We start from the raw sequence: 288,358 nt of genomic DNA, 5'->3' as shown, positions 1-288,358 counted from the left end.
TGCAAAGTTACTTAGTGTGAGGGCACCCTGGCACTAGCCAAGGTGCCCCCACATTGTTCAGAGCCAATTCCCTGAACTTTGTGAGTGCGGGGACACCATTACACGCGTGCACTACATATAGGTCACTACCTATATGTAGCTTCACAATGGTAACTCCGAATATGGCCATGTAACATGTCTAAGATCATGGAATTGCCCCCTCTATGCCATCCTGGCATTGTTGGCACAATTCCATGATCCCAGTGGTCTGTAGCACAGACCCTGGTACTGCCAAACTGCCCTTCCTGGGGTTTCACTGCAGCTGCTGCTGCTGCCAACCCCTCAGACAGGCATCTGCCCTCCTGGGGTCCAGCCAGGCCTGGCCCAGGATGGCAGAACAAAGAACTTCCTCTGAGAGAGGGTGTGACACCCTCTCCCTTTGGAAAATGGTGTGAAGGCAGGGGAGGAGTAGCCTCCCCCAGCCTCTGGAAATGCTTTGTTGGGCACAGAGGTGCCCAATTCTGCATAAGCCAGTCTACACCGGTTCAGGGGACCCCTTAGCCCTGCTCTGGCGCGAAACTGGACAAAGGAAAGGGGAGTGACCACTCCCCTGACCTGCACCTCCCCTGGGAGGTGTCCAGAGCTCCTCCAGTGTGCTCCAGACCTCTGCCATCTTGGAAACAGAGGTGCTGCTGGCACACTGGACTGCTCTGAGTGGCCAGTGCCACCAGGTGACGTCAGAGACTCCTTCTGATAGGCTCCTTCAGGTGTTAGTAGCCTATCCTCTCTCCTAGGTAGCCAAACCCTCTTTTCTGTCTATTTAGGGTCTCTGTCTCTGGGGAAACTTTAGATAACGAATGCAAGAGCTCATCCGAGTTCCTCTGCATCTCTCTCTTCACCTTCTGCCAAGGAATCGACTGCTGACCGCGCTGGAAGCCTGCAAACCTGCAACATAGTAGCAAAGACGACTACTGCAACTCTGTAACGCTGATCCTGCCGCCTTCTCGACTGTTTTCCTGCTTGTGCATGCTGTGGGGGTAGTCTGTCTCCTCTCTGCACCAGAAGCTCCGAAGAAATCTCCCGTGGGTCGACGGAATCTTCCCCCTGCAACCGCAGGCACCAAAAAGCTGCATTACCGGTCCCTTGGGTCTCCTCTCAGCACGACGAGCGAGGTCCCTCGAATCCAGCGACTCTGTCCAAGTGACCCCCATAGTCCAGTGACTCTTCAGTCCAAGTTTGGTGGAGGTAAGTCCTTGCCTCACCTCGCTGGGCTGCATTGCTGGGAACCGCGACTTTGCAGCTACTCCGGCCCCTGTGCACTTCCGGCGGAAATCCTTTGTGCACAGCCAAGCCTGGGTCCACGGCACTCTAACCTGCATTGCACGACTTTCTAAGTTGATCTCCGGCGACCTGGGACTCCTTTGTGCAACTTCGGCGAGCACTGTTTCACGCATCCTCGTAGTGCCTGTTTCTGGCACTTCTCCGGGTGCTACCTGCTTCAGAGAGGGCTCTTTGTCTTGCTCGACGTCCCCTCTCTCTGCTGGTCCAATTTGCGACCTCCTGGTCCCTCCTGGGCCTCAGCAGCATCCAAAAACGCTAACCGCACGATTTGCAGCTAGCAAGGCTTGTTGGCGTTCTTTTGGCGAGAAAACACTTCTGCACAACTCTCCACGGCTAGAGGGATCCGTCCACCAAAGGGGAAGTCTCTAGCCCTTTTTGTTCCTGCAGAAACCTCAGCTTCTTCTGTCCAGTAGAAGCTTCTTTGCACCCGCAGCTGGCATTTCCTGGGCATCTGCCCATCTCCGACTTGCTTGTGACTTTTGGACTTGGTCCCCTTGTTCCACAGGTACCCTAGATTGGAAATCCACAGTTGTTGCATTGCTGGTTTGTGTCTTTCCTGCATTATTCCTCTAACACGACTTCTTTGTCCTTAGGGGAACTTTAGTGCACTTTGCACTCACTTTTCAGGGTCTTGGGGAGGGTTATTTTTCTAACTCTCACTATTTTCTAATAGTCCCAGCGACCCTCTACAAGGTCACATAGGTTTGGGGTCCATTCGTGGTTCGCATTCCACTTTTGGAGTATATGGTTTGTGTTGCCCCTATCCCTATGTTTCCCCATTGCATCCTATTGTAACTATACATTGTTTGCACTGTTTTCTAAGACTATACTGCATATTTTTGCTATTGTGTATATATATCTTGTGTATATTTCCTATCCTCTCACTGAGGGTACACTCTAAGATACTTTGGCATATTGTCATAAAAATAAAGTACCTTTATTTTTAGTATAACTGTGTATTGTGTTTTCTTATGATATTGTGCATATGACACTAAGTGGTACTGTAGTAGCTTCACACGTCTCCTAGTTCAGCCTAAGCTGCTCTGCTAAGCTACCATTATCTATCAGCCTAAGCTGCTAGACACCCTATACACTAATAAGGGATAACTGGGCCTGGTGCAAGGTGCAAGTACCCCTTGGTACTCACTACAAGCCAGTCCAGCCTCCTACAATGTCCCACTAGCACAAACCACATATCCCAACACCAAGCCCTGCATGCAACAACAAAGCATGGACACCCATCACCAATGCATGTCCACTGGACATACCCACACAGACCCCTAAACAATTAGCACACAAGGTCCTACACAGGAATGCAAGCTCTGGGGTACAGGGTCACCCACCCATTGCACACCACGGCACACACAGATACTAAAACTGTGCCTTTACACCCCTGCAGGACCCCTACCCAACGTCACCGGACAGGAGGTTCCAGACATGTCCACTACACCCACAGAAGAGGCCCACAGTGATGACAGCAGCTCTGTCCAACTGAATCTAGATGACCAGCCCGGCCCATCTGGGACCTCTGGACAGTCGGTTCCCCTGACACTGGCACAAGCCACAACAGAGCCTCCCCCCTCTGGAAACACCAGCACAGCACCCACCCAGCGGGCCCATACCTCTGTCCCCAGGACATGTCAAGCAGCAGTGTGTCCACCACTACAGGGAACCCAGGCTAACCCACCACCCCAAGAACAGCAGGGACCTGGGGGCAGTGGCAGTGGGCACACGGTTCAGGGGACAGAGGCACAGGAACACAGGGGAACTGGGAGGGCTGCCGTGCGACAGGGGGAGGACAGGCCCAGGGAACCCACTCTCCACAAGGCCCTCTCCAACATCATGGGAGCCTACCGCCATTCCCAGGAGATGATGGCAACGGTACTGGCCAAGTTTCAGGAAACCCAGTGGCTGCAGGAGGAACAGTATTTGGGGTTCAGGGAGGAACTCAAATCCATCAATACCACCCTGGGCACCATTGTAGGGGTGCTGAAGGAACTCGTGAACACTAGGAGGGACACTGTGGCACAACAAGGGGTCCCTGACACTAGCCTGCACGATGAACTGCCCACCACCTCCGCCGGCGCTAGTGGACAGGAGGCACCGCCACAGGACCACGACACCAGCACCCCACCCCCTGCAGATGGAGAACCACCCCGCAAGCGGTCCCTGAGATCCAGGACAAAGACAGAGAACAATGCCAAGACCCTGCCAAGAAATGAGACCACACTGAATGTCATCCTTCTGTCCCACTTTGTCACCCTGTCCATCCTTAAACTGCCCCAGCTCAACTTCCTATGCCCCTTTGAACAATGCACCTGTGAAACAAATAGACTGGACTCTGCCATGGATATTCCTCCACCATCACCCCTGACCATTTTACAACTCCCTCTACTATTTAGCACTTAAATAAACACCCTTAAATCACAAAGCTATCTGGAGTCAGTCTGTCCGTTCACAAATGTGTATTTGCAATAACTGTGGGAAATAGCAATGTCCATTCTATTGTCAACATACCTATGTCACACAGCTCTAGTCCATGAGGAAACATAGCAGAGCTCACACAGTGGGAACCACATCTGTGAAATCGAAAGGGAAAGTTACAAATCAGGGTCCATACACTGGGTGAAAGTGACAGACAGATGAGAGGTAGAACAAGTGTATCAGATGTAGCAGGCAGTGAAGTCTTCTTACCTGTGTCTCACTGGAAGTATTGATGAATCACGGTGTTTCTGTTGTCGATATCCTCTTCTTCTGCTTCCTCTTCTTCACTGTCCACAGGCTCCACAGCTGCCACAACACCTCCTTCAGGACCATCCTCCTGCAGAAAAGGCACCTGTCGTCGCAAAACCAAGTTGTGCAGCATACAGCAGGCCACGATGATCTGGCACACCTTCTTTAGTGAGTAGAATAGGGAACCACCCGTCATACGGAGGCGCCTGAACCTGGCCTTCAGGATGCCAAAGGTCCTCTCTATAACCCTCCTAGTTCGCCCATGTGCTTCATTGTAGCGTTCCTCTGCCCTTGTCCTGGGATTCCTCACTGGGGTCAGTAGCCATGACAGGTTGGGGTAGCCAGAGTCACCTGCAAATGTCGAGGGACAACTGGTAGACACACACTAACCCTTAGGGACAACCCCAGACCCAGACAACTATTCACACTGTATAGGGTCCATGTCCTCACCTCATGGCCACACACGGTTCCTCTGGAGTTGGCCCATCACATAAGGGATGCTGCTATTCCTCAAAATGTGAGCGTCATGTACTGAGCCAGGAAACTTGGCATTCACATGGGAGATGTACTAGTCTGCCAAACACACCATCTGCACATTCATTGAATGGTAACTCTTCCGGTTTCTGTACACCTGTTCACACCTGCGGGGGGACCAAGGCCACATGTGTCCCATCCAAGGCACCAATGATGTTGGGGATAAGTCCCAAAGCATAGAAGTCACCTTTCACTGTAGGCAAATCCTCCACCTGAGGGAACACGATGTAGCTGCGCATGTGTTTCAGTAGGGCAGACAAAACTCTGGGCAACACGTTGGAGAACATAGGGTGGGACATCCCTGATGCTATGGCCACTGTCGTCTGAAAAGACCCACTTGCCAGGAAATGGAGTACTGACAGCACCTGCACTAGAGGGGGTATCCCTGTAGGATGGCGGATAGCTGACATCAGGTCCGGCTCCAACTAGGCACACAGTTCATGGACTGTGGCACGGTCGAGTCTGTAGGTGACAATTACATGTCGCTCTTCCATTGTCGACAGGTCCACCAGCGGTCTGTACACCAGAGGATGCCGCCATCTCCTCACCTGCCCCAGCGGACGTGCTCTATGGAGGAGAACAGTGAGCAGAGGGTCAGCCAACACATCTTTATTGCACACAGTTTTTATTCTGCTATGTCCCTGTCTTAGTGTGTATGCAAGGCCTAGATATGTGTGACGCATTTAAAAATAATGCCATGCGGCCCCCTGAAATGGCGGCTGCCTGACCTGTAAGGTGGGACAATAGGATATGAGGTAACTGAGCTGGCGTTGTACACCGTTGCAGTAGGTGGTCGAAGACCGCGGCGCAATCCTGCATTGGTTAACATTGGCCCTATGGGTCCCAGGAGCCAATGACGATGTACGCCAGCGGTGACGGTACACACCGCCACGGACGTGACCGTCACTTTCTATCTGTTCACTCACTTGATACCTGATCTTCGAAAGGAGAGGACCTACACTGCAAGTGCTGCTGTGACCTCAGTCTGGAAGCGACAATGGCTCATGTGTCTGGCGATAGTGCCCCTGCCTTCACCACTGAGGAGTTGGAGAAACTAGTGGATGGGGTCCTCCCCCAGTACACGCTATTCTATGGTCCTCCAGACAAACAGGTAAGTACACTGTGAGCATGCTGTATGGGCAATGCCTGTGTGGAGTGGTGTGGATGTAAGATACGGGGGAGAATGAGGCGTGCATGAAACAACAGTGAGTGTATGTGCGTCATGGCAAGGGTAGGAACGCGGGCCAATGACTGTGACGGTCCGGACAATTATATCTTCTCCTTTTCCCCTGTACTGTTCCTGTAAGTCAGCGCCCACCAGAAGGATATTTGGCGTGCCATCGCCAACGAAGTCCGGACCCTGGCGGACCACCACAAACGGAGCACCCACTGCCGTAAAGGATGGGAGGACATTCACCGCTGGAGCAAGAAGACGGCGGAGGCCCAGCTGGGGATGGCCTCCCAACGTGGGAGGGGTGCCCGTCGCACCATGACCCCCCTGATGTTCCGGATCCTGGCGGTGGCGTACCCGGAGTTGGATGGGCGCTTGAGAGCATCACAGCAGCCACAAGGGGGGGAGTACACTCTCATTCAGCTAAATCAGCGCGCATTGGAGGTGTCTGGGTGGGGGAGGTGGGCCGTGGGTACCCATAAGCCAAGGCGAGTTTTGTAGGCAAGGTCCATTCGTAAGGCAGGCCATGTGGCACCCCACCCCACCAGTGTTAAGAGCCATCTACCCCTAGTCAGGCTCCTGTGACTTCCATGTGTGCAGCAATCGGGCATAGGCCTTGTACCCCATGGCCCTGTGATTAATTAGGGAACCCTAAGTGCATGGCGTAGTGCAGAAGGCTGCTGTGTCTGTAGTGTCCACCAACGGTAGCGGTATTGCATGCACTGAACATGTCTTTCTACTTTCTTCCCCCCCTTTTTGTGGTCTCCCTGTTCTTGTGTGCATTAGCATCATCACGTGGAGGAGCAGTGCCACCAGAGCAGGAGGAAGCTGCATCCCACATGGCCCTGGAGGGCGAGACTCCGGACTCCGAATTCACCAGTGGGACGGAGGGCGAGGGGAGCTCCATGGCGGGGACAGGAGCTGAGACCAGCGACACGGACTCCTCCTCTGATGGGAGCTTCCTTGCAGTGGCGGGCCCCTCTGCGCCCCCCCCCCCATCTACAGGTACAGCCGCCACCCTCCCTAACAGCACCGCCCTCCCAGCAGCCCCTCAGCGTGTGCCCTGTGGCTGCTCACCCAGGAGGGTGGGCATCTCCTTCGCCCCAGGCACCTCAGTCCCTGCCCCAGTCAGCCCTGCTGCCCTCAGTGAGGAGGCCATTGACCTCCTCAGATCCCTCACTGTTGGGCAGTCTACCATTCTGAATGCCATCCAGGGTGTAGAGAGGCAGTTGCAACAGACAAATGCATACCTGGAGGGCATTCATTCTGGTCAGGCAGCCCAACAGTGAGCTTTTCAGACTCTGGCCTCAGCACTGTTGGCAGCCATTGCCCCTGTGTCCAGCCTCCCACCTCCAACTTCCTCCACCCAGCCCCAATCCCCTGTACCTCAGTGTACCCCAAGCACATCATCAGACCAGCATGCACACACCTCAACACACAAGGGTAGCTCTGGCAAACATAAGCACCACACATCCCACAGGCACTCACACAAGCATCATACCCATGCAGACATACCAACATCCACTGCCTCCACTGTGTTCCCCTCCTCCTCGTCTTCCTCCTCCCTCCCTGTCACGTCTCCACTCACACCTGCATGCACTACATCGTCAGCCACTATGTCCATCACCAGCATGACCATCACCACACACCACTCACGTGCACTCACCACCCCCACTAATATTCACACATCCCCTGTGTCCTCTCCCAGTGTGTCTGTGAGCCCACTTCCCAAAGTACACAAACACAGTCACACACCCACCCAACAGCCATCCACCTCACGACAGCCTCCAGCCCATGCACCTTCACCCAAAGTCAGCAAACGTACACCCCCTACAACCACTACCTCTTCCTCCACTCCCAAACCCCCTCCATCTACCCATCCCAGTGTCTAAAAAACTTTTACGGTCAAACCTTGACCTCTTCCCTACACCTCCCCCACCCCTTCCATCCCCAAGGCACGCCTTTCCAGGTCCCAACCCAGCACCTCAGCCACCACATCACCGGGAACAGTGGTGCCAGCAGTAACCGGCTTCTGGAGTGTGCCAAGGACACAGCCGCCACCAGCACTACTTCCCAGGACACCGCTGCCACCAGCACCACTGCCAAGGACACCGCCGCCACCAGCACCGCTTCTCAGGACACCACCGCCACCAGCACCGCTTCCCAGGACACCACCGCCACCAGCACTGCTGCCAAAGACACCGCCGCCACCAGCACCGCTTCCTAGGACACTGCCGCCACCAGCACGCTCACTGAGCCCCCCACCAGCACCGCAGGCCAATGAGCGCCACAAGCACCGCCAGCGGCCACGCCACATCATGTGCCAGTGGCACCACCGCAGACATGGCTGCCATCCCCAGCAGTCAGTCGTATGAATCTGGTGGTCAGTTCCAGGGGCCTGGACAGCTTCCATGTAGGCCCACCATCAGTGGAGTATCCCATCCACTCCCTCAGTCCTTGGCAGGATGAAGCACTCTGGGCACAAAGCCCCCTCCAGAACCAGTGGAGAAAGGCATCCACTACCTCAGTCCTTGGCAGGATGAAGCACTCTGGCACAAAGCCCCCTCCAGAACCAGTGAAGTATTACATCCACTACATCAGTCCTTGGCAGGATGAAGCACTCATGGAGAAATGCATCCACTACCTCAGTCCTTGGCAGGATGATGCACTCTGGGCACAAAGCCCCCTCCAGAACCTGTGGAGATTGTTATCCACTTGTGACCCTGTGGCTTTGCACTCCCCAGGACGCAGCAGTGGGCGAACCACCCACTGTCAAGACTTGTGAGACTGTAGCTTTGCACTCCCCAGGATGCAGCAGTGGGCAAAGCACCCACTGTAGAGACTTGTGAGAATGTGGCTTTGCACTCCCCAGGATGCAGCAGTGGGCAAACCACCCACTGTAGAGACTTGTGAGACTGTGGCATTGCACTCCCCAGGATACATCAATGGGCATGAAGCCCCCTCATGGATCTGGCGTCGTGCACTCATCCGGCTGAGGTGCCTCCCTCTTCCCTTCCCCCTGAGGTGCCTGTTTTATTTCGATCTGATGCCCCTGCAGTGTTCTCTCTGTTTTGATCGGGCATCTTGTGTGGGCCTCGCCCATGCATTTTGGGCCCAGTGGTCCCCGGACTATGTATGTGCAGTACATGGACTTGAATTCTTGGTGTGTATATTTGTTAATAGTGTATATATATTTTTGAGTACTGAATTTTTATTGATTACAATCGTTCAACTAATTTCCTTTTGTCCTTGCATTCTTCCAGGGGGGTTTGGTAGGTGTAAATGTAATGTATCAACATGTACGTGTGTGTTTGTTGTAGTGGGTGAGGGTGGGGGTGGGGGTTTTGCGTGTTGCGTGTTTGTGTCACTCTCTTTTCCCTCCCCCCTCCCCTGTGTCATAGGTGCAGTACTCACCGTGGTCTTCGCCGCCGGCGTCCATGCTCCTGGTAGAGGAGCAGGAAGACAATGGCAAGTAGAATATGGAGTTCCGGCTCCATGGCGTCCTGGTTCCTCGTGGGGTGTCTAGAGGTGAGCGTTTCCCCTTCCAAGTCCTGTTTCCACCGTGTTTTTGTTTGCGGTGAATCCCCACCGGAAATGGTGGTGGATTGGCCTCTCATGATACTGTGGGCAGTACATTGTCTTCCGCCTGTCTGTTGGCGGTGACCGCCATGCTGTTTGTTTGTACCGCCCTGGCGGAGTGTTAAAGTGGCTGTCTATGTTGGCGGTTTCCGCCACGGTCGTGATTCCATTTTTTTAACCGCCGGCCTGTTGGCGGTTTTACCGCCGCTTTACCACCGACCGCCAGGGTTGTAATGAGGGCCATAATGTACAAGTTCTAATTGATTCAGGGGCAACAGGAAATTTTGTGGACCAACAAACTGCACTAGACTTGCATATACCCAGTGTCAAGAAAAAGGTTCCAGAAGTTGTGTTGATGGTAGTGAGCTGGCAGGAGGTCCCATTACTAAACAAACCTCACAAATACAAATGATTTGCAAAGATGATGAGAATAAGAACCACTGTGAGATAACTCGCTTTGATATAATCCAAGCACCTCAATATGGTTTTATTTTAGGAATGCCGTGGTTAATGTTACATAATCCATGTATAGACTGGCGCCACCAGGTTTTGCGTTTCTCTTCTTCTTCTTGTGCAAAGAAATGTTTTCAATCAAGACGAAACAAAGAAGGAAATCTTCAACACTCTATTGCTACTGCAGTTGAGAAGGAAATTGATCTGCCATCACAGTATTCAGAATATACTGATGTTTCGAGTGAAAAGAAAGCGAGCTCATTACCACCTCACAGGTCGTACGATTGTCAGATCGACCTTGTACCTGGCGCCAATATACCAAATTGTAGAATCTCTCCACTATCAGAGAAAGAAAATCAAGTCCTACGAGAATACCTTCATCAATGTTTAGCCAACAAGCTAATTCGGCCATCATGATCTCCAGCAGCTTCTCCACTGTTTTTCGTACCTAAAGCTAATGGCGACCAGGTAAAATCCGCCGTTATTTATACTAAACTTGACTTACAAGGTGCTTATCACCTAGTTCGAATTCGAGAGGGAGATGAGTGGAAAACGGCTTTTAAGACCTGTTATGGCCTCTTTGAGTATCTTGTGATGCTGTTCGGTCTATGTAATGCCCCAGCAGCCTTTCAATATTTCCTAAACGATGTTCAGAGAGAATATCTAGACATCTTTGTAATCGTTTATATTGATGATATATTGATTTATTCAAACTCTGAAGAGATACATGAAGAACACGTTAATAAAGTATTAAAAACGCTACAAAAATATAATTTGTTTTATAAGCTAAGTAAATGCGAATTCCATATCAAAGAAGTTAAATTTCTAGGAGTCATTTTAACACCTGACGGCATGCAAATGACTGAAAGAAAAATTCAAGCTGTATCCGAATGGCCCACACCAAAATCAGTACGTGATATTCAATGCTTTTGGGTTTTGCGATTTTTTATCGAAGCTTCATCTATCACTTCTCCCAAAAGGTGGCACCAATCAACAAATTGCTAAGGAAAAAGGCTGTCTTCAACTGGTCTCAAGAGACAGAGAAAACATTTCAAGTTTAAAAAAAGGCCTTTACTACCGCTCCCACTCTAGCTCACCCTAATGTGGAGGAACCATTCATCGTGGAAGCCGATGCATCTGATGTTGCTGTTGGGGCCATCCTGTCTCAACGTCATCGAGAAACTGGACAATTACACCCAATAGCATATGCATCTAGAAAATTGATTGAAGCGGAACAGAATTACACCATAGCAGAAAAAGAATCACTAGCAATTCGTAATGCTTTTAAAGAATGGAGACATTGTCCATTTGGAGCGAAACACACCATAACTGTATATTCTTATCATAGAAATTTACAATTTATGAGTTCTGCCAGACTACTAACTCCTAGACAACTAAGATGGATGCTATTCTTTGCAGAAATTGATTTCATAGGTACTTTTAGACCAGGAGTAGATCATCGTAAGGCTGATGCATTATCTAGACAAGAATCTTCAATCACACCTACTGAACAAAAACCCATGCCTATTATAACGCTTTCAAAAGTGTTGTGTTAAGTAGCTGCCGAGAAATTCTTTGATCTCATTTGTAATCATTTTCACATCACTAAGTGGCAAGAGTGGTTACAACAAGACACCAAGAGGTCTATTAAACAAGACTTACCTCTACAAGAATCTCGAGTATTCCTGCCTAATGAGGAGTTAAGAGAGACAGCTTTTCATTGGTTACACAGTCATCCTCTGGCAAGTCACCCAGGTCCTCAAAAAACAACAGAACTCATGAAAAGGTATTTTTGGTGGCCTACATTTGTTCACGGCCTTAAGCAAATGCTACAATCATGTGAAGTATGTGCAAGATGCACAAGCGAACATAGCAAGCCCAAAGGTCTACTGATACCTCTACCCGTTCCCAATCATCCATGGGAACATATCTCTATGGATTTTATTACTGGTCTTCCTCAAATAAAACAATTTACAACCATTCTAGTGGTAGTAGACAGTCTTACCAAGTATGCTCACTTCATTGCCTATAAAGGGCTCCCAACTTACGACACCTTAGCGACTATCATCTTAGAAAATATAGTTTTACTTCACGGACTTCCAAGAGTTATCCTCTCTGATAGAGGAACAAATTTTCTGCACGTTTTTGGCAACAATGGTGCAAGGCTTTACGAATTGATTCGACTTTATCTAATAGTTATCATCCACAAACGTATAGTCAAACAGAGAGACTAAACTGAACTCTGAAACAATATTTATGATGTTACGCAACCAAGTCTCCTAAAACCTGGCTGGATCTTTTGTGGCTTGCAGAACTGGCTTATAATAACTCTCACCACTCTTCAATAAACTCGACTCCTTTCTATGGTTCATATGGACGTCATCCGCACATTTTGCCAGTTACGTTACCTGCCTCTACTCAAACCACTTCAGCAGTCATGGACATGCTAACACACATGAAAAAGGTACATTCACAATTGCAAACAAATCTTCATCAAGCAAAGAAAAAATATAAAATGCAATATAACAAAAAACACCAGCCTGGTCCTCAGTATACAAACAAAGATAGAGTTTGGTTATCCACGAAAAACTGTGTATTCAAAAATAAAAAGAAGTTTCATCCAAAATTCATAGGGCCCTATGAAGATATACGACAAGTAAACCCAGTAACATATAAGCTAAAATTACCATCGTCTTTGAAAATTCATCCGGTGTTTCACACTTCGCTTCTTAAACCTGCTTCGCCCTCAAGCGTCACACAACCTGCTCCTCTGTTAGTCCAAGGTCATTATGAGTATGAGGTGAGATCTATTTTAGACTCTAAATATAGGGGGTCTTCCCTTTGGTACTTGGTGTCCTGGAAAGGATACGGACCAGAAAATGACCCTTTGGAACCTGCAAGACATGTTCATGCACCACATTTGGTGAGACGATTTCACCTCCTCCATCCGATAAACCGGGCCCTGGACCGCGCTTGGGAGAGGGGTGTAATGTCAGGAATAACGCCATGCGCAGTCCAGGTCCTGCCCGAAACTCCGATGCGCGGCTCTGCTGCACTTTATGTGCGTCACTTGTCATCCCCTTGTGTTCCAAAGGTGGCCATCAGCGTCGTCTGCCCTGTGGCAAAGCTCACAGAGCTGCAGGTTCAGGACATTGGTAGACAAGATGCACTTATCAGTGCTATACCATGGAGGGACTACAATTCCCATGTTTTTAGAGGCAGCAGCCATCTTGGGGTGTAGCAGGCCTATAAAGCCCAGCCACACCCAAGCACGTTGCTCACTATTTTGAACACTTTGATGCAGTCAGACCTCGTGGTTGTTCCTCTGAAGAAGAGCAGATTTCCTGCCTGGCAGATGGACGGCAAATCGGAGTATCGTTGTTTCCATGGTGAATTCAGATACGAGTAGGTCGTACTCGTAGCGGTAAGGTTTAGATGAGCCAAATCTTGAAGGGAGTTGTACTTCCAAAAGGTAACACGCCCCTTAGGGCAACAAGCAAAGCGTTTTCAGTTTCCAGAGTACAGCAGCCTTGGCGCAACGATCAAAGGCGTTTCAGAGTACAGGTGTAAAGTGCTCCAGGAACGGCAATTCAAGTGCTTCAGTCCACAGATGTAAAGCGCTCTTGGCACGGCAAATCAAGCGCTTCAGTCCACAGGTGTAAAGCGGTCTTGGCACGGCAATTCAAATGCTTCAGTCCACAGGTGTAAAGCGCTCTTGGCACGGCAATCAAAGTGATTCAGGCCACATGAGTAAAGCGCCCCCTTAGCATAACGAGCGTAGCGCTTCAGGCCGACAAGTAAAAGCGCTTCCTGGTATTATAAGTAAAGCCCTTCAAGTTCAATGAGTAAAACCTTTTTGGCCTTTATAGTTGTGAATGTGAAAGTATTTTTAGAGATAAGCAAATCATAGTTTTCATTGTTTTTTGAAAAGCATTATATGTGCAAAGCATATTTAATTCTTTGAGATTTTCGAGGTCCAATCAAAGGTTTTTGTTATGAATGCATAGATGTTACAGGATTGATATTCTGAGGACGATCATAGTCCAAAGCTCTTGCCATCTCTTGGTTCCGAGGTCGTAGTTTATTCTTGTTTCATGTTTCAAAGAAGGGGTTCTGCCCTCATTTCAAAAAGGGTCTCCATCTGATATATCGGAGACGCATTTAGTCAAGAGTCTATTGATGAGTTACATTTCTATGAATGAGAAAGTGCATATTTGTTTTAACCTTTCCTTTTCAGATCTCTCTCCCTGCTGTTCCCTACCCTAATTCCCTTCCCCCTGACTGGCTTTATCATAACTCTGTGCTATAATAGCTTTCTGAGTTGGTGACACCGGAAGGTGGGCCTTTTGTTCAGCAACGTTCAGATCCCGAGGAAAGGACACTGTGACAGTCAGCTTAGCTTGTCCGGCCATAGTAAGAGCAGGCGCTGACAATGTCTTTAGAGGCACGTCGCACGGCTCTAAATGCAGTGTGCCACACCATGATGGACACCTTTCACAGTGACTTACAAAGCAGTGCACTGCAGAGAAAAGCCTACCTACTGAGCTGCCCCCAGAATGATCAGTGAGATCTGGACGGGACCGGCAACTCACTCCAGCACGTCAGTTACTGTCTGAGCAGTAGAGCAGCTGTCAGCAGTGTGAGTCCACAGATGTCGACAAAAAGTCAAAGTGGCTAGTTACAAACTACAGGTGGGCTGTTGTCGTACCTGGACTCTCGCACTAGGCGAGACTGATGGATTAGGGATGACAGCACTTTTGTTTGTATGTGACTAAGCCAATCCTACAACAAGTCACAACTGTCGGCCGAGCCCTCCCGGCTCACAAGAGTACCTCACCAAAAACTCAAACAGTAAAAGGGAATTTCTGGCAGCCTTTACACATGGACTCTAGAATGTGACATCTCAGGGGAGTCGTGGTGGAACGGAGATTACCCTTTTCTCACATGAGCAACAAGTCTCAGACGCACACAGGCAATGAAGGACATGCAGGAAAGTTTTTAATATATTTATTTAAAAGAATGCAATCTGCAATAACATGTATGAGCCTAAATGAGTAGGATAATGCACAGTGCAAGAAGAAGAATGGTGAAATGAAAGTTGCTAATGCAAAGACTCCCACCATCTTGCAATAAACATAAGATGTAAAAAACCCTAAAACCCTAACATGGAGAACCTAATCTCTAATCTAAGGAGAGATAGATGTGATAAACCTAATCTGCCAGAATCATGTCCATGAGAAGCACCCCCAAACCCTTGTTACCTTGGAATGAGGCTTCTAGGTCAGACTCTGTGGGGACACGAGGGCTGGGTTTACATCAAGGCGACGTACAGCATAGATAGCATTGATGGTATCGGGTAGGAATCCCTCTAATAACCTTGTCTCCGTGAGATGTATGTATACAGATCTTGTAGGACCCCTGACACAGGAATGTTCCCAAACAATAGATAAGGAGGCATGCTTGGGGCAGCAATTATATAAACAATTCCTTTCAAAAGTATATTTGTTCCTGTCAAACGTAAGTGGGAAAGGGACATGATGTGAAGACCTGCATATATCACTGGTCTTTGACGCTAATAGTGACGCCTTGATACTGATAACGTGAAATCAAAACATTTTCCTAACTATAAACATAGCAGCCATTTTGAAAGAAATAATTAAATAAATAGGCTAAAACAGAGAGGACTTATTGGTTAAAAGTCACTAGGGGGCACAGTTCAGCAAGCCAGAAGGCTAAGCAAAACTCCTGATTCCCAATAAAATTAAATAGGATCCACTACACTGTGATGTGCAGGGCTGGCTTTAGGTCGATGCAACTGGTGCACAAGTACCTGGACTGAGGTGGGGGGCGGGCGGCCGGTGAGATGTTTAGGAATAATTATAATGGAAAACACCTACTGCAATGTTCCTTGTGTGTCCAGCAGATTTCTGGCAGCAATAAAAATGTCAGTATAACCAATATCCCTGCTGTAGAGAAATTGGAGTTTTGTCTAGTGGCAGTCTGAATTCACTATATTGCTGCGCAGAGGGTTAATGTACCTGTTTCAAAGAATGTGCACAGTTCACAAAACATGATTTTATGTGGGTAGCTTAGCTAGTAATTGCTTTTGTCACAGAAATCCTTTTTAGAGGCGAGCGCAAAGTGCTCCGTCCCCTGTAGTAATCTGTCTTTGGGCTTCCAACCACACCCATGTCACATCAGTCACTTTCATTGGTTTGTGGGCTTGTCTTTTAAAATCTGCTTGCTTTCATTTGTGAAAGGCATGCATACGTCATGCCTTTTCCGGTGATTAGCCCACCTACACAGCACCGGTAAACTACTTAAAACATAAGAGGCTCAATGTTTTCAGCATGGTTTCTGAACTACTTTAACTGTTTCTTTTCCATGCAGCTCAATCGCGCTGCGGTTTACATAGCGCGATTGTGCTCAGTTTTTCCGTTTTTAATTTCAGCATGATCACGCTACATTTTACATAGTGCGATCGCACTGCAGTTTATTTTCTTTTAATTTGTGTGGCAAATAAAGTCTGGTTAGGAGTTTACAACGCTAATAGCTCTAACTTGAGCAAATGCAAGACCTGTTGCATTGAAAATTATTGTGATACTTGTTGTTCATAAGTTACAATCCTAATATAGCAGTGAGTTATGAACTGGAATCATGAAAATGTCACACATGAGCAATCTAGCAGCTATGGTAATGTGGGAGATTTTGAAAACAAATTCGGAGGGATGTATTTTCCCCAATTCTATGTCAGGACCAGAGGCTCAGATTATGCTTCTCTTTCTTTACTTCTCAAATAATAGCAGCCAATCAAAAACACAAACTACATTTCCCATAAAGCAATGCAACAAATGTCCACCAATCAACAGTCTTCCACTCCTATTAGAGTCTATCAACACCTCGGGACTTCCTCTTTCTTTGCTGCTCCTACACTGAGATAAGTGCTCCGTTCTTTTGTACTATTCAGTGCGCGCGCGTGCTTTGATTTGCTGGCATACTTATCTCCTTTGTTTTAGGCGTGCCGTACAGAGAGGGGCTCCCATTCTGGGACTCTCCGCTCGCACTTAGGGTTGCGCCGCGGTTCTTCCTTCGGGGCTTGCCTTTTCCTGTCAGTGGTTGCGGGCCGAGCGGCCTCCCATTTCGGGAGTCCCCGCTCCCGCATTCAATTATTACTTTTCTCCTCACATGCTAATCAGCGCTTTGCGCTGGATCGTGCCTTTCCCTTGTGTGGCCCGACTTCGAGAGCTCGACGGTGCATGTAGCCCAATCCTACTAGTTCTGCTGGTTGGGCTACATGCATTCCGTCGTCAATTTCTCCTCCTCTGGCCGTTGACAGAACGTCAGGTTCGCGCGTTTAACATTCCTGGCGCGTCTGTCATCGGCTGCCCCACGCCTAGCTCTGGCTGCAATAATTGAGCTTGCCCTGCATTAACAGCGGCTTGCACGCTATTTGGAAGTTCTTTGTGGCTCTCATTTACGCCCCTGGCTACCTTTAGAAGGGGCTGCAATAATCATATTACGGCTGTGCCGAGGAGCCCAAATACTGGTTTTTTCTTGCACTTAGGGGTTAGGCTCCCCCCCTTATCTGACTGATTTCAGCGTTCCGGCTGAACTTGTGTGGTTGACCTGCCATTTTGGTGTAACCATGACCGAGTGGCTGCCCTTTGAGGAGGAGGAGATTGAGTTTGGTTTTGAGGACGCCCTCGGTCCCCAGTTGGGTGCAGGTTTGTCGGAGATGATTAATGCCTCTGTGCAACAATCTTTAAGCAGGGCGTTGGCGGTGTCTGTACCGCAGGGCATTAACCAGGCTGTTTTTGCAGCACTCAAGCCCCTCACTCAGCAATTCGATTCATTTGTCAAAAAGCAGGGGTTGGCCCCCTTGCCAGAGGAGAAAGTGAGGGAAGACCCTGAGGCAGCGACTACTCCCCAGGTCTCTTCTTGGCCACATGATGGTGCCTTGTCAGCGTTGGTCAAAGTTTCCGCGGACCATGTGTATTGTTCCTTGCCGTCTACCTCTAAGGGTCCTCTTCTTGAGGTGGCCGATTCATCCGATTCGGACTCATCCTCCTCTAAGTCCTCCCATTCCAGTGGTACTCTAGGCAAACGCAAGAGAGCTCGTAAATCCAGTTCTTCTCAAGGCAAGGAAAGGTCTCACTCGCCCTCTAACCCCTTCCAGTTTAACCCAGAGGATATTATTCATCCTCGCTCTGCAGATTGGGCCCCAGCGCAGGCCGTAGCAGATTATCTCCACGACAAATTGAGGAAGGGTTTTGACAAGGAGGTCCGTAACAGATTGCGGGCTGAGTGCCCCAGACCGGAGATTCCAGATAAGGTGGCAGAGACACCGGATATAGACCCCAGCATGCTGACCTTCCTCAAGAAGTTCGCCAAGGACCCTAAAAAAGGGATCGACAGGGCCTGGCGCTCATGCCAGGACAAACTTTTGGACCTCGCGTGTCCTTTGGCAAAAATTTTGGAAATGGCTCTTAGAGCTAAAGAGTCTGGCGAGCCTGTCGACTCCCATACACTAGCGGAATGGACTCAGAGGGCAATCTGTTTATTGGGGAATGCGAACTGCGCTATTTCTTCTGAGCGCCGGAAGTCCCTCCTCAGAGGATTGATCCAACATTAACGGAGCTGGCGGCGGCGGATGCAGGGCCCCTGGCTAATGGCAGTCTTTTTGGCGATAAGTTCGTCAAAGATGTTGCCAAATACGTAACTACTTTTACAACCCTGGATAAGGCGCAAGCGAACCTAAAAAAGGTTTTTCATTCTGGTGTTTTTGGCCGGGCCGGGCGAGGTAGGGGCCGCTCGTCAGGCCGTCCCTATTTTCAAGGCTCCCAACGTGGCTCCTTCCGGGGCCAGGAGTATTCCAGAGGAGGTGCTCTCTTCCCCTCACGCTCCCGATTCTCCCGACGACGCGGTCAACGAGGCAGTGCCAGATCCACCGCCCAATCAACCTTCTCTACAGGTGAGAGCGTTAGACGATTCTTTTATCCAGTTGGGGGGTCGTGTTCAATTTTTCCTTCACAATTGGTCTCGTGTTACTCAAGATGCATGGGTGTTGCAAACCGTTCAAGGTTTCCGTCTGGAGTTTTATCAGACTCCAATGCAGGAGAAGATCCCTCCCCTTCTCCATTTTTCCCGACAAGACGCCAACATCATGGATTCCGAGGTTCAAATGCTGCTCCGGAAAAAAGCCGTTGCTCTGTGCGATTCCCATCCGTCGGGATTCTGCAGCAATATCTTCCTAGTTCAGAAAAGGGGAGGAGGCCACCGTTTAGTCATAAATCTTCGAGACTTCAATGCCTTCGTAGTGTACAGGCATTTCAAGATGGAGGGTCTACATCTTTTACCAGACCTCCTTCAGCCGGGAGACTGGCTGATACGACTAGATCTCAAAGATGCCTATTTGACAATCCCCATCTGGCATCCCCACAGACGTTTCCTCCAGTTCAGGTGGAGGGGTACTTGGATGGAGTACTTGGTTCTGCCCTTCGGGCTCTCGTCGGCGCCTTGGTGTTTTACCAAATTGCTCAAGCCAGTAGTGGCATTTTTGAAGGAGAAAGGGATTCGTTTGATCGTCTATCTAGACGACATCCTGATCATGGCTCAATCCCAAGACCTGTTGAGGCAACACGGTCTCACAACTGTCACTCTTCTTCAAGATCTCGGATTTGTCATAAACGACAAGAAATCGGTCCTGGTCCCCTCCAAGACTGTAGAATTCTTAGGTTTTCAGATAGCTTCTGACAGATCGCTCCTGGTTCTTCCCAAGACCAAACTTCGAGCCATCAAGAAAGAGCTTCAGGTGGCCTTGTCCAAGACGTCATTGTCCCTGCGAAAGATCGCACGGATTGTGGGTCTCCTGACATCCTCGGTCCAGGCGATCTTTCCAGGTCCCCTCCATTACAGAGCGTTACAAAGACTCAAGATACGTCATCTCCAAAGGGGTTTGTCATATTCGGACTTAGTCCCTTTGACAGAGGAAGTCCGTGCGGAACTCAGCTGGTGGCTGTCCCAGGTCGACGCGTGGAACGGCAGAGCCATCTTCAGCTCCCAACCCGAGACATCGATAGAGTCAGATGCCAGCCTTTGGGGCTGGGGTGCGAGATGCGGGGACATCTCGACGGGGGGAGATGGTCTTCGCAGGAACTTCAGTTACTGGCGGGGTCATTTGCGATAAAGACCTTGTCGCCCAAGAGAGTGTCGTGTTCCATTCTTCTTCGGATGGACAATGTGGCGGCAGTCAGGTATATCAACAAGCTGGGGGGCACTCGTTCGCCTTTCCTTGCGGAGATAGCCAAAGATTTTTGGCATTACTGTCTGGAACATCGCCTACAAGTGAAAGCGGAATATCTGCCGGGTCAGATCAATGTGATAGCGGATTGGCACTCTCGCTATCTCACGGACTACAGCGACTGGAGGCTTCTGCCTCAGCTGTTTCGGTTGACCCAGCAACTGTGGGGTCAATGCAGAGTGGATCTCTTTGCCTCTCGCCCAAACAAACAACTTCCGCTGTTTTTCAGTTGGAGGCCGGATCCAATGGCGATGGCGACGGATGCTTTTCTTCAGGACTGGTCAGCTGCCCTCAATTACGCATTTCCTCCATTTGCCATGATTCCGAGGGTGGCGTCGCAAATCAAACGCCAGAAGGCGGAGGTGATTTTGATCACTCCACTCTGGAGAGCGCAACCATGGTTCCCGCTGCTGTTGGCACTGGTGTGCGACTATCCTCTTCTGTTGCCTTGGTCGCCGGACATGCTTCTGGGACCGCAGGACGAACGACACCCTCTCGTTCTGGACAGGAAGCTGCAGCTGATGGCCTGGAGGCTTTCAGGTAACAGTGGTTTTTGCCAGGCCTTTCGCAATCAGCTCGAAAATTCATCAGTGGGGCTTGGGCCCCTTCCACTAGAAAGAGATATCTCTCCGCTTGGAGAGCATGGAGTGGTTGGTGCCTGGAACGGTCTTTGGATCCCGTGGCAGCCGAGCTTGCCCACGTTGTGAATTTTTTATCGCAGAAAGCCGAAGATGGACTCTCTTACAGGTCAGTAAATAATTTTCATTCAGCTATTTCGGCTGGCCATGTTAAAGTGGATGGTGTTTCGGTAGGTATGCATCCTTTGGTTGTTAAGTTATTAAGAGGAGTCAGGGTTTCTAAGCCTCCTTCCTCTAAGTATACTTCCCTTTGGGATGTGAATTTGGTTCTTCATCTCTTTGAGAGTTGGCCAGAGAATTCTGACCTTTCTAGAAAACAGTTGTCGGCGAAACTAGCTATGCTGCTGTGCCTAGCAGCTTGTCGACGTTCTTCAGATGTGGTTGCCCTGGATCTTGCAGGTAGAGTGTTTACACCGGACGGTGTCTCTTTTTCCATTTCTACAAGAACAAAAACTATGTCGTCCTGTATAGACTACTGTGCTTTTCCTTTTTCTAGGAAATTATGTGTTGTTGCTTGCCTAAAGGAATATGAACAACAGACTAGATCTCTCAGACAGAATTTGACAAGTCAATTGTTGATTTCTCTGTGCAAACCTTTCAGACCTGTAGCTACAGCTACCATTGCTAGATGGTTGCGCTTTGTTATGGCTCAAGCAGGTATTGATACGCAGGTATTTGGTGCGCATTCTGTTCGGGGCGCCATGGCTTCCAAAGCTGTAGTTTTGGGTATGTCAGTGTTGGACATTATGAGATCGGCAGATTGGTCGTCAGACTCCACGTTCAAGCAATTTTATTATAAACCAGTGGGTGATTTTGCTTCCAGTGTGTTTCAAGCAGCTTTGAACTAGCATAATCTGAGCCTCCGGTCCTGACATAGAATGAAAAATTTGCTAGCTTTCGCGCCAAGAATTTTCAATTCTATTAAGGACACGGAGGCGAAGATTATCCCGCCCTAGGATTGTATGGTTTAAGCACTCGTTTCTAGTTAATGCAGTTTTCTGTCAAGATGTGTCGTCGTGTTCCCTCCCTAATTTATTCTACGATTAAGTAAATATGCTTATTGATGCTCAAGATATTTTTTGGGTGTTTTTATCCCTTTCTCGTTATTATTATGATCTTTCTTGTCTTATCTAGGATCGGACCAGAAAGGAGAATAGGACACAGTACTTCCGAAAGCTCGCTGGCCTGCTCTGCTGGTGAAATGTTCTCTTCAGCTTAAATGTTCTCAAGCGTTCTTCAAGTTCGACTTTGGAGTTTGTACTATCCAGTTCGTGTCGCAAAGAAAGAGGAAGTCCCGAGGTGTTGATAGACTCTAATAGGAGTGGAAGACTGTTGAGTAGTGGATATTTGTTGCATTGCTTTATGGGAAATGTAGTTTGTTTTTGATTGGCTGCTATTATTTGAGAAGTAAAGAAAGAGAAGCATAATTTTCGCCTCCGTGTCCTTAATAGAATTGAAAATTCTTGTCGCGAAAGCTAGCAAATTTTTCATTGACTTCTATTACATCAGAGGCAATTTTAAGCGGGAGGCAGCTGAAATAAAACCATTTTGGCTTTAAAAATCATAAGTCTCCGGAGTCGTGTCTGTTGACATATTGATCTCAGTCCTCATGTGCTGAAATTCTCTTTTCGTAAAAGCTACAGGCAAATGTCAGTGGAAAATTAATTAAAGTTAATAAGAGAAGGTCGTGTCTACCCTCAGCGATAGTAAGTAATATAGTTTACTGTAAAACCAACAGAAGCCATACATATGGTACAGTTCATCTTCCTGCTTTAACACCCGTCCCATAACACCAGTCCAACATTTAAAGAAAAACGAAACTCTTCCTTCTTTGGGAACTCAGAAATAAGTCATGTTGGATTTAGACTTCCTAGTTAATCCTTCAGCATGAATTGGGATGATCATGTTTTCGAATGCACTTTTAGATGTCTGCTGAACAAATTCAAATAGAAAATGGATATTGTTTTTTTAAAGGCAATTTTAGAAAATGTTTTAAGGGCAGTTCAATATACATACGTCGTTTAGTTACCCTTCAACATGGCCGCCGCGATGGCTTAATAGGTAACCAAAAAATGTTCCGCCCCTCGGAACATATTTCCGGTGTGACGCGCGCTTCCTTTGGGCAGCGTATACGCATGCGGATTGCCCAGAAACCTTTTCGCCAGTGACATCTCTCGCAGTTGAAGATGGCGGAAAAACCAGGTGAGCAGTTTTTAACCGGGCTTCACTTCGCGATAGATGTATTTGGATCTGGGATTAAGGACCTTCCCTGAACACCCCAGGTCTTCTAAAGCTCATGATTTGAAATCCGGGTTGTAACCACTCCCGGGAAGCCTGGAATACACGAAAATAGATTTGCCTTTGGGTCAAGGACTCGCCCTGGTCTCTGCATATGATGGACCGTGAGCTCATACCGAGGTCATTACCTTCCGTTTCCCCTTGACCTGGTTTATGATATTCCTAGCCCAGGTTGAGCACCTTTAGGTTCAATTTACTTTTTTCTTCTAGACGTGATATTCTAGAATAAAATGGTGTTACCGTATACCTTTTTTAAAACAGTTTTACGAATGTATCGCTTGCCCAGGCTGTGTTGAATGTTTCAGTCCTCAATAGATACAGGTCCCTTTCAGTAACTTTAATTTCGGGTGACAAAACTTCATCCAGCAGGCGCTCTTTGGCTTCAATACTTGTTAGATGATTGACTTGAGGCCAAAATACACACATTTTAAAGCATTTCCAATGTGAGATTTGTCTGCAGGTAATGCAGTGTATACAGCTATACGACGAGCGGGTGGTGTGTAGATTGCCGAGACGTTATTTTGAAAGAAAAACATCTTGGTTCCTTATGCATTACTAGAACTTGACCATTACCCTGCACTGATAGGGCAGTGTTTTGTTAGTGAGCCTCTATTCTGACTTGGAACATGTGGTCACATCACGGTACTGAGGTATTTACGGTACTTGCTGATGTGCACCACGCACTAATATCTCAGCTATGAGAGCCGAACACCCACTTTGCAATGAACTCTGCAACCATCAGGGCATTCGGGTAGGTATATGTGTTACTTATTAGTTTTGCAGGGTCTAATACCCATAATATGGCATGTTACCATAGTACACATGGAGCAAAAATGTGTACTTTGTAGGTTATGCCTCCCAATGCCAATAAGATAGACGAGAGCTACCACTAGGCCACATGTTTCCATCACAGTAAGGTAGCTGAAGATGTTAGTGTAACTACTACAAGGTCACCTTTTTCCGTCAGGCAACAAGTTTCAGTACTCATGTAAGACAGCATGGGCCAGTAGCCTCACAGGCTAATGCCCTCTGGTTTAGTCCACCCTGTATTCTAGACGTCAAATGCTCAAGTCTTATTCAATTAGGTTTGATGTTCGTCTTGCTTAGTGTTAAAACACATGCAACTCAACCAGTTTTAACATTTTTTGGCCAATTCAGCCTTTCATTTTCGAAACAGTAGTGTGTTTGCTGTAGTGGAGGTACTATACAATGCAAGTTGCAGGAGAAGTAGGACCAAACAAGAGTACATTTAACATACGTGGATGATAAGAAAAAACGTGATAGATTTGCAGATGGGATTTAGATATGCTATTAGAAGTCCTTGGTCTAGAATATATTGAAGTGAAGCACAATCAATGTATTTTCCTTTCAGTTGAGGTTGTCAAAAATTGAAACGAGCATTTGCAATGCAATGGGTCTCGCATTTGCTCCAGTAAGAGCTATTAGTTTTGTAAATTCCTAACTGGACTTTTCTTGCCACATAAATTGAAAATGAAAAGTAAAACAGTTTACATAAGCAAGTCAATTCAAACCGCCATGGCAGCCGTGAGCGCAAAGGAGAGACACAAAAGGAAAAAGAAGTTTGCTCGCAGTCAAACGTATCTGCAAAAGTGCAATTATCCACGGAACAGGTCGATGGCCGAGGCGGTAACAAAACTGCCCCAAGGGGGACAAACGTAAAGTATTTGTCAATGATAACCAAGGATTTTTGAAAGCCAAGCCCATGAACAAGTGATAGTGATGGGCGTGTGGTGGGCATGGTTAAAAGCCCACAGATAGATGACAACACGTCGGAGCAATTGCACGCTCGACCTAAAAAAGGGGAATCAAAGTTACGTGACTTGCTGGTATTTTCAGAGCCAACTAAGACCTCTGGCTATTTTTTTAAGGACACGGTTGGTGCCATCTGTTGATGCAGTGAAATCTTTTGGGTCAATAGTTGATGCAGCTTCAGAAAAAAAGTTGGAGTGATTTACACCATACATGGCATAAAAACGTTATTCAAGGAAATACCATTACTTGGTTCGGTGTAAATCTGTGCAGTAGTTTTCAAGATATTAGCGTTAGAAACTAAGGTGTCTTGTCAGTCAGCATACAGACAGCTGAACCAGTTAATTGTAGCTAACCCTTGAATCCAGGTTGACAGGCTTTCAGCAAACCCAAATTTTGAAAAATTAATAGGTTCGATTGGGCTAAGAAATTTTTCTCCCATCATCCATTTGCAGATCACCACCCTTAAGTTGGACCTCCGGCCTTGAAGCTTTGCAATTGGCTTGTTGTAACTTGTAGAAAAAAAGCCATATTTTTTATGGGTTCACTAGTCTCTTGGCTCAGTTTGTTCCTCTCAGCGCAGCCACAAAGTCCTGAACTGTTTGGCATCCCAAGGGTGTTCACAGAGCTAGTGACGAGTCCACAGACGCGGTTCATGATGCACAATAGTGGCACACCAGTTTGCTAGTCTGCCATATGTCAAACAGCCGCAAGCAGAGCCTGTTGGAATACTTTCATAGACTGATGTGGTGTACGATAATTATTTAATCAATTCAGTAAAAAACAGGTATAAGTGAAGGTATTATGCTTTGGTTATAACTTCTTAACATACGTTTTAAAAAAGACACAGAAATTTACTCTAAAAAGTGCTTTTATGTTTACAAATTATAGCCAGAAAACCATGGAATGCAGCAACTTCTGCTTAGGATTGCAATCGATAACTCGCACATGCAACCGGTAACTCGTACTCCAAATGCAAAGTTAGTGATCTCAATGTTTACACCAATAAGGAATACAGTTAAATGCATAGGGTAACAAACAAATATGCATTCATAGTCTTCTCTTTCATAGTATTAAGGGTAATATGATATGTAATACAGTTTGATATTTTTAACATCATTTGTAATATCAATGGTGAAGTAATGCGTGTTGCATTTAGTGTGAAACATGCCTTAACTTGAGTGGACAACATGGTGTTCACCTGATACCTCCTTTTTTTGTTTTTCTTTATTCCTCTTTCGTTTGCTAATTGGTGTTTTGAGCATGGGGGACTGCGCAAGGTATATCGCGTTTGTTGGTTACCATAACTTGTGAATTTCAGTGATTTTGTTTGAGACAAAAACATAAGTCAGTTTTTAACAGTTGTGGGTTTTTTACAACATTCTTTTTTTTACGATAAATTTACTTTTCAACCCCGGTAAACACATCTTTTGTTTGTGGGAAGAAGGGGTTGGTGCGGGGCTTGTTCTGCAGCCAGGTCAGTCAACCCTACCTGGTCTGGTTGGATATCCCACCCTTTCACAAAACAGCAGTTGAATCCAGTACCTAAAGTAGCTGCTCACAAAGTCGCAAGTTCCTTTTGACTTGTGAGTCCCAAGGGTGTGGAATTTATTGAAACATCTACTTGTCCATGGGACAGGGTGTGTAGGAAGTTGGCTCTGTATGTGCTATTTCAAAGTAAGGAATAGCATGCACAGAGTCCAAGGGTTCCCCTTAGAGGTAAAATAGTGGTAAAAATAGATAATACTAATGCTCTATTTTGTGGTAGTGTGGTCGAGCAGTAGGCTTATCCAAGGAGTAGTGTTAAGCATTTGTTGTACATACACATAGACAATAAATGAGGTACACACACTCAGAGACAAATCCAGCCAATAGGTTTTTATATAGAAAAATATCTTTTCTTAGTTTATTTTAAGAACCACAGGTTCAAATTTAACATGTAATATCTTGTTCGAAAGGTATTGCAGGTAAGTACTTTAGGAACTTCAAATCATCAAAATTGCATGTATACTTTTCAAGTTATTGTCAAATAGCTGTTTCAAAAGTGGACACTTAGTGCAATTTTCACAGTTCCTGGGGGAGGTAAGTTTTTGTTAGTTTTACCAGGTAAGTAGGACACTTACAGGGTTCAGTTCTTGGTCCAAGGTAGCCCACCGTTGGGGGTTCAGAGCAACCCCAAAGTCACCACACCAGCAGCTCAGGGCCGGTCAGGTGCAGAGTTCAAAGTGGTGCCCAAAACACATAGGCTAGAATGGAGAGAAGGGGGTGCCCCGGTTCCGATCTGCTTGCAGGTAAGTACCCGCGTCTTCGGAGGGCAGACCAGAGGGGTTTTGTAGGGCACCGGGGGGGACACAAGTTGACACAGAAATTTCACCCTCAGCAGCGCGGGGGCGGCCGGGTGCAGTGTAGAAACAAGCGTCGGGTTTGTAATGGAAGTCAATGGGAGATCTAGGGATCTCTTCAGCGCTGCAGGCAGGCAAGGGGGGGATTCCTCGGGGAAACCTCCACTTGGGCGAGGGAGAGGGACTCCTGGGGGTCACTCCTCCAGTGAAAGTCCGGTCCTTCAGGTCCTGGGGGCTGCGGGTGCAGGGTCTCTCCCAGGCGTCGGGACTTTAGGTTCAAAGAGTCGCGGTCAGGGGAAGCCTCGGGATTCCCTCTGCAGGCGGCGCTGTGGGGGACAGGTTTTGGTACTCACAGTATCAGAGTAGTCCTGGGGTCCCTCCTGAGGTGTTGGATCGCCACCAGCCGAGTCGGGGTCGCCGGGTGCAGTGTGGCAAGTCTCACGCTTCTTGCGGGGAGCTTGCAGGGTTCTTTAAAGCTGCTGGAAACAAAGTTGCAGCTTTTCTTTGGAGCAGGTCCGCTGTCCTCGGGAGTTTCTTGTCTTTTCGAAGCAGGGGCAGTCCTCAGAGGATGTCGAGGTCGCTGGTCCCTTTGGAAGGCGTCGCTGGAGCAGGATCTTTGGAAGGCAGGAGACAGGCCGGTGAGTTTCTGGAGCCAAGGCAGTTGTCGTCTTCTGGTCTTCCGCTGCAGGGGTTTTCAGCTAGGCAGTCCTTCTTCTTGTAGTTGCAGGAATCTAATTTTCTAGGGTTCAGGGTAGCCCTTAAATACTAAATTTAAGGGCGTGTTTAGGTCTGGGGGGTTAGTAGCCAATGGCTACTAGCCCTGAGGGTGGGTACACCCTCTTTGTGCCTCCTCCCAAGGGGAGGGGGTCACAATCCTAACCCTATTGGGGGAATCCTCCATCTGCAAGATGGAGGATTTCTAAAAGTTAGAGTCACCTCAGCTCAGGACACCTTAGGGGCTGTCCTGACTGGCCAGTGACTCCTCCTTGTTATTCTCACTATTTTCTCCGGCCTTGCCGCCAAAAGTGGGGCCTGGCCGGAGGGGGCGGGCAACTCCACTAGCTGGAGTGTCCTGCTGGGTTGGCACAAAGGAGGTGAGCCTTTGAGGCTCACCGCCAGGTGTGACAATTCCTGCCTGGGAGAGGTGTTAGCATCTCCACCCAGTGCAGGCTTTGTTACTGGCCTCAGAGTGACAAAGGCACTCTCCCCATGGGGCCAGCAACATGTCTCGGTTTGTGGCAGGCTGCTAAAACTAGTCAGCCTACACAGATAGTCGGTTAAGTTTCAGGGGGCACCTCTAAGGTGCCCTCTGTGGTGTATTTTACAATAAAATGTACACTGGCATCAGTGTGCATTTATTGTGCTGAGAAGTTTGATACCAAACTTCCCAGTTTTCAGTGTAGCCATTATGGTGCTGTGGAGTTCGTGTTTGACATACTCCCAGACCATATACTCTTATGGCTACCCTGCACTTACAATGTCTAAGGTTTTATTTAGACACTGTAGGGGTACCATGCTCATGCACTGGTACCCTCACCTATGGTATAGTGCACCCTGCCTTAGGGCTGTAAGGCCTGCTAGAGGGGTGTCTTACCTATACTGCATAGGCAGTGAGAGGCTGGCATGGCACCCTGAGGGGAGTGCCATGTCGACTTACTCGTTTTGTCCTCACTAGCACACACAAGCTGGCAAGCAGTGTGTCTGTGCAGAGTGAGAGGTCTCCAGGGTGGCATAAGACATGCTGCAGCCCTTAGAGACCTTCCTTGGCATCAGGGCCCTTGGTACTAGAAGTACCAGTTACAAGGGACTTATCTGGATGCCAGGGTCTGCCAATTGTGGATACAAAAGTACAGGTTAGGGAAAGAACACTGGTGCTGGGGCCTGGTTAGCAGGCCTCAGCACACTTTCAATTGTAAACATAGCATCAGCAAAGGCAAAAAGTCAGGGGGCAACCATGCCAAGGAGGCATTTCCTTACACAACCCCCCCCCCAAACGAAAGAGGATGAGACTAACCTTTCCCAAGAGAGTCTTCATTTTCTAAGTGGAAGAACCTGGAAAGGCCATCTGCATTGGCATGGGCAGTCCCAGGTCTGTGTTCCACTATAAAGTCCATTCCCTGTAGGGAGATGGACCACCTCAACAGTTTAGGATTTTCACCTTTCATTTGCATCAGCCATTTGAGAGGTCTGTGGTCAGTTTGAACTAGGAAGTGAGTCCCAAAGAGGTATGGTCTCAGCTTCTTCAGGGACCAAACCACAGCAAAGGCCTCCCTCTCAATGGCACTCCAACGCTGCTCCCTGGGGAGTAACCTCCTGCTAATGAAAGCAACAGGTTGGTCAAGGCCATCATCATTGGTTTGGGACAAAACTGCCCCTATCCCATGTTCAGAGGCATCAGTCTGCACAATGAACTGCTTAGAATAATCTGGAGCTTTGAGAACTGGTGCTGAGCACATTGCCTGTTTCAGGGTGTCAAAGGCCTGTTGGCATTCCACAGTCCAGTTCACTTTCTTGGGCATTTTCTTGGAGGTGAGTTCAGTGAGGGCTGTCACAATGGATCCATATCCCTTCACAAACCTCCTGTAATACCCAGTCAAGCCAAGGAATGCCCTGACTTGAGTCTGGGTTTTTGGAGCTACCCAGTCCAGAATAGTCTGGATCTTGGGTTGGAGTGGCTGAACTTGGCCTCCACCTACAAGGTGTCCCAAGTAAACCACAGTTCCCTGCCCTATCTGGCATTTGGATGCCTTGATAGAGAGGCCTGCAGATTGCAGAGCCTTCAAAACCTTCCTCAGGTGGACCAGGTGATCCTGCCAGGTGGAGCTAAAGACAGCAATATCATCAAGATAAGCTGTGCTAAAGGACTCCAAGCCAGCAAGGACTTGATTCACCAACCTTTGGAAGGTGGCAGGGGCATTCTTTAAACCAAAGGGCATAACAGTAAACTGATAATGCCCATCAGGTGTGGAGAATGCTGTCTTTTCTTTTGCTCCAGGTGCCATTTTTATTTGCCAGTACCCTGCTGTCAAGTCAAAGGTACTTAGAAATTTGGCAGCACCTAATTTATCAATGAGCTCATCAGCTCTTGGAATTGGATGAGCATCTGTCTTGGTGACAGAATTGAGCCCTCTGTAGTCCACACAAAACCTCATCTCTTTCTTTCCATCTGTGGTGTGAGGTTTGGGGACTAAGACCACTGGGCTAGCCCAGGGGCTGTCAGAGCGCTCAATGACTCCCAATTCCAGCATCTTGTGGACTTCCACCTTGATGCTTTCCTTAACATGGTCAGACTGTCTAAAGATTTTGTTCTTGACAGGCATGCTGTCTCCTGTGTCCACCTCATGGGTACACAGGTGTGTCTGACCAGGGGTTAAGGAGAAGAGTTCAGGAAACTGTTGTAGGACTCTCCTACAATCAGCTTGCTGTTGGCCAGAGAGGGTGTCTGAGTAGATCACTCCATCTACTGTGCCATCTTTTGGGTCTGATGACAGAAGATCAGGGAGAGGTTCACTCTCTGCCTCCTGATCCTCATCTGTTACCATCAACAGATTGACATCAGCCCTGTCGTGGAAGAGCTTAAGGCGGTTTACATGGATCACCCTCTTGGGGCTCCTGCTTGTGCCCAGGTCCACCAAGTAGGTGACCTGACTCTTCCTCTCTAGTACTGGGTAAGGGCCACTCCATTTGTCCTGGAGTGCCCTGGGAGCCACAGGCTCCAGAACCCAGACTTTCTGCCCTGGTTGGAACTCAACCAGTGCAGCCTTTTGGTCATACCAAAACTTCTGGAGCTGTTGGCTGGCCTCAAGGTTTTTGGTTGCCTTTTCCATGTACTCTGCCATTCTAGAGCGAAGGCCAAGTACATAGTCCACTATGTCCTGTTTAGGCTCATGGAGAGGTCTCTCCCAGCCTTCTTTAACAAGGGCAAGTGGTCCCCTTACAGGATGACCAAACAGAAGTTCAAAGGGTGAGAACCCTACTCCCTTCTGTGGTACCTCCCTGTAAGCGAAAAGCAGACATGGCAGGAGGACATCCCATCTCCTTTTGAGTTTTTCTGGGAGCCCCATGATCATGCCTTTTAATGTCTTGTTGAATCTCTCAACCAAGCCATTAGTTTGTGGATGGTATGGTGTAGTGAATTTATAAGTCACTCCACACTCATTCCACATGTGCTTTAGGTATGCTGACATGAAGTTGGTACCTCTGTCAGACACCACCTCCTTAGGGAAACCCACTCTGGTAAAGATACCAATGAGGGCCTTGGCTACTGCAGGGGCAGTAGTCGACCTAAGGGGAATAGCTTCAGGATACCTGGTAGCATGATCCACTACTACCAGGATATACATATTTCCTGAGGCTGTGGGAGGTTCCAGTGGACCAACTATGTCCACACCCACTCTTTCAAAGGGCACCCCCACCACTGGAAGTGGAATGAGGGGGGCCTTTGGATGCCCACCTGTCTTACCACTGGCTTGACAGGTGGGGCAGGAGAGGCAAAACTCCTTAACCATGTTGGACATATTGGGCCAGTAGAAGTGGTTGACTAACCTCTCCCACGTCTTGGTTTGTCCCAAATGTCCAGCAAGGGGAATGTCATGGGCCAATGTTAGGATGAACTCTCTGAACAGCTGAGGCACTACCACTCTCCTAGTGGCACCAGGTTTGGGGTCTCTGGCCTCAGTGTACAGGAGCCCATCTTCCCAATAGACCCTATGTGTTCCATTTTTCTTGCCTTTGGACTCTTCAGCAGCTTGCTGCCTAAGGCCTTCAAGAGAGGGACAGGTTTCTTGTCCCTTACACAGCTCTTCCCTTGAGGGTCCCCCTGGGCCTAAGAGCTCAACCTGGTAAGGTTCAAGCTCCAAAGGCTCAGTTCCCTCAGAGGGCAGAACATCTTCCTGAGAAGAGAGGTTCCCTTTCTTTTGCTGTGTTGCAGTTGGTTTCCCAACTGACTTTCCTTTCCTCTTGGTAGGCTGGGCCATTCTTCCAGACTCCAGCTCTACTTGTTCACCCTGTGCCTTGCATTGTGCTCTTGTTTTCACACACACCAGTTCAGGGATACCCAGCATTGCTGCATGGGTTTTTAGTTCTACCTCAGCCCATGCTGAGGACTCCAGGTCATTTCCAAGCAGACAGTCCACTGGGATATTTGAGGAGACCACCACCTGTTTCAGGCCATTGACCCCTCCCCATTCTAAAGTAACCATTGCCATGGGATGTACTTTTCTCTGATTGTCAGCGTTGGTGACTGTGTAAGTTTTTCCAGTCAGGTATTGGCCAGGGGAAACCAGTTTCTCTGTCACCATGGTGACACTGGCACCTGTATCCCTCAGGCCCTCTATTCTAGTCCCATTAATTAAGAGTTGCTGTCTGTATTTTTGCATGTTAGGCGGCCAGACAGCTAGTGTGGCTAAATCCACCCCACCCTCAGAAACTAGAGTAGCTTCAGTGTGGACCCTGATTTGCTCTGGGCACACTGTTGATCCCACTTGGAGACTAGCCATACCAGTGTTACCTGGATGGGAGTTTGGAGTGGAACCTTTCTTGGGACAGGCCTTGTCTCCAGTTTGGTGTCCATGCTGTTTACAGCTATGACACCAGGCCTTTTTGGGATCAAAGTTTTTACCCTTGTACCCATTGTTTTGTGAAGAGGCTCTGGGCCCACCCTCCTGTGCAGGTTTTTGGGGGCCTGTAGAAGACTCTTTACTATTTTTAGTTTTGGTTGTCTCATCACCCTTCTGCTGGGGAGTCTTTGTGACCCCTTTCTTTTGGTCACCCCCTGTTGAAGTCTTGGACACCCTTGTCTTGACCCAATGGTCCGCCTTCTTTCCCAATTCTTGGGGAGAAATTGGTCCTAGGTCTACCAGATGCTGATGCAGTTTATCATTGAAACAATTACTTAACAGGTGTTCTTTCACAAATAAATTGTACAGCCCATCATAATTACTTACACCACTGCCTTGAATCCAACCATCTAGTGTTTTCACTGAGTAGTCAACAAAGTCAACCCAGGTCTGGCTCGAGGATTTTTGAGCCCCCCTGAACCTAATCCTGTACTCCTCAGTGGAGAATCCAAAGCCCTCAATCAGGGTACCCTTCATGAGGTCATAAGATTCTGCATCTTGTCCAGAGAGTGTGAGGAGTCTATCCCTACACTTTCCTGTGAACATTTCCCAAAGGAGAGCACCCCAGTGAGATCTGTTCACTTTTCTGGTTACACAAGCCCTCTCAAAAGCTGTGAACCATTTGGTGATGTCATCACCATCTTCATATTTAGTTACAATCCCTTTGGGGATTTTCAACATGTCAGGAGAATCTCTGACCCTATTTATGTTGCTGCCACCATTGATGGGTCCTAGGCCCATCTCTTGTCTTTCCCTCTCTATGGCTAGGATCTGTCTTTCCAAAGCCAATCTTTTGGCCATCCTGGCTAACTGGATGTCCTCTTCACTGGGGCTATCCTCAGTGATTTCAGAGGTGTTGGTCTCTCCTGTGAGGGAACCAGCATCTCTGACTATTATTTTAGGAGTCAGGGTTTGAGGGACCCTGTTCTCCCTAGATAGGACTGGTAGGGGGGAATTGTCCTCCAAGTCACTATCCTCTTCCTCTGAGTTGCCACCCTCAGAGGGGTTGGCCTTTTCAAACTCTGCCAAAAGCTCCTGGAGCTGTATTTTGGTAGGTTTGGGGCCCATTGTTATTTTCTTTAGTTTACAGAGTGACCTTAGCTCTCTCATCTGTAGATGGAGGTAAGGTGTGGTGTCGAGTTCCACCACATTCACATCTGTGCTAGACATTTTGCTTCTAAAAGTTGGGATACTTTTTAAGAATCTACAACTAGTTCTAGGTTCTAATTCAAACTTTTACAAACTTTTAAACTCTAAAAGAAATGCTAAACAGGATCTAACACAAGGCCCTAGCAGGTCTTTTAAGAATTTAGAAAACTTTTCAAATTGCAAAAATCAATTTCTAATGACAATTTTGGAATTTGTCGTGTGATCAGGTATTGGCTGAGTAGTCCAGCAAATGCAAAGTCTTGTACCCCACCGCTGATCCACCAATGTAGGAAGTTGGCTCTGTATGTGCTATTTCAAAGTAAGGAATAGCATGCACAGAGTCCAAGGGTTCCCCTTAGAGGTAAAATAGTGGTAAAAATAGATAATACTAATGCTCTATTTTGTGGTAGTGTGGTCGAGCAGTAGGCTTATCCAAGGAGTAGTGTTAAGCATTTGTTGTACATACACATAGACAATAAATGAGGTACACACACTCAGAGACAAATCCAGCCAATAGGTTTTTATATAGAAAAATATCTTTTCTTAGTTTATTTTAAGAACCACAGGTTCAAATTTAACATGTAATATCTTGTTCGAAAGGTATTGCAGGTAAGTACTTTAGGAACTTCAAATCATCAAAATTGCATGTATACTTTTCAAGTTATTGTCAAATAGCTGTTTCAAAAGTGGACACTTAGTGCAATTTTCACAGTTCCTGGGGGAGGTAAGTTTTTGTTAGTTTTACCAGGTAAGTAGGACACTTACAGGGTTCAGTTCTTGGTCCAAGGTAGCCCACCGTTGGGGGTTCAGAGCAACCCCAAAGTCACCACACCAGCAGCTCAGGGCCGGTCAGGTGCAGAGTTCAAAGTGGTGCCCAAAACACATAGGCTAGAATGGAGAGAAGGGGGTGCCCCGGTTCCGATCTGCTTGCAGGTAAGTACCCGCGTCTTCGGAGGGCAGACCAGAGGGGTTTTGTAGGGCACCGGGGGGGACACAAGTTGACACAGAAATTTCACCCTCAGCAGCGCGGGGGCGGCCGGGTGCAGTGTAGAAACAAGCGTCGGGTTTGTAATGGAAGTCAATGGGAGATCTAGGGATCTCTTCAGCGCTGCAGGCAGGCAAGGGGGGGATTCCTCGGGGAAACCTCCACTTGGGCGAGGGAGAGGGACTCCTGGGGGTCACTCCTCCAGTGAAAGTCCGGTCCTTCAGGTCCTGGGGGCTGCGGGTGCAGGGTCTCTCCCAGGCGTCGGGACTTTAGGTTCAAAGAGTCGCGGTCAGGGGAAGCCTCGGGATTCCCTCTGCAGGCGGCGCTGTGGGGGACAGGTTTTGGTACTCACAGTATCAGAGTAGTCCTGGGGTCCCTCCTGAGGTGTTGGATCGCCACCAGCCGAGTCGGGGTCGCCGGGTGCAGTGTGGCAAGTCTCACGCTTCTTGCGGGGAGCTTGCAGGGTTCTTTAAAGCTGCTGGAAACAAAGTTGCAGCTTTTCTTTGGAGCAGGTCCGCTGTCCTCGGGAGTTTCTTGTCTTTTCGAAGCAGGGGCAGTCCTCAGAGGATGTCGAGGTCGCTGGTCCCTTTGGAAGGCGTCGCTGGAGCAGGATCTTTGGAAGGCAGGAGACAGGCCGGTGAGTTTCTGGAGCCAAGGCAGTTGTCGTCTTCTGGTCTTCCGCTGCAGGGGTTTTCAGCTAGGCAGTCCTTCTTCTTGTAGTTGCAGGAATCTAATTTTCTAGGGTTCAGGGTAGCCCTTAAATACTAAATTTAAGGGCGTGTTTAGGTCTGGGGGGTTAGTAGCCAATGGCTACTAGCCCTGAGGGTGGGTACACCCTCTTTGTGCCTCCTCCCAAGGGGAGGGGGTCACAATCCTAACCCTATTGGGGGAATCCTCCATCTGCAAGATGGAGGATTTCTAAAAGTTAGAGTCACCTCAGCTCAGGACACCTTAGGGGCTGTCCTGACTGGCCAGTGACTCCTCCTTGTTATTCTCACTATTTTCTCCGGCCTTGCCGCCAAAAGTGGGGCCTGGCCGGAGGGGGCGGGCAACTCCACTAGCTGGAGTGTCCTGCTGGGTTGGCACAAAGGAGGTGAGCCTTTGAGGCTCACCGCCAGGTGTGACAATTCCTGCCTGGGAGAGGTGTTAGCATCTCCACCCAGTGCAGGCTTTGTTACTGGCCTCAGAGTGACAAAGGCACTCTCCCCATGGGGCCAGCAACATGTCTCGGTTTGTGGCAGGCTGCTAAAACTAGTCAGCCTACACAGATAGTCGGTTAAGTTTCAGGGGGCACCTCTAAGGTGCCCTCTGTGGTGTATTTTACAATAAAATGTACACTGGCATCAGTGTGCATTTATTGTGCTGAGAAGTTTGATACCAAACTTCCCAGTTTTCAGTGTAGCCATTATGGTGCTGTGGAGTTCGTGTTTGACATACTCCCAGACCATATACTCTTATGGCTACCCTGCACTTACAATGTCTAAGGTTTTATTTAGACACTGTAGGGGTACCATGCTCATGCACTGGTACCCTCACCTATGGTATAGTGCACCCTGCCTTAGGGCTGTAAGGCCTGCTAGAGGGGTGTCTTACCTATACTGCATAGGCAGTGAGAGGCTGGCATGGCACCCTGAGGGGAGTGCCATGTCGACTTACTCGTTTTGTCCTCACTAGCACACACAAGCTGGCAAGCAGTGTGTCTGTGCAGAGTGAGAGGTCTCCAGGGTGGCATAAGACATGCTGCAGCCCTTAGAGACCTTCCTTGGCATCAGGGCCCTTGGTACTAGAAGTACCAGTTACAAGGGACTTATCTGGATGCCAGGGTCTGCCAATTGTGGATACAAAAGTACAGGTTAGGGAAAGAACACTGGTGCTGGGGCCTGGTTAGCAGGCCTCAGCACACTTTCAATTGTAAACATAGCATCAGCAAAGGCAAAAAGTCAGGGGGCAACCATGCCAAGGAGGCATTTCCTTACAGGGTGCATCTGAAATCTACTTGTCCCTTTGGTGCCATGTAGTGTGGCGACGGATTATGACAGCAATATCATTATGTAAGAGCTCTGATAATATCCTCTCTGATTATGCCAGGGCTACTAATATAGTAGGGCTTGAATACTTGGAATTTCAATCCCTATTATAGCAATTTCCTTATTTTGCCACCGTTCTACAGATCTATATACTGGGGCTGGAGGAAGCAGTAAGCAATACTTCCAGGGCTGGAATGCATTTGAGTCTGCAAACCTACTAACTGGATGTTTTAAGGATTTTCATCATCTCTTCTCTAATCTTTTCCCATAATGAGAACGTTGGAAATCTACTTCTGCCACTATCAGGAGTAAAAGTTCATCCAGAGTTGGAAATAAAAAGTGGTTGGAGAGAAAGTGAACTTGTAAACGCTCAATAGGTTTTGACATGAGCAAATCTACACATGCATATTTGCACATACTAAAATAAAGTTCACAAATAATTTCTAGGAGTATGATTTTCTGGTCTACTTCTGGAAGTTCTTGTGAATTCATGAAAGCCGCCAATTCAAAGACATATACCATGGGTGCACTTTTCTGACTTTCTTTAAGAATTGGGTCCCTAATTAGGTCCGGTATTAACCAAGACATTTTGTTTTTATTAAACTTCTATTCCTCTCTCCTATTTATCAGCTGGCTTTACTGCGAGTGATCGCATTCTGCTTTTCCACAAGGAGCATATTGTTACAAAAAGTAGTTTTGCGAGGAACTACTGTGGGAATCAGTGGTGTAACAAAACTGGAGGGGGCTCCCCTGCAAAGAACATGGAGGCCCCCTCCAGACTCATTCAGGGCAGGTGCTGGGCGGAGGGGGCCCAGTGGAGGGGTCCCCTCGCACTGCAGGGGCTGTTGGGCCTTTTTTACGCCACTGGTGGCAATATGTGCTTTTTGAGACCCAAAAATATTTTTTGCTTTTTTTCCAGTGATTGTTACAATGGTGAGGGTCTGGCAGCTCCAACAACAATAAAGTGGTACAAAAACCATGTCAAAACAAGACACTCATTGACAAAACCAAAAGACTCACAAAAAACGTCAGATCGATTGGATTTGCCAGTGCTTGTTTATTTTCATGCCTCCCATAATCTTGTTGAAACTGGCTACACTGATATTCCATTAGGACTATTTTTTGGAACTACTAGCATGCATCAATACACTTTCCGAAATGACGCTTCAGGGAAATAGCACCTAAAATTTCATAGTAGAGAAACGTTTTGTTTCCTACTTGCATTTGTTTTTGGAACATTTTATTTTGAAAGCAAATAATCATCACTCTTGTTTACAAGGTTCTGCAAACATTTGCATCTAATCAGAGAGCATTCTGGGAGCATTATAATTAGCCTCATTTTTTTTAATGTGTGTACACTTTTTTTTTTTCTTATTGAAACCACCTCAAGTTGTGCAGTGTGACCTTAAAACGTTTATTTATAGCGCTCACCCTAATAATGAAAGCTTTTCATTAATTAACCATAAACACAAGTTCAAACAGCATTAACATATGGACACTCAAATCACCTCAACTACAGACAGGTCCCTGCTCTGCAAACTGGCAGCCAAAGGGTTTGTGCTGCAGGGGGTTGGGCCTACTTGTCCCAAGGACAAAATAAACATGAATACTTGTTTCCCTTGACCCCATACAATAGGTCCCAGGCGTCGGACAATGGGATTTTTGCTTCCCTTGAGTCCGTTCTTTTTTTTGTGTGTATTTTCTTTTAAAGTACCTTAGTTTTTCATGACTGGGTTACCCCTCCCCATCGCTCCCCTTGGGTTGGCTTACTCTGGTGGCATCCAGGGCCGTGGAAAATTTAGACACTGGAAAAACTCTGAAGTCGTAACTTTCATGTGAATTTCAATCTGGCCAAACAAAATTCCGGGGCCTTCTTCAACCAATTACATTTCTCAGAAAATTCAATATTCATTGACCTGTGTCATGAGTTTTAAATCACAAGTTAAATGGGAGCGATAATGAAATTCTTAAGCCTGCTTTGGAACTTTAAAAATTTAAAATTACTGAACTGATTTAAATCAAACTAATGAAAGCAAGCTTTCAAGGGAACGTTCTACTGTAATGGCATGTTTTGTGTAAAGCCGTTTGAGCAGTGGGCGTATGGACATTTTTCAGTGGAAGCTAAAATGGGAAAACACATTTTCACATCTTTTTTTTTTTCATCACTTTACGGATCTTCACAAGACTTGGCAGGCTGAAGCTATCAAGCTATAGGATAGCCCAATTCCCTGCAAATCTGCCAACGGGGTGAAAAGGCATAGACAAATCACAAATGCTCTTTCATTGGAAAGTCACTAATGTTGTAGACCCTTCCATCCACTGGTTGCATGCGTTCTTGTCAGAGGACAGAAGGCCAAGCAGTACAAACGTAGCTGCTCCTTTTGTGATGGACCAATTTGCATCCGGTTGTCTGAATTCTCTTTTAAAAGGACAGTGGAAAACTACATATCCATTTAATAGTTCACTAACATTTAAGGTACTGATAACTTCCCTTAGAAAGTGTAAAATTATTGAACATACAGCCACTCATGCGATTAAGAGATGGCCATCAAAAATTAATGAAATTATAAACTGATTCACAAGAACGACTCATGGTTTAAAAGTTAATGTCCAGGGTGCCAAAAACTAAAATGCTGCAGTTGGGTTTTATAAAAAAAACTTGCCAAAGCCCTATGTTGGGACCTATCTTGCTACCTTGTTGGCAAATTCCTAAAGTTGGCCACTCCTACAAGCTGACAGATTAATTGTAGGAGTGGGTGGAACCTGCAGAATTTGATTCCCCGTTACCACCTACAGGCTGAAATAGGCACATCACACTGGAATTTAGCATGTGCAACGTGGAAAAATCGGCGTGAACAGCACAAGGGCATAGCACCGAGAATTGATTTTGCTGCAGCTCAACTAGATTTTGTACTCGAGCTGCATCCTTCTGACCGCGAATGGTCACAACCGCCCACATTGGAAAAATCTTGCCATTTGTCCTCCTAGCAGCCAAAAATCATGCTAGGAGACAGCATTTCTCGGCCCTACTTGTCAACTTACCATTTAGAAGCCACTAGTGAGAAAAAATTCCACCACTCGGCGATTGACATAATTTTTCCAGAACTCTGTTACAAGTGTAATGCAGAGTCCTAAAAATTCCACTGGCGGATCGGAGTATTTTGCCCACCCATAACTTATTGTTACACATTGCCTCCTCCAAGTAAGGTGGGTCTAGGTACTAAACTTTAAACTAGGAATTCCTGCCGTTCTGTGCAGGCAAAAAGATCCAATTTGACTTGTGAATCGATACAGTATTACTTGATGAAAATATGGGCAGATGCCCAGGTGGCTTCATGGTAGATGCCCAGAACCGGAATTTCCAAGTGAAAGCAGTAGTAGTGCTTTTTTACTTTGGTGGGATGAACCCGAAGGACATCTTGTGGATCCTTTTCAGCCGGGGCATAACTCGGCTGAACAGGATAAGATTTGTTGCTGGACTGCATTCCTTTTCCTTGCACCAGCAAACGCACCTTGTACTCCTTAATCCGATGGGTCCAGCCAGGGAATAATAATAATAATAATAATAATAATAATAATCCTCCTCCTCCTCCTCTCGCTCCTCTCTCGCTCCTCCTCCTCTCTCGCTCCTCTCTCGCTCCTCCTCCTCTCTCGCTCCTCTCTCGCTCCTCTCTCGCTCCTCCTCCTCTCTCTCTTCCTCCTCTCTCCTCCTCTCTCCTCCTCTCTCCTCCTCTCTCCTCCTCTCTCCTCCTCTCTCCTCCTCTCTCCTCCTCTCTCCTCCTCTCTCCTCCTCTCTCCTCCTCTCTCCTCCTCTCTCCTCCTCTCTCCTCCTCTCTCCTCCTCTCTCCTCCTCTCTCCTCCTCTCTCCTCCTCTCTCTCTTCCTCTCTCCTCCTCTCTCTCTTCCTCTCTCCTCCTCTCTCTCTTCCTCCTCCTCCTCTCTCTCTTCCTCCTCCTCCTCTCTCTCTTCCTCCTCCTCCTCTCTCTCTTCCTCCTCCTCCTCTCTCTCTTCCTCCTCCTTCCTCTCTCTCTTCCTTCCTCTCTCTCTTCCTTCCTCTCTCTCTTCCTTCCTCTCTCTTCTTCTCCTCCTCGGAAAAGGACGCTCCTGCCTTGGTTTCCATTCCTATTAGGAGCCAGAAAGTATGGGGAGTGACAAGATAGTTGTTTCTCTGCCTCTGCTCCAGTTCGCTCTCCCTTTGGCAAGCAGCATCATCCCTTCCTCTGACAGTAAAGTGTGATTTGCTGAGAGTAAACTGTGGAAATATGCGCAGGCGCATCCAGAAATGGAAGGGCATCCCCAGCTTGGATAATTTGATGGTCCCGTGGGTGTTGGAATAAGGCAGACAATGTTTGGATTCTTATTCTTACCAGTCTGAGTATGAGATTGGGGGGCTTGCTAGCGATGCTGGTGCAATTATTGGCCTCATCCTGTAGAATCTCCAGTACCTTTGACACCATTAAATGTCTGTGTGTGTTAATTACTGCAGAGTGAGAGGATTAACGCCTATAGTACACAAGAACCCTTGAGTTTCCTCTAAACCTCCTGTATTGTTTACTGGAACTGCTGTACAGTGGAAAGTAACCCCAGTGAGCAAGCAGCAGCTCCGCTTTGAATTTCTGACAGCCTTTATCGGCCTTTCTTACCAAAGAGCCTAGGTTCATCAAATGGCATGTTTATTAGGAAAACCCTGGATGTCCTGTGAGAATTCAATCAAAGCATATAGGGATGTCATCAAATAATGTCGCTGACGTTTTTATTGGGGGGTCGGGGGGGGAGGATATCATCCTATTGTCCTATCTAGACTATAGAACATTCTTTGCAGCACGCTAGATAACCTGTGAAATGCTCTTCCTTAGATGTTTAAAGTTATCTGGCAGGGCTGGCAGCAGCTTCCATGCCATGTCCTAAAAGGCTCTTGTGTAACAGGTCAGGACACAACCTGTTAAGGGAGCATATGACGAAAATGGCAGCAGAAACAACTTACTTGCCCAGGGCTTTGATACTGGTTGATTCTATGCCCAGTGGAGAAGTGGGAAAATCGTGAAAGACAAAAGGTACTCGAAGGTGTACTGTCTAGGTTGCAAAATGTCAGTGAGATTAACTTTGTTTTGCATTAGGTAGTGGCAGTTCGAGGACTTCCACAGCAGTACAAACTACTACTGAATGGAGGCACTTTCCTCTAGAAGAAGGCCCTAAGGGTGAGTGCTGGGGAGGTATCCAAGCCACTGGTGTTTTGCATATCCAATTTACAGTTTGACATCTGTTCCTGATGGCCTCCGGGTACAGCAAGGACACTTGTTGTATGACTTGCATCCCTGCCTGTTCCTGAGGAACAATAAGCAGATGTCCACCCTTGACTTCTTCTGGTACACTGCACGGCTTGGAATCCTGTTATCTTTGTGGCGAGCAAGGAGGCTGCTCCTTAAATTTAAGAATTTGAGAATTCAGTGATAACCGAAAACTGTAGGAGCAGAGCTTGAGATCCAAGCCTTTGAGTGCAGTGAAAGAGAACCGATATCAGTGCACAGGGGCAGAGACTTAATGTAGCTCCCATCTCATTGTGCCCTGAGGTGGGAAAGTCCCAACTGGGTTGGATGATACTATCTCTCACCATGCAGGAGGTATTGCACGTTTTTCCAGATCCATACTGGCACTTGATAAGATTGACAAGACAAAGACTCTTTGCTTACGGGGTATCGTTAAGAAAAACGTCATCTTGCTTCCTACCTGAAATATACTGAGCAAGTGAAGGCACTGAAAACTTAAAGCTGAAATCGAAAGCATGACTTTCCTGTGCTGGTGGTTAGCTTGTATAGCTTACTGCATTAATTGCAATGGAAGAATAACATTTCCCCTTACTGTTTTACTGCAGTTTATTATTTAATTTTAGTGTTCTTACATTCTTCTATGAGGTGTACTGCCTTTGTCGTATAATGATCAAATACCGGTAAAAGGGCCTGCCCAAACAAACACTGTATAGTTGCCTAATCATCGAGTTTTCAATAAAATGGATTTTCACCTATTGGAAATGAGTCTAACAGCAGTGACTTATAATGTACTCAACATTTATAACACATGTTTAAATGTAGTTTTTGTTAGGAAAGCGTGTTTGTTCTGGCCTAATCGTAGTTAAATTCTGATCTGTGATTTATCACCCAGAGTTTATTTTCCACTGTTGCTTTGAATTTAAAAAACAAAAAAAATCTTAATGTGTTTTTTTTTTTTTGGGTCAGTGCCCCTTCCAGAGAGAAGACTGATGGATGTTAAGTTGGGACAGCTGCCTTCCTGGGTGGCAACTCGGGATTTTACGCCAAATGGAATCCTGGCAGCTTTCCGTAGAGGCAAGTATTTTGAAGAATAGTAGCCTATGATTTATATTTTCATTATTTTGTAATTTAGTATTTCACTTTACCATCCTCTAAAACGTAGGTATATACTACAGGACATTCTACAAATGACATTGAATCGGATGTCATAGAAAATACACCAACCAGTAAACACTTGTAGATTTAACCCAAACTTCCCACCCTTTTTTTTTTTTTTTTTGCTGTTCAGGTACTGGCAAGCAGTAAGGGACCAGCACCCCTGTTATTAGTTCATTTAATTAATTTAAGCCTTTCTGCTTGTACCTTCCCTTCATAACTTACCTTATTTTGGGGTGTTCAATACTTTCTATAGGAAATCCGCATTTTTTGTATCGTGCCCCCACATGCCATCAGCTTTTTTTTAGACCATTTTGTGCCATCTACTACTGTGGCAGTGAAAAAATGGCTTAAGCCTATCTTGTGTAGCCTGGCCTCGGCAACTTGAACACTTCTGCACAAACCTGTCAAAGTAATACTGATTTCAAATATTAAGTAAGTCACCTCTAAGCACACCTTGCAGCTCAGATCAAATAATTGTAACATTAGAAATGGCATATTCCTCAGGTGACTAGGTCCAAAACGACATTGTTACTGGTCAGGCTGTAACTGGCACATAGGAAAAGTCAAATTCTAGATCAAACAGTTCAATCTATAGCTTTTGACCTGTACCACTACAGACTCCAAAACTTCTTTTTATATTTGATAATAAATGCAATATAATAGTAAAAGGCAGATATTTATTAAATATATTGAAAATCTAACTTTTAGAAAGTTACCCTTACCCTGACAAAAGCTGCAGATGGCTGATGGTAATTTTCTCTCCAGCAACTGCCCAGTTTGTAATTGGCCTTAATGAGGCACAAAAACTGCTCCCAGAGCAGAGACGTGGCCTGAGTGTGGTGAGGATTTTTCTTACGTTTTGCCTGTTAAAGTGGACCCAGGAATGTCACAAACCTTTTAAGAGTGCTTGCTTTGGCATAAGCAAATGTTAGGTGATACCTAGAAAGCCCTAGTCCTTGCCCCCATAGTCAGGCTGGTACCAAACCCAGTGGGAGGAAAGCTTCTCCAAAAATCAGTTATGAATCACCACAAAGGAGAGGACTGCTCATTACCCTGAACAAACAGGCTTTGCACATGGGGTGAAGGATTCCTCCATTTTGTATTTTGAGAAAGAGGAGCACTGAAGGATTGTTTGCAGTAGGGCAAACAATCTGATGAAAAAGTGGATGGGGTTGCCCCGGTAGCTTTATCTGTGCTATACCTACCAGGGCATTGAACTCAGGTTAATTAAGTGACTTTGATGGTTCACCCTAACTAGAAGTGTTATTGCTTGAAGTGGGCATTCACACACCCCAAATAAGACTCCACTTTCTTTCACCCTTATCATGCACATACATGGGTGGGCTAAATATACCAGCACTCTTGTAATTGTTTCTAAAACTGAAAAATAGAAAGAAATCAGAAACACCTTACTTACTGCAGCATGGATGATTTTGCATACGTATATCGAGTAGGATGTTTGTTCATTCAGTTGGACCATCTATACAGCATAAATCTAGGTTTTAGGAAAAGCCGAGCATTGTGATGACATGCAAGTCTGTGCAACAGGTATGGTTGCACAAGCATTTTGAAACTGTTGCAAAGCCTTGTCATGTAGACTGCATTGAAGTAGCGTGTGAAAGGTGTTGTTATAAGAGACTGCTCTATGGTTATGAAGAATGTTGTGAAGTTAGTCATATAATCGTTCCCGGAGGAATGTAAGGAGTGGGATCCTGTTTTAAGTGACACCAGCAGCTGTTTCGTAACAGCAGAATTTGAAGAGGGAAGAACCCTGTTTGAAAGAGCCTTCTTTGTGAGATTTTTAGATGTCTAGGTGGCCATCAGAGCTATGTATGATGTTGCATCCTGAGATTTTGAGTTTATTTGCAAAGTAGCATTTTTTTTCTTTTATTTGAGCAGCTAGTCTTACAAATATAATACAGTATTTTAAAAGGGTATGAGCTGAATGTAAGTGCACTATAGTTGCTTTAGACTTGTGGTCAAACTTTCTTTAGGTGGAGATCAAGGGAACTGCTGTGTGAAGGGCAGAAGTTAATGGAAACAATAGTATTTAATAGTCCCATTATAAATGCATAGCTTTCATTGATACAACAGAAAATGATTTTACAGCAGAAGTTTTTTGTGGAAGAACCAGCTTGATTTTGCTTAAGATTAATGGAACTAGACTATGTTTTTCTTCATACAATCCTGGAAGAAATGGTCTGAGCCAATATTTAAAATTTGAGAGGCATGCTTAGAAGTGCCTGCCACTATTAATTAGGATAAGGTCTGGTTTGGTCGGGTAAGTTCTAAGTAAATGGTGGTCATCATGTTAAGTGGTGCCCACGCATAAATTTGAGGGAAAGTTGTGTGTTCTTTTCCTATCAATGAAACGTGTCTCAATGATAAAGTAATACGCCCCCAGAAACCATGTGTGAATTACGTAGTGTTAGAGCAGGTGGAATTCTCTGGGATACTGCCTGTGATAGTGAGTGTTGGCGAGTGGGATGAGTTCACACAAATAGTTTTCTCTTTAGAGAAAAAAAAGACGAATTGAATCATTTTTGAGGAGTCTTCCATGACAACAAGCAAAGTTCAGTATTGTCAATGGAGTTAATACACTGGTGCAACCGTGTTTGCCACCAAGAAACAATGCACAAACATAGAATATATTTGGAAAAAAACACCAGTCCCAGGTATGGCTGATAATTGGATATGAGTTGCCACAAACAAGAACACACCTGCACTGGAACACCTTATACAGGATACTTCACATACCGTCAACAGACACCAAAAGTTGGCTATCTCCGTTCACCCATCACGTACCCCCATGGCATGCCACATACTAACAATAGCATATTTGGAGGAAAAAACTATCCAACAGAATGCATGTATGTCGTATAGTAAGCTATTATAATGTCCAACAAAACTTGCCACAAAGAAAATACACACATGTATAAATCCACTGTGGAATGAGCTTAACTTGTGACATAGGTGTATTAGCATAATACACAGCCTAATGACTGAGACAAAATCACTTATTCAGAAAATAGAATAATTAAAAAAACGTAAGTCATAACGACAATGAGCATCTGACTGGTCTGATAAAGTAACCTTGGAACGAATTGAAAATTCGCCTAACCATTGATACCTTTAAACATCTAGGAGAATTAGGAAGTATTATCATTGTTGGAGATCTTAGGTGCTTTGTGGATTTCCTGGAGTAGTTGCATGTTGCTTTGCAGGTGAAAGCTGGGTGCTAGTTTTGAAACAAGTCATATAGGTCCGCTTGCTCTTTAAGCATTTTGGCAATGGCTTAAAGATTTTCCACAGCAAGTTAATTGGGTTATGGGGAGGTACTTTTTTTGTGGAAGGATTCAGCCTATTTTGACATGAAGGAAGGACGCCTGCGCAGTATGAGGACTTGACAATGTCAAGGGGAGTGCTATAGTATTTAGGATAAAGATTTTAATGATTTAGATGGGGAGGATGGTGTCATCAGGATCCCCTGAACATGGAAAATGTGCCTTGGAAGAAACTGCAAATGAGGATAAAATGTGGACAAAACATTTCAAAATTATTAAAGCCAAATAGTCTAGAAAATTTGGACAGTACATTAACGGGTTGTAGGAGCTTGTAGTCAAGGTCCAGATGCATACAGACTTGTGATTGGGTTAAACACACACATTTTTTGTGCTGACAAGAAAGGCAGAGTATCATACATCATAACAACCCCTAACAATGCATGTGTTTCAGAACCCTGACATTTATAGTAGGAAGCAGATTTTATTCAGTAAATTCTCTAACTATTGCAATATGGAGACAATTTATAGTCTCAACCCATGACAAACCACGTAGGAAGCATCTTTACATTATGGCCCTCATTACAACTTTGACGGGCGGCGGAGGCCGCCCGCCAAAGTTGCGCCGCAGGAATACCGCACCGTGGTCTGAAGACCGCTGCCGGCATTCTGAGTTTCCCGCTGGGCGGGCGGGCGGCCGCCTTAAGGCCGCCCGCCAGCCCAGCGGGAAACAACCTTCCCACGAGGACGCCGGCTCGGAATCGAGCTGGCGGAGTGGGAAGGTGCTTGATCACTGGTGCTTGATTAGTGATGGGATGTGGGGGTTGTTGATCTGTTCAGAGGGTTGGTGTTTGGCAGTATCCTACCAGCGGTCACTGAGCAATGGTTCTCAAAGGTAAATACATTGACAGCCTTGGTCATTAATGCCACCTTCGATCTTTGTACAACTTCACTAGAGAATAGAGACCAAGAATCTGAAGCAGAGAAAGTGGAATAAGTACACAGCATGTTTTCAGCCATGGCATCAACGGACACACATGGCTATCTGCAAAATGCTTCCAGAACAAACCCCACTCCAGCTCACTGTATAGGAGCTACATGCTAGCTTAAGCACTCTCATACCCTGACAGAGTACCTGTCTTTCACTTCAAAGTGAGTACAACACCTTAAGAGCAGAGGTCATATGCTAACAACAGCGCTTGCACCTCTCACGGAGAACCAGACTGACATTACTTCTAGAACTTCCACACGTCACACACGAGCTGTGGCAGGCTACTGACTACAGTTGCGCAGAGTAGCAGTCTCACACCACCGTCCCTCGTGAGTAGCAGTTACACACTACCAGAAGTGCACTCACAAACTAGCAGAATTTCTCATTCGGTCTAGCTGTGAACTGAATGTGCCACTTCATTGATAGGCGATAATATGTTGGGTGGAATAATAGGTGCATGAACAATGTGTTATTAAGTGCATAGACTGATGGATAAGTGACATGTGTTGACGGCAGGCACTTTGTTATAAGCCAGACCTCCTTGGTTTTGCAATGCTTAAATGTCTTAAAAACATTTCACTTTCCCATGTAATGTTTTGACAAGTGCATGTTTGGTATTTTCCTTGCAGGACACCCAAGTTTGCAACAATATGCGGAGGGAATATAAGAGGGTATAAAAATACAAGGGAACACAAATCGTTAATGTTGTAGAGTGTAAAATGTGAATGACTTGTTTGTTCCCAAGGTGACCCTGCATATAAATGAGGGTACCAATGTAGTCTTGGAGAAAAGTGAATGGCTGGTTAGTGTTCTGTTCTACTTTATTACCTATAATATTATATCATGGATTGCAAATGTGTACAAAATTGGAATACAAGTGAAATGGGAGTCTTCTTTTCTTGACAGTACCAAAGTAGAGTAATAGATTATAAATGCTAGGTTTGGGCACACTAAAGAGGAATGACTTGTGAAGCCACTGTTATCTGTATTTCCTGTTCACGTTGAAGGAAAATTGTGCAAGTTCCTGAGAACGTAAATCAATAGTTTGACCTTCATCACATTTTAGTTCTTTTTAGAACTTCCCTGTTCTGTCTTGAAAGAAACCAAGAATAACGCACTTGCAGACTGCATCAAAGCCAGCACAAACCACAGCACAGAACTCTTCGCTATCATGAAGGAGTTCAGCAGTCCTGCAGCCACCGAGAATGACATTACTCACCTCTCAGGGACTGTGCGGCAACCTTGCAGATTTCTTCCACGACAAGATCTCCTCTCTCTATGAAAACTTTGAACGTCAATCCTCCGCGGCAGACAACATCAACCAGCTCACATGCACAAATACAAACCCGACCACCTTCTCACCCACTGGGAACTCCTCACCACGCAAGACACTATCTCCATCATGAGCTCATTACACTCTGGAGCACCCACAGACCTCTTGCCCCCACTACGTCTTCACCTCAGAAGCAATATGATTGCCGACAAGTTCAGGCAGGTCCTGAATACATCCATCACTGCAGCCTCCTTTCCAGAGGTCTGGAAGCACGCTGTAGTGAGGCTTCTTTTGGAGAGAGAAAAAAAATCCACCGACCTAGCCAAATTGAAGAATCGCAGGCTCATCTCTCTGCTAACCTATCCAGCAAAATTCATTAAAAAAAATATATCAGCCAGCAACTCGCCCAACACCTAGAAGACCACAACCTTCTGGACCCCTCCCAATCTGGATTTCAAGCTAAAGCAAAGAGGGAGCCCTCCTGGGCCATGGGGAAACAGCAGCCCTCATCCTCCTAGACCTGTCCCCTGTGTTTGACACCCTCTTTCACCATCCCCCGATCGACAGACTCCACCATATCTGAAATTCAAGTAAACACCCTCAATTGGATTGCTTCGTACCTCACTGGCAGTATCTAAACGATCAGCCTCCCACCATTCACCTCAGAGCCCAAGAAGATAATCTGTAGAGTCCCCCACGGATCGTCCCTCATCCTGACCCCTCTTCAGCCCCTACATGACCCCCTGGCCGTCACTGTCTGATCATGTGGACTCATCATCATCTCCTACGCTGACGACGCACTGCTCATCTTCTCACAATCTGAAGGTCCCTCCTCCACAAAACTTCCACAGATGCATGATGAACGTGGCGGACTGGGTGAGGACACTCAACATGGAAAAAACCAAAGTCCTCATCCTTGCCTCACCATGGACAGACACATGGTTGCTTGCAGAGCTCTGCACATCCCCCGCCACAACAGACCACGCCCGTAACCTCGACATCACCCTAGATGGGAAGCTCTCCATGAAGAAACAAATTGGCACAGTCTCATCCGTCTACTTCCACAACCTTTGCATTTCCCACAAGATCTTCAGAGTCTCCCAGCAGACACCAGAAGGATTGTCATGCAGGTCCTCATCACCAGCAGAAAGGACTACAGAAACATGCTCTAAGTAGGAATCACAGCACGCCGCCTGACAAGACTCCAGACAATACAGAAATTAGCAGCAAGACATGTACTCGACCCCTCCAGATGGACCCACATCACTCCCCACCTCAAAAAAAAAAAAAAAGACAGACTCCTGATTCAGAAGAGATGCCGGTCGAAATGCTGACCCACATCTACAAGGTCCTGCACAACAATGGACCAGCATACATCAACAAAGTCCTGACCGTCCACCAACTGACCAGATTTCCCCAATCAGCTTCCCTCTCCCTTGCGAACACCCCGTGATTCCTCCAGCCAGCAGCAGGGGACGCTTCTTCTTGTACCTGGCAGCCTCCATTTGAAACAACCTTCACTTGCACCTTAGGACCGCACCGTCACTCCAGAGATTCAGAAGAGAACTAAACACCTGGATGTTCGAATGATCATTCCTCCATGCAGCAGCATACAACTCCAGCGCCTCGAGACCCTCACAGATGATTTGCTGCACTTTATAAATGTTTGGTTAATTGATTGATTTGGCTAATAAGGTGATAAATAGATAGTGATCTCTGTAAACCTATCTGAATCATTGATTAGCTGCTTGTAAATACAAACAAAATTTAGTGAAATCAATTTTTACATGCTTTTCCGTTCTTACTGTGTAGGGTGCGTGTTTTTTTTTTTTTTTTCTCTTTTGTTTGAATGCATTAAGATAAAATTTAAAGCAAATAAGGAGATCACAAGTAGAAGCATCGATTAGCAGCAATAAAATGCAACACTGAATCTGTTTATCTGATTTATGAGCTGCCTATGGTAATTATAATAGGTAGAAACTTGTTTATTTGTTGAATTTAAAGAATGCTTACCGTACTCATTTCTCTCATACAGGTCACGACCGGTATTTCAATAAATACATCAACGTGAAGAAAGGGGGAATTGGTGGAGTTGCTATGTTGCTTGCTGGTTACGTTGTGATTAGCTACATATGGGAATATGACCATATTAGTAAGTACAGTAACTAAAAGGAAATGACTAATTTTGATGCAAATATTGCATTTTTTAAGCATTCCACCCACTGTAAACCTTGCTTCATGGTATACTGCACTTCTTTTTCCAAGAGTATATGGCCTTATTCACAAACCTTTTTGTACCCCCCCCCCCCGGTTCAGTGTGTGGGTGCAAAAGGTAATCTATGCTCAATGCCCTGATTAAAATCTGGATCTGCAAATATATATATAATGTTAAAGCCCTTTAATTATTTTGTTCAAATTTCCTTACCCTTGAGGCATATGTAAAGCCACTGCAGTTTTTCACAGGCAAGTGTATTGACAGGACGGAAAAGAAAGAGAACGTTTACTTCCTACTAGGCCTGGGGAAATAAGTGAATGGGATTTTCAATAGGGAAAATGTGTTCCACATGGAGGGAGAAAATGTGCAAATGGTCTAATTGCCAAATTTACTAAACTAGATTTTATTCGCAGTTGACGATCCTCATAAGTAAGACCACTTTAGAACAGTGGTTCCCAACCTTTTGACTTATGTGGACCCCCATTTTAACATTAATGGAACCCAGGGTTCCATCATTGAATCATCATTGGAATCCGGGGACCCCCGCCTGAGTCATTACTGGAAGCTGGGGACCTAATTTGTCAATATTTATTAATATTTTTTAATTTTCTAAGCAGTCATGGACCCCCTGAGAAGGCTTCGCGGACCCCCAGGGGTCCCAGGACCACAGGTTGGGAACTACTGCTTTAGAAGATGATCACTGAAATAACTCATAGATTTCCCTGGGGACTCCTGGCAGGATTGTAAACCCCCCAAAAGTGGCAGTTTTGTAAAATGTATAGACTTAAATTAAATTTTATTTTCTTCAAAGAGTTTATGAATCGAGACGAAAAAATGAACTTTTGAATGGAAATTGTGGCATAGAAGTGACAGATGTAATTTGGTGCTTTGATAGGGCTGATAATCTTCACATATTTCCTCCTAGTCCACTCCCAACCTCACAAATTATTCATATGTACTCTCTGTGAGTACCACTTTTAGCACCTCGTGTTAACATAATCTGTGAGGGGCTGACTAGAAGCCTACCTTGTAACAAATCTGGTCCCTTGACCTTCAGCATCTTTCAGAAAGCAAGTCTTCAAAGCAAAACAAGAAGCATCTCAAGGCTCCCCTGTGTCCTAATTAATTTCTTAGCAGCATGATGGCTTCTTGGTAAGTTGTAGTATTTGTAACAATACCTGGGTTTTCCACCTTTTTCACCATATTTGATTACACTTCCCTCTGCACTCAGTATTGTAGATTAATACATTGAATAATTTGATGTATTCTAGTGACTCGTGTGCTTTATAATTTATCTATAATCTTAAACTATGTATATTATTTTAATATATAGTTTTAGATAAGATTAAAAATGAAACTTATTTATTACAGACATTTCGGATTTTGAATGGTCTTAGTATAGTAATGCATGTTAGTGAAACTTTAATGGCAGTTCAGGGGTGTAATAGTTTTGAGATACATTTTATCAATCTGTGTTGCTTCTTCAAATGACTTTCTTATACTTGCTCACAGATGCCTATGTTGACTTTACAGTCACAGCCAATGAGCTTTTCTAGTCTATAATATGTATCCGTTTTGAAATGTTGAGTCATTTTAAATTGTAGTTTGACGACATAACATATTTGTCTAAAGTGAAAGTAAGCCAGTTTTAATTTGCCTAGTTGAGTCCAGATTTATATGGACTCAGAAACATTTATGAACTAAACCATCCCTATACTGCAGGTTTAACAAGTGTTAGTCTTGTAAAGATACATGATATTTTATTCTGACTTTAGTTTTTTACTTACAGAGCATGACCGCTGGAGGAAATACCACTGATGTACTTTGTTGGCGGAGTAGGAGTCACAGGAACATCCATATTTAATTTGAGTCCTCTCTCTACATTCTGAACTGTCTTAATATAAGACAGGTTGTGACCAATTAATAAATCTTCTGTGTTTGGAAATTAAAGGTTGTTGTGTGTTTTAAATTTTTTGATTGTTTTCCCTCGTCTAGGAGCCATTAAAAAGTACCCCTTATTTCTCAGAGGAAAAGGACAACCAAACGGCTAGAACATCCTCTACCACCATTAAGTCTTTGTATTCCTAGGCGGAAAAATAATTGTCTATAGAAGCAGATCATGACTTTTCCAAAGTATGTCCCTTAGGGATTTCTGTCACTACCCAACAGGAATCCCTTTTTGGCACTTCTTTACTCTGACATCGAACTTGTTTTATATTCCCAGGAAAAAGGAATTGATGCGTCCAACTTTGACATAAAATTGCGTGGTTTGATTCTGATAACACAATCAAATAGCTAAAATTGCATAAGACACTCCCTTCAATTTACAGGGTCTTGCATGTAAATGGCACATAACTCTAAAATGGATTATAATATAATCAGTTTAAAACTTCACACCAAACGTCACATCCCCTATATCTGCAGTTGTGCCCTTTTAACGTACCGTAGCCATAGCCCATACTCCAACCTATCCCATATCGAGTATCGTTTTAAGAGCCCCTCTGTTCCACACCCTAGTCTGCTTACAAACCTAAGCAGAGAGATCAGAGTAATGAGCTCCCAGCCAACAGCATTTGTTAACAGTTTAGATTTCAGTCATGTTGCTTGGGACAGGTTTGACATATCAAATGTCCGCTTTTTGTTGAAATATGATTAATAGATGGGGGAATTAGTTATTCTTAAAATACTTTGAGTAAACTCATCTAATTTCTGCTGCACACCACTGCCCCGCTCAACATCAGATCATAGCGATTGCATGTCTTTAATTCTCCTACTATTTTCTGTGCAATAAGTTCGGAGGACATTAGTTCAGATTTTTGCAGTGTATTTTAAAACTGCTACTTGGGGTGCCACATAGGAAACAAGTGAAAAGTGAATGCACTGACAGCAAAGCAACCGACGCCGACTCACCTCTCCTAAGCTCCACCTACCCCTGAACCCTAAAAACCTTCACCACCACTAAACTTCAGTCTCCTTGACTCCGAAAAAATCACTACCCTTAAACTCCAACTGTCCCTAAAACCTAAAAAATCTCACTTCCCTCAACACCCCCCCCATTCCTGAACCATAAAATAAACTCACTAGCCCTGGCCCCTAGAAGCACCACACCTTTGCTAAACGTGCCTGTCCCAGAACCACAAAAACTACCACCCTAAACTCTGCCCTTCCTGGACCTATTGAAAAAAACATTGCCACTCTTAAACTCCATTGTCCTGAAACCTAAAAACTCCTCCACGCCCATAAATTCCACTTATCCCAGACTCCACCCTTAATCCCACCATCACTAAACTCCCATCCCAGACCCCTTGCTTGAACCTTAAAAAAAACACCTCACCACCCCTGAACTCCACTAATCCATGGCTCCTAAAAAGCTATCACCACCCATGACCTCAAGCATTCCCTGAAGACTAAAAATATAAACCCCTCGCTACCTCTGAACTCCTCTGGTCCCTTACCCTTAAACATTTCTCCACCCCTACCTCTAAACCCCATACCCACCCCTTAACCCATCCCTGACCCCTCAAAACATCACCACTGCTAAAATTCTCCCGTCCCTGAACCCTAGAAAACCATCATTATTCCTTAACAGCCAACACATTACTCTTCCGTTACCACTATATATATATATATATATATATATATATATATATATATATATGCTGCAAAAATAGCTTGATCATTCTTCACTCCCCAGAGCACGGGGAGAAATTTTGTGAAGTCTGTCTCACCACCTGCTGCAAGACAATTGTAAGGTTCTGAAGGGAAAGTGGGTGGGCCTAGCGCAAAATGAAAAGGCAAATCTTGTCTGACACCCAACGTTTTTAGGGCCAAAGACCTGGCAGACGTTGAAGAATAAACTTTCATACCCTCTAGCATTCTAGCGACTCGAAGAGAAGGAAGACTGGAGGGCATCTGATGGTGAAGCCAAGTTCCTCGAGCATCAGAACAGAGAACTTAAGTCAAAACCATGTGCCTCGACATCAGAATAGAGCCCCTTTATCCTTTTCCATTGAAGTAGGGCACCACTCCAGTGAGAGCTGGGTTTCAAGCCCTAAGTTGAGCTGGAAATGTCACAATCCTTTTGCACCACCTACCAGGAAGCCGTGGGCTAATGGGATTATGAAGCTTGATGGATTGAGTTGTGTTTTTTTTTTTTTTTTTTTTTTTTTTTTTTTTTTGGGGGGGGAATACCACCAGCTCCCACCTTTTCCCCCACCCCCTCCACAGCTCCAACCGACCCAAAGCACCTTCGCCCTTGAGGTCGGTCACCCCAGAGGAGTCCATTTTTAAAACTGTCTGAGGTCTGCTATGAGAAGCGGAGAATGGTCTTCACCCAGACAACGGCAACATCTTGGCCAAATCTGTGGGTTCAGGAATATTCCGTATTCCAAAGAAACGCTTGCTGGCCTTTGAGGAACTACTAGGTAAGCCTTTCAAGACTCAAAAGGCGCAGAGGCTGCTTGTTACCAGCCCACCACATTGCACACCGTTGCCATCCACACTTTCTTCACCAACACCATTCCCCCAACACTGTTCCACCATGAGCCATTACAGAGAATCCGTATAAGGGAACCCCCTATAACTCGCAGAACCCCCATGATAAACCCTTAAGGCCAGAGAGTTGGAATGATCCCTGCGAGAACAAGGCAGTAGGTCTACCCAGATTTGCATCTAAAGCCTGCTAAACGATCCGTACCAGATGATATTGCTACATTCCGTGCAGTAATACAAAGAGTTGCACCACCAGGTAAAGCTACACGCAGTGGAGGGAGCGGATGACTTCCTGTGATCAACACACTGCCCAAAACTGGGAGTATTGTTTAATACCTTCCAGTGTTTAAAGACGGGCTCAAATAATTTCTGATAATTTCAAGGAGCCTGTGAAAGCTAGGGTGATTACTCTTTGTGTAGAATAAAGTGTACGCTTGCCCAAGACAACCCAGCTTCTATATGTGGACAGATTGTTTCTGATTCCGTGGTGGTGTCCACACTGCCCACAACGAAGGTTACTGGACTGGCCACTAGTGATTGCCCACTCCATGACAAGGATTCATGCTTGAGATTTAGCGGCTAGTGCTTGGTGCAGACACCCGGTGGCACATCACCATTTCAGTGAGCGCCTACTGCAGGTATGACTTGCACCGCTAGGAGGAGATAGAGCAGTTGATGAAACACCTACCAGAGGCAAAGTGTTGGTTGCTACGAGGAAATACATCAGTAATGCTAATTAGATGTGCCCTTGATGCAGCAGATACTGTTATAAAGTGTGTTGTCACCAGCATCCGCAGGCATTTCTGGTTTAGTGTTAAGGTTTAGGCCTGCGATTCAACAGCAGCTCCTAAACTTATTCTTTTTTAAAGCAAACATCTGTTCGGCCACCAGGAAGACCTGATGCTTAAAACAAACAAAAAAAAAAAAGACAATGACCTCGCCAAATCCATGGTCACCCTACATTGCTTTAAGAGAAACAGATGTGGCAAGGGCAGAGGTGGCTCCAAAATGGTCACCTCCACCGCAAAGCAGTAACTCCCCCCTCCTTCCACCAATAGCATTACATTTGTTAGGTAACATTGAGGCACTTGGCCCTGTGGCAAAACATCACCTCAGACTAATTGGTCCTCTCCATTGTGTGTGAAGTGTGTTGCATTGAATTCCACAAACCTCTCCCAACATCTCTCCCTGTTGTCACATACTAAGTTCAGACCACCTTCATTTTCTGGAGGATGAGGTATAAGCATTCCCAAGGAAGTGTGCCTTACACCAATGCAGGTCAGAGGTACTCCCTCTATTGTTTGATTCTCAAAACAGATAACTTCTATTGGGCAATCTGTGACTTCTGACTGAACAGGTTCTTCCTCTGAACACTTTCACATGTCACACCCCAGCAATGCCCAGGTGACTTCATTTCACGGTGGTTCTGAAAGACATGCTGAGTGGATCGTAATCGGAAAGTATGCATCACCAGTACCTTTAGTTTGTGGTAAGTGGACAACACTACCAATTCAAGGTTCTGCCCTTTGGAGTCACTGCAGCTCCAAAGGTCTCTACGGTAGCGTAGGCCAAAGGCCAAGCGGTAGTGGCAGCGCACCAGCACAAAGATGCCATACACATGTTTCCTTAGGATGATGAGAAGATTGGTGGATGAAGAGCAACAGAAAATGGAAATGCCTGGAACACATTCAAACAGCAGTGTCCCTATTTCACATCGTATGCTTTAACATCAATGTAAAAGGAAGTGGCATCAGCAACAAATTAAGCCCTTCAGCTCTGTTCTAAATGTGTAAAAGGAAAACCTACCCCCTCCGAACAGCGGGTGATAGCATTCCAACAGCTGCCGCATTTTTTTTCAGACATATTTCCATCACTGTTCGAACTATAAGGAGACTCTTTGGAATGATGACTTCCTACACAGTGAACAGCAACAACCTGTTGCTTTGCACCTCTTCTCTGACCCCTTTCACAGGTTAACATCATATTTGATGCGTTTCTGGGGGAGGAGAGGTCACCTCTGTGATATGACTGTCCAGGACACGTGAACCCTCTGCAGGAGGGCCACCACAGCTACCTGCAGATTTTAGCCATAAAAACGTTACTAGACAGACACCATGATATACCTGTTTTGCACTCACGCCCTCAACTCTCTTCACTAGCTCAGGAATTTTGGCATTGGGCGACCCTCTGCAACATGTAAGTGCTGGTGACCTTTTCAGCAGAACCAATTAACAAATCCACAAGTAGTAACTTCGCCCACAAGCTACTTTCAGAAGTGAGGGACTCCCATAATCAACCTGTTCACCACTCACAAAAATGCAACATGACAGAACTTCGCCTCCAGGTACCTGGGCCCACCGTAGACTGGCTGTGTACTAAGAATGAGCAAGTCGGGGATATCTGCCCATGCTTTTCCACCTTCCCCCCCCCCCCCCCCCCTCATCTAGTATGGGGTGTGGAAAACAAGACGGGTATCCATTATTCCTTTCATTGGGGCTCCAACTTGTGGAAGACCGTCCTGGCATTCCATGTTCTTGGAGATGTAAGTTGGCCTCCACAAGAACACCCTGTTGAGTCTGGATCTTCTCACTCAGCGTGAGCTCAATCACCTAAACCCAAAACAACTAAACCTGGCACCTGAGTTCTGTTACCTCAACCTTCCACAGAAATGCCTGGCTATCCTACAGGAAGTGTGAAATCCCACTACAGAGACCTGTTACAGACTTAAGTGGAAAGGTTCATGCATTACTATATCCCTAAACAGCCATTAAAAGTGTCTGTGCAGAAGGCTGTTTCTTACTTCTACACCTTTAACAAGTGGGTCTTTCTTATACTTCATATGATCAAACAACAGAAGCTGCATCTTACATTCATAACGGGCAACATTCCTTTCTTTTTTTTAAGTCCCAGTAATTAAGGCCTTCATCGATGGGCTAAACAGTCTTACCTCCGAAGACATCCCACTGCACTTGTGTGGAAACTGAATGTCGTACTTACGTGAATTGTGGGCTCCCCTTTGAGACACTACACTCGTATGATCTATTGTGTCTTGAAAGGTGGCAGTCCTAGTTGCAAACACCTCCCTCACTCAGACGCTTCAGTACAGGGACCATTCATAAAGTAACCACACACTAGTGCATCTTAGCTCTTCATACGGTTGTGAACACTGTGATAAATTTAGTTTAGGCTTCTATTTTTATGTGTCTGCTTGCAGATTCTTCTATCTCTTTATTGGAAAGAGCAAAGTTTTTTTAGACGTGTAGAAGTGTTTGTATCCTGTCTGCTTTCTAGCTAAGCTGGCATATTCTATTGTTTTTCCTATGGATGCTTACTGTACAAGCGGACATTGTAACCTACATGTGAATCAGGATGACGCATTCACTGCCATATTTGTTTAGTCTTATTGATTTGGTGTCTGCAAGTACTGTTCTGTTTTATAACTATAGGATAAAATGGTGATTAGTTACACTTAAAAACCAAGGTATCGGACCATAAATTGGTGGGCTTCACGCTAGGATTATCATGCCAGCAATCATGGCAGTTTTCGGCAACAACCAACTTCAGTGACCATACCCCAAACACAAGTACAAATCAGCTATTCTAGCCAATATCCCAGGACACCAAAATGCAGAAGCACCTGATGGTGCAGTATGCCTTCAAAAATGTAAACACATCAAATTCTCTCATCTGAATGCAGCATTGACCGACTACAGTGTGCACATGCTGAAAGCTAGGTTGTATCTAGATAGTAGCACTGATGACAATTAAGCTATACCAAAACCAACCAGTTTTGTGCAGCTATGTGAAAACATAGGTAGGAGAGGGAGGAATTCCTTTGGTTTGCCATAAAATTGTTTGCTTAACCAATGCATTATAATTAATAGCCCAATACGTTTGGTGATTTTCATTAATTTGATTTTCAGGAAACTAGCACACCCACCAAGCCTATTGTTTGGAGTGTACTATCTCAAAGTACATGAAAACAGCTGCAGGTCTCTTCATTTGCCCCAATAACTAAGTTGCTGCTTCATAACTGTATTCTGGTCCTTCTCAAACTGCATCAAAACCACTTTTGAATACAGAGCAATCCTTTATGGAACATCTGTTTTCCACATGGACACATCCAATTTTGGAGTTATGAGTATCAAGAGCCTTTGCTAAGAACTATTGCACCACAACAGCTGACCCTTTATCATCTGATTAAAAATCTTCCCACTCATTTTGGACTAGGGAGCACACCCTAATCTGTTGTAAATAAAATGCCAATTCATAGGAGAATCATAGAAAGAGGTTTTATTCAGCTTTTTTGTACCCAAGAGTGAACTGAAGCCTGCCATTGCTTTGTCAACAAAAGTAGGACAAAGTGGGGAAATTTGCAGAAAGTCTAACTTCACAAGCAGCTTTAGTTTTTGTCTCTTGTACCTCAGGGCCCACAGAAACTGTCTGTGAGTACCAACAAACAAGTAAGGATCAGGAGGAGAATATGGCTCAAGAAATTCATGAATCAATCTGTACGTGTAGCCCTGGATGGCTCAGGACAATGGTCTTAAATGGAGGATGTTCAGAAGAGGGCAATGGAGTAGACCTTTCTACAAAAAAGCTTTGCTTCTTGAAAAAAGTCCTTGAATGCAATGCAAAATTAGGTAAGTTAAGACAAATCCATTTGTTGTGTTACTATTAATAGATAATAGTGCCTTCTTTAGGATTTGGTGGAATGGGAGGCCTGCTCTACAGAAAGTAGTAGTGCTTCTGTCTCACCACACCTGCAGTTCTGCCTCATTTAAAGGTTTCCAATGATGGTGCCTCAGCTGGTTCTGATGTTGGAAGCCTCTTCCGGGAGGCACTGTTGCCACACAGCTACCGTGGCACAGCTAAGTTGTTGGCAGCTTCATCCTCACAGAGTTGGAGCTTCCATATTGATTTTCACTACATAGGACTTTTAGCAAGGCATGGTGGAACATGGTAGGAATTGAAGATAACTATCCTTTCTATGCAGGGAGAAAGTCTTGGGGGCATTACTATTTTGTTTGGCAGAGAGAAATTCATGCTTTGAGTTTTCCTTGTACAGAACACATTCTGAGCAGGATACTGTCACCTAGTGGATTTTTAGTAAGCATCTTTTGCTGAAAGTGGTGCAGCCATGCCAGCAACAAGACTCCCATGTAGTTGGCAGAGAACTCCAAATTTGGCAGTCAGGCCTTCACAAGGCTCAGAGAGCCAATGTAAGAATGTCCCTTTTAGTGCTTGTTCCATCTGAGCACAAGGCAACACTGGTGGCTTGTGTGTACCCATTATGGAGAAACAAATGTTGGGTAGCTGGTTGAGCTGTCACACATGCCACTGTAGGCCTTACTCATGGGAAATATTTTTCTGTAGTTTTTGGCCAGAAAGTTTAGTTGATACCTTTCAGTGAAGCTTTTTGTGACAAATGTCATCTTAACCTCCAGGAATGTTTGTCTCTAGAATCAGGCTCCTATCCTAGTTAGAAACGCAAAAGACAGGAAATCTACCTTCTTGGTTATTCCATTACTCACGATTATTGCTATCCCTTGTCCACAGCACCACCTTACATGTCTCCTATGAAGAACCCCCACCATACCAGGTTTACCTGGCAGTGGTAACATGGGACCTATGATAGTGATGCACCGGTAAGACCGTGGCCGGTGTGTGAGGAGTTGATGCTCGTTCTCAAGGTCCCTTGTAAAACTTTAACAGGACAGCATCTATTGGAAAAACATTTTCAAGTCCTACCAGTGAGAGTCACTGCTGCTGCGTTGTGGAGGCCTGCACGCAGAAGCCAAGAGTTTTTGGCATTAACATGAAGATAATTAGTCTGGTTTTCTTTTTTTTCTTTTTTCAGAGGGAGGAGTCCAACGGGCTGTTCCATAGTATATCGATTCTGAGACCACTGACCCGCGTTTCTGTTGTATCGTAGGTATTAGCTGTCAAACACTGATGAATGTATTGGTATCCCAGCAACTGTGTTGCTAGGTGCATTTAGAATTACACCTGGGTTGAAGGAATACAGACGGCCAGTTGCCGGTTAGATCTGCTAGGGTTGGTCGCATGTATTGGGGTATAAATAAACCTTAGAAAATTAACTGTGGAGTACAGGAGTCCTTTCAAAGTGGCGACGAGGATGGGATTACCTACCCAGGGACCAACCCTGTGAACTTTGAGGAGCAGATGTTCGTATCAGTTTGAAGGAAGGAAAAAAAAACAAAGCTGATAGAACCCAGCAGGCTCTACAGAGGTGGTTGTCGGAAGATAACCAACGTGTGAGAAGTACAGTTCGATGTGCAGCGAATGAGGATTGAACAGCATGTACAATGAGGCATATACATTTTAAGCGGTGCAGTATGTTTCGAGGTGGTGTGTTTTGCGCATGTGGTGTTGACTGCGCATAGCAATGTGTGGAAAACTTGTCAAGTGACAGCGCACGTATTAGCGTGAGAAAAAAATGTGTAAAGGGGTGCAGTATTTGATTGGAGCACAAGACGTATTTAAATAATAACAAGTGTGAGTAACGAGCGCCTACCTCGTGCTCAAGTGAACTGTTCTGTTTCCCTCTTGCCAGCTTCAGCGAGCAAAGGTACAGAGTGCAAGATACCCTCGCGCCCTTGTTGAATATACTGTAGAAGAAGTTGAATTTCCTATAGAAATCAGCCATTTGCACAATAGAGTAGGACGTTGGTTGAAAAAGGGGAATTTCCTAAAGAAAATAACACGTTTGACTAGCTCATCTCTAATGATAGCGATGGAGACTGATGTGGAGTTGTGAATGCAGTTCCTGGTTTAAATGACAGTTAGTCTGAGGATGTGGAGGGAAGGTGACTCACAGAAATAAGGAAAGAGGGATGTCTGCAAAGAGGATTTTGGTGATAGGCACACCAAATTAAATATCTACGGTAAAATACTGCAGTAACAAGTACACTTTGTGCTTGGTTGCAAACAGAGGAATTTGTCAAGTAGAGAACAAATAGACTACGGTGACTACATTTGTTATTTGAGTTTTATATATTTTATTTCTCACTTTATGTAAACTGTGCAATGTTTGAAGGTTGATTTTAATTGGCAGTATGCAATCCATTGCATCTCCTCCTGTATTTTTAGCTACCCTTGGAGAACCGATCATGCCATGGGAAGATTGGTGTGAGGCTTTTCAAACCTATTTGGAAGCCTTAGGAGGAGCTTTATTTGTTGCAAAAAGGAAGTTAGCTTTACTGAAACATAATTTTGGGGTGGAAGGTAGAAAAGTTTAGAAAAAGTTACCATGTGTGAGTGTGAACAACAAAGGTGATGTGGGGGGGGGGGGGGGTCAGATGATGACAATGAAGAGGATAATGTATATACTATAGCAATGAAGGCATTAGAAGATCACTATGGTAAGAAAGTAAGTGTGGTTGTGGAGTGCCACAAATTTGTTTCAAGAACGCAAGCACCTAATGAATCTATGGACCAAAATGTAAGTGCCTTATGTACATTACCTAGTACATGTAATTTTCAGGGAGTTACATGAGGAAATAATTAGAGACCAGTTAATAAATCACACAAAAAATATGAACATACAAGAAAAATTGTTAGGATAGAAAGATCTTTCCTTGGAAAAAAACTATAACAGTTGCCAAACGTATAGAAGATACTTCTCGTTATGTAAAAGAGTTGGAAAAAAAAAAGTGTAGACGATACTAGCGTACAAGTAATTAATAAAGTGTAGTTATAAAAAGGGTAGGAGTACGTTTATCAATAGAGATGAAGTAGTAAAAAAAGTTGTGTTATGATATGGGAGTGTTAAACATTTAGCGTCATCGGGAAATTGCCCTTCAATAAAAGCTAAATGTTTTAAATGTAATAGAATTGAACATTTTTCAAGGGTATGGAATCAAAAGAGAATGTCCTACAAGGATTGTGTGAATCTAGTGTAAAAAAGAACCAGTGATGAGGGAGAGAGTTCATTAGAAGATCATCATATTGAAGTATTAATGCTCAAAGAGTTGCAGAATGAAACAATAGAGGCAACATATGCAAATGATACACATATATATTAAAAGGTGATCAATATAGGCCTCCAAGGTACATGGTGTCCATGAATGGGATTTCAATTCAAATGTGGGCTGATTCATGTTCACCATATGCGATTATTGATCAGGAGACCTTGTGTAAGTTAGGAAGAAACGAACTGTCTACGAGCTAGGTGGAATTGGTTCGGATATGGTGGGAGTAAACTACACATAGTAGAATGTTTTCAGACAAACATATTGTTCAAACAAAAGGAAATTGCATGTTGGTTATATGTAGCTGAGAAAGGGCAATGTTTGTTGGGACGAAAGGAACAGACAGCACTCAATATAGTACTAAATCCTAATTCTGATGAACAAGTGTTAACAATAATGCATGAGAACATTATAAAATGGAAAGAATAGTTCCCAGATTTATTTGGAAACTAATTAGGATGTTTAAGGAAATTTCAACAAAAAAATCATCTTAAAAGAAGGAGCAATTGCAAATCTTACAAGGTGAGAAGTGTACCAGTAGTGCTAAGAGAACCGCTAAAAGCTCAATTGATGTTTAAGTTGTTAGAAAGGGGGATGATTGAGCGCATAGAGTCTTCGGAGTGGTTAAGTCCAGTGGTTTTAGCCCAGAAATCAAATGGCATGATTAGAATGTGTGTCGATTTAAGAGACCTCAACAATAATATATGGGTGGATCAACATCTTAGACCTAATAATAATGAGTTGTTAGCTGGAGTCAAAGGAGGAAGGGTGTATTCAACACTTGATTGATCAAGTGCTTACCATCAAATCTTGTTACATCCTGATTCAAAACATCTTACCTCGTTTATAACACTGGAAGGGGCATTCAGATTTGTGCGAATGCCCTTTGGTCTCAAGTCTTTTTCAGCAGTATTTCTGATGGCCATGCAATGTTTGGTGGGGGAACATAAAGAATGTAAGATTTTTTCAAGATGATATTTTGGTTTTGGGGGGAAGATGATAAGGAGCATGATGATTTGTTGAGAAAAGTTTGTGGAGTGTTCGAGAGTGCCGGCTCACAGTGGAAATCAATAAATACAAATGTTCACGCCAAAGTGTTAGATATTTAGGTCATATCATATCTTATGAAGGAATTAAACCCAAGATTAAGCTAATGGGGGCTATAGAAAAGGCACCAAGTCCTATTAACAAAGATCAGTTGAGCTACTTTTTGGCATTGTCAGGATATTATGCCAAATTTGTAAAAAACAAACAAAAAAAATGTTGCAGATAAAGCACAATCTTTGTGAGTAATGATGAAGAATGGCCAGAAATATGTATGGTCAGATGAGTGCCAAAAAGCACTGGAGGATACTAAAAAAAAGTATTATGAATGCTGTGGAATTGAAACCTTTTGTTGCGCAAGATCGCATTATAATGTCTACTGATGCTAGCATTCATGGATTTCGAGCAGTGTTGATGCAAGAGGGTAATGGAAAGGAAAGGGCTGTGGCATTTGCCTCAAGAACTTTAAAAGGGGCAAAAGTAAGTTATTCTATAATAGAAAAGAAGGCGCTTGCTTGCTGGTGGGGAGTGCAGCATTTTAAGAACTACGGATGGGGAAGAGAATATGAGTTACGAACTGACCACAGACCATTAGTGAACTTGTTCACAAGAACAGGTGTTAGTCGGGCATCTGCAAGAACTGTGAAGTGGATCTACCGGTTACAATAATATTTATTTACAGGGAAATAGGTGCAGGAATATCTCATGTCAATGCTGATTGTTTGTTGAGGTTGCCGTTACACAAGATTGATGAAGAAGAGGAGGCAGAATGGATGGTTGCGGACATTTTGGATATTAACCCCCCAGGGTGCCTGGGGCGAGCTCGTCCTGCACCCGGCCCACGGGGGGAGCGCTAGCGCCCCCCACATGGACCTCCCACCCACACCCCCAGTCGAGGATGGAAGGGAAATCCCTTCCCCTTCCACCCCCGACCCCCCCGGGCAATCTGATGACATCAGCGCGCTCACAGAGAGCCATCATCAGAAGCTGCCGAGGACGCACTGGAAGCCATTTGCTTCCAGCGTGAGTAGAGAGAGGACGTCCGTTTGGTAAGTCCTTCTCCTGGGGCGGTTTTGAGGGGGGAAAACAGACACGGGGGAAAGGAACGAGTTTTTCCTTTCCCCTTGTGCCTGTTTTCAGTGGATTCCTGCTTCACGGTCGCAGGTGGGGCCTGTGATCGTGGACCAGGAATCCCCACTAGGCACCAGGGATTTTGCTTTGGTTTTATTTTGGGGAGCGACCCCTTGGGCAAGGGTCGCTCCCCTGGGGGGCTATTACAAATCCTATTTTGGCTCCCCCTGTGGGCAAATCAGCCGTTGGGGGGGGGGAGGGGGGCTCGGAAACCACTAGACCACCAGGGATTATGTATTTCATAAGTTTTTGGGCAGCGACCCCTTAGGCAAGGGTCGCTGCCCCTGAGGCAATCATTATTTATATGTTTCGCCCCCCTCCCCCCCGGGGCCCCCAGGAGGTCGAAACCCACTAGGCGCCAGGGATTGTGTGGTATGTGTGTGTGTTTTGTGTGTTAGGGTGCACCCCTTGGGCAAGGGTCACCCCCCCAAAGGGGGGAAAATTTGTATTGGCCATTTCTGCCCCGCTTGGGGGCAGATGGGCCTATTTTTTTAGGCCCATCTGCCCCCAAGGGGGCCGAAACCACCAATACACCAGGGATTATTTTTTGTTCCCTTTTTTGTGTGCTGGGGGTGCCCCCTTTGGTAAGGGTCGCCCCCCCAAAGGGGGCACGTTACTGATGGCCATTTCTGCCCACCTTGGAGGCAGATCGGCCTATTTGTTTTAGGCCCATCTGCCCCCAAGGGGGGCAGAAGGCACCAAGATGTAAGAGATTTTTTGTTTTGGTTCCCTTTGTTTTATGTGTGCTGGGGGTGCCTGCTTTGACAAGGGTCACCCCCCGAAAGGGGCACAGAGCTCTTGGCCATTTTTGCCTCCCTTGGGGGCAGATTGGCCTATTTTTTTTAGGCCCATCTGCCCCCAAAGGGGGGCAGAATCCACTTAGACACCAGGGATCTTGTGTGTCTATGTGTGTTTCGTGTGGGTGGGGGGACGGCCCATTTGGCAAGCGTCGCTCCCCAAAGGGGGGCACATTACTGATGACCATTTTTGCTCCCCCTTGGGGGCAGATCGGGCAATTTTTTTTTTAGGCCTATCTGCCCCCAAGGGGGCAGAAGCCAACAAGACATGAGGGATTTTTTTTTTGCTCCCTTTAGTTTTTTTGTGCTGGGGGCGCCCCCTTTGGCAAGGGTCACACCTCTCCCCCCCCCCCCCTAACAGGGTACAGAACTGTTAGCCATTTCTGCCCCATTTGGGGACAGATCAGCCTATTTTTTTAGGCCCATCTGCCCCCAAGGGGGGGGTAGAAGCCACTTAAGTATCAGGGACAATTTCTAAGTGCTTGGTGGCGGGGTGTTTGTCAACTGGCAAAGTATTTGTATTTGTGATTATAACAGTTTATATCTTCTTTTTGTTCTAGTTCAAAGCTTTTGCTTCCTTTGCTGTGGATCCTTGTGGTTTTGGCAGTAGTTGTCCTGCAGTTTGCATAGTTGCATGTTTTAGGTAAGTGAAAGCAATTTACTCCAAAGGAGTATTGTTGACATGCATGAATGACATGTTTGTAGGTGGTGTACTAAATGCAGTATTGTGTGTGAAATTGTCCTTATATTTGAGCACAATGATATTTGTGTTGTCATATGTCTAATATGCTTTTTGCTTTTTTCTTTTAGTGGGATATCATTGGTGATTGCTGTGTCTGTGCAGAGTAGTTGCTGGTGAGTAGCTTTTTCAGGCAAGTGAGTGGTATAGTTTCTTTAGTACATAACTCTTTATGATAAAGCTACACTTTGTTTATTACTTATTTTAGTGCTGTTTATTGTTGGCAATCCATTTGTTGTTAGTGAGGATCATGGCTAGCCGCAGAGTGACCGCTCAGCAGGTTGTTGGCATGCTTTTTGAGTCGTCTTCAGACCATGATTGCAAGACTTACTCTGCATCTGAGGCAGAGGAGGAAGTGAGAGATTCTGGAAGTGAGTTTTCTGTCCGAGAGGATTCTTTTGATGAGGAAGCCACTCTCAGTGCAGATGAAGGGCCTGTTTTAGAGAAGGACATTCATGTTCCAAGAGTGCAACAGCCTGGGGCTAAAGGGTTTCCCATTAGAAGACCTGACACCTAGATTGCCCCCAAACCAGGAGCAGCCAGTTACCTGCATTTACTGGTCTCCCAGGGTGTAGAGTCAATACGGAAAACTTTTTGCCTGTCAATTTCTTTCACTTGTTTATGGACGATATATTTTTGGAAGAGATTGTGGAGCAGACTAATTTGTATGTGGAGCAATATTTGAGGGACAACGCTGCCAGACTTAGGCCTCAGTCTAGAGCTACTCAGTGGGTTCCCACATATCTGGAAGAGATGAAAAAGATTTTGGGTTTGACTTTTTTGATGGGGTTGATAAGGAAGCCGTCACTGGCTTCTTATTGGTCTACTAGTCCCTTGATGGCAACGGCTATATTCCCTGCAACTATGACACGTAATCGCTATTTGCTTTTTCTTCATATGCTGCATTTTGTAGACAATGCTTTAGCCTTGCCACGAGATCACCCTGATTGTGACCGTCTTTTTAAGATTAGGCCTGTCCATGATCATTTTGTAGATCGGTTTTCAGAGGTCTATGTTCCAGGTAAGTGTGGACTAGTCTTTGGTCCTTTTCAAGGGGTGTTTAGTTTTTAAGCAGTACATTCCTAGTAAGAGGGCACAGTATGGGATTTAAATTGTATATGCTGTCAGAAAGCAGTACAGGATACGTGTATAATTTCCGAGTCTACACTGGTAGGGATTCCAGTATTGACCCTCCTGGTTGTCCAGCCACTTTTGGAGTTAGTGAAAAAATTGTGTGGGAACTTGGTAGACAACTGTTTAACAAAGGTCACCATTTGTACATAGATAATTTCTACACTGGAGTACAGTTGTTCAAGGAGTTGTTTAGAGTGGGCACTGTTGCTTGTGGCACAATCTGTTCTAACCAGAAAGGCTATCCAAGTGAGTTTGTTTTTAAAAAACTTGAGGGGACAGTGCAGTGCCTTGCAGAATAATGAGCTGCTAGCTCTTAAATTTTCAGACAGGAGGGATGTGTACATGCTATCTACCATCCACGATGAGAGTACTTCCCCTGGGACTGTTTGGGGTCAGGTTGCCGAAGTGCGCAAACCTGCGTGCATTTTGGACTACAATAGGCACATGGGTGGTGTTGATAGAGTAGATCAGAGGTTGGAACCTTACATTGCTCTTCGTAAGTCTTACGTGTGGTATAAAAAGTTGGCCCTACATTTATTTCATTTGGCAACTTTTAATGCTTGTATTGTGTTCAAGGATTGTTCACCTGAGTCAAGGATGAAATTTGTTAAATTTCAGGAGTCAGTGATAGAGAGCCTTATTGTGGTGGAACAGGATAGAGTTCCTAGAGTAGCAGTGGTGGAGGATGTGGCTAGATTGAAAGATCGCGACTTTCCAGATCACATTCCTCCCACTCCCAAAAAAGACTTGCCCACTAAGAAATGTAGAGCATGTGCCCGAAGAGTTATCCGGAGAGAGAGCCGGATGTACTGCCACGATTGCCCTTCAAAGCCTGAGCTGTGTGTGCTGGCTGTTTCAGAAGTTACCACACGAAGAACATTTTTGGGGAAATACCGTGAGCGTAAACTGCCTATTTTATATTTTCATATGTTCAGTTTCATGGCTGGCATTACTGTCATGTATTTAGTTAGAGCTTTTGTGTTTGTAGTTTTGTACTTATTTTATAATTGGTTAGTGGTTTCTTTGTTGTTTATAAACAACAAAAAAAGTGATGGGGGTGTGCGTGGGGTGGGGCTTGGCTGCCGGTGTGTGTGGGGTGACGCTTGGCTGGCGGTGCGCATGGGGTGATGCTTGGCTGGCGGTGCGCATGGGGTGGCGCTTGGCAGGCGGTGCGCATGGGGTGGCGCTTGGCAGGCGGTGTGCTTGGGGTGGCGCTTGGCAGGCGGTGTGCTTGGGGTGGCGCTTGGCAGGCGGTGTGCATGGGATGACGCTTGGCTGGCGGCATGCTTGGGGTGGCTCTTGGCTGGCGGTGTGCTTGGGGTGGTGTGCTTGGCTGGCGGTGTGTGTGGGGTGACGCTTGGCTGGCGGTGTGTGTGGGGTGGCGCTTGGCTGGCAGCGCCAGCCAAACGTCAGTCCACACACTCCCATCAGCTAGTGTGACTGCTGTATCAGGCATGTGGGCGTATGTAAGTGATGGGCCCTTGAGTGGCGCTGCCTGTCGATGCAAGTGTTGTAATGTGCTGGGCCCGTGGCTGGCGACGTGAATGGTCTTGTGCATGTCATGTATGAAAGGTGTGTGAATGGACTGTAAAACGGTTGGTGCTTTGACACGGCTTTACAGCTCACGAGCTGTGAGTCATTGGTTCAGTTTTTTTGGCCTTTCAGTTATTAACAGTGCATTTCACTTTTGTGAAATCTCTTGTTAATAAAATTTGATCTACTGATCCATCACTCATCCTCGTGCCAAATCCAACCAGTATGCATAGTAAAAATTACAAAACCTGCTCTGCTGTAATCAGGCGTCGCAGCACACTTGTGACACGCTAGGTGTCTCAGGTGGGACCCCGATGATGAAGCATGCCACCAACTTGGTTGGTGGGTGATGGGATCTTTTTCACAGAACCTAAGTACGTTTCTTTTCACAATTTTTGTGTTTGGCACATCATAGACGTACGTGGGCACATAAAAATGATATATTGCAAAACTACCTGTGTTTGGGGAGGAGAGGGCACCTATGTGTTTGGCCCTGAGTTGGCCTTCATCTACGGAAACCTACCAAACCCACACATTTTTTAAAACTAGACACCCCAAGGAGTCCAGGAAGGTGTGGCTTGCGTGGATCCCCCGACATTTTCTTACCCAGACTCCTCTGCAAACCCTAAAATCTGCTTAAAAAAGCATATTTTCCTGACTTTTCGTAGTAGGATCACTGCTCCAGCACAAAATTCCTACTCCCCAGCGTTCCCCTCAGTCTCCCAAGTAAAATGACACCTCACTTGTATGGGTCCCCAAAGCATAGTCAGCCTAAAGATGTATAAAAGAAGATTATGTGCTTATCAACTCGCTGTGCTATCCCCTCAATCTTTACAAGTTTTTGGCCTTTTTCCATTGCAGGCACCTGGTCCACCCACACAAGTGAAGTATCATTTTTATCAGGAGACTTGGGGGAACGCTGGGTGGAAGGACATTTGTGGCTCCTCTCAGATTCCAGAACTTCCCGTCACCGAAATGTGAGGAGAAAGTTTTTTTTTTTTTTAGCCAAATTTAGAGGTTTGCAAAGGATTCTGGGTAACAGGACCTGGTGAGAGCCCCAAAGGTCACCCCATCTTGGATTCCCCTAGGTCTCTAGTTTTAAAAAACTCACAGGTTTGGTAGGTTTCCCTTGGTGCCGGCTGAGCTACAGGCCAAAATCCACAGGTAGGCACATGCAAAAAAAAAAAACACCTCTGGTTTTGGGGCATTTCCTGTCGCGGGCACTAGGCCTACCCACACAAGTGAGGTATCATTTTTATCGCGAGACTTGGGGGAACGCTGGGTGGAAGGAAATTTGGGGCGCCTCTCAGATTCCAGAACTTTCTGTCACCGAAATGTGAATAAAAAGTGTTTTTTTGGCCAAATTTTGAGGTTTGCAAAGGATTCTGGCTAAAAGAACCTGGTGAGAGCCCCACAAGTCACAACATTTTGGATTTCCCTAGGTCTCTAGTTTTCAAAAATGCACAGGTTTGGTAGGTTTCCCTAGGTGCCAGTTGAGCTAGAGGCCAAAATCCACAGGTAGGCACTTTGCAAAAAACACCTCTGTTTTCTGTGGAAAAATGTGATGTGTCCACATTGTGTTTTGGAGCACTTCCTGTTGCAGGCACTAGGCCTACCCACACAAGTCAGGTATCATTTTTATCGGGAGACTTGGGGGAATGCTGGGTGGAAGGAAATGTGTGGCTCCTCTCAGATTCCAGAACTTTCGGTCACCGAAATGTGAGGAAAAAGTGTTTTTTAAGCCAAATTTAGAGGTTTGCAAAGGATCCTGGGTAACAGAACCTGATGAAAACCCCACAAGTCACCCCATCTTGGATTCTCCTAGGTCTCTAGTTTTCAAAAAAGCACAGGTTTGGTAGGTTTCCCTAGGTGCCGGCTGAGCTAGAGGTTAAAATCCACAGGTAGGCACTTTGCAAAAAACAGCTCTGTTTTCTGTGGAAAAATGTGGTGTGTCCACATTGTGTTTTGGGGCATTTCCTGTCGCGGGCACTAGGCCTACCCACATAAGTGAGGTATCATTATCAAAGAGAAAGGGGTTGCAGTGAAGGAACCTGGTTACAGGAATGGGGATTAGGTGCAGACCAGGTTGAGTGGATCTAGAAAGGATTTGTCCAAATGGTCTGTGCCAAAATGGGTGATTAAGGTAAGGAAGTACAGTGTGGAATTGGACGATGGAAAAAGATGGAATTTGGAAAGTGTGGTTAAGTCTAATGAGATAGATTTGCATAAGTGGAAGGGCAATGACAGTGACAAAGGCAAGGAAGAGAAAGATCAAATGAGGATGGGAAAGGGAAATGGAAACATGATAAAGGAGAAAAGGCATTGAAATAAAGAAAAGTGGAAGAGTGATAAATCTGCCAAAATATTTAAAAGATTATTGTTCGATGTCGTAATGAATATGTTTTATTGTAAAAAACAAAACAAAAAAACAACAAAAAAAACAATGTAGCTATGTTTTGTATATAGTTTTGTTGATTTTAAAAGAAATGAGATATGTTGTATTGTAGGTATAAACTGTCAACCACTGATGAATGTATTGGTATCCCAGCAACTGTGTTGCTAGGTGCATTTAGAACTACAACTGAGTTGAAGGAATACAGGCGGCCTGTTGCCGGTTATATCTGCTAGGGTTGGTTGCATGTATTAGCGTACAAATAAACCTTAGAAAATGAACTGTGGAGTGCAGTAGTCCTTTCTGTTTCAAGAAGCATCTAAGTCAATGAGACTGGAAATAAAAAATCAATTCATAAGCCTACTGCTGTAGTTGAAACTAAGCACTGATGGATCCGGTTCGTATACACAAGTACGCTGCTACTTGAAAAGTTTGACTATTCATGAGATTCAGGACCCTAAAGGTAGACTGTCGGGGCTTACTGTGGGTGATAAACCATTTCCAGCACCAGCTGTAAAGCTGTTGGTGGATTTGACCTTGAAAACCATATAGAGCATCAACACGTCTCCCACTGAACAGTAACCAGAGCATCCTTGTCAGTAACCACTGGAGTATGATGACTTCATAAACAAAACACTATAACTGACTTTTTGGGACCTTAACCCTAGGATCTCTGTATGTGGGAGGTCCATTTCACTTTTGACTAGTGTGCATTTTGGAGCTAGAAACATTCCTGTGCTTGGTGACATTTTTGCAGACTCAGCTGTCAAGCTCTGCATCATTGATTTGTCCACCTTGCACAGAGGACCACTGAGAAACTTGGTTGAGTACATGTAGAGGACCTACTGTCTGGAACTTTTTTTTAATTGATCAGTGGGGCTGAAAACAAACCATAATGAAAGAACCGGCACCCAAAGATTTTGGAGGATAACTATTAACTCACAAACTAGGCACTTAAGACAACATTGTTCGTAGAAGTTGTAGTACAACTTACTACAAAATGCAATTCTTAAGACTATAAGTGGACATCCCCACCATTCTATGGATAAGATGTTCAAATATGTAAGTTTAATGGTTAGTAGTAACAGCGAGGACATCGGATTGTGGCTACTAAACGGGAGGGGTTTAAAGAGGAGTTTTGGAAGGGACAGACACCCACCCACATAAGAGTAAGTCGACAACTTTTCACAAATGGCACTTCTAATGTTCCGAAGCCAAAAATGATCCAAATCAGTATTAAATGTACTTCACCTCAGACATGGAGTAAGTCCGGCATCACACATGGCCAACCATTGGTACGTCAACATGTGGTCATAGAAAATAATGGAGGTAGGGACTTAACTTAGAACCCCATGAGAAATAATGTGAAAATATATTAATGTATTTTCACTTCTTTTTTTTTTAAATATACATTTTACTTAACATAAAAGAATATATACAAAAATAATTTTAGAAAATATTTTATTAACATTTTAATGTAAAAATATAACAATTAAAAAAAAAAAATGAAATTATTTTTTGTAAATTTTAATAATTATATATAGACATGATTTTGTGGGTTATCCTTTAAAAATATATATTTTAAATAAATGCACATTCAATTCAGGATTGGTAGTTATAGCATTTTTATTTTGTTCTACAGTTAAAATTAATTTAAAATAATTAATCAAACACTATATTATATAATTTTTTGTAAACTTTAATGACATTTCCAGTTATTCTGTAAACTATTACCATAAGGAGATCACCGCCCCCGTGGTAGACAGCTCTGCCTACATGTGAAAAGTTACTATTAGGAATATTGCAGTATTAACTTAATATTGAATTACTTATTTAATTAATATAAATATATTAAACTAAAATCCGTTTTTTTAAAGATTTAGTTAAAAAATCCCATCTGAAGCAAAATGTTTATATTTAGTTATATATTAAAATTCACAAAAAGGTTATGTATAGAGTTAATTTGAATTTTAAAAAGTTAAAAGGAATTAAGTTTTTAACAGCTTATAAAGTATTTGTTTTTAGTTATATTTTATAAAAACTTTAAACTACATGTATATAAGTTTTTGAAAAGACAATCCTATTTTAGGTCCCTGCTTCCTTTATTTTCTATAGGAGTGTGTTGCAATACCAGTGGTTGGCCACATGTGTTGCTAGATTTACTCCAGATCTCAGCTCTGTTTTGGCTACAATAACTTTACAGTAGTAAATTTGGCACCAGCTCATGTTTCAGGGAGTGGGGACACACAATTAGTAATTGGAAGGCCATTTGGGAGACTTTGCTTTAGGTGGGTCACTAGCTTCCCAGTACAGGCAGAGTGTGTGATTTCAGAAAATGTTATTGTATTGGCATTTCCAGATTGGGAGGCACACAGTGGAATCCTTTGCTGAACTTAAACAGGAATGTTAACTCCACCACTCGCAGTTTTACAGGTGCCTGCAGTTGTGCAACCGTTTGGGGTCCCTGGGTGGATGCAGCAAATCAGTAGTGGAATATAGCCCTCTGAAGGCCAGGTTAACCTTCAAAACTTTGGGGAGGCAGGCGTCTCCAGGTTGCATTAACCCCTTATACTAAATGCGCCTGACCCAATGGCCCCACTGATGGCCAGATGGCACGAAGACATAGGCGACCTTGAGGGAGGTGATCATTTGCCCAGACTATGGCTGATCCAGCTCAATTATTTACACAGGACGTACCTTACTCCGCATAAGTTATGGACAATGGGGCGCAGCTCTGCCTCCGTGTGCACCATGTATGGGCCAGAGCGGGGCACCTTGCTGCATATGGTCTGGTCATGTCCTGCGGTCCAAAGATTTTGGTGCAGAGTAGAGGGTGCCCTGCGAGAGGTGCTTTTAGATCTGCCTGAGCTGCAGCCAAAGGTTGCTCACCTTGACATACTGGAGGACAAGGGGGCTCCAGACAGAGCTGCATCTTTGAGGACCTCGCTTGTATAATAGTAAAGAGAGACACTGCGCATAGTTGGTGGTCTGGAGAGCCCCCCTCTCTCAGTGAGTAGAGGAGAGACATGGACTTCTGTGCTGTGATGAAGTGGCAAGTATATGTGGCATGATGACGCCCATGCAAATGTAAAAAAAATGTGTGGCCCCTAGCGGACCTGCTGCTAATACTTAACCTGTAGTGGGATTGGAGGGGGGGGGGGGTGCGGAATGCAACAATTGCTCCACTGCATATTGAGTACCAGTCTGGAGGGCGGGATGGGCCCGGGGATCACAAGCACAAGAGTAATGACTGTTGTCATGTACCTCATGCATTTGTACTCTGTTCACTATCGCCTTTAATCATAATATTTTAGTCTAACTGCATGTGGATGTCCGTTTCTCCTGCCACAAGGACCCACCAGCACACACTAACACCTGCACTGCTCTCACACATGAGACTACAAACTACCAAGCAGGACTCCAGTGCATCAAGTTAAACAGTGTTCATTGTGCAAACAGGTCATGGAAATGTGGGACACCATCCCCACCCGGATATCGCCTTTATCATCGAAACATGGCTAACAGCCTCCTCAAACATCACCACGGCCAGCCCTGACATGTACAAGATGATACAGAGACTGCACTAACAAACATGGCAGGGGCATCGCCACCATCTTCAAGGAAACCATCCAATGCACCATCACCAACAACCATCCAATGCCCCTCATGGAGCACCTCAACCTTGGACCCCCGACCAAAGCCAAACCACGATGCGAGGCACCCTCCTCACATACAGACCTCCAAGACCATACCCAGCCTTCTGTGACGCCATCGACTCTACCCACAACGTCCTACTCGGCATTCTCAATTTCCACCTTATCTACCCCAACTTCACTTCCCTCATAGAGAACTTCTGTAACATCAGCCTCACTCAACTGGCTACCGAACCCATGCACAAAACTGGACACACACTGGACACCATCTTCACTTCAAGCTCAGAAACTCCGAATACCACTGCCACCGACTCAAGAAACAATGGCACATGACCAGGGATCCCTCCGACAGAGCTGTCTACAAGGCAACCCTCAACAACTACCACCACCACATCAAGGCAGCAAAAAAGAGCAGCAATCACCCGCATTGACACTGCAGCCGACCACATGGAAGAAGTCTTCAAAATCATCAAGTAATTCTCCAACCCGAAAGCCACACAGACCTTTATCCACCTATCCCAAGAACTCTGCAACATCCTCTCAGACTACTTCCACAGCAAGATCACCACCATATACAACAATTTCGACCCTCAATCCTCCAGCCTAGGCAACATCTCTCAAGCAGTGAACACCAGCCAAACGATAATCTCCTGGTCCCCGATTACCACATAGACCACCGCATCCATCATGTCCTCCATTCATTCCAGGGCACCACAGATCCCCGTTTCCACAGATTTTCAACATCAGAGCCAACACTTTTACGCATGCATCCTCAACACCTACGTCTGCACGGCAACCTTCCTGGATGAATGGAAGCAGAGGGTCAAACCCCTCCTAAAGAAACCCTCCACCGATCCCAGTGACCTCAAAAACTACAGACGGATCTCCTTGCTCCCTTTGCTGGCCAAAGTGTTTGAGAAAGTCAGCAACCAACAGCTCAACGACTACTTGGAACGAAACCACCTTCTCAACACCTCACTATCAGGATTCCGGGCTAACCACATCACAGAGACTGCACTGGTCGCTGCCACAGACTACATTAGGACCCTCCCCGACCGAGGACAGTCAGCATCTCTGATCCTTCTGGACATCTCCGCAGTGTTCATTACAGTCTCCCAACACACTATCCTAAATAGACTCCACAACATGGGCATTTAACAAAAAAAAAAACCTTACGTAGGTCTCCGATTTCCTCTCAGGCCACAAGCAGAGCATCCGCCTTCCTCCCTTCACGTCTACACCCAAGAACATCACCTGTGGCGTACCCCAAGGATCCTCCCTCAGCCCAACCCTGTTCAACATCTACATGACCCTCCTCTCAGACATAATCATATCCTACGGACTCAATATAGTCTCCTACGCCGCCGACACTCAGCTAATCCCCTCACGAATCAAAGACCCCCACAATGCCAAAGCCAGCTTCTGCGACACCATGACCAACATGGATAAAAAACAGATGCCTCAAACCAAACACTGACAAAAAAGAAGTCCTGATTTTCGGGAAGAACACCTTTGTATGGGACCACAGCTGGTGGCCAGCAAAACTCAGACCAACGTCCTCTCCATCAGACCACGCACAAAACCTCGGCGTCATCCTAAGCTGCCAACTATCCAAGAATCAACAAGTAAACTCAGTCGCCTCCTCCTGCGTCTATATCCTCCACTGAATCTTCAAATGGATCCCTACCGACACCAGAAAGACAGTCATGCACGCCCTGGACACCAGCCACCTCAACTATGGTAATGTTCTCTACATCAGTGTCCTCCCAGCTACGTAAAAGACTCCAAACTCTACAGAACACTGCAGCCAGTCTTATCCTCAACCTCCCCAAGCGCTCAAGCATCATCTCACACCTCAGGAAACTCCACTTCCGCCCCATCAGGAAGAGATGTCAGTTCAAAATCCTCTCACACACATAGAAGGCTCTCCACAACCTAGGGCCATTCTACATCAACTGAGTTTCTACTTCCCAGCTAGACATCTACGCTTCCCTAAAACTCGCACCCCTCCCCACCCCCACATCCATCACCACCGCAGTGGAGGCCACTCCTTCTCCTACACAGCAGCCAAGTCCTGGAACAGCCTGCCCCTCCACCGCCGAACAGCACCTTCCCTCACAGACTTCAAAAGGAGACTTAAGACATGGCTTTTTGACAGAGACACAGCACTCTCAGCGCCCAGATACCCTTAAGGGTGATAGTGCTGTGCTTTACAAATGCTATGATTGATTGATTGATTGATTGATATCTTTTACCAATGACGTTCATCTTAAGGTTCGCACGGCATTCCCCTTAATCTGGTCTGATCATTACGCTGCCTTTTTCCTGTTGGATGGGCATCACTCCCAAGAGAACTAAAAATGGTATAGCAATAAAAAAAAAATTAAAAGGAGTTGAAATGATTTTTGGGAGAAAAAACAACCATATCCCAGGCCCTGAATGAATGTAGGTAGACAAACCACGACAATGCCAATCTAGCAGCAGTTCAGTTTTCATCCTGGCTCCCACAGCTTTTGACATTGTCATGCCCATTAAGAAAGGTCATACAAGAAGAAAGCGGCCAACTGCCCCAGGGTTCTCAGACAAGCTAAGACTGATAGGACAGGCTTGTTGGTGTCAAGAAAGGGCATGGCAAAAAAGATGATTTACAGGAGAATGATCTATACAGGATTGTCGTGAAAGAATATGAAACTATTAAAGAAGAGAAAGCTTGCTTTTGCACTAACAAACTTGAGTCAGCCAATTCCGCAGAAGAGCTCTTTAAACCGATTCATCTGCTCTCTATGCCCACCAGTATTGAAGGTACCCAAGAATTCTGCAATCATCTGGCGAGCTTTTTCCCGAACAAAAGTCTCTGATCTGGCGAGCTTTTTCCCGAACAAAAGTCTCTCTCAGTCAGTATCTAGTCTATCAGAGTCTAGAGAGTCCATGGACAATCAGATAATGTGACTCTAGTTTTAATAGCCTGACTCCCGAGCAAGTAGAGCGTCATCTCCTCAGTATGAAGGGAGGCTCTTCTTTTGAACAGTGTTCCCCTGAGATCCCTACAGTTGTCTCTCTTCTTGCAGCTACTATCAATAAAGCCATTAGCTTGGGAACCTATCCACAACTGGGAAAAAGAGCTGCTGCTACGCCTCTTCTTAAAAAAAACTAACTTGGACCCCACAGATTTGAACAACTACAGGTCAATTTCTCTGCTGACTGCTCCATCTAAAATCTTAGAAAAGCACCTGAACTCACAGCTGATGACATATACTTGGAGGAACACGAACTGTTAGATCCCTCTCAATCTGGTTTCAGAAGCAACCACATGACAGAAGCTGCTCTGGTTTCAACTGTTGATAACATCCGTTTGGTGGTTGACACATGGCAGACCGCAGCACTGATCCTTTTGGATCTGTCCACAGCCTTTGATACCATCTCTCTATCCCTGCTTGCTGACTGGCTGTGGAATCTGGGGCTTACTGGTTCAGCATTAGCACTTCTAACGTCCTTTCTTAAGGCAGGTTACAGACGGTAGTTATGAACCAGTTCAGCTCCAACTCCATCATTTTGCCATGTGGGGATGCCTCAGGGTTCTTCCCTAAGTCCGACACTTTTCAATCTCTATGTCTCCCCACTGGCCAAGCTGATTCGGTCCTTTGGCCCTATCATACCCGATGACACAAATAATCATGTCTATCACTAAGGATACAGAGGCCATTGCTGGCAATTTTAAAAAATGTATGCGGGCAGTAACCACCTGAATAGGTAGTAATTACCTTAGACTCAATGGAGACAAGACTGAGGTCCTGATCTTTGGTAACCATCCATCCATTTGGAATAACTCCTGGCGGACAGATATATTAGGGGCATTGCCGATTCTAAAAGATTCTGCACAAATCTGGGAGTACTAGTAGGTACCAAGTGATCGTTTGACCTTCAGGTTAATCATACTGTAGCTACCTGGTTTTCGAACATTAGGATCTTGAAGAAGGTGTTCCCTTTTACCCCTTTGCAAGCACACAAGCAGGTAGTTCTTGTCTGATTAGACTATTGCAATGCAGTTTGGGCATCAATAAATTGGAAATTGCCAAGGAACAGCTTGTACAGAATGCAGCAGAAAGACTGATACTTCAAATTCCTAAACATCAATCAATCTCAGTGGGGATCAGTGATTGGCATTGGCTACAGCTGACCTAATGCATCACCTTTAATGCATTGTGCATTGTTAATAGGGTGGTGCAAAATAACGGGCCTAGAGTACTGACAACTCTGTTCCAGAGATATATTTCCCTCTAGACAGCTTCAGTATGCCAGCTACAAATTTGTAGTTGTCCCTAAATTCCAGAAGACCAAATTGGGAGGTAAAGCCTTCTCTGTGGCCACTGCAAAATTATGGCATTCTCTTCCACCATCTATCAGTGATTTACAGGAACAAAATATCTTGTGAAATGCCTTGAAGACCTGGATTTTTACTCTTTAATTAGTTGCTAGCATTCCTCCCTATCTGACACTAGAAGCTCTCCCTTTTTAGCACCTTGACATAGATTTTGCACTCTACAACACACAAAAGGTGATGGAAGAAATGTTTTTTTCGTAAGTCTAACCACTGCAATTGCTCAGGTTACATTCTAACCCATCGTTACTTTGCCCATCATGCCACCGCAAACTGGACCCAATCATATGGAAATCAGAGTTGGTCCTGCTCCAATAGGTACCGTCCAGCCCAAACTAGTACTCTCTAAACCAGAACACAAGCAACCCAAGACTGGCTTCAGTGTCACGGTGAGCAAATAGCCCTTAGCCACTTAGGGTGTTACATCAAACACACACAAGGAGATGGAATGAATGCTTGTAAAAGTCTAACCAGTGGTAACCTCTTGTGGTAGCATTCCAACCAATTGTTATTTTGCCCACTATGGCACTTCAGATTATACCCAGCCATATACAGTACAAATCAGTATTGGGCATCACCAGAAAATTTGTAAAAGAACTCCCACTAAACATCCTGGGCAGAAATCTATTCTATTAACCTAAACCTAATAAAGTTTAGCTGAGCTAATTATGAAATATATGGGTGATATTGAATAAGATCAAAATATTTGAAATTGCTGCTTATAAAGTTACCATCTGAACAGGGCTTATTCTTCTGAAGTAAAGATTTTAACGGATTCCAAAAACGTTGTAGCCAAATGCCATTTAATTTAGATAAATTATTATTTTAAAATGGTAATTTACCCAAAATAGATTATATTAACAGTAGCAAGTTAAACTGAAGCAAATGTGAGATAACTCTACTACATTAATAGATACAAATACTGTAAAACAGCAAAACAAGGATTGGATCCACTGTTCGTGTGGCAAATGGACTGCTTCAGATTATGCAACAAAAAATCCTAAAATGTAATAGGACACTAAAAAGAACACAAGAGACATTAAAGCTAAGAAAAATACCTGACTGCGGTCAATGTTGTTTATTCGCAGTGTGCCCCCATTTTATGGATCCATATTTAGACGGTCAAACAGAAATGTTTACAAAAGGAAATTAATAACCATATCTAACATCTTCAAGAGTGTCATCGTTTGTATCTTATGGGCTTATCTACTGGACATATTTCCACCATTTGTAGTCCAAACAACAGGACTCTATGGAAGGCATGAGTAGCCAATTGCAGCATGTAACTATTTACAGTGGATTTATACTTTGCTAAACATTAAGATAACTAGGATGCGCATAACTTGATTCAGGCAATAAATACAATTTAACCTACTTAATTATTTATATGCCAAATTTCTTGTTGGGTGGGAAAAAGATCCGCTCAAAATGTCTGGAGTCAAACAGACATTAGATATAATATGCTATTACCCATCACCCCTACCTATCAGTAAATATAAGATATTGCCACCATATTGCAAAATAACCATGACTCTTATGATTTTGAATGACATTCACCAGACTTGCTCAAACTGAGCAAGCACTCCAGTGAGTTCCCCAGGTGCAAGATATATTGCAAGTTAAAACATCATTATTGCAGATTTCATATTTTGGATGGTTATGCAATAACTTTACATTTCTTATTAGCTTGAAGTCAAAGCTCATACCCTCCGGAACCATTGACGGTTCATAAAACAAACATAAATTCCCCGAAGTTGTCATTCACCACAATTGCTTCTTTCTCTAGCCTTAACTACTCTGATCATAATGGTAAGTCTAGGAAGTAGAATTTTCATACGTTTGGGTATTGGCCAGAAGTTTGGTTTCCAACCTTAAGAAAGTAGCTGCATGAAATGAATTCCAATTAGTGCATTCCTTACCTTCTTTTGAAATTAGGACAATGTAATTTATATGGTTTGGGCAGTTATTGCCTCCTCCCAAAAATGAATGCTCATCATAAAGTTTTTAAAGTAATGATTCAATCTCTTTGTGTAACTGAAAGGAAGTGGTAAATCCATCTGCACTAGGTATGTTAACAGATGTTAAATAATCACATGATTTATGTTTTGCACAGTACTATTATGTAGTTCATCACTTGCACAAGGGATTAGCAAGACATATGAAGAAAGATGTTAGATCTGTTGTGCACTTTTTGCAGAGCCGCCTCACTCCGCTGCAACACTAAATGAATCTGTACCCTATACTCCAGCCTGTCCCTCTTTCCAGCTGCAACTTCAAGGCAGCTGCATTCCACATTTTCCAGTTACTACTTTTAAATCTATAAATATCTGTAGGTATAGTTTAATCTGAAAAATACACTTTCTATTTCCATATAACTCTGGTACCATTTAAGAAAACTCCAAGAAACACTCCAAAAACAGTAAATCTAGCTAAGTTGTGGCATGTCAAGTTTTGTGCAGATCTGTCTAAGTGATAAAATGGGCGGTGGTGGGTCGGCACAACTTTACTCTCTACCAAAAACATAAATTGGTAATGGAATTACACCAAACCAGGCATGAAACTAGACATTACTGAGTACAAGTGCTTAGTTTGGAGTGAGTTGTTTTAGATATTTAGATAGGAGTTTGGAAAAGGCATTGGAAAATTCAAACAGTTAAATGATAGCACTACTTTGATAATTAAAACATTGTCTTAGCACTTTTTGGTAAACTTGCATGAGACCTGGCAGATGCTTACGTTTAGCTTCCTCTTGGTATTTTAAAATTTGTGCTGATCCGTTGGGTATTTTGACACAGTGAAGGCAGTGGAGATCAAAATATGTTCATTTGCTAATGAATGTGGCAGTGGTTTGGGAATCCACATCAAATTGAGCTGACTATTAGCATGTTTAGCATTCTGCTGGAATGGGGAAATAAAAGGCGGAGGGGCACAAATGTTTTAATGTCCTAATAACTTTGAAGTTGTTTAATGAATCTACTTGAAATTTGGCTTCATAGAAAGTTAAATACATGGCAGGATTCTTAGGTTTCACACACAGGCCCTGAAAAATCAAAAAATGTTACTAGAATTGCAGGTCGAGTAACCTGAATAATCTACTCAACGTAACTATAATCTACTTGAACTGTAAACTGGACTCAAATGGTGTGATCCTTGGCAAATATTTTATTTTACAGGCGCCTTTTTCTTCATTCTCACGAGTGCACCTTCAAATATATGAGTTCAGAATTACTGCTGTGCAAAAAGAAAAAAAAAAAAATTTATTTTGTTTGATTAAATAGACTTAGGGGGTCATTCTGACTTTGGCGGGCGGCGGAGGCCGCCCGCCAAAGTCCCGCCATCAGAATACCGCTGCGCGGTCAAAAGACCGCCGCGGTAATTCTGAGTTTCCCGCTGGGCGGGCGACCACCAGAAGATAGCCCGCCCGCCCAGCGGGAAACCCCCTTCCACGAGGATGCCGGCTCCGAATGGAGCCGGCGGAGTGGAAAGGGTGAGACGGGTGCAGTTGCACCCGTCGCGATTTTCAGTGTCTGCTATGCAGACACTGAAAATCTTGGTGGGGCCCCCAGAGGCCCCACGACACCCGTTACCGCCAGCCAGGTTCTGGCGGTCAAAACCGCCAGAACCAGGCTGGCGGTAAGGGGGTCGGAATCCCCATGGCGGCGCTGCCTGCAGCGCCGCCATGGAGGATTCCTCAGGCCAGGGGAAAACCGGCAGGAAACCGCCGGTTTCCCTTTTCTGACCGCGGCTTTTCCGCCGCGGTCAGAATTGGCCTGGATGCACCGCCAGCCTGTTGGCGGTGCATCCGCGGTCCCCGGCCCTGGCGGTCCATGACCGCCAGGGTCGGAATGACCCCCTTAATGTATGCTCCATGTATAATAATAATCTAGCCCACACACAGGGTACACATGATCAATGACTTGCCTCTTAGTGTGCTAATTGCATTGCCATCAGAGCACAAATGTTTCTCAGTTTGTTTAAACACTCATTTTTAATAAATCTGTTACTAAAGCATGATATGGTAGCGCACTGTCATTTACAGACAATATGTTTCAGAGAAATGTCCAAAAATTTTACCACTAACTTGCAGGTTTACTGATAAAACTATATAGTGTATTAATCTGTGAAAATTGGGTTTCAGAAAACATATTTGACTTTAGTCCGAGCCAGTTGCGCAGGGAGGGAAGAGAAAGGGGATTTGGTGTCTATCGTCAGGGCAAGGAGTAACATTATAAAGTGCGGCGATCTCCACATCAATTTCAGGGTAAAGGACGCCCTGCTTCTAGGGCACCCAAAACAACACACACTGTTAAAGCCAAGCACCCAGCCCCCTCCGACAATCATTTAAATATGGACTCACCTTCAAATACTGCCCCTCCGCTGTCCACTGACTCATCTCTCATCACTATTACCCCCTCGCAACTCACCACCTTCTATGGTTAACATGGCGGATCAGTGTCTTGGCTCTTACCCGAGGTCAGAGACCCAGACCTGGACTCGAATCTGCAATTGGTTAACAAAGTTTGCTCACTTCTGAACCAATCAACCTCCAGCTGTAACTCGGAGGCTAATCACAGTCAAGCCCTGAATATGGGCTCATCACCCAAGCTGCTATATCCCCTGTTTGGTGGTGGAGTGGGGAAGGGTCAAAAGATGTTACTCCCCCACTGACTAGTGGCTCCATCTCTGCCCCCCCCATGCAAACAGCTCTCTACTCGACACACTTCGTGAGCCAATTCCTATTTCCGGGATTAGCACTGCAATCGGGCCCCCTCCGAATTCCATTGTCAATGGACCCCTCCCGAGTTGGCCCAAGATCAGTTAACCCTACAAGCGGGGTTTCCATCTCATGAACTTAAAGACAAAGCAAGCACTGGCATCCCCTCATAAAATCTGCTCCTTCAGATTTTAAGTGAGTTAAAAACTTTGAAAATCTCGCAAGATGAAGCAAACTAGAGAAAGGAATCACACTAAAATTTTATCTGCAGTAATATACAGCAACTTAACTCACGTATCAAAGAGACAGAACAGCAAGTATCAGATCTGGAGGATGTACACGTTACTTTGGAGCCGTCAGTGGCAAAATGTCAAGCAGATCTGTTAGACTTATAGATTTGGCTAGATGATGCTGAGAATCGCTCAAGCAGGTCTAATCTGAGATTTACGGGAATCCCTGAAGAGCGTGAAAATGGGCGGACTGTTACAGACTTAATCACCGATCTTATCTTACATCATGTTCTCTTAGAACCAATGGATAAACATCTAGACCTTACCATTATGCGGCCCCATCGGGTCCGTGCAGTACAGCTACCCAATGCAAAATACCCTCAAACTATTCTTGTAAACTTTGGTGATTTTTGTGTCAAGGAACGCATCCTTCGACAAGCAATCAAGAGTAAAATACACCAGATCCCTGGCGATTACGCCTTTAAAATTTTCTCAGATAGGTCGGTGGCGGCTGCGCATCGGAGGAGAGAACTGAAGGGTATGATCCCGGCACTTCAAAAAAACAGATCTCCAGCAGGACTTGTGCAGCAATCTAAACGTAACGTTATTTTTCAGGGACATTCTAATTTAGTTCATACAGTTGATGCTGCTAAGATTCTTTTGCATTCAATTCAAAACCCCGATCAAGCAGGACAAGGGAGAGGGAGGCAAAAAAATATAAATAAGAGAATGAAAGGGGTGGGTATATTATACATGAAGAGGGGTGAATTTGTTTGAGAATGGTGGATTCCGCAGAGTGAAAATATAACGCATTATCTTCGCACTCACATTCCTTTCCCTTTGAAGTCTATAGTATTTGGGGGGGCCATGCTAAGGCACTCAATTAGGGAATGATGGGGTCAGGGGGTGGGCGGTGGTCCCAGTTCACCCAGACAGGAGGGCCCCAGGTGTTAGCCACCTAAAGGGTGGGGTGAGGGTATGGGGGTTGGGCGGGGGTGATGGCAAGAGGTACATGATCCTTTTTTACCATACTGAAATATAGTTATGCACAATGTAAAGTGATTAAGTCTACAGTGTAGATGACACCATCTGATGCAGACCAAGGTCCAAACTTTCTGGTGGGTTTAGAATACTCTAATATTTAGGCAATCCTTTAAAAGAAACCAATGGCAAGGTTAAACTCCTCACTAAGAATAGTCTCCTGGAATGCCAATGGGCTAAATAATAGGAGGAAAAGGGCTGCAATTGAAGACAGGGCAAATGCTTTAAATCCTTCTGTTATTCTATTACAAGAAACTCATATCCCGGCTAAAAAAAGTAGCGGGCTTCAACATGTTCAAAGGATCTGTTGATCTCAAAGTGATTGCCGCAGCTCCAGCCGCTCACAGAGGCGCGGCGGTCTTTCTAGCTAGAGATCTTGGTGCTCGGGCACTCGATTCTTTTAGTGACCCTGAAGGGCGATAGTGCTAGGTGCACTGCCTAATCGCCAAAGAAAGATTTATTTGAGTCAGTTTTTATGAGCCTTTGATGGATGATCCGGCCCCTTATATGGAACTGTTTCAATCCCTTTTGCAACTTTCAGGCAAAATTATTATTGGTGGAGATTTTAACTTTCTTCAGGATCCATTCATGAACAGCACTGTTAAAAGGTAAAAAAACAACACAAACCTAGAGATCTTTAAAGACTATGTCAAAGTGTTGATGCTCTGTAATCTTTGGAGAATAAAAGAGTGTACGTGCATTTCAAGCCAGTTTAAAAGTGCCTTACGCATAGTTTTTTTTTATATCCAAAACATTGCGTCTAAAGAGCCAATTGGCAAGGCATTCTGGTATATCCGACCACACCACCCTGGTGCTAGAAGTGTCCCTTTTCCCAGGATACTCTACACCTCAACCTAGAAGGTGGGTGTTCAACCAGCAACTACTCCAAGACGAGGGGTGGGTACAGGCCTCTAAAGTCAAAATAAGTGAATTCTTCAAATATAATCAGGGATCTTCAACTCCAGCTATGGTTTGGGATGCGTTTAAGGGCTTTTTTAGGGGCTTGGTAATCGCTAAGGGGACGGCAAATAAAACTTATCAGAGACAACAAGTTAGGGTTCTGGAAGAAGCAGTACAGAGGAGTTCAGCTATTTATCTTCATGCCCCACAGAAAACAATAAAAAATCCTTTGAATTAGCTAAACGGGCACTGTCAACAGTTTTCTTAAGACAGTTGACATAGGATATCAGACTTATAGACAGAAGGCATACGAAGAGAGTAATTTGGCCTGGCAAGCTCGAGACCAAATTGCTAGCAATATGATAAATGCATTGAGGTGCCCGGCCTCCGGGGTAAGGCATACTGACCCCAGAGCTGTGGATAAAATCATGCTAGAACACTATAGGCGGATCTATAGCCAAACCCAGGATATTGACCTTAAGACCATTAGGGATTTCTTGGGGAAATTGGATATTCCTACTCTTTCAAAAGAAGATAGCGATGCTCTAACGCAGCCATTTCCGAAGTCAGAACTGTTGGAGGTTGTTAAGAACCTCCCCATGGGTGAAGGCATATGGACCTGATGGCTTCCCGGCTGAATTTTATAAAAGTTTTATAAGTGTATTTTTAGACTATTTTTGGTCTTTAATTAAGGGCTTATTCAAGGGCGGACAGATCCCCAATTCTTGGTATTCAGGGAATGTGGTTAGCTTTCCCAGAAAGAATAAGGACAGGAAAGACCAATGCATATATTCCAATCTCTTTGCTAAATACGGACTATAAAATTATCACGAAACTTTTGGCCTACAGACTTAACGGGGTTGTCACTAAACTGGTGATCTCCGATCAGAATGGGTTTATTGCTGACCGACAACTGGCAACTAATACGCAATATCTAGCCGAGGCTCTTGATTATTTTGAATCTAATATAATTTCTGCCATCATTCTTTTATTAGATGCGGAAAAAGCTTTTGACTTGGTTATATGGGACACATATTTTGAAATATTGTCGAGATACAAGGTTCCCTCCCAGGCCTCTGCATTAATTCAAAAGGCTGTATCTAAACTCTGAAGCCAATACCATAATCAATTCTGCCTGTATTTGTCACCTTCAAGTTCGACGAGGGACCCGTCAGGGGTGCCCCCGTTCCCTATTCTCTACGTGCTCTTCATTGAACCTTTAGCGATTAAAATTAAACAGAATTATCAGATTCACTCCCCACTGAAGTCAATGGGGAAGGTTAAGCTTTACACTAATGATATTATTATGTTTTTAGATGAAGAGCGGTCCTTCCAGGAAGAGGCTCTTAAGGTATTTGCCGAATTTGAGCAAATTGGTGGCTACAAGATTAACATGAGTAAGAACGATATCATTCTTTGTGGCACTTCTTCTATTAGACTGCTCCCTGAATTAATGCACTGTGTGAATGAGAGGCCAAAGAGATACCTCGGGATTAATTTTTCAAACGAAATCGGAGCTCTCTATGATCTCAGCTACGCTCCTTTGCTCCTGAAAACCTAGGCCTTACTTGCACGCTGGGGGTCTCTCCCCCTTTCTATACTTGGCCGAATTGCGTTGATCAAAATGTCCGTACTACCATTATTCAACTTTCTGTTCTCGGCCATCCCTTGTGTATTACCTTATTTATTTTTCAAGAAATTAGAGTCTATGTTCGGCTCATTCATTTGGCAAAGCCAGAAGGCGCCGGCACCATTAAGTACATTATATGCTGACAGAGAAAAGGGGGGCTTAGCACTGCCAAATTTGAAAGATTATTATTTTGCCTTTTTTGCACTAAATCTGACTAATTTCAAAACTAATCAACCTGTGGGCTGCTTATTTATTAAAGATTTTCGTGAATTAATCTGTAGGGCGCAGGATATTCCAAATCCGGCACTGTTGGTGAAATCTCCAAAAAATGTTAGATACAAGAGTCTTAAATGGCTCTTTAAAATAAAATCAGATTTTTTTTTTTTTGTTGTTGAAGATATTCAATCCCATATTTGCACTTTCTTACTCCTCTCACATACTTCACGTTGCGCTCTGGGTATCAGTTCGATTTAGAGACAGCGAGGAGATGGGATTATGCAGGATTTAGTAAAATTGGGGATTTTCGCATCAACGACAATTGGGAAACTCTCAAACATTCGGACGGCTGTCCAAAATGATTTCCTCTTGGTGGGATCCTATAGTATTATGCTCCATAGTTTGAGGGACCTGGATATCGATTTAATCATTAATACACAGGCTTTAGTTGCCGAACTAGTAGACCCTCCTGGGCTGAGGCAAGCGGGTGCATGGAGAAGGTTACTCTTAGAGCAGGATAAGACTGATCTCTGGGTAAAGGCGGCAAGAAATTGGGTTCGTCAAGAGGGCCTCGACCTGTCAAAGGAATGCTGGGAGAAGATCAATCATTTAAATTTTGCGGTACTCAGAGGTGCGAATTGGCATTGCATGATATTTTTTTGTAAATGGTTATTATATCGCACCCCGCAAGCCTTATCCCGGCTGGTACCCGGCTGCCCAGATCTCGGTTTTCGTTGTAAGGCTGGTTGGATACACGTGATTGCTACGTGTCTACTTATTCAGGAATTCTGGGAAGGAGTATTTAAGATATTAACAACTATTGCTCAGACTCGTAGAATTCCTAGTATCTGGCTGGTGGGCTTTGGCTACGACCCCGGGGCAAGGCTTGCACCTAGGTGGGAAAAACTAGTTTTTATTGTCACTGTGATTGCTAGATCTCTCCTGTTAAGAAACTGGCGCTCCGATCTATCTCCCTCCCCTCAAGAATGGCTGAGTAAAATGGTACAGGTCAGAAATCAGGAAATGAGATATGCCAGGAGAGTGGGCGGGGTAAAACGTTTTCACGGATTTGGGGCGTATTCTTTCTAGACAACTGTGCGCAATCATTTTCAGGCTGAATTATAAAATTAAACTGGGGTGCCACCTAGCCGGATCGTATTTATTTGGAGTTATCCTATTGGAAATTATTGGGATGTATGCTTAAAATAAAGTATGGAATTGCAATGTTTTTTGTTATTTGGCTGGATCTTGATAAAAATCAATAAAAAGAAATTTAAAAAAGCATTTATCCTTAGCACATCACTAAGTAACATGTTCATATTTGTTTTAATCCTATAAAATATTTTTCTCATCACACAGAAGTAAAAAAAAATTGGCTTTCACAACTACTGAGATACATTTTGAAATGTTTTTACAATTGACTTAGTTGTTTAAATGTTGTGTGTTATGAAAACCCTGACACCCTACAGCCTTTCAATTCACACTCTGTACAGCAGGTCAGGTAGTTCATATTAAAAGAATCCCAGAACTCTGCAGTCAGAAGGAAAAACAATTGACTTTTGACCCCTTGGAATTCTACTGGTGGCTTGGACAAGGGTAAGAGCCTGGGATTTATACAGGATACAAATCTGAACTTTATAATGCAGCTTAATTCAGTAATCTCTGTGTTTCATTCAATTAAAGCTTTTACGTAAAATCTTTCCATACACCTTAAGAGACTTGCTGCAGCCAAATGGCACCTGGATTATGCTGAAAGTCTTTATCTGTTATTGATGACCTTAATTTCCTTCAGTGGCTCCAAAGTTAAGACCCTTTCTTATGCACAACTTATATGTTTTTAGGAAAGGGTGCAAAACATTTCTGTTTGTTACGTTATCCGGTTAAGTGTTGGTGGAACTTAATGCTATTTTTTCAGGACCAAGACGCATGAGGGTGAAAGTTTGCACTTTATAAATAGCCATATGTTGTTCATTTGTGGGAGAGGTCAAAAAGGTTTCATTTGCAGATAACTTTAGTAATTTTTTATGAGTCTAAGCAATTTCGCTGAAGTTAAGATCAGTACTGGGATCTTAGGTTTCAATGATATTCCACTGGAAGGGTGGGGGAAAAGTTATTTAGGAGTAGCAGTGGTTGGTGCTCCTTCGTAGATCTGCATGAAATGTGGCAGATGCTAGTCTTTTACTTAGTTTATGCTCAACTCTGAAATTCTGAGGTTCATGCAGATCCATTAAGAGATGCAGGGATAATGGTGTGAAGCAAAGAGTGTTCAATTACTAGTCACTTTAGCACCCTTCACAAATCTGCCCAAAAATATGCATAGTTTGAACGTTTAGGGGCGCATTACGAGTTTGGTGGTTCCAACGTGGGACCGCAAAACTCGTGGGATTGACCCCTACCCTGGAGGGGGGGGGGGGGGGGGGGGGGTTCCACAACCAGCACCCTCGAAATGCACACTGTTTGCATAGCAGACAGGTCGCTTTCCAATGGTGCTGGGCAGGGAGGCCCCTACACTACCTTCCCACCAGCCATGAAAAGGCTGATGGGAGGAGGAGGGGGGGGGGGGGAGTTATTGTAATCAGCATGGCAATGCCAAGTTCAGCGCCCCCATGGCCGATTGCAAGTCTGATGACGGTCCCACTACAAAAGTCCTAATGTGGCCGTCAGACCATCAAAGCTGTGGCAGTCCGATGGTCACCGCCAGACTCGTAATGAGGCCCTTAGTTTTCTGTTGGTAGGTCAATTTAAGCCTAGTGTAACCGAAGATTTGTTGCAGATTTGACTAAATGGGATGGAGGTAGGAGGCAAACCACCACTGAACAAGACAAACGCCCCCTGCATCAGCACATAGCTGCAAGGTGATTTTGTGCAGAGCCAGCCCTGCTGTCAAATCCAGCTTCACACAGCTCATGGCCATGCAGGAGGAAGACATAAGCTCAACATGATACAGAGACGTTATGACTCACTGCCACATATATCCACACAACCATTAATACCACATTTTTCCGTTTCCGTCTTAAAAAACACAGCTATTATGAATTGATGGTAAGCTATTATGAATTGATGGTAAGCTCTGGGCAAAATATCTTAATGTACGTTTTAAAAGCCCCTAGAATTCATGTTAAAACAAATACACATTTAAAGTACAACAGCTTGAAATTCTCCACTTACGATTAGCTCTACAAACCATAACTCACACACCAAATGCAATGCTGAGGACCTCACTATATCTATAAAAAATATGAGTATTTAGCACCATGTCTTTAAATTTCATCACAAGCAGAAAGATTATGCTGTATCAATAAATGCATCATTCATAATGTTAAAGGCAAGGTAGTATGTCATGTCACTAGTGAAAACATGTTAATTTATCTGGTAAATCAATGGTGAGGTTCAGAGCATTGCTTTTGGTGAGCGAGTTATGGTTTGTGTGACAGGTGTGCTAATTATGGTTTTCAGAACTATCTATAGGTAACTTTATATAGTCTGCTTACCACTACTTCCCTAGCCTGAGTGAGATATATTGAAGTCCTCTACAAATTTATCAATGAACATAAAATAATACACTTAAAATGCCTACTATGACTCAATACCAACACTGCTCTGCCTTTGATAATCAAATTTGCTGCATGAAACAAACTTGTAAGAAAATACACTGCTGGCTCTTCTTTCCCTTGTTGTCTTTGATCCCTCTCTCCTTCTAACAAACACAGCTTTCTTCTACATCACAACAATACCACACATTTATTTCATTCATTGTCCCCATGCCTTTTACCTTCATATTCTCATTCTTTGCCTCCAAGCCTCTTTTATATGAGTTTAGACTAATGGTAAAGCTTTTTCAAATACTTGCATAAAACAACTTGCAGCAAATGTTTTGTCTTAAAAAAACATTTATTCAACTTTCTATAAAGAGCTGTACAATGGAAACGCATACAGTCCTCTTGTAGTTGACCACGAAACATCAATCGTCGCTTCAGTGAAACTGCATTTAACAATTTTAAATAAGAATTATTTTCTGCAAAGCAGCTTTTTCAAACGAAATATTTTGGTTAAAACAAATAATTGTAAAACATGTAACAACGATTGGTAGGGGCTGCATTTCTTTGCTAGGAGGAGCAAAAACTACACAGCACTTTGACTGCAATGGTCTTCTAAACAGGCAGAAATTGTACTTCCAAACACATCATCAAATAGAGGTGCTACAATTAGACAGTGCTGTATGTTCCCTTACCATAAGGCTCAGGATGAGCCTAAAAGCGCCCATTTCGTTTTTAGTACTAAAAGAAAGGAATGTGAGCCTGAGGGTTTTTTTCCTTTTTTTGTTTAGATCACTTATTTCAATTTCTGCTTCACAGTACAAAAACACAGTAACAACTCAATGAAGAAAAAAAAAATCATTCTCACAGTGGAATTAGGGACTCCTCCCAAACTTCTTGTCTGTGCTACGAACCAATCCTAGTCTTAGGTGTGTCACAAAACAAAGTAGTTAGATTTTTTAACCACTTACAGATTGGCTGCTGGGATCAAACGTTTCCATTTTCAGCTTGTGACTTTTTCCCGTTTTCAAGCACTGGCACCCTTCATCACACCTTTGGAATGCCATACCTTCCTATCTGCGTGAAGAACTATTTCACCAAGGTTGATGCTGAAGGGGGCAAGCAGCTGCAGTGCACTTTTGGTTTCACCATAACATGTAGAAAGCTTTGCTGCATCATGGTGTACACTTCCAAAGTAATCCTGCCCCTGAACTTGCTCTAGTGTTATTATGGGTGCTATAAACAGGCGCAGCATACTTTCCTTTTTCAAAAACGGACATCAATTACACAAAGCTGGTAAAGAATATGCCCAACATCATAGCTGTGTTTCTAGGGCGGTTACACTCGATCAGTGGTAAATTGTAGAAATTTGTATTGCTACACATTTACACGGACAAACAGCAGGTAAGAGTTAAATGCTTTTTGTTAATGCATTTCCTATGTTTTTTTTGTTAACATCCCACCAGCTTTCGCTTTATTTGTTGCTTTCTTTAGGACAGAACAGGGTCATACAAACGAACCAACGATGCTGATGAAACAGGTACCAAAATAAGTTAAGTGCAAAGACGGTCTTGTTTTTACAGATATGAATAACTTGTGACTAAAAATACATCAGCAGTAGAAACCATTTTTGGAACACATTTGTACTGGGACACAGGCAGGACCCTGTTATAAACAACACCAAGTTGCCATCTCACCAAATCAGCCAACATGGCAACCTTTTTTGTTATGTGGTGACAACTTTCCAAAGCAAAGATACATTCTGTGGACATGCTATACAGGTTGTTGTGAAGATCGTATCTTCCAGAAACTTGCCCATGCTCCCACTGAGCAGTATTTGTGCTTGAGGCTCCCGCCTTTCTTAGTGGAGAGCAGAAAGGGGACTTGGACAGAAATGTATCCATAAGATGAGAACAAAGGCATTTCTGGGGTAAAATGAAGATCATATCATCAGCTGCCAAATCAAACATCACTTCCGATTGGGCAGTTGGACAATCAAGGCAAGAAGGATGCAAAGTAAAAATCCTAAAATGTAAAGGAAGAAACTTTAAAAAAAAAAGTATTTAAAAACTAAAATTATGCTCCTCTGCTTTCAGTTCTAGGGCACAGTTCCATCAATGTCCGCAGAAAACTGAAGCGGAAGGAGCAATCATTGCAAGGACAATGTCGGGCCAACATGATCCTGTTCCACTGCTCCTGTAGCACTCTAAACAAAGGACTTGGTGGTCACTGCCCACTGAGGAAAGCCAAGTGTCCTTTCGTACATCTGTTTGCATAATGTCCTCGCTCACCACACTGCAAACAAGGGAGACAAAGTAAAATAAGTCTAAGCGGCAAAATGTGAAGCAATAATAATATACAAGACTTGCTCGGACAGATATAAATGAAATTGTTCATTTTTTACTATTGAAGATATGACAATGACCTCCATGCTCCGTAAACTACAGTAAATCCTTGCCCACCTTTCACCAAAATATATATGCCCATTTTTTGTTGTTCCGGAACAAGTCAATTGATGGAGGCTCTCTGTGGTTTAACCTGAACTTTCAAAAAGTAGGCTGTGTGTGTTTTTATTTATTTTTTGGGAAACAGTGGGCGGGTGAGGAGAAAAGGTTGCGGTAATCTAATGCTGGTTTAGGTTTGTTTTTAATCTTCTACATGACGTTCTAAAACCGATGCAGAGTGCTTTGAGGAAACAAACATACAATAATATAAAAGAACCGTTAACTCCAATAATTAGACACAGATCCAGCAAATAAGTAATTAACTTGCAACTGGCTGCCTGAGGGAGCTCAGTGTGTTCTCAAGAGGTTCATTAGAAGTGCTGTGCAAAATTCGCATTCTTATGCAAAATTCCACAAAAATTACATGAAATGTAAAACCTACTTTACCACCTAAATACATTCTTTTCTTCATTTTGTCTCAGAGGACACAATTCCCGATAGCATACTGGTTGTTCCCATGCAAAACTTTTGCCACAGTAAAGTTAATTGGGAAAATTCACGGTGAAGTTCATACAATTATACAGGATTACGCCCCACAACGAGAAGTTCACTAGCGTATATCCATCATGGTCGGTTTAGGGGCAATCTCCAGTTACAATGACTTACACGATGATACAGAAAACAGAGATCATTGGGCCCACCTATAATTCCAGTTTTTTTCCTGCTATAGAGGACATGGGCACCAGTGTAAAGATTTGGAATGTTTGAATCTAATTCCCTTCTCTAGCTCACTGTACTGGGATTTGTGGAGTTTGTGTTTATGCTTTTCGAGAGACAAAGTTACAAAAAAATATGGACAGCCATGCACACCCACTGAACTCACGCCCATTATGTATAAATGAGAAAAATATGCCACCTGTAAATAAGAGTGGACCCATTTTTCACCCTTACTGCAAATCACTCTCACAAATTTTCCTGCGCTCACAACTGAAAAATTTGAAAATGCATCATATGGTAAATTCGCTAACCTGATTTTCACTACACATACCTGTCACAATAATCTCAAGTTTTGATTTGTGTACTTTCAGGTATCCTAATGTTGTTCTCACAGGGTACAACCATGAACACTGCCAACAAGGGTTTTGTAGAGTCATAGTGCAAGCTTCTAGCGTCTGAATTAACAAGTATTTTGGGAATGATGAAAGAACTAGACGTATGGCAAGAATTCCTGTTCAATGTCTATTAACCAACATGATTTCTGAAAAAGTGTGATGTAGACTGTAACGCTCTTGGAAAAGTTCATCCTACACATTCTGAAGACCACTGCTCTTCAAAATGAAACTCAGCTAAAATGTCCTCTAGCCAATTGGGACATAGCATGAATCCCATCCATCATTCACTACCCAAAAACAGGCAAGTGCTGTTGTTTTTAAACGTAGTTTTAGTGTTGTTTCAAAGACTTGTAGGTTTTATTTACCTTGGATTCGTGAACTGATGACAGGAATAAAAGAGACAATAATTCTTGTAGAATGTCCGGTACCTAACATGATTATTTTAAAGAATTGCAAACTAGAAGGCAACACTCATAAAAAGGTGTGACATACTGACGTGAGCATACAGCTTCTGAACACAAAATAACATCAAATTGAAATTCTGGTAAAATGTCTTATTAGCAAATATTATCACTAGTAAGAATAACTTCAATTTCAATTTTCATTTGCTTGCAGCCTGAAACAGTTATGCAGTAGAATGCAGCACGAGAGAGACTTTATTTAGAATCCTTCACAATTTCAATGCCTATAAAGTCATCAAGCAAGATTGGTTATGCGTGCACGTTATGTAACTGTACTGTCTTCGAGGGGCGAGATACTCAGGACGATTCCAATACTATTGGTCTAGTGTCACACTATTGTGGATGCAATGACCACTTTTGTGAGCATATATGTACTGCAGATATGTTTATGGTCATTCTTAATCTTACAACTTCCAATGAGCTGCAGTTAGCATCTCTCCATGAGGGCAATGTAACACTAAAGTACTCAGTGGAGTGGAATGCTCGGCGGTGTGGAATATAGCCAACATACGTAAAAATTATGGAATAAGAGCGCTTAGTCTATTATGTAGAATCATATATTTTTTTCATTATTATTATTATGTCACAAACTTCAGTCCATCTACAACCTAAGGAGGAAGATTCAGCTACTTGACACGTGTTAAGGTGGTACTTTATTACAATAACAACTGGTTATTAATTTTCTGATAAAGAATGCAGTGTGTATAAATGCTCGTTGTCTGCAGACCATAACACTACCACCATACAGTTATTTGGAAGTTGTCATCCTAAAGATATTCTTGACATACAAGATCCCTTTCCAAACAATGTGTTGTACTATGTGACCATAAACATACATATGTATACATATTTATTATGACCCTTTAGAAATCCAACCAATCTGAAATATCTTCTTTATTAGAGTGTACAGGACTACCAATCAAGCATGGTTCATGTACAATCTATAATAAAATCTGTAGAGATTCTCTTTATATTTGATGCAAGTTGATTCTGGAAGTCAGGCAACATATCGAGAAGGTTTTGTGGATTATACCCTCATTAATATCTTAACACAATTTCAGCACGTATGCAATATCAAACCGAGTCAGGGGAATGTGGCCCTCTTAAGAGAAAAAGGTCAGACAGCCTGGTGGGAGCTCTTCAGGGTCACAGGTGTAATCTGAGAGTACATCTGTGCATGACTTGCATTCTTGGAAGCCAAAAGATTAACTCCAAGACACTGGGTATTCACCCTACTTGGCTAGGATGTGTCTTTACTCATGGAGAAGTGTATCCTTCGCAGTAAGGATCACAGTTGGGCACCCAAGAGTCTATCAGCTCCTAATCTTTTTAAAAAGTAGTAATGTACCTCATAATATGTTTGTTTTTCTTTTGTATTAAATATTTTCCTCTTTATCTTCAACTTTAGTTACTTGGCCATCATACCCAGATAAATTGTAAGGAGCCAATTCTTGTGTCCCAGCTGGCCTTACTTAAGTTTGGGTGGGTGCTGTTACAGTACTAATATACGTTAAAAAATGCATTAAGCTAACCTGGTTATATTGTAATATGACGTAGGTACTAGCATTAACAATAAATACACAGGTAAACGATAAAGTGCCAAACGTTCTCCTTTGCACTTTCTGAGATCGCTATATTGAGCCTCAATAGTTTTCACAGTGTGTCAGTAGGGTGAGTGCAGGTCCTCTCTCTATAGAGGTAGCTGCTCCGATTGCTGAGTCCGTTTAAGTTTCTTGGCTCCCCCTTTCACATCAGTCCATATTGTGAAGCTGATTCCTGAACAAGCTTTGAAAAGGGGATTCCATTCCTCACACTGTTGCAAATCCAGTCATATGTTCATAGCAGGGCATCAGATTTGGGTCACTCCCTTTGCCCATGCCAACATAATTAATGCTGCTTCTTTGATGTTTGGTGTATGGGTTGAATTATTCAATTTTTTGATACTACTATGTGATTTGTTTTTTGGTGCAGAGATGTGAGATTATATTGTTTCACGTCCCTTTGCCTCGGCATCCTGAAAAAGCAAAACACAATTGCTCTGGATCCCAAAATTTGCATGCATGCTTGAGTTTTTTATTGACGCCTTCTTTGGCTTTAAACATAATACATTCTTCTTGGATCTTACCAAGCCCCATCTAGTAAGGTGTCTCTGGCTTGCCAGGACGCTTAGGAGCAGCTCTTTCACATAAGATCCAAGCTCTTCATTCTTGGTCACATACCTTGCATATAAAGGATATATGTTTTCTTGATTGGTTCTCACTGATGACTTAACAAATTAGTTCTCAAAAACCTCTTGTGAAAGTGCTGTATTTCATTGCTATCTCTTGGATCATATCCCATTTGTGGTTTTGTGGACTTATTTAAATGAGGCCACATGCAGGTCACGGATTCATCGTTCCCACCTATGTAATTCTATTAGAGATTTCAGATATTGATTTGAAAAAAATCAGATCCCATGGTGGTGGTGGTGGTGGTGGGGGGGGGGGTTGTAATCTTGCAATTACTATCATACAGACGATTTAATAGATCAGAGTTTGTTGCTGAAATCTGAGCAGCCTGGGTCCAAAGGGCATGTTGTGTGCTCTCTGCATGTGAAAGGGAGACAAAGGTTTTATTTAATGTTGAATGAGTCTTGTTTCTGCTACCTTTGAGGTTTCATGACTGGTCTGTGGAAGTAGATGGCTCCACCCGGACTCAAACTGCTGAGATCTGGATGTTCTTGGAATGCAAATGCGCAGACCAATAAAGGAATACTGGAGATCTTGCTCAACTGAAAGTTCAGAAGCTTGCAGGAGTAATTGTGCTGGCTCCATGCATACCTATCCCAATTCTGTATCAGGATTTCAAGCAGTAAATACCATATAGAGATTGTGGACTGGGTACTGGAGTAGGCTCAACCTAAGCAGGAGTGAGTCGGAAAGACAGCAGCGCTGCCCAGATAAAGGCATACTATGCCAAATGGGATTTGCAAGATCATTCGGAAACTAGTCTGTTAAAATGGACCATACTGTATCTAATGGCTACCTGTTGTAGCCACTGGTGTTAAGAAAAGCCCTCCCTTAATCTGGACAGGATTTATATCTTGTCACTAGAGGCATGATTTTGAAAACTACTGTGTTTAAGAACCCTTGTTTCTGTGTGGATATATAGGAAGATCTCCTGCCCAGAGTTTCTGATGTATGACATCACACTTGCACCTGCCTGCTTGAAAAGCAACACTTAAAAGCTATGTAATCTTATTTAAGAAGTTGGGAGTAAAAATATTGACCACTCTCCTCTCAATGAGCTCTTCTCCTTGGTAAAAGCCTATATGATTTCTGCCCGATTTTGATTCAATCACTGCTGCTTTTAAAAATATATATTTTGCAGCTCATTTAAAACACAGAGTAGTAATGTTTTTCTTGGACAGGACACCATTACAGAATCACATTCTTTATATTAGTTTCCAAATTGACCACCAGGCTATTATTGTATTCCATAAAAGCCTTAGAAATAAAAGGAAAAGACCGAAATTTAATGTGTTGTGACACATACTTAAAGGCAGAAGTCTTTGAATTTGAATACTCAGCAAGCCAGCAGAGAAAGTCCCTAATCAGTTAGGAGGGGGAAAAAAGAGGACACAAAATATGTATAGCCTGGAATTTGAACTGTACTATTCAGCTCTTCCCTTGAATTGGAAAAAGCAGTCTAAAAGGGAGCGGAAAATGTAGGTGACAGCAGGAATTTTGACATCAAAAGGACAAAAGTCATAAAACTACTGTTCCCAATAAAGCCAAGAAAAAAAACATCAAAAACATATTCTGCGCCTTTTCACCCGATATCTGAAGATGCTCTAAAACCATACATCTATGAAATAACCATTCTTCTCACCGTTAACAGGAAATGGATACTTTTTTTTTGGGCTGACCAAAAAGTGATTTTATAATATGTGGTTTAACTTAGTTTTGTTGCGTTAAGATAAAAACAAACGTCAGTGCACTTACCTTATAACAGACGACCTGTTCCAGAGGCCGGGGACCCTTGCTTCCCATGGGAGTTGCTTGGTACGGCCCCATTCCACTTGACAGGGGTGTCCTTTGCATATTTACAGGAGACATCTGATTTGTGAGCTGGATCAGAGAGAATGACCGGTTTAAGACTTGGCTGTTGTTCTAATAGAGAGAGGAAACATTGCACTCTTATTTTCTTTGGAACTATGATACACGCATCCTTGATGACACGGAGGTTCTTAGACGGTAGGGGTAAGAGTGAATTTGTTAATAACCATTTGCCCTTTTGTTTACATATGTTGTACATATTACAGCGAGCTAATGAATAAATGCACACATCAGAAGCAGGTGTCAGAAACAATTAGGTCTAAGTAGTCTGATGTAATTTCTGAGTAATATAGTTAACTTTTTACAATGAAGGCTGGTGGGATGGTGCTCTCTGGTACACAAACCTTTGGGTCAGGATTATCCTAGCAATCCTTGTAGACATGTTTAATCCTAAAAGATTAATTTCACGTTATGCTGAGTCTTGTGACACTGCTTCACAACTACCCAAGGAAGGATCTATGCCAGCCACAATTGATACCACCGAATAGATCCACACTAAACAAGAAAAAAAAAAGGATTTTCCATAGAACACACAAGACTCTACCTATTAAGTGTTTCTAACCCAATATATATGCACACAACAGAAAGATAGAACATTAAAAGCAAACAAAATACATACATAAATAAACAAATAGGTTTCGCCTCACCCAACTCCTTCTGAAAAAACAGAATGGGTTGTCATTGGAGGCTAGCTAACCATGTACACTAGCGGGTCTATTGTATGCGTTAAAAATGCACTGGTTCCTTCTTCTAACCCCGCTTAAACATGAATATGGTGAAAGGTACTTATATAAATTTCTTGGCACTATTGTACCATGGCTGCCCACAATGTTCGAGAATTATCACTAATAAGCTAGCGTTAAAGTCAAACATGGCCACAGGTTATAAATTATTGTTAAAAGTACTGGCAAATCACCAGGTGCCAAGGACATGAATGCTCACAATATCTCAAGAATTATCAGCATTTTCCAACGGATGGCAACAATAAAGCAATTACCACCACTATTTTGAATGGCCAGCCCTTATGATATGTGTCAACACTTTCCCATTAATACTCACATGTCAAGACTGAGCAAAATTCTGTCAAGACTAGCACAATTGCAAAGACAGACACTATTGTGCCACTGGTACCAACAACATGCAATTTATTACCACCATTGTGACAGATTAAGATTGACCAAACTTGGTCAACGTCACAGGGATGCCCAAAAGTTGCCATGAGTTACGACCATTAGGCAAAAGCCATAATGTGGGGCAATGTGTCAACTTATTGATGCCCACAAGGTGCCATGAATTACCACTATTGCATAGCGCCTGCATGTTACCAAGGTGCAATGACTGGCATGTTACCAGAGGTGAGTAAGGGGCATCATTTTGAGGGATAATAACAAGCTGCAAGATTTAAAAATATGTACAACCAGCACATGTAGGAAATAAACACCACTCAACAGATTCCAACAAGCTGCCAAGAACCACCACCATTATGCCAGGGCCAACATTTTACCACAGATGGGCAAGGAACATTATCCTGTGGTGCCCACAGACTGACAAGAATTATCACCATTAGGCGAGGGCCAGCACAAGTGGGCAAGGTTCATCCTATGGATGTCAACAAGATGCCTAGAATTCCCAGGGTCAGCATGGTAGCAGAGTGCTAGGGCCAGCAAGTTACCAGGGAAGGGCAATTATCATTCAATGGAACAGATTTCCAATACACCTCTGCTGGACTGTGAATGAGGGAGTTAGCATCTTTCCCCTCTGTGGGCCTGCAAGGCTGTCGGTTCCTGCACTCTTAGTACATTCACCCTATCCAAGCTGGCAAACTCTTGAGCAGACTGGATTGGGTTTGTCATATAGGAGTCACAAACTGAAAAATGTACTACTATGCAAGAAGAGATGGTACATATTGGCAATGGGCATCCTTCAATGATTACCCACAAGATGCCAAGAACTACAACCATTGCGAGAATCAGCACTTTGCCAAAGGTGGACAATGGAATCATCCAACGGATTCCAACAAGATGGCAAGAACTCCTATTATTAATATTATACAAGGGCCCTCACTATGCTCCCAGAAAATAAATGCTGATAGGAGCAATGCAATTAGCCTGCAGAAAGGCAGCAGCACATTGGATGTTGGGGATAAGTGGACCTCCTTGGAGAGTGGCAAGCATATTTCCTTGGGTGGCGGGTGGACGTGTTGTTGGGAAGGCTTGCGCTCGGTCGGGAAGAGGTGAGGGGTGGAATGAAGTGCCTTGAACAGCTTGGGGAGAGGGCCAGTGGGAAAGTCAGAGAATGGGAGGGGAAAAGAGGCAAGCAGGACTGATGGAAACTGCACAGGCCAACAGCGAAGGGTCTGGTGGTCTGGACCAATGTCTACTCCAGGGTAATGGGGCAGGTGGGTTTCTGTACACTTTGAGTTCTGTGAGGTGCCGAGTTCCTCGGGCTGTGAGGCACCGAGTTCCCATACATCTCTGCTGGACTGTGAATGAGAGAGTTAGCATTGTTCCCCTCTGTGGGCCTGCAAGGCAGTCGGTTCATGCACTCTTAGTACATTCACCCGCTCCAAGCTGGCACACTCTTGAGCAGACTAGATTGGGTTTGTCACATACTCCAAGTCACCACTTGCCACAACCGAGCATGGGGTGGATCCAGTTTGAAAGCTCTGAAACGGAAGTCCTACTTCCATCTTCCATACTACTGAAGCCTGGCTTAAGTTTCCACCAACTGTGTTGCCCGTAGGGGATTTGCAGACAAGAGACAGCCATCCTTCATGGCTTAAGGTAGCCACTGCCAGCACACCACAGCACTAGGCCCTAGTGCTCACCAAGGCAGAGTGTGCAACAGATGCCACCATGCTTCAGTACTAATAATTCCATCAAACAGGAGAAGCTTTCCTGCTCTTCCACGGCGCAGCATATACAGAGCCCCAAATGGAGCAGGCTACTAGAGGTGGGTTTTCTAGGCTTTCAAACTCAACAATGCCACTTGGCCTTGTAGTCATGTGACCTGTATGGGATGTGCCCCTTTTGCAGATGTAGATCGACACTGCCTTCCAGCATAAGTCCTAAGGTTCATTTTGAACTTAATTAAATCATGGGTTGTGCTGTGCCTCTACTTCATGTAAGCCAATCCAAACCTAAAAAGAGCCACAGCACCAATGAACAATGGGGTGATTTCCCATGGTACAAGCCAGAGGAAGTGAGGGCAAACTGTGGATCCACTGGTGGTTGGAGTTTCTGTAGGCACATTGCCAGCAGACAGGACTACTTGCAATGCATGTGTAAGGATACTTTTGCCCAGCAACATGCAATTTAACTTGTCACAAGACATCCCACTAAAGGCTTCACCTTCACACACCAACCACTATGTGGTGCCTTTGATGCAAATCGTAAAAAAAAGGGAAATTCAGCAATCACTATTTTTTTCCAGGTGAAAATGCATCAATAGTGAGGCTGACACTTGTCCCTTTAAAGGCATGCAACATACTGTATTTCTCAAATAGATGATATAACTAGTAGTCCGGTTAACCACAGCTAATGAACTTTAGGGCTCCTCCTGCTAAACTTTCATTCCTGAGCACATTCACAGTCTTGTAACCGCACAGTAAGCTTCAGAAAGGCATGTGCAAGACATTTACACTTCAGCAGCATTTAATAGGATGAGAAACAATACCTTTTGCATGGCTGGCGTTGCTGGAGGTAGTGGCGGCTGCTCAGAGCCCATAGGTAGATCAAAACGAGGACTAAAATTTGAAAAAGACAATGCATTAAGAAAACAATGAAATGGGAACACATACAGTCTAACTAATTAACCAACTCTAATTCGTGATCCAATTGAAAGATGTTGATCAGAGGTTGCAAAATTGTGATTTATATGTGTATTTAACTACTGACATACTGTCTACTTAACTGCCAAATAACATAGGTTCTCCAATATACAGGAAAAAACACGTGTGTGGGGTGTTTGAAACCTTTTCTTGCACTGCTTCAGTCAGTGGAATGGGTGTGTGTTGTCTTTCCAAATGGCATACATTGCTAAAAGAAAAAATTCTGAACACATTGACAGAGTAATAACTTGCCGCTTTGCCAAAAAAATAAATCACAACGTCCCACTTTCAATCCAAATTAAAGATTCCTACAGGTAGTGTGGGATTTATATTTAGACTGCAGCCTCAAAATAACTCATATCATCTTTGTTTCCATGGTTTTTATTATCTCCATATTTTTTTCTCCAATATTTTATTCTCTCAACCGAGCATGGCCTTGTACTCTCTCACTCTCACATCGCTCAGTCTTTCTCTCTCTCTCTCTCTCTCATTCATTAATTCCCTCCATTTTCTCTCACTGCCGGTCACTCTCTCCTTTTTCCTCTCACTGTCCCCTCACTCTCTCTCAGGGCTCCCCATTCCCCCAATCACTTTCTGTTTCCAATCTTTGAAAAAAAGTAGCAGAATTAGAACGACAGACTGATTGACTAAAGAATACACTTGTTCTGCATTGGATAACTCAAAGATCTGAAGATATAAATTAAGGAAATCTGAAAGAACACAATGAATATTCTTTTATCCCCCTGTCATGCATTGGGATTTTTAATAACTGGGAAGCTATGAAAACGCAAAAACTAGAAAATAAAATGAAAACTTGCAGTGGCCCCATTCACAACTAAGTACTGGCTTGCTGGAGAACAAAGCATCTAGTTTTAAGAGAAGCAAAGCTATTCTAGTATCAACAAATGCCCACTTGGCAAAGATGAGATACTTGGTCCAATACCGATCACAACATAATTGACCGCCACAACAGCCTCCACTTTGCAAGTGGGAATCCAAATGTGGACCCAAAGGACGGAAACTTAATCCATCCCATATCTCTCTCAAACATTAGTTTATGTCCCCAGAAAAAAAATAACAATGTTTCCACAACACAGAAAGAGGATGTTCCCTCATTTCCATAATGGAGGGCAAGAGAGGAGACACCGGGTTCTTTCAAAGAAAGAGGACGACGGTCATTTTCAAAGTGAGACGCTGAGAGGTTTACACAAAGCTAATAGACACAGTGCTGACAATGTTGGTGCATTTTCATGGGAATATTACAAGAATTGGGGAGAGGGAATTATCCAGTCACTGGCTAAGGCAAGGATACAAATGGCACCTCATCACCAGCTCCTCCTCCTCAGAACACTTTTGGACTTCAAAAACACTTTTGGACCTGAGAAACACTTTTGGACAAAATATTATTCTGCACGACTGCTAAGGAAATAAGAGTTAATGACACCCGATAGTCACTGACAGTAGAATTCTTCTCTAGGATTCATCTTATTGGCATCCTGTGCAATGCTACGAGGGAGGGCACAACAGACATAAGGACTGGTCCTCTGACAAAGATTCAGTGGCTGGTTGTGAGGGTGAGAGCAAAGACAGAAAACAGGAAGAACTCACTGCATGAATTTACAGCTGGACCCGTCTGGACAAAATCCCACCAAGTAATTAACACAGATGACTCTTCGAGTGTGACGGTGTCTACAGAGGGGACCTGTGGAAGACAAAGACAATAAGCTGACCTACCTGACAATGTTACAATAAAAACAAAAAAAAACATAATTTAATTAAAAAGAACTTCAGCACCTGGTTCAAAAATGCAGTTTGTTAGATATCAAACACATAGAAATAAAATAATTTACAAAATGAAAAAAAGTAAAAGGTACACTAAACACAGAAAACTACAGGTATAATAATAACTTATAGCTCCTAGTCCATGAACCTACCTCAAGATAAATGTAAACATTACTACACAGTCAACACAGTTTGAAGAGGTGTGTTTGAATCGAACAGTTTTTAAACAAAATTAAAAAAGAAACCAACACAAATCACTATTGTTAAAAACAAACCACTAAATCACCTTTGTAGCACACAAATGTATGATTTCAAACTACAGCTACAACATGTAATACACTGGTTTGATAAGAATGACAGTTGGGAAAAGGCCCTAGTGGTAGAGACACACCCCGTCGGTACAGTGACGAAGGCCTTTAAGATGGGGAAAGTTACACTGCAAATATTACCCTACTTGGTCAGGCAAGCGAGTAAGTTCTGGGAAAGAGTGATCAGAGTGGTTCTAAAGTAGCCAACATAGGATCCCAACATTCTGTTGTGGATTCTAAAGCCATATATAAAGATATTAACAAGGTTACATGTCTGAGGAGGTAATGAGTGGGAGACTCTCCCACTGTGAGGTAGCTATATATTATTAAGCAATTCCTCACATATGAACAGAAAAGGGACCAATAGTATTGGTGACCAGAGAGTTCTAGGGGGCTTTCCTGGTCAACAATGGTGATGACAATGATTCTTACTTTGGCAGGCTGTAGATGCTAGTTAATAGTGTATGCCACACTGGTGGCAGACAGGGGCAGATACATGCCCAGTGCACGAGAGATGGTGTAAAGAAATGGCTCCCTGTTGCAGTTACCCCCCACTTTTTGCCTGATACTGATGCTGACTTGACTGAGAAGTGTGCTGGGACCCTGCTAATCAGGCCCCAGCACCAGTGTTCTTTCACCTAAAATGTACTTTTGATTCCACAATTGGCACACCCTGGCATCCAGGTAAGTCCCTTGTAACTGGTACCCCTGGTACCAAGGGCCCTGATGCCAGGGAAGGTCTCTAAGGGCTGCAGCATATCTTATGCCACCCTGGGGACCCCTCACTCAGCACAGACACACTGCTTGCCAGCTTGTGTGTGCTGATAAGAACAAAACGAGTAAGTCGACATGGCACTCCCCTCAGGGTGCCATGCCAACCTCACACTGCCTATGCAGTATAGATAAGTCACCCCTCTAGTAGGCAGGGTGCACTATACCATAGGTGAGGGCACCAGTGCATGAGCACTATGCCCCTACAGTGTAAGCAAAACCTTAGACATTGTAAGTGCAGGGTAGCCATAAGAGTATATGGTCTGGGAGTCTGTCAAAAACGAACTCCACAGCTCCATAATGGCTACACTGAATACTGGGAAGTTTAGTATCAAGCTTCTCAGAATAATAAACCCACACTGATGCCAGTGTTGGATTTATTAAAAAATGCACACAGAGAGCATCTTAGAGATGCCCCCTGTATTTTACCCAGTTGTTCAGTGCAGGACTGACTGGTCTCTGCCAGCCTGCTGCTGAGAGACGAGTTTCTGACCCCATGCGGTGAGAGCCTTTGTGCTCTCTGAGGACAGAAACAAAGCCTGCTCTGGGTGGAGGTGCTTCACACCTCCCCCCTGCAGGAACTGTAACACCTAGCAGTGAGCTTCAAAGGATCAAGCTTCGTGTTACAATGCCCCAGGGCACTCCAGCTAGTGGAGATGCCCGCCCCCTGGACACAGCCCCCACTTTTGGCGGCAAGTCCAGGAGAGATAATGAGAAAAACAAGGAGGAGTCACTGGCCAGTCAGGACAGCCCCTAAGGTGTCCTGAGCTGAGGTGACTCTGACTTTTAGAAATCCTCCATCTTGTAGAAGGAGGATTCCCCCAATAGGGATAGGAATGTGACCCCCTCCCCTTGGGAGGAGGCACAAAGAGGGTGTACCCACCCTCAGGGCTAGTAGCCATTGGCTACTAACCCCCCAGACCTAAACACGCCCTTAAATTTAGTATTTAAGGACTCCCCTGAACCTAAGAATTTAGATTCCTGAAACTACAAGAAGAAGAAGACTGCCGAGCTGAAAAACCCCTGCAGAGGAAGAACAGAAGACACCAACTGCTTTGGCCCCAGTCCTACCGGCCTGTCTCCTGCCTTCCAAAGAAACCTGCTCCAGCGACGCTTTCCAAGAGACCAGCGACCTCTGAATCCTCTGAGGACTGCCCTGCTTCAAGAAAGACAAGAAACTTCTGAGGACAGCGGCACTGCTCCAAAAGAACTGCAACTTTGTTTCAAGGAGCAGATTTAAAGACCCCTGCAACTCCCCGCAAGAAGCGTGAGACTTGCAACACTGCATCCGGCGACCCCGACTCGACTGGTGGAGAACCAACACCTCAGGGAGGACCCTCCGGCGACTCCGAGACCGTGAGTAACCAAAGTTGTCCCCCCTGAGCCCCCACAGCGATGCCTGCAGAGGGAATCCCGAGGCTCCCCCTGACCGCGACTGCCTGAACTCCATTTCCCGACGGCTGGAAAAGACCCTGCACCCGCAGCCCCCAGCACCTAAAGGAACGGAACTCCTGTGCAGGAGTGACCCCCAGGAGGCCCTCTCCCTTGCCCAGGTGGTGGCTACCCCGAGGAGCCCCCCCCCTTGCCTGCCTGCGACGCTGAAGAGATCCCTTGATCTCTCATTGAAAACCATTGTAAACCCGACGCGTGTTCGCACACTGCACCCGGCCGCCCCCGCGCTGCTGAGAGTGTACTTTTTTTGTGCTGACTTGTGTCCCCCCGGTGCCCTACAAAACCCCCCCTGGTCTGCCCTCCGAAGACGCGGGTACTTACCTGCTGACAGACCGGAACCGGGGCACCCCCTTCTCTCCATTGAAGCCTATGTGTTTTGGGCACCTCTTTGACCTCTGCACCTGACCGGCCCCGAGCTGCTGGTGTGGTAACTTTGGGGTTGCTATGAACCCCCAACGGTGGGCTACCTTGGACCAAAAACTGAAACCTGTAAGTGACTTACTTACCTGTGAAACCTAACAATACTTTACCTCCCCCAGGAACTGTGAAAATTGCACTAAGTGTCCACTTTTAAAACAGCTTATTGTGTTTTATGTAAAAAGTATACATGCTAAAGTAATGATTTAAAGTTCCTGAAGTACTTACCTGCAATACCTTTCAAATGAGATATTACATGTAGAATTTGAACCTGTGGTTCTTAAAATAAACTAAGAAAAGATATTTTTCTATAACAAAACCTATTGGCCTGGATTTGTCTCTGAGTGTGTGTTCCTCATTTATTGCCTGTGTGTATGTACAACAAATGCTTAACACTACTCCTTGGATAAGCCTACTGCTCGACCACACTACCATAAAATAGAGCATTAGTATTATCTCTTTTCGCCACTATCTTACCTCTAAGGGGAACCCTTGGACTCTGTGCATACTATTCCTTACTTTGAAATAGTGCATACAGAGCCAACTTCCTACAGATGGTCACAGGAGTGTCCTATACTCTTATAGATATAGATTGGGGAAAAGCCTGCTCACAATTTAAACACGTTTCTTTGAATGCACACTTTAAACTTTCCAGTTTCATTACTTTTATATGACATTTATGGTGCAAGCTTTTTACAAATGTTCTGGGTGTGCTCTCCGATAGAGAAATTCTGGAACAGAGTCATAGAGGACTTGCAGGCACTATGGGTAGGCTGCCCACAGGGTCTGTGAAGCGGTGTTTACTAGGAATATTTTCTATTCCATGCACGTATAAAAATAAGCTAAGAATGGCAACTTTGGGCAATGTGGAAGCCAGATCGCAATCCACTGGGTGTCACCGTGAGCCCCTAAATATGCGGCCTGGAAGAAAGATTCACTTGAATAGGCAGTTGCTTATGTTAGCCTCGACGAGAGAGAAAAAAAACTGAAGATCTGGGTAAAGGGGTGGAGATGCTAATGAGACTGAAAGATTCCATAATTAATAGATCACTCTTATTGTAATGTAAATAGAGGATCTAATGCTGATAGAATGCACCAGAAAGTGGTAATGGGTAAACATTGGCTGCATGCAGTATATTGAAAGAGAAATGCATATGCTTGTTGTAATACGTGGTACATGTACAGTATTGATATATGTTGCAATAAAGTTTACTTATTTTTAAAAAAGGGTGGGAAAGTATACCTGATTTTTGCATAATGGAGCTTGCAGTGCTTCTACTACAGTTCTGGTCCAAATTTAAAATAATTTGCAATTTTACTCTAGATGTTATAGCACAGATATTAACTATATGCCTTTTTGATTGTGTTACTTTTTGTTAAAGCACTAGTTCCAATGCCTGTGTACGTTCTAATAAAAGGTATATTTATCATCAACTTCAGAATAAAATATTTCTATGTTGGCCCTGGTTAAATACTCAAAGGTATAAACTACAACAATTTCAAATCCCCTCTCAATGACGGTTATAACATAATTTAAAGGAGCAGGCATAACTGGAACAACAGTCCATTTTCACTGCGTTACAGTTCCACAAAATGATAAAGTATAATGATGCACGAAAAAGTGCCTCAAATTTATTAACTTGGATACTGGGGATTGATTTGTCTATTGCCATTTATCATATAATGTTCAACAACTTATTCCAGGATTCATTCATTCATTCATTCATATTCATATTCATTCATATTCATTCTCTCTCTCTCTCTCTGTGCGCTTCTGATCTCACCCCGCCAGCTCACCATACTTCTTCATGTGCTCTTTGACTGCTTTAATATGTGGTGCATGAAGACATATCTCCCATTATACTACTGTTTAATGTGATATTATAAAATAATTTAAGTGTAATTGTACAGCACCCAAACACGAGAAAATAAATGTTTGAAATAAATGACTCACCATGTTTACAGAAGCCTCTATCATACCAGGGGCAATCTTTGATCTTGGACTCAGGGTCAATGTGTAGGAATGGACACTCTTTGTTACTGCACTCCGCTAGAACACAAATAAACTGGTTACAAAATGATACAGTCACAATGAACAGCACCTGGCTTAACATGGAATTGATGCCACATGATTAAGCGGTATACAGCCGTAAAAAAAAAAAAGAGAAATATACAAAGAATTTCCAGGAATTCAAGATGAGCGCCAATTGGAAAGTATTTCAGCATTCAACTAACCTGCTGTGCAACAACTTTGTTCCCAATTTGAAATATGTCACTGGTAAACAGCTTGCACAGTACTCTAAATCAGTGGTTCCCAACCTTTTGACTCATGAGGACCCCCAGTGAATCCCTACTGGAAGCCAGGGACCCCCAAGCAATGTGTAGGGTATTCGCCAAGACACAATTGTCTGTTGTGTGCCTTAGTCCTGGTCGTTATTGGTAATATTATTCACCTAAGGTCAGTATGCAGGAATCAGCACTAGTGGAAAGATACTCAACTTCTCAAAATAAAATTTAGAAAGGGTAAGTGCTTGTCAGCAGGTGAGCAGTTACTGAAAGTTCCCATTGTATATCCGTTTTAAACTCATTAACGTAAGCAGCCTTATTTTCACTCTCCATTCCTGCTATTTTTTTTATTTTTCTGTGGTCTTATAGAAATGGAAGGCCCAGTCAGTAGCTGCTAAGATGCCCCGTGTAGCATGTGCCATCTTTTTAACTCGCATCACATTGTACTCTCGTACTTTTAGTCATGCACTGATAGGTGCCATACAGCACCAAGCCTTGTTTGCTGCCTTCTGCCAATCTTGGTTGTTTGACAGAGGCCACAAACTTTGGCATGTTTTATAGCCTTCCATTCAGGTCTAGCGGCGCTTCACATCTACCAGCTATGTTTTTTAAAGCTTGCACTACTCTGCATTGTGGTACCCCCAGAGTCTTACTATTCCTGCAAACATGGAAGGGCCCTTATCTTGTTTACCATCTCAGCTAACGGTGGCCTTCTAGCCATCAGCACTTTGGACTCTGACATGCAACCCAACATTTATTGAGACTTTTTCAATTGATAAGGTGGCCCATCTCTGCTGTGGGTATTTATGTTCCATGCAGTTGCACGTTGCCACCTAGGCTTGAACTAAGAATTGACATTCTTTCTAGAGATGACAAGTTGTCTCGGAGTCTCTTGTGATTTATCCGCAGTCACACACGTATTTATTCACTTTGCATTCTGGTACTTGTGGTTTTGAGTTGTTCTATTGTAAATGCAAAGTAACGAGTGCTAGAAAATAGTGGACTTAAAAGGCAACTCACACCTGAGATGCATCAAAGTAAGATCTCTAAAGGAGGCATCTTGTCTTGATTTTCTAAAGAGGGTATGATCTATACCAAAATGTACACACATGTTCTCAGCAGCTCAGTTGGGCTCCTGGCATGCAGTGTTAATAACAGAAAATGTATGAGACACCTTTTATCACAGGACCTCACTTCCAAGTCTCTGTGAGCAGGAGGACCCGTATCTGCAGGTACAGAAATAGTGCAGACGTATATAACATAACCTGGGGGGCAGCTTTGTACCATCTGGACCCTCACTCAGAGAACGACAAGCCTTAATGTGGCTTCTGATTGGCGATCTCACCTGCAAGGAGGGAAAGGTGGATTTTAGATTGGCTGATCTTGTAAATACTTTCTTTGGAATTATAAAGGAGGCTTTATGCTCTCCGTCAGGAGAAAATAAAGCCGGAAATACAAACATATACAGCAGTTAAGCCTTGGGGAAATGTCATCATATATGTATCTGCCAACTTTATGTGGTGTAGTGAGACATTTGAAAGCACTCACGTGTTTCTCTCGAGAGAGAGATGCCCAACATTTCAGCAGGAAAAGTGCCTGCCCAGTCCTGGAGGTGCACGAACGCTGTTCAGCCTCAAAACAACAAGGGGCACAGCTCTTCTGCACAGCGACATCAAAATGGTCGGGGCTGGGCCCAAACACAAGGGGACACTAGCGCTGCCGTGCGAGCATGATGGAGACAGAAAATAAAATACGGCCAATCACTGTTCAGCTTTTGCACCTAAGGATGAATGGTGATTGGCCTGATTTTATTTTAGTATTGCCGCCCCTACGCTGTCCTTCACAGCTCTTGCGTGCTGTGAAGGCACGTGGGCATTTTCGATGAGAGAAGGCACTAGAGACCTACGGACCCCCTGGGATGTGTCATGGACCCCTGGCACCTGCACACCACAGGTTGGGAACCGCTGCTCTAGATCCTTAAAAATCCACTGAATTGAATTTGTAACTGGTGTATACTTAATCTATACCCCTTTATTCCTTTCATCTCTCTACCCAACAGGAAATATTCTCCCCTTCCACTAACCCATCTATATGTCAATGACTTACATGACTGACCGACTGGATGATTAAACATACATTTAGATGATGTTATATGCTGGACAGGAACAGCGATCTGACTTCATGGTCTGAATCAAAGATTAGTAGCATAACTAGTTAAATATCTTTAGTGTCACTATTTAATCAGTGCAAGTACAGGTACAACATTTAAATGGCTTCTTGTTTGCAAAATACTGCTCAAGTACTTCAGAGCCTGCACCATTGAGGAAAAGTCAAATCTTGAAGAATTGCTTGGAGGAGAAATAGTATGACGGTGTTAAGTTAACACTTTCCATAAAGTAATAACGAGCAGCAAATGCACTACTGTTCATTTGACATATATTTTCACGGGAAAAAACTGTTAAAAAGTGAATTATGGTTCTAACTCTAACTCCAAAATGTGCTTACATTCACCATTTATGGTTCAGAGCCAGGGATATGGCAAACCTCTGAGTAACACTGATCTCGTGCTTTTTCAGCACCATGAATAAACAAACTGCAATGCAGTTTTTTTTTTAACAGACTGCCATTGTTTCACATTACGGAATTCCTTCATTTTGCCTTTTTCCCAGCTGCATGAATTGCCATGTCAGGCGCATTACTCAGTGGGTCATCAGCCATCACCAGTCTTGTCTGTCAGAAAACTCAAAAGTCTGTTGTGACAGCAACCTTTCCATCAGGCTAGATGCTTAACTCCTGCAAATACCATTGAAAATGAATATCGACATCTGCAAGTTACAAACGGCTAAAAGCGAAGCCAATTTTCATTCCAAAACCAGAAACGTCCACCAGGTGTTAGCTGCGTGCAGAGGTCCATATGAAACCAAGATTGGCAAACACCACGTAGAGTGAGAAACACTATCATTCTTCAAGCTTCAAAATTCTACTAACAGTGATGTAGTGATTGAAGTATTGTGTTCTTGGCTCCAGTGATATGGAACTCCTTCCGCGATCAACACAGAATTGTATGATTTAGCTGAAAACCTGTACATTTAACTGCGACTTTTGTGGCCACCATCAGTTTCTAAAAACAGTTCCATGACACTCGTTCTGAGCAGTCAGTTGTACTGCTGAAATGTAATACACATAATAAATGAATCCATGGAAGTACACTACAACCAAAAAGTGGGGCTTAGCAGACATGTGGCTACAGGTCATCATCATCCATACTTACCAAATTTAGAGTAAAAGTAGCATTCTGGCATCTTGGTCATATCATATTCATGGAGGAATTCACACTGGTCACCTTTCTTACACAGTCCTCGCAGCCAGTGCTTGCAAACAACAGTCTTTTCTCCACTGATGTGCCGAAAAGGGCACATTCCCCCTATAGAATGAGACAGAATACAAGTGAGTAAGCCAGTCTTAGGGAAAACAAACAGCATTTCTTTTGTTAGGCATTTGAGAAAAAAGTAACTATTGTAAAATTAGCCATACTCCACGTTTTGCAACAAAATCCACTTTTCATTCGGCATTAGGCGCTACTCTTTTTCTGGGGAAAATTTGATAACACACCTACCATAAAGAAATCAAGAATAAAAGCAAAACCGGAATTCCTTGCAAAACTCATATGGACTCACAAGTTAGAATGGTTGAAACATAAATACATCTATGGTAAATAACATTGTATTTAAGTTACTTTTTAGAGCATAATTTTCCTCCTTAGGGCAGCAGTGGATAGCTCTAAAATAATTAGCTGCTGGGAAAACGTAAAGTAGGCTGTGAGTAATAAATAGATTACTGTTTCAACTGTAATTAAATCCATAGCATTCTTTGACCCACGTCCGGTAACTAATACTTGTAACTGGTCCACGCCTAAACTAGGGCACAATTTAATAGGAGGTGGTAAGTTAGAAGTGTAAAAAAATACCATGGGTTTCATACAGGAATCATGGTATATATGTCATTAGTACTCTCAGCCTGTCCATCCAACCAGCTCTTCACTTCACACTCCTTGGAGAAAATATTTTTGAGGTCATTAAAAGTCAAAGCATTGCATTTACAAAATCATAGGCTATGTGACTTCAAAAGCACAAGCCGCAATGTTCAAAGCCATTTTGCAAGTCGTAAAAGCATTTCCACTTTGCAAACCGGGTCCAATAACCAAATGGGAGGGAGTGAGAACGGAGTGTTCACCTCTTATTGCGAGACATATTTGTTTGGACAGCGATTGTATTGCAAACCACAGAAAGGTGGTAACCCATTCACAAAGTTTGTACTTGTGAATGCTGGCAGGTAACACGAGTTGAGAGGTGACTACATGCGCTTCAATCCTCACCCTGCCTGTTCTTTATGAACATTTTTAAAGTAACCTTGCATCCCTTAAGTAACACGGACTGCTTGAAATGTGTTCACTTATAAGGCAAAGCAAGTGTAGGGATTGAGGACTGCTGTACCACCAACCCTGTGTTCAAAGGCCCATATCGGAAGTAAAAAAAATAATCCTCTCGAAATATGAATGTGGCAGGAGACTGCAATATCCTGTGAAATGTCCATTTTGCGAGGCAACCGATTTGTCCATCGATGCATCAAAAAAAGAAGTCCAGACTGAAAAAAAGTTGGTCTTTAAAAAGCAAAGTCTAGCTTGTGACTCGAACTTATACAATAGGTCACAGCGTTCTTTATTGCAAGATAATTTAGTGTAGTTTTGTGCTGTTGGTTAGGGCTGAATTCGATGAAAGTTGACAGGTTGGAATGTTAAAAGCAGGAGAACTAATATGCAGATGTAACAGTAATGACAAAGAATAAAATCCTGCTACTTACTGTTCTTCCCTAAACATATAGGTTATTAGAACACCTGAATGTTGAGAGCTCCACTGAAGACAAAGGGGCAGCTCCCAGCTTATAATGGATGGTATAAGCCCGGAGCCCAACATTCCAATGTTTGGCTTCCCGTTTCTCCCTTTTTCATCCATTAGGATTTATAGAGCGCAGCTAATCACCCACAAGGCAATTGATGCGCTGGGAACACAGCTGCTAAGGAGTTCAGTTGAACAGCCAGGTCTTGAGACCTTGCCTGAATTCCAGAAGAGAGGATGCGGTCCATAGGTGAAGCGAGAGGTGGTTCAAGGATTTCCCCATGAGGCAGGTGAAGGAGCGTCTTCCACTGTTGCTCTGTCGGATATATGGGGGGAGGGGAGGGAGTGAAAGGGAGAGGGCAGCGGAGTGCAGGTGTCTGGAAGATTATTGGAAGTTCAGGCAGTGATTGATGTATACTTGTCCTTAATTGTGATGGCCTTGTGGGTGTGAATCAGCATCTTAATTTGCCATTGTTCTGAATGGGGAGCTAGATAAACTTCTTAAGGTGGTTTGTGGTGTGGGTCTCTTCGGGGAGGTCGAGGAGGAGTCTGGCCTCTGAAATCTGTATGGTCTGTAGTCCCTTCAGGAGTTAGGTGGCGATTCCTACGTAGAGTGTGTTGCCATAGTGCAGCCGGCTGGTGACTAGGGCTTGAGTGACGGTTCTTCTGTTATTGACGGGCTGCCATTTGAAGATCTTATGGAGCATGTGAAGAGTGAGAAGGCAGGAGGAGAACACTGCACTGATCTGGTTCTTCATGGTGAGCTTGCTATCCAAAATGATGCTAAGGATTTTTGCAAAATCATTAAAATGTTATTGATGTCCTGATGAGACCCTAATATTCCTTACAGGGATTGAAACGTCGTCGAAAACCAACAAGACAGACCTTGTGTTTCTTTCATTCCATAGATAAACTGCCCTATGGATAAAATTGTTTTTAAAAAAACAAAAACATAAAAACCCTATATGGAGGCTGTCTGGATGATTAAATATTGATACAGCAATGTTAAATAACACTGAATTTCCCAATATACAGTATTTTTGGTGTTTGTTCACTTGGGGAGCACTTTTATGCACTCTGTGTTAGTGTGATTCGAAAAACAATCTGTTTGATTTCCATGGTGATCTATAATAAATGTTTTTTTGTGCATTTTTTGTACAGGTAGCATAATATATCATTATGATAACCTTGACAGAACAATAACTGTCCATATGAAAGAGTTTGTTTGGTGATTATATCAGTTTCAGGAATTCCTTCCCCAGTTTAGAACAATTTTTAATGAGGTTCACATGAATGGGTGCTCTTTTTACATATAACCCAGATTCACGTGGACATCTGGGTCTCTCTTTTAACTAATTAAACTAAAACCAGAAATTACACTGTCAACTTTTGAGGCCTGTAAAAATTCCTAGCCCAACAAGTACTCACCTGTTTCTGATGATCTTGGTATCTAAATTCATATAAAAGTATGTGTTATTTTAATAAATTGGTGTCAGATTTCTTTATTGAGTGTATCACTTACTGCCTCTGTGTGCAATATATGCTTAGCACTACTCTCCGATATGCCCAACTGCTCACCCACACTACCACAAAAGAGCATTTGGGGGGTCATTTGTGCACCTGCAGTTCCTTTGGGGTTCCCCTGGACACTTTACATTATGTACCTCTTTTTGGTCCACAGTATAAATAGCCAGCTTCCTACAAACAGAAATTAACAAAGGCAGCACAAAAATAAAGATTAAACAAAGATGAGTTAAACAAGGTTGAGCCCAATAACATGATGATAAAGTTAACAATTTAGTAACCAGGGAGGCAGCAAGGGCGGGGTGGGGGGAGAGCTGTCATGAAGGACCTGCTCCTTAATTTAGAACATTCTAAACTTAGGGGGTTATTACAAATTTGGAGGAGGTGTTAATCCGTCCCAAAAGTGACGGATATACCACCAGCCGTATTACGAGTCCATTATATCCAATGGAACTTGTAATACGGCTGGTGGTATATCCGTCACTTTACCGTCACTTTTGGGACGGATTAACACCTCCTCCAAAGTTGTAATAACCCCCTTAGTGTCTATTCTCCCTAATGCAATTACTGCACTGCAGCAGAGGTCGAAATTAAAGTTCCAAGAGAGAATCCAGAACACACTAATAGCAACAGTAGCAAAAAGGATTCTGATTAACAATATTTGCTGTTCAATATTAACAATACAATAAAAGTACTGGTTTTTAGGTCTTGCCTAAAAAAGCACATGCACTGCTGAGCGACATAGTAATTTAGACTGGACTTGAAGTCTACCCATTGCCTATCACTGGTTGGCTTCACTGTCATACATTTGCTTGCTTCCTTTTTTTATTAGCTGCATGGGCTTTCCTTCCTGTTGCGTTTGCCCCACGCACTGGGCATGAATACATTTATATGCCCTTCCATTGCTCCCTTTTTCAAGTGCTACTTTTTACTTTTTAGTCAAGCACTCTACTAGGTGTTTTCCTGCTGTCTCCCTTGTGCACTAGTCCACCCCTCTGCTGTGCTTCATGTTCCTCTCGCTCATCTGTGTGCCCCCCCTCCTTTTTGCCTGCTCCACATTGTTCTTTTGTTAGTTTCATCCCTATGGCCCCTGTGATGCTTCTCTCACGCATGACGTGTGTTGCTTCTGCCACCATGTTGCTTCCACCTCCCATCCAAACCCCTCCATATAGCTTTCACCCCCATGTTGCATCCTTCACCAGTTTTAAAACCCCAGTCCCACCTGAGCCCCTGCACTGCGACTACCCTTTTTCCCCCAGTGTTCCTTCTACTCCCACCGAGCCCCTTTGTTGTCTCCCTATTTGCCCTCACACTTTTCTTCTTGATACCAACTCTAAAAAGAAAAAAAACAATCTGGTGCTGCATGGTTAAACCACTGGCGATACCAATAGGTCCAAAGGCAAAAGCCTGAATTGAATGGACAGTGCAGACATCAGTACAATGTCCATTTTCAGCTGCCCTGGAACCTTTAGAAACAAATTTCCACAAGCTGTCTTTACCAGGATGTAGACAGGCAGGATGAACCACAAAATGGACATCTGCAGATACAATTTCTAATACTACTAGAAGAGGAAAATCTCCCCTTTCTCTGAAGATGACAAATTTGAATATGAAGGCCCTAGAGATAAGTCTGAAGCAAGTCTGCAGCTGGCATCATGTACAACAGGGCACTAGAGGCGTTGTGAATTCTGGAAGCGATGAGATACCATTTTATGGTCTAGAGCCCTGAGCAGAGGCCCAGTTTCTAGCAGACATGTTCAAACCAGATGCTACAGTTCCCCCATGTCTTTGAGCAGAGTGACACCATAAAAGTGACAATGTCAGTGCAAAGCATATAATGAATAACTATTGCCAGAGCAGTCCAAAATAGCCTTTTAAGGCAGGGTCATTCCAACTCTTAAAACTGACACAAAGAGGTTAACATGATGAGAAAATGTAACAGAGAAATTGAATCAACAGGTCCTGGAATGTCTCCCTAAAAAAGCTTGACTTGGCTGGATTGGTCTCTAAAGTTCCTGAGAAAACAGAGGGCAGGAAGGAGGGTTTAGTAACAAACTTTATGCCCATTATGCAAGGCTATCAGAGAACACTGCCTGCTCGGTAATGCCAACTCTCTGCAGGGTTGTCTGCAAACCTATAGGGCCTGGATTCTTCTCATTCAGGCATCCTCTTTTTGTTCATCCTTTTGGTAAGTGCACAAGTATGTCATACTGTTACTGCTTCCGACAAAGCACAAAATACCATGAAGATAGATTTTCATCTAGAACTTTTTGTAATATTGGCTGTAGAAGCGAGTGTATAGATGGCTGTTTGTAGGAACAAACCCCCCAAAAATTGCATAAAGCCATAAAAAATGGCTACTTGAGGAACAATAAAGGTTCAAATCCTTATACCAAGCAATGAGCTGCTAGGGAACGCTTCCAAAAACATAATTATGGGCCTACTGTAAAGGTTATTAAGGTGAGACATGCCCCTTCTTTACTTGCCGTTCTCGGTGGGAAGGTAAAAAATAAAAAATTAAATCCTTCGGAACTGGGAGTGCAATACCCAAGATGCACCAATTCTTCAGACTAGCCTACGTTTTCAACAAACTGCACATGACTACAGCCTCTGAGATCTTGACGTAGATGCTTGAATTGTGGAACTAGTTTCATCCTCCATACAGGCCATTACTGCACTCCCTCATTACAGGACCCACCAGAAAATGAAGATTTTTCACCTCCAGACAGCCGTGACATACTAAAAAATGTCTGCAGAAGCATCTCTGAGATAAGAGAGGTGGCTACATCATATGGCTATTTTTGGGCTTCTTTCCAGGCATAATAACTGAATCAGATACTAGGAGGTATGGCTATATGCCACATGCGACAAACTCTCCTAAGGAAGAAAGTGGTCTGACAAATATTTCAAAGTCCCACATAAATCTCACAAAGATACTGAGGGGCTGGTTTATGCTGAAGTGCTTAACCTTCAAAATGATTGATTTCTCAGTTATCCAAAACGTTCAGGTTGATCTAGGGGGACAGCAGCATTGGCCAGTTTGTTATAGAGGATTTATTTTTTTGGAGCAGAGCAGAGCAAACCAGGAGGCGCTGCCGCTTGAAGGAACCTTAGCCATCACCTTTTCTGATAACTTGAATTATGACAGCAGAGGTAAGATGCAGAAGGTAGATATGATCAGGATACTGCAAATGCAGATATTTAGAAATCTTAAGTATGGGTTCCAGTTCTTCTGAAACTTTTCGATTTCTCCAATCAGTCTATCCCAGTTTTCTGTGATTCTGACCGGGGCATCTTAATCTGTTGGTGCAATTAGGTCCCTTACAACTGAGTGCTTGGAAGGTAGCAAGTCCCACGCCTTTTAAAATAAACTTCCTTCTGCAGTCCAGGCAGCAGGTGAATGTTGGAGGAGTTGGGGTGGCGAATGGCATTGTAATCCTATGGAAACTGAGGTGAATACATTGTTTTTCTTTTTTTCTGTAAGTAAGCGGAGGAGGGTTTGGCATATAGAAAAATCAAGTGTTAGAATTGGGCTATTTCTGCAACTGACCTGCAAATGCAAACCTATCCAGACAGATTTTCAGTAACTTCCAACTGCATATAGCAATAGTCTGAAAACATAAAAAGAGGGAACAAGGGAATTCAGACCATCTGGGGCGCAGCAACTTCTGAGCCCTTTTGCTTCGGTCTTATCTCTAATGTAGGGGAGGAAGGCAAGAAGGAATCTAGTCAAGCTTGGATTTAACAATTAAATAATTAAAACGTTCTGATGCAAAAGTTACAACATGTACTCGTAATAAAAACTGTCAATATACAGAAATAAGATGAATCAACTTTTTCCCCCCCGCAAAGATGAAGAAGTGTAGACTAACGAAAAAAGTGTAGATTCTTGAAAATCATTTACAGACAACGAGATTTTACCACACAAAAACATAAATGCCGTATAGTAGGTCTTAAACTTCAGTCTGGTTTAACATGCTTTTTGTTGCACAAGCACTTTCTGATCTGCAACTTAAAATGGGGAGTTTTAAAAGAGCACATTGAATGGGAGGCTGGAATTATGTGTAGGGAGACCTGAAATCAAGATCATATTGCCTCCCTGACATATCAGTAAAGATGATAAACCTCAATTTCTGGAAGAATCACGGCTTGATCTAGGTTGCATTTAATTTTTGGAGGGTCGCCTGACAATATAGGGCATGGACAAAACAACTACTTTCTTGCTGCTCACAAGTCTAACTTTAAAACACAAATGAAAAAGAAACCCAAACAAGCTTATTTGTAATGTAGTTTGACATCAAAGCACTGGGTAAAACATAAGTTAACAGCATTTGGTTAGAGTAAAAGGATGAAGGAGAACAAATTAACTTTTTCTAAAGCAGGATGTTTTGTAGTTGCTTACCTTTTGTACATGCTGCTTTTAAGAAGAATTCACAGACTGCAGCTCCCGATTCTGCAGAAAAAGTAAATCCATGTTAGCTACATTTTTTATTATCAAAAATCAGACTGTTATTCCTTTCCCCACTGTGTATGCCCCATCTGCTCCTAAGGATAACAAAATGTAATCCTTTCACCAGAAGTTTTTCCTAATTATACTTCAAAGTAACATTTTTCAAGTCCTAAAGGTCGAGCCCCGAAACTGATACAGCAAAACTGCAACGGCTATTCCACCCTCTTAAGACCTGGTAGACCATCTGCCCATGTCTGTTCAAGACAAGGCAATTCAATCATTTTTTTCATCTCAATTCTCCTTAACCCATGTTGTGTTATGGCTAATCAAAATCACAGCAAAGTAGATTTGAACGTCTTTGTTTGCGTATCTCTAAGATTCTTGAATGAATCGGTCATCTTGCCTTGACAGGAAGCTCGAATTGGGTTTAAGATATAAGATCTGCTTTAACAAGCTCAGTATGGAAAAGCTTCAGAACATTTCAAATATAATATCCAGGAATAATGCCGACTAGGACATTTAGGTCAGCAAACTAAAAATTACCTGGGGTGCCTTCTTTTAATATTTTTATCAAAGGTGGGGCAGGCATTTGAGGTACACACAAAACTTTTCTGGAGTTTACTTTGGGATCTCTCTAAATAAATGACAAATTACTAAGTTTAATGGAATCTGAAAAATGTGTTTAATACGAATTCTATTAATTCTTCTTCAGTTTGTTTCCCAGAACCTAGGTACAGTTCTGTAGGTCTATGCCATACTTATTGGAAATAGTAAGGAGTCCGTTTCAACATTAGTTACAGTTGGTCTTTATTTGCTTGACCTGACATCATCATCTCAGTTGTATTTTGCAATATTCCATACCATCAAACTAAAAGATTAATCTTTCAACCACCGATAATTTAGCAGTACGGCCAATCCATCCCACCATTTACAGCAGTTTGTAGATTTCTGCAAGAGTTGTTTAAAATGTCAGACATATATATATGTATACACACACACACACTCACACCACACACACATTTACACCTCAAAGCACATCCTCACTCTCACCAGAAAACACAGTCAAAGTGTTATTACGGTTATGAATTTAACTACTGACATCTGTAGGTTTATGTCAGGACCGCAATCCATAACTTTCACAACAGAAAGGCAAACCATAACTCGCACAACAAACCTAATGCTCATGAACTCACCGTTGTAAATGCTTTTACAAATGAGATTACATATTGCATTACTCTTACCACTTTGACGGAGAACTAGGATTGTAGAATCATTAGTTAGTCCAATTATATTGTTGTTTGATTACATTTCGCTTTTAGTGTAGTCATAAGCACTACATTTCGTCTGCGAGATGTGGTTTGCATGCCAGTCATCCAAGTTAGGTATTGTGTTCCTAACCATAACGTGGAAATTCCAGTCGATTTTTTCCATTTACTTCGGAAACATAATTGTACTTGTGTTTTTTAGGTGATTTTGAGATGTTATAAAAACATACACTGATGTGTAACAACCAATGCTAACCATAACTTCACCATAATCTGCCCCCCCAACTCCCTCCCCTCCCCCAGTCTGTGACTGACTGATCATATACAACAACCAAACCTCTGGCCATCCATTGCGCCCAACTCTGCACTGGTGGCCAACACCTGCTGGCATTGCATTTGCCCATCTGCAGTGGGGCTGGTTGCTGGCCCTAGCCTCTGGAGAAGCCCTTCACCCAACAATCTGTAAGCAGCCAACACCTTCAGCACACTGCCACAGGCTGTGTGAAGTGGGGGTTTGCTGCAGGTTCTGGCCTCCAGCTAGCCCCGAGCCCACCCCACTGCAGGTAGCCAATTACAACTGTGCACAGCCGTCAGCCTTGTCCCGCCAGGTTGGCTACAAGGTACTGCCTCTGGCCAGCCAACCACCCCCAACTTTCTGTTAGAAGCCAACATCCAACGAGCACAGTTTAGCCCTGCACACTTGGGTTTGCCCGAGGGCCTGTCTCTGGCTAGACCAGCGACCAAGGCTCTGCAGAGATCCAACTTTTTTTTTTTTTTAAATCTGTTTATTAAACACAACACACGAGCGGCAGTACATATAGCTTGAGTTAGTAAGAGAATAAACATTTTTCCCTTTTCATGTGTCCTTGCACGTACCTGCAATTCCCATACAGTACGGTTACATTTTTAATGTACTGGCATGTAACTTAACTTGATACATTTTAAAACAATAACAATAGGCATATCTATGGTTTTATTTAAGTATATCTAATGGTATTCTAAGTGATTACGATAATATTCAACTGTATAGGCGTGAAATATGTTAGTGCTTGTTTACATGCTATATAGTTTGCAATGGGGCAAAGGCTGGGGTAGCAGGGCTTCGGGATCTTTTGTCAGTTTGTATATTCGTGTCTGGATGAAGTTGCGCTTGTTATCCAACTATATATTTCCGGGTTGATATGGCGAGGCTGGCTGGGACGCTACTACGGATATGATTTGTTACTTATCGTGGTTGCTAAGTGTTTACGTGTAGGTCGTTCTGTACGTGTCGCGTGTTTCAAGGGGGGTAATCATCATCTCTAGCCTCTATTTGTATTACAAAGTGATCCCACTGTGTGGCTCCCTCCTGTATCTGGCCTCTGAGTTGCAGCTGTCTTAGAGTGTGTGCCTCCGCTAGTGTGGAGCTGTGTAAGGCTGAAAGCCAGGTACGGAAGGAGGGGGCGTTAGGGGCCTTCCAGTGTGTAGCGATCGAACGCTTGTATATTATAAACGCAAGATCTATAAACTTGTGAGTGTGTTTTTCATTCTTGTCCCGGCGACGTATGCCCAATAAGCAGGATTCTGGTGTGGGAATAAGCGTGTTTCCTATTATGTCTGCAACCGTCTCGGTGATGCGGCACCAGCCAGTATGTATTGTGTGGCATTCCCAAACCATATGGTAGAAATTAGCAGCAGGGGTAGCGCATCTAGGGCATTCTGGCTTAGAGTTTGGGTATATTTTGTTGATGCGGGACGGAGATAGATATGCTTGATGGATATAATTGAATTGAGTATATCTTAGTCTAACATTACGGGATACAGATTTAATCGTGGTGAGGGCAGCTTTCCAGGATTTCTGATCAACTGGTGTGGGGAGGACCTCATCCCAGCGGCTCTTAACTTGGGTCAAAGCAGTGCAGGTATCTGTTAGGAGTATTTTATATAATTTAGTAATGCAGCCCTTAATGTTTCCTATAGTGAGTAATGAGGTGAGTAGGGGGGATTCAACAGGCTCGTTTGGGTTGCTCCCCCAAAGGTTTTGTAGAAGTTTGTTAATAGCATTAAACGTTAAGAAGGCCCCAGGTTGCATGATACCAGCAGTCACGAGCCCTGCAAAAGTGCTTGCTTTAGAGTTCAAGTACAAGTCTCCCATGTTCAGTGCCTTGGTTATCCGTATATCATGGTGATGGGAAAGAGCTCGGACACCTGGTACCTGAGCCAAAGGTATTGCAGGTGAATAAGGGGGAGTTAAGGTTTTGCCCTGGACATATCTCCGCCAGCAGTATCTAGCCGTTACTACTAGGGGATTTCTGTTAGATGGGTAAGGAGGTTTGGACATAAGTGATGACAGTATCGTTTGTGGTGCCACACAAGACATTATCGCTGTACACTCTGGGGTGGGTGGGTCGCTAAGCCATGTGGCTACCCATTGGAGTTGGGCTGCTGCGTAGTATAATTCAAAGTTCGGCATGCCAAGTCCGCCTTCCTCCTGTGGATATTGTGTAATGGCTAGAGCTACTCTTCGTCTGTCTCTGCCCCACAGCAAATCAGTCAGCAGAGAGTGTAGTTTATGAAAGAATGAACGTGGCAGGGATAATGGGAGCGCTGTAAAATAGTATAAAAATCTGGGTAATATTAACATTTTTGCTATGGCCGTGCGGCCCATGGGTGATAGTGGGAGGGAACTCCAAAATGCCATGGATCCCCGAGTTGAGCGTAGCAGCCTATCGAGATTGCCCTCGCGTAGGTCTGTCATAGAGTGGTAAACCTGAATCCCCAGATATTTAAAAGTCTGATATGCCCATGTCAGTTGATGTAGTGGTAATACCGATTGCTGTTCCGTAGGTATACGAGTGAGCGGGAAAATACATGATTTCGCCCAATTAACACATAAACCAGATGATAAAGCGAAGTTATCCAGGATTTGTATAACTTCTGCGAGGGAGGAGGTATAGTTACGCAAATATATTAGGGCATCATCTGCGTATAGGGAAATAATATGGTATGTGTTGGATTCTAGGATGCCCCATCTGCTTGCCCAGCTACGAAGTTTAATTGCCAATGGCTCCATAGCTATAGCAAATAATAAAGGGGATAAAGGGCAACCTTGTCTGGTGCCTCTGCCGATGGGGAACGCGTCTGATATCATTTGGCCCGTTTTGACGCGAGCTATTGGTTTAGTATATAGAGTGGCAATCCAGTTAATGAAACCGCTTTGAAAGCCGAACGCCTTCAGAGTGCGGAAGAGATATTCCCATCCGAGCGTATCAAATGCCTTCTCTATGTCCAATGCCACAGCCACTGCCTCAGTTTCTGTGGTACTGTGTAATATACGTATTAGGCGTCTTATATTTAAAAAAGTGTTCCTCCCTGGTACAAATCCAGATTGATCATGATGAATTAAGTCTGATAAATAAGGGAGTAGCCTATTTGCTAGAATTTTCCCCAGGAGTTTACAGTCAGTGTTTAATAGGGAGAGTGGTCTATAGGATTTGACATCAAGTGGATCGCGTCCTGGTTTTGGTAGCACCACTATCAATGCTTCGCGCATGGAGTCTGGCAGCTGCTTTCTATTACGTGCCTCGTTAAATACCTCGGTCAGGGGCTGCAGGAGATGAGCAGATAGTGAACTGTAATATTCCGTTGGTAGTCCGTCTGAGCCAGGAGTTTTGCCGCGCGCCATTTGAGAAAGAGCTAAGCGTAGTTCTTCGATAGTGATGGGACCGTCCAGTATGGCTGCGCTGTCAATGATATTCGTATTTTGGGGAATCAATGAGAGGAGTTCAGAAAGAAGTTGTTCATTTGGAGGGTGAGTGGGCTGATATAGGGAACGATAATATATATGAAAGGACTCATTGATTCCGGCTTGTGTGTTAATCACTTCCCCTGAGTGTGTTCTTATCGCGCCTATGGGTGAGGACTGTTATGGTTGACGGACCAACCATGCCAATAGCTTGCCCGATCTATCGCCTTCTGCGTGTTGACGGGTTTTAAAATGTCTATAGTCATGTCTGCTGAGCCTGTCATCCGCTTCTTTGTAGTCAGATTTCAGCGAATTTAGTGTTTCAAGCGAGGACCCGCTAGTGGTGGTCTCGGTCTCTGCCCTGCACATTTTTAATTCTATCTCTAGTAATTCCTTATTAAGCATTCTTTTGACCCCCAGCGAGGCTGCAAGGCAGTGGCCGCGTATAACCACTTTATGAGCGTCCCATTCCGTGGCGCGCGCTGTTGTTGTGTTTTTATTTAAAGCAAAGTAATCCGATAAGCACTTAGCTAGTTCAGCATGATAAGGGGGATCTATGAGGGCATCTGGTTGTAGACGCCATGTGGGAATGCACGTGTGTGTGCGGCCCGTTCTCAGGGTAGCTTGAAGCGGATTATGATCAGATATGGTGCGAGCCAGATAGCCTGATGTGGTTATTTTTGGGATTATATCTTTTGACGCAAACATCATGTCTATTCTAGTGTGCAATTTATGCACAGGGGAGTAGAAAGAATATTCACGGTGTGTGGGGTGGGCAGTTCTCCAAATGTCTCTTAGCCTATTGTTGGAGGCCCACTCTGCAAGTTCGAGTGAAGCACGTTTAGCTAGGGTATTATCTAACGGAGGGATAGAGCGATCTCTGTGAATGTCTAATACGCAATTAAAGTCACCGCCCCAAATAGTATCCATCTCCGGATCATTAAGTTTACTACTGTTAAGTGTCTGTAGGAATTCCCATTGATTTGAATTGGGGGTATATATTGATGCTAATGCCATGGGTTCCCCGTCTAGGGCACCTTCCAAAAGGACATATCGGCCATCTGGGTCACATTGTATGCGGGACGTAACATAAGGGACCCCGGGGGCTATCCAGATCGCCGCTCCCCTAGCATATGTTGAAAAAATGGTACCATATAATTGCCCCTTCCATTTTACTTTTGTGTACTCCAAAGAGGACTTAGCCAGGTGTGTCTCCTGTAACATGGCAAAATGTATTTGATGTCTCCTGAGGTATGCGTGGATCTGTTGTCGTTTACGCGGGGATGCCATGCCCCTTATATTCCATGTGAGTATTTTATATTGCGGGTTATACTGTTGTCTTTGGGTTGCCATGGAACTTTTGTACTTGTATGTCTAGATTTTGTGGGTTTGGTGGGCCCACTCCTTTTACAACTATAGTGTATTTCACGCCCATTATGCTTGGCCAATTTATACTGCAGCTGCCTAGTATGTACTTATCATGCACCCCGGGGATGCATTGGCGAAAAGGGATGTGGTTTGCAATAATAGAGAGCGTTCCACGCGAGACTGTTCAGGAGTAGGTTTAGTGTCTGGTTGCCTGCTGGGTTTGCGTTTGCCACTAGGAGGGTGATTTTTATCTTTGGAATTTCTTGTATTGGGAGGGTCAGCGAGTCCCTTGGCATGTAGCCAAGTCCATGCATCTTCTGGTGAGGTGAAAAAGAAAGTGCTGGTGTCGTCCTGTATTCGAAGTTTGGCCGGGAACAACAGAGCGTATTTGATATTGTGGTCTCTTAGTCGCTCTTTGACCCGAAAAAATGAGTTACGCTTTTTCTGTACCTCTGCTGTAAAGTCTGGTTAGGCCGATATGATTGCCCCTTCGAAGCGCATTGGGCCTGCTTTTCGGAACAGCTGCAGTACGAGGTCCCTGTCACGGTAGTTGAGGAGTCTTGTTATTAGTGGGCAAGGCTGAGTGCCAGGTGGTGGGGGTTTTCTGGGAACCCTGTGGGCGCGTTCTATTGAAAAGAATTTCGGGACATTGTCCTTCAGTGCTGTTTCTATTAGCCATTGCTCAATGAACAGTTCTGCGCATGGGTCCTCAACGCGCTCAGGAAAGCCCACGAAGCGGATATTATTACGTCTTGACCTTCCTTCTGCTTCTTCAGCTTTGCGCCTCAGTATCCCTAGTTCAGCTGTTACAGCCCCCATTTGCGACTGGAGTTTGGTTATCGCTGGTGAGAGGTGTGACGTGTCTGCTTCCAAGCCTGCGACCTTTTCAGCTAGCGTATGTTGGTCTGCACGCAATATGTTAACGTCTTCGATTACCGAACCTATTTTTGCTTCCAGAGTAATTTTGGTGTCCAGTATGGCTTGTAAAATCTTTTCAAATTGCATTGTGTGCATTTGGAGTGTTATTTCCATCTTTTGTAGTGCTTGTTGTGTGGTCGAGGCCTCCGCAGGTGGGGGTGGGGCATCAGAATCCATATTCCCAGCAGGTACGCGTGGGGTCTTTGGTTTGCCCATTGATTATTTACGTGACGGTATTGCTGTTAACTATTGTTTTTGAAGTGGCTTCGATTGATTAGGACTGCTGAGGCTTGTTCCTGAAAAATAGAAATCTTGCTGCGTATCAGGCAAAGAAGTTATACCGCTTACGGGTTCTAGGGCACCGTGACCGTCAGGATTTCGTGTTGTTTGCAAAGAAGCAGGGCCCCTAACTTGGGGTCAGCAGCACTGTTTGGAGTAGTGAAGATAAGATAGCAATACTTTGTTTGTGTGGTGTATCCTCTTTGTAGTGGAGAGCCTCAGGGCTTTTATGTCTGGTGAGAGCCCTGCTGGAAACGCTGCGGCTCGATTAGCGCCGCCGGTGCAGTGCCGCAGGAGGATATACTGTAGTGCCCTGTTATACGTATTATTTTCTGAAGGGGTCCGTTTTATTGCTGTGTTGCTGCTTGGAAGCAGGGATTGGTAGGGCTCAATTTACTTGAACTTTGGTGGTCCCAACTCTTCTTGTTTCTTCTTTTTTTTTTTTTTTTTTTTTTTTAAATTGTTATTTATTTGCTTTCCCAATTGTCTCTCCTCCTTAGTACTTGGTTATTTGTTAGCCCAGGCTTAATGCGCAAGGAAACGCCTGTTCAATGCCATCCGATTTTTTTTGGGGGTGTAGAGCCAAGATTCAAGGGCAGCCGGTGGGATCCCCTCCCCTCTCGCGGGGAACGCAGCTCCAGCCCGCAGGGCACCCCCGAGTCTCAATGGTGGCCGCACGTCCCAGCGGTACCTGTCATGTGGAGCCAGCCGGCTTCACACGGGAGTGTGGCCGTATCGGGCCGAGCGCATCGGGTCGAACGCGGCCCCCAGGCGCGTGGTCCCGGAGCAGGGGATCAAGCGCCTCCTCACCTTCGTCGGCGCCCGCCTTCCTGCCCCGGGAGACGGGTCAAGTCCCAGCGCGTCGGGAACCCGTCCGTGTCCCGCGACGCAGCTGCCTCGGCACTAAAGGTGCCGCGTCGCATCGGCCCCGGCAGGAAAGGTCCAGGCTCCACGGGCCTCGGCGGCCGCACCCAGGACCGCAGCCGACCCCGCGGCACCCGGAACGCCGCGGTCGGATCCAGTCAGAGCAGCGCCGGCATCTCAGGTAGAGCATACGGCGTCTCGCACGAACAGTAGTGCGGGCGCCTGTTAGAGGATATTTGACACGGGCCGGGATCAGAGCTACGAACTATGCGACCAGCCCGGTCGCCATTTTGGCCACGCCCCCGCAGAGATCCAACTTATGCTATCCACGCCACAGCCTTTGGTCATGGCCTGCAGAGGGGTGCCTCTCGGGGCTGAATTGCAGCCAGGTCAAAGCTCACAACCCACCATGTGCGCCCAACATATGACCATTCGGCACACTAAGCAGTGGCGCTCCAAATTCTTTATTCCTTTTCATTTTCTTACGTGACTTGTGAATCCTACACTAGATTCCTGAATCCTAGAGAACTGGCAGGGCCCATTAAGGGTCCTTGATCCAAGAATCCAGCGTAGAAAGTATATTTCCTAGTGTCAAAGTTTCAGACATCAAGAACAGGTTAGCGACAAAAGCCAATGTCCAAGCTCCCAATTAACTGGAACATTAGCCATATTCCCAGTTTACGTGGACTACATGAATGGTTTGAAAGGAAAAATAAGGAAAAATATACTCTGAAATAATTCAGTTAACCACGTAGGTGCTCCTTGTGCCCTCAACACTATGTTCTCTATGCTAAGAGTAAGACCACTAGGGCACTACGCTTCAAGAAATACCTGCAGAAACCACCAAGGTTTCCCCCAACATCACTCCAAACCAAGCCACCTTCATCCTCAAGTCAGTACAGAAAATGTAACTGCTCAAGCATCACTGGCAGAGCTATGAGGTTAGTGCAACTTTGATGTAATGAAGAGCTTAGAAGGCTGTGACCTGAACCATCTGGCTCCAGCAAAGAATAAGAATGATTGCCTTTGGGCCCACAGCTTCTGAAGCACCCAATCTCACAAGTGGAAAAAGGAGGCCTTGCCTTTTTGCACTAATCCCCCAACCTTCCAAGCAAGTTATTGCTCAGAAACCTGAAGACCTGATCCCAGAGCAGGAAACCATGTTAGATCACCAGAGATGTAAATCAATTATATCAGAACCATGTAACATTATGCTTCAGATGAGGATAAAGGTGCATCAGACTCTATGCTTTAAAAACACTGGCCATTGGGAAGATTTCTATACCTGAATCCCTGCGTGTAATGGTGTCTAAGGTCCTAACAGCTGAGCATGTCTGCCTGTTGCTGCTATTCATCTTCCAATGCAAACCTGGAATGAAACTGGCATAGTTCTACACTTTGCACCCTCTACATAATCCAATGACTGGCCAGGCCAGTATAACTGCAGTTTCAATAAAGTAGCCACACTGGAAGCCAAGGGTCTTGGAAAGGCAAATGTCTTGAAACGGACCTGAAACTATGTTCCCAGAAAGCCATATTCTCTAGAGAAAAATGGGCAGCATTGCAGTCGGTCTGATTGTTTATTAATCAGTCTTCCCGTCTGACGAGTCATTCATCTCATGGCTCTCGCAGCACTGTAGCAAGTGCCAAAACACAGTAAGAAATTCACAGACATAGTGCCATTACTGACAAAACATGTGGCGCAGAGGTAGAGCACCTACAATGGTAGCATGGATTAGGGACACAGGGCAGGATGTATGATGTTTAGTATTTGCGATTACCAAATTGCACATTTTTTAGATTTAATATTTGGTGATCTCAGACATCATTGTACGAAAGTGTGAGTGGGTTGCAAATAGGTCTACCTCATGAATATGAGGCAGGCTGCAATTTGCGACCCATCAGAAGTAGCAGCCATCACAAGCATGGTGGCATGCTGGGGTCAGCAGACCACCATGTCTGTGACTGCTTTTTAATAAACGAATCGTTTAAAAAAAAAAAAAAAAAAAGGAAAACGAAACCCGTTTTCCTTGAAGGAAAACAGGATGCGTTTAAGAAGGGAAAAAAATGAAAAAAACGTTGAAGTTTTATTTTTTCAACAGTATTTTTTTTACATTCTTCTTAAGGACCCCTTCCCAGTACAAATGGTTATTACCTCCTTAAAGGAGTTAGTAAAATATGAATGTTTGGGGCAGTAATCTGGTCCCAAAATATTTGTACATCCCATTCAGATTCGATATTTGGAAGGGACGCCCTAAACGCCCATCCCAGATAACCAACCGCAAACACAAATTGTGATTCGATAACATGTTACTGAATCCCAATCTGTGTTTTGTACATATGTAAAAGCATTTTTGTGGAAGAAAACGGCCCAATTGGGCCATTTCCAACCGCAAAAATGTTTTTGTACATATGGCCCTTAGCTTAATGCAACATGCACTATGAACTGTAAAATACACTGCTGCTTCTGTAATCTCAACCGAGGGACATATATGGCCCACTGCAAAGTTACCTTGCGAGGCGAACTCCTGCTTCAGAGGACAAAGAATGATATACTGGAGTGGGAAAAATATATTTCCACAAACAATGTTCTTGTTTGTGCATATACTTTAACCTTGTCCCTTTAGGAGTATAAAGGGTGCCTCTCCATTTTGTTTGGAGTAAAAATATATTTCAACGTGTCAGTGGGTTAAAGTGTGGGATCTACATACTGGCTAGCAGGATGAGTGAAGGGATAACAAAATAAAAAAAATCAAATCAAAAAGTGTAGTAATGTGTCTTTATATTTACATGAAACGGATCACTGCAGATATGTACGGAGTTTGTCTATACCGTTACTGAAGCTAACATTAAATAAAGTAAGTATGAAATAAAAATATGAATTGTGTTGAGATTATAGCAGTTGCACTGCATCTTGATTCAACCCCTAGCTATATTGGGTCAACTAGGTCAAAATGTATGACTTTCATACATCTATGAAAAGTCAGAATTAAAAAAGGTACGGTGCTATGAGTAATAGGTACAACAACGTGTCCCATCTACAGCTAACCTGTATAGATTTTTCTTTTTTTCATATGGTTATTACTAATGACCTAACAAAGCCCAATAGACTTCTAACAAACCCCAACAACTTAAGTTACCAATGGCCCTGCCGATCTATCAATTCTCTTAAATGACTCAATACCCGAGTTTTATCTTGTAAGGATACAGCCAAGATCATCTGAAGTTTTCCTGCTTGCACTGTGTTCAGTTTCAACACATGTTCAAAATCCTTTGTGTTTGGGCCAGGATAAGGGAAGAGGCCATACTCAGAGAAGAGACACCTATCTATTCTAAGTGTTATAGTTTTCCTGGCATTAGGGTTTGGGTCTCTTAGCGCATAAAGTGCATTTCAGACCCACAATAGAAGCATAGCTTTTGTGAGTGAGAACACGCGTGTTCTCTTTGCAAAGTTGAGTAAGAATTACCCAAATTGAAATGATTCAGGAGATGTTGGGGTGGGTGTGGTGGGGGAGCCTAGTTTTGTCCAACTGTTGTCTGGACATACTCGATCCCACACTTTATATCTACATTACTCTGCCTTTTATCTCTTTCTCTCGACCATTTTATGGGACATTTGTAGCACTACATCAATTAAGATTTCATAAGTAGGTGGTCTGGTTGATATTTGGTTGAGCATATCTTAATTTATCATTGGAACCTTTACAAACTCTACCTGTCCTTTTTCCTATTGACCATCCAGCCTCTAACAGTAATCGTTGGAAATGGACTGGAAATATCAAGAGGTCTTTTTTTCCTTTAACACAAATGTAATAGCTCCAAATCTATAGATTGGGATACTGACAATCTACCAAATATATGATGGAACATTGTGTTAAAGGGAGCCAACATCAACCAATAAAGCCTTTTTTAAACAAGTAGGTGCGTGGAACTGGCTGCCACATCACTTGTTTAGATAGCATAGAGGGCACCTTTGCTTTCAGGTACAGGATAAGTGGTTGAACAGCATAGGAAATGAAAGCTATACTTACTAATGAAGAGACCGATTTTTAGATGGTAGCCTGAAATCTTATTTGTGCATTCAGAATCAGAAAATAAGAAAATACCTCTAATGAAACGGTGGGAAAGGCTTTATAGGAGACCTGAAACATATGACATATATGGAGATGCCTGATGCTCTGTGGAAGTCATGGAGAAGGGGTTCTCAAAAAATGGCTGTCCTGTTAAAAGCGTTCAAGTTGATCTCCAGGTGATTGTTTTGTTCTATTTGCAGCACTGCGCAGCGGAGTCTTGATTCCCCGCTCATGCATTTCACGTACATAGAGCTATGTGCTGCCTTGAAGGAACACTATGCAATGTTTCCACAGACTCAACCTACTTTCAGAACTTTACAAATAAAGCTTGCCAGTTTATCCTGCAGAGGCTTAATCACAAGACTCTACAATACGGTGCAGACCGAGGAGAACAGAGATGATACAGCCGTATTAGATAGATGGAATGGGATGCTTAAGACCCAACTTACGAGAGGGGAGTGGGAATTCTGCTGTGCATTAACAGGCAGGCTGACTGCGAATGGGAATTTACATATCATACACTTCAAATTCTTACCGCGGGTATACTATACTCCAACACAGTTGGCCTGCCAAAGCCTTCAGCAAGAGGATACTTGCGACAGATGTGGTAGACAGGAGGCGGATTTCTTACAACTAGCGTGGGGGTGTGGCAAGATCTATAAATATTGGGAATTGGTTACGAAGATGCTCACTGAGGTTGTATCTGAGGTGGTGAGCTGTGACCTCTGCAACTGGCAAATCGTAAACTGGTAGCTATAGCTCTTTCATTGGTAAAAAGAAGAGTTGCCATTCATTGGGAGAAGAAAAAATATCCGACGGTAAAACAATGGTGTGAGATATTGCTTACTGTAGAGATATATGCAGAGCAGCTCCCTCAAGCATCCAGTCCTAAAGATTATTGGGCACCATTGACAGCATATCTTCTGATGCTAGAAACCGAGGGCTCATGAGTAGATTGCTGTGATATATAGGGGAACATGCTGCATACCGGGATTGTACAATGTCAAACATATTATATATATATATATATATATATATATATATATATAGGAATGATACTGAAACACTGGTAGTACTGTGGGCAACACTGAATGTTGTTTTTTGTGGTTGTAACACGAAAAATGATTAATTAAAAAACAAAACATATATCTATCTATAGTGGGTCGCTAGCCCATCCAGGTGATGTGAAATCTAAGCTCTCTCAGCTTCTGCGGCAACCATTAAATTTCCGCTTTGAGGTCTGCTAACCCTTTTTGTAATGCACCACTGCATGCACAATATTAAAGAAAAGAGTGTGCACTAGAACTAAATAAATACTAGAATATAATGAAATCCTGTAAGAGTGAATCCATGCGGTCACAACTTTTCTAGTTCTCTGTACTTCTGCAGATGTATCTGGGATTTAATGACACTCCACCCCATTCACGTCACTCTCTAAAGGTTGTAATGTGTAAGTAAACCTATAGAACCCAGTGTGAAAAGAAATAGAGGAGAAACAAAGGGTGAGTTCCATCCTCAGAGTAGGAGTAACTCATTCATCAACCACAAAAGGAAATATTATGGCCGAGTTTACAAGAATTTATTGGTAGAAATACAGGGAGTGCAGAATTATTAGGCAAATGAGTATTTTGACCACATCATCCTCTTTATGCATGTTGTCTTACTCCAAGCTGTATAGGCTCGAAAGCCCACTACCAATTAAGCATATTAGGTGATGTGCATCTCTGTAATGAGAAGGGGTGTGGTCTAATGACATCAACACCCTATATCAGGTGTGCATAATTATTAGGCAACTTCCTTTCCTTTGGCAAAATGGGTCAAAAGAAGGACTTGACAGGCTCCGAAAAGTCAAAAATAGTGAGATATCTTGCAGAGGGATGCAGCACTCTTAAAATTGCAAAGCTTCTGAAGCGTGATCATCGAACAATCAAGCGTTTCATTCAAAATAGTCAACAGGGTCGCAAGAAGCGTGTGGAAAAACCAAGGCGCAAAATAACTGCCCATGAACTGAGAAAAGTCAAGCGTGCAGCTGCCACGATGCCACTTGCCACCAGTTTGGCCATATTTCAGAGCTGCAACATCACTGGAGTGCCCAAAAGCACAAGGTGTGCAATACTTAGAGACATGGCCAAGGTAAGAAAGGCTGAAAGACGACCACCACTGAACAAGACACACAAGCTGAAACGTCAAGACTGGGCCAATAAATATCTCAAGACTGATTTTTCTAAGGTTTTATGGACTGATGAAATGAGAGTGAGTCTTGATGGGCCAGATGGATGGGCCCGTGGCTGGATTGGTAAAGGGCAGAGAGCTCCAGTCCGACTCAGACGCCAGCAAGGTGGAGGTGGAGTACTGGTTTGGGCTGGTATCATCAAAGATGAGCTTGTGGGGCCTTTTCGGGTTGAGGATGGAGTCAAGCTCAACTCCCAGTCCTACTGCCAGTTCCTGGAAGACACCTTCTTCAAGCAGTGGTACAGGAAGAAGTCTGCATCCTTCAAGAAAAACATGATTTTCATGCAGGACAATGCTCCATCACACGCGTCCAAGTACTCCACAGCGTGGCTGGCAAGAAAGGGTATAAAAGAAGGAAATCTAATGACATGGCCTCCTTGTTCACCTGATCTGAACCCCATTGAGAACCTGTGGTCCATCATTAAATGTGAGATTTACAAGGAGGGAAAACAGTATACCTCTCTGAACAGTGTCTGGGAGGCTGTGGTTGCTGCTGCACGCAATGTTGATGGTGAACAGATCAAAACACTGACAGAATCCATGGATGGCAGGCTTTTGAGTGTCCTTGCAAAGAAAGGTGGCTATATTGGTCACTGATTTGTTTTTGAATGTCAGAAATGTATATTTGTGAATGTTGAGATGTTATATTGGTTTCACTGGTAATAATAAATAATTGAAATGGGTATATATATTTTTTTGTTAAGTTGCCTAATAATTATGCACAGTAATAGTCACCTGCACACACAGATATCCCCCTAACATAGCTAAAACTAAAAACAAACTAAAAACTACTTCCAAAAATATTCAGCTTTGATATTAATGAGTTTTTTGGGTTCATTGAGAACATGGTTGTTGTTCAATAATAAAATTAATCCTCAAAAATACAACTTGCCTAATAATTCTGCACTCCCTGTATTGTGAGATCTTAAGCATTGTATTTGGTGTGCGAGTTATGTATTGCAGAGCTAACCACAACTGGTAGGCAATGCAATGTAGTTTGAGAAATGGAGACAGGATCAATTAAAAGACATGACTGCACCAGCCCAGCTCCTACACAATCTTAAATACTGTAATCTCTTGCACTGGCTGCTGTTAAGTTGTTCTTACTTATCTGGCACTAAACCCCATGTGTATGCTTGAAATATCAATCGTATCAAGTGTAGTTACACTATACAATGTTAGAATGTAAGTATGGTGACAATTTATGGAAACCAAGATAATATGAAACCCAAGACAAAGCACACAAGCACCCAATCATTTCTAAACTTAGATTGGATACCCTTAAATGTAAAACCCTTTACTACACCCAGCCCTGGTTCTTAGTGTTTGGCGTTCTGTTACCCCCTCATGTCTTTGCATTTTGTCCACCTCAAATCTGCAGTGACAAACCTGGATCTATTCCCCGTAACTGAAGGACACAGAGCAAAAAAAGCCTTGACAAGGTGAACCCAAGCCCCAGATTCTGCCGTTTATTGCACCCCAGCATTTGTTATCCATTCTCGAGATGGAGGTGCATTAACTCCCAAAAACGCAAGCACTGCACTGTAAATTGTTCTATCTGTTCTCATAAATTGGTCAGGTTTCGTATAAGCAGGTCCTGAGAGCTCTCTTTTGAACTAAGTGTCCACACAAAGGGTGGAATATGTATGTCCATGAACACCCTGCGTCCCTCAACACCCATTGGTCATTGTAAAAGTGGAATAGGATCCCCTTACCACGCAATGCTCATGCAAGGTTTGGAATCTTATCCCTTAATAATCCTATTCACCACCCCTTCTCACGTTCTGGACAGCTCCATTAACATCAGACTATTCCCTCCATTTCAGACAATCAAGACCATAGCCCATGGTCATTATCCTGGAACCATCAAACAAGAGAAGAATTGTGCATTCTAAAGATTTGAGAAGTTCATCAGCTGAGTCCTAAGTTCTCTTCACCAACGCCAGAAAGGAGCTGGTTGTCCGATGCTGGAGCATCAACGGATCACGCAGCAGGAATCTCGATGACTACCTCAGAACACGTGTTGCCATGCCCACTTTTCAGAACAGTCACATGAAAACAATATAAATGTCAGCCGCTTACACAGACAAAGCGTAACCTGAACACTTAGCACTGCACCAGCACTTATGAACCACCTTAGACCCCCTGCCTCAACGTCGTCTCTCTCCAAAAGCACTGTAGTACACCATAAATTGTTGTGAACCCTATGCCCAGCAGAAACCTCTGTTGTCGCTATCCCAAAGGTTTGTGGAACCTCCCTCTTATTATAACCCCCTTGCCTGCTATAATCATCACAAGGCTGTGCTCCCTTACCCTGTCCAAAATCTAAGGCGCCTCTGCTCTTGTCTTAGTCTCAATCTCCCACTCACAGTCCACTCCACTCCACTCCACTCAAATAACTCTGGAATCCTTCCGACCCCTCCCCGATAATCAACAAGTCACTGTATCCCCCATAGTCCACTGGAGTTTAGAAGCCCTGTCAATCCTCCACGCACCCAAGAAACTGTACGTCCACTAAATCCAATGGGCTACTATGGCATACTAACCAAACTTCATCCATCTTAGAGATTCGACTGTTTAAAAGGTGTGCCCCTCCCTCAGGATGAGAAACATCCCACTCCCCTCAACTCACTGTCCATTCCAGGGAAGGGTAATGGCTGGGCTCCCATCTGCTGCTCCACCGCTATCTCCAGGTCAAAGCGGATATGATCCACGCAAGCGATAATGTCCTGCATCTTGCCGGGCAGAGGATGCACAGTGCCGTCCGCAACCAAAAGCGAGCACTCACAGGACCGGCAGCAGCCTCAGGTGCCCGAGCCTGGCACAACCACAGCCGGAAGGACAGGCAGAAACGCAGAGGCTCCTGGGAACCTAATACTGAACTCCGACCCCAGACTCGCGCAGAACAAGTTACTGGAAATTATTGCAACAGAAGACGGACAAACACGAGTTGCCATAAAAACAGAAAAGGTGCTTCAGCTGGACCTGGGGTGGTCCTTCTTCTATCTTTACTCACAAGTCACGCTTTTTATACAGGATGAAATGCCAAGGCCGTTTTCAGAAACTATAGCAGAAGCAATGTGCTTGGTGGAAGCATGCACGCATTGGATTTAGTATCTTGGAGACAGTTGCACAGCGTATAATACCGGAAGAGATTTTGCCGGTGTAATGTGCCTCCCATGTTTAAGCTTGGGTCTGTGTTGCTGAAGGTAAGAAGGTAGTTAGTGATTTTTTTTTATGCGTGTGTATAGGCTTCGACATTTTCAGCCTCCAAGGAGGCATGATTTACTGGTATTGAAGGGTAAGCCCATTTAACCATAGGGCGAGGATGAGTGCAAGGAGGTTGGTGCCCCCCAAACGAAAGTGAGTTGAGGGGTATCCTTGTAACAAAGGTATGTCGTGGAAATGCCCTTGAACCGTTGCCTTCTGAGGGTAAGCTCAGTACAGCGTCTCCCTGTTTTCAGCTACATACAATACAAAATTGCAAAAGTATTAAGCCGTATCTGAGATTAGTATCCGTACTTAAACATTGTACTTCCAGAGCAAAATGTATTCTTGATCTCAAGCACACACACGCCTGCTTGCACTCGGCAACCGAAAGTTCGCAAGGACAGTGGGAAAGAGAAACAGCATTATAGTAACGGCGCTGTTCTGCTATCGCGCTTTGATGTAACGTAGCGCAGTAACTTTTGTTGCTGTGCTCCGTTACATAACTTTTTTTGCAAGTTTGCCCCTAAGAGTTAATTTACAGTGAATGAGAGCACTTCCTAAGCGCAGGCAGGTACTTTAAATAGATAGTACCTGCACTTCTGTATTTCAGTGTAAAGCACTGCCTTGATCACTATGTTTGGTCATAAGGGTAAGCTCGGATTGATCACACGTTTTAAGGTTTTACTTTGTGCAATTCATACACGTTGACATGCATCTCTTCCTCTCTGTTTTACATAAAAGATTAATGATTTATCTTAAATTCTTAGTACATGAATTTAGAGTGTGTATGGCTGACAGAACCCACATGAAAGCTCGACTCATTTTAGGCTTGAGGGTTCAAGAGGACCTACGCTGAGTCAGAACCAATTATCTGGTTCGAACCTTCAGTGGTTTGTCCACCTCTACTAAAGATGACTGGCAGCTTTTTATGAACAGGGGAAGCTCTAAGAATGCATACTCCTGGACCTTACTTCCCTCCCAGAAACAAATGAAAATAGTCCAACAGAGAAAATAAAACAAACAGGCCATCATTGTAAGTCTATCATGGTTGTAGAGGCAATTTGCAGAGCATAGGTGGATGCTGGGTGTATACTGCTGGCTGTAGTAGGACACCAGCAGTAGAGTTCACTGATCAGTCTAACTGTCTGACACATGTGATCATTTGTGGTCAGTATCCAACTATTCTCAAATATGCACCAGAAACGTAGCAAGGCTCTACACATTTGACATTAATTGTGTTGCTTGACATCCGAATCCTGCCTTTGAGGGGCTTGTTAACTTGTTGACATTTTTTCTGGAGACTTCCTTACAGGCACTCTTAAATCTGTTATCCTTTATTTGAACAGCACAAGCCCGTCTGTTGAATGAGAAGGTGCAGTGAATGAACTGCTACAAGACTGTCTATGAGCCCTGTAAGGGTTATGCGTGGATCCCTGCTGGACTGTTTCTAGACTTCCATGAGCCACTGCGAAGTCATTCATGAAACACTTTAGCTAAGGAAGATTTAGGCGTTGGCGAGATGAAGACTGCATCAGGATATCTGTGGGGTGTTGGTGAATGGTTGGGCTTTGCGCCTGAGTGCCAAGGCTGTCCCTAAACTTAGTGACTTCTTACTGAGGGTCTGTCGAATTTGAGTTTGCGTGTGAGTTGTTCAACACAGCCTATTGGGATGGCATGGCACTTTAATCTTGGATTGCCATCAATCTGGTCACTCTTTAGACGGATATTTTAAACTCTTCCTAGTTGGATTCAGCAGGACAGTTCATATAGGTTTTTGAAGTCATAGGTGAGGTGAGCTACAACAGTGTCATCACTAACATTTGCAAGCTCTGCAATTAAGCTTTCTTAATTGTCTTAGCTGACAATGGCTTGTTGTAAAGGTCAGGGCGGTTCTTGTATGGGATATTGGGTCTTTTATCATGTCTGACGACTACACTGCTGCACATGGATGGCTGTTGGCAACCTGGTGGATACTAGCAAGACAGACTCTCTCTCTCCTTTTGTCTCTAACTTACTAGAGTGGTGATGATAATTAATCAATATATATGAAACCTATGCAAGGTTACGATGTCTCTTCTTGGTGTGAATTACCATAGTTTCTAAGCCTGCAAAGGTGTCTGGAAAGTTGCTATAAGAAGACAGGGCTAGAGAAGTGGAACTGCATGCACGTAGATATTCTTTGTGTTCCAGGTAGGATTTGCCAAGTCATAATCACAGCCAGCAGTGAAAGTCCTGTATAACGACGAGATCCTCACGTCTGAACAAACATGATCTAGGGGTTCTTCTTTCCTTACATTACGGAGGTCCTTAGGATCACGAGTGTAAACTGGCAGATTTCTCTGGTGTCTGTGCTTACGTAGGTAGGGGCCTTCTTCAAGAATGGGCCATCAGCGTCTCTGTGAGATAATGTCTTGGCAATAAGGGGGCATCCTTAGGAGAGGTATTGCCCCTCCTTACCTCTGAGTGTGTTGTTTTGACAAACGCTGACCCTCATTATGGACTTTCAGATCCACAAGGTCTTTGAGTGAAGGTTGCGGCACCAGAAGTTACATTCTGGAGTGGCAGACGTGTTGCAACAACATTGAGGCCTGCTGGGACATGTGCTATTTGGCTTACAATTACCACGTTTCAGGTGGGAGCTCTTCTTTATTACTGCTACATTATATGTCCGGGCTTTAGGCTGAAGAGGAATCTTTGTTCTATAGTAGAAAAATTAAATCATGGTGTGCATGGTTGGTGAGGTCAATTCCGGCATCAGGGGGCCTCCTCTTCTTAGCCCCTCCCTCCCTTGACTATCTTGATTGTCAATAAGCTTGCAATACTTAGCTGAAAATATTTTGGGTAGACACTAGGCTTCCAGTATAAATCTCTTCTTGTAATTTTTCTTTGATTTTATTCATTTTTTGGTTGTCATTTGTCACTTAGGGCTAGGAGGAGGACGTCAGGCAGTATAGTGTAAGCATGTCTGGGTTGTTTGGAGGCTGGGGAGTTAGTGGATGTTGTTATAGGACTCTCGTCATTGGAACAAGACTGCTGGATTTGGGGCAGCTGCCGGCCCAACCCTTTCGGCTAGCTAGCAGCACCTCATCCAAACATAGAAAGCAAAGGTGATTTGTGGCAGCCTGATGCATGAAACTTAGTGACCTCTCAAGGAAGTTGTGGTCGACAAATCTCACCCCTTTTTCTTGTTAGCAAAGGTCTCATACACACACGTAGGACAAAGAAAAGATGCAGGGTCGTTTTCAATAAATTTATTGAAAAGACTGCAATCTACGATAAAACATATGAGCTGAAATTATTAGGGCAATGAGGCATAACAAGATTAGGATTGTTACTATCAGTGAAAAGAAAATAAACAACCCAGAATATTGGAATATTATGTACATAAGAGTCCTACCTACCCTCTAATTTCTAGTGAGAGCATTGCGGTGATAGCCCAATCTGCCCAAACTCCGTCCATGAGAGGAGCACCCAAACCCATTACATGAGAACAGGGGTCTGCCCGCCATCTCTTTGGCCGGTGGTAGAGACAAGGTTGAGGTCGGCAGTGAAATGACAAACATCGAAGATGGGTATCCTGGCCTGAATGACCCCTCCCTTTCCCGGGCTTGTATGATGTTTTTATAAGAAAACATGTTTACTTTCTGTAAAATAGGCCTTATGTGAGCACATGAATAAGTGTTGGACTGTTTGCGCACTCTTGTAGCTGCAATACCTGATAGTTGATCACATACTCTTGTCATTCTTGGGCAAAAGTACATGATGAAATGTCGTGCACAAAAATGATAACCATTCGCAGAATTACAACTGATTAGAAAAATAAAACACTCATGCTGAAAAGTAAGCTGAACTAAAACGAGTAAATGAAATCCAAGCATATATATAGGTAAAAGGGCACAGGTTGCAGGCCTAAGCTAGGCTAAAATATGTGTGCCTGAGCAAGATGCTAAAATGAACCCTCAACGATGTGTTGGATTGAGGTTGGTGCAGGGACACCAGTATATCACAGCCCCAGTTTTCCACTCCTTTCCTTTCATGTATCGGAACTGGTGGCGCCAAGCAGAGTTTGTGGTGACTCCCAGTGGAGCTGCTTTCCAGCTGCTATTCTCCTACTTGCCTGTGATGTGGCCAGTACTAGGGACATCAGGCAAGAACAAGGATCCATTTTCCTCTGGGAAATGGTTAGTTGTCTGACAGAAGAGACAACATCTGTTGGGAGCATCAGTGTAGGAGCCACTGCAGGAGTGATGGTTTCTAGGCAGTTACCACACTGCAGGACCAGAACACAGAGGAGTGATACAAGTGGTGCTGGCAGCTTCTGATGCATGCTGCAGTAGGCAGTCTCTTCATCCCTGGGTAATCGTTATGCACGCCCGTCTGGCAACCACCTTTGGTAGTTTAAATAAAATAGGCTTCTAGTTTCAGAATGTCCATAATTGTCTATTTAATTGCTGACATTGGTTTAAAAAAATATGAATTCATAATTCCTTGTTTTCTATCAATTCAACTGTGAGGTCCTGATAACTGAACAGCGTTTCCAATTTCTTTGATTTCTATCAATCTGAACATAACGTGACGAGAATGAAAATAGCCAACACACTTCCTCAGAGCTATGGGACAAAATTATTTACCAAATAAATTCCATTCAATATAATGCATATATAGAAAAACGTGATTTCATTAACTGCATTCAGACGCTTGAAATAAAAAAAAACTTTCAGTTTTCTGTTAACATCACCACTACACATATTATTTGACCTTAACTTAACAGGAACATCATTGTATGTGGGCCATTAAAAATAGCACTTCACTGATCAATTAATGCTGCGTTTCTTTGTATAAACAAGATCTTGGGATTTCATGTGTGTCAACTTTAGAATAGTTTATATTATTTCAAGATGTTTCCAATGTTGAACGAAAGTCCTCATTCTGCAAGAATCTGAATCTCAGAGAAAACATCCCATGTGGACAGTTTCTCCGAATAAGACAGAACTGCACTAATGAAGAAGACTACATCAAGCATGCAGGTTACCTCTACACACAACCTTTTGGAAATAAGCCATCTCAGAAAACTGTTAACAAAAAGCAGGAAATCGGCCTGGTATACCAAATGAGAAACTCCTTTAGAACCAAAGTTTCTTAAAACATCCGATCTGATAATGTGTTTTGCTACTTTTGCAAACACACTTCATAAATTAAAAGGCACACATTGGAGCAGAATTTGAGAAACCATCTAGTAAAGACGGTTATTAAGCCTAACACTGAACAATAGAACCAACCTGAGCACCCTGTACGATTTGCCACACCTTGCAGGTCACTATAAGCACAGTTGCGGAGGATATGTGATAAAACAGCAGAAGTTTCTGTATACACACATAGGCCCTCATTCCGACCCTGGCGGTCCAAGACCGCCAGGGCCGCGGCCAACGGAAGCACCGCCAACAGGCTGGCGGTGCTTCATTGCCCATTCTGACCGCGGCGGTAAAGCCGCGGTCAGAAAAGGGGATCCGGCGGTTTCCCGCCGGATTTCCCCTGGCTGGGCTGAACCTCCATGGCGGCGCTGGGGATTCCGACCCCCTTCCCACCAGCCTGTTTCTGGCGGTTTTTACCGCCAGGAACAGGATGGTGGGAACGGGTGTCGTGGGGCCCCGGGGGCCCCTGCACTGCCCATGCCACTGGCATAAGCAGTGCAGGGGCCCCCTAACAGGGTCCCAGCATGATTTTCACTGTCTGCATAGCAGACAGTGAAAATCGTGACGGGTGCAACTGCACCCGTCGCACCCCTGCAACACCGCCGGCTCCATCCGGAGCCGGCTTCTGTGTTGCAGGGCCTTTCCCGCTGGGCCGGTGGGCGCTCCCTTGGCGGGCGCCCGCCGGCCCAGCGGGAAAGTCAGAATGGCCTCCGCGGTCTTCTGACCGCGGAGCGGCCATTTGGCGGTTCCCGCCAGGCGGGCGGCGTCCGCCGCCCGCCCGGGTCAGAATGACCCCCATAGTGTTGTCCAAGTTCAACATTGGGACCTAATAGCATATTGTTTGCACTATTAAAATGCCCTTGCAGTCTAACCTACATTGGAAAGACTGTTAAAAAACTATGGTTAGGAATTCCCTAGAACAAATCAAGAGTTCTATGCACAAACCGAACAACTCTCGTGGTAGATCGCTTCATTTTGAAAAATCATAGCGGCGAAGATTTTAAATGACACATAGACACATTGAGGAAGACCGCATTCTCTTCATTTATCACATCCAGAGAGAAAATTATTAACTTTGTATACCAATTTGTTTCTCATTCCCCTTCAATGCCCCCTACTTAGGTTACCCTTTAATGACTCCTTGCCTAACCTATAAAGTTCTGGACAACACTTCCACAGTGACTCTTAGGGCCCTTCCTTTCCCCATTGAGTCCCTGTCGATCACCATAGGACACAAGAATACAATTGTATGTTAATCAAATATTTTGTTTGTCACAGGCGTGTATCAGGTGTGTTCATTTCTATCATGGCGAAGGAATATTTTTTTTACCAAACACCAGGTCCTTTTCTTTGATATGTCTCACTATCAGCTTCATCTACTCTGGCTGGATCACATTTGTGCTGCAGGACTGCTGTTCAACTTCCCACATCGTGTTCACACCTCAGACCATTTGTGCTTTCTTAACTGGTTGCTGATGAAGAAGCGGGGTACATTTAAAAGTATTTACTACTGCTTTAAAGCTCTACACAATCTTGGCAGTACATTTATTTTTCAGTTGTTCACATGCTATTCTCCTTCACAAATTATGCAGTCATTCCCGGCTCATCTTCTTAAGAGTCCTATGATCAAAGAATCTCGTCATGTGGGCAAATACTTTGCTTTCAAGGTAGCAAATAAGCATAACTCTCTCCCTTTTTATCGATGTAGCCAGACTACACTATCAGTCATCAGGAAGCAACTGAACGTGGCCATGTACTCGGAAGCCTCACTCTGCAGTTTTGGGACATACAGTATTGTATTAGCACCAGGACACCCACTGGTAATTTACGTGCTTTATAAATGCCAAAAATAAATACAGCTGTCCACAAGTATGTTCTAAAAGTGAACTATACTTCTTTTCGCTGGCTATGTATTTGTGTTTGAAATGGAAAATCTTTACGTTTTTAACAAATCTATGTGACTTTTCCCATGTAGGCCACAACGTATCAATGTACCTGGAGAATTAGCATGTGCTGCTCAACCAATAGGGGTTATTTGTTACGTTTACAACTGTTTAGGTCTAAAAGATATAATTCGTGTCCTCATGCTGGCGTGTAGTTCCTTGTGTGATGTAGTTCCTCTAGTGTATGGTGTCTAATATGCTTTATAGTGGCTAATGAAGTACATTTGTGCATTCCCATTGCTTGTAGCACAAGGTTGTACTGTTGGCGGGGCAAGAGATTTACACATGATAGGCTCCATTTCAGCTTATAGCACCTCACTAGTGGCTCCTTGTAGGTTTATAGTGCCTAGTTTGTGTGTTCTTGTAGTTGCATAACATCCAATGTCTGATATTTGTATCTAATAGTTTATATTCACCAGCATTATAGTCCACAGAGCATCAGTTTACAGTGTCTGCGTGGTATGGGCTTCTCGCATGTCTAGCTCTGTTTAGGTTTGTGGCACATGATTTGTATCTTCATGTATATACATAGCTTCTTGTGTGTGATGGTGTGCCATATACTTATCGTTTGTATATCATTTTCTTTGTAGTTCCAGCCATTTGCATCTAAGGGTAATGGGTTTCATCCAGCTGACTTTTCTTGTCGGTTTTACTTGTCATTTTCACGCCCCCTAATAAGTACAAACAGAGCATTGCCATTGTGCGCAGGCAGAGGCTTGATGCATGTGTAGTGCCTACAACATCTGTTGTTCTAGACAGATATGCTGGGGTTTGTGAATATTTGAAGCGCTATACTGCCTGTTAACATTGGATTTTGCTTTACAACTCAAAAGCAGCTGAACAAAAATGCTTTAAACCAAGAAAAGATATCGACTTGAGTCATCCACTATGTGAACTATGTTTCCGGCAAAAAGTGGTGTGCTTTGAATGGGCGATTTTCTTTTCCTTGTGAAGTAAAGATTCCAATAAAGTTGAAGCTTCCGGTGGAGATTTCTATCTTATTTGGAAAGGTCACAGGATTTGAGATACCCCACTCATAACTTTTCCGTTTTGACCTATTTGAATCAAATCTGACACTTTGAGAGGATAAATTATTATTATTTTTTTTAATTGCAGTTTCCACCAAATTTGGTGCTAACTGGGGCAAAGCTATTTAGGGTGCACATTGGGTTTGTCTATGGAGGGAGTATCGATCTTAACAACAAAGGCACCATGTGCCTCAGTGAGAAGAGGGCCATTTGATGATTAATTATAAGACCCTTACCCTTTGACAGTAATGCCAGGGTGTGCAGGCAGTACAGTGTTTTGATTCTTTTTGGCTGTATCATTTTGCAGGCTGGCTATAGATTGTGCATAAGTGGCGACAGAAGTTCTGGCTCTTTCTCTTAAAATAGTATCTTGTTTACCACTTGTTGGCCTTATTGTTTCTTAATTACATCTGATATTCTAAAAATGAGGAGGCTTTAAAAAAAAAATGATAGTTTTTAACACTGAAAAATAACTTGTTACACCAGGTGCACCATTTGTGACTAGTGTTGCATATGTCCTTTCTTTTCATTCTTTGGATCAGTGGACCTCTTGCTATTCACAGTCAAATACAAAGGTAACTAGATTGCTGCCATCTGAGACTTTATCAGAGCAGCTCTAACTAATCCGATTCTTTTTTTCGAGAATGTTAAGAAAATGTAGCCAATTCAAGGTTTTTTTTTCATTTTTGAAACATTTCCAGTTGCTCTTGCATACAGTAATGTCAAACTGTATAACTCACGCATGCATGGACTTCCACAGTTTTACCCTACATCTCTTACAAACTCACAACAAGGTTTCCAAGTTTGTGAAGATCAAGGTTGAAAAAAAGCAGTCTTGGTAAATGGAACCACGGTAGCAAACAATTTCATTTGCTGATTGGTTAAAGTGGGTTGTCTGTTAGCTTACATCTTTTGAGGAGTCTAACAATACTAATATGTTATTTTTATGTTCTCATATCATTCAGGTATCAGTGGCGTGCTGTCATAAAGAATATGTTAACAACTCTGGATCATCATGAAGCTCTTACAGTTTGTAAACCACCGACTATCTCTGAAATGCTATCGCTGTCTGGTGTATCCCAGAAGGTGGGTATCTTTGCCTCTAAGGACCTCCCCAGTGTATATACAAGGAAAGGCACAGTCCTGGAATCAGTCTTGGAAGAGGGATATATTATTTGGGGAGCTGAGGCCTTTCAGACCATCTCAAGTGACCTGCACAAATGAGGGCTGGTGCCACGCCAGACTGGCATCAGGAAGAAGTTCAGCTAGAGCCACTGATCCTCTTCAAGCAGCAGTTAAAGATCACGACTCAGATGAGGACTTTGGTACATTGTCTGATCGATATTCTTCCAGGATAGTGTACAAAAAAAATAAAGCAGAATTTGAAAATCTACGATATGAAGACGATGAGGATGAAGAAGTGGCTGAGGGTAAACCCAGACAAGGTCGAAGGAATACCCCTTACTGGTACCACCTACAGTGCAAGAAACTAATAAAAAACAAAAAGGTATGCACCCATCACTCATTTTCTTGTCCTTGAAGTGAGTGGTTATTTATAAGCAACATGCTGTATACGAGTATCTTCATCATATGTGCATGTAACACACATTGTTTAGCAACTTTTTTTAACAAGGCTTCGGTATCTGTTAAAGCAGAAGGACTCTAAACGCATTTAAACATCTGGGAAGACCTGCCCTCCTAAGGGCAGGTTTGTCCCTCTGAATGCCAGTGTACATAACCCTTGGGAAAGGGAGGACTGACCAAATCGCATAAGAAGTAGTGAAAAATACTTCTTCTAATCAGTTGCAGCACAGAACGACATACATCAAACAAGGCAAGCTGATGAGGATAATATGCACACCTTGCATACATAATGTCTGGCAGCAGGCCTTGGGCATACACTTACAAATTCCACTGTTACCTTGATTACCATTCTAGCTGCTACTCACATATGCACATGGCTAGCTAATTAACGCAATTGAGGCATTACTAGGGTAGCTTGACGTAAAGATTAATATGGATAGCTGAAACTTTTTGCAGGCTCAAATGCTCTGATTTTTTTTTAGTTTGTAACACCATAAATGTTTTTTTCTGATGTACAAAACCCATTTTGAGAGTCAGTTAGGAATTACCAACTCCTAAAATATGATGCATATCGTTACCGAATCGCAATTTGGAAGAGGGGTGTTGTGGACGTGCGTCCTGAATTGTGATTTGGTAACACTTGCATCAGTGTTTTGCAACCATAATTCCCGTTGTAAACCATTGAAAAGCTACTGATTCAGAACTTGAGGTGGTAACTTATTTGCAGTAGGGTTGGAGTCTCCTTCAGACGTCTTCCCTTTTTGTGAATTAAGGTGCAAGTTTCAGGGACCACAACCATCTGTCGCTGAAACTCGTGCAAAAGAAAAAATATATTTTTGTAGTTCAAATCTCTTTATTAGTTTTATAATAAAGAAGCCTAGTGTACCCTGAGTACCTTCGATCACCTACTATGCGCAGATATGAATACACAGAACAGCACCCTCACCCCCCCCAGCCCCTTGGACTGCAGTGTTAAGGAATAAGGTAATCGATGTGGTCTCACTTGTCTTGCCTAGTTAATACGCTCTTGGTGGGGGTCAACAGTAGTATCCGTCGGGCGAAGGTGATGCAGATAGCTGGGATACGTGAGTTCACAGTATTCTGAGGATAATAAGGCGATAAAGGGGCACCAGAGTTCAGGATAGGAAGTTCCCTGTGCTGAAAGGGTGAGATTCAACCACCAGCTTATTTGCTCTAAGGAAATCGATTTGTTTAAAAAAAAAAAAAGTTTTCATTTTTCAACAGCAGTCAATGGCTGCTGACCCTTTGCAGGCCACCATCCCTGTGATTATGGCCTGTCAGAGTGATTGCAATTTGCGACAAGCCTTATGAATATTCATTAGGTAGGTTGGACTTTGGCCCCTCCAAATTGTAATTTTGAGAACTGACCTATCAGCACCCAGGTCGGTCCTCAAAATTAGATACTGGTGTCAAAAACAGGTTGCAAATTGTGGCTATATTTTGCAACCAGTATCTTGAAACATCTGGCCACTGATTCTCTGCATAAGAGATACGAAAACGGAAAAATTTCAATGCAGTAGAGAGATGAAACAGGAAAAGAAACGGTACAGGGAAAGATCTGTTTGCTTTTCACTTTTGCCTCACACATATTTGTATGACCCATCTGCCTTTAGAAAAGCAGGAGATTCTGTTTTTGGCGCTTTATAAACTTGATAGTATTAGACAAGTGTTTCACATAAATTTACTAGAAATGCATTTTAAAGGAAACATATATTTATTATAGCAGAATTGGCTTCTTCGAATGACATTTGTTTTTGTTTATTGATTCTTCTCTTTAAAATAACCCAAATTTATTCTTGCCATCCAATTGAAAGCAGAACTTTATGCTGCTCACTGCGTGGCTCTTTATCTGAGGATGAACCTGTTGTCTCATGCACATTTTTTTTTCAGGAGGGCACACTGGTCCTCTAAAATAGAAGCACACATGACATAGAGGAGGGCCCAGCTGTTAACTTGGGTGCCCCCTTTTTTCCCTAAAAACTGAATTAGGTAACAAAGTAAGAATGTAATTCTATTAGCGATTCTGTTAAAGAAAGTACACTTTGAACAATGTCCAAGTGTCTACTCCAAAACGTGTTGTGCATGAAACATATTTCTGACTGTCCTGTCACTTTTACTGAGGTGCACCTGTGCTTATGCTTAACAGCTGCTACTTTGTTTTGGGTAATATCACTGAAGAAGGGCTTCTGTTGAGATTGTGAAGAAGACCACAATAGTTCTACAGCTTGGTTTGCAATTTTCTCATGAATACAAAGACAATAGTATTGAACTCTGAATCTAAGCTCAATTGAGGGAAATGAAAACCAGTTCAAAACATGATAGCATTGCTTTATTGGTATAAATAAACAAGTCACTGGGGTTTGCATCGCCTGTTTGATAAAAGTGGGTTAAAAGTGTAGCGTGGCATAGGTAAAAACCATGTTGGTTAATTTATATCTCTTGTTTTATGTTAAGCTTGCTGAAGCCCTTGAGATGTTCGAGACTCAGATGCTGAAGGAAGAACGGTTGCAGCCAGAAGAGGGTAATTACACAGTGCTGATCGGTGGATGTGGCCGAGCTGGCTATGTGAAAAAGGCCTTCAAACTCTACAACGATGTAGGTATAAGTTCCATGGAGTGTCGCTTTGCGCTTAATGTGGTAAAGGAAACTATGCTGAGAAATAGCTTTTGGCGATTGCAAACACAGTTAGTGGAGCACTCTTGGCCTAAGTTTTGGTTAAGGTAAGGGAGCTCTGCTTAGAGCTGCTCATTTTGTTTTTCTTTTTTTTTTCTAATCTAGCTAAGGTTGTTCCTGATTCAAACTTCTTTTTGGCAGGGTAAAAAGTGTTGGCCGTATATTTGCCCTGGATAATTTCTCACCTTACTAAAAAAAATATAACCATAGTGGGCATTATTTGATTGCGCTTCTGTGTGAACGTTGTCAGAATGTGACTACTTCAACCACAATAAAGTATATTGCTTAATTGTAACTGCAAATTAAATTCGTAACAAAATATTGTCATAAAGCGTAATTACAATCATGTACAAAAGTGAATAATACTTTGTTCACTTTGTAGAGTATACAACGTTTTCTTTCTAAATGATGTGAAACATTGTCTTAGCACTGCAATTTTCATATTTGTCTTTTGCAGTCTATAAGTTCTGATTTGAGTTTAACATTTTAGGAAATTGCAATCTTTGAAGTCAGACAGTCCTGGAGTATTTATCAACTGTTAGCATTTATGAATGATTCATGGATCAAGTTATAATAGTTATGTTTCTAACTCAATGTAGGACATTTCTGCCTCTGAGCATGTTCTCTCTATTGCAAACCCTACCTCACAATGGACTCGCGTTTGAAACTGAGTAATTGAAATTTAAGGCTGTTTGTATGTTCTACATAGCTTTTCATACTTGTTTGCAGGGATTACTAAGAGGGGAGTATTTCATGTATTTCATAAAATATATGCAGTTAAGCAGCTTGCATATAAACACCTCTTCCCCAAATGATAATTTTATTTCACATACTGTATCTGCAGGAAAATATGAGTAGTGTGTGCATGATAAGATAGTGACTCAGATAATGCGTTTTATTAAGTCCAACCATTAATATATATGGGCAGTGAATTAATTCAAACCTTATTTTATTTCTAAATATTAGTAGTATGTTTTGGTTCTGGGTGGATTGCTTTGGTCCTCTGACACAACCAGCAGAACCATTTTTTCACAACATAGGTGAATATGCATGACCATCTCAAGCACGTGTGGGGTGTTGGACCTATCACCACAACCACACCTTAGGGAAAGCGTGACACATCACATGAAATTGGTTCCATGGATAAAGTGCAATTCTCATTCTGGTTTCGACCACGAGAAAGCACACTTGGCAATCTCACTCACCCTTAATAGAGGGTGAGATGGGCCAGTCGCCTCTGTATGACTAACAACTCATGAATGCATAATTGCTTTGTGTAATCAACTATCCAGGAAACAACATATAAAACTTATGACTGCATGATGATGGTGTTAATCTGTCTTAACACCGGGGAGCTCTGAGTGCACCATTCATGCAATTATTTGAATAAAAAAAGTTATATAACATGTAAGGAACTGTTATTTGAGTAGCTTGGTGCTTCTTTTCTTTTGGAAAATCTTATTGTGTGCAAACCAATCTTTTCCTCCTTCTTTGCTTCCTCGCAGCAGATTTATAGCCTAGCAATTTTAAGCAAAATGTTTTGTAGCACCCATAAGCAGGATCATTCTAAAAGAAATTCCTGCCAAGATGCTTAGTTGGGCAGAGTAACAAGAGAACTTTAGAATTAGAACCACCAAACCTAGATTTTAAGCTAAATACTTTGATCTAATACCTTTTATGTGACCCTCGGTACTACACCTTTATTTGCAGTACAGTGGAAATTGTTTGTGGTGTGGTGTTGTATTCATCTTTTAAATGACAGCATATATTTTGTGCCTGGGATTATGTTCCTTTCTGACAAGCCAAAGATTTTTGAACATTTGTTTTTGTGTGAAGACCGTCATAGGGCAAGATTCTTCAGGGCCATGAGAGTGCTGCAAAGTACTTTCTGTAGCATGCTGTGCATAAGTAAAATTATTTATTCAACTAAAGTAGAATAACTGAAGTATATTGCACTGCATTAATAGGGGTGGGACATATCATAAAATATCTACTGGTCCAAGGAACATGATGCTTTAGAAACCTATGTATCCTGTGAAAAAAATACACTTATGCCTTATGGTGCCATGCAGAGAGGTGACCAGCAATGACAGCCTTCTCATTACATCACAGCTCTGATATTAGGCTCCTCTGACTGTGACAGGGCCGATATTATATCAGGTTTTGGTTTCCGACAAGCGCATGCTTTTGGCACCTTTCAGCAAATCTTCCCACAGGTTCTGGAAATAGACAGGTAGCGATAGTTCTAGTGGTGGAATGCCCTGTGAGTTTATGCACACCCACAAACCAAGTTTAAAATTATTCACCAACTCTACTCCGATGTCATCACATACTGGAAAAGGTATATTTGCATATAATCGGGGAAAGTACGGTGAGCATTCTAATTCGGCACAAAGGGTTGAACTTTGCAAATGTGTACACTTTTGTTTATCTTAGAACCACGGTTAATAATGAAAAATGACCTTCCAGCTCGCTACATTTCCTTCGAGTGCTCGCCATACTAGTAAAGTTTTGGCATTAATCAATCACTGATATAATTTTAAACAACTTACACACATCATGCTGTAGCTGCAGGCAGCCCTCTTTCCCACAACCATACTGTGGTACTGCAAACTAGCTGCCAAATGGCTTGTGCTACAGGGATTGGACCTTCTTGTCCGGCGGACTCTTGCTTTTTATTCCTCTGACATTAAATAACCAAGTATAAGAGAAAAAGCAAGGGGTCTACCCTAATAACCCTCCTATACCTGGGTAGAATGAATATACTCGAAATAGAAAAAGTGTTACAATAGTAGGGACAAATAAAAAACTTGAATTACTTGCAATGAACTTATGAATTGGTAATATATTTTAATTACAAAAAACTTTTTTCTAAATTTTTAAGGACAAAAAAACTAAGTGATGGACAAACATAAAATTCTCAAAATAGAATTATATAGAGCTAATTAACAAAAACAAATATACCGAAATAGACACTTTTACAGATACTGTCTTCATCGGTCTCCACAATTATTTGGAAATGTGGTAATCCGAACGTATAGAAACTACCATCCACATAAACAGATGGTTGCCAATGTAATCACATCAAATATTCCTGCTTTCTTAAGCACTTATTACTGGGAAGATGTGAGCTCTAATCCAAGTCCATTCATAATCTATTTTAATTGCAACTCCTAGTGTAAAGGTCAGCGCGTTTCGCCCCTTTTGTATATGGGCCTCTTCAGGACTCGTGGAGAGATAAAGACCTATAAACAGTATGTAGAGGTCAATTAAACTTCTTTTTAAAAACTATCTGGCAATTGTGACAGAAAGACTCTTCACCCTATCTAATGTAGTCTATTGTGTCACACCAACGTGAATTGTTAAAAGTTCCCTGCTAAACACACATTCAATCTGTTAGTACCAGCAAATCACCAAGAGTAGTGTGGTTCAAAGGACTTAAGGAACGCCGAGACCCGTAGATAAGATGTTATTAGCCGTTCAAGCCAAAAGCCACGCACTACTTAGGCATGATATTATAATAGATTAGGCACATAAGAGAGAGAAAAAAAGGTTGGAAGAAGGCAAAAGATTTCTGTTAGAACCCACCTAACCGATATGCTTACACCAGGCTATTGGTCGTCTTGCAATAAGAGGATCTCCACTCGTGCAGCCTTCGTATACCTAAATATCAAGTTAAATAAAGCCAAAAGTATCAAGGGCACTGTTTGGAAATAATGTAAATAGTGAAGGAGCATGGCTTGCAGAAAAACTACGCTTACTTCTTTCATAGGGTGAGATCAATCTCACATCCTGCAAGCCGGCTCTTCCATAGCGTTTCCTTTGACGAAAAGTGAAACTCGGAGGTCGCCATCTTTAAATATGGAATGAACAGCACAGCGGCCATCTTTGAGATTGGCAAAGGTGTCCGCATGTGAATAGACCTAGATACTAGAATTGGCCCCTGTAACTGATACTTTTATCCCTATAAGTCACAAGTCTCACATCAGGCCTGCGCACAAGCGCTTGAGAATACTATGTATAGAGCCGCAGTAATGTGGCAGGGAAACTACCCTTCTCAAACTAACACGACAGCCATCTTAAATTGTGGCACAATATAGGAAAGTCAATTGTGGCATGTATATAAAAGGCAAAGATCAAAAAGAAGCGGCCAATCTGCCTTCTATTTCCAAAATCTAAAGAACCTATTTAGTTCACAAATTATTATATAGAAACTTATTTGGTATAAAAAGGATAAAGTAATCAAGAAACAACAGTGGGGGGCATCTTGATTATTGGCAACTTGGAATCAGCACAATATATCATCATAAATAGTTGCCATTGAATGGGGAACTCTTTAAAAATCTCATTGTGTCCAAATATGGGTACCCACTAGACCTCAAAAACTGGCATAAGGGGCTAAGAGTACTGAGTGTGACAAAATTATTGACTCTATCCACAACAATATACATTCACAAGTCTTCCATTCTCAATCAAAAAGAGCCTTATTATATGCGTGGGAAATCTCTGCATTCTTCCATTGAATACATATGCCACATCTTAAATACACATATCTAAGCATATGTTGCGCATTATGAAATGCGAATGATCTTCAACCCTTTTTTACAAAGATACATATAGTATAATTGACCCTGTACCGGGGGCAGTTGTAACATTGTCCTCAAGTCCTTGTTCTTTCTATTTTTTGGCATAGATGCTTTGACCTGGAGATTTCTCAAATTTTGCACTTTCTTGAAAGCAAACAGTGGTTTCTCAATTCTAATCTATTCAATATTTTCCAGTTCCTCTCTATAATGGATCTTATTTTGTTTGCTCTAGGGCTATAAGTCATCACGCACGTTAAAATAGTGACCTCTTTTTTCTGTTTCGGTGTTAAGAGCGATTCACTAGGTGTAAACCAGGCTCTTTTCACGCATTTTTAACTAATCTTTTTTGGTATCCTCTGTTGACCAACTTGTTCGACAATTCAATTGCATTCTCAAAATAATCTTCCTTATTAGTACAATTTCTTCTGATACGTAGAAATTGGCCATAAGGCAAGTTCTATTTTAGAGACCTAGGATGGCCACTCGAAAAATGGAGCAGGGTGTTACGGTCAGTCGGTACTTTTTAAAAAACGGCTTCAGCTACTATCCATAGATCTAGGAAATTAATTTTATGAGTGTCATTGTTAAGTGTGAATTTCAGATCTATGGTACACTGGTTAAGCCAATCGTGGAAAGCAGATAACAATTCTTTTCCACCTTCCTAAATCATTAGTATGTCATCTATATATCTAAACCACTTGATAACATTTTCTTTGTACGGATTAGAAGAAGAATATATCCACTTTCTTTAAAAATAATCCATAACTAGGTTTGCTATCTCTGGGGCAAAGCTGCATCCCATGGCTACTCCTTTAACTTGTAGATAATAAGTCTCTTGATACATGAAAAAATTATTTTTGAGACCGAGAGTCACTAAAGACATTAAAAATTCCGTGGGAGTTTTATAGAGGGTTGGCGGGATTCTAGCACCTGTCTCACAACCTCAATTGCTTCATCTTGAGGAATATTAGTGTAGAGAGCTTCGATATCTAAGATCACCAAAATGTGTTTCTCTTCATCAAATGAGGTGTTTTCTATTTTGTTAATGATATCCATTGAGTCCCGGACATATGCTTTGGTGTGAGTAACAAAAGGTTTAAGGAAAGTGTCAACAAATTGAGCCAAAGGCTCCAACAATCGAACCGCATGCGGAAACAATGGGTCTACCCGGGGGATTTTGTTCATTTTTCAGAATTTTAGGTAGAATGTAAAAACGAGGGATCCTCCCATCGTTATGATTGAGGAACTCGTATTCCTTTTTACATATCTATTGGTTATTAAGTGCCTCTCTTGTGATGGACATAATTTCAGAAGTTGTAGGAAGTTGGCTCTGTATGCACTATTTCAAAGTAAGGAATAGTATGCACAGAGTCCAAGGGTTCCCCTTAGAGGTAAGATAGTGGCAAAAAGAGATAATACTAATGCTCTATTTTGTGGTAGTGTGGTCGAGCAGTAGGCTTATCAAAGTAGTAGTGTTAAGCATTTGTTGTACACACACAGGCAATAAATGAGGAACACACACTCAAAGACAATTCCAGGCCAATAGGTTTTTGTATAGAAAAATATATTTTCTTAGTTTATTTTAAGAACCACAGGTTCAGATTTTACATGTAATACTTCAAATGAAAGGTATTGCAGGTAGGTACTTGAGGAACTTTGAATAATCAAAATAGCATATATACTTTTCACATAAATCACATATAGCTATTTTAAAACTAGACAGTGCAATTTTCACAGTTCCTAGGGGGAGTAAGAGTTAGTTAGTTTTTGCAGGTAAGTAAATCACCTATGGGGTTCAAGTTTGGGTCCAAGGTAGCCCACCGTTGGGGGTTCAGAGCAACCCCAAAGTTACCACACCAGCAGCTCAGGGACGGTCAGGTGCAGAGTTCAAAGTGGTACCCAAAACACATAGGCTTGAATGGAGAAGGGGGTGCCCCGGTTCTAGTCTGCCAGCAGGTAAGTACCCGCGTCTTCGGAGGGCAGACCAGGGGGGTTTTGTAGGGCACCAGGGGGGGACACAAGTTAGCACAGAAAGTACACCCTCAGCAGCACGGGGGCGGCCGGGTGCAGTGTGCAAACACACGTTGGGTTTCCAATGGAGATCAATGGGAGACCAAGGGGTCTCTTCAGCGGTGCAGGCAGGCAAGGGGGGGGCTCCTCGGGGTAGCCACCACCTGGGCAAGGGAGAGGGCCCCCTGGGGGTCACTCCTGCACTGGAGTTCCGATCTTTCAGGTCCTGGGGGCTGCGGGTGCAGAGTCTTTACCAGGTGTCGGGATCTGGGAAGCAGGCAGTCGCGGTCAGGTGGAGCCTCGGGATTCCCTCTGCAGGCGTCGCTGTGGGGGCCCAGGGGGGGCAACTCTGGCTACTCACAGTCTCGTAGTCGCCGGGGAGTCCTCCCTGAAGTGTTGTTTCTCCACAAGTCGAGCCGGGGGCGTCTGGTGCAGAGTAGCAAGTCTCACGCTTTCGGCGGGAAACGCAGTTGTTTTAAAGTTGCTCCTTTGAAACAAAGTTGCAGTCTTGGGTGAACAGGGCCGCTGTCCTCGGGAGTTTCTTGGTCCTTCTAGAGCAGGGCAGTCCTCTGAGGATTCAGAGGTCGATGGTCCCTGGGGAAAGTGTCGCTGGAGCAGTGTCTTTAGAAGTGGGGAGACAGGCCGGTAGAGCTGGGGCCAAAGCAGTTGGTGTCTCCGTCTTCTCTGCAGGGTTTTTCAGCTTAGCAGTCCTCTTCTTCTTAGGTTGCAGGAATCTCAGTTCCTAGGTTCTGGGGAGCCCTTAAATACTAAATTTAAGGGCGTGTTTAGGTCTGGGGGGTTAGTAGCCAATGGCTACTAGCCCTGAGGGTGGGTACACCCTCTTTGTGCCTCCTCCCAAGGGGAGGGGGTCACATTCCTATCCCTATTGGGGGAATCCTCCATCTGCAAGATGGAGGATTTCTAAAAGTTAGTCACCTCAGCTCAGGACACCTTAGGGGCTGTCCTGACTGGCCAGTGACTCCTCCTTGTTATTCTCATTATCTCCTCCTGCCTTGCCGCCAAAAGTGGGGCCGTGGCCGGAGGGGGCGGGCAACTCCACTAGCTGGAGTGCCCTGTGGTGCTGTAACAAAGGGGGTGAGCCTTTGAGGCTCACCACCAGGTGTTACAGTTCCTGCAGTGGGAGGTGTGAAGCACCTCCACCCAGTACAGACTTTGTTACTAGCCACAGAGTGACAAAGGCACTCTCCCCATGTGGCCAGCAACATGTCTCGAGTGTGGCAGGCTGCTAAAACCAGTCAGCCTACACGGGTAGTTGGTTAAGGTTTCAGGGGGCACCTCTAAGGTGCCCTCTGGGGTGTATGTTACAATAAAATGTACACTGGAATCAGTGTGCATTTATTGTGCTGAGAAGTTTGATACCAAACTTCCCAGTTTTCAGTGTAGCCATTATGGTGCTGTGGAGTTCGTGTTTGACAGACTCCCAGACCATATACTCTTATGGCTACCCTGCACTTACAATGTCTAAGGTTTTGCTTAGACACTGTAGGGGCACAATGCTCATGCACTGGTGCCCTCACCTATGGTATAGTGCACCCTGCCTTAGGGCTGTAAGGCCTGATAGAGGGGTGACTTATCTATACTGCATAGGCAGTGTGAGGTTGGCATGGCACCCTGAGGGGAGTGCCATGTCGACTTACTCGTTTTGTCCTCACCAGCACACACAAGCTGGCAAGCAGTGGGTCTGTGCTGAGTGAGGGGTCCCCAGGGTGGCATAAGACATGCTGCATCCCTTCGAGACCTTCCCTGGCATCAGGGCCCTTGGTACCAGGGGTACCAGTTACAAGGGACTTACCTGGATGCCAGGGTGTGCCAATTGTGAAAATAAAAGTACAGGTTAGGGAAAGAACACTGGTGCTGGGGCCTGGTTAGCAGGCCTCAGCACACTTTCAAATCAAAACTTAGCATCAGCAAAGGCAAAAAGTCAGGGGGTAACCATGCCAAGGAGGCATTTCCTTACACAACCCTCCCCCCCCTCCCCCCCTTCCTCCCAAACGAAAGAGGATGAGGCTAACGAACCTGGAAAGGCCATCTGCATTGGCAGTCCCAGGTCTGTGTTCCACTATAAAGTCCATTCCCTGTAGGGAGATGGACCACCTCAACAGTTTTGGATTTTCACCTTTCATTTGCATCAGCCATCTGAGAGGTCTGTGGTCAGTTTGAACTACAAAGTGAGTACCAAAGAGGTATGGTCTCAGCATCTTCAGGGACCAAACCACAGCAAAGGCCTCCCTTTCAATGGCACTCCAACGCTGCTCCCTGGGGAGTAACCTCCTGCTAATGAAAGCAACAGGCTGGTCAAGGCCATCATCATTTGTTTGGGACAAAACTGCCCCTATCCCATGTCCAGAGGCATCTGTTTGCACAATGAACTGCTTGGAGTAATCTGGAGCTTTTAGAACTGGTGCTGTGCACATTGCTTGTTTCAGGGTGTCAAAGGCCTGTTGGCATTCTACAGTCCAGTTTACCTTCTTGGGCATTTTCTTGGAGGTGAGTTCTGTGAGGGCTGTCACTATGGATCCATATCCCTTCACAAACCTCCTGTAATACCCAGTCAAGCCAAGGAATGCCCTGACTTGAGTCTGGGTTTTTGGAGCTACCCACTCCAGAATAGTCTGGATCTTGGGTTGGAGTGGCTGAACTTGGCCTCCACCTACAAGGTGTCCCAAGTAAACCACAGTTCCCTGCCCTATCTGGCATTTGGATGCCTTGATAGAGAGGCCTGCTGATTGCAGAGCCTTCAAAACCTTCTTCAGGTGGACCAGGTGATCCTGCCAGCTGGAGCAAAAGACAGCTATATCGTCAAGATAAGCTGCACTAAAGGACTCCAAACCAGCAAGGACTTGATTCACCAACCTTTGGAAGGTGGCAGGGGCATTCTTTAAACCAAAGGGCATAACAGTAAACTGATAATGCCCATCAGGTGTGGAGAATGCAGTCTTTTCTTTTGCTCCTGGTGCCATTTTGATTTGCCAGTACCCTGCTGTTAAGTCAAAGGTACTTAAGAATTTGGCAGCACCTAATTTATCAATCAGTTCATCAGCCCTTGGAATGGGATGGGCATCTGTCTTGGTGACAGAATTAAGTCCTCTGTAGTCCACACAAAACCTCATCTCTCTCTTTCCATCTTTGGTGTGAGGTTTGGGGACTAAGACCACTGGGCTAGCCCAGGGGCTGTCAGAGTGCTCAATTACTCCCAATTCCAGCATCTTGTGGACTTCCACCTTGATGCTTTCCTTAACTTGGTCAGACTGGCTGAATATTTTGTTTTTGACAGGCATGCTGTCTCCTGTGTCCACATCATGGGTACACAGGTGTGTCTGACCAGGGGTTAGGGAAAAGAGCTCAGCAAACTGTTGCAGGACCTTCCTGCAGTCAGATTGCTGTTGGCTATAGAGGATGTCTGAGTAGATCACTCCATCAACTGAGCCATCTTTAGGGTCTGAGGAGAGGAGATCAGGGAGAGGTTCACTCTCAGCTTCCTGGTCCTCATCTGTTACCATCAACAGATTCACATCAGCCCTATCATGGAAGAGCTTAAGGCGATTCACATGGATCACCCTCTTGGGGCTCCTGCTAGTGCCTAGGTCCACCAGGTAGGTGACCTGACTCTTCTTCTCTAGCACTGGGTAAGGGCCACTCCATTTGTCCTGAAGTGCCCTGTGAGCCACAGGCTCCAAAACCCAGACTTTCTGCCCTGGTTGAAATTCAACCATTGCAGCCTTTTGGTCATACCAAAACTTCTGGAGCTGTTGGCTGGCCTCAAGGTTTTTACTTGCTTTTTCCATGTACTCTGCCATCCTTGAACGTAGGCCAAGTACATAGTCCACTATGTCTTGTTTAGGCTCATGAAGAGATCTCTCCCAGCCTTCTTTCACAAGAGCTAGTGGTCCCCTTACAGGGTGGCCAAACAGAAGTTCAAAGGGTGAGAACCCTACTCCCTTCTGAGGCACCTCTCTGTAAGCGAAAAGCAGACATGGCAAGAGGACATCCCATCTCCTTTTGAGTTTTTCAGGGAGCCCCATGATCATGCCTTTTAATGTCTTGTTGAATCTCTCAACAAGGCCATTAGCTTGTGGATGGTATGGTGTAGTGAATTTATAAGTCACTCCACACTCATTCCACATGTGTTTCAGGTATGCTGACATGAAGTTGGTACCTCTGTCAGACACCACCTCCTTAGGAAAACCCACTCTGGTAAAAATACCAATGAGGGCCTTGGCTACTGCAGGGGCAGTAGTCGACCTAAGGGGAATAGCTTCAGGGTATCTAGTAGCATGATCCACTACTACTAGTATGTACATGTTCCCTGAGGCTGTGGGAGGTTCAGGTGGACCCACTATGTCCACACCCACTCTTTCAAAGGGGACCCCCACCACTGGAAGTGGAATGAGGGGGGCCTTTGGCTGTCCACCTGTCTTACCACTGGCTTGACAGGTGGTGTAGGAAGTTGGCTCTGTATGTGCTATTTCAAAGTAAGGAATAGCATGCACAGAGTCCAAGGGTTCCCCTTAGAGGTAAAATAGTGGTAAAAAGAGATAATACTAATGCTCTATTTTGTGGTAGTGTGGTCGAGCAGTAGGCTTATCCAAGGAGTAGTGTTAAGCATTTGTTGTACATACACATAGACAATAAATGAGGTACACACACTCAGAGACAAATCCAGCCAATAGGGTTTGTTATAGAAAAATATATTTTCTTAGTTTATTTTAAGAACCACAGGTTCAAATTTAACATGTAATATCTTGTTTGAAAGGTATTGCAGGTAAGTACATTAGGAACTTTGAATCATTTCAATTGCATGTATACTTTTCAAGTTATTGACAAATAGCTATTTCAAAAGTGGACACAGTGCAATTTTCACAGTTCCTGGGGGAGGTAAGTTTTTGTTAGTTTTACCAGGTAAGTAAGACACTTACAGGGTTCAGTTCTTGGTCCAAGGTAGCCCACCGTTGGGGGTTCAGAGCAACCCCAAAGTCACCACACCAGCAGCTCAGGGCCGGTCAGGTGCAGAGTTCAAAGTGGTGCCCAAAACGCATAGGCTAGAATGGAGAGAAGGGGTGCCCCGGTTCCGGTCTGCTTGCAGGTAAGTACCCGCGTCTTCGGAGGGCAGACCAGGGGGGTTTTGTAGGGCACCGGGGGGGACACAAGCCCACACAGAAATTTCACCCTCAGCAGCGCGGGGGCAGTGTAGAAACAGGCGTCGGGTTTGCAATGTTAGTCTATGAGAGATCAACGGATCTCTTCAGCGCTGCAGGCAGGCAAGGGGGGGCTTCCTCGGGGAAACCTCCACTTGGGCAAGGGAGAGGGACTCCTGGGGGTCACTTCTCCAGTGAAAGTCCGGTCCTTCAGGTCCTGGGGGCTGCGGGTGCAGGGTCTTTTCCAGGCGTCGGGACTTAGGTTTCAGAGAGTCGCGGTCAGGGGAAGCCTCGGGATTCCCTCTGCAGGCGGCGCTGTGGGGGCTCAGGGGGGACAGGTTTTGGTACTCACAGTCGGAGAGTAGTCCGGGGGTCCTCCCTGAGGTGTTGGTTCTCCACCAGCCGAGTCAGGGTCGCCGGGTGCAGTGTTGCAAGTCTCACGCTTCTTGCGGGGAGTTGCAGGGTCTTTAAAGCTGCTCCTTGAAACAAAGTTGCAGTCTTTTTGGAGCAGGTCCGCTGTCCTCGGGAGTTTCTTGTCTTTTTCGAAGCAGGGCAGTCCTCAGAGGAGTCAGAGGTCGCTGGTCCCTTGGAAGGCGTCGCTGGAGCAGAGTTCTTTGGAAGGCAGGAGACAGGCCGGTGAGTTTCTGGAGCCAAGGCAGTTGTCGTCTTCTGGTCTTCCTCTGCAGGGGTTTTCAGCTAGGCAGTCCTTCTTCTTGTAGTTTGCAGGAATCTAATTTTCTAGGGTTCAGGGTAGCCCTTAAATACTAAATTTAAGGGCGTGTTTAGGTCTGGGGGGTTAGTAGCCAATGGCTACTAGCCCTGAGGGTGGGTACACCCTCTTTGTGCCTCCTCCCAAGGGGAGGGGGTCACAATCCTAACCCTATTGGGGGAATCCTCCATCTGCAAGATGGAGGATTTCTAAAAGTTAGTCACCTCAGCTCAGGACACCTTAGGGGCTGTCCTGACTGGCCAGTGACTCCTCCTTGTTGCTTTCTTTGTTCCCTCCAGCCTTGCCGCCAAAAGTGGGGGCCGTGGCCGGAGGGGGCGGGCAACTCCACTAAGCTGGAGTGCCCTGCTGGGCTGTGACAAAGGGGTGAGCCTTTGAGGCTCACCGCCAGGTGTCACAGCTCCTGCCTGGGGGAGGTGTTAGCATCTCCACCCAGTGCAGGCTTTGTTACTGGCCTCAGAGTGACAAAGGCACTCTCCCCATGGGGCCAGCAACATGTCTCTAGTGTGGCAGGCTGCTGGAACTAGTCAGCCTACACAGACAGTCGGTTAAGTTTCAGGGGGCACCTCTAAGGTGCCCTCTGGGGTGTATTTTGCAATAAAATGTACACTGGCATCAGTGCATTTATTGTGCTGAGAAGTTTGATACCAAACTTCCCAGTTTTCAGTGTAGCCATTATGGTGCTGTGGAGTTCGTGTTTGACAGACTCCCAGACCATATACTCTTATGGCTACCCTGCACTTACAATGTCTAAGGTTTTGTTTAGACACTGTAGGGGTACCATGCTCATGCACTGGTACCCTCACCTATGGTATAGTGCACCCTGCCTTAGGGCTGTAAGGCCTGCTAGAGGGGTGACTGACCTATACTTGCATAGGCAGTGAGAGGCTGGCATGGCACCCTGAGGGGAGTGCCATGTCGACTTACTCGTTTTGTCCTCACTAGCACACACAAGCTGGCAAGCAGTGTGTCTGTGCTGAGTGAGAGGTCTCCAGGGTGGCATAAGACATGCTGCAGCCCTTAGAGACCTTCCTTGGCATCAGGGCCCTTGGTACTAGAAGTACCAGTTACAAGGGACTTATCTGGATGCCAGGGTCTGCCAATTGTGGATACAAAAGTACAGGTTAGGGAAAGAACACTGGTGCTGGGGCCTGGTTAGCAGGCCTCAGCATACTTTCAATTGTAAACATAGCATCAGCAAAGGCAAAAAGTCAGGGGGCAACCATGCCAAGGAGGCATTTCCTTACACAACCCCCCCCAAACGAAAGAGGATGAGACTAACCTTTCCCAAGAGAGTCTTCATTTTCTAAGTGGAAGAACCTGGAAAGGCCATCTGCATTGGCATGGGCAGTCCCAGGTCTGTGTTCCACTATAAAGTCCATTCCCTGTAGGGAGATGGACCACCTCAACAGTTTAGGATTTTCACCTTTCATTTGCATCAGCCATTTGAGAGGTCTGTGGTCAGTTTGAACTAGGAAGTGAGTCCCAAAGAGGTATGGTCTCAGCTTCTTCAGGGACCAAACCACAGCAAAGGCCTCCCTCTCAATGGCACTCCAACGCTGCTCCCTGGGGAGTAACCTCCTGCTAATGAAAGCAACAGGCTGGTCAAGGCCATCATCATTTGTTTGGGACAAAACTGCCCCTATCCCATGTTCAGAGGCATCTGTCTGCACAATGAACTGCTTAGAATAATCTGGAGCTTTTAGAACTGGTGCTGAGCACATTGCTTGTTTCAGGGTGTCAAAGGCCTGTTGGCATTCCACAGTCCAGTTCACTTTCTTGGGCATTTTCTTGGAGGTGAGCTCAGTGAGGGCTGTCACAATGGATCCATATCCCTTCACAAACCTCCTGTAATACCCAGTCAAGCCAAGGAATGCCCTGACTTGAGTCTGGGTTTTTGGAGCTACCCAGTCCAGAATAGTCTGGATCTTGGGTTGGAGTGGCTGAACTTGGCCTCCACCTACAAGGTGGCCCAAGTAAACCACAGTTCCCTGCCCTATCTGGCATTTGGATGCCTTGATAGAGAGGCCTGCAGATTGCAGAGCCTTCAAAACCTTCTTCAGGTGGACCAGGTGATCCTGCCAGGTGGAGCTAAAGACAGCAATATCATCAAGATAAGCTGTGCTAAAGGACTCCAAGCCAGCAAGGACTTGATTCACCAACCTTTGGAAGGTGGCAGGGGCATTCTTTAAACCAAAGGGCATAACAGTAAACTGATAATGCCCATCAGGTGTGGAGAATGCTGTTTTCTCTTTTGCTCCAGGTGCCATTTTTATTTGCCAGTACCCTGCTGTCAAGTCAAAGGTACTTAAGAATTTGGCAGCACCTAATTTATCTATGAGCTCATCAGCTCTAGGAATTGGATGAGCATCTGTCTTGGTGACAGAGTTGAGCCCTCTGTAATCCACACAAAACCTCATCTCTTTCTTTCCATCTTTGGTGTGAGGTTTGGGGACTAAGACCACTGGGCTAGCCCAGGGGCTGTCAGAGCGCTCAATTACTCCCAATTCCAGCATCTTGTGGACTTCCACCTTGATGCTTTCCTTAACATGGTCAGACTGTCTAAAGATTTTGTTTTTGACAGGCATGCTGTCTCCTGTGTCCACATCATGGGTACACAGGTGTGTCTGACCAGGGGTTAAGGAGAAGAGTTCAGGAAACTGTTGTAGGACTCTCCTACAATCAGCTTGCTGTTGGCCAGAGAGGGTGTCTGAGTAGATCACTCCATCTACTGAGCCATCTTTTGGGTCTGATGACAGAAGATCAGGGAGAGGTTCACTCTCTGCCTCCTGATCCTCATCTGTTACCATCAACAGATTCACATCAGCCCTGTAATGGAAGAGCTTAAGGCGGTTCACATGGATCACCCTCTTGGGGCTCCTGCTTGTGCCCAGGTCCACCAGGTAGGTGACCTGACTCTTCCTTTCTAGGACTGGGTAAGGGCCACTCCATTTGTCCTGGAGTGCCCTGGGAGCCACAGGCTCTAGAACCCAGACTTTCTGCCCTGGTTGGAACTCAACCAGTGCAGCCTTTTGGTCATACCAAAACTTCTGGAGCTGTTGGCTGGCCTCAAGGTTTTTGGTTGCCTTTTCCATGTACTCTGCCATTCTAGAGCGAAGGCCAAGTACATAGTCCACTATGTCTTGTTTAGGCTCATGAAGAGGTCTCTCCCAGCCTTCTTTAACAAGAGCAAGTGGTCCCCTTACAGGGTGACCAAACAGAAGTTCAAAGGGTGAGAATCCTACTCCCTTCTGTGGCACCTCTCTGTAAGCAAAAAGCAGACATGGCAAGAGGACATCCCATCTCCTTTTGAGTTTTTCTGGGAGCCCCATGATCATGCCTTTTAATGTCTTGTTGAATCTCTCAACCAAGCCATTAGTTTGTGGATGGTATGGTGTAGTGAATTTGTAAGTCACTCCACACTCATTCCACATGTGTTTTAGGTATGCTGACATGAAGTTGGTACCTCTGTCAGACACCACCTCCTTAGGGAAACCCACTCTGGTAAAGATACCAATGAGGGCCTTGGCTACTGCAGGGGCAGTAGTCGACCTAAGGGGAATAGCTTCAGGATACCTAGTAGCATGATCCACTACTACTAGGATGTACATATTTCCTGAGGCTGTGGGAGGTTCCAGTGGACCAACTATGTCCACACCCACTCTTTCAAAGGGGACCCCCACCACTGGAAGTGGAATGAGGGGGGCCTTTGGGTGCCCACCTGTCTTACCACTGGATTGACAGGTGGGGCAGGAGAGGCAAAACTCCTTAACCTTCTGGGACATATTGGGCCAGTAGAAGTGGTTGACTAACCTCTCCCACGTCTTGGTTTGTCCCAAATGCCCAGCAAGGGGAATATCATGGGCTAAGGTCAGAATAAACTCTCTGAACGACTGAGGCACTACCACTCTCCTAGTGGCACCAGGTTTGGGGTCTCTGGCCTCAGTGTACAGGAGTCCATCTTCCCAATAGACCCTATGTGTTCCATTTTTCTTGCCCTTGGACTCTTCAGCAGCTTGCTGCCTAAGGCCTTCAAGAGAGGGACAGGTTTCTTGTCCCTTACACAGCTCCTCCCTTGAGGGTCCCCCTGGGCCTAAGAGCTCAACCTGATAAGGTTCAAGCTCCAAAGGCTCAGTTCCCTCAGAGGGCAGAACTTCTTCCTGAGAAGAGAGGTTCTCTTTTTCTGACTGTGTTGCAGTTGGTTTCCCAACTGACTTTCCTTTTCTCTTGGTAGGCTGGGCCATTTTTCCAGACTCCAGCTCTACTTTTTCCCCCTGTGCCTTGCATTGTGCTCTTGTTTTTACACACACCAGTTCAGGGATACCCAGCATGGCTGCATGGGTTTTTAGTTCTACCTCAGCCCATGCTGAGGACTCCAGGTCATTTCCAAGCAGACAGTCTACTGGGATGTTGGAGGAGACCACCACCTGTTTCAGGCCATTGACCCCTCCCCATTCTAAAGTTACCATTGCCATGGGATGTGCTTTAGTTTGATTGTCAGCATTGGTGACTGTATAAGTTTTTCCAGTCCGGTATTGGCCAGGGGAAACCAGTTTCTCTGTCACCATGGTGACACTGGCACCTGTATCCCTCAGGCCCTCTACACTTGTCCCATTAATAAAGAGCTGCTGCCTGTATTATTGCATGTTAGGTGGCCAGGCAGCTAGTGTGGCTAAATCCACCCCACACTCAGAGACTAGAGTAGCTTCAGTGTGGACCCTGATTTGCTCTGGGCACACTGTTGATCCCACTTGGAGACTAGCCATTCCAGTGTTACCTGGATTGGAGTTTGGAGTGGAACTTTTCTTGGGACAGGCCTTGTCTCCAGTTTGGTGTCCAGACTGACTACAGTTTCGACACCAGGCCTTTTTGGGATCAAAGTTTTTACCCTTGTACCCAGGATTGTTTTGTGAAGAGGCTCTGGGCCCACCCTCCTGTGCAGGTTTTTGGGGGCCTTTAGAAGACTCTTGACTATTTTTATTTTTGGCTGTCTCACCACCTTTCCCCGGGGAGGTTTTGTGACCCCTTTCTTTTGGTCACCCCCTGTGGAAGTTTTGGACACCCTAGTCTTGACCCAATGGTCCGCCTTCTTTCCCAATTCTTGGGGAGAAATTGGTCCTAGGTCTACCAGATGCTGATGCAGTTTATCATTGAAACAATTACTTAACAGGTGTTCTTTCACAAATAAATTGTACAGCCCATCATAATTACTTACACCACTGCCTTGAATCCAACCATCTAGTGTTTTTACTGAGTAGTCTACAAAGTCAACCCAGGTCTGGCTCGAGGATTTTTGAGCCCCCCTGAATCTAATCCTATACTCCTCAGTGGAGAATCCAAAGCCCTCAATCAGGGTACCCTTCATGAGGTCATAAGATTCTGCATCTTTTCCAGAGAGTGTGAGGAGTCTATCCCTACACTTTCCTGTGAACATTTCCCAAAGGAGAGCACCCCAGTGAGATTTGTTCACTTTTCTGGTTACACAAGCCCTCTCAAAAGCTGTGAACCATTTGGTGATGTCATCACCATCTTCATATTTAGTTACAATCCCTTTAGGGATTTTCAACATGTCAGGAGAATCTCTGACCCTATTTATGTTGCTGCCACCATTGATGGGTCCTAGGCCCATCTCTTGTCTTTCCCTCTCTATGGCTAGGATCTGTCTTTCCAAAGCCAATCTTTTGGCCATCCTGGCTAACTGGATGTCCTCTTCACTGGAGTTATCCTCAGTGATTTCAGAGGTGTTGGTCTCTCCTGTGAGGGAACCAGCATCTCTGACTATTATTTTTGGAGTCAGGGTTTGAGAGACCCTGTTCTCCCTAAATAGGACTGGTAGGGGGGAATTTTCCTCCAAGTCACTATCCTCTTCCTCTGAGTTGCCACCCTCAGAGGGGTTGGCCTTTTCAAACTCTGCCAAAAGCTCCTGGAGCTGTATTTTGGTAGGTTTGGGGCCCATTGTTATTTTCTTTATTTTACAGAGTGACCTTAGCTCCCTCATCTTAAGATGGAGGTAAGGTGTGGTGTCGAGTTCCACCACAGTCACATCTGTGCTAGACATTTTGCTTCTAAAAGTTGGAATACTTTTTAAGAATCTAAAACTGGTTCTAGAATCTAATTCAAACTTTTACCAAGCTTTTAAACTCTAAAAGAAATGCTAAACAGGATCTAACACAAGGCCCTAGCAGGTCTTTTAAGAATTTAGAAAACTTTTCAAATTGCAAAAATCTATTTCTAATGACAATTTTGGAATTTGTCGTGTGATCAGGTATTGGCTGAGTAGTCCAGCAAATGCAAAGTCTTGTACCCCACCGCTGATCCACCAATGTAGGAAGTTGGCTCTGTATGTGCTATTTCAAAGTAAGGAATAGCATGCACAGAGTCCAAGGGTTCCCCTTAGAGGTAAAATAGTGGTAAAAAGAGATAATACTAATGCTCTATTTTGTGGTAGTGTGGTCGAGCAGTAGGCTTATCCAAGGAGTAGTGTTAAGCATTTGTTGTACATACACATAGACAATAAATGAGGTACACACACTCAGAGACAAATCCAGCCAATAGGGTTTGTTAGAGAAAAATATATTTTCTTAGTTTATTTTAAGAACCACAGGTTCAAATTTAACATGTAATATCTTGTTTGAAAGGTATTGCAGGTAAGTACATTAGGAACTTTGAATCATTTCAATTGCATGTATACTTTTCAAGTTATTGACAAATAGCTATTTCAAAAGTGGACACTTAGTGCAATTTTCACAGTTCCTGGGGGAGGTAAGTTTTTGTTAGTTTTACCAGGTAAGTAAGACACTTACAGGGTTCAGTTCTTGGTCCAAGGTAGCCCACCGTTGGGGGTTCAGAGCAACCCCAAAGTCACCACACCAGCAGCTCAGGGCCGGTCAGGTGCAGAGTTCAAAGTGGTGCCCAAAACACATAGGCTAGAATGGAGAGAAGGGGTGCCCCGGTTCCGGTCTGCTTGCAGGTAAGTACCCGCGTCTTCGGAGGGCAGACCAGGGGGGTTTTGTAGGGCACCGGGGGGGACACAAGCCCACACAGAAATTTCACCCTCAGCAGCGCGGGGGCGGCCGGGTGCAGTGTAGAAACAAGCGTCGGGTTTGCAATGTTAGTCTATGAGAGATCAACGGATCTCTTCAGCGCTGCAGGCAGGCAAGGGGGGGCTTCCTCGGGGAAACCTCCACTTGGGCAAGGGAGAGGGACTCCTGGGGGTCACTTCTCCAGTGAAAGTCCGGTCCTTCAGGTCCTGGGGGCTGCGGGTGCAGGGTCTTTTCCAGGCGTCGGGACTTAGGTTTCAGAGAGTCGCGGTCAGGGGAAGCCTCGGGATTCCCTCTGCAGGCGGCGCTGTGGGGGCTCAGGGAGGACAGGTTTTGGTACTCACAGTCGGAGAGTAGTCCGGGGGTCCTTCCTGAGGTGTTGGTTCTCCACCAGCCGAGTCGGGGTCGCCGGGTGCAGTGTTGCAAGTCTCACGCTTCTTGCGGGGAGTTGCAGGGTCTTTAAAGCTGCTCCTTCAAACAAAGTTGCAGTCTTTTTGGAGCAGGTCCGCTGTCCTTGGGAGTTTCTTGTCTTTTTCGAAGCAGGGCAGTCCTCAGAGGAGTCAGAGGTCGCTGGTCCCTTGGAAGGCGTCGCTGGAGCAGAGTTCTTTGGAAGGCAGGAGACAGGCCGGTGAGTTTCTGGAGCCAAGGCAGTTGTCGTCTTCTGGTCTTCCTCTGCAGGGGTTTTCAGCTAGGCAGTCCTTCTTCTTGTAGTTTGCAGGAATCTAATTTTCTAGGGTTCAGGGTAGCCCTTAAATACTAAATTTAAGGGCGTGTTTAGGTCTGGGGGGTTAGTAGCCAATGGCTACTAGCCCTGAGGGTGGGTACACCCTCTTTGTGCCTCCTCCCAAGGGGAGGGGGTCACAATCCTAACCCTATTGGGGGAATCCTCCATCTGCAAGATGGAGGATTTCTAAAAGTTAGAGTCACCTCAGCTCAGGACACCTTAGGGGCTGTCCTGACTGGCCAGTGACTCCTCCTTGTTGCTTTCTTTGTTCCCTCCAGCCTTGCCGCCAAAAGTGGGGGCCGTGGCCGGAGGGGGCGGGCAACTCCACTAAGCTGGAGTGCCCTGCTGGGCTGTGACAAAGGGGTGAGCCTTTGAGGCTCACCGCCAGGTGTCACAGCTCCTGCCTGGGGGAGGTGTTAGCATCTCCACCCAGTGCAGGCTTTGTTACTGGCCTCAGAGTGACAAAGGCACTCTCCCCATGGGGCCAGCAACATGTCTCTAGTGTGGCAGGCTGCTGGAACTAGTCAGCCTACACAGACAGTCGGTTAAGTTTCAGGGGGCACCTCTAAGGTGCCCTCTGGGGTGTATTTTGCAATAAAATGTACACTGGCATCAGTGTGCATTTATTGTGCTGAGAAGTTTGATACCAAACTTCCCAGTTTTCAGTGTAGCCATTATGGTGCTGTGGAGTTCGTGTTTGACAGACTCCCAGACCATATACTCTTATGGCTACCCTGCACTTACAATGTCTAAGGTTTTGTTTAGACACTGTAGGGGTACCATGCTCATGCACTGGTAACCTCACCTATGGTATAGTGCACCCTGCCTTAGGGCTGTAAGGCCTGCTAGAGGGGTGACTGACCTATACTTGCATAGGCAGTGAGAGGCTGGCATGGCACCCTGAGGGGAGTGCCATGTCGACTTACTCGTTTTGTCCTCACTAGCACACACAAGCTGGCAAGCAGTGTGTCTGTGCTGAGTGAGAGGTCTCCAGGGTGGCATAAGACATGCTGCAGCCCTTAGAGACCTTCCTTGGCATCAGGGCCCTTGGTACTAGAAGTACCAGTTACAAGGGACTTATCTGGATGCCAGGGTCTGCCAATTGTGGATACAAAAGTACAGGTTAGGGAAAGAACACTGGTGCTGGGGCCTGGTTAGCAGGCCTCAGCACACTTTCAATTGTAAACATAGCATCAGCAAAGGCAAAAAGTCAGGGGGCAACCATGCCAAGGAGGCATTTCCTTACAGCTTGTACAGGAGACACAAAACTCCTTGACTTTCTGGGACATGTTGGTCCAATAGAAGTGGTTGACTAGTCTCTCCCACATCTTGGTTTGTCCCAAATACCCAGTAAGAGGAATATCATGGGCTAAGGTCAGTATGAACTTCCTAAACTCCTGAGGCACTACCACTCTCCTAGTGGCACCAGGTTTGGGATCTCTTGCCTCAGTGTAAAGGAGTCCATCTTCCCATAGACCCTATGTGTTCCAGTTTTCTTGCCATTGGACTCTTCAGCAGCCTGCTGCCTAAGGCCTTCAAGAGAGGGACAGGTTTCTTGCCCCTTACACAACTGCTCCCTTGAGGGTCCCCCTGGGCCTAAGAGTTCAACCTGATAAGGTTCTAACTCCATAGGCTCAGTTCCCTCAGAGGGCAGAACTTCTTCCTGAGAAGAGAGGTTCTCTTTTTGTTGTTGTGTTGCAGCTGGTTTCCTAGTTGTCTTTCCTTTTCTCTTGGTAGGCTGGGCCCTTTTTCCAGGCTCCAGCTCTACTTTTTCACCCTGAGCCTTGCACTGTGCCCTTGTCTTGACACACACCAGTTCAGGGATGCCCCGCATGGCTGCATGGGGTTTCAGTTCTACCTCAGCCCATGCTGAAGACTCCAGGTCATTTCCAAGCAAACAGTCTACTGGGATATTTGAGGAGACCACCACCTGTTTCAGGCCATTGACCCCTCCCCACTCTAAAGGTACCATAGCCATGGGATGTACTTTAGTCTGATTGTCAGCGTTGGTGACTGGATAAGTTTGTCCAGCCAGGTATTGACCAGGGGAAACCAGTTTCTCTGTCACCATGGTGGCACTGGCACCTGTATCACTCAGGCCTTCTACACTTGTCCCATTAATTAAGAGCTGCTGCCTGTATTTTTGCATGTTAGGAGGCCAGGCAGCCAGTGTGGCTAAATCCACCCCACCCTCAGAGACTACTGTAGCTTCAGTGTGACACCTGATTTGCTCTGGGCACACTGTTGATCCCACTTGGAGACTAGCTATTCCAGTGTTAGCTGGAGTGGAGTTGGAAGTGGTACTTTTCTTGGGACAGGCCTTGTCTCCAGTTTGGTGTCCAGGCTGATTACAGCTACGACACCAGGCCTTTTTGGGATCAAAGTTTTTACCCTTGTACCCAAAATTGTTTTGTGAAGAGGCTCTGGGCCCACCCTCCTGTGCAGGTTTTTGGGGGTCTGTAGAAGACTCTTTACTATTTTTGTTTTTGGATGTCTCAACACTCTTCCCCTGGGGAGGCTTTGTGACCCCTTTCTTTTGATCACCCCCTGTGGAAGTCTTGGTCACCCTAGTCTTGACCCAATGGTCCGCCTTCTTTCCCAATTCTTGGGGAGAAATTGGTCCTAGGTCTACCAGATGCTGATTCAGTTTATCATTTGAACAATTACTTAATAGGTGTTCTTTCACAAATAAATTGTACAGCCCATCATAATCATTTACACCACTGCCTTGAATCCAACCATCCAGTGTTTTCACTGAGTAGTCCACAAAATCAACCCAGGTCTGGCTCGAGGATTTTTGAGCCCCCCTGAATCTAATTCTATACTCCTCAGTGGAGAATCCAAAGCCCTCAATCAGGGTACCCTTCATGAGGTCATAAGATTCTGCATCTTTTCCAGAGTGTGAGGAGCCTATCCCTACACTTTCCAGTGAACATTTCCCAAAGGAGAGCACCCCAGTGAGATCTGTTTACTTTTCTGGTTGCACTAGCCCTCTCAAAAGCTGTGAACCATTTGGTGATGTCATCACCATCTTCATATTTAATTACAATCCCTTTTGGGATTTTCAACATGTCAGGAGAATCTCTGACCCTATTTATGTTGCTGCCACCATGGATGGGACCAAAACCCATCTCTCGTCTTTCCATTTCTATGGCTATGAGCTGTCTCTCCAAAGCCAATCTTTTGGCCATCCTGGCTAATAGGAGGTCATCTTCACTGAGGCTCTCCTCAGTTATAACAGAGGTGCTGTGCCCTCCTGTGAGGGAAGCAGCATCTCTGACTATTATGGTTGGAGTCCGGGATTGAGGGTCCCTGATCTCCATAATTAGGACTGGAAGGGGGGAATTCTCCTCCAAGTCACTATCTTCCCCCTCTGTGAGGTCATCCTCAGAGGGGTTGGCTTTTTCAAACTCTGCCAGCAGCTCCTGGAGCTGTTGTTTGGAGGGTCTTAAGCCAACTGGGATTTTCTTTATTTTGCAGAGAGACCTTAGCTCCCTCATCTTAAGATGGAGGTAAGGTGTGAGGTCGAGTTCCATCACATTGTCTTCTGCACCAGACATTATGTTTCTAAAAGTTGGAATACTTTTTAAGAATCTAAAACGATTTCTAGAACCTAATTCAAACTTTCACAAAACTTTTAAACTCTAAAAGAAATATTAACAGGGACTAACACAAGGCCCTAGCAGGACTTTTAAAAATTTAGAAAAATAGCTCAAATTGCAAAAATCAATTTCTAATGACAATTTTTGAAATTTAGTCGTGTGATCAGGTATTGGCTGAGTAGTCCAGCAAATGCAAAGTCTTGTACCCCACCGCTGATCCACCAATGTAGGAAGTTGGCCCTATATGCACTATTTCAAAGTAAGGAATAGTATGCACAGAGTCCAAGGGTTCCCCTTAGAGGTAAGATAGTGTCAAAAAGAGATAATACTAATGCTCTATTTTGTGGTAGTGTGGTCGAGCAGTAGGCTTATCAAAGGAGTAGTGTTAAGCATTTGTTGTACACACACAGGCAATAAATGAGGAACACACACTCAAAGACAATTCCAGGCCAATAGGTTTTTGTATAGAAAAATATATTTTCTTAGTTTATTTTAAGAACCACAGGTTCAAATTTTACATGTAATACTTCAAATGAAAGGTATTGCAGGTAGGTACTTTAGGAACTTTGAATAATCAAAATAGCATATATACTTTTCACATAAATCACATATAGCTATTTTAAAACTAGACACAGTGCAATTTTCACAGTTCCTAGGGGGAGTAAGAGTAAGTTAGTTTTTGCAGGTAAGTAAACCACCTACGGGGTTCAAGTGTGGGTCCAAGGTAGCCCACCGTTGGGGGTTCAGAGCAACCCCAAAGTTACCACACCAGCAGCTCAGGGCCGGTCAGGTGCAGAGTTCAAAGTGGTGCCCAAAACACATAGGCTTCAATGGAGAAGGGGGTGCCCTGGTTCTAGTCTGCCAGCAGCTAAGTACCCGCGTCTTCGGAGGGCAGACCAGGGGGGTTTTGTAGGGCACCGGTGGGGACACAAGTTAGCACAGAAAGTACACCCTCAGCAGCACGGGGGCGGCCGGGTGCAGTGTGCAAACACACGTCTGGTTTCCAATGGAGATCAATGGGAGACCAAGGGGTCTCTTCAGCGGTGCAGGCAGGCAAGGGCGGGGGGGCTCCTCGGGGTAGCCACCACCTGGGCAAGGGAGAGGGCCTCCTGGGGGTCACTCCTGCACTGGAGTTCCAATCTTTTAGGTCCTGGGGGCTGCGGGTGCAGAGTCTTTACCAGGCGTCGGGATCTGGGAAGCAGGCAGTCGCGGTCAGGGGGAGCCTCAGGATTCCCTCTGCAGGCGTCGCTGTAGGGGCTCAGGGGGGGCAACTCTGGCTACTCACAGTCTCGTAGTCGCCAGGGAGTCCTCCCTGAAGTGTTGTTTCTCCACAAGTCGAGCCGGGGGCATCGGGTGCAGAGTAGCAAGTCTCACGCTTCCGGCGGGAAACGCAGTTGTTTTAAAGTTGCTCCTTTGAAACAAAGTTGCAGTCTTGGGTGAACAGGGCCGCTGTCCTCTGGAGTTTCTTGGTCCTTCTAGAGCAGGGCAGTCCTCTGAGGATTCAGAGGTCGCTGGTCCCTGGGGAAAGCGTCGCTGGAGCAGTGTCTTTAGAAGTGGGGAGACAGGCCGGTAGAGCTGGGGCCAAAGCAGTTGGTGTCTCCGTCTTCTCTGCAGGGTTTTTCAGCTTAGCAGTCCTCTTCTTCTTAGGTTGCAGGAATCTCAGTTCCTAGGTTCTGGGGAGCCCTTAAATACTAAATTTAAGGGCGTGTTTAGGTCTGGGGGGTTAGTAGCCAATGCCTATTAGCCCTGAGGGTGGGTACACCCTCTTTGTGCTTCCTCCCAAGGGGAGGGGGTCACATTCCTATCCCTATTGGGGGAATCCTCCATCTGCAAGATGGAGGATTTCTAAAAGTTAGTCACCTCAGCTCAGGACACCTTAGGGGCTGTCCTGACTGGCCAGTGACTCCTCCTTGTTATTCTCATTATCTCCTCCGGCCTTGCTGCCAAAAGTGGGGCCGTGGCCGGAGGGGGCGGGCAACTCCACTAGCTGGTGTGCCCTGTGGTGCTGTAACAAAGGGGGTGAGCCTTTGAGGCTCACCGCCAGGTGTTACAGTTCCTGCAGGGGGAGGTGTGAAGCACCTCCACCCATGACAGGCTTTGTTACTAGCCACAGAGTGGCAAACGCACTCTCCCCATGTGGCCAGCAACATGTCTCGAGTGTGGCAGGCTGCTAAAACAAGTCAGCCTACACGGGTAGTTGGTTAAGGTTTCAGGGGGCACCTCTAAGGTGCCCTCTGGGGTGTATGTTACAATAAAATGTACACTGGAATCAGTGTGCATTTATTGTGCTGAGAAGTTTGATACCAAACTTCCCAGTTTTCAGTGTAGCCATTCTGGTGCTGTGGAGTTCGTGTTTGACAGACTCCCAGACCATATACTCTTATGGCTACCCTGCACTTACAATGTCTAAGGTTTTGCTTAGACACTCTAGGGGCACAGTGCTCATGCACTTGTGCCCTCACCTATGGTATAGTGCACCCTGCCTTAGGGCTGTAAGGCCTGATAGAGGGGTGACTTATCTATACTGCATAGGCAGTGTGAGGTTGGCATGGCACCCTGAGGGGAGTGCCATGTCGACTTACTCGTTTTGTCCTCACCAGCACACACAAGCTGGCAAGCAGTGGGTCTGTGCTGAGTGAGGGGTCCCCAGGGTGGCATAAGATATGCTACATCCCTTAGAGACCTTCCCTGGCATCAGGGCCCTTGGTACCAGGGGTACCAGTTACAAGGGACTTACCTGGATGCCAGGGTGTGCCAATTGTGAAAACAAAAGTACAGGTTAGGGAAAGAACACTGGTGCTGGGGCCTGGTTAGCGGGCCTCAGCACACTTTCAAATCACAACTTAGCATCAGCAAAGGCAAAAAGTCAGGGGGTAACCATGCCAAGGAGGCATTTCCTTAAAGAAGTCTTCTTGAATGACACGGTAATGGTTTATGTTGTTTAACTGTCTCATCACTTCTTGGTCATATTGCTCTTTATTCCATACTACTATCCCACCTCCTTTGTCTGCAAGTTTGATGATAATTTCTTGATTGTTAGCCAAATTCTGAATGGCCTCTTTTTCTGCCTTAGTGCAATTTGGTTTAAAAAAGATCTTCTTGGTATGGAGACTATCAATTTCCCTCAACACTATGTGGGTTAATATAACTTTGGAGGAGGTGTTAATCAGTACCAAAAGTGACGGTAAAGTGCCAGATATACCACCAGCCGTATTACGAGTTCCATAGGATATAATGGACTCGTAATACGGCTGGTGGTATATCCGTCACTTTTGGGACTGATTAACACCTCCTCCAAAGTTGTAATAACCCCCTATATCTTCAAAGACAATTATTTCCTTTGGCATGTCATTTTTTGGGGGGCAGAAAGAGGATTTTGGTCTTAAACCACTCTCATTCTTCTCTGTCTCTATAGGCAAATTGGCAAAAAAAAGCCTTCAATCTAAGTTTACATAAAAATCTCAGGACCTCAATCTTACTATCTACTGGATTTTGAATTTTGAGAGGTAGAAAGGAAAGTCCTTTATTCATTATTTGAATTTCTAAGGGAGTCAGAGAATGAGGTGACAAATTGTGTATAGGCATAATGTCTTTGTTATTGTTTAACGTCTGTATGTTCTCGGTCGTGTGCGGAAGATCCCTTGGTCTTGATATTGCCCCCTCGGGGTCCCTCCTCCCCGTCCCCGGCGTCCTCCTCTGCCGAAAAAAGGTTACGCCCCTGAAAATTGTGGGTTGAGGGGGGAAAGGCCCTGATTGTCCTGCTCGGAATCGGAAGATGTATCTGAGAAAGTAATTAATCTCCTCCTTGATCTAGTTTGGTTTTGGAGATTCAGAGTGTTAGGATTGTTATTCTAATAGAAATCTTCTTTCAAATAAGGATAAGTGTTTATTAAACTAAAATTTCTGATATCTCTTGCCGCTTTCCCATGCACCTAATAAGGCTCTTTTTGATTGAGAATGGAAGAGACTTTTGAATGTATATTGTTGTGGATAGAGTCAATAATTTTGTCACACTCTGGACTCTTAGCCCCTTATGCCAGTTTTTGAGGTCTAGTGGGTACCCATATTTGGACACGTTGAGATTTTTAAAGAGTTACCCATTCAATTGGCAACTATTTATGATGATACCTTATGCTGATTCTAAGTTGCCTATAATCAAGATGGCCCCCATGGCACTATTGTTTCTTGATTACACTATCCTTTTTATATCAAATAAGTTTTTATATAATAATTTGTGAACTAAATAGGTTCTTTAGATTTTGGCAATAGACGTCAGATTGGCCCCTTCTTTTTGATCTTTGCCTTTTATATACATACCACAATTGGCTTTCCTATATTGTGCCACCATTTAAGATGGCCGCCGTGATAGTTTGAGAAGGGTAGTTTCCCTGCTTCATTACAGTGGTTCTGTACATAGTATTCTCAAGCGCTTGTGTGCGTGCCTGATGTGAGACTTGTGACTTATAGGGATAGAAGTATCAGTGACACAGACCAGTTCTAGCATCGAGGTCTATTCACATGCGGACACCTTTGCCAATCTCAAAGATGGCCGCCGTGCTGTTCGTTCCATATTTAAAGATGGCGACCTCCGCGTTTCACTTTTCGTCAAAGCAAACACGAAGGAAGAGCCGGCTTGCAGGATGTGAGATTGATCTCACCCTATGAAAGAAGTAAGCGTAGTTTTTCTGCAAGCCATGCTCCTTCACTATTTACATTATTTGCAAACAGTGTCCTTGATACTTTTGGCTTTATTTAACTTGATATTTAGGTATACTAAGGCTGCACGAGTGGAGATCCTCTTATTGCAAGAAGACCAATAGCATGGTGTGAGCATATTGGTTAGGTGGGTTCTAACAGAAATCTTTTGCCTTCTTCCAACCTTTTTTTCTCTCTCTTATGTGCCTCATCTATTATAATATCATGCCTAAGTAGTGAGTGGCTTTTGGCTTGAACGGCTAATAACATTCTTATCTAGGGGTCTCGGCGTTCCTTAAGTCCTTTGAACCGCATTACTCTTGGTGATTTGCTGGTACTACAGATTTAATGTGTGTTTAGCAGGTAATTTTTAACAATACACGTTGGTGTGACACAATAGACTACATTAGATAGGGTGAAGGGTCTTTCTGTCACAATCTTCCTCTCCTGGAGACACAGAGTAGAAGGTTTTCCCTTTATAAAGCACCTGTAAGCTCTGCCCGCTGAGCCACGCCCCGTCCACCCAAAACGACCCCAATGCGTTTACCGCCGATTCCGGTGGTGCGTTGTTGATGCTCAGAAGCACGAGGACATCTCCACAAAGACGCACTAGTAACAATCGCATTGCCAAAGGAAAACAAGGTTTCTGGAGACGTTTTTACCCCGTGGCCCATCACGTACCCTTAGTATACAATATAAACGGGGCGTATAAAACATGCTAGGTAACGCTTACTGACATACTCGTAGAAAATACTCCGGTTGGGTAGGCCACGATGCTCATTTTACAGAAACTAAACCTCAAAGGAAGTACTTACAATTATAATCGTAGCAGGTGCCGCAGTTGAAGCTCAGCTTCTGGAGGTGAACTGATGATGTACTGGAGCGTAATCTGTATCTGACTGTGACGCGCGGGTTCTATCTTCCTCTCCTGGAGACACAGAGTAGAAGGTTCTCCCTTTATAAAGCACCTGTAAGCTCCGCCCGCTGAGCCACGCCCCGTCCACCCAAAACGACCCCAATGCGTTTACCGCCGATTCCGGTGGTGCGTTGTTGATGCTCAGAAGCACGAGGACATCTCCACAAAGACGCACTAGTAACAATCGCATTGCCAAAGGAAAACAAGGTTTCTGGAGACGTTTTTACCCCGTGGCCCATCACGTACCCTTAGTATACAATATAAACGGGGCGTATAAAACATGCTAGGTAACGCTTACTGACATACTCGTAGAAAATACTCCGGTTGGGTAGGCCACGATGCTCATTTTACAGAAACTAAACCTCAAAGGAAGCACTTACAATTATAATCGTAGCAGGTGGCGCAGTCGAAGCTCAGTTTCTGGAGGTGAACTGATGATGTACTGGAGCGTAATCCGTATCTGACTGTGACGCGCGGTTTCTATCTTTCCTCTCCGGGAGACACAGAGTAGAAGGTTCTACCTTTATAAAGCACCTGTAAGCTCCGCCCGCTGAGCCACGCCCCGTCCACCCTCGAAGTAGGTAAAGGAATTCCCGCCTCTTACCAGGATGATGGACAGCTTTCCAAAACGACCCCACTGCGTTTTTACCGCCGATTCCGGTGGTACGTTGTTAATGCTCAGAAGCACGAGGACATCTCCACAAAGACGCACTAGTAACAATCACATTGCCAAAGGCACACAAGGTTGCTGGAGACGTTTACCCCATGGCCCATCACGTACCCCTAGTGTACAATATAAACGCAGCAGATGCCGCAGTTGAAGCTCACCTTCTGGAAAGGACAAGCCACCCTAACTCTTGGGCTTGGCTAAAATAAAGCAAGGCTGTGCGCTCAGAGATCCCATAGCAGAAAAGATCTAGAATCCTTCCTGGAGGTGAACTGATGATGTACTGGAGCGTAATCTGTATCTGACTGTGACGCGCGGGTTCTTTCTTCCTCTCCTGGAGACACAGAGTAGGAGGTTCTCCCTTCATAAAGCACCTGTAAGCTCCGCCCGCTGAGCCACGCCCGTCCACCCTCGAAGTAGGTAAAGGAATTCCCGCCTCTTACCAGGATGATGGACAGCTTTCCAAAACGACCCAACTGCGTTTACCGCCGATTCCGGTGGTGCGTTGGTGATGCTCAGAAGCACGAGGACATCTCCACAAAGACGCACTAGTAACAATCACATTGCCAAAGGCACACAAGGTTGCTGGAGACGTTTACCCCGTGGCCCATCACGTACCCTTAGTGTACAATATAAACGGGGCGTATTAAACATGTTAGGTAACGCTTACTGACATACTCGTAGAAAATACCCCGGTTGGGTAGGCCACGATGCTCATTTTACAGAAACTAAACCTCAAAGGAAGCACTTCCAAATATAAACGTAGCAGGTGCCGCAGTTGAAGCTCAGCTTCTGGAAAGGACAAGCCACCATAACTCTTGGGCTTGGCAAAGATAAAGCAAGGCTGTGCGCTCAGAGATCCCACAGCAGAAAAAGATCTAGAATCCTTCTTGGAGGTTGAACTGATGATGTACTGGAGCGTAATCTGTATGTGACTGTGATTCGCGGTTTCTATCTTCCTCTCCTGGAGACACAGAGTAGAAGGTTTCTCCCTTCATAAAGCACCTGTAAGCTCAGCCCGCTGAGCCACGCCCGTCCACCCTCGAAGTAGGTAAAGGAATTCCCGCCTTTTACCAGGATGATGGACAGCTTTCCAAAACGACCCAATGCGTTTTTAACGCCGATTCCGGTGGTGCGTTGTTGATGCTCAGAAGCACGAGGACATCTCCACAAAGACGCACTAGTAACAATTGCATTGCCAAAGGAAAACAAGGTTTCTGGAGACGTTTACCCCGTGGCCCATCACGTACCCTTAGTGTACAATATAAACGGGGCGTATGAAACATGCTAGGTAACGCTTACTGACATACTCGTAGAAAATACTCCGGTGGAGTAGGCGACGATGCTCATTTTACAGAAACTAATCCTCAAAGGAAGTACTTACAATTATAATCGTAGCAGGTGCCGCAGTTGAAGCTTAGCTTCTGGAGGTGAACTGATGATGTACTGGAGCGTAATCTGTATCTGACTGTGACGCGCGGGTTCTATCTTCCTCTCCGGGAGACACAGAGTAGAAGGTTCTCCCTTCATAAAGCACCTGTAAGCTCCGCCCGCTGAGCCACGCCCCGTCCACCCTCGAAGTAGGTAAAGGAATTCCCGCCTCTTACCAGGATGATGGTCATCTTTCCAAAACGACCCCACTGCGTTTACCGCCGATTCACGTGGTGCGTTATTGATGCTCAGAAGCACGAGGACATCTCCACAAAGACGCACTAGTAACAATAACATTGCCAAAGGCACACAAGGTTGCTGGAGACGTTTACCCCATGGCCCATCACGTACCCCTAGTGTACAATATAAACGCAGCAGATGCCGCAGTTGAAGCTCACCTTCTGGAAAGGACAAGCCACCCTAACTCTTGGACTTGGCAAAGATAAAGCAAGGCTGTGCGCTCAGAGATCCCATAGCAGAAAAGATCTAGAATCCTTCCTGGAGGTGAACTGAGGATGTACTGGAGCGTAATCTGTATATGACTGAGACGCGCGGGTTCTATCTTCCTCTGCTGGAGACACAGAGTAGAAGGCTCTCCCTTTATAAAGCACCTGTAAGCTCCGCCCGCTGAGCCACACCCCGTCCACCCTCGAAGTAGGTAAAGGAATTCCCGCCTTTTACCAGGATGATGGATGGATGGCTAAGTATTTTTTACCCATGATTCTAATTATGTATTATATGTGCATATGTGTGTTGTATTCATATGTGTGTGTGTATAAATATATATATATATATATATATGTGTATGTATGTGTATATGTTGTTTCTGTGCCTGGCATGTTTGTGGATCTTTGCATGGCTCCTGGTTTTTTGGGTTGTTATACTAGATATCTATGAATTTCTGCTCTCTTTTATCACACTTATCTACTCATCACTCTTATGTCATGTCTCTATCAAACTATCCTCCATTCTCACTCGGACTCATCCCAAATCCCTTCGACCACTTTCATCTAAACATCTCTGCCTAAGCTCTTCCCTCCACCTCCACATCTAACTCACCAAACCTCACTGTACCTCTGTGACCTCCCACACAACCCTACTAAATTCTCCTGCATTCATCTCACCCTCCTACTATGCTCTCCCTAACCCTTCCACATCCTCTTTCCCCTCCGCTCCCCCTTTTATTCATCTCAAGCCTTTGGATTGAGTAAATGAAGGATAAACTCCCAATTAACACTTCTGGATTTCTTTCCTCCTCCACCCCTCCATTACTCCAGTCAATCTAACTAACAAACTCTCATATCCGCAACTCAAATTAACTCATAATAATACTAAAACTGTACTCCTTATTAAATTATACTAATCCATCACTAATTCTTTTGGGTACCGGAGTAGCGTGCTACTCATCTAAAAGCGCTTAGACGCCTCGTCAGGGGTAGTAAGCGCTATATAAATACGATTACAATACAATACAATACAATTGCCAGATAGTTTTTAAAAAGATGCTTAATTGACCTCTACATACTGTTTATAGGTCTTTATCTCTCCATGAGTCCTGAAGAGGCCCATATACAAAAGAGCCAAAACGCATCGACCTTTACACTAGGAGGTTGCAATTAAAATAGATTATGAATGGACTTGGATTAGAGCTCACATCTTCCCAGTAATAAGTGCTTAAGAAAGCAGGAATATTTGATGTGATTACATTGGCAACCATCTGTTTATGTGGATGATAGTTTCACTACGTTCTGATTACCACATTTCCAAATAATTGTGGAGACCAATGAAGACAGTATCTGTAAAAATATCTGTATATTTGTATATATGTGTTTGTTAATTAACTGTATATAATTCTATTTTGAGAATTTTATGTTTGTCCATCACTTCGTTTTTTTGTCCTTAAAAATGCTGAAAAATGGTTTTTATAATTAAAATATATTACCAATTCATAAGTTCATTGCGAGTAATTCAAGTTTTGTATTTGTCCCTACTATTGTACCACTTTTTCTATTTTGAGTATATTAAATAACCAAGTGGCTGCTGTTTGTATCATTTGTCAATAATAGCAGAATTAAATGCCATGTGAAAAGTGAATAAGAATTTCTTATTCTAAGCAAAAGGTTTTCGGTCTAAATGAATGTTTTATGTCTTGTGTAGATGAAAAAGCGTGGCTTAGAACCCAGCGAGGCCACATACACAGCCCTATTCAATGCCTGTGCAGAATCTCCCTGGAAGGACTCTGGTATGCAGCATGCCTTAAAACTACGGCAGGAGCTAATGTCCAAAAACATAGAGCTGAATCTCATCACCTATCACGCCCTGCTGAAAGCCTGTGCTCTCTGTTCTGATCTCAGGACCAGCTTTGAAATATTCAAGGTAATGGCTTAACTTTTTTTCCCCATCCTTGCCAATATTATCTATGGAGTAAGAAGTCACTTGCCAGTGACATCTGTTTCTCAGCGTTTTATTTCATAAATATACCTACTTTGCATAGGTCTCCTTCTAGTAATTTGTTAAAAACTTTTAAAAGTTTATAAATCGGTTTTGGAGAATTAAACAGAGAAGCTGTGATCACTTAAAGTGGAAGTTGAAAATCCCTTCGAATTTGAGTCTGACGTCAGGGTATTTTGTTAAGCTGTCCAGTTTAAAGAAGCAGGCTTTTTTTCTCCTACTTTTTTCTTTAGTGGTGTATGGATGAAACAAGTGGATCTATAAGTGGCAAGAGGCTTCAAACTCAATCTGTTTTGTCGTCTTTTGCAGTATTGATGTGTGTAAAAGTGGTTTGCAATAAGATTAGAATTACACTGAGAAGGGAGCAAAAACTACTGCAGTGATCATGTTTACTAAAATGCTAAGGCAAATGTTCTGATGGGAAAAGGTTGCTGACAATTTGGACTCTCCTGATATAGTCAGTTTCATATTTTATGCCGGTCTTCAACTGGCTCAGATTGGAAAATAAAATGTTTTTGCTACTGTGCTAATATATAAAACACACGCGCAGGATGTGTCAAAGTCACATTTCAGGGTGATCTTCATTCACAGAGGAATGTCCTCCTGCACACTTCTTACAGCAGTGCTGACCCACAGTCAGGGAGGAGGAGGGAGATAGAAATACACGTACCTGCATTTGCTGACCCTCGGGTGCATTTATATATGGTTGTGTTCAGTCTTCTCGATCATGTGCTAGTGGCCAGCTGAGTCGACTTGTCTTGTGGACTAGTTTGAATTAGCAAAGCAGTAATGTGATTATTCCGAGCTCTTCACAGGTGATGTCTTGCGTGGCCTCTGCTATCGTCCACTCCTTTCGTTCTTGCTGGTTATCCAGATGCACGCCCCTAGAAGTAAGGTAGCCTCTGTTGCTTTTCCTCTTTAGAATATATTCATTTCTGAAGCTACCAGCAAGAACATTTGTTGTAGTTTATAAAAGAGAAGAGAGGCACCACAAAGTATTCTTCAGTCAGCCAAAGCTTGTGCTCCCTGGTTGCACATTTCTCTTCTAGTGGGTGAGCCGTTCTCACAAAGGGTACCACACATTATAGAGAGCATCATTATCAACAGTACCTTTCAAGATCACCACTGGCATATATGCTGGTATATGGAACTCTCTGGTGGAGGATAAACAGTGGAAATTTGATCTTCTGAAAATGTTTCTGATTTAAGCACTTAGGGCCATAAGTACAAACACATTTTCCCATAGACACAGAATGGGTAAAACCCTTTGCTACATCGGGCCCTTAATCTCTATTGTGAGACCTACACATGAGAGACACCAACGTAATTTCTGTGGCCTAAAGACGTACTTATGCAAGTTACATTATTATTACTATATAATTGTCCCAACACATGCAGCATATCAAACTCTTACAAAAAGGCTAGAAATACTCCATATGGTAGAGTTTTCTATCGCAAATCGGAGGTAGGACTTGTAGTTGAGACTAACTGAAATGTAAGTATATGCATTTTCGTTATCCTTTTTCATTATCATTACATTTCCTTCCTCATGTGACGATATTCTTATTTTCAACATAAGATTCAATAAGAGGATCCCAGACAAGACACACACCTCCGCCCCATTTAGGAAACATAAGAATAGTGTAAAACTCCCTAATGTAAGCAAGAGTCAGTGATAGGCCTATCTAACGGGGGTAAAACCATTGGGCAGGCCTGTAGTAAAAAAGTAATATGTGACCCTAGAACATTTTTGAGGTTTTTATTTAGTTGGTAATTCTTTGCTGCCAATTTTTTTTTTTTTTGTGTCCTCATATCACTTTATATACCTCCATGATATAAACCGGCCCGCATTCCAGTATCTCCTGGAAGAGTCCGAGCAATCATCATAGGAAGTCTAAAACAAAAGGAATGAGTTCCCAAAGTGCCATCATCCCCTGTTTAAGATAATCATCGGACATTATACTAAAGGAGGAGCACTCAGAACCAGCCAATTTACCCAAGGTTGCCAACATTTTTGTATATTTTTTACACTAGATCGACAAAGGTCTAGCTTACACACTTTTGTTACTGCGTACATCCATTCTAGTCAAGTAGGTGAGATGGGGGATATCCAATATCCACATACCTCCCACCTACCCAGCAGTATCAGATAAAACAGCAAGTTTCTATAAGGGCTAGACAGTTTTGTAACTCTAAAGAGCAACCAAACAAAACTAATACAGGGGAAACCGTAAGCTGTACCTGTAAGACATTAGCCATAACTTCAAAGATCTCAACCTAAAAACTAGAAATCCGAGGGAAAGACACAAGCATATGAATATCATCCGCTCCCTCTAAGCCACATTTCCTACAAGCTACCTGGTGTTTAAATAAATAAAAATTAATTTATTTGGCGTGTAGTATGCCCTATGTAAGACAAAGAGATTATTTTTCCTAAGGAACGCTGGTTTTACCACCCGATAAAGAAGCTGCAAGGCTATGTCCATAATTTATCAATCTCCTCACTTTCACTATTAGCCACATCATCCCATAAGGGAGCATGAAATTTGTGTTCACGGTCTAAGCTATCTACAATTACCCTGTAGTAGGTTGCGACTTCCTTCATCCCAGGTGAATCCTTACTCAATAGCTTCTCTAACTCATTAGTATCCTCTTCCCTTGCTTGTAAGGACCGGGCCCAAGTTTGTATTTGCTGACAAATGTTTGAATGTAGTAATGTGTGTGTGTTTGTGTGTGTGTTTATATTCAGAAATAGTCCTATTGCTGTGTTAAAACTTTGTTACATGATCATTTCTTCTGCTTCAGCCAAAGTCTTCAATTTGTCCTTGGTGAGGTTGATAGATCATCAGAGCAGCAAAGAGGTTGGGAGGAAGCTGATGAGGTGTTCAATAAATTTGGTGGCTGTGTATAGAAAAAAGTGCAATCCCAAGGTTTAATATTTAGAATGAAATGACCAATGAGTAGGACTTAGGAGGCAGCTAAAGAGTAGAAGTAGAAGATCTGGAAAAGGCACAGCAGACAAGGGTTTTTAAGGGCTAATTGAATTCTGTTAAGCCAAACCATTATAAAAATGTACTGGGATGAAATTTAGAACACAAATATGATGTTCCACCATTTTTGGTTTAGAGAATAATATTCAGTACAAAACACAGAGTACTGTATATCACACCCATTTAGTATTTATTGGTGGTGATGAAACCTTTACTGTATTTTAGTTCAGAATTATCCTTGTAAAGTTGCAACATAGTTTTTCTTTAGATTGCGTCTTTGCCTGGGATGCTTTGGTGATGATCTTGTTATGAACGCCGCTCTGATTGTTGCTGGTTTATGTTATGGTGTGGTGAGTGGTAGAAGGGTGAAAGTGGAGGCCATTGGTAAGTAGGCCTTGGGTTGAAAGATGTTCTTCACACATTCTGCATTTGCACTTTACGAAAACAATTTTATTGCTTCTGTTTTCCTGCTTCTTCGGCACATCTTTTATAAAGAGAAATGCTTAATAGAAAACTATATTGATTACAGATGCCTATACCTAGCTTCTTCAACGAGTTGCACATGAGCTATTGGTAGCTCTCCAGCTTCGTTTAGACCAGCCTACTAAACTGGCAGTTTTTGCTCGGTTGAATTAACATATTCCAAAATTGAAAAGTGTGTATACAAGAAGAAAATGTGTATGTTTTACGAACTCCTTAGCTGATTTTTTTTTAAGAAAAATGGTTCCCTTTGCAAAATGTATTTAAAGCTGATATTTGAGTGATTAACTCTTGCTGCATCGGGAAGACGTATTGCTAACTTTATTACTTTGTGCCATTGCAGTCATGGTTGTAATGTATTATCCATTTAGAGACATTCCACAATGACGGAGCCTTTTTGACATTACAACTGGTAACCCTCTCTGACTCACTGAGATGACCACTGCTGATAATCTTACATACTAATGTAATTTTGCCTCATGTGCTTTTTATTACAACACCAAGTAATCGGGATAAATTCCATTGAGCATAAGTAGCTGTTATTACAGAAAAGGGCAGAAACCCCTGGAGTAGACTTCCGAAATTGTGTCTGAATCCTCAGCCAAAAACAACTGAATGAGTAATGCCCAGGAGCTATTAGGGTACATGTGAAAAATGTCTCTTGAAATTATAGGTTTGATTCAGTCTTGTCAAGTATTTTATTTTGTTTTGTTTTTTAATTACTTTATAGAAACTCATAAACATGGTTTTCTATACATCCAGGAAGTTTATGATGCATCATAATCATAATTATAGTTAGAAAGTATTAAAATATTCATCCAGAAGGATTCAATCCAGAAGGATTCAGATACATTAACCGTCAATTAGTGCCATTATATGTTTGAAGATTGTTAGAAAAAGTTCATACATAAAATCTCAGTTTTTTTTTTCTGTTAATCCACGTTCAATTGTGTAGTTTCCCCCACAGAGTCAACATGCTCTCTCATCCCTAGGGATGATACAGAAAGAATATTCATAGGCAAAATATCCACATGAAATTGGAAATTACTCCATCAGCTGAAAGGTTACAGAGAGAGTTTAAAACTGTAGGGAATGTCACCAAATTCACAATCTCCAAATTTAGGATTTATAGGTTTCCCCAGACGCAAGTGTGTGTTATGAGCAAGATTTTGCTGGGTGCAGTACTTGCAATTTCTGGACAGTAAGCAACATTTGGGCAGGCAACTTTTTTTTACCTGTTCCTCGCGTCTCCCAGACCAGACTGCTCCAAGTGTGTTGTAGCATCTCTAATTAAGGCCATCTGGGGAGTCTTTTTTTTCATCTTGGTAAAACTTTGACTCCTGCTCTATCAGTTTCCCACTAACAATTGCAATTATTCTGTAAGTCTCAACAACCATGGAGGGCTCCAGTCCTAATGGGGCTGTCCGTTTGACTATGCTAGCGCGCCTGGTCCTTAGTAAGTAAACTTACACGGGGACGCATATAGGATGATGAACCTTTTGGATCTCATGGAGTATCATAGCCATGTAGTGACTAATGTATCAATATTCAAAATAACCAATAAATAACCGTTAAGAGAATCATGAATCATTAGACAATTATAACAACATTTCATGAATGACTACAACTCAATATACGTTTTAACAATTTTTATTTCCCTGTTAGTTACAATTATAAACCATCGGGTTAATTCAAACTTTATTCAACTATCTCAGAGTTAATCCATTAGTGATCACAATAACATAATCTAATCAGAACTTGAGAAAACATATGCTCTAATGCTTCAGCAAAAGCTAACAAAGATGAATATATTGACATTAATAGCAGAGTTCAGCAATCAGTTCGTCAATCATTTGTCACTGTCAGCATCACCCAAGGTAACCTTACCTAACCAGATTAGCATTAGCATGTGGGACTTCATGCGAAAACAATTTAGAAACGTGAATTTGGAAAACATCTAGCTAGAAGAAAAACTATAAAAATAGCGCAGTTGGTACCTAGAAGAAAAGGCACAAAGTTAATAAGTCACATTGTCATAGCTACCTATCCACAGAATGGATCAGCAACAAAGTCAGTCTTCATCTTCAGGTCATCAGTTGATTAGCAATGCATCAGGCTGTCAAGCGCATAAGCCCAATGACAAAATCTCGAATCGCATCTTCTGACATCATCAATTCTCCCCTCACATCTGAAGTTTTAACCCCTTGTCATGACTTTGTATCAGAGTTTTTCAGTCCATCCCCCTAATTCCTAATTGGTCCGTTAATCACCAGTTATTACTCTCACCAATGAATTTAATTTAACAAATCTATGAATTGTAATAGTCCGCCGTTCTCAGTTCGTTGATTGGTTCACTGTACGATGTCCTCATCATCCGGCTTATCAGTTATCGAAAATGTTGCATCTTTCTCTCCAGTCAGTGTCTCTATTGTTCGAGTCCTGGGAAAGTACATAGAGTCTGTCTTTCTTACACCACATTTGTTACAGGTTTAGTTCCATCATCTCCTGTTCGTCGGTACATTGCAGAAAATTCTAGCTAAGCAGATTTTATGTACACAAGTGGTCAAGGTTAGTTCAACACGTTCGCTTCTCTTCAATGCGCTAATAATTCAGCTTCTGCATGAGACCTGACAACTAGGCCACAACTGCGGCTAAGTTAACTCTACAATAGAATGCAGAACATAGGTTATACATCTTAATATGTCATACTCCTACATTATTATTACACATTTTCATTATTTCACACATTTTTAATCATTTTAGTACAAGTTCGTATAAGTTGGCTGCCATTCTCCATGGGCACATTTTCAAACGTGCACATTAATTTCTCCACATTTTTTTTTTTTTATAAATTTCTTGTTAATCAAAACACATAAACATTCATTAATAATTTCGAATTAGCATATCTGATTTAACAGTCCCTCCTCTGATGACTAAATATGTCATCACACCTTTCTTCACCATGATTTCACAATTCGGTTTCTGCAGTATTTTTTCTTCTCCTCAAATCTTCCCTATAAATTCTTTCCCTGTTTCGTTCTTCCCTCCTCTGATTATTTTTAGATCTTCTCAATTTTATCTTGTGACATAATTTACATGAACCCCATATTCCTAATATGCAAGCAATCACAATTAATATTCCCTGTATGATTTTTAATAATACCCCATTCCAAATTTGACTAAGCCAATTTCCTACTGAAGCAAATCCTTTTCCCAAACACCTAGTTCTTTCAATTCCTTCAAATCCTTGAGTTAGATTAGTGAGTAAGTCTCTTAACTCCTTATCATTGTCGAGAATATGCGAACAACAATGCCTAGAATTAATCATCTTACAGACTTTGCCGTCTTTTGCTAGAAGAATGTCTAAAGCAAGCCTATTTTGAAGCGTCATAGCTCTATCCGCAGCTAATTCAGTATCTATCAGGAGTATTGCCCCTGTAAAGTTTGTCAGCATGTTATCCACAATAGTAGACAACTTTCGCATCTTGATCGAATTCAGGATGACTCCCACTGAAGGAATCACTGCACCAAAGACATCTCCCACAACTGCAGAAGAGGTTTCCCTCCTCTGTCGCTTATGATGTAATTCAGTCAATTTCTGAAATTTCTTTAAATCATCTATCTGATAAATCTTTGGGAAAACTATCCCCAAATAACATGTCCCATACCATCCTCTTAGAAGACGGTAATAAGCGTTTAATCCCCAAATTTAATAAATCCCAGGAATCGCAGGGTCCTGACCATTCAGCATAAAAGTCAGCTTACTCTGAAACAAAAATACATGCCTACATTCACCCGTTCCCACAAATAGTGTCAGCGCGTGATTTTGGCCTATATATACACAAAGCTTCCCTACGTGTAATGCATCTAAGGCTAATTTTCCTTGCGTTTTAATTGCAGTGTAAAGAAATAGCTTCCTGTTGCAGTTACCCCCCACTTTTTGCTTGATACTGATGCAGACTTGACTGCACCAGTGTTCTTTCACCTAAAATGTACCATTGTTTCCACAATTGGCACAACCCTGGCACCTAGGTAAGACCCTTGTAACTGGTACCCCTGGTACCAAGGGCCCTGATGCCAGGGAAGGTCTCTAAGGGCTGCAGCATATCTTATGCCACCCTAGGGACCCCTCACTCAGCACAGACACACTGCTTGCCAGCTTGTGTGTGCTGGTGGGGAGAAAATGACTAAGTCGACATGGCACTCCCCTCAGGGTGCCATGCCAACCTCCCACTGCCTGTGGCATAGGTAAGTCACCCCTCTAGTAGGCCTTACAGCCCTAAGGCAGGGTGCACTATACCACAGGTGAGGGCATATGTGCATGAGCACTATGCCCCTACAGTGTCTAAGTAAAACCTTAGACATTGTAAGTGCAGGGTAGCCATAAGAGTATATGGGCTGGGAGTCTGTCAAAAACGAACTCCACAGCTCCATAATGGCTACACTGAATACTGGGAAGTTTAGTGTCAAACTTCTCAGAATAATAAACCCACACTGATGCCAGTGTTGGATTTATTTAAAAATGCACACGGAGGGCATCTTAGAGATACCCCCTGTATTTTACCCAATTGTTCAGTGCAGGACTGACTAGTCTGTGCCAGCCTGCTGCTGAGAGACGAGTTTCTGACCCCATGCGGTGAGAGCCTTTGTGCTCTGTGAGGACACAAACAAAGCCTGCTCTGGGTGGAGGTGCTTCACACCTCCCCCCTGCAGGAACTGTAACACCTAGCAGTGAGCTTCAAAGGCTCAAGCTTCGTGTTACAATGCCCCAGGGCACTGCAGCTAGTGGAGATGCCTGCCCCCTGGACACAGCCCCCACTTTTGCCGGCAAGTCCAGGAGAGATAATGAGAAAAACAAGGAGGAGTCACTGGCCAGTCAGGACAGCCCCTAAGGTGTCCTGAGCTGAGGTGACTCTGACTTTTAGAAATCCTCCATCTTGTAGAAGGAGGATTCCCCCAATAGGGATAGGAATGTGACCCCCTCCCCTTGGGAGGAGGCACAAAGAGGGTGTACCCACCCTCAGGGCTAGTAGCCATTGGCTACTAACCCCCCAGACCTAAACACGCCCTTAAATTTAGTATTTAAGGGCTCCCCTGAACCTAAGAATTTAGATTCCTGCAACTTACCGAAGAAGAAGACTGCTGAGCTGAAAACCCCTGCAGAAGAAGAAAGAAGACACCAACTGTTTTGGCCCCAGTCCTACCAGCCTGTCTCCTGCCTTCTAAAGAAACCTGCTCCAGCGACGCACTCTCAAGGACCAGCGACCTCTGAATCCTCAGAGGACTGCCCTGCTTCAAGAGGAACAAGAAACTCCCGAGGACAGTGGACCTGCTCCAAAAAGACTGCAACTTTGTTACAGAGGAGCAGATTTAAAGACCTCTACAATCCCCGCAAGAAGCGTGAGACTTGCAACACTGCACCCGGCGACCCCGACTCGACTGGTGGAGAAACAACACCTCAGGGAGGACCCTCCGGCGACTCCGAGACTGTGAGTAACCAAAGTTGTTCCCCCTGAGCCCCCACAGCGACGCCTGCAGAGGGAATCCCGAGTCTCCCCCTGACCGCGACTGCCTGACTCTAAAATCCCGACGGCTGGAAAAGACCCTGCACCCGCAGCCCCCAGCACCTGAAGGATCGGAACTTCAGTGCAGGAGTGACCCCCAGGAGGCCCTCTCCCTCGCCCAGGTGGTGGCTACCCCGAGGAACCCCCCCCTTGCCTGCCTGCACCGCTGAAGAGACCCCTTGGTCTTCCATTGATTTACATTGGAAACCCGACGCTTGTTTCTACACTGCACCCGGCCGCCCCAGTGCCGCTGAGGGTGTACTTTTTGTGTGAGCTTGTGTGCCCCCCGGTGCCCTACAAAACCCCCCTGGTCTGCCCTCCGAAGACGCTGGTACTTACCTGCTGGCAGACTGGAACCGGGGCACCCCCTTCTCTCCATTGAAGCCTATGCGTTTTGGGCACCACTTTGAACTCTGCACCTGACCAGCCCTGAGCTGCTGGTGTGGTGACTTTGGGGTTGCTCTGAACCCCCAACGGTGGGCTACCTTGGACCCCAATTTGAACCCCGTAGGTGGTTTACTTACCTGCAAGAACTAACATTACTTTACCTCCCCCAGGAACTGTGAAAATTGCACTGTCCACTTTTAAAACAGCTAAATGTGTTTTATGTGAAAAGTATATATGCTACTGTGATTATTCAAAGTTCCTAAAGTACTTACCTACAATACCTTTCAAATGAGATATTACATGTAGAATTTGAACCTGTGGTTCTTAAAATAAACTAAGAAAAGATATTTTTCTATAACAAAACCTATTGGCCTGGATTTTTCTCTGAGTGTGTGTCCCTCATTTATTGCCTGTGTGTATGTACAACAAATGCTTAACACTACTCCTTTGATAAGCCTACTGCTCGACCACACTACCACAAAATAGAGCATTAGTATTATCTCTTTTTGCCACAATCTTACCTCTAAGGGTACCTTGGACTCTGTGCATACTATTCCTTACTTTGAAATAGCACATACAGAGCCAACTTCCTACATGCAGTATAAGCATAATCATTCTTGTAAGTCCTTTTCTCTAAGCCTTTTTCTAAAAAATGTTATGGGCGAGCACAAAGTGCTCCGTCCATTCTGTAATCTCTCTTTGGGCTTGAAACCACGCCCAAGCCATGTCAGTCACTTACATTGGTTTGTGGGCTTGCCTTTTAAAATCGGCTTGCTTTCATTTGTGACCGGTATGCATACGTCATGCCTTTTCTGGTGTTTAGCCCACCTACACAGCACCGGTAAAGTCAGAAAAACATATGAGGCTCGATGTTTTCAGCCTGGAGTCCGGACTACTTTATCTGTTTATTTTCCACGCAGCGCGATCGTGCTGCATTTTACATAGCGTGATCATGCTGCGTTTTGTTTTTGCTTTACAACACTAATAGCTCTAACTCAAACAAATGCGAGACCCGTTGCATTGAAAATGCTTGTCTTTTAATGCTTTTCTTCTATCATAAGTACGCCCTATGAAGCTCTTCTCTAAAGGTGTAAGCAAGCATGTGAGGTTATTCTTATGTGTGTAGGCTGTTTCAAATGTTAGTGTAGGCTCCAAGAATCCTCTAACTAATAATATATTATGCTCTTTAGCTACTTTACTCAGATATCTAATAATAGTAACAAATGAAAACACAACATCATGGTTAGAATAAAAATACTGTATGTACTCTTGATTATAGAACCTTATTACCAGCAAGCTACAGCTTATTCCGTAGGTTAAAGGTAAGCCATGGTACATAACTCCTTCCTCTACTGACGAAGGAATTTACGTAAAGACAAGACAATTCCTTGCATCCATTGTTTCAACATACTCACTCAATAAGCGATAGAAGACATTAGAAGAAAGCTCTCCTTGAGCGTTAGTATAATCATGCAAGTACTTCTCATCTAATTTAAACCTCTCTAAAGCTGTTAGCGTAGTAGTTTCAGGAGCAGAAGTAAAAGTGGCTCTTTTCATATCATGAACAGACATTCCCGCAATCATCACAATAAACAAGATCCCACACATTGCCAAGCCAACACTCCCATATCTACAGCGCCTGGCATTTCTACCTTGATTATTTAGCTCAGCCAGGATCTGTAAAGAATCAGAAAGCAGAAGTAACTCTTATATAAAGTGAAGTAAAAAATAAAGAAAATTATTTTCTCACAGTTCAGTCTTACACTCAGGAACCCTTTTCCTTGTCAAAAATCGATTAGCAGCTTGGCACATCCAGTTTTCAATGTCAAATCAGGTTATCAATGTCTCTTCCAGTTTATTTTTCAGCAGTCTCTTTTAGTTTTTTTTCAGATTGGCTCAACAAATCAGCTTCTTGTTTCCCTTCAGGTTACATCAAATACTGACTCGGAACCTCTCTATCAAAACAAAAAGACATAAACTTGTGTTGCCATTCATTGGTAGTTGCAAACGCCCATTCAGGACCTGCGTAGCGTCGACTTGCTATTCTCTTTCTTTTCAACCTTCGGTCACTACTTACTTCTCCTTCACTCAATTCTTCTTTTCTCGTAGTATCTACTTCCTCCTCTATTGTTTCGTTTATGACCAATTCCTTTTTGTTCCCTATCTGTGATTCAGGCCAATTATCTCCTTTTCTTGATTCTTCTGTCAATATTCTTCTCAGTATTCGACTCTTCTCCTTCTCTTTCTCTATGGTGTTTTCTCTTGATGGACCTGCAACAGGCTCAGGAGGAGTCGGATCACTTTGGCTTTGATCCGTCTCAACTCTTTCCCCCTCTTGGTCTGGCACTTTCTCTGTCTGCTTTTCAGCCCCGTCTGCTTCTGGGAGAACCTCTGCTGAGTTAGGCTCTCCTGCTGTATTTGTTGAGATTGATTCTTCTGCACCCTCCTGTAATTCTTCACTTTTGTCTCTTACAGGGGTAATAGAACCATCTTCCACAAGCTCTGGTTCAACTTCAGGCTCCATTGATTCTTTTTCTGTTTCAGGTGCGGCGACCTGTTTCGCTGTCGTTGGTGCTTTCAACAACGCTTCTTCACGATCCTGTGGACATACCACTCTCTTTGTATGGCTCCCGGGTATCCATTTCGGGAGTCATGCACACTTCACAGCTGTCGTAGTTGTCAGGACCACCTGTTAAGGACCTCTCCAACGCGGCTCTAAGCAGGTCTTGCGAACATGCTTCCTAACAACGACCCGATCACCGGATCTCAGATTGTGTCCTGGATTAGGGATGGGTGGCAGGGTGGTGGCCTGCACCTGCTGAGAAAAAGAGTGAACCACATCAGCCAGACCCTTGCAGTAGTCCAACACCATATCATCTGTAATGTTTATAAGTGCATTGGCTGGAACTGCTGGTAATCTCGTTGCTCTGCCCATGAGGATCTCATGGGGCGACAGCCCTGTCTTTCTGTCAGGTGTGTTTCTCATCGACACAAAGGCAATGCATCTGGCCATTTCAGATTCGTAGCTGCACACATCTTTGCAATTCTTGATTTCAAGGTACCATTTATCTGTTCCACTAGTCCTGATGCTTCAGGGCGATAACTACAATGCAACTTTTGCTTGATGTTTAATGCTGCACATAAGAGTTTAATCACCTCGTTATTGAAGTGAGTTCCCCTATCTGATTCTAAAGAGATCGGAAACCCGAAGCGTGGTATCAGCTCTCTGAGTAACAGCTCTGCTACTGTGAGACTGTCATTCCTTCTTGTAGGATATGCTTCAATCCAGTGACTAAATACACAAAGTATCACCACACGTACTTCAAACCTCCACATGCAGGCATCTCAATTAAATCCAGTTGCATTCTGCTGAATGGACCTCCTGCTCTTCCAGTGTGGCTCAGGTTCACCACTGTCCCTTTCCCCACGTTTAATTGCTGACAAATTATACAGCGATGACATACTGCCTCTGCTGCCCACCTGAATGTCAGGTTAAACCAGTCAATCTTGAACAGCCTAACCATGGCATCCCTCCCAATGTGTGCCTGACCATGATAATACCTGATCATTTGCGATAATAAACTATTGGGCAGGACTATCTGACCCTCCTCAGAAACCCAAATCTCATCAGGACGCTGAACACATTTTAATTTGGCCCAGAGACGTTTCTCTTCTTTTTCAGCATTACTTTGTAATGTTTTCAATTGTTCCAAAGTATCAATCATTTTCAATGCAAAACTTGTACATGTATTATCTTCTTCTGACATCAATTCCCACTTATCTTTGAGTGATATACAGTTCAATGCGCAAAACCTTGCGAGTTGATCTGCATATCCATTTCCTAGTGAGATGTAGTCCTGTGTCTTTTTATGTTCACTGCATTTCACCACAGCAGTTTCTTCAGGTAACTGTATTGCATACAGCAATTCCTTTATTCTGTCGCCATTTCTTACTGGTGAACCATTAGAGGTTATGAAACCTCTTTGCGCCCACAATTGACCAAAATCATGAACAATTCCAAATTCATATTGGCTGTCAGTATAGATTGTGTCTCTCAGTCTCGCAGAAACATGGCACGCTCTAGTAAGAGCTACCAATTCTGCTACTTGTGTAGAATACACACCTCGAACCAAGAAGTTTCTAATATACCTGTGATTGTGCATACAGCATATCCTGCTCTCAGTGTCCCTGTACCATCCCTAAGACATGAGCCATCGACAAAAACAATTTGATTATTTTCTTCCAATCAGGTATCTCTGATGTCTGACCTTGGTTTTATGCACAGTTCAGTTACCCCAAGACAATCATGCCCAATGTCTTCTTCCTTTTCAATTTCCACAGTATCACTTGGAAGTAATGTTTCCAGGTTCAGAACTGTACATCTTTTCAATGTTACATTTGGAGCACCTAGAAAGCTTGTCTCATACCTTGTCAGTCTTGTACCAGTCAAATACTGTGTTTTCGTCCCTGTCAGTAAAATCTCAGAGTGAGGAACCATTACCGTCAGAGGATATCCCATCACTACTCCCTCGCATTGTGAAAGGCTTTGACCAACTGTGGCAACTGCTCGCAGACAACCTGGCAAAGCTGCTGCGACTGGGTCCAAGGTAGCTAAAAAAATAGGCTACTGGGCGATAAGCACCTCCATGGGCCTGTGTCAAAACAGACAAAGAACAAGCATCACGTTCATAACAAAACAATGTGAATGGCTTTGTGTAATCAGGCATTCCCAATGCTGGAGCCCTGCACAAACTCTCTCTCAACTCAGTGAACACTTTCATCTGATCTTCATCTAAGGTTATGGGGTCAGTAACCTCCTTATGTGTCAGCTGCTGCAATGGTTTGGCAATCTCAGCAAAATTTGGAATCCACTGACTACAGTAACCTACCATTCCCAGAAACATTCTGACATCTCTGTGAAGTCGGAGGACTTCTCTGCAATATCATTGTAATCCTCTCTCTGGAGATTCTCCTCGACCCTTTCTCAATTAGGTGTCCCAAGTATTTCACTGACTTCTGACAGTACTGCAATTTCAAAGGTGACAACTTATGTTCAAATTTTCCCAAATGATTCAACAGGGCAATCGGGTCGTACTTACACTCGTCCCTCGTTTTGAACGCAATTAGCAAATCATCAATGTATTGCACTAGAGCCGATTGGTACGGTAGTTCCAGTGACTCCAGATTCTTTTTCAAGATTTGATTGAACAAAGACAGTGACTCCGTATACCCTTGTGGAAGCCTGCACCAGCTGTAGACTCTGTCTATGAATTTGCAACTAAAAAGAAACTGGCTATCCTCATGAAGAGGCACAGAAAAGAAAGCTTGTGACAAGTCTGTGAACCACTGTGAACCACTCTGCATCGCATGGAATCTGAAACCATATTACTGCTGGGTCGGCACTACAGGACAGCACTTGACCACCATGTCATTCACTTTTCGCAAGTCCTGCACAATGCGCACTTTCCCACACGGCTTTTTTAAGCCCATTATCGGTGAATTACATGGACTGCTAAACACGTCTTTCAAAACCCCTTGTTTTAGGAAGTCTCCTATTATCTGTGCCACTTTCATCAAAACATCCTGTGCCATGTTATACTGTGGAAGCTGCGTAAACACTACATTCGGCTTCAAAGTGATTTTAATTGGCCCCAATCCCTTGATCAAGCCCACTTCTTTACCTGTCAGGTCCCACACGTTCTCCTGTACTGTTCCCTGTAAGTCTACATGCACCTCTTTCACAGTAAACATCGGTAAAAACTCAATCAACTGGAACTCTTTGTTAATGTTTTCATTCGCAGTTTCAGGCGTCTGTTCTTCCTCATCATCACTATTAGTCTGAACTGCTATTCCAGCAGTCAAACAACTAATGGAACATTTGGTCTTGCATAACTAGTCACTTCCCAATAGAGATACTGGACTCGAGTCACAAACTACAAACTTGTGCAGTCCCTGAAAGTTGCCAATCTCAACCTGTACTGGATCTGTGATCGGATTTATCAACTGTCTATTTGCTACTCCTACAACCTGAACTGTTCTGCCTGAAAGATGGAAGTTCGGCAATTCTGCAGTCCTTACTGTAGAGCGTGTAGCTCCTATGTCCACTAGAAAAGAGACCCTGCGACCCATTACTTTTACTTTCACAAAGGGTCCTCATTGATCTACCTCTAGTGAAGCGGCAAGCATACATGGCTCTTTATCCGAACTAATACTCATCCATTCATCGTTTATTTCATTCTCACTATGTAATGGGATTTGGTGCACTGTTTCATTACTTCTGTCTTGTCTCTGACCTGTGACCTGCTGAGTGAGCATCATCTGTTGCTGTTCCATCGTGGCTTGAGGTATCTGCATTTGCTGTCTAGCTACCATAGGAACCTGCTGCTGCATTGGTTGCAACTGTCACTTGTGCACGCGGCACTTGCACCTGCTACATGGGTTGAAAATTCTGCACTTGATTCTGCAAATTCGGATTTGCACCATCTATGGACACTCCAGCTTCCAGTGTCCCTCGTTTCCGCACAGATGACACAGTAACATCTTTTTCATCACTTGCACATCATTCTGAACCACTACAGTACTCCAGTCCGAACTACGATTCATATTGACTCCACAACCCTTACCTCTCACCTGAGGTTGGAACATGACAGTTCCCTGCTGCTGCGGCGGTATCTGTTGCACTAATGCTCCTTGCACTCCTGTTTGAGCTGCCTTAATTTGCATCACCATCGCCTTCTTCAACTTTTTCTGCTTCAACTCAATCTCATCACTACAGTATTTTGCATACTGCAACACCTCATCAATCAGTCAAATCAAATGACCCTTAATCATCTGACCTACTTCAGGGCTCAATCCTTCGACGAACCTGAACACAAAGTGCAACATGTCCTTCGGCTCAATCGCTTCCTTACCACTGTACTCCTTGAATGCTTTTAGCAATCTCTCATAATAGGTATGTATAGACTCCTTTACTTCCTGCACTGTCCTGTCAATTCTTTGCCAATCAGTATTCTTAGGCGAGATTGTTATCTTCAGGAACTCAGTCACCTTATAATAATGTTTCATTACTTCAGGTGATGGTGCATCTGTGACTCTATCTCTTTCCAGTTCACTTGTCGGCCAATCCTCTGTTCTCTTGCACTCGACCCACAAGTCAGCTGGAACCACTATTTCCAACAAAGTATTCAAGTCTTCCCACAGGCATTTAGAAAGTTTCACATATCTGTCTGTCTGCTGGTACCACTCAACCGGTTTCTCTCTTATCTTAGGATAATCATTTGTGAATGACAGAATATCACTCCTGTGCCATGGAACATGAACAAACTGCCCTCCTGGAATCTCCCTCATTGGTAAAAATTTTACTGGATCTTTTTCTTTCTGAACACCATCAGACCCTTCTTGTGAAACTCGTTTCCATTTATCCTTCTTCTTTGTCCATCTGCCTTCCCACTTTTCTAATGCTCCCCAAATCTGAGCACCCTGCAATAATTCCTTTAGATGCGCTTTCATCCCTGCTGACCTCATGTGCTCAAAATCTTTTGCCTCAAAATCTAATATGTAACTCTTTTCAAGTGCTTTGTTTTCTCAATTTCTATGTCATGTTTGGCTGCAAGTCTGCCAATTTCTGATGTATCTTGCCTACTTCTCTTGTAATCCTCAGACACAAGTACCTCAGCTCTTCGGTATAGGATTCTAACCTATTCATTCCCTTTGATCCCTCGACTAGTTCAGTTATTTCTGTAGCTAGCCTTACAAAATCAATCTGCTCTTCACCCTTGGAAGTATTCCGAGGCGTATTCAAACTATCCAACCCCTCATTTAACTGCTGTGCTGTCAATCTCTGTAATAATGAGATGTTATTTGCATTTGGCATTGGCACCTGCTTTACCACTGCACCTGGCGTTTGCGGTGTCAAAAGCTTTGAGCTCTGACTTGCACTCGGGCCATTTACCGCATCTGGAAGCGCAACAAGTGGACTAAGGTCCATTAACGGTCTAGATCCATCAAAGGTCTGACCCATAGACGATATCACCTGCACATGATCTCTCACCCCCCTCCTCACGAGGCTCTGTGGCATTTCACCCTGTTCTCCTGCAATCGGCTTCTTTTGCGCAAATAATGGTACTGCTGAACCAACAGTAGTCAGCAGCGATATTGCATCTGGTGCTGCTCTGACATTCGCATTTTGTGGAAGGACTACTCCCAAACTCTGATGCATCACTGGTGCGACATTGGAAAGTGTTCCTGTCATTGGTGTGAACTTCAGCAAACCCTGTGGCTGTGCCTGAGGTAACAACATTGGAGTCGGCTCAGCCTGAACTAGCATTGGCCTCTGAACCACTTGCTCTGTAGGAACCACTAAGTTTGAAGTTGTCTCAATAATCTGTACTTCTGGATAAATTCTCTGTACTGGTGGTGGGTGCATCTACGCTTGGCCCACCGAAGTAGTCACTGCATTAGGAGTACTCTGCATTACCCTTTGTACCTGTCCATTATCTGTCTGCACTGTTCCACTGTCGGACAGCTGCCATTCCGCTTGCGACGCTTCTCACTAACCAACTTATCCCAGCGCTGCTCCCCCTGACGGCACACTCACACACTGCGGCTGACAAAGTCTTGCGGCTTGTCCTTCTAAACTCCAACTCAGACAAAACTAATGCAAATTATTGCGAGCATTAACCAAAACCAATAACCAAAACAAACCTGCTGGTTTACTACAGGAAGGTACACAATCACTTCAGAGACCTTACGGATTTTCACTAATGGCTCTTTCGACCCACAAATTTCACTCTCAACTGATCAATAGGTCTGTTCTGGTGCACATAGGACTCTCCAAATCTCAGTCGAAAATTTTTCTTACTCACTTTAACTTACACACCGATTTCTTGACCATGCCTGATCAACCTACTAAACCAGACAGATTACAACATATAACCAAGTGCCTCCTACACTTGTCAATATACTCCGGAGTCTTAGACCAACCAGGGTCCGTACATCACCAACAACCACGTGGACAATTTTTTAGCACAAAGCGCCACACACATATGAAGTTCAACGACTTCCCTATTCTCATACTGCGGAGTACGCACACTCCTACTAAACTTCAACTGGAGTACGCAACTCCCTACTTTTCTCACATACATCACAATTCACCTGCGGTCTGCTTAAAACTTTGCAAGCGCAACCTACCAGTTTCACACTATCGCTAGAACGCCGAGAACATACCCAACTTTACTAGTGGGATCCAGGATTTGGGAAAGTCATTTCTGGGCTTAAGGGGACATCATCTTTGCTACAATTGCCATTACGAAAAACAAAAATTCAAACCTCATAAAATGAATAACTAGCCCTGATTTAAACTACCACTATAACCATTAATCACCACATAACTAGTTCTCCAAGGAAACTAACCATCAAGCTGCTACCACAAACTGCTGGCGCGCCTGGTCCTTAGTAAGTAAACTAACAAGGGGACGCGTAGAGGCCAATGAACCTTTTGGATCGCATGGAGTATCCTAGCCATGTAGTGACTAATGTATCAATATTCAATACACCCAATCAATCACCGTTAAGAGAATCATTAATCATTAGACAATTATGTCAACATTTCATGAATGACTAGAACTCAATATACGTTTTTACATTTTTTATTTCCCTATTAGTTACAATTCTAAACCATCAGGTTAATTCAAACTTTATTCAAGTATCTCAGAGTTAATCCATTAGTGACCACAATAACATCATCTAATCAGAAGATTAAGAAAACATATGCTCTTATGCTTCAGCATAAGCTAACAAAGATGAAAATATTGACATTAATAGCAGAGTTAAGCAATCGGTTTGTCATTCATTTGTCACTGTCCGCGTTACCCAAGGTAACCTTACCTAATACAGATTAGCATTAGCATGTGGGAGTTAATGCGAAAACAATTTAGCATTTGGAAAACATCTAGCTAGAAGAAACACTATAAAAATAGCGCAGTTGGTACCTAGAAGAAAAGGCACGAGGGTTAACCAGTCACATTGTCAGAGCTACCTATCGACAGAATGGATCAGCAACAAAGTCAGTCTTCAGGTCATCAATCGGTCAGCAACGCGTCCGGCTCGCAAGCGCATAAGCTCAATGACAAAATCTCGAATCGCATCTTCTGAGGCCATCAATTCTCCTCTCACATCTCTCTCCTCACATCTGAAGTTTTAGCCCCTTGTCATGACTTTTTACCAGTTTTTCAGTCCATCCCCCTAATTCCTAATTGGTCCGTTAATCACAAGTTATTACTCTCACCAGTGAATTTAATTTAACAAATCTATGAATTCTAATGTTACGCCGTTCTCAATTCGTTGATTGGTTCACTGTACGATGTCCTCATCATCCGGCTCATCCAGTATCGAAAATGTTCCATCTTTCCCTCAAGTCAGTGTCTCTATTGTTCGAATCCTTGGAAAGTACATAGAGTCTGTCTTACACCACATTTGCTACATGTTTAGTTCCATCATCTCCTGTTCGGCGGTACATTGCAGAAAATTCTAGCTTAGCAGATTTTATTAACACGAGTGGTCAGGGTTAGTTCAACATGTTTGCTTCTCTTCAATGCGCTAATAATTCGGCTTCTGCATGAGACCTGGCAACTAGGCCACAACTTTGGCTAAGTTAACTCTACAATAGAATGCAGAACATAGGTTATATGTCTTAATATGTCATACTCCTACATTATTATTACACATTTTCATTATTTCATACATTTTTAATCATTTTAGTGCAAGTTCGTATAAGTTGGCTGTCACTCTCCTGCCTGCCCTTAGATTCCAATAAGGTCCTAGTATACCTTTCCCTATGTGAAGCGAGGAACTGGCTTTTGTCCAGGTTCGCTTTTCAAATATATATATATATTTTTTATTTTTTTTATTTTGGTAAACCACTAATATTTCTTAATAGTGAAGGTCATGCTTTGTGGTGATAACTGTCCTTATCAGCAACATTATAACACATTGCTGCATAGCAACAATGTAAGTTCTTAAGGGATCAAGGGCCAGATGTAGCAAGTCGGCAATTTGCGACTTGCAAATTGCGAGTCCCTGCGACTCGCAATTTGCAAGTCGCAAATTGCTATGCAGTACGGTGTCTCAGACACCGACTGCGACTCGCAATGGGGTCGCAATGACCCACCTCATGAATATTCATGAGGTGGGTCGCAAATTGCGGCCCCATTGCGAGTATAGGCACTCGCTAACATGGAGGCCTGCTGTCGTCAGCAGACCTCCATGTTTGCGACCTGCTTTTCAATAAAGCAGTTTTTTTTTTTTTTGAAGTGTAGCCCATTTTCCTAACAGGAAAACGAGCTGCACTTCAAAAAAACTGAAACCTTTTGTTTCGGGTTTTTTTCAGGGCAGGGAGTGGTCCCTTGGACCACTCCCTGCCCTGAAAAAATATTTTGGGGTCCAGTCACAAAGTGGAAGGGGTCCCATGGGGACCCCTTCCAATTTGCGATTGGGTTACCATCCACTTGAAGTGGATGGTAACTGCAATGCCATTTGCAACCGCATATGCGGTCGCAAATGGTATTGCATCCCAATGCGACTCGCAAATAGGAAGGGAACACCCCTTCCTATTTGCGAGTCTGAAATGCATTTTGCGAGTTGGTAACGACTCGCAAAATGCATTTCTGCATTGGGATACGCGTTTAGCGAGTCGCAAACGGCAAATTTTGCCGTTTGCGACTCGCTAAGCGTTTGCTACATCTGGCCCCAAGTGTAAGAAGGTCGCAAATTTCCAGGTATGCCCTTGGCCCTTCCAACATCCAGAAGTACACATCATCTGGCTTTTCTCATTTGGTTGTGCCCAGGATGCACACAAGTCATAGTACATGTGCCTTGATGCCACCAGTACTCATGTCATCTTTTAAGTCTATTCCCATGTCTACCTATATACAAAGTCCTGCTTAGTGTGTCCTTGTATTTGAAGGACCAAACACCTTATGTAACACTGCAATTCAAAACGCTAGATATTGTTTCATTTTTTTCCCCCTCTTGTCAAATTCATCTTCCCTAGCCCAGCTACCATGCAATGTCAGAATCCATACTGAGGCCACGCAGTGGGTAGATGTAATTGGGCCATTAGTGGGGTAGCTGTCACCGCTGTCTTGAAACCTTACCTGCAGTAGCACTGTCAAATAAGCATCCATTCTGGAGTTGACTTTTAGTAAAGGGGATGCACAGACCTAGGTATATGAGGCAGGTGGTGTGGTAGACTGGTTGTAGAAATGCAGAGCTAAATAATAGAAAAATAAGATGCAGTAATAATTATCCTATCATGTGCTTACCCTCTATAAAAAAACACCTTATGATACCAAAACAAAATACAACAGCAACGAATATGCTAGTGGGCACAGCATTCTATGATGGTTAATACAGGGGATACGCAAAATGTATTGAGCTTCAACTAATCTTACACATACAGGCTTACTGTGATTAATCATAAGCAGCCATCTGTGTTGGTGGTCTATAGGCAGTCCCTCAATGCCTTAAACACTTTCAACCCCAAACTATACTTTTCCAGTAGCCAAAACAGTCCCAATGTCTAGATCTAGTGCTGAAAAGTTCAAAGGTGTGTGACTTTTAGTGGTAGCAAGGTCGCCAGCAAGAGGCCGTCATTCAGAGTGCATGTGTGATGGCCTCCCATTTCTCCAATGTTGTTCGAGAGCTCTCTCAGACACCACAGCTGGTTAACGAATGCAGCTGCATTTTCAGCGGGGAACAGTGCCAACGCACAACCACCTCATGAACAAGTGAAGACCCCAACCTCCTGTGTCAGTGATTCTTTAGTCTTTGGTAATTCTGTACTGGGTATCTAATGCGCTTTTTGAGGAGTCGATCACCATCCTTTCCTCTCTCTTTATCCTTGGGTGCACAGTGAACTGGCTATGGTTTAAGCAGTGATCTAGAGGCAGTGAGACCCCTCCAGCACTCGGTTTGGCAACTCCGTCATTTCCTCTCTCTCTTCTTGGGCGCAGAAGAATGAGATCCACTCAAGCTTCCACATCACTCCCATGCTTTTCTATTGGGCAAAGTGTGTTACAGAAACAACTTTTCCAACCCTCCTCAGAGTGACGCAAAGAAAACACAAACACCTCCGGAACAGATGAAATGTTTGTTGAGGTTAAAATGTTTATTGGCAGGCCAAGGCAGACTCACATCAGAGTGTTTCGCCTTTGAAACAAGCTTTTTCTGCCCGAGCCATTCTTGTCTGGTCTTCATATCTGCTAGAAAGTGCTGTCACAGCAAAACTCCAAAAGGGGACATAGTTCAAACAGGGGCAAGCATATAAAAAATAGAAATGCTGCACATGCGCTAACTGCAAGACCACGTGATAAAATTATATTTAATGCAGTGTGGGCAAAAACAAGAGAACAGAAAACAGGTGGACTGTTTGTAGGAAAAAGAAAGCTATGACCTTGCTTGTGGGTTGGCCTGATGGGCTCTACTTAACGTGTGAGACAGAGCTAAACTTAACATGGTGTGGAGAGGTTTGTTTGCACAGCTGGCGTAGGTGTCAGAAGTCAGCGGGGAAGCCTTGGTGCAGAGCTGAAATGGTAATGTGAAGGAGGGAGAACCACTCTGAATGAGAGGGGAGCACAGAGCACATGAGCAAGCAGTTTGGTCAGGGACACGAATAGAGAGCTTAGTGGGATTCAGATCATGCAGGACAGAATCGGAGCTTAAGTATAATATTTATGTGGCACATACATATGGGTTTATATTTTTCTCAACTATTCCCCTCTTTTTGATATTAATATCATACACCATTGTAAAATATATCATATATGGTAGAAGCATAAAACTTGCAACATATCAATAGAGTACATATCTTTGGATGGCATTACACAATACAGGTTTTAAATGAAATACACATATTGTCGCATAGGTATACACCTATGGGAAAATCATTATTCAAACATAGACAAAATGATATGCTAGTACCCAATCCATTCATATGTTATAGATCTATAGCCATTTAATCAAACATTTCCTTATGTTCTTCCTCTACATCCTGTTGTATTCTAAGATATCTGCGGGTTAGCTCCTGCTGTGTAGGAGATAGAACTTTAACTGCAGAAATCGAAAGGGTGTGCTTGCTACAGAATTGCTGTACCATGGAGCAACAGCACTGAAGACAACACAAAAGTACCACTATTGCTATAAAGATACCAGATAGTGCTAGAACTAAGCTCTTCAATCAGCCTGTTGATAGCCACAACCCTAACCAGGACCAATCATCAGAATCTCAAATTTTCTCTGCTCCACAAAATATTTGAACCACATTCGTAATTTGAGCGACATCCCTTGCTATGTTTCCACTTCCATTCAGAAAATAACAGCAAGAGTGTAGGAAGTTGGCTCTGTATGTGCTATTTCAAAGTAAGGAATAGCATGCACAGAGTCCAAGGGTTCCCCTTAGAGGTAAAATAGTGGTAAAAATAGATAATACTAATGCTCTATTTTGTGGTAGTGTGGTCGAGCAGTAGGCTTATCCAAGGAGTAGTGTTAAGCATTTGTTGTACATACACATAGACAATAAATGAGGTACACACACTCAGAGACAAATCCAGCCAATAGGTTTTGTTATAGAAAAATATCTTGTCTTAGTTTATTTTAAGAACCACAGGTTCAAATTCTACATGTAATAGCTCATTCGAAAGGTATTGCAGGTAAGTACTTTAGGAACTTCAAATCATCAAAATTGCATGTATACTTTTCAAGTTATTCACAAATAGCTGTTTTAAAAGTGGACACTTAGTGCAATTTTCACAGTTCCTAGGGGAGGTAAGTATTTGTTAGTTTTACCAGGTAAGTAGGACACTTACAGGGTTCAGTTCTTGGTCCAAGGTAGCCCACCGTTGGGGGTTCAGAGCAACCCCAAAGTCACCACACCAGCAGCTCAGGGCCGGTCAGGTGCAGAGTTCAAAGTGGTGCCCAAAACACATAGGCTAGAATGGAGAGAAGGGGGTGCCCCGGTTCCGGTCTGCTTGCAGGTAAGTACCCGCGTCTTCGGAGGGCAGACCAGGGGGGTTTTGTAGGGCACCGGGGGGGACACAAGTCCACACAGAAATTTCACCCTCAGCAGCGCGGGGGCGGCCGGGTGCAGTGTAGAAGCAAGCGTCGGGTTTTCAATGTTAGTCTATGAGAGATCTCGGGATCTCTTCAGCGCTGCAGGCAGGCAAGGGGGGGATTCCTCGGGGAAACCTCCACTTGGGCAAGGGAGAGGGACTCCTGGGGGTCACTTCTCCAGTGAAAGTCCGGTCCTTCAGGTCCTGGGGGCTGCGGGTGCAGGGTCTCTCCCAGGCGTCGGGACTTTAGGTTCAAAGAGTCGCGGTCAGGGGAAGCCTCGGGATTCCCTCTGCAGGCGGCGCTGTGGGGGCTCAGGGGGGACAGGTTTTGGTACTCACAGTATCAGAGTAGTCCTGGGGTCCCTCCTGAGGTGTTGGATCGCCACCAGCCGCGTCGGGGTCGCCGGGTGCAGTGTTGCAAGTCTCACGCTTCTTGCGGGGAGCTTGCAGGGTTCTTTAAAGCTGCTGGAAACAAAGTTGCAGCTTTTCTTGGAGCAGGTCCGCTGTCCTCGGGAGTTTCTTGTCTTTTCGAAGCAGGGGCAGTCCTCAGAGGATGTCGAGGTCGCTGGTCCCTTTGGAAGGCGTCGCTGGAGCAGGATCTTTGGAAGGCAGGAGACAGGCCGGTGAGTTTCTGGAGCCAAGGCAGTTGTCGTCTTCTGGTCTTCCTCTGCAGGGGTTTTCAGCTAGGCAGTCCTTCTTCTTGTAGTTGCAGGAATCTAATTTTCTAGGGTTCAGGGTAGCCCTTAAATACTAAATTTAAGGGCGTGTTTAGGTCTGGGGGGTTAGTAGCCAATGGCTACTAGCCCTGAGGGTGGGTACACCCTCTTTATGCCTCCTCCCAAGGGGAGGGGGTCACAATCCTAACCCTATTGGGGGAATCCTCCATCTGCAAGATGGAGGATTTCTAAAAGTTAGAGTCACCTCAGCTCAGGACACCTTAGGGGCTGTCCTGACTGGCCAGTGACTCCTCCTTGTTATTCTCATTATTTTCTCCGGCCTTGCCGCCAAAAGTGGGGGCCGGGCCGGAGGGGGCGGGCAACTCCACTAGCTGGAGTGTCCTGCTGGGTTGGCACAAAGGAGGTGAGCCTTTGAGGCTCACCGCCAGGTGTGACAATTCCTGCCTGGGAGAGGTGTTAGCATCTCCACCCAGTGCAGGCTTTGTTACTGGCCTCAGAGTGACAAAGGCACTCTCCCCATGGGGCCAGCAACATGTCTCGGTTTGTGGCAGGCTGCTAAAACTAGTCAGCCTACACAGATAGTCGGTTAAGTTTCAGGGGGCACCTCTAAGGTGCCCTCTGGGGTGTATTTTACAATAAAATGTACACTGGCATCAGTGTGCATTTATTGTGCTGAGAAGTTTGATACCAAACTTCCCAGTTTTCAGTGTAGCCATTATGGTGCTGTGGAGTTCGTGTTTGACAGACTCCCAGACCATATACTCTTATGGCTACCCTGCACTTACAATGTCTAAGGTTTTGTTTAGACACTGTAGGGGTACCCTGCTCATGCACTGGTACCCTCACCTATGGTATAGTGCACCCTGCCTTAGGGCTGTAAGGCCTGCTAGAGGGGTGTCTTACCTATACTGCATAGGCAGTGAGAGGCTGGCATGGCACCCTGAGGGGAGTGCCATGTCGACTTACTCGTTTTGTCCTCACTAGCACACACAAGCTGGCAAGCAGTGTGTCTGTGCTGAGTGAGAGGTCTCCAGGGTGGCATAAGACATGCTGCAGCCCTTAGAGACCTTCCTTGGCATCAGGGCCCTTGGTACTAGAAGTACCAGTTACAAGGGACTTATCTGGATGCCAGGGTCTGCCAATTGTGGATACAAAAGTACAGGTTAGGGAAAGAACACTGGTGCTGGGGCCTGGTTAGCAGGCCTCAGCACACTTTCAATTGTAAACATAGCATCAGCAAAGGCAAAAAGTCAGGGGGCAACCATGCCAAGGAGGCATTTCCTTACACAACCCCCCCCCAAACGAAAGAGGATGAGACTAACCTTTCCCAAGAGAGTCTTCATTTTCTAAGTGGAAGAACCTGGAAAGGCCATCTGCATTGGCATGGGCAGTCCCAGGTCTGTGTTCCACTATAAAGTCCATTCCCTGTAGGGAGATGGACCACCTCAACAGTTTAGGATTTTCACCTTTCATTTGCATCAGCCATTTGAGAGGTCTGTGGTCGGTTTGAACTAGGAAGTGAGTCCCAAAGAGGTATGGTCTCAGCTTCTTCAGGGACCAAACCACAGCAAAGGCCTCCCTCTCAATGGCACTCCAACGCTGCTCCCTGGGGAGTAACCTCCTGCTAATGAAAGCAACAGGCTGGTCAAGGCCATCATCATTTGTTTGGGACAAAACTGCCCCTATCCCATGTTCAGAGGCATCAGTCTGCACAATGAACTGCTTAGAATAATCTGGAGCTTTGAGAACTGGTGCTGAGCACATTGCCTGTTTCAGGGTGTCAAAGGCCTGTTGGCATTCCACAGTCCAGTTCACTTTCTTGGGCATTTTCTTGGAGGTGAGTTCAGTGAGGGCTGTCACAATGGATCCATATCCCTTCACAAACCTCCTGTAATACCCAGTCAAGCCAAGGAATGCCCTGACTTGAGTCTGGGTTTTTGGAGCTACCCAGTCCAGAATAGTCTGGATCTTGGGTTGGAGTGGCTGAACTTGGCCTCCACCTACAAGGTGTCCCAAGTAAACCACAGTTCCCTGCCCTATCTGGCATTTGGATGCCTTGATAGAGAGGCCTGCAGATTGCAGAGCCTTCAAAACCTTCCTCAGGTGGACCAGGTGATCCTGCCAGGTGGAGCTAAAGACAGCAATATCATCAAGATAAGCTGTGCTAAAGGACTCCAAGCCAGCAAGGACTTGATTCACCAACCTTTGGAAGGTGGCAGGGGCATTCTTTAAACCAAAGGGCATAACAGTAAACTGATAATGCCCATCAGGTGTGGAGAATGCTGTCTTTTCTTTTGCTCCAGGTGCCATTTTTATTTGCCAGTACCCTGCTGTCAAGTCAAAGGTACTTAGAAATTTGGCAGCACCTAATTTATCAATGAGCTCATCAGCTCTTGGAATTGGATGAGCATCTGTCTTGGTGACAGAATTGAGCCCTCTGTAGTCCACACAAAACCTCATCTCTTTCTTTCCATCTGTGGTGTGAGGTTTGGGGACTAAGACCACTGGGCTAGCCCAGGGGCTGTCAGAGCGCTCAATGACTCCCAATTCCAGCATCTTGTGGACTTCCACCTTGATGCTTTCCTTAACATGGTCAGACTGTCTGAAGATTTTGTTCTTGACAGGCATGCTGTCTCCTGTGTCCACATCATGGGTACACAGGTGTGTCTGACCAGGGGTTAGGGAGAAAAGCTCAGGAAACTGTTGTAGGACTCTCCTACAATCAGCCTGCTGTTGGCTAGAGAGGGTGTCTGAGTAGATCACTCCATCTACTGTGCCATCTTTTGGGTCTGATGACAGAAGATCAGGGAGAGGTTCACTCTCTGCCTCCTGATCCTCATCTGTTACCATTAACAGATTCACATCAGCCCTGTCATGGAAGAGCTTAAGGCGGTTCACATGGATCACCCTCTTGGGGCTCCTGCTTGTGCCCAGGTCCACCAGGTAGGTGACCTGACTCTTCCTCTCTAGCACTGGGTAAGGGCCACTCCATTTGTCCTGGAGTGCCCTGGGAGCCACAGGCTCCAGAACCCAGACTTTCTGCCCTGGTTGGAACTCAACCAGTGCAGCCTTTTGGTCATACCAAAACTTCTGGAGTTGTTGGCTGGCCTCAAGGTTTTTGGTTGCCTTTTCCATGTACTCTGCCATTCTAGAGCGAAGGCCAAGTACATAGTCCACTATGTCCTGTTTAGGCTCATGGAGAGGTCTCTCCCAGCCTTCTTTAACAAGGGCAAGTGGTCCCCTTACAGGATGACCAAACAGAAGTTCAAAGGGTGAGAACCCTACTCCCTTCTGTGGTACCTCCCTGTAAGCGAAAAGCAGACATGGCAGGAGGACATCCCATCTCCTTTTGAGTTTTTCTGGGAGCCCCATGATCATGCCCTTTAATGTCTTGTTGAATCTCTCAACTAAGCCATTAGTTTGTGGATGGTAAGGTGTAGTGAATTTATAAGTCACTCCACACTCATTCCACATGTGCTTTAGGTATGCTGACCTGAAGTTGGTACCTCTGTCAGACACCACCTCCTTAGGGAAACCCACTCTGGTAAAGATACCAATGAGGGCCTTGGCTACTGCAGGGGCAGTAGTCGACCTAAGGGGAATAGCTTCAGGATACCTGGTAGCATGATCCACTACTACCAGGATATACATATTTCCTGAGGCTGTGGGAGGTTCCAGTGGACCAACTATGTCCACACCCACTCTTTCAAAGGGCACCCCCACCACAGGAAGTGGAATGAGGGGGGCCTTTGGATGCCCACCTGTCTTACCACTGGCTTGACAGGTGGGGCAGGAGAGGCAAAACTCCTTAACCATGCTGGACATATTGGGCCAGTAGAAGTGGTTGACTAACCTCTCCCACGTCTTGGTTTGTCCCAAATGTCCAGCAAGGGGAATGTCATGGGCCAATGTTAGGATGAACTCTCTGAACAGCTGAGGCACTACCACTCTCCTAGTGGCACCAGGTTTGGGGTCTCTGGCCTCAGTGTACAGGAGCCCATCTTCCCAATAGACCCTATGTGTTCCATTTTTCTTGCCTTTGGACTCTTCAGCAGCTTGCTGCCTAAGGCCTTCAAGAGAGGGACAGGTTTCTTGTCCCTTACACAGCTCCTCCCTTGAGGGTCCCCCTGGGCCTAAGAGCTCAACCTGATAAGGTTCAAGCTCCAAAGGCTCAGTTCCCTCAGAGGGCAGAACTTCTTCCTGAGAAGAGAGGTTCCCTTTCTTTTGCTGTGTTGCAGTTGGTTTCCCAACTGACTTTCCTGTTCTCTTGGTAGGCTGGGCCATTTTTCCAGACTCCAGCTCTACTTTTTCACCCTGTGCCTTGCATTGTGCTCTTGTTTTCACACACACCAGTTCAGGGATACCCAGCATTGCTGCATGGGTTTTTAGTTCTACCTCAGCCCATGCTGAGGACTCCAGGTCATTTCCAAGCAGACAGTCCACTGGGATATTTGAGGAGACCACCACCTGTTTCAGGCCATTGACCCCTCCCCATTCTAAAGTAACCATTGCCATGGGATGTACTTTTCTCTGATTGTCAGCGTTGGTGACTGTGTAAGTTTTTCCAGTCAGGTATTGGCCGGGGGAAACCAGTTTCTCTGTCACCATGGTGACACTGGCACCTGTATCCCTCAGGCCCTCTATTCTAGTCCCATTAATTAAGAGTTGCTGTCTGTATTTTTGCATGTTAGGCGGCCAGACAGCTAGTGTGGCTAAATCCACCCCACCCTCAGAAACTAGAGTAGCTTCAGTGTGGACCCTGATTTGCTCTGGGCACACTGTTGATCCCACTTGGAGACTAGCCATACCAGTGTTACCTGGATGGGAGTTTGGAGTGGAACCTTTCTTGGGACAGGCCTTGTCTCCAGTTTGGTGTCCATGCTGTTTACAGCTATGACACCAGGCCTTTTTGGGATCAAAGTTTTTACCCTTGTACCCATTGTTTTGTGAAGAGGCTCTGGGCCCACCCTCCTGTGCAGGTTTTTGGGGGCCTGTAGAAGACTCTTTACTATTTTTAGTTTTGGTTGTCTCATCACCCTTCTGCTGGGGAGTCTTTGTGACCCCTTTCTTTTGGTCACCCCCTGTTGAAGTCTTGGACACCCTTGTCTTGACCCAATGGTCCGCCTTCTTTCCCAATTCTTGGGGAGAAATTGGTCCTAGGTCTACCAGATGCTGATGCAGTTTATCATTGAAACAATTACTTAACAGGTGTTCTTTCACAAATAAATTGTACAGCCCATCATAATTATTTACACCACTGCCTTGAATCCAACCATCTAGTGTTTTCACTGAGTAGTCAACAAAGTCAACCCAGGTCTGGCTCGAGGATTTTTGAGCCCCCCTGAACCTAATCCTGTACTCCTCAGTGGAGAATCCAAAGCCCTCAATCAGGGTACCCTTCATGAGGTCATAAGATTCTGCATCTTTTCCAGAGAGTGTGAGGAGTCTATCCCTACACTTTCCAGTGAACATTTCCCAAAGGAGAGCACCCCAGTGAGATCTGTTCACTTTTCTGGTTACACAAGCCCTCTCAAAAGCTGTGAACCATTTGGTGATGTCATCACCATCTTCATATTTAGTTACAATCCCTTTGGGGATTTTCAACATGTCAGGAGAATCTCTGACCCTATTTATGTTGCTGCCACCATTGATGGGTCCTAGGCCCATCTCTTGTCTTTCCCTCTCTATGGCTAGGATCTGTCTTTCCAAAGCCAATCTTTTGGCCATCCTGGCTAACTGGATGTCCTCTTCACTGGAGTTATCCTCAGTGATTTCAGAGTTGTTGGTCCCTCCTGTGAGGGAACCAGCATCTCTGACTATTATTTGTGGAGTCAGGGCTTGAGAAGCCCTGCTCTCCCTAAGTAGGACTGGAGGGGGGGAATTTCCCTCCAAGTCACTATCTTCATCCTCTGAGTTGCCATCCTCAGAGGGGTTGGCCTTTTCAAACTCTGCCAAAAGCTCCTGGAGCTGTACTTTGGTAGGTTTGGGGCCCATTGCTATTTTCTTTAGTTTACAGAGTGACCTTAGCTCTCTCATCTGTAGATGGAGGTAAGGTGTGGTGTCGAGTTCCACCACATTCACATCTGTGCTAGACATTATGCTTCTAAAAGTTGGAATACTTTTTAAGAAACTAAAACTGGTTCTAGAATCTAATTCAAACTTTTACAAACTTTTAAACTCTAAAAGAAATGCTAAACAGGATCTAACACAAGGCCCTAGCAGTTCTTTTAAGAATTTAGAAAACTTTTCAAATTGCAAAAATCAATTTCTAATGACAATTTTGGAATTTGTCGTGTGATCAGGTATTGGCTGAGTAGTCCAGCAAATGCAAAGTCTTGTACCCCACCGCTGATCCACCAATGTAGGAAGTTGGCTCTGTATGTGCTATTTCAAAGTAAGGAATAGCATGCACAGAGTCCAAGGGTTCCCCTTAGAGGTAAAATAGTGGTAAAAATAGATAATACTAATGCTCTATTTTGTGGTAGTGTGGTCGAGCAGTAGGCTTATCCAAGGAGTAGTGTTAAGCATTTGTTGTACATACACATAGACAATAAATGAGGTACACACACTCAGAGACAAATCCAGCCAATAGGTTTTGTTATAGAAAAATATCTTGTCTTAGTTTATTTTAAGAACCACAGGTTCAAATTCTACATGTAATAGCTCATTCGAAAGGTATTGCAGGTAAGTACTTTAGGAACTTCAAATCATCAAAATTGCATGTATACTTTTCAAGTTATTCACAAATAGCTGTTTTAAAAGTGGACACTTAGTGCAATTTTCACAGTTCCTAGGGGAGGTAAGTATTTGTTAGTTTTACCAGGTAAGTAGGACACTTACAGGGTTCAGTTCTTGGTCCAAGGTAGCCCACCGTTGGGGGTTCAGAGCAACCCCAAAGTCACCACACCAGCAGCTCAGGGCCGGTCAGGTGCAGAGTTCAAAGTGGTGCCCAAAACACATAGGCTAGAATGGAGAGAAGGGGGTGCCCCGGTTCCGGTCTGCTTGCAGGTAAGTACCCGCGTCTTCGGAGGGCAGACCAGGGGGGTTTTGTAGGGCACCGGGGGGGACACAAGTCCACACAGAAATTTCACCCTCAGCAGCGCGGGGGCGGCCGGGTGCAGTGTAGAAGCAAGCGTCGGGTTTTCAATGTTAGTCTATGAGAGATCTCGGGATCTCTTCAGCGCTGCAGGCAGGCAAGGGGGGGATTCCTCGGGGAAACCTCCACTTGGGCAAGGGAGAGGGACTCCTGGGGGTCACTTCTCCAGTGAAAGTCCGGTCCTTCAGGTCCTGGGGGCTGCGGGTGCAGGGTCTCTCCCAGGCGTCGGGACTTTAGGTTCAAAGAGTCGCGGTCAGGGGAAGCCTCGGGATTCCCTCTGCAGGCGGCGCTGTGGGGGCTCAGGGGGGACAGGTTTTGGTACTCACAGTATCAGAGTAGTCCTGGGGTCCCTCCTGAGGTGTTGGATCGCCACCAGCCGCGTCGGGGTCGCCGGGTGCAGTGTTGCAAGTCTCACGCTTCTTGCGGGGAGCTTGCAGGGTTCTTTAAAGCTGCTGGAAACAAAGTTGCAGCTTTTCTTGGAGCAGGTCCGCTGTCCTCGGGAGTTTCTTGTCTTTTCGAAGCAGGGGCAGTCCTCAGAGGATGTCGAGGTCGCTGGTCCCTTTGGAAGGCGTCGCTGGAGCAGGATCTTTGGAAGGCAGGAGACAGGCCGGTGAGTTTCTGGAGCCAAGGCAGTTGTCGTCTTCTGGTCTTCCTCTGCAGGGGTTTTCAGCTAGGCAGTCCTTCTTCTTGTAGTTGCAGGAATCTAATTTTCTAGGGTTCAGGGTAGCCCTTAAATACTAAATTTAAGGGCGTGTTTAGGTCTGGGGGGTTAGTAGCCAATGGCTACTAGCCCTGAGGGTGGGTACACCCTCTTTATGCCTCCTCCCAAGGGGAGGGGGTCACAATCCTAACCCTATTGGGGGAATCCTCCATCTGCAAGATGGAGGATTTCTAAAAGTTAGAGTCACCTCAGCTCAGGACACCTTAGGGGCTGTCCTGACTGGCCAGTGACTCCTCCTTGTTATTCTCATTATTTTCTCCGGCCTTGCCGCCAAAAGTGGGGGCCGGGCCGGAGGGGGCGGGCAACTCCACTAGCTGGAGTGTCCTGCTGGGTTGGCACAAAGGAGGTGAGCCTTTGAGGCTCACCGCCAGGTGTGACAATTCCTGCCTGGGAGAGGTGTTAGCATCTCCACCCAGTGCAGGCTTTGTTACTGGCCTCAGAGTGACAAAGGCACTCTCCCCATGGGGCCAGCAACATGTCTCGGTTTGTGGCAGGCTGCTAAAACTAGTCAGCCTACACAGATAGTCGGTTAAGTTTCAGGGGGCACCTCTAAGGTGCCCTCTGGGGTGTATTTTACAATAAAATGTACACTGGCATCAGTGTGCATTTATTGTGCTGAGAAGTTTGATACCAAACTTCCCAGTTTTCAGTGTAGCCATTATGGTGCTGTGGAGTTCGTGTTTGACAGACTCCCAGACCATATACTCTTATGGCTACCCTGCACTTACAATGTCTAAGGTTTTGTTTAGAAACTGTAGGGGTACCCTGCTCATGCACTGGTACCCTCACCTATGGTATAGTGCACCCTGCCTTAGGGCTGTAAGGCCTGCTAGAGGGGTGTCTTACCTATACTGCATAGGCAGTGAGAGGCTGGCATGGCACCCTGAGGGGAGTGCCATGTCGACTTACTCGTTTTGTCCTCACTAGCACACACAAGCTGGCAAGCAGTGTGTCTGTGCTGAGTGAGAGGTCTCCAGGGTGGCATAAGACATGCTGCAGCCCTTAGAGACCTTCCTTGGCATCAGGGCCCTTGGTACTAGAAGTACCAGTTACAAGGGACTTATCTGGATGCCAGGGTCTGCCAATTGTGGATACAAAAGTACAGGTTAGGGAAAGAACACTGGTGCTGGGGCCTGGTTAGCAGGCCTCAGCACACTTTCAATTGTAAACATAGCATCAGCAAAGGCAAAAAGTCAGGGGGCAACCATGCCAAGGAGGCATTTCCTTACAAAGAGGAATTGATAAAATGCACAGTCCTCCTTGTTGTAGTGTCAGGAGGTCAAGGACATTTCTGTGTTGAATAGTCATGGCAGCTACTGAATTCATTTCCACCTGCAACTCTTGAAGTGCATCTCTTGTGGCATTCAATGCTATGGCTAGCTCAGCAGACATGTTAACAAGGGCCAATTCCAAATCATACACACCACATCTAGGAATTAATATACGCATTAGCTCCAGAAATAGGACTTGTCTACCCTCCAGAATAGGTGTATGTATCTCTCTTTTATACCTATGAGTGAAACTACCCAAATGTAATGGCTCGTGCTGCAATATGCGGCACAACTGAAATGTGTGGTGAAAGATAAGCGCACATACCTTCCCAGTGCCAGGAAAGCACCTTGTAAGCCTTATTGCCACAAATAAAATACATACTGCCCTGTAACTGTGTGTCCAATGTGTGATATTTACTGAGGAAGGCCTACCCTCTCAGGGAAAGAGTTCTGAAATTGATCACACCATTTGTAATCAATCCATGCAGAATTTATAAGTGTAACATTTGCCCACAGTGGCATGTAAGAGCAGAGAGCCGACAATTAAGGATAATCTAATATTTTAGAAATCACATTTGGTGCAATAGAATAGTCATTTTCTCGCTCAATTAATGGATTGTATAGAAGACTATCGGGTGTCATCAACAGTGCCTCTCCATGTATAGTGATGTTCAAGTAATGTAAAGTGTAGTTAACTTGTTTCCCTTGTACCATGGTTGTCCAGATCATAGTCCAGATCATACTTATTAACTGTCTGTCCCTTATGTTCCAATTACCCCTGGTATCATCATATTCTAAAATGTTAAGACACTTTCTTCTTGCTAGATATCCTTGGGAATTGGGAAACTGGGTTACATCCTGAAACTTGATACATACAGGACATGCACTGTACTCTGCATTGTTTTCTACTGTAGGTGACACTGGGTATTCACCTTAAATATTTGGCAGTATGGTACAACGTGGGTACCTTCCTTCTCCACAATCCCAAGGTACATTTGATATAAGGCATCCTTTTCTTTGCCCGCAATTGTCAATAGGCACAGTTCTCTCATGTAAGCAGATGCGGTGTCTGGATAATTCTCTACAAATCCAGCAATTTTTTCAAGACATAAGACTTGGGCTACTTTCTCATGTACTGCAATGATGGGGTGATCCGCTGGTTATCTAAATACAGGCGGCACACACTAGATTAAGGTACTAAAAATGTTGTTTGTACTGTGCAATGCATTTTTTTCAGAGGGATATAGATATATATGAAGTCTCATTCTGTTACTCAGTTCTAAGGCACTTTCTCAAAGTGTCAGTAAGGCAGCCGCACACAGCATGCTGTCCTCTGCTTCACCTCTTGGTCCGCAGTTCTCTGGTTCAGGGGCAGTTTCACAGACCTGCCTTGCGGTGTCCTATTCAGTCTATTTTTCTGCAGGTGCAATCATCATCTTTCTTTGAGACAACGTTGTGTGCCTAACTCAACGGCATCAGTTGGTGTCGCAGGCCCTGTGACACTTGATAAGGGGCCCACAACGTGGATCTTAGTAATGGCCTAGTCTGTCTCTTCTGTTACAGGCACCTCTGTATCAGTTGTTGTTGGTGTGGATCTGTACGTAGTGCCGTGAATCCAGTCGGGACGTCCCTGCACCTTCACCAGCGTCGCCAGGAGCACAATGTGTGGTCCTGTCTACCTAGAACCAAGAGGAACCTCTTTTATTTTTCTCACCATGACAATGTTTCCAGCTTTAAAAGAGTGTGTGGGCTCTGAGGAAGGATGGGGCAAAGCTTCATTCACCCAGAGATGGTGATGCCTCCAGACTCCTGACAACTTGTATAGTGTAGTCAGAAATGTTTTCATCTGTCCACAGCAGTGCTGGGAGAGGCAACCTCAACCCCACAGACATAGGCCGCCCCATCAGTACCTCATGGGGGGACAAAAACGTTGTTCTAGGTGGCATTTCCCTTATGGCATGCAGCACTAAAGGAAGAGCATCAGGCCATTTCAGGCCTGTTGCATCAGTTGTCTATGCCAGTGGTTCCCAACCTTTTGACTTCTGTGGACCCCCACTTTATCATTACTGGAACCAGGGGACCCCCCCCCCCCCCCGAATCATTATTGGAATGTGGGGACCCCCCACTGAGTCATTATTGAAAGATGCGGACCTAATCTGTTAATATTTTGTAATTTTCTAAGCAGTCGCGGACCCCCTGAGAAGGCTTCGCGGACCCCCAGGGGTCCCCGGACCACAGGCTGGGAACCACTGGTCTATGCTAATCTATTTTTTATTGTGGCATTCATCCTCTCCACCTGTCCTGCACTTTGGGGGTGGTAAGGGGCATGCGGTTTCCACTCTTTTTCCAAACAGTCACACATCTTTTGCCCAATTGCAGCCACAAATTCACCCCCTCTGTTGCTATTTATGCCCAGGGGGAACCCAAATTGGGTATGAAATCTGTCACCAACCATCGCACAACAGTTGTTGCATCATTATTCCTTGTGGGAAACGCCTCCACCCATTTTGAAAAATGATACACACACACACTAGCAGTATTTGAATCCATTTACTGGGGGCATATAGGCAAAATCTGTTTGGACGTTGGTAAAGGGACCCAGTGGTACTTGCAGGTGATCGTGTGTAGCAGGGGACTTGTCTTTAGCACGTTGGGCACAGACAAGACATTTGGAGCAGAATTGTGCAGTGAAAGCTGTTATCCCTGATGCAAACCATTCCTGTCTAATTAGCTCATTCATCCTCCACTTGAGCCACGTGAGTGGGTTCATGACCAAGCCTTGTAAAGGGAAGGAACATACTGCGTGGAGCCACAGACCTCCCATCCTGGGGGATCCACAATTCCTCATTATTTTGCTCACATCCAGCATCTTTTTAAAAAAAAGGATACGACAAACTCGCGGACACGGCGTACTCGCAGAGGCTTGATGATAAATAGTGTACATAAAGATACTATTTTACATGTGGCGAGTTGCAGATTCCTATACACACAGGGAACCATCACAGGAAAGGAGTTTGATTTAGGTTATATTACTTTAGACTGTATCACATTGGGAGGTCCTGAAGAAGTCCAGGGGTACTCCCCGGATGAAACACGTGTTGACGGACATTTGTACAAGTAAGAAAGGAGAGAATATTAGGAACGGGTAAACAAAGAACTTTTGGAAACTTCGATGAATGAGTATAAGAGTCAATTTATTGAATCTCTATGAAAGTACATTGAAACCTTTTAAACTATGAAGGAGCAAAAAAGCATATGGAATTTTGAACTATAACAACTGCAATAGATATTGAATTTGGACAGCTGATTTCGATTTGGGATTGGATCCGGACTTAATTGTAAAGAAATGAATTATACTGAACATGGACAGTGGGTTTTGATTTGAGATTTGATTTGGACTTGATTGTAAAATAATTAATTTTTACAAATTATCACTTGGTTTTGTAATATATTTCACGTGTGCCTTCACTTTTGTTATATGTACTGTCGGTTAAATATTTTAACCTTTGGGGGTGTGACCCTAGTGCAGAGCACCGTGACATAACTGATTTGAGTTTTTGGATAGAGAGTATTGGGGCGCCATCACTCCTTAGTATCACCCTCCATTAACGGTTCACATCCAGCATCAATTCACACTCTCTCCTCCCTGGTGTTCTTTTAAATAAGCTAGCAACATTTGTCTCAGAATGAGCTGAATTTTTTTAATGCTTTTTGCCATTAGGAGCCCCATCTGTACTGGCTGTAATATACTCTCTTGCTGCAGTGTCTGCCATGGTGTTACCTCTGGCTGTCTTGGTACTAGCTCCTGTGTGGGCCTCAAATTTTATTACTGCTATGCTGTTAGGTAGTAGTATTGCTTTTAACAAGTTCTTTACTAAAGGGCCATTTTGAATGGGGCTCCCTGCTGCTGTTATGAAACCACAATACCTCCACAGCTGGCCAAATTTATAGACCACTCCAAAGACATAACGTGAGTCAGTGTAAATGTTAACAGATTTCCCCTCAGCTAGGATGCATGCTCCTGTTACAGCATACAGCTCAGCTTGCTGGACAAGTGTGCCAGGTGGCAGATCTGCACTTTCAATTATGGTATCTACTGTTGTGATAGTATACCTTGCTCTGTAATCAGTGTCTGTTAGTCGGCTGGAGGAACCATCAGTGTACCACTCATAGTCTGCCTTTTCTAATGGTGCGTGTTGCAAGTCTGGCCAGGGTGTGGTGCATGTTTCTACAACCTCAAACAGTCATGGTCAGGGGTCTCATCAGAATCTTCATTGGGTTTCTTCCCGTTCTGCTGCAGAACGAGGCGTGCTGCGACCGACGGAATACGTGGGAGCAATGTTGGTTTCAACAATGTGCATACTAGTAAGGGATAGGAGTGGTGGGGTCTTGGTGAGTTGAAAATACTACCCTCTGGATGATATTACCAATTTAATATGTCTCACAGGGGTGGTATGATTAAAAAGGGATATGGGAAGGGTGGGTATATTATGTACCTGTCCTACTAGGTGGTCTACATCAGTGGTTCCCAACCTGTGGTCCGGGGACCCCTGGGGGTCCGCGAAGCCACCTCAGGGGGTCCGCGACTGCTTAGAAAATTAAATAATATTAAAAGATTTGTTCCCCAGATTTCAATGCTCACTCAGTGAGGGGTCCCCGGATTCCAGTAATAATTTATTGGGGGTTCCCGGGTTCCATTAATGATAAAGTGGGGGTCCACAGAAGTCAAAACGTTGGGAACCACTGGTCTACATGTTTCGGAGACTACCCCTAGACTCTTTCTCAGGACCAAAGTGAACTCCCTAGTGTCACTCCTTATGTGACTGCCACTGATAGAAGTACTGTTACTACTCGCTATGTGGTAAGGTAATATATATATCTAAATTAAATAGTACCCATCAGTAACATTATCCTGCTGTGCAAACCTGTGGAAGAGAAAGGAAATAAAATAAAATAAAAACTTAAATGCAGCTCTCAATGGTGTGGTGCTAATGTCACCATCACCCAGCCAAATGGCAGTTGTAATTCATACAGAAAACACAAATACAAGACATACTACACATAAGAAACACTACAACACACTAAAACACGTGAGGCACCTCTAAAAAAATAAAAAACACATGTGGTGCATGCGTGACATACTTTCTGTGTCTATGCTAATCGCATCTTAGGTCATCCGGGAGGGGTGTGTGCTTGTAGTCACACACTGAAAGTTATATTCGGTAAAAGTTAGATTTACTGAGCGCGTTGTTACCACTGCAAGTGGTCAAAAATATTGTGCGCACTTACTTCATCAAAGCAGCACTCCCGCCATTAACCTACTTCTCACCTCGTCGGGGCCCGAATAACACAGCGATCCCAGTTGGGATCCTGTATTTGTGAAGCAAACTGCTCAGCCGGCCCAACTCGTGGGCGCATCAAAGACCAGACCGAAAACCTCCCAAAATGGCGGTCGTCGGTGTCCTAAAGGAGGACTGCGAGTACCCCGACTCACGGGTGCCCCTCGCGGTGCCTGTTTGAAAAAATAGGTGATCGGCACCAGGTTTTGTTAAAAAAAGAATGCAAGTGGGGGAAAGGAATACATGGGGGATGAAGGGTGGGGGGGGACGGTTAGGGGAAGGTGGGAGCGAAGTTAGGGATTTGGGGGGTTCAGGAAGGTGGCGAAAGGAGGGAGAAAAGGGGAAATGAAAAAAGGAAGGGAGAAAGAAGAGGGAAAGAGGGGTGCAAGTAGAAAAATTGAGAAAAGATAGTCGGGTGGTGGGTGGAACAAAAAGGGGGGGGGTTATTTGGAAATGGCATAGAGAAGAGAGAGAAAAAAAAGAGAAAATGCTTTTTCTATAGAAACTAGGTCCTAACTATAACTACCCAGTTGCTAACGCCACTAGTTAATATATATATGTAGTGATGGAAGAGAGTTAAAGTGACATTATGATTAGGTATGGTAATACGGTCTTACTGTATGTTAACAAACCGTAGAAATGAACTGAACAAACTAAGTTTAAGTTGGAGTTATAGTTAGGTGTTTAAATAAGTTAAAAATTAATGCTTAAACAACAAAAACCCACTGAAAATCACCACTTATAGTTCACAGATTTAACTATAATATGAACCCTGCCATGAACTGCTTATGACCGCACATATTCCATCACTCATGACATGCTAAATGAGACATTAATGACATCAAAAATGACATAACGATGGCATCACTGATGACCCCATTGATGTATATCGCATAGAGTTACTGAGTGCATCTGTCTTGGTCAATAGCATGGAAATAGCATAAGCCTTCGAGGAAAGTCTGATAGTGCATTTTGAAAGTTATGTGGTGCATTGTTTACAAATCACAAACGTTTGGAGTACTAGTATTACTACTGCATGTTAAACAAGGTAAGGGCTGTGCCCATCTGATGTGGGTTGCAGAGGTATGCTTGACAGTATATTGAGGCTTAAAGCCAGAGCCTGTTCTGAAAAATCTGAGAAAGACCAAAGCATTTGTTAGCAGAAATCGATTAGTGGATATCTGGCCACGTGTCCATGTTACTAAGTGTAATACAGTGCTATAGACACATTTTGTGCAGTGATGACATTTATAAGGTGACGATGTTTATTCCCAGAACGCTGAAGAAGATTTTTAGGCGCATTGCGGATGGTTGAATATTGTATACTGTAGCTGTTTCACGCCTAGAAGTGGTTTTATCACACTGGTGTTGTAAGCCTGGGTCTAAGTTCTATGCAGTTGTGCCCATATCAGGAATGTAGATAGTGTAGGGTATTTTACCATACTACAGAGAGGTGCCCGTAGGCCTGACCAAAGGTATCTTTTCAGTGTCAAATGTATACTTGTTAAACTCTTGATTTAAAATTGCGGGTCACGAGAAATCTTTAAAAAGGAAACACTATTTAAGTGAATAGAAAATTGTCCGCAGGTGTAGTGTGTTGAATTACTTGAAATCCACAAGCCATGTAGGACAGTGTCACAATGATTGTATAATGTAATCTTTCTGGAGCCCATTATATCTTTGGGCTCCACCATTAACCACTGACTCATTAAGAACTGTTATTACCCTACCAATCTATAATGTCACTTTAACCTTTGTTTTTTTTTTCAGTGGCTTTCTGGGTTTTTAAAAAAAAATTATATTCAGCCAGCTCCCCTGATGGGAGTTTTGGCTGCAAGGCCCATCCCTCAACAGACACACAATCTGCATTTGGGTTTTAAAAACGTATCTTTGAGTTACTGCAACATTCCTGTGGGAGCTCCGTTTCATGCTTCATCTGCATGGTACTGCAGTTCTGTGCAAGGAAGTTTGCACGGCCCCAAGGAAGCTCACACAGCACTGCGGTACCATTGGGGAAAAACCTGGATGACCGCTTCCGTGGGAATACCACAGTACCTCATGAGAGAGCCAGTCTGGGTCCAGCACGAGTATCCGCATCACAAGAACGTTTGTTTTTCAATTTTGGACCCTGGCAAGCGCCCCTCAACAAGTGCATGATGGTCAGGGTGTCCCTAGCCTGCCTCCATATACATTTTACATATTCTCAGCAAAGGGGGACTTCGTCCCTGAATCTTGTAATGGCATTTTCCTCTTGGTTATGGCCAGCCAGTCAGGTTGCTCAGTACCGCAGGACTAGACCCAATACCTAAATGGCCGAAAAGGTGAAAAAACTTTGGCAATTAGATTTCCCTGTTTTTGAAAAATTATTTTTGGCACCCCACGGCCAACCGTCCAGGTATCGCGAACATTTTAACCCCTTCAAGCCAACACCAAAATGTTAATTTCTTGTAAACAACTGAATGGATTCAGACTAAATCACCAAAAGCACACTTAAGTGTAATTACATTCTGCCTTTTTTTTCTATGTCGGAGAGCAATATTTTCTATGAGAATTCACATGGGAAACTTTGTGGGACCCCGCCCTTTTTTCTCTGCCCCTCTTGATGGTTCAGCGTTATTCTTTCCAGGAAAAAGCTGAGGTGGATGAAATGTTTTGTGTAGATTCATCAAGCGGCACCAAAGGTATTAGAAAGACAAAAAGTACTCTTTATATCCTGACTCCCACTGAACTATATCTACATGGTGGGGTCAGAGAATTTGTTATATACAGAGAGAGACAGACAGACAGACAGACAGACAGACAGACAGACAGACAGACAGACAGACAGACAGACAGACAGGACACAACACTATAAAGCTAGTGACCTGTCAACACCTCCTCTTTCCTGTATATTCATTCTCACCTTGTGCTAAGGCACCTCCTATCCACATGTTCCAAGTGGCTGAGAACCCTCTTGGGCACTGAGCAGTTTGTCTCTCAATCTGAATTATAAGAACAGCACCACCACCAAATGATTTAGTGGCAGAGCAGTACTTGGGCTTGGTCTCAAGAGATATTTGAGGACTGGACATGGCATCTGGCTGATCAAGTGAGGTTCTCTTCAAAGGAGGGTTTGATTGTTATGATGAACAGACAGCTAGTTAGGTCATAGTGTGAGGGGAGTGCTTGACCTGTTTCTGAGAATGGCCTTTTGGTAAGTGAATATTACAGGAAACTGTAAACTCCTGACTTCTGGACTGTTCAGATGGGCCCTGTGTCGACTCATGCATGGTATTCAAAATCTTAGGGGTACCTTGGAATGAAAAATGTTGATTTGCATAGCTGGTTTATGCCCTTACCAAATCATGTCATCTGCATATTTGGATCATTGGAAAAATATTTGCTTTGCTGTTAATTTATAGGTTGGTATAACTGCTGTTTTTGATTAGAATTCACTGCTTACCTCTAACAGGGCGCCCCACAGTACCTTGTCGTGCAGTTGCAAAACATCAGAAATGCTGCACCCTCGTTGACAAGTGGTTTATCCTGGCAGGCCTCAGATATCTTTGTATGCCTGTAAGCCACCTTTTAACGTTCAAAGTATTTTTCTGTAAAACCCAATGCTATATTCGGTGATAGCCTAACTTTTGATCCCAGTAGATATCCTCTGCTGTGACAGTTTTGTTAAGTTAATGACAGTCTGCTAAATGTATGGTAGCTTGATAGGGTTTGGTTGAGGGAGATGAAGGACTGAGTCCTTGCTTTCTGAACCGTCATACTGCCTTTCTCTGAACTCATTTCAACTATGGTGTCTTTAGTACACAATTTAAAAGTTCAATGTTGTCACATTGAATTGGAAGTTCAGTCAATCTGGGAGTTTTGCTCTCTCTTTGATAATCTTATGTTACACAGCAAGTGCCTAGAAATCCTCCTAGAAGGACAGTCCATCTGCTGTCCTTGGTTCTGAGGAAGATATTCAACAACATAATTTTAGAAATGTTAACCTACACCCACCAGGATTATATTTGAATATTCTGACATATTTAGCAATGGATGTACCGTTAATGGACTTTCCAGACCGAGCTTTCAGAGAACCTCTTGTTCTTTTAACTAATTCTGAATGGGAGATACATTTGAAGCACCCGTTACTTTGTTATGTAGTTGAACTTACTATACCTGCATTTTACTGGCCGCCAACTTCAGCTCCAAAATGGTGTCAACAACTTTCATGTCTGTAAACATTTTACAAGTGTGGTAAACTGGTGTGAAACATATTTGCATAGTAAATTACGTGAGCATTTTGCTTTTTCCACTAGCATGGATGTCATTTAATGCAAATCGCCCAATGTCTTCCAGTTGGTGGGCATCTGTTGGTGCAGGGTGTTAAATAAGGTCTGCCCAGATGCCAATGAAAGTATGAAACATATATATATTTTTTAATAATAGAAAAAATAATTATCTTTGAATCACAGATTTGGTGGACCAGTAGGTCCCCCGCAAACTATATTGGTGCAAGCTCCACAAGCAAAGGCAAGGAAAAAATTCAGTTCTATACATAGAGACCTAAGAGCACATGATTTTGTCAAATAAACTGTGTACACAGGTGTCCAGGTCTGAAGTGATGAAATAGAAAGCAGACAGCCTTCCAGTAATTCCAAAAATGTAAACCTTTTTGGCTCAGCAAGCTGAACTTCATTTCTTAACGTAAGATCTGAGATGTGAAAGTGAGGCAATAAACCTCATAGATAGACACTACCTTTGGCATAGTAAGCATGGGAAAGAAAACATGGCTGCAGAAGTTACACTTATGCTAAGGAAATAACTCTTATTCCACAATAGATATGGCAATTTGTTCTTGGATCAAAGTATAGCTGGATGTGAATTCTTTGAGGAAAGCTAGATCAAGCAGTAATAAATGATGGTCCAGCCATTTCGGAAGGCCTGGAATTATAGCCGCTTTTAGATGTAACACATCATTCACACTGAGGCTTTTAGAGAGGTTTGGGGCTGGAATACTTCAGTGTCTCTCCCTGACAGGGATTTGCTCCTTGTTTAGAGTTATTCTTGGAGTTAAAGAACTCCCCTAGAACTGATGTTTTCTTTCCAGTGACTGCTGAGTGAACACTAATCCACACCTCTCCTGGTAAGCATGAGAGGCGTGGGTATTGCTAATATTCTGTCCTTATTTACTTGCAGGAAATTGTACAAAACGGCCACAGACCTACAGGTGAGACCTTCAGTTTCCTCATGATGGGCTGCATAAAGGACAAGGATGCTGGCTTTACATACACGCTGCAGGTACATTTTGTCTGTGTAATTGCTGAGATGTGGGATAAGCAGGAGTTTTTTTCCTTACAGGCATCTTGTGTGCCGATTATGGGACCTACTGGTATTGGGCTGCTACCATGGAGGAATCATGGTCTGTCTCATGTGTTTGTTCATATGTTGTGAAATATTGGGTGTATTAGGATTGCTTACTTTTTTCAAATATAAGAAAGGAAATCCTCCTAGAATGCACTCCTTAATTCATTGGTATAGTCCAAAGATTACCAATGCAGTATGGGTGGTCAGAGAGGAGCGGCCATTTGCTTATGCCCATTACTGCCATCTCCATCCCTATGCTTTACAAGAGGGCTGACAAAATATGAAATGAAAGGTAAGCATAGTAAGTGGTTCTGGGAGGATTCGGATTAACATGTATGCTTGGGATGGTAGGATGGTGTTAGGTGGTCTTCTTTGCCACCAGGTTAAATTAAGTTGAAACAATTGCTCCATGACATGTTAATACCGGAGGGCATTATCATTTGTCCACCTTAGAAGCATGAGTTCCTATTTGTTATCTAATTGATCAAGAATATTCTACAGAATAACATAAAGCTGTACTCAAGATATGAATAGTCAGTAAGAACAAAAACATGAGTGGTTGTAGAGCAGGACATTACAAAGGAACCACCTTGCTTAAATCCTTGTCTATTTCCTTCTCAAGTGTAGTCAAGGTGCTGAGGGATGGTGGCATTAATGGTGGGCCATGTTCATTGGGCATATGATAGTATTTCAACTTGGAAGCATGCCTGCAGTCAAATATCCTCTGCCCTGGAGTGTTACTTAGTGAAGTGTCCTCCTCCACCTAACGACATCCATGTATATTCAGTGAGCACCAGCAGATTCTCTAGCAATCTAGTGTTTGTGTTTCAGTATTCAGTGGGTGGCTCTTGGGTAGGCTATTCCACACACCTTTCTTTTATGTTTTATGTAATGATCATGGGCTCCCTGTCGGATGCTTTTTGTGGTCAGGCTTTCGCTCTGGAGCATGTTTGTCTAGACCATTCTACATAGTCTTTAGTCTTTATACTTCTACTAATGTTACACTTGTGGTAATCCCATACTCTGGTGGTACAATTCAAGTCAATTAAACACTAGAACGATTGTGGTGATCTGCAGTTCATGAATTCTAATCCAAGAAAGGGAAAATCAACCTCCCGTCATGTTACTAAAAGTAAATTGAGTACTATTAAATTAGATAATAATAGTTCCTGATATTTATAGTAGTTAGAAATTACAACAATGCTGCATGAAGGGTTGCATAAGACAAAAGTTAAACTAATTTTTATTAATCTTTCAAGAATATAGAAGAAGAGGGAACCACCCATCTGGCGACTTTCTTTCTTTCTTTCTTTCTTGCTTTCTCCCCCCCGCCCCCCTTTTGTTCTGAAAAGGACGGGGATCTTAAAAGCAGAGACCATCTATAATGCTTCAAAGTTAGAAAGAAACTGACTTGTGCATTGCTAGGGTGCTCTGGTTTCCCATCCCTGCAGGCGATTATCCTAAGTGTAAGAAACTGTGTACTATCCATGTAGAAAGCACTCCAGAGATCAACGTTCACACTTTGTCAATATCTGAGGGTTAAGAAGGTACATGAGACATTGGTAGATAAGCGAATGGGATCATATTTGCTCTGTGAGATGTTGGACTTGGTGCGAGTATGGATTGGGGACATAAATGATGGTACAGGGACAAGGGCGCAGTGGGATGGTCGCAAGGAATATCCTGATCATTTTAATGTCTTGGCTTACAAGAATGCTGCCAAGTTGTGTTTTTTGTAAGAGCAATTGATAGATGAGGTGAAAATAAGAGAAGTTGGAGGGTCTTTTGGATTGAGCTTGTGTCCGAGCGAAGGAAGATTTGAGGAAGGTGCAGTGAAAAGGGTGGGAAGGAGCATTTGTGTAGCTAGTATATTGGGTCAGCAGGGTTTACTACACCTGCAGAGGTAGGTAGGTAGGTAGGTAGGGTGAAAATGTACAGTGTAAGTGGGCTCAGAAAGTTGTATTCGAGGGGGCAGGAATGATGTTGGTCTTCGGAGTGGATTAGTGATCAGGTTCAATACAGAGAGTCAAATTGAGCATGTTGGAAATATTTGTCAAGTTGGAGGGATTTTTGGCTTTACTAGCATTGTATTGACAGTCCTGCATTAAAAGAAATCGAGCCAGTTTCAGTTTCTCTGCTCAAATATTAATGTCAAGATTAAAGGAAGTGACAGATATTGAAATATAAATTAAATTTGTTGTTTACAAGGACCGTAAATTATGGTGCATTTCACTCATCCCTTGCTTTACGGACTGAAAGAGCATTTGAAATAATGTGTCTTCCACAGCTGAGGAAGGCATAGCTTTCATCACAAACCTTGTACTGTTTTCAAATCGACTTGGGTAGTGTGTAAATCTCTTCTGCCCAGAGGGTCCTCTTCAGATGCTTTCGGTAAATGTGTACAACAGGGATGACTTATTTGTGGTTGAGTTATTTCTCGTCTATGATTAACATACGACTTAAATTATTTTTAAAGTTGATTACTTCTTATCGTCTTTGACGTTGAATTTAGTGTTTAAGTCCCAACATTGCTCTGCTAAGACTCTTCTCTTTTTGACTTCATTTGTTACACTTTGTTAATCTTAGGTAAACAGTGTTCAAACTGGAGATAGAGCATTAAACATGATTACCACTTTTTGTCTAATTTTATGTGACCATTTTTCATGAAACCGGAATACAGCTGAACAGGACAAAAGCCACAAAAAGCACTTTTTAGAAGCACAGCAGTTTTATGTAACCTTAATATGTTGAAGTATTATTACAACTACAGATGTAAACAGCATGTTTTAATTGCAGATGACCAAAGAAAGTATTGAGACATTCTCTCATTTTTCATTCCACCAGGTCTGGAGACAGATGCTGAGACTGGGGCTGAAGCCTGACCATAGCATTTACAACTTACTTCTGCGTGCAACAAGGGATTGTGGCATAGGAAACCCAAATACATTGTCTAATATTTTATTGCAAGTCCAAAGTGAAGCCTCTGTGCCAATGACTCTAAAAGCTGGCAGACATGCCCAGCAGGATAAACGACGTAAAGTTAAGGAAGGTAACAAGATACCTATGATAACAGAATTTGATGTTGAGGATTTGGAAAAACAGATATTTTCAGAGCATCCGTCAAGTGGAAACAGTAGGCACGTGGACCTTTGTCTTTCTGCTGGTGAACATAGTTCTCTTTCTTTAGACAGTAGAAATCTAGACTCCAAAATGGCAAGAGATAAGATGGCTTTGAACAGCAGTGTGATGAATCGAGACAGCCCCAGTCGCTTACCCCAGACTGCCCAAAACCTGCCAAATTTGCTGGACCTAAATGTGTCCTGTGGGAATGTAGTTTCCTTGACCAGCATAACTACCTCTTCGGACAGGCTGGCTCTGATTGGGAACGTGGAAGGTTTCTTAAAAAAAATGGAATCGGACAGTGTGATCCCTGACATCAAAACATTTACCCTGCTGGCGGAAGTGCTGGATCTTCAAAGCCAGAATGAATCCGTTTTGATTACTCTCATGGACAAGTATAAAGTTAGAGCTGATGTTACATTTTTTAATACGTTGGTAAGGAAGAGGAGTAAACTGGGAGACCTGGATGGAGCAAAGGTAAGACTGTAGTGATATTCACTTCCTGAGCCACCAATTCTTTACAAACGTCCTAATTGAAAACCCAAAAATATAGGTAAACAAAATCCTCTAATAAGTAAGCAAAAATTCCCGGAGTGTTTCGTGGCTGTTCTATTCGTATGACCTATTGTTTACTCTTTAAAAATAGACATCCTAATAACCCTAGGGGTGTGCTATTCATGTCGCCAGATGCCTGCAGCGCGTTGTTTATAGACAGACAGGGTTAACACATCTTCAGATTTTATTTTGTGTGTTGGCAAGTGGACTCACACCTTGCCGAACAAACCTTTTGTTTTCAAGTTTAGAGTACCACATCATGGTTATTAGAAAGAGGGTTGTCTTCCAACAGGGAAAGATTTGTATCTGAGGTGTGTGTAATTTGTTCAAATGTGTATCTATTTTTAAAGCCTTTTCTGTTAAGGTGAGCGCTCTGAGGAAATACACTAACCTTTAAGCTCAGCTTGCCTGAATGACAATGGTATAAAGCGTGTACACGTTTGCAAAATGTAACAATGTGTGTCTCGTGATAACACGTCCGGAATGCTCCATAATTATATGCATAGAGGAAAGAGCACACGATTGATGAATTATCTTTTAAAATCATTGCAACTTATAAGGAAGATGTGCAACACTATTGTGCAATTTTAGGGACAACTTTAAATACCATTTCTTTAGGGCATCATTTAATAAAAAATGTCTGATGCACGCCAACATTTAAAACAAAAAGGATTAACAATGAAGAATCAGTGTAAATAAATTAAATGCAAAACTAAAATAAACCAGAGACCCCACTCTTAATGAAAACCTGCAGGTCTATGACCTCGCACAGGTTCAGATTTTCCAACAGATGTTTATGAATTCCATTTTTGTATGAGTAGACATGAACGCAGATATTTGCCCATCAAAACTCTGATGAGTGATGATAAATATATTTGTTAAAACATTTTTGGTTTGTGCGTTTTTTCTCCAGGAGGAAAGAATTTCCTTCCATGGAGAAACTCCTTACCAATTACCACCTTGTTTTTTTTTTTTTTTTTTTAATGGGGTGGACTTTCCCAATGTCAAGAAAAATTTACTCCTGCCCTAAATAAGTAAAAAAAGAACAAATTTCTGACCATTCCCATTTAGGAAGCAATTGGAGAGAAGTTGGTGAATCCCCTTAAATATGTAAGTTTGTGAGTGTGCACAAACTCACAGGGCATTCTGGTCGAGGAACTGCCACTGTTCTCCTATTTCCTCAGCAAGTACATTTTTGGAAAAATAGCAAAATCACAGCCGTGCTAGAACCTGGTATAATATGAACCCCGACATAAACAGAGGCTTTCATCAGAGCTCTGATATGAAAACACTGCTTTACTTTGTCACCTCACTGTGTAGCCCAAATGAGACAAGTGCCTGTTTTTTACTGGACAGGTAGATTTCTGAAGTGTCACAAACCTGATATTCTCTTTGCCCCGTGTTCTAGAGCATGCATATGGTTTAGCCTTTCTGCACCTTTGAGCGGATCATCTACAACGGTGGCAAGATGACTCAGTGAATTAACATCCCTTGCAGCCATCGGTAGTGTATTGCATGCCTTGAGTTAGAATCCCAGGTCGACTCAGTCTTTTGTACCCCTGAGGATGGTAGATTGATCCTTACGAATTGGGTAACAGACAGCTATGTTATTCATATTGCTTTTAAATGCAAAACATAAAGCACAATATAAAAGCACATGATTAATAATAATAATGATACTTTTATTAACATTACCCATAAGGTCACTGTGTTTCCTTCCCCACACACCATTTGTTAGTGATTTTTTTTCTTTTTTGTATTTTGTACCAATTCATTTAGATCCAAGTTAGCATTTTAAAACAAAGCACTTATTATATGTTGTACATCCAAATATTATTCTCTCGTGTAAGGTGGTCAGTTTATCAGCCATGTAAAAATAACAGGATATGTCATCAGTTTAACCATTGACATCTGCACCTGTAACCCTGGGGGCTGAGCCAAGTTAAGATCTGGCGTATTTGCCAAATGGCTTGTCTGTAAATATTTGCATCTTCTATGCAAGCAATAAAAAGCAATGAATAGTGGTTTTTCCATTTGTCCAGTTTATGAATGTATGGATAGCCTGCACTAAACTGATCTGATGAATGGGCTTAATTTTTTGTTAACTTTTTTTTTTTGTCTTGCATGTGGATTAGTCATAATTAGAAACATGATTTCAATACATCAATTGTAATTGTGCAGCCATTTAAGATCTCCCTTTATCTGACTATCTAAAGGCCATATTTGTCTACTATTTTCATCAAGTGATCTTTAAAATATACAGTAAGGGAGCTGGTAAGCCACAGTGCACAAAAATGTGTATATGTATTTTTAGTAGTCCAGGTAACTAGTTACAATGCTGACATTTTAACCCTAAAGTAATTGAGGTTATATGATAGAACAGTCTTTGGATGATTGTTTTCAAGTCACAGGTGATTTGTGTCTGTGATGGCTTGGATTTGTGAAAGCAGAGCACCATTTTATGGCTGGAGTATTATCACAATTATATGTCTAGCATTAATGGACATTCAGTCACACTGTAGGTATGGAGCCCCTAATGGCCCAACAATTAAGGATGAGAAAATGTGTGTTAAAATATGTTGCCAAAACGTTAAACACTGTTTGGGCCCTCACCAATATTAGTATGTGCTGTCTAAATAAAAAACACACATATATATCACAAAATGTATTGTCCAGAATTATGGTGGGATAACACACTTTTGAATACATGTGGCATTTCTAACAGGCCATGGCCATGTCTTAATAGAGCAACCTGTTTGAACTGCACTGGTAACTTTCCGCAGGTTCTACATTGACTCACAGTCCAACAAGTCAAGTACACTTTGAACTAACTCTGTAGACATATTTCCCCTAGAACTGGATGTGTAATTCAGTAAAATAAACGCTCGAGAAAATAGATTGTGTTAAGATTATTAGTTCATCCTAATGTTGCATACTATTCCTGGTTGTGATCTACAAAGTCATTCATTTATGTATTAAGTGAGCAGCATTACGCCCTGAGCCATGATAACTATGTAGTTTATATTGTTACATGTTGTGTTATATGTATTGTTTGTTTAGTATATTTGTGTGTGAAGCTTCTATTTCAAGCAGATATGGGTGATATACATAAATAAACAAATTTGTCGGGACCTGTTATTGGGCAGTAAATAGAGCCTACTAATTGAAGTCTCCTTGTGACTTTCATCGATTCAGACAAGCCACCTATTGGCAACAATCCTTCAAACGTTTGAATATTAATTGTAATATTACTTCAAACGTAATATTTTACCATGAATTATAGAATTGTGGGAAAAGCTACTTTTACAATGTCTTTTATATGCATGTTTATCTGATGTGGCACAAAACAATCTCTCTCTGTGTCTCATTTAGAAACATTCAGATGAGAGGTGTAAATAAAATGTAATATTATCTAAATGTAATAATTAGTATTGGGAGGTGGCGACTGCAAGAACATACTTTCACTGTAACTATGTTTCTTTAGGCACTGATGCCAATTTTGGTGAGCAGAGGAATAGCACCGAACCTGCAAACATTTTGTAATTTGGCTATAGCATGTCGCAGTATGAAAGATGGAATGCAACTGCTCACGGATATGAAGGTGAGATTGCCAATGTGCCTTGTTTCCCTCCTGAAGTGAAAGCTCCTTCTACAAAATGTCTTCACATATGGAACCTGTGTAAAGAATGTAAGTTTAAAGATAACTCCAAGAGTCTTAAGCTATGTTAGAAGCTTAAGGTAGTTCTCAAGATAATACATCCTTATAAGTCTAAAGTGGAAACCATTTCACAGCAGTTGCTGGATCACACACAGGCCCCTTTTCCATGAGAAGGTCTGGTAGCAGGGATCCTATGCATCGAGAACACAGGTGTTGTGGTGACTTCTACAAGGGGAATCCTTATTAGTAAGGAGCCAGTGAATTACACCCAGTGTATAGATCAGGGCAAGGACTCACAATGTAAATGAGTAGTCTGTGATGGGGAGATGTTTGAGGGGTAGTGTTCAGCTTCAATTTAAGCACAGTTGTATCAGCAGCCCTGATGCAAAGGAAGAGAGATAAGCTGGCAGAGGGTTAGAATATCAAAGTAACTTTAAGCCATAAAAGTATGAATATGAAAACAGCATTCAAATAGGACTTAATTGACCTATATTGCCTGGACTCCTCAAGATGTTAAATAAACATTTGCACATAAGGAGGGAAATATATAGTATTAGGATGTGATATGCTTGAACATTACAACTTCAAATTTAGACAGTACTTTATTCCTTCTCAAGTTCTGACTACAAAGTTGGCCAGATGCACCAAGATTTGTTCGAATGTGGCATGCCTTTCAGGTAAAAAAAAACTGATGGAGATGGGAAATAAGTTGAAATGTTGTCTTTCACACTGATCAAAGTTGTTGTGCAACAATAATCATTATTACTAACGATTGTGGGTAACCGTGGACTAATTCCATTGATAAGGCAATAAATGCACTATTCCATGTGTGAACAAATTCAATATCTCTGTACTTTTCTTCTAAATGTACAACTCTGACACCACTACATAAAATCAATTTTGTACTGAGGTCGTTATGGTTTTAAATGCATTTCTATGAAATTTATGTTATGAAATGTTGCGTATGGTTGGGTTAGGTATTTACTATTACCCCGTGAGCTGTCTAAAAGCTACACATTACATGGGTCAGCTAGTAAAGAGAAAGAATTTTTCATTACTAAGGGCCTGATTACGACGGAGTCACAAACGTGACTGATATTCTGTCTGCCATATTAAAAGTCCCATAGGATATAATCAAACTTGTAATACGGCGGGTGGTATATCTGTCACATTTGTGCCAGAGTAATCCCCTCCGCCAAGGTCGTAATCTGGCCTGAAGTCCTGCTCCACTGACAATCACCAACCATAAGCAGTCCATTATGCTTCTTATGTTGATGACATCTGCTTGGGTTTTGAGATATATTGTGACATCATTCCCTAGATGGTCCTTTTAAATTAAATCTCCGGACCCTTTAAATTAAATATCTTTAAAATATGCACGTATGGTGGGTTGTATAATTCAATTTTGGCTTGTTTGACAGTTTCGCTGAATCTTTTAGCTAGGTATCATTCTGCAATTTGTTTATGTATTACCAGACATCTGGGATTACACCAAACAGCCACATCTACAGCGCTCTTATCAATGCAGCTGTTAAGAAACTTGACTACGTATACCTCATTGCGATCATCCGAGACATGAGAATGAACAGTGTTCCTCCAAATGAGGTGGTCATTCGCCAGCTGGAGTTTGCTGCACAATATCCACCTAACTTTGATCGGGTAAGTACCACAACGAGCTTAACTGTAGAGTCTTTCCCAGTACAATGTATTTACTTATTTATCAGGGTTATGAAGGCATTGTGAACAGCTAAGTCCATCAGTGCAGCCAGGATCGAAGTGTTGACTAGAGAGTATACTTACTCTTTCCTTCAAGTGAAAATCTAAAGTATCTTCCTCAGTTGCATTGTGGATTTTACTGAATGGACATGTGCCCTGTACTTCCGTAAACTGACTTTCCTTTAACTTTCCCAAGAAACGCCAACCTTTTCCTTTCTAAATTCTGCTAAGTTTCAAAACATTCTTCTTCTTTGCAAAAACACTAAAAACAAGTAAACTGCCAAACGTTAACGATGCCATTAAAAAAATAAACCCCTTGAGGTGGGTTTGGACTGGCATCAATAGTAATCTGCCCGTGCCAGAAGGGAAGGCCAGACAGGATAGTGTAGGTCTATTTTGTGGCTGTGTGTCAGCCAGTTTTGCGCTGTAGTGGGACAGTTTTGTGGCCACACACATGGAAGGCAGACTGGCGAAACAGCAGTGGGGCTCTAATGTAGCAGTTGTATGACTGGTAATAGTGCAATACTTGCAGTGCTGTGGTCTAGTGCTGGGCAGCCTTAGGCCGTGCACACTCTCTATCTTACCTTACTGTGTTCTAGGGACACAGACTGCAGTATATGCAGCTGGCCCCTTGCACTGATAACACTTTGAGGGGTAGAAGAAAAGGTGTGCTGATATTTTTATCTGTTTGCTACAGAAAAAGCACAGTAAATTTCACTGATGCATTTTTCTAATATATCACCACAAAAAAAATGCCTGTAGCAAGAACAAATGTGTGCATTCACATCCATCACAGACTGTTCAGATAGCATGTGTTAAAAACATTCAAAGTTGCCTTCATTTAAAAACGCTGGCCACTTTTGTAATACCAGTCACTAAATGGGGACCATTTTATTTGGTGCTGAAGCCTCTCGTATATCCCAGTCCGATCCTGTCTTTCAGCCATGTGCAGGCCATTTTCTGCCCCCCTGCTCAAGGCAGTGACTGTGTTCCATGTATTTTGCTGTTCATTATGCCAGTGTATGGGGTGGGATTACTGACCTCTGATGCCTTCATCACTTATTAACCATTCAGCTCTGATGAAGGTTGTTCAACACAGCAGGAATAGCTTGGGGGTTTGTAGCTATACTGTTTATTGTTGTCCTAAAGGCTGAACTCCTATAGTAGTCATGGCAGAGCCCCACTCTTATATGTGCATTTTGCCCTTTAACAGCTTCAGGGAGGAGGGAGGCACAGTAAGAACATGTGAGTTTTCCATTTACATTATGGAAGTGACACTGAAAGATGTGGCGTGTAAGTTTTTTTCCTTCCTTTGTGGTCATTATAGCTTATCTTGTTCTACCAGCTAAACCCATTTTTCATCTTCATTTCCCACCAATCACGTTGGATAGATACATTTATGCTTTACAGTTTACGGCGCCTACCATTTCCTAAATAATCATCAATACTTCTATTGATTCACCAAAATATCATTATTGCAGGGCAGAAATTTGAACCAGTGATTTTCACTTCTAAGGATATCTGCCAATCCAGATGTCAAAATGCTGAAGTTTGCATTGCTTACAGAATGTATGGGCCAATCGGGGATGCTGAAATGCCAGAAGATTTATACTTGTAGTCCAACAAGAAAAAGTAAGCTCTTTATATCCACAGTTAGTGGCATCGTGAAATTCAGATGCTCCTCAGAGGGTGTACCTGAATTTCCATACACGATTCTCCTATACGTAAACTGCTACTTTTGAACTCATATTATGGACCTATCATTAGGCATTTTTTTGGAGAGCAGAAAACCGGTTGTGTTTGTATTATATTGGTATGCACCTAAGTGGCGCGTCATTTTGCAACTTTGGCTATGCTCATCTTGAAAGCAGTGTATTTGGGCTTGCATAGATTTTAAAGTGTTTTTGGGTTTTAGTGTATATGTGAATCAGTATTATATTTACATTGAATTTCACATTTTGTGTTATAGTACAAGGAGAAAAACCCCTACCTGGAGAAGATTGATGGTTTCCGGGCGTATTACTTCCGGTGGTTGAAGACAATGCCTGCTGAGGAGACCCCACACCCGTGGGCAAAGTATAGAACACCCAAGCAGACATCTAAGCCCTGTGAATTGGATAAGGACTTTGAATGAAGGCGGCATCTCCTTGGCTTAGAGACTGTATCGTAGCCCAGAAACACCATGCCAGATATTTGAACATCCTTAAGCACATGCTAAAGACCACCGATTTTCATCAGCTATCTAAAGGACCTCTTGACCTTACCGGATCAAATGACTAATTAGCCACGCTCCCAACATCCCTCTGTTTACTGAGTTGCTGTCAAGTTACATGTGAGAATTCTCAGTGTCGCTAAGTAAAATGTATTTCAATTTAAGTTTATTTATTGTATTCAGCAACAAAAAAATGTACATCAAAAGAATACGAACTATGGCACTGTCATCAAGAATAAACCTACATTATAGAATACTGTCAAGGCAACTTCCTTTTTTAGAACTGTATTTTTATCACCCATGTTCCCAGCTCTTAGACCGGAAGTCGGCCAACACATAGGAAAAGTGCACAGGAATCCACAGGTTGTAGAAAACCAATCGGGATAGCCTACAAAGCAATGTATTTTAATTGAAGTGTTTGCCAAGTAAGATAAGGCACATTGAAGCAGCCGCAAAACATTTTTGGACCATATACATGGCAAAAAGGCGATGGGAGCTTGGAGAAGAGACAGAAGTGTCCTGAGTTTTATTTGCTTCCAGTCTTAAAGACGGTGGTAGAAAGTTACACATATATAGCCTTGTACATGGAGGGCCCAGCCTCCGAATTTCTTGTTGTGAGTTAGCGAGATGGAAAGTAAGTCATGACTGGTAGAACGTATGCATTTGGTAGGAAGCTAGGAGATGAATAGAAAAGCCAGATAGTTAGGCACTCTGCCATGTACGGCTTGGCCGATTAGAGGGATTTGAAAATCACTCTTTCCTATAGTAGAAGACAGTAGCGAGATTTCAGTGAAGCTGTGATGTGGTTGTAATGTTTCAAGACAAACGGGAGACAACGCGCATGTTTCTGAACTCTTTCGAGATAATTTCTTTGGGACTTTATTATAGAGCGTGTTTCAGTAATGAAGGAATAAGCCAGTTATCCGAGCAGAGTTGGGTGGTGTAAAGCAGATTTTGCGATAGTGTTTGAGGAGCGATACAACACTGCCTGGGTAGGATGGAGGGTCAAATAACACGTACCACCAGTACAATACACCTGCGGAGACAGCCCTAAAACATGTCACCTTTACACATGTTTATTGACTTGCATGTTGCAATGACAGTGGATTATTTAGATACAAATATAAGGGGAGATAGGTTTGTTGGAGCAAAATAACGAGAAAGAAATTATCTCCATTTCATAATAATTTAACAATGTGTAAGTTAGCGGTCAGGCAGCAGGGTATAGAGGTCTGAAGGTGGGAAGAGAAAGTTGGGAAGGAGGTAGAGATGTTTGTCATTTTGTAAAGGGGATGGAAGGTAAAGAAAGAGATGATGCTGCTCATGGATGTGGTGCGCAGAGTGAAGAAAATGGGACTCCGCATGGTAACATGGGCACCAGAACAGGTAGGGGAATACGCTGGTGGCAGAGAATAAGCGGCTTGAGAGGCCAGGTGAGAAAACTGTTAGTGTTATGCCAGTGATGTCAAGGCAGGTGAGGTTTGTTTACATAGTGAGGTGATCAGCCTCTATACAATACCTCGGATAGCTATACTAAGATGATGCATAGGTGATGGTGGTGTGGGCCGAGTAGGTTATATGTTGATGGATAGGAGGTTAGTTGACTTAAAACCGTCAAAGGACATTGGAAAGGTAGGACAGTTAGGAGAAAGGCATTCATTTGGGAATGTGAATCAGCTGCTGAATTTAAGAGAAGGGTTATGACAATCACTGGTGTTGGGTATTGGGTTTAGTTTGCAGAGACAAGAGAGTTGTTGACAAGCATTTTGGGGCTACATAAGACTGGAGGAAAGGATGGGGATTAGCCATTTTATGGCAGCAGAGGTTAGCCTTCATTATTGGCAGAAGCTCTGCTGGGGTTGTTGTGAAGAGAGTTGGAAAAACTGATGAGGAAGAGGATGTTGTGTTACAGTGTAGAGGTGGATGCAGTAAATCATTTGTTAAGAGTAGCAGATAATAAAGTGTGAGAAGGTAGCCTCTTTCTAGCCTTGTTACCCCCACTTTTGGCCTGTTTGTGAGTGTATGTCAGGGTGTTTGTCACTGTTTTCACTGTCTCACTGGGATCCTGATAGCCAGGCCTCAGTGCTCATAGTGAAAACACTATGTTTTCAGTATGTTTGTTATGTGTCACTGGGATCCTGCTAGTCAGGACCCCAGTGCTCATAGGTTTGTGGCCTATATGTATGTGTCACTGGGACCCTGTCACACAGGGCCCCAGTGCTCATAGGTGTGCATGTATATGTTCCCTGTGTGGTGCCTAACTGTCTCACTGAGGCTCTGCTAACCAGAACCTCAGTGGTTATGCTCTCTCATTACTTTCAAATTGTCACTAACAGGCTAGTGACCAATTTTACCAATTTACATTGGCTTACTGGAACACCCTTATAATTCCCTAGTATATGGTACTGAGGTACCCAGGGTATTGGGGTTCCAGGAGATCCCTATGGGCTGCAGCATTTCTTTTGCCACCCATAGGGAGCTCTGACAATTCTTACACAGGCCTGCCACTGCAGCCTGAGTGAAATAACGTCCACGTTATTTCACAGCCATTTTACACTGCACTTAAGTAACTTATAAGTCACCTATATGTCTAACCTTTACCTGGTAAAGGTTAGGTGCAAAGTTACTTAGTGTGAGGGCACCCTGGCACTAGCCAAGGTCCCCCACATTGTTCAGAGCCAATTCCCTGAACTTTGTGAGTGCGGGGACACCATTACACGCGTGCACTACATATAGGTCACTACCTATATGTAGCTTCACCATGGTAACTCCGAATATGGCCATGTAACATGTCTATGATCATGGAATTGCCCCCTCTATACCATCCTGGCATAGTTGGCACAATCCCATGATCCCAGTGGTCTGTAGCACAGACCCTGGTACTGCCAAACTGCCCTTCCTGGGGTTTCACTGCAGCTGCTGCTGCTGCCAACCCCTCAGACAGGCAGCTGCCCTCCTGGGGTCCAGCCAGGCCTGGCCCAGGATGGCAGAACAAAGAACTTCCTCTGAGAGAGGGTGTGACACCCTCTCCCTTTGGAAAATGGTGTGAAGGCAGGGGAGGAGTAGCCTCCCCCAGCCTCTGGAAATGCTTTGTTGGGCACAGATGTGCCCAATTCTGCATAAGCCAGTCTACACCGGTTCAGGGACCCCTTAGCCCCTGCTCTGGTGCGAAACTGGACAAAGGAAAGGGGAGTGACCACTCCCCTGACCTGCACCTCCCCTGGAAGGTGTCCAGAGCTCCTCCAGTGTGCTCCAGACCTCTGCCATCTTGGAAACAGAGGTGCTGCTGGATACTGGACTGCTCTGAGTGGCCAGTGCCACCAGGTGACGTCAGAGACTCCTGCTGATAGGCTCCTTCAGGTGTTAGTAGCCTTTCCTCTCTCCTAGGTAGCCAAACCCTCTTTTCTGGCTATTTAGGGTCTCTGTCTCTGGGGAAACTTTAGATAACGAATGCATGAGCTCAGCCGAGTTCCTCTGCATCTCCCTCTTCACCTTCTGATAAGGAATCGACCGCTGACCGCGCTGGAAGCCTGCAAACCTGCAACATAGTAGCAAAGACGACTACTACAACTCTGTAACGCTGATCCTGCCGCCTTCTCGACTGTTTTCCTGCTTGTGCATGCTGTGGGGGTAGTCTGCCTCCTCTCTGCACCAGAAGCTCCGAAGAAATCTCCAGTGGGTCGACGGAATCTTCCCCCTGCAACCGCAGGCACCAAAAAGCTGCATTACCGGTCCCTTGGGTCTCCTCTCAGCACGACGAGCGAGGTCCCTCGAATCCAGCGACACCGTCCAAGTGACCCCCACAGTCCAGTGACTCTTCAGCCCAAGTTTGGTGGAGGTAAGTCCTTGCCTCACCTCGCTGGGCTGCATTGCTGGGAACCGCGACTTTGCAAGCTTCTCCGGCCCCTGTGCACTTCCGGCGGAAATCCTTCGTGCACAGCCAAGCCTGGGTCCACGGCACTCTAACCTGCATTGCACGACTTTCTAAGTTGGTCTCCGGCGACGTGGGACTCCTTTGTGCAACTTCGGCGAGCACCGTTTCACGCATCCTCGTAGTGCCTGTTTCTGGCACTTCTCCGGGTGCTACCTGCTTCAGTGAGGGCTCTTTGTCTTGCTCGACGTCCCCTCTCTCTGCAGGTCCAATTTGCGACCTCCTGGTCCCTCCTGGGCCCCAGCAGCGTCCAAAAACGCCAAACGCACGATTTGCGTGTAGCAAGGCTTGTTGGCGTCCATCCGGCGGGAAAACACTTCTGCACGACTCTCCAAGGCGTGGGGGATCCATCCTCCAAAGGGGAAGTCTCTAGCCCTTGTCGTTCCTGCAGTATTCACAGTTCTTCAGCCTAGTAAGAGCTTCTTTGCACCAACCGCTGGCATTTCTTGGGCATCTGCCCATCTCCGAGCTGCTTGTGACTTTTGGACTTGGTCCCCTTGTTCCACAGGTACCCTCAGTCAGGAATCCATCGTTGTTGCATTGCTGATTTGTGTTTTCCTTGCATTCTCCCTCTAACACAACTATTTTGTCCTTAGGGGAACTTTAGTGCACTTTGCACTCACTTTTCAGGGTCTTGGGGAGGGTTATTTTTCTAACTCTCACTATTTTCTAATAGTCCCAGCGACCCTCTACAAGGTCACATAGGTTTGGGGTCCATTCGTGGTTCGCATTCCACTTCTGGAGTATATGGTTTGTGTTGCCCCTATCCCTATGTTTCCCCATTGCATCCTATTGTAACTATACATTGTTTGCACTGTTTTCTAAGACTATACTGCATATTTTTGCTATTGTGTATATATATCTTGTGTATATTTCCTATCCTCTCACTGAGGGTACACTCTAAGATACTTTGGCATATTGTCATAAAAATAAAGTACCTTTATTTTTAGTATAACTGTGTATTGTGTTTTCTTATGATATTGTGCATATGACACTAAGTGGTACTGTAGTAGCTTCACAAGTCTCCTAGTTCAGCCTAAGCTGCTCTGCTAAGCTACCATTATCTATCAGCCTAAGCTGCTAGACACCCTATACACTAATAAGGGATAACTGGGCCTGGTGCAAGGTGCAAGTACCCCTTGGTACTCACTACAAGCCAGTCCAGCCTCCTACATTGGTTGTGCAGTGGTGGGATAAGTGCTTGAGACTACTTACCACTCTTGTCATTGTACTTTTCATAAGAGAAAAATATACAAAACAAGGTCAGTGTATATACACATAGCCAAAAAGTTTTGCATTTCCTCTTTTCACTCTTTTCTAAGTGCTGAAAAGTACTTCTAAACTTTCAAAAAGTTCTTAAAAGTTTAAAAAGTTTTTTCTGTCTTTCCAAAAAGTTCTGAAAACTTTTTTCTCTTTTTCTATCACTTTAACTCTCTCTAAAAAATGTCTGGCACAGGCAAAAATGTTGAACTGTCCAAACTTGCATATGATCACCTTAGCTGGAAAGGAGCAAGGAGTCTCTGCATAGAGAGAGGTTTGAGTGTAGGGAAGAATCCTTCCTTAGAACTGTTAATTAATATGCTTAGAGTACAGGATAAGGCCATAAGTGCCCAATCTGTAGAAAAAGTAGCTAATGGTTCTCAATCTGATCCAGGGACTCCCCCAGGAAAAGGTTCAGGAAAGAAACTTCTCAGCCTGCCCATTACTAGACAGTCTAGCATAGTTGGTACAGAGGTTGAATCACACCATACTGATGATGTGATCTCACATAATGCTGGTAGCCAAGCTGTTAGGGTGCCCTCTGTAAGGGACAGGTCTCCTTCTGTTCATTCCCATCATACCTCTGTATCTAGAAATGTCCCTCCCACCCACCCTGATGACAGATTGTTAGAAAGGGAGCTCAATAGATTGAGAGTGGAACAAACCAGACTAAAGCTCAAGAAGCAACAGCTGGATTTGGATAGACAGTCTTTAGAAATAGAGAGGGAAAGACAGAAGTTGGGTTTAGAAACCCATGGTGGCAGCAGCAGTATTCCCCATAGTCATCCTGCAAAAGAGCATGATTCCAGGAATCTGCACAAGATAGTTCCCCCTTATAAGGAGGGGGATGACATTAACAAGTGGTTTGCTGCACTTGAGAGGGCCTGTGCTGTACAGGATGTCCCTCAAAAGCAGTGGGCTGCTATCCTATGGCTATCATTTAGTGGAAAAGGTAGGGATAGGCTCCTTACAGTGAAAGAAAATGATGCCAATAATTTCCAAGTTCTTAAGAATGCACTCCTGGATGGTTATGGCTTAACCACTGAACAATACAGGATAAAGTTCAGAGAGACCAAAAAGGAGTCTTCACAAGACTGGGTTGATTTCATTGACCATTCAGTGAAGGCCTTGGAGGGGTGGTTACATGGCAGTAAAGTTACTGATTATGAAAGCCTGTATAACACAATCCTGAGAGAGCATATACTTAATAATTGTGTGTCTGATTTGTTGCACCAGTACCTGGTAGACTCTGATCTGACCTCTCCCCAATAATTGGGAAAGAAGGCAGACAAATGGGTCAGAACAAGGGTGAACAGAAAAGTTCATACAGGGGGTGACAAAGATGGCAATAAGAAGAAAGATGGTGAAAAATCTCAAGATAAGCATGGGGATAAGGGTAAAACCAAAGATCCCACTTCAAATCTTAAACACTCTTCAGAGGGTGGGGATAAAACAAATTCTTCCTCTTCTTCCCAACCTGCACACATTAAAAAGCCTTGGTGCTTTGTGTGTAAAAACAGAGGCCATAGGCCAGGGGATAAGTCCTGTCCAGGTAAACCCCCTGAGCCTACCACCACTAATACATCAAGCTCTAGTGCCCCTAGCAGTAGTGGTACTAGTGGTGGGACTGCTGGCAACAGTCAAGCAAAGGGTGTAGTTGGGTTCACTTATGGGTCCATAGTGGAAACTGATGTCATCAGTCCCAAGACAGTTTCTGTCACACCTAGTGGCATTGGCCTTGCCACACTGGCTGCTTGTCCCCTTACAATGGATAAGTACAGGCAGACAGTTTCAATAAATGGTGTTGAGGCCTTGGCCTACAGGGACACAGGTGCCAGTTTCACTTTGGTGACTGAAAACCTAGTGTAGGAAGTTGGCTCTGTATGTGCTATTTCAAAGTAAGGAATAGCATGCACAGAGTCCAAGGGTTCCCCTTAGAGGTAAGATAGTGGCAAAAAGAGATAATACTAATGCTCTATTTTGTGGTAGTGTGGTCGAGCAGTAGGCTTATCCAAGGAGTAGTGTTAAGCATTTGTTGTACATACACATAGACAATAAATGAGGTACACACACTCAGAGACAAATCCAGCCAATAGGTTTTTGTACAGAAAAATATCTTTTCTTAGTTTATTTTAAGAACCACAGGTTCAAATTTTACATGTAATATCTCATTCGAAAGGTATTGCAGGTAAGTACTTTAGGAACTTCAAATCATCAAAATTGCATGTATACTTTTCAAGTTATTCACAAATAGCTGTTTTAAAAGTGGACACTAGTGCAATTTTCACAGTTCCTAGGGGAGGTAAGTATTTGTTAGGTTAACCAGGTAAGTAAGACACTTACAGGGCTTAGTTCTTGGTCCAAGGTAGCCCACCGTTGGGGGTTCAGAGCAACCCCAAAGTCACCACACCAGCAGCTCAGGGCCGGTCAGGTGCAGAGTTCAAAGTGGTGCCCAAAACGCATAGGCTAGAATGGAGAGAAGGGGGTGCCCCGGTTCCGGTCTGCTTGCAGGTAAGTACCCGCGTCTTCGGAGGGCAGACCAGAGGGGTTTTGTAGGGCACCGGGGGGGACACAAGTCCACACAGAAATTTCACCCTCAGCGGCGCGGGGGCGGCCGGCTGCAGTGTAGAAACAAGCGTCGGGTTCGCAATGTTAGTCTATGAGAGATCTCGGGATCTCTTCAGCGCTGCAGGCAGGCAAGGGGGGGATTCCTCGGGGAAACCTCCACTTGGGCAAGGGAGAGGGACTCCTGGGGGTCACTTCTCCAGTGAAAGTCCGGTCCTTCAGGTCCTGGGGGCTGCGGGTGCAGGGTCTCTCCCAGGCGTCGGGACTTTAGGTTCAAAGAGTCGCGGTCAGGGGAAGCCTCGGGATTCCCTCTGCAGGCGGCGCTGTGGGGGCTCAGGGGGGACAGGTTTTGGTACTCACAGTATCAGAGTAGTCCTGGGGTCCCTCCTGAGGTGTTGGATCGCCACCAGCCGAGTTGGGGTCGCCAGGTGCAGTGTTGCAAGTCTCACGCTTCTTGCGGGGAGCTTGCAGGGTTCTTTAAAGCTGCTGGAAACAAAGTTGCAGCTTTTCTTGGAGCAGGTCCGCTGTCCTCGGGAGTTTCTTGTCTTTTCGAAGCAGGGGCAGTCCTCAGAGGATGTCGAGGTCGCTGGTCCCTTTGGAAGGCGTCGCTGGAGCAGGATCTTTGGAAGGCAGGAGACAGGCCGGTGAGTTTCTGGAGCCAAGGCAGTTGTCGTCTTCTGATCTTCCTCTGCAGGGGTTTTCAGCTAGGCAGTCCTTCTTCTTGTAGTTGCGGGAATCTAATTTTCTAGGGTTCAGGGTAGCCCTTAAATACTAAATTTAAGGGCGTGTTTAGGTCTGGGGGGTTAGTAGCCAATGGCTACTAGCCCTGAGGGTGGGTACACCCTCTTTGTGCCTCCTCCCAAGGGGAGGGGGTCACAATCCTAACCCTATTGGGGGAATCCTCCATCTGCAAGATGGAGGATTTCTAAAAGTCAGAGTCACCTCAGCTCAGGACACCTTAGGGGCTGTCCTGACTGGCCAGTGACTCCTCCTTGTTTTTCTCATTATTTTCTCCGGCCTTGCCGCCAAAAGTGGGGCCTGGCCGGAGGGGGCGGGCAACTCCACTAGCTGGAGTGTCCTGCTGGGTTGGCACAAAGGAGGTGAGCCTTTGAGGCTCACCGCCAGGTGTGACAATTCCTGCCTGGGGGAGGTGTTAGCATCTCCACCCAGTGCAGGCTTTGTTACTGGCCTCAGAGTGACAAAGGCACTCTCCCCATGGGGCCAGCAACATGTCTCGGTTTGTGGCAGGCTGCTAAAACTAGTCAGCCTACACAGATAGTCGGTTAAGTTTCAGGGGGCACCTCTAAGGTGCCCTCTGGGGTGTATTTTACAATAAAATGTACACTGGCATCAGTGTGCATTTATTGTGCTGAGAAGTTTGATACCAAACTTCCCAGTTTTCAGTGTAGCCATTATGGTGCTGTGGAGTTCGTGTTTGACAAACTCCCAGACCATATACTCTTATGGCTACCCTGCACTTACAATGTCTAAGGTTTTGTTTAGACACTGTAGGGGTACCATGCTCATGCACTGGTACCCTCACCTATGGTATAGTGCACCCTGCCTTAGGGCTGTAAGGCCTGCTAGAGGGGTGTCTTACCTATACTGCATAGGCAGTGAGAGGATGGCATGGCACCCTGAGGGGAGTGCCATGTCGACTTACTCGTTTTGTCCTCACTAGCACACACAAGCTGGCAAGCAGTGTGTCTGTGCTGAGTGAGAGGTCTCCAGGGTGGCATAAGACATGCTGCAGCCCTTAGAGACCTTCCTTGGCATCAGGGCCCTTGGTACTAGAAGTACCAGTTACAAGGGACTTATCTGGATGCCAGGGTCTGCCAATTGTGGATACAAAAGTACAGGTTAGGGAAAGAACACTGGTGCTGGGGCCTGGTTAGCAGGCCTCAGCACACTTTCAATTGTAAACATAGCATCAGCAAAGGCAAAAAGTCAGGGGGCAACCATGCCAAGGAGGCATTTCCTTACACAACCCCCCCCCCCCAAACGAAAGAGGATGAGACTAACCTTTCCCAAGAGAGTCTTCATTTTCTAAGTGGAAGAACCTGGAAAGGCCATCTGCATTGGCATGGGCAGTCCCAGGTCTGTGTTCCACTATAAAGTCCATTCCCTGTAGGGAGATGGACCACCTCAACAGTTTAGGATTTTCACCTTTCATTTGCATCAGCCATTTGAGAGGTCTGTGGTCAGTTTGAACTAGGAAGTGAGTCCCAAAGAGGTATGGTCTCAGCTTCTTCAGGGACCAAACCACAGCAAAGGCCTCCCTCTCAATGGCACTCCAACGCTGCTCCCTGGGGAGTAACCTCCTGCTAATGAAAGCAACAGGCTGGTCAAGGCCATCATCATTTGTTTGGGACAAAACTGCCCCTATCCCATGTTCAGAGGCATCAGTCTGCACAATGAACTGCTTAGAATAATCTGGAGCTTTGAGAACTGGTGCTGAGCACATTGCTTGTTTCAGGGTGTCAAAGGCCTGTTGGCATTCCACAGTCCAGTTCACTTTCTTGGGCACTTTCTTGGAGGTGAGTTCAGTGAGGGCTGTCACAATGGATCCATATCCCTTCACAAACCTCCTGTAATACCCAGTCAAGCCAAGGAATGCCCTGACTTGAGTCTGGGTTTTTGGAGCTACCCAGTCCAGAATAGTCTGGATCTTGGGTTGGAGTGGCTGAACTTGGCCTCCACCTACAAGGTGGCCCAAGTAAACCACAGTTCCCTGCCCTATCTGGCATTTGGATGCCTTGATAGAGAGGCCTGCAGATTGCAGAGCCTTCAAAACCTTCTTCAGGTGGACCAGGTGATCCTGCCAGGTGGAGCTAAAGACAGCAATATCATCAAGATAAGCTGTGCTAAAGGACTCCAAGCCAGCAAGGACTTGATTCACCAACCTTTGGAAGGTGGCAGGGGCATTCTTTAAACCAAAGGGCATAACAGTAAACTGATAATGCCCATCAGGTGTGGAGAATGCTGTCTTTTCTTTTGCTCCAGGTGCCATTTTTATTTGCCAGTACCCTGCTGTCAAGTCAAAGGTACTTAGAAATTTGGCAGCACCTAATTTATCAATGAGCTCATCAGCTCTTGGAATTGGATGGGCATCTGTCTTGGTGACAGAATTGAGCCCTCTGTAGTCCACACAAAACCTCATCTCTTTCTTTCCATCTTTGGTGTGAGGTTTGGGGACTAAGACCACTGGGCTAGCCCAGGGGCTGTCAGAGCGCTCAATCACTCCCAATTCCAGCATCTTGTGGACTTCCACCTTGATGCTTTCTTTAACATGGTCGGATTGTCTAAAGATTTTGTTCTTGACAGGCATGCTGTCTCCTGTGTCCACATCATGGGTACACAGGTGTGTCTGACCAGGGGTTAAGGAGAAGAGTTCAGGAAACTGTTGTAGGACTCTCCTACAATCAGCTTGCTGTTGGCCAGAGAGGGTGTCTGAGTAGATCACTCCATCTACTGTGCCATCTTTTGGGTCTGATGACAGAAGATCAGGGAGAGGTTCACTCTCTGCCTCCTGATCCTCATCTGTTACCATCAACAGATTCACATCAGCCCTGTCATGGAAGAGCTTAAGGCGGTTCACATGGATCACCCTCTTGGGGCTCCTGCTTGTGCCCAGGTCCACCAGGTAGGTGACCTGACTCTTCCTTTCTAGTACTGGGTAAGGGCCACTCCATTTGTCCTGGAGTGCCCTGGGAGCCACAGGCTCCAGAACCCAGACTTTCTGCCCTGGTTGGAACTCAACCAGTGCAGCCTTTTGGTCATACCAAAACTTCTGGAGTTGTTGGCTAGCCTCAAGGTTTTTGGTTGCCTTTTCCATGTACTCTGCCATTCTAGAGCGAAGGCCAAGTACATAGTCCACTATGTCCTGTTTAGGCTCATGGAGAGGTCTCTCCCAGCCTTCTTTAACAAGGGCAAGTGGTCCCCTTACAGGATGACCAAACAGAAGTTCAAAGGGTGAGAATCCTACTCCCTTCTGTGGCACCTCTCTGTAAGCGAAAAGCAGGCATGGCAAGAGGACATCCCATCTCCTTTTGAGTTTTTCTGGGAGCCCCATGATCATGCCTTTTAATGTCTTGTTGAATCTCTCAACTAAGCCATTAGTTTGTGGATGGTATGGTGTAGTGAATTTATAAGTCACCCCACACTCATTCCACATGTGCTTTAGGTATGCTGACATGAAGTTGGTACCTCTGTCAGACACCACCTCCTTAGGGAAACCCACTCTGGTAAAGATACCAATGAGGGCCTTGGCTACTGCAGGGGCAGTAGTCGACCTAAGGGGAATAGCTTCAGGATACCTGGTAGCATGATCCACTACTACCAGGATATACATATTTCCTGAGGCTGTGGGAGGTTCTAGTGGACCAACTATGTCCACACCCACTCTTTCAAAGGGAACCCCCACCACTGGAAGTGGAATGAGGGGGGCCTTTGGATGCCCACCTGTCTTACCACTGGCTTGACAGGTGGGGCAGGAGAGGCAAAACTCCTTAACCATGTTGGACATATTGGGCCAGTAGAAGTGGTTGACTAACCTCTCCCACGTCTTGGTTTGTCCCAAATGTCCAGCAAGGGGAATGTCATGGGCCAATGTTAGGATGAACTTCCTGAACAGCTGAGGCACTACCACTCTCCTAGTGGCACCAGGTTTGGGGTCTCTGGCCTCAGTGTACAGGAGTCCATCTTCCCAATAGACCCTATGTGTTCCATTTTTCTTGCCTTTGGACTCTTCAGCAGCTTGCTGCCTAAGGCCTTCAAGAGAGGGACAGGTTTCTTGTCCCTTACACAGCTCCTCCCTTGAGGGTCCCCCTGGGCCCAAGAGCTCAACCTGGTAAGGTTCAAGCTCCAAAGGCTCAGTTCCCTCAGAGGGCAGAACTTCTTCCTGAGAAGAGAGGTTCCCTTTCTTTTGCTGTGTTGCAGTTGGCTTCCCAACTGACTTTCCTGTTCTCTTGGTAGGCTGGGCCATTCTTCCAGACTCCAGCTCTACTTGTTCACCCTGTGCCTTGCACTGTGCTCTTGTTTTCACACACACCAGTTCAGGGATACCCAGCATTGCTGCATGGGTTTTTAGTTCTACCTCAGCCCATGCTGAGGACTCCAGGTCATTTCCAAGCAGACAGTCCACTGGGATATTTGAGGAGACCACCACCTGTTTCAGGCCATTGACCCCTCCCCATTCTAAAGTAACCATTGCCATGGGATGTACTTTTCTCTGATTGTCAGCGTTGGTGACTGTGTAAGTTTTTCCAGTCAGGTATTGGCCAGGGGAAACCAGTTTCTCTCTCACCATGGTGACACTGGCACCTGTATCCCTCAGGCCCTCTATTCTAGTCCCATTAATTAAGAGTTGCTGTCTGTATTTTTGCATGTTAGGCGGCCAGACAGCTAGTGTGGCTAAATCCACCCCACCCTCAGAAACTAGAGTAGCTTCAGTGTGGACCCTGATTTGCTCGGGGCACACTGTTGATCCCACTTGGAGACTAGCCATACCAGTGTTACCTGGATGGGAGTTTGGAGTGGAACCTTTCTTGGGACATGCCTTGTCTCCAGTTTGGTGTCCATGCTGTTTACAGCTATGACACCAGGCCTTTTTGGGATCAAAGTTTTTACCCTTGTACCCATTGTTTTGTGAAGAGGCTCTGGGCCCACCCTCCTGTGCAGGTTTTTGGGGGCCTGTAGAAGACTCTTTACTATTTTTAGTTTTGGTTGTCTCATCGCCCTTCCCCTGGGGAGTCTTTGTGACCCCTTTCTTTTGGTCACCCCCTGTTGAAGTCTTGGACACCCTTGTCTTGACCCAATGGTCCGCCTTCTTTCCCAATTCTTGGGGAGAAATTGGTCCTAGGTCTACCAGATGCTGATGCAGTTTATCATTGAAACAATTACTTAACAGGTGTTCTTTCACAAATAAATTGTACAGCCCATCATAATTACTTACACCACTGCCTTGAATCCAACCATCTAGTGTTTTCACTGAGTAGTCAACAAAGTCAACCCAGGTCTGGCTCGAGGATTTTTGAGCCCCCCTGAACCTAATCCTGTACTCCTCAGTGGAGAATCCAAAGCCCTCAATCAGGGTACCCTTCATGAGGTCATAAGATTCTGCATCTTTTCCAGAGAGTGTGAGGAGTCTATCCCTACACTTTCCAGTGAACATTTCCCAAAGGAGAGCACCCCAGTGAGATCTGTTCACTTTTCTGGTTACACAAGCCCTCTCAAAAGCTGTGAACCACTTGGTGATGTCATCACCATCTTCATATTTTGTCACAATCCCTTTGGGGATTTTTAACATGTCAGGAGAATCTCTGACCCTATTTATATTGCTGCCACCATTGATGGGTCCTAGGCCCATCTCTTGTCTTTCCCTTTCTATGGCTAGGAGCTGTCTCTCTAAAGCCAATCTTTTGGCCATCCTGGCTAACAGGAGGTCATCTTCACTGAGAGCATCCTCAGTGATTTCAGAAATGTGGGACCCTCCTGTGAGGGACTCACTATTTCTGACTAACACAGTTGGAGACAGGACTTGAGGGGTCCTGTTCTCCCTATTTAGGACTGGAGGAGGGACATTGGCCTCCAAGTCACTAATTTCTTCCTCTGTGATGTCATCATCAGAGGGGTTGGCTTTTTCAAACTCTGCCAACAGCTCCTGGAGCTGAATTTTGGTAGGTCTGGAGCCAATGGTTATTTTCTTTATATTACAGAGAGACCTTAGCTCCCTCATCTTAAGATGGAGGTAAGGTGTGGTGTCGAGTTCCACCACCTGCATCTCTGTATCAGACATTATTCTGCTAAGAGTTGGAATACTTTTTAAAGAATCTAAAACTGTTTCTAGAATCTAATTTCAAACTTTTAACAAACTTTTAACTCTAAAAGACAATGCTAAACAGGGACTTAACACACAAGGCCCTAGCAGGACTTTTAAGAATTTAGAAAAATTTCAAATTGCAAAAATGAATTTCTAATGACAATTTTGGAATTTGTCGTGTGATCAGGTATTGGCTGAGTAGTCCAGCAAATGCAAAGTCTTGTACCCCACCGCTGATCCACCAATGTAGGAAGTTGGCTCTGTATGTGCTATTTCAAAGTAAGGAATAGCATGCACAGAGTCCAAGGGTTCCCCTTAGAGGTAAGATAGTGGCAAAAAGAGATAATACTAATGCTCTATTTTGTGGTAGTGTGGTCGAGCAGTAGGCTTATCCAAGAAGTAGTGTTAAGCATTTGTTGTACATACACATAGACAATAAATGAGGTACACACACTCAGAGACAAATCCAGCCAATAGGTTTTTGTACAGAAAAATATCTTTTCTTAGTTTATTTTAAGAACCACAGGTTCAAATTTTACATGTAATATCTCATTCGAAAGGTATTGCAGGTAAGTACTTTAGGAACTTCAAATCATCAAAATTGCATGTATACTTTTCAAGTTATTCACAAATAGCTGTTTTAAAAGTGGACACTAGTGCAATTTTCACAGTTCCTAGGGGAGGTAAGTATTTGTTAGGTTAACCAGGTAAGTAAGACACTTACAGGGCTTAGTTCTTGGTCCAAGGTAGCCCACCGTTGGGGGTTCAGAGCAACCCCAAAGTCACCACACCAGCAGCTCAGGGCCGGTCAGGTGCAGAGTTCAAAGTGGTGCCCAAAACGCATAGGCTAGAATGGAGAGAAGGGGGTGCCCCGGTTCCGGTCTGCTTGCAGGTAAGTACCCGCGTCTTCGGAGGGCAGACCAGAGGGGTTTTGTAGGGCACCGGGGGGGACACAAGTCCACACAGAAATTTCACCCTCAGCGGCGCGGGGGCGGCCGGGTGCAGTGTAGAAACAAGCGTCGGGTTCGCAATGTTAGTCTATGAGAGATCTCGGGATCTCTTCAGCGCTGCAGGCAGGCAAGGGGGGGATTCCTCGGGGAAACCTCCACTTGGGCAAGGGAGAGGGACTCCTGGGGGTCACTTCTCCAGTGAAAGTCCGGTCCTTCAGGTCATGGGGGCTGCGGGTGCAGGGTCTCTCCCAGGCGTCGGGACTTTAGGTTCAAAGAGTCGCGGTCAGGGGAAGCCTCGGGATTCCCTCTGCAGGCGGCGCTGTGGGGGCTCAGGGGGGACAGGTTTTGGTACTCACAGTATCAGAGTAGTCCTGGGGTCCCTCCTGAGGTGTTGGATCGCCACCAGCCGAGTCGGGGTCGCCGGGTGCAGTGTTGCAAGTCTCACGCTTCTTGCGGGGAGCTTGCAGGGTTCTTTAAAGCTGCTGGAAACAAAGTTGCAGCTTTTCTTGGAGCAGGTCCGCTGTCCTCGGGAGTTTCTTGTCTTTTCGAAGCAGGGGCAGTCCTCAGAGGATGTCGAGGTCGCTGGTCCCTTTGGAAGGCGTCGCTGGAGCAGGATCTTTGGAAGGCAGGAGACAGGCCGGTGAGTTTCTGGAGCCAAGGCAGTTGTCGTCTTCTGATCTTCCTCTGCAGGGGTTTTCAGCTAGGCAGTCCTTCTTCTTGTAGTTGCGGGAATCTAATTTTCTAGGGTTCAGAGTAGCCCTTAAATACTAAATTTAAGGGCGTGTTTAGGTCTGGGGGGTTAGTAGCCAATGGCTACTAGCCCTGAGGGTGGGTACACCCTCTTTGTGCCTCCTCCCAAGGGGAGGGGGTCACAATCCTAACCCTATTGGGGGAATCCTCCATCTGCAAGATGGAGGATTTCTAAAAGTCAGAGTCACCTCAGCTCAGGACACCTTAGGGGCTGTCCTGACTGGCCAGTGACTCCTCCTTGTTTTTCTCATTATTTTCTCCGGCCTTGCCGCCAAAAGTGGGGCCTGGCCGGAGGGGGCGGGCAACTCCACTAGCTGGAGTGTCCTGCTGGGTTGGCACAAAGGAGGTGAGCCTTTGAGGCTCACCGCCAGGTGTGACAATTCCTGCCTGGGGGAGGTGTTAGCATCTCCACCCAGTGCAGGCTTTGTTACTGGCCTCAGAGTGACAAAGGCACTCTCCCCATGGGGCCAGCAACATGTCTCGGTTTGTGGCAGGCTGCTAAAACTAGTCAGCCTACACAGATAGTCGGTTAAGTTTCAGGGGGCACCTCTAAGGTGCCCTCTGGGGTGTATTTTACAATAAAATGTACACTGGCATCAGTGTGCATTTATTGTGCTGAGAAGTTTGATACCAAACTTCCCAGTTTTCAGTGTAGCCATTATGGTGCTGTGGAGTTCGTGTTTGACAAACTCCCAGACCATATACTCTTATGGCTACCCTGCACTTACAATGTCTAAGGTTTTGTTTAGACACTGTAGGGGTACCATGCTCATGCACTGGTACCCTCACCTATGGTATAGTGCACCCTGCCTTAGGGCTGTAAGGCCTGCTAGAGGGGTGTCTTACCTATACTGCATAGGCAGTGAGAGGCTGGCATGGCACCCTGAGGGGAGTGCCATGTCGACTTACTCGTTTTGTCCTCACTAGCACACACAAGCTGGCAAGCAGTGTGTCTGTGCTGAGTGAGAGGTCTCCAGGGTGGCATAAGACATGCTGCAGCCCTTAGAGACCTTCCTTGGCATCAGGGCCCTTGGTACTAGAAGTACCAGTTACAAGGGACTTATCTGGATGCCAGGGTCTGCCAATTGTGGATACAAAAGTACAGGTTAGGGAAAGAACACTGGTGCTGGGGCCTGGTTAGCAGGCCTCAGCACACTTTCAATTGTAAACATAGCATCAGCAAAGGCAAAAAGTCAGGGGTAACCATGCCAAGGAGGCATTTCCTTACACCTAGTGCACCCTGATCAACACATCATTGGACAACAGTATAAGATTATTGATGTCCATAACTCCACTAAGTTTCTTCCCTTAGCTATAATTCAGTTTAGTTGGGGTGGAGTTACTGGCCCTAAGCAGGTGGTGGTATCACCTAGCTTACCTGTAGACTGTCTCTTAGGTAATGACCTAGAGGCCTCAGGTTGGGCTGATGTAGAGTTTTATGCCCATGCAGCCATGCTGGGCATCCCTGAGGAATTGTTCCCTCTCATTTCAAGTGAAATGAAAAAGCAAAGGAGAGAAGGCCTGAAAACTCAGGATCCCTCTCCATCAACAGGTAAAAAGGGTATCACAGTATCCCCTAACCACCCTACCATTCAGGATACCATTCCTTTGGTGGGAGAAACCTCTCCTGGGGTGGCACCTGCTCCAAGGGAATCATCAGCTAGTAAAGCTGGACTCCCTGAGGTGGAAGTACCTCTCTGTGGGATAACTAACATTGGTGAGAAAAAGAGCACCATTTTAGTTAACATGGAGCATCCCTCCAACCCTCCCAGGGAAACTTTAGTGCAGAAACTCTGCACTGCCTCACAACACTTAGGACAGCATCCCTGCCCTAGTGTGGAGCTGATAGGACAGCATCCCTGCCCTGCTCCAACTCAAGAGAAACAGCATCCCTGTTCTCTCTTCCAGCCAGATGGACAAAGTTGTTGCCCAGCTATGGCTTTTCTGAGACAGCATCCCTGTCTGGCATTTCCATCACTACAAATAGGTTCAGTGGGCAATTCCCACTGCTCTAAACTAAAACTTACTGATAGAAACTCTGGAAATACATCTTCACATTGTTGGTTAGCTAAAAAACTTCAAACAGGGTGGTTTACATCCCCACAGGGAAGTAACCATATAGTGGATGATAAAGGGAGTAACCAGTCTATTGCAGAGCTACTCTCTACTTATCACCACTTAGACAATAAAGTCTCAACTGGCCAAGGTTAGCCTTATTGTCCTTCGTTTGGGGGGGGGGTTGTGTGAGAAGGTAGCCTCTTTCTAGCCTTGTTACCCCCACTTTTGGCCTGTTTGTGAGTGTATGTCAGGGTGTTTGTCACTGTTTTCACTGTCTCACTGGGATCCTGATAGCCAGGCCTCAGTGCTCATAGTGAAAACACTATGTTTTCAGTATGTTTGTTATGTGTCACTGGGATCCTGCTAGTCAGGACCCCAGTGCTCATAGGTTTGTGGCCTATATGTATGTGTCACTGGGACCCTGTCACACAGGGCCCCAGTGCTCATAGGTGTGCATGTATATGTTCCCTGTGTGGTGCCTAACTGTCTCACTGAGGCTCTGCTAACCAGAACCTCAGTGGTTATGCTCTCTCATTACTTTCAAATTGTCACTAACAGGCTAGTGTCCAATTTTACCAATTTACACTGGCTTACTGGAACACCCTTATAATTCCCTAGTATATGGTACTGAGGTACCCAGGGTATTGGGGTTCCAGGAGATCCCTATGGGCTGCAGCATTTCTTTTGCCACCCATAGGGAGCTCTGACAATTCTTACACAGGCCTGCCACTGCAGCCTGAGTGAAATAACGTCCACGTTATTTCACAGCCATTTTACACTGCACTTAAGTAACTTATAAGTCACCTATATGTCTAACCTTTACCTGGTAAAGGTTAGGTGCAAAGTTACTTAGTGTGAGGGCACCCTGGCACTAGCCAAGGTCCCCCACATTGTTCAGAGCCAATTCCCTGAACTTTGTGAGTGCGGGGACACCATTACACACGTGCACTACATATAGGTCACTACCTATATGTAGCTTCACCATGGTAACTCCGAATATGGCCATGTAACATGTCTATGATCATGGAATTGCCCCCTCTATACCATCCTGGCATAGTTGGCACAATCCCATGATCCCAGTGGTCTGTAGCACAGACCCTGGTACTGCCAAACTGCCCTTCCTGGGGTTTCACTACAGCTGCTGCCAACCCCTCAGACAGGCAGCTGCCCTCCTGGGGTCCAGCCAGGCCTGGCCCAGGATGGCAGAACAAAGAACTTCCTCTGAGAGAGGGTGTGACACCCTCTCCCTTTGGAAAATGGTGTGAAGGCAGGGGAGGAGTAGCCTCCCCCAGCCTCTGGAAATGCTTTGTTGGGCACAGATGTGCCCAATTCTGCATAAGCCAGTCTACACCGGTTCAGGGACCCCTTAGCCCCTGCTCTGGCACGAAACTGGACAAAGGAAAGGGGAGTGACCACTCCCCTGACCTGCACCTCCCCTGGGAGGTGTCCAGAGCTCCTCCAGTGTGCTCCAGACCTCTGCCATCTTGGAAACAGAGGTGCTGCTGGCACACTGGACTGCTCTGAGTGGCCAGTGCCACCAGGTGACGTCAGAGACTCCTGCTGATAGGCTCCTTCAGGTGTTAGTAGCCTTTCCTCTCTCCTAGGTAGCCAAACCCTCTTTTCTGGCTATTTAGGGTCTCTGTCTCTGGGGAAACTTTAGATAACGAATGCATGAGCTCAGCCGAGTTCCTCTGCATCTCCCTCTTCACCTTCTGATAAGGAATCGACCGCTGACCGCGCTGGAAGCCTGCAAACCTGCAACATAGTAGCAAAGACGACTACTGCAACTCTGTAACGCTGATCCTGCCGCCTTCTCGACTGTTTTCCTGCTTGTGCATGCTGTGGGGGTAGTCTGCCTCCTCTCTGCACCAGAAGCTCCGAAGAAATCTCCCGTGGGTCGACGGAATCTTCCCCCTGCAACCGCAGGCACCAAAAAGCTGCATTACCGGTCCCTTGGGTCTCCTCTCAGCACGACGAGCGAGGTCCCTCGAATCCAGCGACACCGTCCAAGTGACCCCCACAGTCCAGTGACTCTTCAGCCCAAGTTTGGTGGAGGTAAGTCCTTGCCTCACCTCGCTGGGCTGCATTGCTGGGAACCGCGACTTTGCAAGCTTCTCCGGCCCCTGTGCACTTCCGGCGGAAATCCTTCGTGCACAGCCAAGCCTGGGTCCACGGCACTCTAACCTGCATTGCACGACTTTCTAAGTTGGTCTCCGGCGACGTGGGACTCCTTTGTGCAACTTCGGCGAGCACCGTTTCACGCATCCTCGTAGTGCCTGTTTCTGGCACTTCTCCGGGTGCTACCTGCTTCAGTGAGGGCTCTTTGTCTTGCTCGACGTCCCCTCTCTCTGCAGGTCCAATTTGCGACCTCCTGGTCCCTCCTGGGCCCCAGCAGCGTCCAAAAACGCCAAACGCACGATTTGCGTGTAGCAAGGCTTGTTGGCGTCCATCCGGCGGGAAAACACTTCTGCACGACTCTCCAAGGCGTGGGGGATCCATCCTCCAAAGGGGAAGTCTCTAGCCCTTGTCGTTCCTGCAGTATTCACAGTTCTTCAGCCTAGTAAGAGCTTCTTTGCACCAACCGCTGGCATTTCTTGGGCATCTGCCCATCTCCGAGCTGCTTGTGACTTTTGGACTTGGTCCCCTTGTTCCACAGGTACCCTCAGTCAGGAATCCATCGTTGTTGCATTGCTGATTTGTGTTTTCCTTGCATTCTCCCTCTAACACGACTATTTTGTCCTTAGGGGAACTTTAGTGCACTTTGCACTCACTTTTCAAGGTCTTGGGGAGGGTTATTTTTCTAACTCTCACTATTTTCTAATAGTCCCAGCGACCCTCTACAAGGTCACATAGGTTTGGGGTCCATTCGTGGTTCGCATTCCACTTCTGGATTATATGGTTTGTGTTGCCCCTATCCCTATGTTTCCCCATTGCATCCTATTGTAACTATACATTGTTTGCACTGTTTTCTAAGACTATACTGCATATTTTTGCTATTGTGTATATATATCTTGTGTATATTTCCTATCCTCTCACTGAGGGTACACTCTAAGATACTTTGGCATATTGTCATAAAAATAAAGTACCTTTATTTTTAGTATTACTGTGTATTGTGTTTTCTTATGATATTGTGCATATGACACTAAGTGGTACTGTAGTAGCTTCACACGTCTCCTAGTTCAGCCTAAGCTGCTCTGCTAAGCTACCATTATCTATCAGCCTAAGCTGCTAGACACCCTATACACTAATAAGGGATAACTGGGCCTGGTGCAAGGTGCAAGTACCCCTTGGTACTCACTACAAGCCAGTCCAGCCTCCTACATAAAGGCACTATTACAACAACAAAAAAGCAAGAACAGTACCTGAGAGGTTGGACTGATCTATCTTGGCTTACCGAGAATAGCTAAATTTCTAGGCAGAATTGACTAACAGCAAATTATAATAATTGAATGGGTTTCAAAAATAGTTCTGCACACATTGGCACATAATTACGAGTATACAGAAATGTTTCATGCAAAGACATGGTCCCACTTTCAGTTTGCACTGCGTTGTCTTAACCTGGCTCCCATTGGAGATACCTTGACTGAACAGACAGCTGCTCATGTAGATAAGGTAGGCACTAAGCACATGCAGTGTGGGTGCCTGGGCACAGGTAATTGAAAATGAATGAGGTGCCTCGCAAATAGGCATCCTGGGTATTTGGCACCCGTGGCTTCCTATAGTGCAGAGAGGGGACCCCAAACAATAATTTTGGGTCCCTGCATCTCTAAAATAATGGTTAGGAAGTACTGCTGATGAGTAGCATTTGTAAATGTTATGCCCTCTTGGTAATGAGGACCGTTAAATTGCATTGTTCTTTAGAAGGGGACATAGACTTGCTTGGCCTTTTGTCCATGCTCTGAGTGTCCGTGGTCTCCTGGTTTGCCTCTTTGAGTTTGCCCATAGTCTTGTCCAAATGTCAATGTCTTGTGTAAGTATCTCCTTGCCACGGCCTTCCTCAGTGATCCCTTGTTTGTGTATTCCCACATGGGAGTTTGATTTCTAAATGTTTGCATCTGTCGCAATGGAAGCCTTCCAGTATCTCAATGTCAGAGTCCAAATGACAATGTGGATGTACTGTGTGGTTCCCCCTTGTGCACATATGCCCCTTTGTCACTTTTAGTGTCCCTGTATCATTGTCTCAGTGGCAATATCCACATCTCAGTACCTTTGTCATAGTCCCAGCTTCATCATTCAAATGTTTGTGTCCTCATGTAAGCTTAGCTGTCTCAGTGTCCATATCGCAGTATTAACAGCACCATGTCATTCATTCCATGTCATTGTCCCTGTGCCAGTCACCATCACTGTCAATGTCCTACTATTCCTTTCAATGGCTTTGTATACCAAGGCAGTGTTACTATAGCAGCAACCTTTGCAAGAGTTGCAGTGCTCAATATCCATGTTTGTGTCAGTTTCCCTTTGCCAGCTTCTCCACATCAGTGTTTGTGTCATTGTCCCAGTGTCAGTGATCATAAACCTGTCCCCAATCCCCTGTTGTGTTAGTGTGCCTGTGTTGTGTTAAAGTCCTATTGTTATCTGCGAGCATCATTAGCTTAGTGTCAGTATCCTAGTTTCTCTGTAAGTCTCCCAGCGTCAAGAGGTTGTGCCCTTTGGCGGCGTTACAGTGACACTACACCTGTTAATATCTCTATGTCAGAGTTTGTGCTTCTGTATCAATGTCCCAGCATCAATACCATTGTGTTTGTGGTGATGTATGATTGCTGGTGCTCCCGCGGCAGTGTCCTGGTGTCAGTGTTAGTGGCCGTATGTCGGGTCCCATTTTGAATGCATGTGACTCATGTTAACATTCCAGTGTGCTATCCCCATGTCCGCATTGTAGTTTGCATCCCAGTGGCGGTATCTCTCTGGAGGTCCGGAATAAAGCCTGCTCTGGCACGGGTGGTACACACCCCTCCCAACTGGATGACCTAAAAATCTGCATTCCAACGCAGGAAGCTTTAAAGGAGCCACCACCTTTGGTATGCAAATCTGTCTCTCCTCAGAGAGCCCATTTGGCACCTGGACAGGTGGGAAAATTAGCTATGCAGGTGGTGTATTGCATTTGCAGGCTGGATACACCCCTAGGGTGACTAGCCTGAAGTAAACACAGCCTTAGGAATTCTGCCATCTTGTGTGTGTTGGAATTAGGAACTCTGGGACAGGGTGATGCCCAATCCCCAACGTAAGTGGTCATCTAGGGGGTGTAGTGACCCCCATGGGTAAGGAACCCATTGGCTACGCCCCATAATTGAGTAGTTAGGGGACCCTCTGGTACCGGGAAAACAGGTTTTTGCTGGACACAAAAGAAGGAGTGGACAAGGAGCCTGCTGAACTGAGAACCAAGGAGCACAGTGAACTTGGTGCCAATGATGCCAGCATGCCTGCTGCACCTGCCCCTTGTAGAAACATCTGACCTGTCCTGCCACTGCAGCATCCAAGAAACAGAGCTGCCAGTGCTTCGAAAATCGACAAGAACTCGCTTAGAGCAGAGAAGCTGCTTCCCTGCATCTGCAGGCAACTAAAGAAAGAACTGTGAGCACCGGAACGACCACAACCTGACACTGGACATCACCGCTGGACCAGAGCCACAAATCCTACCTTGAGTTCGCCCATTGTGGACTTCCTGGTGGCGTCTGCAGCCTCTTTCTGCAGACCCCCGCCCTCACTGTGACCTCCTCTGGTGACGGAGACCCGCCAGTCCTCTGCACGCAGCCACCCCGTAGCTAGAAGGACAGGACCAGTGGTGCCCCTACATCGCCCGAGCATTGCAAGACTTGAACCTCCTCAGTGGATCACCTAGACTGGACTCTCAATCCACCCCTGCAACATCTTTGTGATCGAACAGATCCCCATGGACTTACAAGGAGCACCAAATTCTGAATTGCACCACTGCAGCCGGCTGCGCCAGTACCACTTGAGGTGACCTGTTGGTGTGGCCTAGGACCTTGCCCTGGACTCACCGAAGTCCAGAAGTTTTTCCCTGTAAGTTGCTGTGAAATACCTGTTTGCTGTGTATGTTTTCTCTCCCATAGAGTAACATTGCAGCTACAGAAAAATACAGTGTCGACTTTTGAGAACTCTAAGAATTCCTATGTCAAAAAGTACTCACCTAATTCCGGTGATCTTGGTATCTAAATGTATATAAAAATATATATAATTTTTATAAATTTGTGTTGGATTTCTTTATTGTGTGTCTCAATTACTGCCTGTGTGTGCTCCTTACATGCTTAGCATTACCCTCTGATATGCCTAGCTGCTCGCCTACACTATCACAAAAGAGAGCATTTGGGGTGTCATTTGTGCCTGTGTAATTGAGAGGTTTGCTTGGACTCTTTACACAGTGCACCTCTATTTGGTACACTACACAAAGAGCCAGCTTCCTACAGACATCTGAAGGATTTTGGATGCCCAGGCCCGTTCATAATTTGGGGGGCCCTGTTCAGAACTACTTTCAATTTATAATCCAATATGAGCTCTTTCATGTCTTCTTTGGCCAGGTCACTGACAATGCACATGCGCACTCGTCCAAATGCTAAGTGTGTTTACATGGCATGCTAATGAGGCCTATATACAAAGGCAGGAGAACACAGTATGGTGAACACTCTTGTTCAATGGTATCTTTAAAAATTGTGTTGCAATCTATGAAGCAGTCTCGCTAACAAATAACCCGATTTCCCAGCCAAAAATATAACTAATAAGGTGCTGGTGTGCTGTTTAACACAACGTGTAAGTTGTTCTGTGGGTACGCTTTGGGTTGTAGCTCTGACCTTATGCTATTGCCAAGCCTCAGAGCACGGTCTGTGTTGACTGGAAACACTTGTGATCAGTGCGCCCAGCTGCGAACCAAGGGCCGGATGTAGCAAGGTCCGAATTTGCGATTCGGAAATTGCGAGTCTGTGCGACTCGCAATTTCCGAATCGCAAATTTGGATGCAGAACGTTGTCTCAGACACCGTCTGCGACTCGCCATGCGAGTCCCTGCACTCACAGGGATGGTGGCCTGCTCCTCCATGTCTGTGACTGCTTTTTCAACAAAGCTGTTTTTTTTTCCATTTTGCAGCCCGTTTTCCTTAAAGGAAAACAGGTTGCAAAATGAAAAAAATTACGAAACCATTTGGTTTCGTTTTTTCAGTGTAGGCAGTGGTCCATTGGACCACTGCCTGCTCTGAAAAAAACTTTTTGCCCACATTCACAAAGGGGAAGGGGTCCCATTGGGACCCCCTTCTCTTTTGCAAATGAGTTACCACCAGTGTGACACTGGTGGTAACTGCGAATTTCTTTGAGACCGCATTCGTGGTCACAAAGCAATTCTGCATTGCGATGCGAGTCGCAAATAGGAAGGGAACACCCCTTCCTATTTGCGAGTCACATTCACAATTTGCGAGTCGGTACCGACTCTCAAATTGTGAATGAGCATCGCGTTAGGCTGTTTGCATGGCGCAAACTGCGATTTTCGCAGTTTGCACCATGCAAACGGCTTCCTACATGTGGCCCCAAATGCCTGCAAACTGTTCGACCCGGAAGATGTAACATAGCACTCTTCATGCAAGCATTGCATTGACGCGAGGATTAGGTGCAGGACGTTGAATGTGTGGTATGTGAAGCTGCGTGGGCTTGGTTTGAGAAGCTGGTGACTCGCTCCTTTAGAGTCTGCTCCTCGCGGAAAGAATGTCCTTCATAGAGCACGGTATTTAAAACATGGATAATGCTTTTCAACACGCTCAAATGTCCTTCCACTTTGAACTTCTCATGGGCACATTGTAGTAAACGCGACGCACCCGAGTTCTCTTTTGTGCGCATGGGCTTTCAGTCCAAATTTGCCAACGGCCCCTTGTTTTTTGACCGCTACAACAAGGTCGAAGGCTCGGGTGTTTGAAGTTATCCATATAAATATTTGTGTATTTCTACAACATTTCAATGTGATGCGAGTACATGCTTTTGTTGGTTCAATTGTATGTTTCTCATAGAAGACATTTTTAGATTAATTAAAAGATTTAAAATTTTGTTTAGAAAAACAAAAACGGAACACAGCACGTTCTTCACAAATCGAAGGCTCTCAGGAAATAGACCCCACAGGCCTCGTTTACAAAAGTCCCAGATGCAGCCTGAGGAACCAACGTGCACCTCAGCCTTACAACTGTGGCGCAGACGATGCCGCCCTGCTGGTTAAAGATTTGCAAAGAGGGAGCACGATACTTGAACCAGTGTCGTGAACAGCCACACTCCATAAACAGCCATGTATGAAGTATGTGCCCAAGGCAGACATGTATCAGTTCCCGTTTCTGCCATGGAAGGTGGGAAAGGAGCCATGTGAGTGCATGTCGGGGGGAACTTAACGGGCCCGTCCCCCTGAAATTGATGCTGTCTTTTTCCTTCTATGACTGACCGGTAGTAATTTAAACACGCAGCTATTCAGTTGCTGAGCACAGGCGTAAGGGACTTCGCAATGCAACGGCGAGGCCGTGTCTACCTTGAGCATCCGTTCGTGCGTGTCTAACACCCGGGCCGACCAGACCGCGCTGGATGAAGGGGCCCAGAAAGAAAGACACAGTGTGTGCACATTCCTGTGCAAACCAGTAATCCGCTCACACACACACTGCTCAGCATTCAACTCGAAGAAAGCACGGGCCCCCTACAAAGGCAGTGGAAGCTAGAGATGCAAGAGCCCTTTGCAAACAGGGAGAGCTCAGTTCGTGCTCTCTTTAGGTTTCGCCAAAACCACACTGTCTGCGAGACATTTTGTTTACAGTGAGCTTAAAGCCCACCTATAGCTTACCTGTGGTTAGCTTCAGCGTCTCTCCCATCTGCTTTGTTCCTGTTTGTCATGGTCTACGTGGGTCATGTCCTCTTGTGTTTGGCCCTCCCCTGGAGCATGGGACAAGTACTTGTGCCTTTCCACTGCTTCCGTTTTTGAAGTTATTTTTCTGTGTTTAAGCACTCCGTGTCTGGGTTTTCAGTCCGTCACCCATATCCCCCTCCATGTAGCTTCTATTCCCCCTCCACCCACCCCTTCTATGTTGGTTCTTTTCCCTCTCACCACCACCCAACAATGTAAGTAAATCAGCCCATCTATGACACAGAAGGATGTTACTTACCTGTAATCCTATTTCTCTTCCAGGGGAATCCTCATCAAAGTCATAAGCATTGAATATTCCTGCTCACGTGCAGGGACCCAAGACCACATGTTAAAGTGTAAAATGACATAAATAAATAATGTCATATGTAAGGCATCCCTAAAAGGTGCTGACTTGCCATTCAACACTTGAGTGACTGGCGGCTTGTGTCACGACCACTTTGTCGTCCCATGGGTTTGAATACTGACACCACTGACCTTCCAGAGTTAGTTGTAGCGGTCTCATGTGTAATCTAGGATTAGGGACAATAAAGATGCAAGAGGCCATTGACCCCAGCAGCAACACTACTTGTCAGTACGAGGAGTATGGAAGAGAGAGCAACATTTCATGTTGACTGAGGTTAACCTCTCCTCCGAAGGATACACTCTTGCATGGTTTGGATCCAGAGTCGCTCCCAGTAGTGTAGTTTGAGTCGATATTTATGTAGCTGTTTTGAAGTTGACTTGTAAACCCAGACCTTGTTGAGTTTCGCTGCAGATCTGATAGTACTTTTGTGTAAGTACTGGGGAGGAGCTTTTGATTAATCAGTTGTCTACGAATGGGTAGACAAATATTTTCTTCCTTTACAGGTCTGCAGTGACTACCACCATGCAATTCAAGAAGGTTTAAAGGTGCTGATTTGAGCCTGAAGGGCAACACTTTGTACTGGTAGTGCTTGGATGCCACTCTAAAGCCAGGAAACTTCCAATGTTTTCTTGTGGTCAGAATGGGAAAGTAGGCAACTTGAAGATCGATGGATCACATCCACACCCCCTGATGGAGCTGGGGGGGAGGGGCAGGGGAATCTGGTGTAGGGCAAGCATCCTGAATTTCTCCATGCAGATGAACTTGTTCAGAAGCTTTAAGTCTAGAATTGGTCTGTACTCTGGAGTCAGGCCTTTTTTTCTGGGCCAGTTAGTAGAGGGAGTATATTTCTATTCAACTTTGAAAAACTGGAACCTCCTCCATTCCTTTTTTTTTTTTTTTTTTTGGAGCACTGTGTCTACTTCACTTTGCAATAAGACTTGTAGATGACAGGATGTTGCTTTCGGTGGCACAGCGGAAGGGGGTGGGGCTTGAAACTGAGTGAATAACCATTTGAACAATATTCAAGACCCACTTTTAGTCTGTTTTCTTGCGCCACTTGTCTAGGTATTCCTTCCCCCGCCAACAGGAGCGGGAAACTGAGAAGAGGGAATCAATAGCTCATTGATTTGTTTGTGCTTTAGAGGAGAATGCTGAAGGACGGGGAATTCCCTTTCTTCGTCCTGGATGACGGATGGTAGAGTGAGGACACTGATGCAAAATCGGCTTGGGGGTTTGAACCCTCTGCTGGTAAGATCGCCGATCATAGGATCTGAATTTGCGCTGGAATTCTTTGCACTTCTTGAAGCCTACCCCTTAAGAGTATCCAACTCTGCTTTCATCTTCACCATTTCGTCATCTGTGTGTGTGTGCTGAAAAGAGAAGTTCCTGTGAAAGGTAGATTTAGTATTCTTTGTTGGGCCTCAGGTTTCAGTCTTGTACGGCAGAGCCAAGAGGAGCGTCTTGCACAAATCCATGAGAATAGCCATAAGCTGCGAGGTCAAAGGCATCAGCAGCAGCACTGATGACCTAGTTTGAAACCAGACCGCTTTCTTCAAGAATCTCTTGAAAGTCTTGCTTGTCCTCCCTTGGTAACTTTTGAGTAAATCTGGACCGAGTCCCACAATGATTTGTCATACCTCCCAAGTAGTGCATGTGCTGGCAGCATTCATAAGGGATGCAGAGGTATTACACACCTTTTTGCCTACAGAATCAAATTGTGTGGAATCCTTATCTGCGAGCACTGTTGATGATGATGCTGCTGCAACATGTCTTTTTTAGGGCCACTACGATCGGAGTATGGAAAAGGATCAGATCAAAGGAAGAGCAGGTCCTGGTCAGGAGCTTTGTATGTTTTTTAAGAACACATGATGGTGCAGCACGTAAAGATGCTGGAGTTAGAAAAAAAAAAATTGTATAGCAGGCTCCAAAAGACCCAGAACCAGAGGTAGAAGTGGCCTGGAAGCCGATATGTGGTGGAGCATTTCAAATATTACAGATTAAGTGACCAGTGTGGCAATGTCAATATGGAGCTTTGCTGCCCCTCTGACAAGTACGTAATTGAAAGTAATGAGATTGTCCACCGGGGAGAAGCTCACCAGGGGCGAGTCAGACAATGTTGGCGATTAATCTCTCACTGATGAGCGAGAAGTCATGGACCAGGAAGGGGTCTTGTGTCTATCTCGGCCAGATACGGAACGGTGAGAGGGGCAAGATCTGGACACTGTACTCCTATGAGCGTCCTGTATCTTGTTCTCTGCGTTTGTGGCGTTCAATCTGGTGATCTTTGTCTCTGCTGACTTCTAGATCTTTTGCTGCAGTAATTTCTGCACTTGAGAAATTGAAGATGGAAGTTCAGTAGAAAACGTACAAGATGGAGTACGTCTCCGAGTAGGTGTACACCTGGATGGTGAGTACATCTGAGATTAACCAGACCCTGGGCTTTGATGAAGGTCATCTTCTTCTGTAAGACTTTGCTGGTGATGAGAAATTTGTGATGAGGAGCAGGAGATCTTTCTGCCACAGGAGACATTGTGTTCACTGTAGGCAAAATCCTGACCTCTGAAGCAAGATATGCTTCTCAACGTCGATATTCTTGAGTGCGACGTCAATCTAAGTCTCTCTGTGAGACATCGTACATGTCTTGACGTAGATGATTGTCTCAATGGTGGCTGATGTTGAATTTCTTTAGATGCCAGAACAGTTTACTGTAGCCAGTGGCTACATCGACTGCCGGTGCATCAGTGAATGCCTCAAGGTCAAGCTTTGTGACTGTGGGACTTGCTGCGACGTCCAACTTCTGTGCGGGGTCATCTGGGTCGATGGAGAATTCCCTGATGTCAATAAATAGGGCCTCAATGTCGACTGTCGTGAGTGTCTTGACAGCGATCCCTCCATGGTCTGACATCAGAGGACACACTAGCACCCTTGACAACAATCCTGACTCCGACAGCACACAGATAAGGACTTCCCTTGCTGTCGATCTCCTACCCGGCGATGGTGTACAGTGTTTTTCACAAGCTTTTTGTGTTCTTCCTCTGTGCTCTTAAGAGGAGGGCTCTTTGAAGGAGGCTCCTGACACCCCCTTGTTGTAATTTAGTAGCGATTAGATTAAGCATTAGCAGAAGACGTCTGGTATTCAGCAACTATTGTGAACATTGTGCGGAATCCATTTTGTATTCATGGCAGCCATTTTCTCTGCCACATGGTGCCATGTGCTCGCCATGTGCTCTGTCCTACCTTTCTGTTAACTACTCTTGAAAATCTGTCTATTGACAAGTTATATTTAGCATCTCCCACTTTCGCACATGCCCAGTAAGATCTGCAGCTGTTAGTAATTAGTAACCAACAGTAATGTGTCTACTAGTCCTTGAAAACTGTTAGCCCCTCCTACCTGTCGACTGTGCATTTCCATATGACCTTATATGTATAGAAGTCTTGCTTCTATAATTGTACCACCTCCTTTTAGCCCCTGCGTGGGTATAAAAGGACCATGCTCTCTTAGTTCAGTGTGCTACTTCAAACATTACCGAAGGGTGCTGTTTGAACTATAGTACCACCTCATGAGGTTTAATAAACCTTGTCTTTTATTTCAGTTTCTTTGCCAACTTCTTCCTATATGGTCTGAGGACTTTGTGCAGAGAAGGGCGAACCCCTTGCACTAGTAGGCCTTGCTGAGGCTTACTTCGACAAATTGGCACCCGAACAGGGACTAATCGGCGACTAGGACGCCCGACGGATTGGTCGCGACGAAGGATTGGGATCTCGCTGTGGACGATCAATGCCTGAGGAGACCTGAGTCTTGGCAACCACAGCGTTTTTCCCTTCTTTCTGATTTGACCATCCAGGTGGCGCCGGTCCTCGACTGAGATTCTTTTTGTTCATTCGTCGTGCAGTGACCATTTGGTCGATTTTAGAACTTGGCCGTTGGAACCTGGACGCCCTGTGATTGGTAAGAGCCGTTTTACGGCACTTGCTGTGGGTTTTGATACCTTTGTTTCACCAATTACTGTGGCTCTTGTGTTTTGGGTGACTAGTCAATTTGTGTCCTTTGAATTGATATATAAATTGCAATTTATATAGGCAGGTAATGAGGAGAATTTTCTCCAATTCAATTTTGATTTGAACGACACTTTAAGTGCTACTTTGATTATAATACTGCATATTCTGCAGTATTTTTGGCATGCCTGTTTTTAGCGCACTTAGTAGGATGTGTTGCTTTTGTAATGGTACCAATTTGAGACTGGAAGAATCGCAACCGGCACCCCCAGAGGGGACGCCCAAAAGAGATATGTATGTTAAACATGGTCTTTCTTCTATAATGTACAGCAAATTATGGAATAAATACACTCGTGCGGATCCTGAGTTACGTTGGCCTATGCATGGGTCATTTGATTTGCGAAAGATTGAGTATGTGGAACAATGTATGTGTAAGCAAAGGTCTAGGCAAGATATGTTTGACTGTGTACGAATGTGGGAGAAAGAAGTGCGTGGACGAGTGAAGCGTGAGCAAGCCTTGCTTGAGAAAGAGCAGCGGAAGAATGTATATGTGAAAGCATTGGAAATGAGAAAGAAAGAAATAAATGACTTAAAGGAGATAGAAGAGAAAGAACGTAAATTACAGGTAACTGGCCAATACACTGTTCGGCAACCTCTCTATCCTATCCTTAATAAACCGCACGATGATTTGTTGTTAATAGATCGCCCTCCACCTCCGTATGTCGTTCCTTCTGCCCCTCATGAGTTAGCTGTGGTCTCCGGTACGGAGCAACAGAAGATACGAGACAGTCGCTCTATGTTGCCTGCTGACCGTGCGTCTGAGCTTAGATCTATTGCTCGTAAAGCAATTCGTAGCATTGTCTCTGCTTCTGAACTTTTATACAACATGAAAGGGTGGACGGAAAAGGAGCAGCTATATTTTACTGAGGCATCTGGCACAGAAGTTATTGAACTATTTCGGAAATATTCTGATGAGTTAGAGCCCGATGATGTAGCAGCTGATCATAAGCAAATGCGTGATGGTCTTTTTGTTTTCTCCCAGGTGGCTGATGCAATCAGGCATTTGGTGAAATTATGTGTTGCGGCAGTCCATTTGCAAGAGGAGAAAAGGGCTGTGGACGTAGTTGCACGGACATACCAGACCGGCGGGGTGCAAGCTTCCATCTTCAGAACAGATAAGACTATGATAGTTCACGCGAAACCAATGCGGGAGGCCGCGCCTTTGTATGTTCCTCCTAAAGGATTGGGTACAAGTGATGATAAAACTTCTGTTGATGCTAAGGGTTATTTTATTTATAATTGGGTGTATACTCCTTGGAATAGGGCAGATGTAATGGCACTTAAAACAGCATTACCTGACCCGCGGAAAAATCCAGCCGCCTTTTATGAGGAAGTTGAGGGAGCAATTAGTTCTTGTACTATGACTTTGGCTGACATTGATTTATTTTTTGGATTGATATTACCGCCAGATATGTGGCGAACTGTTCGTAAAGTTGATGATCGTCTAGTTTTTGGGGCATCATGGAAAGAATTAGAACAGATGGATGGGGATAGAGAACCTGCGAAAAAGCTGCATCAGTTGATTCTAGATCTTCCCGCAGCTATATTAGTTAAGTTAAAAATGATTATTCCCCCTAAAAAGATAGATTGGACTGTTTTAGCATCTTGTAAGCAAAAGGCAGATGAATCGGTCTCTGATTTCTTTACACACTTTGAAGAAGCATTTCATGATTTTAGCGGGCAGTTATTGTCAGACGATACGGGCAGACATTTGTTCGTCGATAAATGTCGCAAATCTGTTACCAGGAATAGCTAGTCGTCTGAAAGCTAGTGAAAGTTCATGGACTACCTCTACTCCGGTTTCTCTTTTGACTATGGCTCAGTATTATGAATGTCAGGAATTAGAAGCAAAAGGTAGCGAGGATAAAAAGATTAAAGACGAAGGTTATGTTGGCTCAAGCTTATGGTCCGCCTTTTAGAGGTAGTGATAGAGGTGGACGTGGATCTTATGGTTTTTCTTACACTCGTTCAAATTTGTCTGTTGATCCGTGTGCGTATTGTAAGAAATTTGGGCATTGGGCTGCCGATTGTCCAGCACTACGTGTTCAGCAGTGTTCACGTGGTCAGGGACAAATGAGAAATCGCTCAGGATATTCAGGGCCTAGAAGAAGCACGAATGATCATGCTAGGGTTGATGCTAATTGTAAGGAAATGCCTCCTTGGCATGGTTACCCCCTGACTTTTTGCCTTTGCTGATGCTATGTTTTGAATTGAAAGTGTGCTGAGGCCTGCTAACCAGGCCCCAGCACCAGTGTTCTTTCCCTAACCTGTACTTTTGATTCCACAATTGGCACACCCTGGCATCCAGGTAAGTCCCTTGTAACTGGTACCCCCTGGTACCAAGGGCCCTGATGCCAGGGAAGGTCTCTAAGGGCTGCAGCATATCTTATGCCACCCTAGGGACCCCTCACTCAGCACAGACACACTGCTTGCCAGCTTGTGTGTGCTGGTGAGAACAAAACGAGTAAGTCGACATGGCACTCCCCTCAGGGTGCCATGCCAACCTCACACTGCCTATGCAGTATAGATAAGTCACCCCTCTAGTAGGCCTTACAGCCCTAAGGCAGGGTGCACTATACCATAGGTGAGGGCACCAGTGCATGAGCACTGTGCCCCTACAGTGTCTAAGCCAAACCTTAGACATTGTAAGTGCAGGGTAGCCATAAGAGTATATGGTCTGGGAGTCTGTCAAACACGGACTCCACAGCACCATAATGGCTACACTGAAAACTGGGAAGTTTGGTATCAAACTTCTCAGCACAATAAATGCACACTGATGCCAGTGTACATTTTATTGTGAAATACACCCAGAGGGCACCTTAGAGGTGCCCCCTGAAACCTTAACCGACTATCTGTGTAGGCTGACTGGTTCCAGCAGCCTGCCACAACCGAGACATGTTGCTGGCCCCATGGGGAGAGTGCCTTTGTCACTCTGAGGCCAGTAACAAAGCCTGCACTGGGTGGAGATGCTATCACCTCCCCCAGGCAGGAGCTGTAACACCTGGCGGTGAGCCTCAAAGGCTTACCCCCTTTGTTCCAGCATCGCAGGGCACTCCAGCTAGTGGAGTTGCCCGCCCCCTCCGGCCACGGCCCCACTTTTGGCGGCAAGGCCGGAGGAGATAATGAGAATAACAAGGAGGAGTCACTGGCCAGTCAGGACAGCCCCTAAGGTGTCCTGAGCTGAAGTGACTCTAACTTTTAGAAATCCTCCATCTTGCAGATGGAGGATTCCCCCAATAGGGATAGGAATGTGACCCCCTCCCCTTGGGAGGAGGCACAAAGAGGGTGTACCCACCCTCAGGGCTAGGAGCCATTGGCTACCAACCCCCCCAGACCTAAACACGCCCTTAAATTTAGTATTTAAGGGCTCCCCTGAACCTAAGAATTTAGATTCCTGAAACTACAAGAAGAAGAGTACTGCTGAGCTGAAAAACCCCTGCAGAAGAAGAACAGAAGACACCAACTGCTTTGGCCCCAGTCCTACCGGCCTGTCTCCTGCTTTCCAAAGAAACCTGCTCCAGCGACGCTTTCCAAAGGACCAGCGACCTCTGAATCCTCAGAGGACTGCCCTGCTTCAACAAAGACAAGAAACTCCCGAGGACAGTGGCCCTGCTCCAAAAAGACTGCAACTTTGTTTCAAAGGAGCAGATTTAAAGACCCCTGCAACTCCCCGCAAGAAGCGTGAGACTTGCAACACTGCACCCGGCGACCCCGACTCGACTAGTGGAGAACCAACACCTCAGGGAGGACCCTCCGGCGACTCCAAGACCGTGAGTAACCAAAGTTGTCCCCCCTGAACCCCCACAGCGACGCCTGCAGAGGGAATCCCGAGGCTCCCCCTGACCGCGACTGCCTGAACTCTAATTTCCCGACGGCTGGAAAAGACCCTGCACCCACAGCCCCCAGCACCTGAAGGATCGGAACTCCAGGGCAGGAGTGACCCCCAGGAGGCCCTCTCCCTTGCCCAGGTGGTGGCTACCCCGAGGAGCCCCCCCCCCTTGCCTGCATCGCTGAAGAGACCCCTTGGTCTCCCATTGATTTACCTTGGAAACCCGACGCTTGTTTCTACACTGCACCCGGCCGCCACCGCGCTGCTGAGGGTGTACTTTCTGTGTGGACTTGTGTCCCCCCCGGTGCCCTACAAAACCCCCATGGTCTGCCCTCCGAAGACGCGGGTACTTACCTGCTGGCAGACCGGAACCGGGGCACCCCCTTCTCTCCATTGAAGCCTATGTGTTTTGGGCACCACTTTGAACTCTGCACCTGACCGGCCCTGAGCTGCTGGTGTGGTAACTTTGGGGTTGCTCTGAACCCCCAACGGTGGGCTACCTTGGACCCCAATCTCAACCCCATAGGTGGTTTACTTACCTGCTAAAACTAACAATACTTTACCTCCCCCAGGAACTGTGAAAATTGCACTGTGTCCACTTTTAAAACAGCTATTTGTGTTTTATGTGAAAAGTATATATGCTACTGTAATTATTCAAAGTTCCTAAAGTACTTACCTGCAATACCTTTCAAATGAGATATTACATGTAGAATGTGAACCTGTGGTTCTTAAAATAAACTAAGAAAAGATATTTTTCTATAACAAAACCTATTGGCTGGATTTGTCTCTGAGTGTGTGTTCCTCATTTATTGCCTGTGTGTATGTACAACAAATGCTTAACACTACTCTTTTGATAAGCCTACTGCTCGACCACACTACCACAAAATAGAGCATTAGTATTATCTCTTTTTGCCACTATCTTACCTCTAAGGGGAACCCTTGGACTCTGTGCATACTATTCCTTACTTTGAAATAGTGCATACAGAGCCAACTTCCTACACTAATGTACGAGGGCAGGATGGGTTTAACACTTTTGATAGACGGAACCAATACCAGATGTCTAACTATGTGCAGCCTGATTTCCAATATTCTGCTTATGCATAGGATTGCCTAGGATGGGGTAAGGAATCAGTTGAAGTTCCAGTAGATAAGAGGGGTCCCTATGTTACAGCACATGTTTTGGGCTCTACTGATCAGTTTCTGGTTGATACAGGAGCTACTCGTAGCGCCTTGTCTAAACAATTGGTTCCAAGGGCTCCCCTGTCTAGCTTAACCATTACATCGATAGGTTTCGATGGAACACCTTCCCCTAGCCCATTGTCACAACCACTTGCATTCCATGTTTATAAATTTACTGCTCCATGTACGTTTTTGCTTTCTCCAAATACACCAGACAATATTGTGGGCCTTGATATGCTCAAGTACTTCAGGGCTACAATACGATGCTCTCCTGAAGGGGTGCGTGTTATTTTGAATGATAATCATCCTGTGATGGAACGAGTTTGTCTTGTTAAAGAGGATATTGCATTAGCTTCACTACCTAGTACTTTGTGGGCTACTTCAGATACTGATGTGGGACAAATGATTATTCCACCGGTACATATTAGTGTCAAGAAGGGAGCTGTATTGCCACGTTTGCCTCAATACAAAATTTCACAGGAGGGCGAAGAAGCACTCACACGAATTGTGCATGATCTTATTGCAGTTGGAGTTGTTGGGGAAGTTCCGTATGTTTGTAACAGTCTGATTCTTCCTATTCTGAAAAAGGATACTGATACCAGGATTTACCGATTCATTATTGATATACGAGAAGTGAATAAGATTGTGATACCACAATATTCTGTGGTATCTGACATCACAACACTTCTTACTTTGGTTGCCCCGACAGCAACTACGTTCTCTGTGATAGACTTGAAGAATGCTTTCTTTTCGATTCCTATTCATCCTGACAGCCGATATTTGTTTGGTTTTACTTTGAATAAACGATCATATAGATTTTGGAGAGTTCCTCAAGGCTATACTGAGAGTCCTAGTATTTCTAGTCAAGCGTTAAAACAACAACTTGATTCTTTTGTTTTGCCTGAAGGTGTGGCTCTCATACAATATGTCGATGATATTTTGTTGGCAGCTGATACCCCTGAGCAATGTGGAAAGTGCACTTTGTCCTTACTTTCTTTACTTGCTTCACACCATTATAAAGTGTCATGAAAGAAATTGCAATATTGTAGACCAAAGGTATCCTACTTAGGTCATCTTTTGTCTAAGGAGGGCCATGCACTTATATCAGATCATATTCAAGCAATTTTAGACACACCAGTACCCTCTACTCAGAAAGATGTTTGTGCATTCCTTGGTCTTACTTCTTTTTGTAGGCAATGGATATTAGGGTTTTCACACATTGTCAAACCTTTGCTAGCACTTTTGACTAAAGATACTCCAATGCCCCTCCCATGGACAGATGAATGTGAGACTGCTTTCCTGGCAGCTACGACAAGCCCTTTGTTCAGCACCAGTGTTAGGTACTCCAGATTACACGAAGCCTTTTGCACTTTACGTACATGAGAAAGATGGATGTGCATTGTCAGTTTTAGTACAGACACATGGCGATAAGCAGCGTCCCTGTGCATATTTTTCAGCAGTACTTGACCCTGTCGCTCGAGCGTTGCCTGGGTGTTTTCGTTCAGTTGCAGCAACAGCTGTGTCAATACGTCAGAGTTAAGGGATAGTTTTGTCACATAAGCTGTTGGTGTTAGTACCCCATGCGGTTGATGCTCTTTTAAATCAAACAAAGATGCAACATTTCACTAGCGCTCGCCTGACAGGACATGAATTGACATTGCTGGCTCCTCACATTACACTGAAGAGATGTGCAACACTAAATACAGCCACTTTGTTACCATATCCGGTGACTCAGCCTCAGTCACAAGAAACACATGATTGTATATTCCTTACCGAAGAACAGACAAAGGGTCGTATTGATTTGCAAGATATGCCCCTTCCAGATGTAGACGGGGAATTGTGGGTTGGAGGGTCTTGTTTGAAGTTGCCAAACGGTACGATCTCAGCTGCATATGCAACCACCACAATACACACGGTAGTGGAGACAGCTCGTATACCACAGAAGTCAGCTCAAGCAGCTGAACTAATAGCTTTGACACGAGCATGTGAGCTTAGTACTGACTTATGTGTGAACATTTATACAGACAGCTGCTATGCTTTTGGAGTGGCTCATGATTTTGGTTTGCTTTGGAAGGAGAGAGGCTTTCTCACATCCCACGGGATGCAGATAACGCACGGAGAATTAGTGCATAACTCTTGACTGCATTGACATATCCAAAGAAAATAGCTATTGTGAAATGTAGTGCACACACAAGAGAGTGACCGATAAGATAGGGCAAGGTAATGCCCTTGCGGACCGCGTAGCACGTGAGACTGCGATGCAGCGAAGTACTACTTCTATGTATGTAGTGAAGTCGCAAGCTGAACATTGGCATAATGCTAGACAAGACGTATTAGATATACAGAAATCTGCTTCTGTGAAAGAACGTGAGTAATGGTCTGGTTTGGATGATGAGGGCTGTTGGCGGAATAAACAGATGGATAAATGGAAATTGCCTATAGCTTTTGTACAACCTATGGTTCAGATGGCACATGGGCTGGCACATGTTGGAGCTTCAACAATAACGAAGTTGCTTACGCAAGTTCGGGAGCATCCAGAAATTTCCAGTACAGCTAAGAGAGTAGTAAAGTCTTATTTGATCTGTTTACAATACAATCCTGGAAAAGGAACACGAACTCCTGCGGGAGGGTTTGCTACACCAACTGCACCTTTCGAAGTTCTACAAATGGATTATATTCAGCTTGAACGCTGCAACAATTTAAAGTATGTCTTGGTGGTGGCATGTGCCTTCAGTAAATGGATAGAGGCGTACCCCACAAAGGATAATACTGCCATTACCACAGCGAAGGTGCTTTTGAAAGAATTTTTCCCTAGGTTTGGTGTTTGCAGACTTTTATGGAATGATTACGGACCTCATTTTGTTGGGGAAGTTTTTAAGTATGTCCTGAAAGGATTAGGGATCAAACAGAAATTCCATGCGGTTTTCCACCCACAATCAGCAGGGTTGGTGGAAAGGTATAATGCTACTTTGAAGCTGAAGTTAGCGAAGATACAGGCTTCCACATCTTTAACTTGGCCGGATGCATTACCGTTGCCATTATTGTCTATTAGGTCAGTGCCACACTCTCGAACAGGCCTTACCCCCTATGAAATAGTATTTGGAAGGCCAATGAACATTTGGGGAGTTCCTAAGCCAAATTCTGTATATGATGTACCTTGTGTTCTGATGAATGATTATTTGGCACAGTTAACCGACAATTTGGTTTCTATTCATCAACAGGTTCAAGAAGCACTTCATGACAGATCTACAGGTGAAGGCCATGAACTCCGACCTGGTGACCAGGTGATGATTAAGTCCTTTGAAAGATCAAGCAGCTTGGAACCAAGGTGGCGAGGCCCAGAGCAGGTGCTCCTTGCGACAAGGACAGCAGTTCGAGTGACGAACCGAAAGAATTGGGTCCTTAGTACTCACTGCAAGAGAGTGCTACCTACCTTGGTGGAACCTGCTGTGCTGACCGATCATCGAGAGATCTTGACTACGGAGAAAGGCAGTGCTATATCACCTGACAAATCTACAGAGTTCTTCCCGGACCATACGATTTCTGGAGTATCGCAATATAATTTGAGTCAGAGGAAAGAATCTGCGGTGCCGGAGAAAACTGGTTGCGCTACCGTCCTGGGTTAGTGAAACGGACAGCCAATGTGGCAAAGGGGGATCAGCCATGCATTAGAGTAGTGACACCCGTCTTGGCCCGTGGTGAAGAAATCAGCGGCTGCCCAGGGATAAGAGCTCCAACGATTGTTTTTAATTAATTTCTAGAACGGTCGATTATCACTGTTGCTAAAATGAATAACAAAGAGATCATTAGTACTATGGGGTTTGTTGTTGTTTTGGTGGTTATAGCAATAAAATGGTGAAAACTTGGCTCTTTCCTCGTTAATTTTTTGGTACATCAAGATCAGGGTCTTTGATTTAGTTTGTTTCAGTTTCTTCTATTGGATGTTTTTCTATCTTCATTATTTCTGTTATTTTTCTTATCCTCTGTCTATTTTTTTACTACGTGCTTTCTTCCCAGCGCTTCGATGCTCTCTGAGTAGGAACGCGCTTTATAAATCTCGAATTACATTACATTACAATAATCACCTGGTTTGTTGAAAAGATGGCTCCTGCTCGTGAGTTTTTTGTTGCCACTACTCCAGTACCAGAGGATCACTATTACTTTACGCTTCCCTATCATGAGCAGAAGCACCGTCAATCGTACTTCAATAATACTTTAATTCAGATGTTGCATCATACTCATAATGCTACAAATACTACTAACAGTTGGGTATATGGGATGATACCTGCGCATCAAAAGAAAGGAGGAACACCTTTCATTCCTCTTCCTTTTTCACACAATAGTTCTTGTCAAGCTTGGTATACGCTTTTGTTTGCATCTGGAAAACCTACAGAGGGCGGACTTCTTTTTCGCCTTAATAAAGTATGCTACCAAGACAAAGATGGGTATCCCCAAGCCAAAGGAACTAAATGGGAATGGGAAGAGTATCAACCGGACAATGTTTCAATACCATATGTCTTCATATGAGACTCTGACAAGAAAGAACATCTGTGATTTCTGTTACAAAAACTAAAGCAGATTTATGTATACGTAGCATTGGGCGAATTCCAGTGGGGATAAGCGAATGTACCTTGATTTTAACTATTGAGGGGGTAAATAATAGTAGTTTTACAGCTTCACATAATACATATTTTGTTTGCGGTAACTATGGATATTACCAACTACCTGTTGGGTGGTCAGGTGTGTGTTATGTATCTTTTCTATTACCCCCTGTGTTTTTGGCACCTGCATCATATCACCGTGATTTTAAAATGTTCAACGACGTCATTAAAAATAGATATAAAAGGACAATAAGTACGAACGAGGTAGACCAAACGGACACTAGCCTGCAACAATATGTGGATTTTAATTTAGGGTTGTTCTCCTTTGTGGGTGCTGCGTTAAACAGTAGGAAAGTGAGACGATTGACTAGAGTTATGGAAGCTGTTACCAATCATGCAGCTCTGGCACTTGGGAATATTACTGATGAGCTCCAAATTGCGAGGATTGTAGCGCTCCAAAATCGTATGGTACTAGATGTGATATTAGCTGATCGAGGTGGTGCATGTCGCATCATCAGTAGTAGTTGCTCCGTTTTCATTCCAGATCATTCACCTTCAGTATATGATGCAATATCTAAATTGCATAAAATTGCTGCAGAAATTCACACAGAGACTGGTACTTGGACTTTTTCTGGATGGTTTTGGGCTCTTGTTTCCGCTTGGGACTGGAAACTACTGACTATCCTGTGTGTAATTATTGCAATATTTTTCACATGCTGTATCTGTATTCAGTGTGGTCCAATGTTCTGCTCCATGTGTATTACTGCTTGTATGACTACCAAAAGAGATATTACAGAAATGAAAGCACAACATGTAAGGAAATGCCTCCTTGGCATGGTTGCCCCCTGACTTTTTGCCTTTGCTGATGCTATGTTTACAATTGAAAGTGTGCTGAGGCCTGCTAACCAGGCCCCAGCACCAGTGTTCTTTCCCTAACCTGTACTTTTGTATCCACAATTGGCAGACCCTGGCATCCAGATAAGTCCCTTGTAACTGGTACTTCTAGTACCAAGGGCCCTGATGCCAAGGAAGGTCTCTAAGGGCTGCAGCATGTCTTATGCCACCCTGGAGACCTCTCACTCAGCACAGACACACTGCTTACCAGCTTGTGTGTGCTAGTGAGGACAAAACGAGTAAGTCGACATGGCACTCCCCTCAGGGTGCCATGCCAGCCTCTCACTGCCTATGCAGTATAGGTAAGACACCCCTCTAGCAGGCCTTACAGCCCTAAGGCAGGGTGCACTATACCATAGGTGAGGGTACCAGTGCATGAGCATGGTACCCCTACAGTGTCTAAACAAAACCTTAGACATTGTAAGTACAGGGTAGCCATAAGAGTATATGGTCTGGGAGTTTGTCAAACACGAACTCCACAGCACCATAATGGCTACACTGAAAACTGGGAAGTTTGGTATCAAACTTCTCAGCACAATAAATGCACACTGATGCCAGTGTACATTTTATTGTAAAATACACCCCAGAGGGCACCTTAGAGGTGCCCCCTGAAACTTAACCGACTATCTGTGTAGGCTGACTAGTTTTAGCAGCCTGCCACAAACCGAGACATGTTGCTGGCCCCATGGGGAGAGTGCCTTTGTCACTCTGAGGCCAGTAACAAAGCCTGCACTGGGTGGAGATGCTAACACCTCTCCCAGGCAGGAATTGTCACACCTGGCGGTGAGCCTCAAAGGCTCACCTCCTTTGTGCCAACCCAGCAGGACACTCCAGCTAGTGGAGTTGCCCGCCCCCTCCGGCCAGGCCCCACTTTTGGCGGCAAGGCCGGAGAAAATAATGAGAAAAACAAGGAGGAGTCACTGGCCAGTCAGGACAGCCCCTAAGGTGTCCTGAGCTGAGGTGACTCTAACTTTTAGAAATCCTCCATCTTGCAGATGGAGGATTCCCCCAATAGGGTTAGGATTGTGACCCCCTCCCCTTGGGAGGAGGCACAAAGAGGGTGTACCCACCCTCAGGGCTAGTAGCCATTGGCTACTAACCCCCCAGACCTAAACACGCCCTTAAATTTAGTATTTAAGGGCTACCCTGAACCCTAGAAAATTAGATTCCTGCAACTACAAGAAGAAGGACTGCCTAGCTGAAAACCCCTGCAGCGGAAGACCAGAAGACGACAACTGCCTTGGCTCCAGAAACTCACCGGCCTGTCTCCTGCCTTCCAAAGATCCTGCTCCAGCGACGCCTTCCAAAGGGACCAGCGACCTCGACATCCTCTGAGGACTGCCCCTGCTTCGAAAAGACAAGAAACTCCCGAGGACAGCGGACCTGCTCCAAGAAAAGCTGCAACTTCGTTTCCAGCAGCTTTAAAGAACCCTGCAAGCTCCCCGCAAGAAGCGTGAGACTCGCAACACTGCACCCGGCGACCCCGACTCGGCTGGTGGCGATCCAACACCTCAGGAGGGACCCCAGGACTACTCTGATACTGTGAGTACCAAAACCTGTCCCCCCTGAGCCCCCACAGCGCCGCCTGCAGAGGGAATCCCGAGGCTTCCCCTGACCGCGACTCTTTGAACCTAAAGTCCCGACGCCTGGGAGAGACCCTGCACCCGCAGCCCCCAGGACCTGAAGGACCGGACTTTCACTGGAGAAGTGACCCCCAGGAGTCCCTCTCCCTTGCCCAAGTGGAGGTTTCCCCGAGGAATCCCCCCCTTGCCTGCCTACAGCGCGGAAGAGATCCCGAGATCTCTCATAGACTAACATTGAAAACCCGACGCTTGTTTCTACACTGCACCCGGCCGCCCCCGCGCTGCTGAGGGTGAAATTTCTGTGTGGACTTGTGTCCCCCCCGGAATCCATTTTGTAATCATGGCAGCCATTTTCTTTGCCACATGCTGCCATGTGCTGTGTCCTACCTTCCTGTTAACTACTCTTGAAAATCTGTCTAGTGACAAGTTATGTTTAGCATCTCCCACTTTCGCACATGCCCAGTAAGATCTGCAGCTGTTAGTAATTAGTAACCAACAGTAATGTGTCTACTAGTCCTTGAAAACCGCTAGCCCCTCCTACCTGTCGACTGTGCATTTCTATATGACCTTATATGTATATAAGTCTTGCTTCTATAATTGTACCACCTCCTTTTAGCTCCTGCGTGGGTATAAAAGGACCATGCTCTCTCAGTTCAGTGTGCTACTTCAAACATTACCGAAGGGTACTGTTTGAACTGTAGTACCACCTCATGAGGTTTAATAAACTTTATCTTTTATTTCAGTTTCTGTGCCAACTTCTTCCTATATGGTCTGAGGACTTTGTGCAGAAAAGGCGAACCCCTTGCACTAGTAGGCCTTGCTGAGGCTTACTTTGACACCCTCCCCAACACCCGCAAGGCCACTTGAAGGTCCTATTCTTCTCTCCTGAATGGGGTGCAGTCAGCTATCTTCGCTGTCCTTAAAAGTTCTTTTAGAACATTTCTGACAGTGGCAACATGTTTCAGGGTGGGATGAGGAAGGCAAACATACACTGCAGACTGCTTGTGGGTAAGATAATGTCATCTTTCTGCCACACCATGGGCACTTGTTAAAAAAGATATGTCATTGTGAGACTGAGAAAAAAGATTTTTCAGTCAGAAATAGTTTAAAAACACACTAGGTACTTAAAAATGTTGATCGAAGAGAAATTGTTTTTTGAATTAATTGTTTTCCTAAAGAAGTTGAAAGACTGAAGAGCTAATGCTCTCGGATCCTCACTGAAGGACCTGAACAAAAGAACTGACCTAACTGTCACCCAACAGTCACCTCTGGGGCATTATGGGATACAGAAGGTCCTGGAGGTTAAAGGCAGGGTGCCAGTTTTTCTTGGTTTTACTTTAATGTAGCCTATTGGCTAACAATGCCTTTTTGGATACCTTTGCAGTTTTCTCTTTAATAAAAACTGTCTTTTTGCATCTTATGCTTTCTATTTCTTATCTGATTTACTGATTCTGGCAAGAGGTCTATTAAATAATTCCATGTAGTTTGACCTTTCCACCCTTTAAAATAGAAAATATATATATAAAGAAAATATATGATATGAGCTCCGG

At 44.5% G+C, this 288,358-nt stretch overlaps 3 protein-coding genes and 1 long non-coding RNA gene across 5 annotated transcripts; 3 read left to right on the top strand and 1 right to left on the bottom strand.

The window, feature by feature from the left end:
• The first annotated feature begins 22,818 nt into the window (after nt 1-22,818).
• Nucleotides 22,819-53,051, top strand: ATP5MF (ATP synthase membrane subunit f). Its single transcript, XM_069210031.1, has 4 exons — nt 22,819-22,930; nt 43,150-43,257; nt 50,922-51,038; nt 52,891-53,051. The coding sequence occupies exons 1-4, from the start codon at nt 22,915-22,917 to the stop codon at nt 52,917-52,919; spliced, it is 270 nt and encodes an 89-aa protein (XP_069066132.1). The 5' UTR covers nt 22,819-22,914; the 3' UTR covers nt 52,920-53,051.
• A 39,939-nt stretch (nt 53,052-92,990) lies between these two features.
• Nucleotides 92,991-140,066, bottom strand: CPSF4 (cleavage and polyadenylation specific factor 4). Of its 2 annotated transcripts, none has more exons than XM_069210029.1 (8): nt 139,838-140,066; nt 122,435-122,485; nt 114,885-115,037; nt 111,282-111,377; nt 106,206-106,299; nt 104,444-104,513; nt 100,655-100,822; nt 92,991-94,949 (listed from the first exon to the last, which is right to left on the bottom strand). In XM_069210029.1, the coding sequence occupies exons 1-8, from the start codon at nt 139,938-139,940 to the stop codon at nt 94,881-94,883; spliced, it is 804 nt and encodes a 267-aa protein (XP_069066130.1). In that variant the 5' UTR covers nt 139,941-140,066; the 3' UTR covers nt 92,991-94,880. The 2 variants fall into 2 exon arrangements, with proteins under 2 accessions (XP_069066130.1, XP_069066131.1); XM_069210030.1 differs by having other exon boundaries at nt 100,655-100,780.
• A 149-nt stretch (nt 140,067-140,215) lies between these two features.
• PTCD1 (pentatricopeptide repeat domain 1) lies at nt 140,216-243,348 on the top strand. Its single transcript, XM_069210028.1, has 9 exons — nt 140,216-140,414; nt 149,544-150,085; nt 152,638-152,778; nt 186,568-186,786; nt 231,666-231,767; nt 234,678-235,430; nt 238,993-239,109; nt 240,643-240,825; nt 242,852-243,348. Exons 2-9 carry the CDS (start codon nt 149,594-149,596, stop codon nt 243,014-243,016), a joined length of 2,172 nt encoding a protein of 723 aa, XP_069066129.1. The 5' UTR covers nt 140,216-140,414; nt 149,544-149,593; the 3' UTR covers nt 243,017-243,348.
• Nucleotides 243,349-269,074: 25,726 nt separating this feature from the next.
• On the top strand, nt 269,075-283,596 carry LOC138260726 (uncharacterized). Its single transcript, XR_011198943.1, has 2 exons — nt 269,075-269,153; nt 282,952-283,596. It is a non-coding gene; the product is annotated as an uncharacterized lncRNA (long non-coding RNA).
• The last annotated feature ends 4,762 nt before the right edge of the window (nt 283,597-288,358 follow it).

This window comes from Pleurodeles waltl, chromosome 10 (assembly GCF_031143425.1).
Source record: "Pleurodeles waltl isolate 20211129_DDA chromosome 10, aPleWal1.hap1.20221129, whole genome shotgun sequence".
Classification (NCBI taxonomy): Eukaryota; Metazoa; Chordata; class Amphibia; order Caudata; family Salamandridae; genus Pleurodeles; species Pleurodeles waltl.
Note: the sequence above shows the minus strand (reverse complement) of the source record. Positions and strands in the feature narration are given on the sequence as shown.

Excerpts from the sequence above, each read along its gene's own strand:
- ATP5MF (XM_069210031.1), top strand. Across the intron at positions 43,258-50,921 it reads CCTGGCAGCTTTCCGTAGAG|GTCACGACCGGTATTTCAAT; the intron begins GCAAGTATTTTG and ends TCTCTCATACAG. Across the intron at positions 51,039-52,890 it reads ATGGGAATATGACCATATTA|AGCATGACCGCTGGAGGAAA; the intron begins GTAAGTACAGTA and ends TTTTACTTACAG.
- CPSF4 (XM_069210029.1), bottom strand. The coding sequence starts at position 139,940 with ATGCAGGACATTATCGCTTGCGTGGATCATATCCGCTTTGACCTGGAG. Across the intron at positions 100,823-104,443 it reads CAACGCCAGCCATGCAAAAG|AACAACAGCCAAGTCTTAAA; the intron begins GTATTGTTTCTC and ends TCTCTCTATTAG. Across the intron at positions 94,950-100,654 it reads AACAGGTCGTCTGTTATAAG|TGTGGTGAGCGAGGACATTA; the intron begins GTAAGTGCACTG and ends CCTTGTTTGCAG.
- PTCD1 (XM_069210028.1), top strand. The coding sequence starts at position 149,594 with ATGAAGCTCTTACAGTTTGTAAACCACCGACTATCTCTGAAATGCTAT. Across the intron at positions 150,086-152,637 it reads AACTAATAAAAAACAAAAAG|CTTGCTGAAGCCCTTGAGAT; the intron begins GTATGCACCCAT and ends TTTTATGTTAAG. Across the intron at positions 231,768-234,677 it reads GCTTTACATACACGCTGCAG|GTCTGGAGACAGATGCTGAG; the intron begins GTACATTTTGTC and ends TCATTCCACCAG.